Raw genomic sequence first — 284855 nt, 5'->3', positions numbered from 1 at the left:
TCCCTGGAACATCCCTTCTGGTTAGGCAAGACACGCCGCCTCATAACAGACACTTGGACAGTGTAAGGGCAGAGTGCTAGGCCAGCATTAACATAAGGTGATGGGACTGACTTACCCAGCTGATCCAGTGGTCAGGGAAGACCTCTGTGAAAAGTTAGGTAAGGTGACATTTGAGTTTGGGGACGAAGAGAGCCCGTCCGTGGCTCAGCAATTTTTCTCTAAATCTAGCTCTGGGGGCACCTGGGTGGCTCAGTGGGTTAAAGCCTCTGCCTTCAGCTCAGGTCATGATCCCGGGGTCCTGGGATTGAACCCCGCATCGGGCTCTCTGCTCTGCAGGGAGCCTGCTTCCTCCTCTCTCTCTGCCTGCCTCTCTGCCTGCTTGTGATCTCTGTCTGTCAAATAAATAAATAAAATCTTTTAAAAAAAATAATAAATCTAGCTCTGTTGGGGCTGGGGCTGGGTGGGAGGAGAGTGTGTTTCAGAGGCGTGGCTCTTCCAGCCAAGTCCCCCCCTTGTGAGGCCATGCGCTCAGCCTGGGGCCTGGTTGTGTCTGTGGCTGGCAGGCAGGCTGCGTACATGGCTCTGCTTCCTGGAATGTCTGTCTTACCGGGAGGAGAGTTCAGTAATTGAATACATTATTTTTATTAGAAACTAGCATGGATTGCTTATAGGGAAATTCATAAGATTCTTTAAAGATGAAAGAGGAGATGTCAAAGAAACATTGGGTGGGACGACTGGCCTGGGCCCAGCGATCTGGTTTCACTGTTCCCGAGCCCTGGGGCTGATTTGTGGTAAGTTATGAGCCGTGGTGCCAGTCCTTTCCTTGCCTTTCCTTTTCTTGTCCTTTCCTGGAGTCCCTCTCCCTGTTAGGAGCCGTCAGTGGCTCCCCAAGGCCCAGCACCAAGAACAACAGTTGTCAGTTCTTAGGCTGGGCAGAGTGCCTGTTTGAATTCTCAGAACAATGCTATTAAGTGAATACCTTTATTATTTCCATTTTGTAGATATGGAAACTGAGCCTCAGGGAAGGGAAGAGACTTTTCCAAGATCCCCAAATGGTCAGGGGCAGTCAGGATTCAAACTCACAGCCTGAACCATTAAGCTCCACTGCTTCCCCTGTGGCTGCATCCCTCTCTTACCTGCTCTTGACCCACTTTCCCGTGATCCTCTGCTCCACCAACAAACACACGGCCCCTTGGCTGCTCCCCAAACATGCTGCCCAGGTTCCCAGCTTGGAGCCTTTGCATGTGCTGTTCCCTCCGCTTGGAGTCCCTTCCCTCTCCATCTCTTTGTTGTAACCCTAACCATTGTCCATGGTTTAGGTCAGATTCTTCCTCCCCCGTGAAGTCATAAACACGGAGACTGCCCCTTATCTCTTACATCCCAGAGTCCTACTGGGGCTATTCTCTGGGCCCTCATTTATTTATTTTTTTAAAAAGATTTTATTTATTTATTCAACATAGAGAGAGACCACAAGTAGGTAGAGAGGCAGGCAGAGAGAGGCGGGAAGAAGGCTCCCTGCTGAGCAGAGAGCCCGATGTGGGGCTCCATCCCAGGACCCTGAGATCATGACTTGAGCTGAAGGCAGAGGCTTAACCCACTAAGCCACTCAGGCGCCCCATCTCTGGGCCCTTATCACACATGGCTGTGTGCCCAGGGAATGGAGTATGACAGTCCAGGATTTAGATTCTAGTCTCATTTCTGTCACATATTGACTCTGCAGTCTTGGGAGGACAACAACCTTTGTAAGCCTCAGTTTCTTCATCTGTAAAGTGGGGGCAATAGGGAAAATACAGTAATTCAATGCTCTCTTGTAGGGTGGTCATAAAAGGGCATCCAGAGTGTCTGCCCTCCAGCCATTTGGTGCTCAAGTAAGGTCATGAGTAGTGTCTGATTACATTGCTTTCCCTCCCAGGTGCAGCCCAGGGTTCTGTGGCTTGGAGAATATTTTTTCAGTAGAAGTTGAGGTAGACTTACATTTCTAAGGCGTATGGCATCCCTCAGTCCAGGCAGCCCTTACCCCCAACCTGGTGGGAGAGGGGGAAATGACTTGGTGCCCACAACATCTCTATCATCATCATTAATTTTTTGATATGGGCAACTGGTATTTTCTTCATTTGATGTAAGTTCGCCGTAACCAATCTGTAACCTAGTATTTAAGTACAGTTAGTGGCTGCACGTGCGGCTTCAGGCCAAGCTTTCAGGTCCATTCCAAACAGACAGCTGCCTGAAGTCCTTCCTAAGTTGCAATTTGGGGGTACCCTCTGTCAAGCACCCTACTATCCCCAGCCTCCCTTGGTTATGAAGCAAATTCCCTGGAAACTTGGTGTTTTTAGTGGTTGGGGATGGGAGTGAGGGAAGACCCCAGCTCCTCACAGAAGGAGGCCTTGTCTTCAGCCACCTTCACAGAGGCCAGGTATGAATAGCATCAGTGGAAAGGTGGGCTGAGCCAGGGGCAGGCTGGGAAATCTACTTTGAGGTGGGGGAAGGGTCTCTCCTTAGAAGGCCAGTGGGGCCCTCTTCCCTAAGGACCTATGGCCTTTCCTACCCATTCTTCCGAGCACCTGTCAGTTCCGTTTCCAAGCTGGGAAGACTAAGGGCGAGTAGTTGCCATCTTGGGGTTATTTTTCTAGGGAATGGTATCAACCCTACTTCAGAAGTACAGAGACAGCCAATGATTGTGTCTCCTTTTTGGGCCACAACCAATGGAAATGGAGCATTTCCATTCCAGAGCAAGAGGCTCTGCCCAGAGGGCAACCCTTGAGTGTGGAGGTCCATGCAGGCTGGCTGGTCCACTGGGTGCCCATGTGTCCCTCTCTACTGGTCGGGGTCTGAGCATCGGTTTGTAAACATTGGCTAGGAGCCAGGGAAACTACCCAATAGTTTGGAAAATCAGATTCAGACAAGAGAACGGGGACAGCAGACTCTGTGAAGACGACCTTTTTGGTTCTTGGTGCCTAAGAATTTTAATAGATCCTTTGCCTGAAGGGACATGGAGACCTGGGAGTAGCTGGGCCTGGAGGTGGCCCTGCAGGCCTGGTAGCCTCCTCCTCCCCTCGCCAGTGTTCTGTAGGCCCATGCACCCGATGAGGACAGAGGCTTTGGGGTGAGCGACAAAGCAGATGGTGTGGGATGTCAGGAAGGGAGAGAACTCCTTGAGCCTTTTTGGGCAGCCTCTACCTTCTCTGCCCTTGGGCACTGGGAGTCCCAGAGACACTCCTTGCTGGAGTTTCTTGCAGTGTCTTCAGTTCTTTAGTCAACAGTGTTTCTCGAGATCCCCCATAGCCCACATATTGTGCTAGGGAGTGGACCCCTTGACCTGCCCCCAGCCCCGTCCCCCAAAGTATGTTCTTATGAAAGCCCTCGAGGGACTCACCAAGAGGGATGGGTCTGAGATCAGAGACACAGCAAAGGCCCCTGCTCTGGGTAAGAAGTCATGGTCGGCTGCCTAGAAGTGACTTGCTGGGTTCCTGTTATTCATACCACCGCTTACTAGCAGTGTAACCTTGATAGAGTTCCTTTTTTTCTTTCTTTAAAGATCTTATGTATTTATTTGACAGAGAGAGCAAGAGAACACAAGCAGGGTGAGCAGTAGAGGGAGAGGGAGAAGCAGGCTTCCCGCCAAGCAGAGAACCTGGTGCAAGACTTGTTTTCAGGACCCTGGGATCATGACCTGAGCCGAAGACAGATGCTTAACCACCTGAGCCACCCAGGTGCCCCCTGATAGAGTTCCTTAACCTTGCTGTGCTTTACTGTCCTCATCTTTAAAATGGGAATAAGGGCGCCTGGGTGGCTCAGAGGGTTAAAGCCTCTGCCTTCGGCTCCGGTCATGATCCCAGGGTCCTGGGATCGAGCCCCGCATCAGGCTCTCTGCTCGGCGGGGAGCCTGCTTCCTCCTCTCTTTCTGCCTGCCTCTCTGCCTACTTGTGATCTCTGTCTGTCAAATAAATAAATAAAATGTTTAAAAAAAATAAATAAAATGGGAATAATAAGAGGAGCCTGGCAAGCTCAGTCGGTAGAGCTGCGACTCTTGATCTCAGGGATGGGGCCCCACATTGGGTGTAGAGATACTTTAAAAGTAAAATCTTAAAAAAAAATTGGGGCACCTGGGTAGCTCAGTCATTAAGCATTGGCCTTTGGCTCAGTTCATGATCTCAGGGTCCTGGAATCGAGCCCCGCATCGGGCTCCCTTCTCAACGGGAGGCCTGTTTCTCTCTCTCCCCTGCCTCTGCTTGTGTTCCCTCTCTCGATGTCTCTCTCTGTCAAATAAAGAAATACAATCTTAAAAAAAAAATTGGAAATAATAATAGTACCTACCTCAAAGGGTTGTTGTGCAGATTTAATGAGTTAATTCCTGTAAATATCCCTTAGAATAGTGCCTGCCACACGGTAAGTGTTCTATGCGTATTAAATAAAAAATAAAAACTGCTGCCGCTTGATGAGTAAGACTTGGCCAACAGATCGATGGGAAAGAGTGTCTTCGGCAAAGAGAACAAAGGTCCGGATGTGAGGAGGTAGTCTCCTCCAAGGAGCTCTGCTCTGTGTCACCTGGTGGCGGGGACTGATGGCTGACTGAAAATTGGGACTGGTAACTCCCCGCCCATCCCGTCCACTGCCATGGTGTGATCTCAGGCTGGTCAGGCTTGGCCCGGCCACACCCTCTCATCCGTTCCTCTGCCAGTCCTGGGGTGGTGGCCTGTGAGACCCACTCTGCCTGGCCCCTCCTGGGCATTCCCTTGTGGACATCTGGAGCTCCCTGTTTGGTAGGGAAGCTCTGGGGGCAGGAGGGCTTGGGAGATGCTCTCTGAACAATGCCCTAAGGAAGATGAAAACTTGCCCAGACAAGGGGAGGAGGGAGGCAGTTCCAGGCTGAGGGAATAACCTGAGCAAATGTTGGGAGGGAGAGATCCCTGCCCCCAGAGGAAAAACAAAGACTTTGGGTCGAGTGTAAGCTCAGGGCTTGGGGGTCCCTCCTTGGGACCGTCTTATCAGGAGGTTCCCTTGTCCTCACCTTGCCCTCTGGCCCCAGCATGGGTGGTGGCCTCTAGGGTTAAAGTCCAGTCTTGTTCCAGGGCCAGCCCAGAAGCTGGGGTTAGGGGTGCCAGTTGCCTGGGTTCCTCCCTCCCTCTCCAGAGCCAGGAGGGTTTGGCAAAGCAACAAGGCAGCCTTTGTGTCCCTCCGTGGGTCTAGGCAGGTCTGGCCCAGCCTAGGCTGCTGGTTTCAGTGCCCTGTGATCCTGTCCAGGCAGTGCAGGGCGGGGTGGGCTGGGCGTCCTCAGGGTTCCCAGTGGGGCTGCCTTTTGTCCCCTGCACCCTGACCAGGGTTCCCCCGGGGAGGATACCTGCACTGTGCAGCACATGGGTGTTGGGGGGGGTGCGGCGCTGGCAGTAAGGACCCAGGGCAGGTAGTGGGTGGGAGCTGTGTGTACAGGAAGGCTGCTGTGGGCCCCGGCATGTGCCTGAGGGGGTACCCTGGGTGAGTCTGTGAGTGCACGCTGGGGTGAGGATGTGCTTCTGAGTGAGGGTCTGGGCCGCCGCACAGGAGAAGCCCCCGGCCTGCTTAGAACAGAGCGCCGCTGTCCCTCGGCAGCAGCAACAACGAGGCCTCTCTCTTGGCACATAATGTCCCCTCTGTATTGTCTGCTGTGAAGCGGTGACGATAATTTTAAGGCCTAAATCCTTTTCGTGGGGGTGGGGGTGGAGGAGGCTGGAGGCGTCTGGGGAGGGCTGGAGCTTCTAGGCGGGTCTCAGCCTGTGTGCAGGGAGGTCTGTTGGGTGTTTGCGGCCTCCCCCTATGTACCCACAACCCCTACGGGGGCAGCAGAGGGAAGGAAGTAGGGACTCCCAGAAACCTCTGCCAGAACCCCCCACCCTGAAGTCCCCGCCTTCCGCCCCTGTGCCTGGACTTCAAGGCCCCGGGCTGGGACCTCTCCAAAGGAACCATCTCTGATAGCTCCTTTTGCTTGCTGCCTGTGTCTGCTGATCCAGATGTTTCTTCACATCTACCCCTAGTCTTTCCTGCTGTGGAAGCCCTGGGCCAGCAGTTGTCAACCTTTTTGTTATCAGAACCCCTCTACAGGCTTAATAATTACTGAGGGCCCCAAAGAGCTTTTGTTTAAGTGGGTTCTAGGCATAAAGATTTGCCATATTAGGGGCACCTGGGTGGCTCAGTGGGTTAAAGCCTCTGCCTTCGGCTCGGGTCATGATCTCAGGGTCCTGGGATCGAGCCCCAACGTTGGGCTCTCCGCTCAGCGGGGAGCCTGCTTCCCTTCCTCTCTCTCTGCCTGCCTCTCTGCTTGTGATCTCTGTCAAATAGATAAATAAAAATCTTTAAAAAAAAAAGATTTGCCATATTAGAAATGAAAACTGAGAAAATCGAAGAACGTGTATTTATTCATTTATTTTAAAATGATGGTCGCTGTTCATTATGTGTTAACATAGATAACATACTTTCATGAAAAATAACTTTATTTTCTGGAACAAAACAAAATTAGCAGGAGGAGTGGCGATGTTTTTACATTTTTGCGATCTCATTAATATCTGGCTTAATAGAACAAACAGGCCCCTTGGGGCTGAAGCCTAGTAGCTGCTCTTGCTTTCAATTTATTGTGGTATGTTTGTTTTTCTGTTGTTGAATGCATGAGGAAAATCTGGCCTCACGCACATCTCTGGCTGGAAAAGTGAGGAGTATTTTCTTAGCCTTTTCAGATAATTTGATACTACACCAAAACTTGACAGGTGGGAGTTTCTTAAAGGTTAGTTGCCATGTAGAATCTGAAACCTTATCAATGAACTTTTCATATTCTGTTACATGAAGGTCCATTTGTCTATCCTGCACTTCAAGTGGAGCTCTTGCCCACGCATGATTTTATAACATCATGCAGTGGTCATTTAGAGAACATGGGTTTGCTGGGTTATGCAAATCTCTCAAAGGTTAACACATTTCATTATATGATATTTAATAGTCACATCCCACAATAGTCACACCAAATATTTCATCAGAAATGCATCAGAAAGTGGTCAAGCTTATGCTGACCTATGCAAGTATTCCCAAATTCAAATTTTTGCTTACAAAAAAATAGAATTTTGTCATTGGTAATAAATACTGTAGTTATTTTCCTTGAAGTGACAGGCTCACCTGATTACTTTTGAGAGAGTATTGGCCAAATATCCTAGTCTAAAGTTTGTCTGTCTTTCTTTATGGGGTTCCATAAAAAAAGCAGCTAGTTCAGCTTGTAACCGAAACAACTGAACAATTGCTTTTCCTGGAGGCAAAAATCTTGCTCTGGTATGTTACTGTCCTCTGTGTGAATTTCCCCCACACAACATTAAATAGATGTGTACACAAGAGTTGAGTTTTTTTTTTTAAAGACTTTATTTATTTATTTGACAGAGAAGATACAGCGAGAGAAGGAACACAAGCAGGAGGAGTGGGAGAGGGAGAAGCAGGCTTCTTGCTGAGCAGGGAGCCCAATGCAGGGCTTGATCCCAAGCCCCTGGGATCATGACCTGAGCTGAAGGCAGACATTTAACAACTGAGCCACCTGGGTGTCGAAGGGTTGAGATTTAATACAATCCCTAATTTTACTGCTTCACTTCAACAAGGATATTCTTTCTCTTTCTTTCTTCCTTCCCATGCTCTATAAACTGAGCTAGCCAGTCACCCCAACAAGGACATTCCTAAGTGAAATCTAGCTATTTTTTTTTTTTTTGATGGAAGTTTCTAACACTGACAAATATAATGACTCCCAGTATCATTTGGTGTTACCCTCTTGATTTGGGCTAAAGCAGTAACAGTTTTGCCCACCGTGGTTTTGCACATCAGTGCCAATCTCAACACGGGAAAAAGGTCAACTAATGTCTTCGTATTATTGGTAAAATCATTCTGACTTCACCTATCCTGAGAAGATCTTGGAGACTCCCAGGGGTCCGCAGACCCTGCTTTGAGAACTGCTGCAGTAGACTAATCAGCCTCACTTCGTTCCTCAGTGGTGATGAGTGTGTCTTATGTGTATTTCACTGATTAGGACACTGAGGCCCAGTGGAAGCCCACATGGGTCCTCATCTCTCATTCCAGCACTGGAGTGAGAATTTTTTTTTTTTCCCTGGCAGGCACTGGGGAGGCTTCTCAAGGGAGGTGACATAGATCTGATGAGTGGGCAGAATGCCAGAATGTGGGGGGTGGGTGCCTGGGAGTACATTCTTGGTGAAGGGAACAGCATTGACAAAAGCCTAGGGAAAAGAACCCCGGGTGAGGCCCGATAACAAGGGCCTCGAATGCCAGCCCCAGGCAATGGCACAACAGAACATGCGGATGGGTGGACAGGCAAAGCAGCAGACGAGATGTGCCCAGAGATAAGGGGGCCCCTGGGCCTCACCAGCTGGCCTTCATAAGCCAGCTGGCCTCAGGGTTGTGTCCTTAGGGTAGGGTTAACATAGGGCTACTCAGACAGAGTTACCTTTCGTGACCATGACTGGCAGAGTGTGGTCTCCTGACCAGAATTCCCTGCTGAAGAGTGTCTCCATGGGTTTCTGCACTGACAGTCAGCTTCTCTTTTCCTTTGGTTTGGCTTTTGTGGTGAGAGTGACTAGCCTCACCCAGTTTCTTGAGCCAGGCATGAATGTGTCCGTGACTTGGGCAGAGGTGGCTGCGGAGGGGAGGGATTGGTGTTGGGGGTGTGTCCATGCGGTATGAGGGCCTTGGCCCCAGTGCCGCGAAAGTGGGTTCTTCAGAGCTGACGCTGGACGCAGGACTGCCTCCTCTCCCCCTCTAAGCCTGGCCTGCACTTCTCCTCCAGCAGGCCCATGTCCCTGCCCTCACTTGGCCCCCTGAGCTGCAGAAACTCAGGTTCTGGCCAGGTCTGACCTAAGGAGCTGGACTTCAGTTTCTTGCAAGACAGGCCTCCATGTCTTGCCGCTTGCCGTGCACCTCTGTTCTCCTGGGTGGGGGCCTGGGCCTTGATGGCTGTGCCACACACGTGTTCACGGCTGTGCTGTGGGAGCGTGTAGGTGTGTCTTGTGCTGTGTTGTTTGTGACTGCAGCACGCGTGTTTGTGAGCTTGTATAACCTGCCACGTACATTGAGTCATGCGTGTGTTTGCTTTTATGTCTTCATTGGCATGTATGTATGTATAGTTTTGTAGATCTCTTGGGAGTGTGAGGGTCACTGTGGTAGGCATGTGTTTTTGTGCGATCGTTTGTCTGTAGATATTGGCCCAGCCCCAGAAGAAGGCCTGCTGAGGCGCTGGGGGTGGAGACCGTGCCTGGACAGGGATCCCACAGCCCGGAGGTCTGACTGGGAAAGGACATGTCCTCACTGGCCCAGAGAGCATCACAAGCCCTCAAAGAGCCCCTGTCCAGCTTTCCTGCCCCTGGCCAGGCAGGATGGGTGGCTGGCAATGGGGGAAGAGGGAACCCAAACAGCTTCAGCCTGCCTTCCACACCTTGCTGGCACTCGAGCCAAGTGGTGGTGGCCTGGTGCCCTGGGCCTGTCCTCCTGCCAGAGACACACTCAGGTTGGCCCTTGTGCCAACTTCAGCTCCTAATGGACCACAGAGGCAAAGCTGGCCCCAGGCACTGCTGGGCCCAAGGCTGGGTGCAGGGAGGACCAGCCCCACCGAGCCAGGCCTGGTGCTAAGTTCATTCCATGTGTCATTCATTCAGCAGATGTTTATTGGACGTGTGCTCTGTTCTGGGCCTGGCTTTAGGTGCTGGGAATATAGCAGTCGCCTCACTGAATTAGCCGGGAGAGAAGAGGCCGCTGCTGTGTGTCTCACAAATGGTGGAGCAGATCCTGGGAAGTTAAGTGATACTCCCAGAGTCACAGCAAGGCTGAGATTGGAAACCAGGCCTATCCCATGCCAAAGCCCCTCCCCCTGCCCTTGATTCTCACCATTACAGTCTGTGTGTCTGGTGAGCTAGGACCAGCAGGGTGAGGTGCTCGGCCGATGATGCTTGGCTAGCTTTGAGCTCCAGGCTGTAGTGGCTGATGTGGGAGAGTGGGTGTGGCAACTAAATCGGCTCCTAGTTGTTCCGCAGGGAAGGTGGTTTGTCTGGGGTGGTCCCTCAAGGTTGTGCAGAAAGGTGGTCAGGTAGAGATTCAGGTGTACGAGCGGAGTGGAGGGTACGCCTTGTGTCTCTAGGATGCATGGGACCCAAGAGGACATCTCATTGCTGGCTCTGTGACCTTCACTCTGAGCCTCAGCTTCCTTATCTGTGAAGTGGGCACAGTGGTACAGTGCTCATGGGCCGATGCCTGGCGCACAGTAGGGCAGCTGGGGGGACTGGGCAGAGCTGGAAGTTGGCAGGGCCTCCCTAGGGCTCTCTACTCAGTCCCAGGAAAATGAGTAGGGGGTAGGGAGGAGGAGGAGCAGATGTGCCCACGGCTCACAAGAGCAGCCGCATTTAGCCACCGAGTCGGGATTGAAATATTCCTGAGGGAGAAGAACCCTCAGGCTTCAGGGCTGCAACAGCTCGTCAGTGGGGAGCGGGGAAGGGATGTTGTCACCATCTGCCTCGTGTCTGTCTGCGACTAAAATAATACTGGGGTGAGACTCGCCGCAGGCACGGGCCCAGCCGCAAGGTTCCCCGGAAGAGGGAGGGGCCAGGGGGTGCTGGCAGGCTCCTGGGGGAGATCAGTCTCATGCGCACAGGGCTAGGGGACCCCCCGGACCCAGTTGGGCTCTGCTCCAGAGGGGAGATAGAGCATGTGCTGAGATCCCAGTAAAGCAGGGGCAACAACAGAAACAAAACAGGAGGGACAGACAAATCGCCTGATTCAGCTTCCATGAACTGATCCAGAATATTGAAACCAGAAAACGTAGCAAGAATCTATTTTAATTTCAGCCGACGTATAAGTTTTGGGTCTATGGTTTACTGTGGTTTTTATTTTGAGTCAAATATGGAGAATGCTCCCTACTCTCCTTAGAGCTCAGGGTTGTGGGGATGGAGTGTCTGCCTTTCCAATGGGGCACGGGAGTCACGGGCCCACTGCCTCTGGGTGTTGGTACCCCAGGGCCTGGGCAGGTGCCTCTTTGCGTCGGGACCTGGCCGAAAGCCTGATACTTGGCCTCCGGCTGGTGAAGCAGTCACGTCTGGTCTTTTGCTGCGGGTCTCACCAGACACGAGCCGTTGGATATTTTTGTTTTTACAGAGAGAACAGACCCATGACCTCAGAGGTTTATTTTAACTGCGGAAGCACCCTAACTGCCGGTTCTGTGTGCTGACACAGTGCGGGGCTGTCTGTCCGGCAGGAGGCCCTCAAGGCCTACTGTGTGCAGGCCATGAGCTCCAACAGCCTGGGGCCACTCTAAGCACCCAAGGCCAGCAGCCTGAGTGCCTTGGAGGGGGAGGAGGATGGGGAGGGAGAACGTCACCGAGGGGGGCAGGGTATGGCAGGAAAACGTGCTTTTGTCCGGGAGAGATGACAGTTGTACTCAGCCTTGAAGGGGAGAAATGCGGTGACAGCAGAGGGGAGAGGGGAAGGTGCCCCAGGCAGAGGGGACTTTGAACACACGGACCACCACCATTGTATGGCTGTCTCTTTGTGGCAAGGGTTCGCATGTCTTCTCTGTAACATGGAGCCCTTCCTGCAGGCCTGATCCCATGCTGACTGCTTGACTTGTGTTTTCCTAGTCAGTCCTTGCCAACATCTCATGAGGTCGATAATGCTTCATGCCCGTCTTGCAGATGAGGACATTGAGGCTCAGAGATGTCTCTTCTCTAGTGGTAGAGGCATGGCCTTGAGTTATAGTGTGCCATCCTACATAGTGTCTCCGTTCACGAGGCAGCAGCTGAGCACCTGCTGTGCTCTGAACCTGGGTACTTCCTGGACGCATGCTCCAGAATGTCCTTGGATGGCTGGGGTCTGTCTCTCATCTGCATCTGGGCAGAATGACCAGAAGAAACTCTCCAGGCTGTGGGGATGTGTGTGTACATGGGGAGAAGGTTGCAAGCGGGCACCTGGGTACCCCTGCTTTACAACCTTTTGTAAATCTCTTTATCCTCCAAGCCTCAGTTTCCTCATCTGTGAAATGGGGCTATAGTGCTGTGCAGGCTCCTGGAGAGGATTCAAAGTGAAAGCAGATATGAGAAGTCCTCTGTGAGTTCAGTGAGACTCCAGTCAGGACTGACTCTCCTCAAAACACCAGGAGCCATCTTCCCAGAATAATCCAGCCACCAAGATTTCCCTGCAGCTGACAGGCTCCCGCCACCACAGCAGCCACCACCCTGAATTATTCAGGACCCTCCAGGCCGCTGTGGCAGCCCCTCCCCTCCCCCTGCACACCAGGCTGTCAGCACCAGCCTCTGAGCCTCTGCCAGGGCTCTGCTGACTCAGGGCCCCAGAACTTCAGCTTTGTTCAGGTGTGGCCGTGAGTGTGACAGCGTTCAAGAGTATGAGTGTGGCTGAGAATGAGAGAGTGTGTGGTTGCACATGAGTGTGCAAGCATGTGGGTGTGAGCATGTGATGGAGTGTGTGATTTGGCCTGGAACTGGGCCCCTCTCAGGCACAGGGAAGCCAGGCTCAGGGCTGGGGTCCCTCTGGCTAAGATCACACAGGGATCTGGGAGTCAAATTCCAACCTAGAGAAGGAGGAGGCCACTCACCTCTGCTTCCAGAGTTCCTTAAGCGTTGGGTACAAGGGGGAGAGGTTTGGGAGAGGTTGGGTCATGGACGGGGGCTGGAGTCCACTACCTTGTGGGGCTCAGACCAGTGTCAGACCATTCCCAGTGTGTCTCATTTCCTGACGACTTGAGACCCTCAGAGGACAGGCAGTTCCGTCTCACTGTCCCTTTCCTCCCCCTGAGCCAGGGGAAGCTGGGAGGCCCTGGAGGTGAGAGGTGGGAGACTGTTCTCTTAGATCTGTGGCCAGATGGCAGCCCTCCAAGTCTTAGGGGGCCTGGGGAGGGGGCAGGTGTCCACTGACACTCTTGCTGGAGGGCCCCCACCCAGAGTCAGGAGAGACAGAGCAGACTTCTGTCTGCTTGACCCCCACACCTCCCTCTGCACTGGCCTTCCTGGAAGGTTACTGTCTGGTGTGTGGCAAAGTGGGGCACCTGGGAGACGGGAGTGGAATGGACGAACTAGGAGCCTGCAGTGTGGAGGCTGGCGGTGGTCTGTGTGTGAGCTTTGCTGTGCATGGTGAGGTCTGTGTGCCAGTGTGAGGATGTGGGTGGTTGCCTGAGTTTCTGTTTGTATCTGAGAGTTTGTATGTATATAAGCACTGTATGTGTGACTGTGTTTACCTACTCATGTGTGCCTGAGTACCTGTTTGTGTGGCTGGCCGAGTGTGTGCCCTCTCAGTTGGGGCATGGTGTGTGTAGAGGGGGGTGAGAGCTGATTGACAGGAGAGGGCTGGGTGGGGGCCACACTCAACCCCACAGCTTCATCCTCCCTTGGGCTCTGGTTGGCATGGCCTGACAGCTCGTCTGACTGGCAGGGACCATGCCCCTTGGAAGGTGATCACTTGGCTAGGGCTGGAAGAATCTCAGAGTTGCATGGGGGCAGAGCTACATGTAGGGGAGTTGAGGCAAGTGAGAGACTTGATAGCTGCAGGGGCCAGATAGAACTGGGTACTGAGGGAGGGTTGCTGGAGCCTGATGTCTGGGTCCAAGTCCAAGCTCTTTCCCACACTGGAATGAGTTGGGCAAGTCACTTCCTTCTCTGAGCCTCAATTTCCTCATGAAAACAATGGAGATTATGGTGGTCATGAGAACTTAGGGTGCAGGGCCCACACACTAAGCATTACCCACCAAATATCCTATAAGACTCTCTTGTGGCCCTGGGAAATGGGTCACTCGGAGGCCTGGCCACTGGCCTGCCAAAGACTGGGGAGAGGGCTCCTCCTCCCTCTTCCCGGGCCCAGAAGGCCTGACTTGTTCCTACTGTCCCCTTTCCATCAGAGGGACATGCATGCATGCGTTTTTAGAGGGCTCATAGGAGATGAGCCAGCAGGTCACCCCCTGCATTTTGGGAGGGTCAGTCCCCAGCCCCAGGCCAGGGAGAATTTTCTATTCCTCTGCTCCTCTCGTGGTCTGAAGCCGGAATGGAGGAAGTCCTGTCTGTCCTTTCTCTGGCCTCACTTTCCCCCCTCTGTACAGGCTGGCAGGTAAAGTAGAGTGAGTGGAGTGAGTGGAGTGGGAGGACTGAGTGTGTCTGCTGCCAGGACCTGAGAGCTAGCTAGCTCCCCTGATGCCCCACACCCGCTCCTCTGCGGAGCTGTGGCCCGGGCAGCTGTCCACAGGGCTGAGCGGGTTAGCAACACAAGACAGATGGCTAGGGATTATCTCCGCTTCTCAGAGGGCAATGGCGGCAGCGGTTGGGGGGGTGGGAGGGAGGCTCTCACACTCTCCCCATGTGTGTATACATGCACACTCACGAAAACACGCAAGCACATACAGCTCCTCACTCCTACCCAGATCCAGCCTGGCCTCCTGATATGTATGAGGTAGGCAGGGAGATAGAAGGAGAGATGAGATTCCAAGAATTGGGGAGAACTGTGGGAGTTGGCAATTTTGTCCCTATCCCATTTGACTCTTAGACTGGCAGGGCCTCTGAGCAGGCCCTCCCAGGCCCTTCCTGGACTCTGCCCTCCTGCCGGGGTTTCTCTGCAACTGCCCTCCACTGAGAACAGTATGTTTAGGAAATCATAGCCTTCCAGAAAAGCCTGAGGCTCAGAGATGGATGAGCTGTGCCCAAGGTCACACAGTAAGTTTGGCACGTCAGCAGGCTGAGCGCTGGGGCTTGGCAGGTGTCTGTGCATTGGCTGTTCCGTCCCTGGGTCTTCTGAAAACCAGCTCTTGCTACTGCCCAAGGGCCTACAGGGGTGTGTGCGTAACCTGTTGTAGGAGTAGTGACTACACTGGGGACTTGGGCACAGCCTGTCCTTCATGTATACTTCAGACTCTGGTGAAGGCTGTTTGGAGATGAGTGACAGAGCTGGGTCTCCAGGATATGTCACTGGGAAAGAATTAGGGTGGAGTTAGGGCCCTACCAGAGTGAATTTTCCCACCTGTTCCCCAATTTGCCATAGGCAGACAGTGGTGGGGCTTTCTCTCCAGCTGCAGCCACAGATTCTGTTCCCCCATCCCATCCTATCTTAGACACCCTCCCCTCCCCCCAGGTCTGAGTCATCTATGCTGGGCCCCAGGGAGGGGTGTGGGCTGGGCTGGATTTGCACATGGTAACCCCAGGGGACCCTTTTCCCAGCATGGGCAGGAGGGGGAGGGCAGAGTGGAGGCCTCAGGACAGAAACTGGTTCTCCACTCATGCTGCCAAAGTCCAGACCTCCTCTGCCTCCCCCAGAGTGACTCAGGTCACGCTGGGCCCAGGAGCATGGATCCCCGGCAGTGCAACGCTGCGAGGGTGGCCTGGTCCCACTCTCTGCGGAGTGAACCCACTCCTTTAGGCCTCCCAGGCTTCAGCCGGTCACCACACATGGGTTCATGTGTCCCTCTCTAGGATTCAATGTCAGGCTGGCCTGGGGGTCAGCCAGGGAACCAACTCGGCCTACCTTTGAAGCTCCATTATTTGAGAACCTTCAGAACTTGGTGACACCACCCACACTGTACCTGTCACAGACAAGACTTTCTGCACCCCAGACTTCACTCTCCCAAGCCAAGCCAGGCCTTTCTCCTTTCCACCTCGAGTCTGAAATGACCTCTGACCACCCATCTGGGTATCTGGAGGTGGGCACATGCAAGGGTGCAGTGGGGGGGGGGTGTGGAGCCCACGAGCTGGGTTCAGGCCAAGCTCCACCTCCCTGACCATACAGCCTCAAGTTGGTTATATGTATTCTGAGGCTTGGGTGACGCCATGTCTAAGCTCCCTGCCTCTCCTTAGAGCTTGGCCTGGGGGGGCCTACTTGAACCAGGGGGGGGGTCTGAGCTTCCCCCTGTCTCTCATCAGTGGGATTTTTCTCTTCGTTTTCTTTAGGTTTCAAAGTAACATTCTAAAGAGGCACCGTGAGAGCCAATCAGAGAGCCTATGTAAATGAAGGCTCGCTGATTGGCTGTCTCCTTCACGCCCTTTACGAAACTTCAACTTCATCAACTCAGCAAAGATTTTTTTCCTCTGGCCTCCGGTGCCCCGCAGGAGGTGGGGCTGGGGGTGGTCACCCGGGCCATCCCCCTGCTGCAGGCAGCCTGGCCGGCCAAGCCGGGCCGTTTAGGGACAGTGGGAGGCGAGTGCGTCGTTCGGGCGGGGCTCTCGGGGATTTATTCTGGCACAGAATTTCCGCGGGGGCGGCACGGGGAGTGAGCCCCCTCCTCTCTGTAGGACCGCTGCAGAGCGGGCTGCAGGCCGCGGGTATCGAGCTTGGCTGGACCGGATCGATATCTGCCCGCTGAACTGATGCGCCGGGGAGTCGGCTCGACAGGGTGGGCTCTGCGGCAGAGTGATGGCCGTGCAGGCCTCCCCCCTTCCGCCATCCTCTTCGCCCGCACTCCTGGGGAAACCGAGGCGAGGAAGCGGTGTTGGGACGGAGGGCGCGGCCTGGGGCAGCGACTGTCATTGTGGCTCGCAGCCCTCATAGTGGGGGCGGAGTTAGCCTGGGGCCGCGCCCTGCTCCCCAACTCAGCTCTTCTACCCCCACGATCGCCCACGGCTAGAGGCGGTCCCCGCCTGTATCTGGTCCCCTCGTCCTTCGCCTTCCTCCCACTCTCTTTGTGTGTCTCCTCTCTGGCTCCGAGGTCTCTCCCTCCCTTCTCTCTCTGTGGGTGTCTCTGTCTCTATCTCTACATCTCAGTCTCCATTTCTTTCTCTGCCTGTCTGTCTCTGTCCCTTGGTCTCTCTCGCATCTTGCTCGTTTTCGCTTTCTCTCTTTGTCTGTCTTTTCTCCCTCCCTTCGGCAACCCCCCCCCCCCCCCGCAACACACACCTCACATCCCTGTTTACGACATCCCCAGGGTTGGCAGGTGGGCGGGGCTGCAGCAGAGAGGGGGTGAGGGAAGGAGACGCAGCCTCCCCCCCAGCTGTTAACCTTCACGCTTCAGGCCTCTGCGGATGGCAGAGGAGGGGGAAAGCCCAGCTGCCAGCTTGGCGGAGGTGACCAGGCGGGGGCTGGGGGCTGCCCCTCCCTCTGCGCTCGTCTCTGGGGAGATCTAGGGCCGGAAGGAGTGTGACGGAGGGCGCCTCCGGCAGAGAGAGGCTATTGGCGGATGAGTGGCCTCCCGAAGGCTTTTGCTCGCTTTTGCTGGCCCGGCGGGTGCCCAAAGGGGGCTCTGAGTGGCGCTGGCCCTGCCCGCGGCCGGGCCGGACGTGGGGGCCGGCGTGAGAATCCCGCCCATCTGTGAGCCGGCCTCACGCCGTCAGACCCAATTTATCTCGCCGCCAAAGTTTCACAGCCATCTGCTCGAGTGGAACGGCTTCCAGCGCTGGCCCCACCGGGCCCCCCAGCCAGCGCGGGGATGTTTTCCAATACGGCAGTATCGCAGCCCCCCCACCCCAAAGCAAGGAGGGGGTGTAGGGGGAGGCGGTAGAGCGCGGTGCGTGGGGCTGGCAGGCAGCCCTCTCCGGCGAGCAAGCCGACCCTGAATTTTAAGCGATTGATCAGGAAGCGCAGGCCGTTCCCATCACTTAGAGCAGCCAAATGCGACGGCGCAGGGATTTCAAGGGGCCTTTGCGGAGGCAGTAATGAGGTCACCGTCACCGCGCCAGCCTGCGGGAGGCGGGGGCGGGGCCGGGGGGCCCTGCGGGTGTACAGGCCTGTGAACACAGCCACACCTGTATCCCCATAACCCCTGAAGCCCCAGCACTGACCCAGGAGAACTCAGCATTTGGATATGAGCTGATCACCAGCCCCCCTACTCTCACTAGCACAGTCAGAGACACCAAGCTAGGACTCACTCCCTGTCCCATCCGTGATCACCTCAGACAGCTTCAGCATAGGAATCCCAGACCCCCTCAATTCCCCTCTATGTGACTAAAATATAAACGTTTGGGTACCTGCCCATTGCACTTCTGAGCAAGCCTGCAGAGACAGGTGATCCCAGGCCCCAGGTAATCACACAGGTGCATACATTCTGATTACACACCTGACCTCAATGCTCAGGCAGTGGTACAGTCCTACCCCCCCTCCCCCCGAAACACACATACAACACTCACACCGGATCTCCACCATTGTCAGCCAGTACCAAGGGACACATGAGCCCACACCACACCACTCCCCAGGACATGCACAGGTGCACACTGGCTCCCATGACCCCCCAAGCTTGCTGCTGTGTCCACAGGGTGGGCGCCTTCACTGCCTGCTAGGCAGCTTGGGTGCAGACCTCAAAGAGAACAAAGGCCGGGTGGGTGGGAGGGAGGGGGGCTAAGCCCCCCGGCCTCATCCTCCTTGGTGATGCTCGTCGGTCTCAGCTCCGCGGCCACTGCATCGAGCGGCTCTGATTGCCGAGTAAATCACCACGATGATCTGAATAATTATCGTCTCCTAAAAAGGAAAAAAGAAAAAAACAAAACAAAACGGGAATAAATAAACATAGGAGAGAGCAGCCACCTGATTTCTCAAAGCCCTGAGTTGGGGGAAATATATTGAGATGGGTGTCACTGGTTACCCGCAGATCCTAAAGGCTTCCTTGGGATGCAAAGCAGGTGTGGATGGGGTGGACCTCAGGGAAGAGTCCTTCCCCACAGGTGGCATGGGGTACTATCCCCTCTCTTCATTCTTCTCCTCAGGCCAGCTCCCATGCCCACCACACCCTGTCTGACCTATCTCTGCTTCTCACAAAATCAGGCCCCCTTGCCCTGGAGAGCTCCCTCTTGTCTCCAGGGGTTGGCTGAAGCCCATCTGTCCCCTGGAACACCCTTCTCACTTCCACTTCAGTTTGCCTGGCTCTCCCGTTTCTGTAGGATGAGCCCTATACCACTTCCTCTGGGAGGTTCTTCCTGACTGCCCAGCCCTCCAGCGTCCTGCCCTCCTGACATTCCAGTGTCTGATTCCATATAGCCTGACTGTTTCGGGGTGTTCACCCTGTCTCTTTAGCTGGGTGGAGAGCTTTGGTAGGGAGCAGCTAGCTTGCTTTTATTTATTTATTTATTTATTTATTTATTTATTTATCTGACACACAGAGAGAGATCACAAGTAGGCAGAGCAGCAGCCAGAGGGCGGTGTGGTGGTGGGGGGGGAGCAGGCTTCCTGCTGAGCAGAGAGCCCAAAGCAGGGCTCAATCCCAGGATCCTCAGACCGTGACCCGAGCCAAAGGCAGAGGCCTAAGTCTCTGGGCCACCCAGGTTCCCCTTATTTTATTTTTTTTAAAGATTTTATTTATTTTTTAAAAGATTTTATTTATTTGACAGACAGAGATCACAAGTAGGCAGAGAGGCAGGCAAAGAGAGAGAGAGGTGGAAACAGGGTCTCTGCTGAGTAGAGAACCCGATGTGGGGCTCAATCCCAGGACCCTGGGTTCATGACCCAAGCTGAATGCAGAGGCTTTAACCCACTGAGCCACCCAGGTGCCTCAAAGATTTTATTTATTTGACAGAGCAAGAGAGAGCACAAGCAGGGGGAGCAACAGGCAGAGAGAGAGAGAGAGAGAGAGAAGCAGACTCCCTGGTGAGTAAGGAGCCCAACGTGGGTCTCAATCCCAACACCTTGAGATCATGACCTGAGTGGAAGGCAGATGTTTTACCGACTGAGCCCCCCAGGTGCCCAGCAGCTAGGTTTTAAACAAAATAATGATAACAGAAGCAGCTACTGCCCTGCCCTGAGCATTGTTTATGGGCTGGCCCATGCTAAAACATCCTTTTACCATGGATCCTTCCCAGAATCCTGCATGTAATATTCCCGTTGGGCAAACTGAGGCTTAGCTGGGGTAAAACTTGGCCCTGCCCTTTTCTCCAGGATTAAAATGCTCTTCATGGGGCCCCTGGCTGGCTCAGTCGGTAGAGCACAGTTGGTGATTCTTGATCTCAAGGTTGTGAGTTCAAGCCCCACATTGGGAATAAAGCTTCCTTTAAAAATAAATAAATTAATTAATTAAAATGCTCCTCATTTTCTGGATCCTTTCTGGGGTCCCCTTGATCCTACATGTTAGAGGGGCACCATGGCATAAATAACTCAACCCCATCCTGCCCATTCCCCCATTCCTATTCCCCCACCTTGCCCCCATTTTCCTATCCTCAGGAGGTGTGCCATCCATGCATTGTGACCCTCGACCTCAAAAAGGGCATGACCCTTCCCCACAGCCCCAGCATCAAAGGCGGGGCAGCTCAGTCCTATGCTTCTCCTGCCTGAAATGGTTCCAGATGTGGGGCCTGCAGGGTTCTGTGGAAGATGCAGGGTGATGTTTGGCACATGGCTGGGTTTCTTCCTGGAGGCTGCCCTGAGGGAGGGCCATCTACCTCCCTTTCCTGGCACCTGGTCAGTAAATGGGAGCAGAACACGGTTTAGGGAGGAGGTCTCCCAGGAGGCTGGGGCAGGAGAGAAGCTGAATCCATTATGAGTTTGCATTTACCCTCCATGGGGGGCTGACTGTTGGGGGGTGGCCGAATCCATGGCTGGTTCTCCAAGCTGTAGAGGGAGGCCCAGGACTTAATGGTTTAGCTCCCCTGCACTCCTCAGAGCAATGCTGTTGTAGATGGGTGAAACCTTTTTGAGTCAGGGGTCCCAAAATGGGTACTGAGTAAGGGTGCCTGTGCAGACCTCTCCTGTAGGGGTCCTGATTCAGGGACCCAAGTGTTGCTAGGGGAATGGGGGTGTGTGTGAAAATCTTTGTCCCTGGTTGGGTTGGGTAGAGGAGAGACAAGTGAGACATAGTGTTGATCTGGAAAGACATGCAAGTAGTCCCACTTCTGTGTGTGGCTGGAGATGAGGCAGGGCCCAGCCTGGTTCTGGGAAGCCCTCAGGCCTCTACTCTGCAGCTTCTCAGGAGCCAAGGGCAGTCCTTCCTTCCTGGGAGGGAGGCAGAGGTGGCCAGTGTCCATCCTGTGGTTTGTAGGTAACCCATCCCAACACCTTTCAGCTACTCTTAGCCTCAGAACAGAACAGAACAGAACTCTTGGCTCTCAGCTTCCTCCAACAGATAGATATTTCTTTGGATCTGCTACATGCTGGGCACTGGGGGCACGTTAACTTGGGGTTCAGAGAGTACTCAGGTAGATGGGGAGGCATACTCACCCCACTCACACATACATACCCCCCTCCCCTTTTCTACCAGAATATGACCATGGGGAACTCTGGGAGAGGCAATAATGAATGTGGTAAGACCTTTGGAATTAAACCCACCCTGGTTCAGAGTCTGGCTCTATTACTTGTTAGCCATGAACAAGTCAATGGGCCTCAGTTTCCATACCCGCAAAGAGGGAATTCTAGTAGCCTGTGTTTCCTAGTGTGTCTGTGAGGGTTCAAGGAAATACTCTGGCTGGAGGTTGTAGCATAGGACTCAGCTATTGGTGACTGCTCATTGTCCTTAGTTACTAGAGACGGAGGGAGGCGGGAACTTTGGGTCATTCCTTGGCCACACTAGGGCACACCCTCCATGGCATGGCTGGCCTCCAGCCTCTCTGTTTGGGGTTGGAGGTTGTTGGTCTTGGCAGGTCATCTGAACTGCACAGACCCCCATTCTCCTGAAAGCTTAGTTGTCCTATCCATCTGTTTCTCCTTCTCAGCTTTCAGGCCAAGCCCATGACAGTCACAAACATAGGCCCTCACATCTGGGTGTACACAGACAAGGGGACATGCACGGCTGCAAAGTGGTGGGGATACAAAACCATGTACATCCTTGCGCTCAAGTGCATGCGGGCATGAGGGTGTCTGCCCCAACACATACACACAGCTGTGCACACAACACAGATCAGTACAAACAGGTCCATATAGACACACGCAGCGACAAACACACAAAGATAGGTGAGCATAGGGCACACACAAGAACTCACAGGCATATGTGCTCACCACCCCCCACACGCATATGTGGAACACACAGGCACAAACAGGTACATAGAGATACACACACAAGGACACACAAGCATGTCTGCACAGTATGTCACACACACATGTGTACACACAAATAGGCACACACCAGCTCTCTCGCCCCCGCCCCCCGCAGGGAGCTGGCTGTCCGCCAAGCTCGGCGCTTTCTGCTGGGTGTGCACAACCTTTCACAGGCTCTAATTGAGTCGAGGGTGATTTATAACACGGCAGCACCCCTGCCCAAGTGGGCTGCCCCCTCCTGCTGCAGCCCTGGCCAGAGCCTTTGGCCACCCCCACCCCAATCCTCATCATACTGGATCACACACACAGGCCCCTTAGAGGGAGAAGGGGACCTTCCCTTCTAGCCATCAGCTCCTTTCTTTATTCTTACCTTGCTCCTAGGCCAGGCACTGGGCTCAGAGAGGCTCCCTCCTGCCAAACCCGATACAGGGCCTAACTAGCAGGAGACTGACCCCAGCCTTTCTAACTTGCCTGTTTAGGGATAGCCAGGACCTTGATGGCAGATCCCACGTGCTTCCTGAGCTACAGCAAGAGAAACTGGATTTAGATATGAGGAGGGACTTCCCCACCCAGTAAGCTAGGTGTGGGGTGAGCTTTGGTCAGCAGGGGCTGGGGGAGCCTGGATTCAGGGTGATGGGGGAGGGCGAAGCCACTGAGAGTCTTGTTTCCTGCTTCCCCATCCTTTTGGGTAACTGAAGTGACAGTCACTGCCCCCCCCCCCCCTGCTGTCCCCATGGCCTCTGCGGCTGGGCTTGTGATTAATCACATTAATTAGGCCTTGAGGTTTGGCTCATAAAGTCCCCATGTCCACCTAAGAAGAAGCTGCAGGGAAAGCCTTTGTCCTGGTGCGTGGAGGAGAGTATGAATCCTGACCCCCTCACCTCTGATTCCAACATAGACTAGCAGGTTTACCTTGGCCTATTAGCTCACCCTGAGAGCTATTTCCTCCTCCCACAGTCTCCTATTGGATGCTGATACTGTTAACCCATTTGACAGCAAAGGCACCGAAGACTCAGGCCAAGTCCTTGCCCAAGTTATACACCCGGTTCGTGGCGGAACAACAGAGCAAAGCATGTCTGACTCAGAGCCTGACTTTATGATGAAGCCCTATTTGGCCCCTGCTCCAGAACTCCTGGTGCTCAGAGTGCTGGGTTTTGGAGCAGGAGAGACTTCTTGGAGGGGCTCTCCATCTCCATTCTCAGAATTGGAGTTAGCTTACAGCATAAGGGACTCAGATTAGATTTAAGAGGGACCTCCCTGGCAGTAAAGTGCTTGGGAGCTGTGTGTGTGTGTGTGTGTGTGTGCGTGTGCGCGCTAGCGGGCGCTGGGGAGATGTGCAGTGGAGTCTGGGCTGCCCCTAAGGGAATCCACATGGTTTTGGTATTCAACATTTAGTACCTTTCCTATTGTCTACTGACTCACACAATCCCTTGGAGAGGAGCTGAACCCCATTTTAGAGATGAATAACACTGCTAATCTGACAGTTTAAACAATCTGCCCCAGCCTCCGGGATTCAAGGCAGCTGCACCCCCACCCCTTCCCCCACTGCCATGTTTCTGGCTTCTGTGGGCCAATGACCCCACTTCATCTCTGTCTCTGCAATGGGTCAACACAGCCCCTGGCCCTCCTGAACCCACTTGAACACATTTGAACAGTTGTTAGTGAAGGTGTGAGATGGGTGGCCTTGAGGGCATAGGGTATGTGTCAGGGACTCTGTGCTTGGGTACATGTATCACCGTGTGCTCTTAATGTGGCCCAGATCTATTTGTGTGTTTTGGGGTGCTGTGTGGCTGTGTATCTATGCATGTTTGTATTTGTAGATCTCAGGGTGTATCAGTGTGTCTCTCTTTGCATGGCTTGCATTTGTATATTTCTGTGGGTTTCCTCCTGCTCCTTCAGTGTGTGTGTGTGTGTTTGTGTGTGTGTATCTTTCTGTGTCTGTCTCTGTTGAGCTTTGGGTGTGTCTCTAGGTGAGTATCTCTGTAGGCCCTGTTGGGTGTTTGTCGGTTTTGTTCTGTGTTGGTTTCTGCCATTGACTTCAGGTGTAACTCTGTGTCTGTGTGTCCATATCTCTGTGTGCGGCTGTCTTTACTGTATCTGTGTGTATGGGGCGCCGTGTGTGCGTGTCACTGAACAGTACTCTCTGTAACTGTGTTTCAGAGCTGGGACTAGGGTGGGCACAAAATTTCTCAGTAATCAGGAAAATTATTTTAGTGCCATATTTAAAAAAAAACTCAATTAATGCAGAAAATGCACAATGAACAAATTCACAAATATTAAAGACAGGATCGGTATGTGTGCACGTCTGCGTGACTGTGTGTGTGGCTGTGACTGTGTGTCCTCCCTCCCACTCCCCGCCAGGTGATCCCACCGCCCCCCACCCCTTCCAGTCACGCTGCGCTGGGCTGAGCCGCGGTAATTTCCGAGTCGGCGGCGGCTTTGTGTGCACTGGCCGCTGTCTTGGGGGCGGGGATGGAAGGGAGGGTTATTTCTCCCCCCTCTTCCTTTTTATTGGGTCATTAACAACGGCCCGGACTGCCGCTGCGCCCCCCCCCCCCTTTCATGTCTGCCGCGCCTCCCGCCATTATCTCCCTCCGCCGCGCGGCGTAATTCGATGCCAATCAGGTTTGGGGCGCGGAGGCAGCCGGATCAAAGACGGGGCCGCGGCACTGGCAGGAGTGGGGTGGGGGACAGGCTGAGCTCCCCCGAGGTCGCGGCACCCACCGTGGGTCCCGCCCCAGCGCCCAGGGTCAGACGGAGGAGGCCCCGCCCAACCTGTGTGTGTGGGGTGTCAGAAAACCGCGTGGGGATGACGAGGTGCTGGGTGGCGGGACCGGAGCCCCCTGGACCGATCGCGGGGCCCAGTGGGGCACCGGGGCGGCTCCTGGGCTGCGGGTTGACGGTGGCTCCCTGGAGGGCGTGGCCTTTAGGCGGAGCCTTGGAAGAGTTCGGTAACAATTGAGGAGCTAGTGGGGTAATGGCATTCTAGGCGGAGGAACCTGCTTGGGCAAAGGCTGGAGGGCAGGCACCAGCAGTGCTTTAGGAATTGAGAAGAATTCTTCCGGCTGGGCATTTGTGCTGTGTTCCGTGGACACGGAGCAACGGAGGGTTCTTGAGAGGGGAGGCAGGGAATCTCAGGTGGCCTTCAGGATAATTTATCTGTTGATGTCTTCTGCTCGCTGGAAGCTCTGCCCACTCCGTTTCTTCCTCTGGGAAATGGGGGAAGCGCTCAGCTCCCTCCACCTTCAGAGATCAGTGAGAAGGTGAATATGATCAAACAAATGCAACTCACATTTATTGAGCACTTACTGTTTCCCAGCCTGGGTTCATCTGCATAACCAGCCCTACACAAGGCTGTAATTCACTTTACAGAACCGCAGATTGTGGCACAGAGAGCTAAAGTGACCTGCTCAAGGTTCTGTAGCTGGTGAAGGTCATGGTTGAGATCTGAACCAGGCTTATAGATCCAGAGCTCACAGGAAGAGGGTTATCCCCTGGGAGGGGCCCTGCCCCAGCTCTCTGCTCTATTCCCATCCCACCTGGGCCTTGGGGAAGGATGGGGGCAGAGGTTTTAGAGCCGTCAGCACCCCCGTGTGGGGAGACAATGGTTCCACAGTGGGCTGGGTGAGGAGTGGGACCAGAATCATCCTTTGCAGACTCACAGCCACTCCCATGGTTTATAGCCTTGGGCAAGTCACTTGCCCCCTCCCCCAAGTCTGCTTCATCGGTAAAATGGGGTTAACAGAGTCCTTTTGTCCCTGAGGAGTCAGTGAATGAAGTCAGCAAAGGGTGCTTTGAAAGTAAGATGAAGAATAAATCAGTTTTCATTATCACCATCAGCCAAAGACTGGGAGGGTGGGTGTCTGCCAGACAGTCCCCGTGGAGGATGGAAAGTCCCCTTCTCCCCCAAAGCAAATGCCAGTGTTTAGTTCTTGGTTCTGGAGAGAACCACACCTGAGATACAGAGAAATAGATTTTTCTCTCCCAAATAGTACTGGGTCTTCACAACTCTAAGTATGTATCAGACCTGAGAATGTTCTGAGCAAACCGCAGTACACATAATACAGGCTTCTGCCCCAACTGAACACAGGCCTCTGGATAGAGAAGGTACCAGCCAGCAAGGTTCTCCCCTCTGCACTCCACTCCTCAACCCTCAGATCTGGGGTCGGGTAAGTGGGCACTGGGAGCTGAGGGGGTGGGAAGTCAGGGCCCTGAGTCTTTGGCGCCTTCTAAATACCCCCCCCCCCCCCAGTAGCTGCTTGGGCTGGATGAGCACTGGCACTGGGGAGAAGGATGTAGAAGGAGGCCTGTGAGTGCACACCCGTGTGCTTGCACACGGGAGTACCCTCTTTTCCTGGAGGGACAAACAATTGGATTAAGAGGAATGAATAGAAGTTTACCAGATAAGGGCTGGGGACAGGAAGCATGTTTTGGGAACTTGCAAAACCTAGAGGCCTGAAAGAATAGGGCGCTGTGAGTTTTTCTGGAGGTAGGGAGGAGGAGCAGGGGGAATGGGCTGGGAAGGGCAGAGCCTGAAGGAACTTGGCAATAATCCTGAGGGTGCCAGGGACCCAGGGCAGCTTCAGCACAGAAAGCCACCCTATCTCAGCCTCTTTATCTGTGCTGTGGGTATAAGACACTTGTCCCCCCCACCCCCCACCCCAAGGCCTGGATGGAAGGTAAATGAAAGAGCACAAGGGGAGGTACGTGTGCTCTCATATTCCCTTCCCATTCAGGGAAGTAAGGGAGGGGCAGGGGGTGGGCTGAGGAGGCAGGGATGGGGGGCTCTGTCCCCACTGTTCTCCATGCACAAGGAGATCCAGAGCCCCCTCCCGGACCTGATGTAGACTGCCAGACGGAGGTGGCCATGATTAGCAGCCCCAGGTGACATGGGCATGTGACTTTGGCAGTGTCTACTGCTGAGGAAATGGGATCTTGGTTCTAGCTCTCGGGTCAGGAAAACTGCTCTCCCCGGGAGGGCAGGGCCGGCCTCAGACCTGACCACGTTCTTTCTGCCTTCTCTTGGTTCTACATCTCCTACCTTGCTGAAGGAGGTCCACGGCCCCCCGCGCCCCCACCTTTCTTGGGAAGTCCCTGCCTGGCTGGAGCCTGTGTGTGTTGGGAAGGGGATAGTGGCTGTGCCGTACACCGCAGATCCCAGCTGCCTCTGGACGCTGAAAAATCCAATTTTCTTCCTAATTGCCACCGCCCGCGCTCTCTCTCCCCTCACAGCCTACTTCGGCTTGGCGGCGCCTGGCCCCCCACGCTCCCCCTACTCCTGCCTCCCGCCGCCCACCCCACGGTGGACGCTGCCCCCCCTCGCGGTCACCCGTGTCGGGACGCACCATATATCATGTCCGCGGCCGGGAGGGGCGGGGGGGAGCGGACAGGCACCCGCCCTGGGCTCCCTGACGAAATCGTCCTTTTCCGCGGCGGCGGATGACAGGTTGTGGGAACAACAGCTTGAATTACGGAAAGAAGTTTCCCCACTGAGTTAATCTGCAGTGGCTGGAGGTGACCTTCTGGAGACGGCGATTAATCACGGGCCGTGGCGGGCGCCGCGCCACGCCGGGCCCTTTGGGGGAATACTAATTCCACTACAAGATAAATCATAATTTGACAATAATCATCTGCCCTAATCACTCCAATTCTTCTGTTTAATTATTTGTATACACCGTGTTTCTTCAGCGAGGACCCCTTGTGCATGTGGGTGGGGAGAGGACAGCCGCCTGGGCGCAGACCCCACTTTGGCCCCTCGGCCTCTTGGCCCTGCTGGTATGTCTGGGGAGGCCTAACTCGGAGCTGTTCGGGAGAACATGGGAGCTTGGAATTATGGCAGCACCACCAGGGAAACTGAGACTCAGAGAGAGGCCAGGCCTCGTCTGAGGTCCCATGGCAAGCTTTGGGGGAGCCAGGCTGAAGACTAGGGCTTCAATGTTTAGTCCTAGGCTGTACCCCCTGCTCCCCCTTGCTGAAGAATGGCTCGGAGCACCTCCCTATCACTGCCCTACTCGCTGACCTCTGTGCCCAGTCTTCTGTGAAAGCTGGTCCCACCCTCCATCTGCCAGCACGGACAGATTGCTGCCTGCTTCCAGTCCCCTTCCCCTTCCCCGGGCCCGCCTGTCCATTCAGGACACGAGCATGCGGGGTTGTGGGCATCTGAGCAGGCCCCCATCCTCCAGGGGTGACCACTGACAGTTGATGGGACCTCTCTGTAGCCTTTATCTGTGAGTTGGGTGGGGCCCTCTCTCTCCCAGGATCATGGAGACCTGGCCCTATGCCAGATCCATAGGGGTTCCCGCGGAGGCTTCCTGCTGCCCCTTCCTATTCTGCTAGGGCCCAGCCACGAGTGTCCTGTATGTTCTACCCCTGCCCAGCCTCCCAAATCTGGCTCCCAGTGCCACCACGTTTACCCCTTGGGTTGGGCTGCCAGGAGAGTTCCAGGGGCCTGATTCTGCCCCTGACGGTCCAGTCCCCCTTGGAGGGGCTGGCTGGGCTGCTGCCAGCTCTGGCTCCCTGAAGCAGGAATCAGAATGACTCAGAGTCTTTCTTTTTCCAGGCCAGCTCCTGGCACCCCTCGATGGGGGGTATCGGTGAAAAGGATACAATGGGGACCATTGGACACAGCATGGCCCCCCGAGCTGGGGCTCATAAAGGAAATTTGGTGTGGCTCTGTGGCAATGTGGGGGTGGGGGGCAGGAATGACTTCCTTAAACAAAAGCCAAGAGCCTAGCTGGATGTGTGATGCTGGGGCTACAGCCTAGAGAGTGATATACTGATGATAATGAAAGTACTGATAAGGACAGTGAATGTTCCTTCCCGACAGCAGCCTGCTTGGGTACCTTCTGGTCCCAAGGACAGCTGATGAAAGGCTGATGGTAGAAACAAAGCCCTTATCCTCAGGATGCCCCAGTCTCAGGGAAGAGGTGTGGTCCCTTTGCTCAGATCAGAGAGAGAAGAAATACGCAGGGAAAAATACAAACCTGGCTAGGTTTATGGAGCTCCTGCCATATGTCAGGCCCCGGGCTCAGTCTTCCACCTGTTTTACAGCTTGAAGTTCTCGTGACCACCTGTGATGTTAGCCCAATTTATGGATGGGGAAACTGAGTCCGAGGGAGGCAGAGTCACTTGCCTTGTGTCACGAAATTTATGAGTACAGACTGGGATTTGAACTACGTCTCCCGTTCCATCCCCTCCTGTCTCCTAGAAATCCTGTCAAAGCCACTTCACCAGTATTGTAGAATTTCTGGTCAGAAGATCTGGGAGAAACTGAGCCAGTCTCTTCACTTGCTGTGGAAAGGAGGCCGAGGGAGTTGAGAGATGGGGATATAGAAGGGCAGCTCATCCCTGCCTCAGCTCTCCGTAACTCCCTCATGGAGTCTGACTTCCCTCCCCTCTGCTGCCATTTCCCTTCATTCATCCTCTGTGGTCACAGGGTTCCCTTCTCTGTCTTTGGCTACCTCTGTGCCCTCCCCCTCCAGTTCCTCAGGGACCCCCGCCTGGAGGAGGGGCTGTGTGTGGCACGGGCAGCATCTTGGACCTAGTGGCCTCCATCTGATGCTCTCCCTGGACACCCCCTGGGTGGATGAGGCATGGGTTGTGATGGTCAGGGACACAGCTGGCTTTCTGAGAGGTGTTTCCATCAGGAACCCCCTAGCTATCTTGTGGGCCTTCCTCTACACAAACTGCCTTTTGGGGTATTCCCACACACCAGGTGGGGCTCTGGAGGGTGTCTCTGCAGGAGTACCCCAGCTCAGCTGTGAAGATCTGAGAGGGTCACTCAGCCTTTCTGAGCCTCAGTTTCCTTATCTGCAAACCGGAAGTAATAATACCTGGCCCACATTAAATACTCAATAACTGTTACCTATTGTTAGTGTAAATGTATGTGGTGAGATCACCAAGGCAGTCCCCCTTGGCCTGGCCTCTAAGTTGCCTTTTGGGGGTGTTCAAGAGCAGGGGGTATCCCCCTGCAGACAGCACTCTACTCAGAAAGCCGCTGGGTCAGCCCCCTTCCACTTGGGCTGCCTCTCTTCCAGGCGGCTGCTGCCCAGGGGGGACTGGCAAGTGAGGGGAGGGCTGGCCGGGAGGTGGTGGAGCCACAGCAGAGGAGAGGGGAGCCAAAGGTTGGCTGAGTGGGGGAGAGGTGGCCTGGGGGGAGAGCGGCTCAGTCGCTGGGGAGGGTGGGAGGCTGTCTTGCTATAAATACCTCCCAGGTAACAGGACCCGTAAATGAAGGGAGGGAATTAGTCACATTCCGCGGCGCCTGGGAGAGAGGACAGGGAGCAATGACCTGAATCCATGGAAGGGAAAAAATTAGGCTAACCTTGGCGGGGGTGGGGGTGGTGGTGGTGGTGGTTGGGGCTGGATACTGGGCCTCCTCAGAGGGGTGCCCTGGACTCCGTATGCTGGAGAGGGTCCAGGAAGGAATAATCTTGGCAGGAGGTGTCTGGAAGGGACAGTTTGTCTACCCCATGCCCGGATGTGTGAGGGGCTCTTTTCTTCTCAAGGATTCCCTGACCTCTCTCAGGAACTCCATCCTATTCCTCTTGGAAATTCTTCCTGGGGTCTAGCCTTGATCTTTCCTTATGTCCTGAAGTGTGTTCCCATTTGCTGCCCTCCTGAAGGCCTTGCTCTCCCTGAAGCCCCTACCTTACCATGCATCTGCCTACCTCTGTCATTCCCTGGGTTCCCTGTCATTCCCAGGCAGAAGGTTCCTTGTTTGGGAGGGCAAGAAGGATGTGTCCTTCTTCCTCTCTGTACCCCACTGCTGGGGTTGGGTTCTCCATTCGTCCCTCACTGGGCTGATGACCATGGTGGCCTGCTCTCCAGCCCCCCAGTTCCCTTCCCATGGTTGCCAGAGCAACAGTCCATACGTGTCCTCGCTTGCTCACACCTTCCCTGCTCCTCTAGGAATGGGGTCCAGGCCCCTTGGCTCGCACATGGAACCGGCTGGCTCTTCCTCCAGGCAGCTTGCTAACCGCAACTGCACCTGCTCTTGCTCACACCGAGCCTGCTGCTCTCCATCCTACAGGTCTTTGCACGGACTGGCCTTTCAGTTGAGGGAGGCCCCCTGGCTCTGCCTGGCCACCTTGCATTTGCTCCCAGGCCCCAGGTTCTGAAATTCTCCCGGCTGCCTCCCCAGCTGAGTTGGGTCCTCCCTCATCTATGCTCTGGAACCACTTTTGGCAGGGGGAGTGTGGGAAAGTGGTTAAGATCCAAATTGGAAGGCCAGCTCTGCCTCATACTATGTGGCCTCTGGTGAATAAATGAGCTCTCCTATGCCTCAGTTTCCTCATCTGTAAAGAGAGGTTCCCACAGTGACTTCCGAAGAGTGGTAAACTTCGAGTGAGCCCCTGCACGAGGAGGGCTTAGCACAGAGTCAGCGGGTGGCCGCTGTTGGGGTCACGGTATTGATCACACTGTTTCTGTGTCTGTCTCCTCTGTGGGCTGTGAGATGGGGGGGGCACTGTGTGGTGGCGCTGCGTCCCCGTGTGACTCGTCGCCGCAGCCGCAGTGGCCAGCTCGCGCCTGGCACTGAGACGGTCGGCAAATGTTTGCTGAATTAATGAGTGGGGGCTGCAGGGAGGGCTTGGGCTGCAGTTCCGCCTGGGCTGCTGCAGCTGGGGCGCCTGTGTTCATGTGTGTGCGGTGGGAGTGTGAGTGAGGGGTATCTGTGGGTGGGGGAGCCGTATCCGTGCCCGTCCCGGGGGTCTGGCGGCGCCGTGGGCTGCCTGGCGCGCCCGCTCCCTGGGGTCCCCGCCCAGCGCCTGCCTGGCTGCGGGACCCCGTTGCCAGGAGCAGTCAGGATGCGGCAGCGTCTCCATGGCAACGCGGCATCTCGAGCCGCGCGCCGCCCTCCCCCGGCGCCCTGCTGTGGGCAGGAGGCCGAGCCTGGCAGCCCCTCCCGGCCCAGCAGCCAGCAAGCTGGGCCAGGAGGCCGAAGCCTGGTGGGAGGGACTGAGGAGGGGGCTCCTTATTTTTCTAGAGATGAAGGGCTGACCTGTCTTTACTTCCCTCTCCGTCTGGGGGAGGTAGACAGCATGAGGGCTCTGTCCTCTGTCCATGTGCAGCACCCCTCCTCTCCCCCCCCCCCCGCCTTCTGACCAGGAAATCAGGAACAGGTCCTAGTTAGGGCAGGAGATCCTCACTGGGCAAGGGACATCTCTGATCTGAGTTCTGGCAGTGAATGTGACACAATGATCCAGGTTTGAGGGGCTGTTGTGAGGGGGCACTGAGGTCCTGCTTGGGAAGTGCCACCCTGCTCCATGGTATGAGTGCAAACCTGGTGACTTACAGTACCCACCCTATGTCCACCAGTATCCCACTTCTTACCCATAATGCCCAAGTTCCCAGTACCTGCCAAGAATTGTCCTAATGGCCCTTTACCCTCTTGGTCATGCCATATTCTCGAAACCCACTCAAAGCTTCCCACTGTGGTCTCAGTGACACCGCCAGTTCCCATCCAGTGCCTCTTGTAATCCCCCAACATCTTTGCAGTTCCTCCCAGTACTTCCGAGTACCCACTTGCTGTCTAATCGTTGTCCACTCTCCCCTTATGCTTACTTAGTATTTTCAAATATCCATTTAGCACCCTCCCTAATTACTATCCAGTAACCATATGGTATTTTCCTTCCAGTTTAGGCTTGATGCCCCTTAATATTCCCCAGAGATGACCCACTGCCCCTAGGACCTTCCTAATGGTCCCTAGCCCCCTTGTTATTCACCCAGTACCTTCCATATCCAATGTCGATCCCAGCACCTTCGCAGTACTCCTGTTCACCCAGTGCCACTACAACCTCAGTCTGCCCAGTACCTACCCTACTCTCTGCTTCCTAGTAAATCCCCCTTATCTTCCTGCTCCCCTGCTTAGCCAGCCCCAGCTCCGTCAGACCGCCGTGCTCACTGAGGCCAGGAGGGGGCGCATGAACGGTCAGCCAAAGATGGAAGCTCGGGGCGCGGCCGGGGTGGAGGTCAAGGAGCTGCATCCGAGGCTGTTGTCTTACGGAGCCTAAGTCCAAGACCAGGATGGGGCTGCATTTCGGGGGAGTCCTGCCAGGAGTGACGTACGTCGGGCCACCCCCTCCCCGTCCTCTGTTAGCCCCGCTGGGTCCATCGCCACAGCCGTCGTGGCTTCGGCTCTGAGGGGGGCGCGCGCCCTCTGGTGGCCACGAAGCCGCTCAGCTCTCCGGGCTGCTGCGCGGGGACAGGGAGATGTGCGTTCCTTCCCTCCCTCTTCCATGTCCTAGTTTATCGGGCCTGTCCTTGAGCTGATACGCAGAGGGGTTGGGGCAAAGGGGGAGCGGAGTGTTGGGGTTGTTTTTAGTCCAGCCCCTCTCTGGGGGCAGGACAGAGGGATTGGAATTTGGGATGAAGGGAGAATATTAGCTAGGGAGTTTGGGACTGAGGGTCCCTGAAAAGGGACTGTGGGGGCAGGATGGTGGGGGGAGGTGGGGGGCACTGAATCTGCCAAGAAATGGATCTCTACCCATGGATCAAGCTGCTTGGGCTTTTATCCTCACTTGCTGCCTGCATAAGTGTGGGGGGATCACATGGTGGTGGTAGTACGGTGAGGTGTCTCCATTCCAAGCCTGGCAGCTCCTGCCTGCCGCTACACCCGTAGCATCTGCATCTGCTTTGGCCTACTCCCAAATGACCCCATTATGGCCCACCTGCCAGCCCTCAGTCCTCTGCCCACCTGTCTGGGCTGGTTCCCTAATCTTCCGTAGTTCAGGAAGGGGGGCACCCTCTCCCCCCTCCACACAATGTGGGGTTCCCTCTCTCCTCTGTGTATTGTGGAAATAGATGGAGCTACAGCAGGAGGGACCCAGGTTAGACTCCTGCAATCTATTGGGGTTGACCTTGGTCTGTAGGACCATCCATGATCATGTCTATCATCTTGTGCCCATATATGGTCTGGCATTAGGACAGCACTCATTGAGCCGTTGCTCAATGGATTCGTGAGTGAAGTCCTTAGAGATGTCTCTTCCCTCCTCCTCCTCCTCCTCCTCATTGCATGGATGAAGAAACCGAGGCACCGGGGAAGTGAAGAATTATTCCAGGATTACCAACAACAGAGGGTTTGGTGATGAAGTGATGGAGAGTGCTGGCTGGTCTGGGTTTGGTGTCAGTTCTGATACTTGCTGAAGGAGCTTGACCTACCCCTTCTTTCTAAGCTCAGTTTCCTCGGGGCGCCTAGGTGGCTCAGTGGGTTAAGCCTCTGCCTTCGGCTCAGGTCATGATCTCAGAGTCCTGGGATGGAGCCCTGCATCCATCACTCTGCTCAGCAGGGAGTCTGCTTTCCCCCAACCCCACTTTCTCTGTCTGCCTCTCTGCCTGCTTGTGATCTCTGTCTGTCAAATAAATAAATAAAATCTTAAAAACAACAACAAAACCCACCTCAGTTTCTTCATTGATACATGGAGAATAACCACTCTATTGTCTTCCCAGTATCGTTGATGCTGGGGAGAATTATAATGGTCATAGGCACTGGAGGCCCAGGGCTTTGTGCTGGGTGCCATGTAAACTGACTCAGCACATGGGATCCAAGACATTATTATCCTAGGTTGACAAAGTCTCAGGTCTTCCTGAAGAGGCTCTTGGGAATGACCAACTCACAGTTAGAGTGACAAAGCCCCTACCAGGCCTGGTGCCAGACTCCAGGCCTCCAGGATGAGGTCCAGAGCTCCTCGGCTAGTGCTTGGGCTAAGAGGCAGGGAAAGGGACAAGATGACCTTGGGCTGTCTTCTGCACAGTCCTCCCATTTCCCTAGGCCTGGATCAGATTTCTGGCCCACCAGGGAGGGCAGAGGGGACTAGGTGATGGAAGAAGCATGTGTCCTGTCCTGGGCAGCTGGACCTAGGGGCCTTGCCCCGGAACCTGGGGCCTTTCCTGCAGAGATAATATCCAAGAGCAGGAAGGAAGGAAGAGGGGAGGGGGAGGAAGGAGAGGAGGGAGAAAGGATGGGACAGGCCCCAGCTGGGAGTGAGTTCTCTCTGAGACCGGCCAAGGAAAGGGGCCATCTGCACTGGCTGGGCTGAGGCTGCAGGGTTGGTCACCCTGGCTGGGGCTTGGATGTGTGGGTGGTGGGGGGCAGAAAAGAGGATGAGACTCCTCATCCGTGTAACAGGTAAAAGAACACTGCCTTCCTGGGCTGGCGGTCAGAATGTGAAGGAAGTAGGGCCTGGAACAGAGCAGGGGCCTCAGGTCTGTCCGCTCCCCTAACTGCCTGACCTGGGAGACAATAGCTCAAGTGGACTCCAGGATTTCCACTGGCTGTGAACTCACACAGCCACTAGACAACAGCTACCGGACGCCTACTATGTGTTGCATCTGGGGCTCTTAACCTGAATAAAAGTCAATCCTTGCCTTAGGAGAGCCCACTGGTAGTGAGGGAAGGGATGTGATGGGGGGATGCAGGACAGGCAGTAATGGGGAAGCACGGAGCCTGTGACAGGCCAGGAGAGGTGGTTGTCCTAGACTGGAAGGTGAAAGAAGCCTTCTTAGAGGAGATGATATTCATGTCTGGACCCGAAGGATGAGTATGCATTAGCCAGAAGAAGGGGTGTGGTGGAGAAGAGGGGGGTTCTAGACAGAATGAAGCGCTGGTCTCGAGCCCGTGATTCAGGGAGAACTGGGCTGCCGCAGAATGTGTGGCAATGAGCAGGGGTGGGAGGGAGGCAGGACTTGGGTGCTCAGGGATAGGCCTGGGGATTTCATCCTGAAGGCACTGGAGAGCCACAGAAGGTTTTAGGCAGGTTTGGCATGGTGAGATTTGGAAGAAGGCCCAATGGAGGGCACTCAGGGCCTCCGTGTGACCTGCCACCTCTGTGCCCTCATCTCTCATGGTTCTTTTATGGGGAGCAGGCCTGCTGGAGTAACAGAGCCCCCAGTAACCCCTCGGGTTTTCCTACCTGCTTTTTGCCAAAGCTCCTCCCTTACCCGGAAAGCCAACACCTTACTCTAACCACGAAGCCAAAGCACAGGGAAAGATCAAGCAACCCACAGTTCCTTTTCCTTTCAGTCCATCTTACTTAACAGTCAGCCAAAGTTAGTGTTGGTAGAATGTGCACGAATCGAGTGAAATAAAAATAATGGAGTTAGTCTGTGCCGTGTTCCCACTGCTCAGGTAAGAATGAAATACACGTGCATGCATAAACTTCAAAACATAAATTTCATCATTTTGATGATTCTGCATACAAGTGAAATGCCCTTATAGTTGCATTTTATTTATTTGTTTATTTTTTTAAAGACTTTATTTATTTATTTGACAGAAAGAGAGATCACAAGTAGGCAGAGAGGCAGGCAGAAAGAAGGAGGGAAGCAGGCTCCCCGTTCATGACATGAGCTGAAGGCAGAGGCTTAACCCACGGAGCCACTCAGTCATCCCTATATTTGCATTTTAAAACTGACATTGCAAAATATAAAGACGAACAGTAAAACTCATGCTTGTTGTGTAAATTTTTAATCATATAACAAATAAAAAAATGTCATGGCAAGTTGAGAGACCACAGAGGCAAGGAAAAAAATCTTTTTATATATTTTGTTTTATAAAAAAGATTTCATTTATTTGAGATAGAGAGCAAGAGAGAGCATGAGCAGCAGGAGGGGCAGAGGAAGAGGGAGAAGCAAGCTCTCCACTCAAGTAAGGAGCCTGACACGGGCCTTGATCCCAGGACCCTGGGATCATGACCTGAGCCAAAGGCAGATACTTAACCAACTGAGCCACCCAGGTGCTCCCATATTTAGTTTTATATTTGAGTGCCTTGAGTGCATTCCCTTGCTCTTTGGACAAGGGGCTCTGTATTTGCATTTGTGCTGGGTCCTGCAACCGTCCTGGGTGGAAGACACCTCATGTCCACCTTAGGGTGTGGACCTGTGAAGGTGGGACTTGTGAAGGTGGGACCCGGAGCCGCGTACCTGGGCATTCCTTCTCTGGTGCAGCCAGTATGGTGGGTCAGGCCCTCCATTCCCGGAGTCCAGGACTGCTGGTTGGAATGGATGTGCTTCCGTTTGTACAAATGTCTCCCAGCTGGTGAAGACCTAAGCCTTCCCTGGGGTCCTGCTCTCTCCTGGTGTGTCACAGTTCAGGATTTGGGACAGTGGAGGCATTTGGGGGAAGCCAGCCCCCTCAAGCCTGAAGGTGATGCCATCTCTAGCCTTGGAGGGCATCTTCACTGACACGAAGCTGCCCTCCAACCTGGCAAGCCCCATGGGTTCCTGGGTCCCTCCCCTTAAGATGGGGCTCTCCAAGGTCTAGGCCTACAGATGGGCCTCAGAAACAGGCTGTGAAGAAGCTGGAGATGGGTTTCTGTCCCCAGCTGGTCAGGGAGAGGAGGTGGGTTCTATCTATTTGTCTTGCCCTTTTTTTTCCCCTAAGATTTTATTTATTTATTTGAGAGAGAGAGAGAGAGAGAAAGAGAGAGAGGGAGAAAACAAGTGGGGAAGGGACAGAGGGAGAAGCAGGCTCCCTACTGAGCACGGAACCATGATCTCAGGACCCTGAGATCATGACCTAAGCTGAAGGCAGATGCTTAAAAGACTGAGCCACCCAGGTGCCCCTCTACTTGCCTTGCTTTTGAGGGACAGAAAAGGGAGGAACAAAAACCCCTTGGCAGGGATCCACCAGCAGCTTGCTGCCTGTTGCTTGCCCTCACACCTGAGGCAGAAAGAGGAGGAGGAGTTGGGTGGGAAGAAAGAGATTCCCTGACTCAGTCCTTGAGGAAGGCAGGGGAGGAGCGGGCAACTCAGGGCAGTTAAGACTCTTCTGGTGTGAACATTCTCTGAGTTGATCTGCAGAAAGCATTTTTTAAAAGATTTTATTTATTTATTTGAGAGACAGAGAGAACAAGTGGGGGAGGAGAAGCAGGTTCCTTGCAGAGCAGGGAGCCCAATGTGGGGCTCCATCCCAGGCCTCTGGGATCATGATCTGAGCTGAAGGCAGACACTTAACCGGCTGAGCCACCCAGGCACTCCTGCAAAAAGCATTTTGTGCACTTTGAGGTTGCCATTCACAGAAGCTCACTGGTTGAGGAGGAGGAGGTTGTTGAATTGGTGGGGTTCCCTCCTCTGCCCCCAGGAATGCCCTCCATTGCCTCTTCCTCTCCCAGATCTTCCTTCTTTTTTCTCTACTCTGTTTCCCCCCTCTTTCACTGCTGTTGCTCTAGCACACCAGGCTCATGCTCACCTCAGGGCCTTTGCACTTGCTTTTCATTTTGTCTGTAACTGGGGTCTCCCAGATACTTGATGACTGACTTGATTGTTTCTTGGATCTTTGCATAAAGGTCACTTCCTCCAGGATGGCGTACCCCCCAGGCCAGCTGACCTGTCTCCAGTGAAGCCACTCTGACATTTCACTCTTGTATTTTTCCTCACAGTCCTTGAGAGGTGGTGATTTTGTTTACTTGTTTGTTTGGTGTCTTTCTCCCCTCCCTGAAGGCTGTGAGCCTTAGGCCTTCACTTTGTCAGTCTGGTTCCTTGTGTCGTCAGTGAGCGGCAGCATGTAGTAGGTGTACCCTACAGACAGAGCCCTGCTTTGATGGAGTTCCCAGTTGAATGAGTGAGGTGTGGTTGAAGAAGCAAACCCTTATTTGCTACCTATTCTTTGTTATTTTTGATTGTGGCAAAATACAACATAACATAAAAATTACCATCTTGGGTCACCTGGGTGGCTCAGTTGGTTCTGCCTTGGGCTCAGGTTATGATCGCAGGGTCCTGGGATAGAGCCCGCTCTGCATCTCGCTTCCTGCTCAGTGGGGAGCCCGCCTCTTCCTCTCCCTCTGCTGCTCCCCCTGCTCTCTCTCAAGTAAATAAATAAAATCTAAAAAAAAAAAAAATTACTGTCTTAATAATTTTTTTTTTATCTTAACGGGTTTTCGGTATACACTTCAGCTGCATTAAGCACATTCACGTAGACAGGCAACCATCACCACCATCCATCCCCAGAACTTCTCATTTTGCAAAGCTGAAAGTCTGTCCCCCTGAAACAATAACTCTCCATTCCTTCCACTTCCCTAGCCCCTGGCAGTCACCATTCTACATTTGGTCTCTATGAGTTTGACTGTTCAAACTATTTGTGACTGGCTTATTTCACTCAGCATCATGTCCTCATGTCATCATGTAGCCCATATCAGAATTCCCTTCCTTTTTAAGACTGAATAATATATCCATTTTCTGTATATGCCCCATTTCGTTTATCCATTCCTCCATCGATGGACACTTGGGTTGCTTCCCCCTTTTCGCTATGGTGAATACTGCTGCTATGAACACGGCTGTGCAAAGTCTCTTCGAGACGTTCCTTTCAATTCTTTTGTGTCTATACCCAGAAGTGGAACCGCTGGATTGTTTGGTCATTTCATTTTTAGCTTTTTTTTTTTTAATTTTTTTTTTTTAGATTTTTATTTATTTATTTATTTGACAGAGAGAGAGAGATCACAAGTAGGCAGAGAGGCAGGCAGAGAGAGAGGAGGAAGCAGGCTCCCTGCGGAGCAGAGAGCCCGATGCGGGGCTCGATCCCAGGACCCTGAGATCATGACCTGAGCCGAAGGCAGCGGCTTAATCCACTGAGCCACCCAGGCGCCCCTCATTTTTAGCTTTTTGAGGAAACATCATACTGTATTCCACAACAGCTGTGCACCCTTACCTTCCTACCAATGGGGCACAAGTGTTCCATTTTTTCCCACATCCTTGCCAACCCTTGTTCTTTCCTTTCTTTTTCTTTTTTTTTTTTTAAATAGTGGTCCCACCCTAACGGGTGTGAGGTGGTATCTGTGGTTTGATTTGCATTTCTGTAGTGATTGGGATACCCACGTTGAAGTAAACAGGTTTTGAGAGGATGAAGGGTAGGGAGCCTCTTAACTCTGGTGGTCTGGAAGAAGGCGGTGTTTAAATTAAGAAGGGAAGGAGGCAGCCAGTGGAGGATCTGGAGGAAGAACATTTCAGGGAGAGGGAACAGTCAGGGCAGGGGACCTGAAGTGTGAGTGAGTGCCGCATATTTTTGCTGGAGAAATAGTGAATAGATAATGGGCAAGGGGATGGTGGTGGGAAATGTGGTCTGAGGGGTGGGGAGGGCTTTAGGCCATAGAAAGGAGTTTATATTTGCAGTTTTGAGTGTGGCCAGTTTCCTTAAGTCATGGGAGGAGGGGAGACGCGGGACAGAGGGATGGATGGACGGAAAGACAGGGGCTGATTGGGCTGTGATGTTGCTGTGTGTGTATGGGGACAATGCACGTGCACAGTGTGTGGGCTCGGGTGCATGGGGCTTGTGGCTGTGCGCTCACATATGCACATGGAGGCTTGACCTACGTGGGTGTGTGTATGTGTGTGCATGTGTGTGTGTGTGCAACCCCCGAAGCTTCGGATCATTATGTGATCTGTCTCAAGAATGTGCTGTGTCCTCTTCCTTCCTAGCCCCAATGGCCGTCACAGCCAGCAGGGCGCTATGTGGTTTCCCAGGCTCCTACCACCGGCCTGCAGCCAGCAGGAAGGATGCGGAGCCATACCTAGGGGTTGAGGCTCGTTTCCCACTTTGACGTTTTTGAGGGCGAGGGCTTGTCTGCCGGAGCAAGGGGCGCACGGGCCAAGGCCTGGGCCAGCCAGTCAGGCTGATGCAGTACCGAGAAGGGCCGCACGGGGGCAGCCGAGGACTCCGAACCGAGGAGAGGACGCGGGTGGGCCAAGGGCTGTGCGAGGAAGGGTAGGGTGGGCAGAGAGGCGGGGCGTTGCCGTTTGTTTCCAGGTGGCCAGGTGTGAGATAATAATATGAAGCCAGGAGTTCATCGCCGTCCCAGAGGCGTTGCGTTTTATCCTCCCGGGCCCAGAGAAGTGCAATAACTTGCCCAGGGTCTCTCAGCATAGGGATTCAGACCCAGCCTGCCTGACCCTCTGCTCTAACCACTGCCCCACCCTTAATGAGTTCATCCGCACGTGCGGTGTCGGTTTGTTCATCTGGTCTCCTGGCTTCGCCTGGCCTTCAACATTCCCTACCTCATCGGAGCACCCTCCCGCTTTGGGCAGGGCCTTACAGGCTGGGGAGGGGGGCTGGGGCTTGAGACCCCACCCTGAGGCCCCTGGGGAGGAGGGGTTCAGGGGCTCTAAGGTGAGCTCAGGTGTATACACCCATCACCAAGGTAACAATGGCATAGTAACAGCGGATCTCTTCCTGACCTTCCCCCTATGCTTTGAGCTGGGGAGGAAGTTCTAGAAAACCCAGCTGCACCCCTGGCCTGCCTCTGGGGCCCTTGCTGCGTCTGCTGAATTTCCTCTGAGCATTAATCCCAAGAAGTCCCAAGGACTGTAAGCTGGGATACAACCAGAGTCCACTCAAAAAAATCATCAGCCAGGGGCGTCTGGGTGGCTCTGTCAGTTAAGTGTCCAGATCTTGATCTCTGCTCAGGTCATGATCTCTGGGTTGTGAGATCGAGCCCTGCCCTGGGCTCTGGCTCTCCTTGGGGCTCTCTTTCTCCCTCTCCCTCTGATACCCACCCCACTCGCATGCGCACGCTCTCAGTTTCTCTCTCTCTAAAAAAATACACAACTCCCAAGCCTCCCCCCTTTTAAAAAAGATTTTATTTATTTATTTGACAGACAGAGATCACAAGTAGGCAGAGAGGCAGGCAGAGAGAGAGGAGGAAGCAGGCTCCCCACTGAGCAGAGATCCCGATGTGGGGCTCGATCCCAAGACTCTGGGATGACGACCTGAGCCGAAGGCAGAGGCTTTAACCCACCGAGCCACCCAGGCGCCCCTCCAAGCCCCTTTTTTCATGTAAGTGTGTAACTAGCAGTTTGACCGTCCTGGAGAAAAAAAACATGGGTGGTTTCAACTGAGACCATTGAATAGAAGGACAGACTGCGGCCCAGAGAGGGGCAGGGAGTCATCCAGGATCTTGCAACAAGTTGGAGACTGAGGCCCTATTCATTTTTATCCAGAAAGGACTAAAGGACTCCAGACAAGGGAGTCAGTAAAATACGTAGCCACAGGCTGGAGATTGAGGAGCCCAGAAAGACAGTGACCTCCCTTTCTCCTCCAGGAAATCCTCCCTGACCACCTCCTGTGCCACCAATATGAGCAATGACCTCAGAGTTCCCTTGACTCTTTGTCGGGGTGACTGGCAAGCTTGTCTGAATTGGTTTAAGGGACCTCAGAGACGTTCAGGCCGTTCTCTTGGTCAGCCTAGAAATCCCCTCTCTAGCCTTCCTAGCAGACAGCTTCCCATCTTGCTTGCGTGCCTCAGATTACAGGGAGCTCACTGCTTTAAAAGGCAGCCTGTTCCATTGTAGGGCAGCTCCTTTCAGTGAGAACTGGCCTTCTTGTGCTGCCCAGGTGTTGGAACTAGCGCCCCCTGTGGAGCACAGAGCATGTGCATCTGCTGCCTGCTGCTCCAGGGGGCCTCCTAGAGAGGTCTCTACCCTCCCAGCCCCGGGCTAGCCTTCACTCTAGCTTAAATAGGCCCAACCGCCTATAAACACCTTTTCCAGGCCTGCATCCCCTGAGCAGTTCTCCCCTGGGTATACTCTGGGTGGGTATTCTGTGGTGACTGTTTTTTCCCTCAATACAGAAGAAAACATATGTTTGTTATAGGGGAATTAGAAAATACACCCAAGGAAAAATTGCTCACAATCCCACCACCCAAAGCCTGCTCCTTTTAGCTCCTCAGAGACGGTCCTTCCAGACCGCTGCCAGTGTGTGCTAATAAAGTGGGAGGCAAAAGCTGGTGGGACGGGAGGCCCCCTAGGGGAGGAAGGTAGTTTCTGTTTAACTTAATACCTTCCAGGGTCATTTGGTTATGAAGACAGGTTTTCTCTGGAAGAGTAAGGGAAGAGACAAAGAGAATCACATAATTCTTCTTTTTTAAAAATTTTATTTATTTATTTATTTGTCAGAGCGAGAGAGAGAGAGAGAGAACGAGAGAGAGAGCGAGCATGCACAAGCAGGCAGAGAGGCAGGCAGAGGCAGAGAGAGAAGCAGGTTCCCTGTGGAGCAAGGAGCCCAATGCAGGACTCCATCCCAGGACCCTGGGATCATGGCCTGAGCCGAAGGCAGCAGCTTAACTGACTGAGCCACCCAGGCGTTCCGAGAATGACAATTCTGATAGTAAAGAAGAGTTTTGAGTTTCTGAAAGCCATGCTAGAGGGGTGGGGAAATTTTCCTGGAGCACTGCCCTCCCACAAGCTCCCAACAGTCATTTGCTTTCCCCTTCAATCACCTTCCTTCTCTCAGATGCTTGGGGCCGGTGTCATGGGAGCAAGGCAAACCCAGGTTCTTGTTGGCAACTGCCCCTTTCAGAATGGAGGAGTGAAGTCTGCCATCCTGGGCCTCCAGAGAAGGCCCCCGCAAGATCCAGCTCCACCATGAGCTCCCCCTTCCTCTTGCCTCGACGGGTGGCATTGGAGGTGTGAAGGAATAAGGGGGTGTACTCCCAGGGAACCACAAGGGGGAAATGGGACTGTGTGTGGGGAGGTGAGGGGCAGATGGGAAATGGAGATCTCCATGGAAAGAGGACAGCAAGAACCAGCTGTGATAAGGAGAGACTAAAGCCCCCGAGAACTCCAGGGATTAGGATGAGGTCTCTAGTGAGGGGCAGGGTAACCCCAGAGACCTGCTTTTCCTTCTCAACTATATATGTAGTGAGAATGTGTTCCCATTTCAGCAGATATTTGTGATGTACCATTTTAATTGCTGTGTCCAGAGCATAAGGACACCATGATTTCTTCAACCAATGCCCTACTTTAGGACACAGAAGTTGTTTACAACTTTTTGCCGTTATAATGACTTTGTAGTGAATATCCTCATAGCTACCTCTTTGCCCACATCTTTTTTTTCTTAAAGATTTTATTTGTTTGAAAGAGAGAGAGAGAGATTGCTTGAGCTGGCAGGGGGGTGGAGAACAGAGGGAGAGGGAGAGGGAGAAGCAGGCCCCCCAGCTGAACAAGGAGCCATAAGCGGGGCTCGATCCCAGGACCCTGGGATCATGGTCTGAGCCAAAGGCAGACGGTTAACTGAGGCGCCCCAGTAGTTTGTTCCTTTTTATTGTCAAGTAGAATTCTATTGTATGGATGTGTAACAGTTTGTTAGTCCTCTTGCATCTCGATGGACACCCGGGCTGGTGTCAGTTTGGGGCCATTGTAAATAAAGCTGCTATGAACATTCCAGTACAAGTCCTTGTGTGAACATATGTTTTCATTTCTCTTGAAATAGAAGTGGAATTGCTGGATCATAGGGTAGTTGTGTGTTTAGTTTTGTAAGAAACTGTACAACTTTTCTACGAAATGCTTGCATACCGCCCCCACCCTCCCCTGACAAAGGGTGATCACCACTGAGTTCAAAGCTCATAACCCGACGAGGTTGTCACCTCTTTGGTCTTGGATGCTGTATCTCAGTGAATACCACTGAAGGTCATAATAACAGGGTTGGCTGCAATTGCCCTGGAAATCACTGGACACCTTGGGCTGTTTCTCATGGACAGATGAATGGATGGATGCCCAGCCAAGTCTTCTTGACCCTGAATCTGTACAATTGCTTTGTTGGAATCTGAATGTCAGCTTTTCCATTTGTTCTCATTAAATTCCATCTTGTTAGTTTTTTTTTTTTTTTTAAAGATTTTATTTATTTATTTGACAGAGAGATCACAAGTAGGCAGAGAGGCAGGCAGAGAGAAAGGGGGAAGCAGGCTCCCTGCTGAGCAGAGAGCCCGACGCGGGGCTGGATCCCAGGACCCTGAGACCATGACCTGAACCAAAGGCAGAGGCTTCACCCACTGAGACACCCAGGCGCCCCCCATCTTGTTAGTTTTGACTCAACCCTCCAGCCAGGCCTGAAAAGGGAGAGAGTAGCACACCTCCATACACTTACCCCATGCCAGACACGGAGCCGCCCCACCCAGACTTCAGAACAACCCTACCAGGGAGCTGCTGTTAGCCGCATTTGAGAGGTAAGGAAATGGAAACACAGAGAAGGTAAGTGACTTTCCCAAGCTCACTGAGTCATAAATGAGCTGGGACTAGAACCCGGGTAGTCTGGATCCAGACATTATAATCTTAACTACTTGCTCTTCTGCCTCTTTCTGCTCTCTGATGTCATCTCCCTCCATCTTCCAGTTTCTGCAAACACGTTGAGTATGCTTCTAGGTCTTCATTCAAGTTATTGGTTAAAAAAAAAAAAAAGAAAGAAAAGAAACAGCAACAGAAACAAAAACAAAAACAAATGACCTATGGACCAGATAAGTCCAGGCCCAAGGGCAGAGCTTGGTGGCATGCTTCTGAAGATCTCCTTTTGTCTTTGTCCTATTTGATTGGCCCATAATCTTTGATGGTGAGGACTCCACCAGGTGCAAAGCCATGGAACTTGGATCCAGCTGTGGCTTTCCACCATGGTCTCAAGACAGCATTCATCAAACAGCCTCTGGAATCCCCACACAGCCAACATTTCAAGTCAGTCCTCCAGATACTTACTTGCCCAGGGGCCCAAAGAACAAAGAGAACAGGTGGAGCTGGGATATCTCTTGTTGGAGCCCATGTGGGCACCCAATGTGCTTACAGCCCCCAGGCCTTGGCTCAGTGTCTATAGCGCACAGCAGATGCTTAACGAATTCTTTATGATTACTTTTTTGAAGGCCACCTTGTTTTTTATTGTGATAAAATATATATAACATGAAAGTTAATATCTTAATCATTTGTAAGTGTGGGATTCAGTGGCATTAGGTGTGTTAAAAATGTGCAGTCATCACCACTATTTCTAGAACGTTTTCATCATCCCAACAAAAACTCTGCACCCACTAGATAATGACTCTCCATTCCCTCTCCCCCAGTTCCTGGTAACCTCTATATTACTTTCTGTTTCTATGAATTTACCTATTCTGGATATTTCTCGTAGGCAGAAACATACAACATTTGTCCTTTGGTGTCTGGTTTCTTTCACTTCACATCATGTTTTCAAGGTTCATCTCTGTCTTAGCATATGTCAGAATTTCCCTGCTTTTTTAAAAAAGATTTTATTTATTCATTTGACAGAGAGAGAGGGCACAAGCAGGAGGAGTTGCAGAGAGAGAGGGAGAAGGAGGCTCCCTGCTGAGCAGGAAGCCCAACACTAGGCTCCTTCCCAGGACCCTGGGATCATGACCTGAGCCAAAGGCAGACGCTTAATGGACTGAGCCACCCAAGTGCCCCAGAATTTCCTTCCCTATTTATTTATTTATTTATTTATTTGGCAGACAGAGACCACAAGTAGGTAGAAAGGCAGGAAGAGAGAGGGGTGGGGGAGAAGCAGGCTCCCTGCTGAGCAGAGAGCCTAATGCAGGGTTTGATCCCAGGTCCCTGGGATCATGACCTGAACCAAAGGCAGAGGCTTTAACCCACTGAGCCACCCAGGTGCCCCAGAATTTCCTTCCTTTTTAAGGCTGTATAATATTCCATTGCATTAGACACCATGCTTTGTTTATCCATTCATCTGTCAATGGACACTGAAGTTATTTCCACCTTTTGGCTGCTGTGAATAACGCCGCTGTGAAGCTTGTTAATTGCTATTTCATGGTCTCTTTCTAATCAGGTTACCCCAACCCTTCCCATGCAGATGGCTCTTGTAGAGACCCCTGTGACTTCCATGTTGCTAAATCCAGGGGTCCTCTTTCTATGGTCATCTCACTCGATCCATCAGGACCATTTGACTTGGTCATTCTTATAGGCTTATAGGATCCCACATTCTCCTGCTTTCTGTCTCCCCCCAGATGCTCCTTCTCAGTCTCTGTTCTTGTTTCTCCCCTTTCTCCTCCCCAACCTCTGAATGTGGGAGGCTCTCAGGGCTCCATCCTTGGCCCTCTGACACACACACCCCCACCTCTGGGTGGCCTCATTACTCCTCCTGAATGTACGCCTAGCCCAGCCCTTTCTCACGGCTCTATCCACCTACCTGACATCCCCGCTTGGGTGACCGAAAGCTCAAACTCCACGTGTCCAAAACAGAGCACTTGCTTTCCTCCCTCAGACATGGTCTTCCCCACTTTTGTACCGTAGTTCCTGGCAGTTCTGTCCTTCCCATTGTTCAGGCCCTCAGATTTTCCTTCACTCTTGACTTCTCTTTTTCTTATATCCCCCAATCCCTCAACTCATCTTATTGGATTTACTTTCAAAATACGTCTAGAATCTGCTTAATTCTCCCCAGCTCCACGACTACCTCCCCAGTCCTGGAGTTTGGCAGTAACCTTCTAACTGGTCTCTAGGCTCAACCCTGACCCCTCCAGTCTATCCCCAACACAGCAACTAAAGGGATCCCTTAAAATAGAAGACAGGGGGGTGCCTAGGTGGCTCAGGGAGTTAAGCCTCTGCCTTCGGCTCAGGTCATGGTCTCAGGGTCCTGGGATCGAGCCCCACATCGGACTCTCTGCTCAGCAGGGAGCCTGCTTCTGCCTCTCTCTCCGCCTGCTTCTCTCTCTCTCTCTTTTTTAAGAAGATTTTATTTATTTATTTGATAGACAGAGATTACAAGTAGTCAGAGAGGCAGGTGGAGAGAGAGGAGGAACCAGGCTCCCCGCTGAGCAGAGAGCCCGATATGGGGCTCAATCCCAGGACCCTGAGACCATGACCTGAGCCGAAGGCAGAGGCTTTAACCCATTGAGTCACCCAGGCGCCCCTCCGCCTGCTTCTCTGCCTATTTGTGATCTCTCTCTCTGTCAATAAATAAATAACTAAATAAATCTTTTAAAAGAAAAATACAACTCAGATTGGGTTAGTTCTTTGTCCCAGATTTTGGGTGGTTCCTCATGTCACTAAGAGTCAAAGCCGTAACCCTCACACAGGTGGCACAGCTCTATGTCACTGGGTACCTGCCATCTCTGTGCCTCACCCCCTACTGGCTCTGCTTGTTCCCTTTGCTCCTTGCTGTTCCAAGAACAAGCCAAGCACACTGCCATCTCAGAGCATTCGTGCTGGCTATTCCTGGTCCTTGGAAACCTCCCTCCCCCCCATATCTACAAGACAAATTCTTTTACCTCTTTCTTGTCTTTTCTCAGATTCACTTTTTCAGAGTCTTCTGGTAGTGTCTGTTTGAAGCTACGATACCTGTTTCCCTGCCCACCCTCCTTATCCTCTCTATGCTGCAGTATTTCCTCCTGTAGTACTTGTCACTGTCTCTATTATAAATTTTATTTATTTCTTGTATTTATTGTTTCTTTTCTAGTCTCACCTCGCTAGGCGTGTGAGGCCATGGATTTCCCTCTCTGATTCACCTAGTATAGTGGTTGGTACATGTAGGGGCTCAATAAAAATTTGTTGAAAGAAGGAATGAAGAAAGAAAGTGTGATAATTTGGGAAGGGGTCTGCAATCTAAAAAGGCATTGGAACCAAGGAAGGGTGGGCTTCTGGTGTGGCTGGGGGTCATGGACATGAATGCTGTTTGCTGTGCAGCAGCTGTCTGCCTGCTCCTGGTAACTCTCCCCTTGTCTGCCTTTGGGACATTTCTGCTCCTCCGACCAGGGCATATGGATCTCCTGGGCTGACCCCACTCCTCACTCCCAGGGGAGCAGGGACCCTACAGGCCACCGTGATTGATTTAGGCCTGGGTCTATTTCACTGGCTGGGTCAATGAGATTGAATTTTGAGACTTTGGCTTATATCCTTGGGATAGAGAAGGCTTCTTCCCTCAAAGGTAGACATAAGCTCAGAGGTGCCTTACTTACCCATTTTGTTACTTTGTGGGAAGAGCCTGCCTGGAAATGGAGCCAACATAGAGGAATACTGGGCTACAGGTTTGGAGAAAGACATTTGGGAGCATAGAGACAGTACTACCTGCCGCTGGCTCTGGTCCTGGGACTTTTCATTCACTTAAGCCTCTTTTTTTTTGGAAGCTGGTTTCTGTCCCTTGCTACCACCTACACCGTACCTGCTGCAGCTCATGAACTGGGAAGTGAGGAAGGGGCTGAGTAGGGTCTGTAATGTGTGTGGAGTGGGTGGCCCCAGAGGCAATCTCAAGGTGGGCGGGGGGGTGAGCAATCAATTATCAGTGCTGCATGGAGGGGAAAAGGGAGCACATTTGCGTTGGCTCCGCACTACACAAGCTCTCACTCTGTCAGGGGAGAGGGGCATGGACCCTACTGGCCTACTGGTGCAGGACAGACAGATCCAGCTCTGCCAGGAGCAAGCTAGGCTGAGATGGATTGTGCCCAAGTTTGGGTGGGAAGTAGGAAGGAGGAGCTCTTCCCCAAAGAGCTAACTCCTGGTCTGTCATTTCCCTCCTGCCCCAGTGCACGTGAACGAGGTCCGCTTGGGCTCTGCCACTTGCTATAGGTGTGTTCTGGGGTAGGACACTTAACTTTCCCAGCCGCAAGGCCCTCATAGGTAAGATGGAGTGAATGCTATCTACCTCCTCGGGTTTCTGTGTGGATGAAATGAGATAATGTGTGAAGTGAGATAATGCCAAGAACTCAGTATGAACCTGGCTCACGGAACACTCTTAATAAAAATCAGCTGCTCGGATTATTATCGGAGGTCTTTTCTGGCCAGTGGTTATGCCTAGCGGGGCAGGTGCAGTTCTCGTAGCCACCAGCAGGTGACGCCCTGACCCCAAAAGAGCTCATTCTTGGCTGGACTGCTTAAATAAGGGCTCCGGAAGGGGTTGGCCAAGGCGGCCTGTTGGATCTCCGCGGGGTAGACTCCAGCCCTCCCGGCTGCGGTGGTGGGAGTTATCTGCATTCCCCTCAGTTCCAAAGAAGACGAGGCCTGGGTCACCATGGCATAGTCAGCGGAACCTCAGTTTTCCATCCGTATTTTGGAATAGCGTGGCCTTCGGAGACAGCCTAGGTCAAGTTGAGAAAATACTCAGGTTGGACCAGGTAAAGGACTGCCAGAAGGAGCGAACATCTGAGCACGGAGGCCGGTTAGAGAGGGCCTGCGGCTGGACCTCGGGGCACGGCTGGGCTTGGTGCTGAGGAAGGGGGATGACCCATATGACCTCTAGTCTCTCTCTTGATGAAAGATTGAGAGGTGGACTGCCCGCCACGGAGCACCCAGGTACCCAGCTTGGCCTGGTGACGCGGGGCGCTCTGGTAATTCTGGATGCGGCCAGCAGAGGGAAGCAGAGAGCCTCCTGGGCTTCGCACTAGTCCAGAGGACGCCCTCCCGGGATCTTGCGGCTGGAGGGGCCTCCCAGGCCAGGAGTCCGCGTGTTCCCTCTTTGCTGCTGCTGGGCTTCCTGAGAGCGGGGAAGGGGAGGTTGGTGACGAAAGCTGGGGGGGGGGGGGGTGTCAGCTTCAACCCGAACTTTCTGCATCCTCTAGCGGAGCTGCCTCTTCCCTGGGTCTCAGTTACCAGGATGAGATCAGCGGGTCACTCTAATCCTAGGAGCCAGGACTTCCTGGGTTAAGGTGGTGTTTTCTCTCCAAGGATAAGGATTTAGGTGGCAGACAGGGATCCTCTTGCTAATCCCCATAACCCAGGCTTGGGAGGGTCAGCTGGACCTCCGGAAGCAGGACAGTGCTCACCCCATAGCACCCTAGCCAGTTCCCGGCATCCTCCTGGACAGGCTCCCAGAGGCCCACAAAGACCTTCAGACAAACTTCTGGGCCAGGCTTTGCCCGTGCCCTGGGCCCACAGCCGGCTGGCTCTAGGTACTCCAAGTCCCTGGCACTCCTTATGGGGTTTTGTCCACTAGCCCTGGACCAGTGCTGGCAGGGCCTTTTTTGCTGGGGGGTGGGGGTAGGACAGGCAACTCTTGGAGGTTGAGCAGTCTCCCCTCCCTTTCCCTCCTGCTCCTGGCGTTGCTCTTCTCCCGGAGACCTTCCAGCATCTCAGGCCTGCTCAGCTGTTGTGGCCTCTTCCCCACGTGTCCTTCACTTGGCTGCAAGCCCAAATCTCTGCTGTCCGCAGGTCCTGCTTATATCCTCCCACTCATTCCTTCATTCATCCGTGCATCCAGCAAGTATGTATTGAGCTCCAACAATGCTCCAGGCCCGTGCTTGATGTTAGGGATCCAGCAGTAACAAGACCCAGTTCCTGTCCTCTTTGGAGTTCACAGTCCGGGGAGGTAGTAGGCAGGAGACTCCTAAAACTCGTATTTAAAAATTGATCTCATTTTGTGATGATTAGGGTGAAGCAGAGAAGTCGCCTGCTCCTGAAAGCTCAACCTACAGGGGTGTTTCCTCTGGGAAATCATCTGATAGGCTGTGAGCTGCGGAGGGAGGGACTTTGTCTGGGCCCGCCCCCCTCCTCCCCGGGGCCTGGCACAGGACAGGCGGGAGTTGCTCAGTAAACGTTTGTTGAACATATGGGTGAATCATCATCGTCCTGGCCATGGGATGGCCAGTGAGAATGGCTTTTCCTCCCCACACTCCCTCTTAGCTAACATAGAAGTCATAGGTAATGCGGGAGAGTATACGGAGAAGACCCTGAGGTTCCGAGGATTCCACCCAAGGCCTCTGTGGCTTCTTCCTGCTTTTTCCTCACGGCACAGCTTCCCTATCGTGGGCATAGCAAGTGCAAAGGTCCTGAGGTGGGAATGTGCCTGATGTGTTAGAGGATCAGCGAGGAGGCCCCTGTGGCCAGAATGGAGTGAGGTCAGACAGGTAGCGGGGCCCAGATCATGTAGGAACCTATAGTCATTGTAAGGCTTTGCTTTAACTCTTAGTGACATGTTGGGAATGTCGGTAGTGGGATGGGGTGCAAGAAGGGGGACCACCGAGGAGACAACAATAACAATCCTGGTGAGAGGCAATGTGGCTGCTGCCAGCTGATGGGCAATGGGAAATTGGAGATGTGTTTTGAAAGTAGATCTCATAGGGAATCAGCTGAAAAGTTCACAAGGTACAGGCAGGGATACTGGAGGGCAGGCATTCTGGAAGCCAGCAGGAAGAACTGTTTCAAGGAGGGAGGGTGATCTAGTGTGGCAGATTCTGCCAATAAGTTAAGATGAGGTGTGAGAGGGGCGCCTGGGTGGCTCAGTGGATTGGGCCGCTGCCTTCGGCTCGGGTCATGATCTCAGGGTCCTGGGATCGAGCCCCGCGTCGGGCTCTCTGCTCCACGGGGAGCCTGCTTCCTCCTCTCTCTCTGCCTACCTGTGATCTCTCTCTCTCTCTGTCAAATAAATAAAATAAAATCTTTAAAAAAAAAAAAAAAGAAGATGAGGTGTGAGAATTGACTTTTGGATTTGACATCACAGCGGTCACTAGGGACGAGGCCCCAGTCAGTATATCTAGTCCCTTTGTACAAACAGGAGAAAGAGGCAGCTCCTCTAGGTGGACCCAGTGTGCAGGCACACAGAAGGGAGATACCTCAGTGTAAAAGAAAAGGTGTCTCTTCCCAGCATGATGTAGCCTTGTACCAGGCACAGCTGGATTTCTGCTCCTCCTCCACCCCTTATGTACCCCAGGTGCCTTGGTGCAGTGTCCAACCTGTACATCTGTACTCATTAGCTGTGTTGGTGACCTTGAGGAGCAGTGTCAGTGGAATAAGTGTGGGTGAGAGGATGAGAGTCAGATGGGAGTGAGTTCAAGAGAGAATGGGAAAGAAATTGGAGAGCATGGACAACTTCTTCAAAGAGCTTTGCTATAATGGGGGAAAACAAATGGCCCAATAGCTCGAGGGGGCTGGAGAGTTGGGAGGAATTAGCAAGAGAGAGTGAATGAAGAGAAGGCATCTTAGGGGGGCGCCTGGGTGGCTCAGTGGATTAAGCCGCTGCCTTCGGCTCAGGTCATGATCTCAGGGTCCTGAGATCGAGCCCCGCATCGGGCTCTCTGCTCCGCAGGGAGCCTGCTTCCTCCTCTCTCTCTGCCTACCTCTCTGCCTACTTGTGATCTCTCTCTCTGTCAAATAAATAAAATAAAATCTTAAAAAAAAAAAAAAAAAAAGAAGGCATCTTAGGCAGGGGACCAGCATAAGCAAAGTGAGGTTATTAGAAATGGTTGTGGTGTCTAAGGTGGGGTACCTTGTGGGGTCATAGAGCATCACATTTGAAGTGTGAGGTGTCAAGAGAGAACACTGGACAGGTGGGATGGAGGCTTTATCTTGGGGACGAAGGGGCAAGGGCAGGGTTGGAGTGTGGCTGGGTGCACAGCAGGTGCTCATTGAGTCCTCCAGGATTGGCCTGCGGAATCCCTACCCAGCCTCTCATTCCCTGGCCTCAGTCTACCAGCTGGAAGATGGGAGCCCTGGGTGTTGCAGGAGCTCTCTGGGCCAAACCCCCTCTGGACCCATATGCCTTTCTCCTGGTGCTGGGTCTCAGGTCCTGGCCTCTTCTCTTCCCTGGATGCACCACTCCGTTCGGGGTGAGGAAGAGGACTAGGCCCTGCCTGGGTCTGGGGAGGCAGGAGGTCAGGTAGAGGCCTTGCCCTGGCAGGCTTTGCTGGGCTGCATGGGCTGGGAACTGGGTCCCTTGCCCCTGTCCAGCCTCTAGCACCTGCCTTCCTGAGACTCACCTTCAGGTGGGCAGGGAAAGGTGGGGGAGAAGGAAAGGGCATCACTTGGAGGAAGTGGGAGAAGCTGCTGATTCTTTTTTGCGCTGGAGGGAGGCTGAGGAATGTAGTGCTTTTAGCCAAAACTGTACTCTTCCAGGAAGTGAAAGTAGCTACACAGGAAAGTAGCTACACAGTAAATCTCTCTCTTGTGTCCAGTGCTCCTATCACACAGAGGCCATCCGTGGGCTCATGACAGCCCTTTAAGCCCTTTGGGCTAGTTGCACATTACACGGTTAAGTGAGATTCAGGGAGGAGATCTAGCTGCCTGTGGTTGCACAGCTAGGAAGCCGCAGGGTTAGATCAGAACCCAAGCCTCTGGCCCTGGCCAGCTCGTGCCCAGTGCAACAGGCTCCCAGAGCTGCCAATCATGGGGAGCAGACCCAGGCGAGGGATGGGGTTCTGTGTGGCAAATTAAGCAGGGAGAAAGCTCTATCTCCCTCCCTGCCTCCTTTCTTTCCTTCCGCATAGAGTTATCACATTAGGTACTGAGCATACCTTGTGGACAAGAAAGACCTTGCTTTCAGGGGGCTCACAGTCCATCTAGGTGGACAGAGAGTAAACGATTCATTCCATGAGCAAGTCCCTCGTTACAGCTGTGGAATAACCACAGCGCTTTGAGTGCCTCGGGTGCCAGGTCTTGGGTGGGTGGGTGGGCACTGAGCATAACAGCTCCTTTCATCCCACCCCAGCCCACAAGGGAGGGATATTACCATCCTTACTGGGTAGTTGAGGAAGTGGAGGCTCAGAAATGTTATCCAGCTGTGACTTGAGGTATGGGTCCTGAGCATGGGGAATGTGGAAATAAAGCCCTGTGACTCCTTCTTGGCCCGTGGTTCCTGCTGGTTGCCCCCCATCCCTACCTACAGGTAGCAGAGGGCAGAAGGTTAGAGGGCAGGACAACATGGAAACCATGTTCCCTCTGTGCCCTCCAAGAAGATCCTGGGCACTTGAAATAGAGTGGCCCCCTTGTTTCTGGGCTCTGTGGCAATCTCCTTGGGTTTGATGGGCAGCAAAGAGTCGTGGGCTGAGTGCTCTCTCAACTGCCCAGCTGAGTCCACAGGATCAGACCTCCTGGAACATTAAGCAAGCAGCCAGTACTTTTGGGCCTCAGTTTTCTCATCTGTAAAATGGTTAATAGGATTGTTCTGAGGGTTAAATATAACACATGGAAGGCATGTGCTGTGGACTCTGGCACATGGTGGATGTACAGTTAATAATGGAGGTGTCACCATGTCACCACGGTTGGTGAAACCCCAGCTTCAGCTGCAGCCCAGCTTGAAGAGAGAGGAGACTAATCACAGCTCGTACCCTGCATCTCCAATTACTCCATCCTGCACAGCTTAGACACCCCTAATAGATCAGCAAATCCTCTCCCCTCTCTCACCCTCTGCTCCCTAAGAAGAGGGCCCCTAATTCCGTGTGTGTATGGGTAAAAAGAAGGCCAGAGAAAACTTCTTTGGGGGAAGGGGCATTTAAGCAGGGATTTGAGGCCTGGGTAGGAGTTCAATAGGCACAGCAGGATCAAGGCCTGAGCAGGCAGAGGATGGAACACCTGCAAAGATCTAGAGATGGCAGGGAGCCCAGTGCAGTGAACAGCTCCTGGTCCTGGAGTGGAAGGAAAGTTGTAGAAAGTGGCTTTCTGTGGTAGGGCTGACTCTATCCTGATCTCCCTCTTTAGTGGAACTGGACTTACTCACCCTCCCCTGTTCCCACAGCTTCTGGTCCCTGTAGATGCCTATAGGTGGGGCCCATTATTATCTATGTGAGAGGTGGCCTCTTGCCCTGCAGGAGATTCAAGTCTAGGAAGTCCTTCTGGGTGTCTAGTCCATGTGCATTCCTCTCACCCTTCTTCAGAGCTAGGATTCTGGGTGGGGTGGGGGGGGGGGGTGTCTTTAAGGTGGTGACCAGCATGGGGGGAACTATGGGGCAGGTCCCTCCAGAGATGGTTTTCACAGCCCACAGCATCTGTATCTCTCTGCCTAGGCAGCCTATCCCCCTGACCTGGTGCTGGGAGTTTGCATTCTTGATTGGATCCACCCTTCCCCTCTTCCTCCCTCAGGTTCTCTCTGCTTTGTCTGATCTTCTGTCCTGACCCCCCTTCTCACCCCATGGCTCAGGTTTGTCTGTCCTTCTGTCTGTCTCAGTAGGTAGGTAGGTAGGGCAGGCTCAGTTTACCGATTTCTGAGATGGTCCACCTCGTCCCCAGGTAGGATGTCTCCCTGCTTGTGTGGGGAGAGGAGGGCAAAGAGTTAGTGGAGGAACAGACCTCTGGAGCAGGACAAGGACCTGTTCCCTCCTTCAGTTGGAGGAGGGCTGAGCCGAGCCTGAGGGTCCGAGGCTAAGGGTCCTGTAGCACAGGGTTGGGGGAGCGGTGGCTGGGTCTGACCCAGGGTTAGAGGACAGCTGGGGCCCGGCCGGGCGAGGGGGGGCTGGTGCGGAACCTCGCAGCACTCCCCTCCCCCACTTTCTTAAAGGGCCGGGGCGCGGGGCTGTACGGGAAGGGGCTGGCCGCACCCTCCCTGGCCGGGTCAGGGCACACAGAGGGGACCTGGGAGCGGAGGCGTGGCCGGCGGGCTAGCCAGAGTGGCCGCTGTCGCTGTCGCCTCCGGCTCTGCTCCCGCTGCCCGCCCGCCTGCAGTTCCCCCGCCCTTCCCCGCCCTTCCCGCTCCTCCCTCCCTCCTTCTCTCCTTCCTTCCCTCCCTCCTACCGTCCGTCCCCCCATCTCTGCTCAGCTTCTCCAACAGCCTCGGCTCTGACACCTGAAGGGACTGAAGCGGGCGCGGGGAGTCCCGACAGGCGGCGGCGGAGCGGGACGGTCAGTCCAGCGGAGGCCTCCGCATGGCCCCGCCGTGAGAGGCTGGACCCAGCGACTGGGACCAGGAGCGGTGAGTGGGGCTGCGGGGCCACCTGGTCCCAAGGGCCCTCGTTCCCCGGGAACCCGCCTCTCCCGAAGTGGGGTTGGGGGCCAGGCGGGATGCTGGGGGGAAACGCATGCTGGAGGGCGCCGCCCTCCGCCCTCCATGCCCGCCGGGGTCTGCTAACAAAGCTACATTTTGAGATCAATTCCGTGGCGGCTGGAGCATCCGAAGGATACGGTTGTCATGGAGATGGGGCTGGGAGAGGAAGCCCGGGGATGGCCGGGTCTGGGCCGGGGAGAGGGGGAGCCACCAGAGAACCCCAGGCCAGCCTGCAGGGCCAGTCAGGGCCAGGTGGGGTGATTGCCTTCTGGGCTCTGCCTCCCGATCACCCCCCTTTTGTATAATCTGAGCTACATGTGTGTGTTGACGGGGTGCCAATGGCAGCTTGGTGGCAGGGGACCCAGGGGGTTGGGTGGTTGCCGGGGCCTGCTGGCAGCTACCTTTACCACGGAGAAGCTTTGAGGATTTATTTCTGTTTCCAGTTTCCTAACTTTGACAGCCTGGCTTGTCGGCCAGACCTTCCTAGCTCTGGACTCTGCTGCTAGAACAGGGGCTTGCGTGGGGGCGTGGCAGGCAGCAGGCAAGGCTGAGAAGGCCCATAATGGCCGTGGCAGCTGCAGGGAGGGAGGGGTCCTTAGAGCCTGCTGCTGGGGCAGGGGTGGGGCAGGGAATCCAGATGTGGGGATCACCCTGCCCAGCTGGCCCCCTCCTAAGAGGAGGTATTCTGACTGTTGCTGTCCCTGGAGAAATCTGGGGACTCCCTGAATCAGAGCTAGGGACATTGTCTCCACTCAGGCCTGAGGGGGGGGGGGTGGGCACTGTCCCAGCCTACCCCTTTGTCTTGGGGCCATCTTGGTGGGGGGCACCCTGGAAGGAAACTAGGAACAGAAGCAGTAGCCACAATGGAAGTGGGTCTGAAATTCTTGGCAGGCTCAGGATAAGCCAGGCTGAGCTTGGTGGGTGGGTGAATGGAGAGCAGGGAGAGGACTCAGGGTTTGTCCAGGACAGATGGGCAGCCTAGGTCTAAGGAGAGGCATTTGAACTTTCTTAGGTTCCCCTAGCTCCTTCCAGACCCTGCATGCAAAAGCAACTTATTGGGGGGTACACAGGCAGCTTGAGGGAGAGAGGGTAAGGGGGCATTGTGACTACCTCCAAGCCCAACCCCTATCCCTGAGCAAATACAGTCATTCTCCACCCCCCACCTGGAAGGTTAGAAGCCCTGCCTCCCAGGGAAGATACAAGTTCTGTGACCTGGGATCTCTGAATCAGTAAAATGGGCCAGCTGCCCTCCCCTGCTTACCTCCTATCTCTGGAGAAGGGACCTGCCCACCCCAGAGCTCCCTCTCCCCAATGTATAGAGAAATATACTGAGAGCAGTGAGAGGGTCTCCGAGCGGGGGACATAACCCCGCCGAGCTTCCGTACATGGAGCACTACCACTGGCTAAGTACTCTCATACAGCCAGCTTTAGAGGGAGATACTGCTAGTATTCCCGTTTTGTGGAGGTGGAGGCTGAAACTCAGGGAGAAGTTGCCTGTTCAGCATCAGTTAGGAAGTGGCAGAATGAGGATTCGTACCTGAGCAGAACTGTTTGCTGCTCAAACCTCTGTCCCCAGTCTCATTTTCTTCTTCCCTGAGATGTAAGTTAGGAGTGAGGTGACTGTGTGCCTTTCGGTCTAGAGCAAGGGAGTGACCTTGGGGGAAACTGAGGCACTAAGCTAGGGTCTTCTAGAGAGGTGGGATCAAGGCATTCCCATTCAGGACATTTGCCTGCAGGAAAATGACACTGGCTCCCATGACGGAAGATGTTCTAGACATCCTTTGCCAGATGGTCTTTTCCAGGAAAATCTGTTTTGAGCGGCATCTTATGTCTGGGGCTCCATATTTAGACTGGCTCCTCACACAGGAGGATACACTCAGACTGTCACCCCTTGAGGGGTGTTCGGGGGGAGTGGTGAGCCTGGGCTGCACCTGGCTTCTTGCCACAGCTCAGGCAGAGGTAGGGCAGGGCTGCCTTGCTGGTCTCCCTGGGACCTGGTTGTTTCCTGCAGGGCCCTCATCCTTCTAAGTGTGTCTGCTCTGCTGGTAAGTCTTCCTTGGCAGCTGACCCTTTTTAGGTGGTGAGCCACTCCAGGGCTGTGCCTGCCTGGCCCCAGCTGACCCTAGCATCCAGCCATGCCTGCTGGAATGCAGGACTGCCTCTCTGCCTTGTGTCCAGGCAAGTGGGGCCTTGAGCTCCCCTCTTTGGAATGTGTCCCTCCACACCTTTCCTTCCCCCCTAACTTTTTGTCTCATCACACCTGGTAGTGCAATGAACATCCACTTATATACCCTTCCCCTAGAGACCTAGATCTACCCACTGTTGACATTTTACCGACGTTTGTGTTTCTCTCTCCGAACCTTTTGAAAGTAAGTTGCAGATGCCCTAACACTTCACCTCTGAATAATTCAGCATGAATTTCTTGAGACGAGGATGTTTTTCTACATAATGACTATCTATTGTCATACTCAAGAAGTTTAACCATGATACAGTTTAACCTAGTATGTAATCCATACTCAAATTCCTCTCGTTGTACCTGTAATATCCTTTATAGCTGTTTAAAAACAAGTTTTGTTCAAGGATCACACATCACAGTTAGTTATGTCTCCTTTGATCTGGAACAATTGCCCTGCCTTCCCTCCCCCGCCCCGGGTCTTTTGTCACATTGTCATTTTTAATTGACACTCTTCCTATAGAATGTCCCACATTCTGAATTTGTCTTGTTGCCTGCTCACGAGTAGATCCACCTTAAACATTTGTTGGCAAGAGTATCCCATAGGTGATGTTTGCCTCCTTCTCAGTGCTTCTCTCATCAGGAGTCCTGTAATAGGTAGTCAGCTAAGTGAGGTCACTTGGCTAAAGAATCCCTTTGTTTCACTCCATTCCTCTCTCTTTCCACTTCCAGAAGCTTCATCCACCTGGTCATCCACACACCAGGTCAGCAAAACAGACTGAGCTCGTACTTCAGACCACATACTGGAGAAGGGTGATTCAGCAGACACTGATGAGCTCTTCAAGGATCTCCCAACCTCAGGGGTGGTGTGGGGGTGAACCACAACTGGGGGCAGGAAGTAGTGAGGGGAGAGGGGATGGAGGGGTCCAAGAAAGGAAGAAAGGAAGTGGGGCCTGGAGTGTGGGCTGATGAGCTGGCCCTTTCTCCAAAGAACTGGGAGCCACCAAAGTCTTTAGAGAGGAGAGTAATGGGACAGGTGTGTGTAAAGAGGATGGAGGGGAATTGGCAGGGCCAGTGTGGTGGATAAGGACCAGTCTGGCTGCCACGACGTGGCCCAGGATGAGAGGGCGGGCACTGAATTTGGGGCTGCTCTGTATGGCACATAGAGGGAATGCATGGTGAGAATGGAGTTGGTGGTGCCGTGGCCCTGCTGGGACCCGGATGTGGCAGGAGGGAGGTGGAGAGGAGGATAAGGAAAGATGGAGGAGGTGGAAAAAACAGGCACTGGCGTCTGACTCATCGTAGGGAGCTGTGTTGTGATGGCCTGGGAAGGGTGACAGAGGATGAAGTTGTGGGATCCACCTTACTCTCCAGGTCAGAGGACGATGTGTGGGAAGCTTATTCCTCAGGTGTTGGTGGCCGCCTGTGGCCACCCTCTCAGAAGCTCATTTTGGGATGAGGGCAGAGGGAAGGCCACTCATGACTCATAGCAGGGAATGGGTGGGGGGCTTTCAGGTACCAGCAGGGGAGGGAGATTGAGCACGGACCTGGGGTCACTCTAAAACTCAGAATAATCCCTTCTGTGTGGACCCCCAACTCCCTTACCTCATTTACTTCTTCATGCCTTTTTTTTTTTTTTAAAGATTTTATTTATTTATTTATTTGACAGAGAGAGACACAGCGAGAGAGGGAACACAAGCAGGGGGAGTGGGAGACGGAAAAGCAGACTCCCCACTGAGCAGGGAGCCCAATATGGGGCTTGATCTCAGGACACTGGGACCATGACCCAAGCTGAAGGCAGACACTTAACTGTCTGAGCCACCCAGGTGCCCCTTCTTTACACTTTCTTGGTGAAACCCCAGCCCTGGTTAAATCCAACGCCCAGCCACCCAGCCTGCTCTACATCTGCCCCTGAGCAGCTGAGCAGGGCTGAGAAAAACCACAACCCAGACCTGTCTCACTTGAAATTCAAAACTGTGAGCTTCAGGTGAGTCCTTAGCATTGTCCAGCATTCCCACCACAGGTCCTGAGGCCATCTCCTTTCCCACTACCCTCTGACTATTTCACACTTGTCTGATACCCTCAATCCTTGCCCCTCATTCCCCATCCTCCCTCTCAGCTGATGATCCTGCTTCCTACTTCTTTGAGAAAACAGAAGCAATAGGGACTTTCTCAGACTTGCAGTGAGACATTCTACCGGCTCCTGCCCCCATGGTTCAGCCTGCCTCCTGTCACTGGGGGTGAGTCCTTCCCTGGTTAAGGTTGGTCCTCTCCTTGTGCACTACACACTGTCCCCCACTGTGCCTGCTCGAGGGCATCGCTGCAGCCAGGGCCCCCTCCTGCCTTGTCAGTTCCTCCCGTACTGGATCCTTCCATCAGCAGACCCTTGCTCTTGCTTCTTCTGTCTTACAAGGTGGCTCTCTTGTGTTCTCTGTCCAGCAGCTGCTGCATCTCTGCTCTCCTTCGTAGCCAGGCTCCCCAGAAGGGTTGTTAGGACTCATTATCTCCTGGTCCTCTCCTTCCACTCTCTCTCTGAACTCCACTCCAACTGGGCTTTCACCCCCTTCTGCTGACTGCTCTTCTCAAGGTCACCACAGACGTCCATGTTCTACCCTCAGTGGCCAAGTCTCAGTCCCCATCTGAAGCATCTGACACATTCGGTTTCTCCCAATTCCTGAAATATTCTCTATGACTTCCAACATATCCTTTCTTGTTTGCCTCTGGCCTCGTGGTTGATCCTACTCAGTTCCCGTCTGCTCTGCCCCACCCCCACCTCTGCACATGGTGGTGTCCCAGGACTCAGTCCCTGCATGGCTTGTTGTCTCCCTCTACTTCCACTCCTGTGCCGACCTCGTCCGGTCCTGTGGCTACACCTTCCCATGTGCTGCCAGTTCCCACATTTGTACCCCCAATTTTGAGCTCTCTTCTGAGCTCCAGTGGCTTTTTTGCCATCTCAACTGTCGTGTCTAGTAGACCCTTCAAACTCAACTTGTCCAAAGGGGAGATCCGATCTTCCTCCCTAGACGTGCTCTGCCCAGTCTTCCCCATCTCAGGAATGGCTCTGAGCTTCCCAGAGCTCAGGGTCCAGATGCTGTTGTCATTCCTGACTCCTCTCTTTCTGTCCTACCCCTTTGTGCTTGCCATCACCCCATGTGCTTGCCATCAAGGGGTAAGGCTGTTCACCAGGTCCCACATCTTCTGGCAGTGGGCTATGGCTGAAGAGGAGGGACTCTCTCAATGATGGGTTTGGGCTGTCACAGTGGAATGGCCTCCTACAGCCCATTTCACACCTGCTGGGTTCATGCACATGCTGCTTGCCTTTATCCCGCCTCAAGGAGACCACAACCTTGGTCAGACCCTGTGCTGAAGTCCTAAAGCAGAGACAGGAACAGGCGAGGAGAGGGGGAGAGGAGGATGACGGGGAACCCCGTAGGGGTGTGGTCAAGTGGGGCAACAGCATTATGAGGTTGGGGAGGTGGTGGGGGAAAGGTCAGAGGGGAAGATGCAGAGAGATAGAGGGGTTTTGGGGGTTGGGGGGCAGACAGAATGTGAAGATCTAGGGAGTAGGAGTTAAGTAAAACTTGGGCAGAGAGAAAGGAAGATGAAGTTTCTGGTTCATCTCTCCTGGCTGTTGAGCCAGACTGGGGGCTGGGGTGGGCAGTGGCTGCTCAGAGATGGAGGCCCCAGATCCACCCTCAGTCAGGCGTGTTAGCTGACGCAGGGATGACTGGAAGGACTTTGCTTGCTTAGTCCATTATAGTTCTTGGTGTTCTGCTCTCGGTCTGCGGGTTCATGGGTCAAATGGGGCTCAAGAAGCTGAGTGAGTCCCAGGTACCCTATGAAGCTTCAGGAAGATGGAGCAATGGCTGGTCTCTTAGCCAGAGCAGCCGAGTCCCTTGTCCCAGATAGCAGAGGGCTCACCCCTCTGGAAGTCAGCTTGGGGTTGAGCTCCAGCTATAAACTTGACTTGGGATTTGACAGCAGACAGGAATTTCATCAGGGTTGAGGGGCCTCCAAATTGGTATGCAGATGTATGCAAATGCTAAGCAAAGGAGGGTGCCAAGTGGCTGGTGGGTGGGGAGAGAAGCACGTTGTTGTTGGAAGATGTCAAGGAAGGACCTTTGCAGAGCTGGGCCCAGAGGCCCCTGAGAATCCCAGCAGGCTGCGGGGTACATGCAGATAAGATGCAAATGTGCACCTGGCCCTGGGGACCTCTGCCTACCCAACCATGAGAAAGAGAAGGCCATCCAGATGCTCACTACTCAAGGCAAAGCTGGTTCCCCAAGGGCCGAAACTGAGTGGAAGAAAGCAGGGTGATGCTGGGCTCCTTGATAACCATGGGCTGGCACCCCCTTGAAGGGCTCAGGCATATTTTCGGGGAAGTCCAGGGTCCTGGCCCTGGCCCTGGCCCTGCACCTGCACCTAGAGTTGCTCTTCTGCCTTGAGGTGGACATGAGGAGGGAGCCTCGCCCGGGATTGGGAGTGTTGGTGGAGTCCGGACTGGAGGGGCCTCATCTGCCTCAGGTAAGGATGGGGCACTTTATCTGGCCAGCCTCCTGGGCCCCAGATTGAACCTTTCTTCTGCCTCCACCCTCAGGCTGGGCCCCTGAAGCCCTTGCCTCGGAAGCCACTTGACAGGCTGCCCGGAGCCAGTGTCTGCAGGGCCCACCGAACATCCTGCGCTGCTCTTCTGCACATTCCAACCCCAGTGGGGGCAGTCCGCTCTTTCCTCTGCAGCCTGAGAGAGGGTTCTGGGAAGCAATGACTGCCACCTCTCCCTGAGCACTTGTGCCTGGCTCTGAGCTAAGCGCTGCACCCACACCATCTCTTCCAGTCCTCCCTGCAGCCCCACGAGGCAGATGCTCTTAGCACCCCACATTTTACAGAGGAGGGTGCTGAAGCTAAGAGAGGCGGGCAGCTTTCCCGAGGTCACAGAGCCTGTGGGCAGCAGAGCTGGGGGTTGAAGGCAGGTCTTCCTGACTGTACAGTTATGACACTGACCCACTGTCCTGGACTCCCAGTCTGAGACCCTTGTTGCTGTATGAGGTGCTCCAAGTTGGGCAGACCCAGTGGGTTTGGAGGGATTAAGGTCACCTTGAGGAATGTCCTGGGTAGACAACCCCTTCCTATTGCCTGCCCCAAGAAGTTGGGACATTAAGTGGCATGTGGCCAGGCTGGTCTGTGCCTAGAGACAGTGCTTAGTGCTCTGACCTCCAGACTCCTTGACTGGCAGAGGCTTGGGGGGTGAACATGGTGAGCATGGGGGACAGGGTCTCCACCGAGAGGTCTGCCTGTGAGCGTCCTGGTGTCAGTGGCCCAGCCCTTTCCTGGGGGAGTCCTGGAGCTTAACTGGGGCCCCACGAATAGCGCAGGACACAACTGGCCAAAGTCCATTCTGAGCACTTAGCACACGCCAGCTCTTTTCGCTGATCGTCTTATTTAACTCTTCATGTATGTGTGACAATCTCAGCTCATGTGCAAAAATCTGGGTAAGCTAGGGAGTCCATGTAGTAAGAGTTCTAGGAAGGATAGTGGGACTAATGGGGATGTCCAGAGTGGGCTCCCAGTGGGCATGGAATAGCTCTGACAATGAAAGGCTTCCAGCATTTCCTTTGCCTTGCAAGTAGCCCTTGCTTGTACTTGAACTCACTGTGAGTGTCCAGTGTGCAGAGGTGGGAGATCTTCGAAGACTGTCCCTTTTGTGGAGTTCATACCCAAGGCATATGGATGGGCTTCAGGGGTCCTTGAGCCTCTCAAAAATACTCAAAATGTTGTGCACATATGTGAGAGTCTGGGTAGGATCCACAGCGCCATCATATGATCAAAGTCCAAGACTTGGCAATGGTTTGGAATCTCTGACATATATGGGGAAATGAGGCCAGAGAGAGGTTTCATTTCCCCAAACTCTGCTAGCATGTTGGAGGCAAAACCTGAGTCTCAGATTTGCTTCAATAATGACATTCCAGAATGATTTTCTCTGATCCCACTCCCCTCTATGTGTAGTCTGCCTGGCCTCTAAGTACCCTTAGACATCCCACAGGCTCTTAGATTTTGCCTGGTCTGGGTAGTACTCAGCACAATGGGTTCCCTACCTCAGTTCTGCCTCCTGCATCCCCATTTCTACCAAGTGGGCCTGTATTCCCCCATCTGCTCCCAAACCCATGCAGTCACCTGATGCTACTAGGTCAATGTAGGTGCCTATCTTCCCCATCCCCCACCCTAACCCGAACCAATGAGTTGTCCGTTTCTGGCTCCTGGCTTCTCTCAAGGCAGAATGATTTTAATCCCAGTTGCCCAGTGATGTTGGTCTAGCTGGCCTGAACCTTATCCCTAGGCCTGTGGGCTCATCTCTACCCCATCACCTAGGGGTATGCAGGGTAGACATGAGGGGCTGCCCAGCTCCCTTCATGTGTGTTTGTATGTGTGTGCATGTTTGTGCCCAAAAATGCATGCACCATATGCTTGCTCACAGACATGCACACAGGCCTCAGTACCCATGCATTCTCCCCTCGATCTTATTGAGTGTGTCAGGCCCTGGAACCCTCTTTGCTGGGTGCCCTCCTCCAGACTTTTCCTTGGGCTTCCCATAGTCCCTGGCTTGGATCTCTACATGGAATTCACCACACAAGGTATTCCTGTGACAGTCCAGTGTCATTCCAAGCAGAATGCCAGCCTTGCCTCTTTCTAGCTTTGTGACCCTAAGCATATTCCTCAACATCTCTTAGCCTCTGCCCATAACAGTGATGATGAAAATCTCCAGGTTGCTCATTCATCAGATATTTAAAAGAGTGCCTGCTGTTTGCCAGGCTTGGTCCTAGGTTCTGGGGAGGTAATGAATGTGACCCAGCCCCCACCCTCCTGAACGTACATCCTACTGAGGGAGATGGCAGGAAATAAGGAAGAAAATAGAAAAAGGAGTTTCAGTTCTGCTAAGTGATGCTTGGCAGATTGGATGCTCAGTGGAGGAGTGTGAGAGTACAGGGTGCTGAGAGAGGGCCTCTCTGAGGAGGCAGGATTGGAGTTGAGCCCTAAGTGACAGGAGAGGCAGTCATTTAGAGATCTAGGGAAAGAGCATTCTAGGCCAAGGGTACAGCTGGTGCAAAGGCCCTGAGGTGGGAATGAGCTCAGGGAGCAGAAAGAAGGCCAGTGTGGCTGATGGGGTGGGGGATGGGGAGAGGGCAGTGAACCAGCTTAGACAAGGCTTTTTTAGGCCATGCTAAGGAGGATGAATTCTAATCGAAGAGCAGTGGGAGACATTGGAGGGTTATGAGTGAGAGAAGGATTTAATGTGATTTGTGTTTTCACAGTTCATTCAGGCTGCCATGGAGAGTGTGAGGAGGGGGACAAGGCTGTCTTAGGCACAGCTGAGACCCAGAAAGTGGCTGGTTTGACATTTAGCCCTGACCCTGCCAGTGTTCCATTATTATCTTGGGTCCACCTTAGTTGGAGCTGAAAAAGATGCCACTGATCCCAAGGTCATCTCAAGGGCAATGAGTAGTAGGAGCCCCTGCTTGGAGCAGGGCCTGGTTTATGCTGAGAGAGAATGCAGGGGATCTAGCCACTGCCAGCCTGTCATTTGTAGGCTTCTGCTTGGGATCAGTGCTTTGTGGCCCAGATGTATTTCCTCCCTTGGTCTTGCCAGCAGGGTTGGAGGGGGCAGGGTCACTGCTTTGGGTAGAGTCTCCTGCTTGAATATTTGAGCCCTTGATCTTGTGGGAGGATCTGACAGAGGGCCTGGGAAACTGGGGGCTCCTCCTGCACCTCCAGCCGATCCAGGTACAGATGGAAGCTATCCCTGAGTTGTAGCGCCAGCTCCTCAACTGTGTAATCTTGGGCTCAGCCTTTCCTGGTTCTGTGCCTCAGTCTCTCCATTTGTCAAATGTAGTGGTGGGAAGAGTGGACCATAGCTACCTTTCCCCTTGATCCCTGTAGGAGTTTGTTCTTCCTTGGATTTCTGCTTTCTTTGCATTCATGATCTCAAACTCTCCCACCAGCCCTGGGGATGGAGGAGAGCAGAGGTGATGCTCACATTCTGAAGATGGGTTCATAAAGGCCAGAGGGGACAGTGAGGCATATCAGGACACATGATGTTTCAGAGCAAAGGCTTGGGGTATTGTTTCACACCTCTGACCTGAAGCCCCCCTTTATGCACCCCTCTCTTGGGCTCAGAAAGAGAGGGGGTGTCCTGGCTCAGCTATTTCTGGGCTCAGCTGGCCCTCAGCCCAGGCAGGGACTCTGGGCCCCCCGCCCAGAGGAGCTCAATGCTGCCCCTTGTCTGCCCACCCCCTGAAACTGAGGACACGGCCCAGTGCCCGGTGTTGGCAGAACCTCTATCCCACTCCCAGCTGCAGGAGGACAAGGCAGGGCAGGTAGGGTTGGAGCCAGCCTGAGGCAGATGCTGAAGGTTGGGGGGTGAAGTAGGGGCCTCCCAAGATGTCCTTGGTTTGTTTATAACCTTGGCTTTGGGGTTGGTGTAGCATGAGCATAAAGGGAAACTGTTTATGCTTTCAAATCCCAGCCTTCACTGGGACCTCAGACAGAGCCCTGACCAAAGGGGAGGTACTTGGTCCTGCTGGGCTCAGCCTCCATGTGTGGGTGTGGGAGCTTGAGGCGCCCTGGTAGAATTGGGTTGGAGCCTTGTGCCCCACATCCAATGGGCATCCAGGCCCCTGGACCAGAAAGCAGGCCAGAGGACTAGAACTCAGGCAGCAAGCCAGAAGTCCCCACTCTCCCTCCTCTTTCCTTTAGAAATGCTCCCCTCACCCAGAAGTCTCAGCTGAGGAGATGACCTCCTGTTCTCCCCGCTCCCAGCACACAACCAGAGGGAGCAGACTGAAATAGCAGCTGCAGTAGCAGGGATTTAGGGCAGACCAGACGGAACCCTTACTTAGTGCCGAGCCCCTTGGGGTCCCTGGCGTCCTAGGATCAGGGCCCAGATAGTCTACCGCCCGGATCTTCATTTTTTTTTTTTAATCTGTAGATGTTTTTTGTTACTCTTTTGTTTGTTTATTTATTTGTTTTTAAGTAAAATCTTACACTCCTGTCATCTTCAGAACTCTAGGAGAAATGCTCAGAGTGGTGGGTGGAGGCCCCAGATCCCTTTCTACCCTGTTCTCTTTTCTCCATGTGTGAAAATTGAGGGTTCAATGAATCTTAAGTGGTCCTGTGGTGGCAGATACCCCCTCCAGGGCCTGGAAACCCCCAGAGAAGAAGACTGACCTTCCTCTCCAGGCTCATCTTCTCTACGTGGGAAGTTCCTCTTGGAGTCTAACTCATGCTTTTTTTTTAAAAGGAATAAAAGATTGCCATATTGATCCCTGTAGGTTCTGGTTTAGGAGTTTTTTTGGGGGAAGGCCTTATTATCTATTTTAACAAGTCCCTTGGGCGACACTTCAGACCAGGCAAGTAGAAGAAGAATGGGTCCACTTAAATTCTTACTGCAGTACTTGCAACTTGCTCTGCTGCAGCCCAGAAGGCTGACCAGTCTCTCTCTCCCAGACTCCCCTGAAACCTCAGGACCCTTTCTCCAGAAGAGCCTGGGGGTATTGGGGGAAACTGAGGCCTGAAGAAGGAAGGAAGGAAGTTGTTTGGAGGGAATGGTCTGTATCCCCTGTAACAAAGGTCATGGGGTGGGATGGGGTGATACAGAAATAGCCTAGGGGCTAGGTGGGGCCAGGGGCAGAGACAGGGTTGAGGGGGAGCTAGAACTTGCCCATTGCATCTGTCCTCTTGTCTGAGATTAGCTTGGGCAGCAAGTCTCTGGGAATTGTGGGCTGGTTTTGATCAGCTTTAAAAGGGGATGGAGGGTAGGGATGGAGATAACAGCTGAAATGCATCTCCTCATTTTAAGAGGAGGTATAGACCCAAAGCAGGGCAGAGGGGAATGGGGGGCAGGCCTGGCTGGGGCGGTAAGGAGGCCCAACCTGGACCCACATGGGGTCACTCAGTGAGTTGGGCAGAGCAGGGCCGAGCTCCCCTTCCTGTACTCTCCCCAGAATGTTCCATGGCATCCCTCCTCAAGGCTGGGCGAGCTCTAGGGGCCCCGGTGTGGAGGGGATCCCCAGGTCCCGCTCCTCCTTTCTCCTTGCACAGCCAGGGCTCTGGGCGCTGGGCAGAGAAGACAGGCAGATTGTGTAGGGGAGGGTCCTGGGTGGCGGTTCACCCGCCCAGCACCCTGGACAGCGCCCCATGCTGGGCCTGGGATAGCTGCCCTGGGACCTCAGGTTGGTTTCTCTGGGTTGGCGTCAGGTTCTAATGAAGCTGCACTTCTGTTGACTTCCTTGCCTCCTTTCTTAAATCTCCCTCTGAAGGCAGCCCCAGCTCAGTTCCCTCCATTCACCCACAGATTCACTCTTCTCTGGCTCCTGGAGTCAGGATGAGAACTTGGGAAGAAACAAGGGGACCGGCTGCTGTCAGCCTGGAGTTTTGCTTACCTCATACACAGGCAGGAAAGGGAGGGGGTTTGGAGAAGTCCTGGACCCTTTCCTAGTCCCTCCCAACCTGGATTTTTCTCACAGGGCTTTGGTGGATTCTGGAGGACACAACAGAGACTTGTAAGAGGTAACAGAGAAGGCAGAACTGGGCACACAGGATGAATGCAGGTCGGGGAGAGATGAGCTGGCCTGAGCGGGACTGTTGCCCTAGGGTGCCACAGCCTGAGCCCATATTCCAGCCAGGAGGTCCTGAGAAGATCGTCTCGCCATCCTCCTGTCCCCAGGCAGGCTGCCCAGTGCTGGTCCTGCTGGGTTTTAGACCCCTCGGCACCTGTCCTGTCTGACTCACCTCTTCATCTCTTTATTCCCCTCCAGGTCTAGGGGAGTTCCAGGAGCAGTCAGCACGGGGAGGAAGAGTGGTGGCCATGGATGAGGATAAGCTTCTGTCTGTACTACCTGGGGAAAGTGGTGCTGCCTGGAACCCCAGCTTGGAGCCTGAGGAAGAAGTCGGGGTCCAGAATGGAATGGCATACAGTCAGGACCAGAACAGTAGCTACAACAGCCCAGCACATGAGATGAGGGGCGCTCTGGTGGACACTGAAGAGCCCATACAGGGCCCGGACATGGCTCTCCCTGGTCTCAGCCTTGGTCTTTCCTTCACCAATGGCCTAGTTCTGGGGCCAGACTCAAATATTCTGGAAGATTCTACAGAGTCCAGGCCCTGGAGTGCTGGTGGGCTGGCAGAGGGGGACAATGTTTCCAAGAGTCTCTGTCTGGACACTGAGGACAGTCAGCTGGGGTAAGTGGGGTCTTGGGTTGGGGGCTCACTACATTTGGTTGTTCCAGTGCTGTGTGGCCTGGGTCTAACCACTTAGCCTCTCAGGTGCTTGTTTTTCTCCTCCATACGATGGGAATTTCATGTCCCTGTTTTGCCCAGCTTCTGAGTGTTTCGGAAGGTTAGAGCCCATTAGATTTCAAAAGCCAGCAGGCCTGTTGTGCCTTCCACCCCCAAAGCCTCCCAAACCATCATGGGCTGTATCCATGTGGGGTTGGAGGACCACACACCACCCTCCATCCCAGGCTGGGCAGTAGAGTTAAGTTCCAAAATGCTTTGATGTGGAAGGTCATCTGGTCCATCCCTCTGTTTCCTGGAGATGAAGATCTCCCAATTCTGTAAGTGACCTCAAAAAAGTAGACTTTGTGGGTTAATCCCTGCCATCTGCCCCTCACTTGAGTGCCCTCTGGAGGTTCTACTAGGAATCTCACTTCAGTCCTACTTACTGCAGTTACAGTCCCATTTCTATTATCCTCAGTAGGAGGTGGAGAAACCTTCATGTCTTGGAGGTGCTATTAGGATGGGGGTGGGTGGGAGGGGTGGGGATGGGACAGGGAATGTCTAGAAGACCTCAGGGTGGGCTGAGAAAAGCAAAGTCTTAGTGTGGTACAGAAGTCTTAGTGTGCACAGTTCTGGGCCCTGGCCTGGACAAGCAAGTATGCGTAGGTGGCATGCACGTGTCTGTTTGGCCTGTGCATTGTTGTGGGTATAAGAATGTGTGAACACATGGATATGCATGGGTCTGTGTGGTTTTGTGTGTGTGTTTGGGGGGGGAGGTTGTGTGTGCGTGGCCTGTGCATCTGTGGGTGCACACTTGGGTTGGTATGTCCAGGTCTAGGGCTGAGTGTGGCTAGCTCTGTGGGTAGGAATGGAAGTACGTGAGGCTGGGTGCCTGCGTGTACCAGGTAACCTGTGGCCGGGAGTGTTTCCATCCAGAAAGGTCCTAGGACAGCCACCTGGCTCGCAGTGGGGTGCATGCAAGGGTCTGGGGCTTCTTGGAGCATACTGTTTGTGTTTACGTGGTGTATTTGTTGGGGATGGCTGAAGGTAGGGGCAGATGGAAGTTTGGAGATTAGGCTAATGGTCTTCAAGCCTCTGTCAGGACCACCTCTCAGGTCTGCTCTGGTGCATGAGAGGGTGGGAGATAGTGGGATGGGGGAGACCATTCAGGCTCTGACAGTGAGATGAGAACTCCGCCAAGGGCAGAGATCTGTATTATTCAGATATCTCTGGAACCCAGCACAGGCGTAGCAGAGGTCCCTTTGCTGGGCAGGTGTCTGGCATCTGCTCTGGTAACCAGGCAGTTACCCTTATGTTCCTTCCGTTCCTCCTGGAGGTCACCAGAGACAACTCCACCCCAGCTTACTGCCAGGTGTACTGCTACTTCTTAGGTTCCTGTCCCCCTTTCCACTTGCTTCTCCGGCAAGAGAACGCCTAATGAGGCTGAGGTCTCAGTCTGCCGGAACTGGACAGGGGGCAGCAGGCTGGGACTCCAGTTCCTCTCTCAGGTCAGTATGCTTTTGCGGGGAACACAGTAGGACCACATCTCAGACCTGGGGTCCAAGGAGGTGTCTGAGGGGAGGGGGTACTTCTCAGTCCTCCAAATAGAGCTAGGACTCTCTGAGGCTGCAGGGGCTGGGAGGAGAAGCAGTGTGTGGCCGATCCTCAGGGGGAATGAGGGGTGTGCCACTTTGCAAAGGCAGACCTTGATGTATCTGAAATGGGCTGGACTCAGCCTGCTTCTTCCTTTGGGTCTCTTCTCCTCGCTGTCTCTATGTTCTGTCTCTCTCTCTGCCTCTTCCTCTCTGTTTCTCTTTTTCTCAGTCTATTTCTTGTCTCTCTTATTTTTCTTCCTCTCTCTCTCTTTTTCTTCTTGTGTCTCTTTTGTTCCATCTTTCTTGATCTTGCTGTTTTTCAGTGTTTCCTCTTCCTTACCTGACTTCCCTATGTATCTCCCCTGTGGGTAAGAATCTTCCCGAGATGCCTCAGTTTACCTCCGTGTGCTGCTCTATTCTAGGTGCTGGGGATACTTCAGGAACAGAACATACAAAAATTCCTACTATGATGGAGCTTAAGGTCTGGGGGTGATAGATAATAAATCATGAAAGTAATAATTATATAGTACGTAGGAAGGGGGATAAGTGCTTTGGAAAAAAATCAAGTAGGAAAAAAGGGCTGAGGTGTTTGGAGGTGGGTCCCAATTATAAAGAGGGTACTCAGGGCGGACCTCATGGAGAAAGGGATGAGGAAGGAGGGCTTCAACGTGAGGGAAGAGCCCTGTGGCAGAGGAATTGCCAGCCCAAAGGCCTCTTGCAGGGACAGGACAAGGCCCTGCGGTGGCTTCGGTGCACTGGGAGGCCAGCGGGCTGACAAACACCTGTAGGTTCACCCCAAACGCCGTTCAGCAGTGTTTACTGAGCACGGACTGTGTGCTGGCTGTTCCCTGGCCTTGTGAGGGGTGGGACTGGGGAACAGATGGGAAATGCTGACAGGGGCTCGCAGCCAGGGAGGAGATACCCTGAGGATGGAGGATGAGGAGAGGGGCCGGTGAGGTGGGTGATGTGCGGAAGTGACATTAAGGCCAAGCCTGAGAGTTACAGTGTGGTCGGCTAAGCAGAGAGCCTCTCAGGCTGTGGGGACCGCAAAGTTTTGACCCAGCATGACCCTAGTTGTGATGGGGGATACCCACGCAGCTCTGGGAAGCCTGGAGGCAGCAGCCCCTGGGCCACAGTGGAGGAAGAGGCCTCCCATTCATTCATTTAGACAAATAAATGATGCCTACTCTGGGCCAGGCACAGGGTGGGCACTGGGGAGGACCACGCCCATCCTTTTTCATTGCTGTACCTTAGTACGCAGCCCAGCATCTGGCGTCTCGTGCCCAGGAAGTCTGGGCTGAAAGAATAAACAGGACCCGCCTGCCCGCACCTGCCTGCGCCTGCCCCTGTGGAGCTCCCAGACATGGATGGGTGCCATCCTAGCCCGTGGAAAGGGAGGCCCCCTGGCAGCATGGTGACTGGTCCTTGCATCCCACAGGCCGGGTGGCCCGGGAGAACCGGATGTACGGGATGGCTTCAGTGCCACGTTTGAGAAGATTGTGGAGTCAGATCTGCTTCGGGGAACCCAGTACAGCAGCCTCGACTCCCTGGACGTGTTGAGCCTCACGGATGAGAGTGACAGCTGCGTTAGCTTCGAGGCCCCCCTAACACCCCTCATCCAGCAGCGGGCCCGTGATAGCCCCGAGCCGGGGGCCGGCTTGGGCACCAGGGACATGGGGCCTGAGGGGGACGTGGGAGCAGCTGGTGGTGATGGGGAGCTGGGCAGCCCCCTGCGATGCTCCATCTCCAGCAGCCGATCAGAGAACGTCCTGAGCCGCCTGTCTCGCACAGCCGTGCCCAATGGCTTCCACGAAGACGGACCCCGGGGTCCAGGTGGGGATGAGGAGGAGGAGGAGGAGGAGGAGGACACAGACAAGTTGCTGAACTCAGCCAGGTGAGGCAGAGCCTAGGCTGGGAACCGGGAGACCGTTAGGCCGATGGGGAAACTGAGACCCAGAGCAGGCACCGCAGGTGAGGGTGAGCCAGTGTCCAGAGTGAACAAGTCCTCTCTACGGTCGTGGCATCCCAGACCTCCCACCCTGGTCCTCAGGTTCCCTGCTGCCCTCTTATGCCCTTCTATCCCTGGTGGGGCCAGAGAGCCGTGCTGTGTGGATCATGTAGCTTCTAGTGATTTCACTGCGAGGCTCTTCTAAAAGTCTGACTAGATTCCCTCCTGATACAGTGGAGTTCTGCCCCTGCTTTGGTACCTGGGTGGTTTTCAGAGGCCTGGGGAGACCTCCCAGACTCTTCCTGGGGCTCTGACCCTGGTCCCCTTCTTTCTGTCCCCACCTTCCTTGTGCAGTGACCCCAGCCTAAAGGATGGATTTTCAGACTCAGACTCAGAACTGAGCAGCTCGGAGGGGCTGGAGCCGGGCAGTACAGACCCACTGGCCAACGGGTGCCAGGGCGTCAGTGAGGCTGCTCGCCGGCTGGCTCGCCGCCTCTACCACCTCGAGGGCTTTCAGCGCTGTGACGTTGCCCGGCAGCTAGGCAAGAAGTGAGTTGTTTGCATACCCCCCACCCCGGGCAAACCCAGTGTCTTCCTCATCCTGAAGTATGTGTGGGTGACTACTGTCAAGGGTGTCTGGTGCTTGGGGGGGTTCCCAATAGTCCCCAAGAGCTCCTTCTCCTGCTACTGTCCTCATTCCTGGCCTTGCCCTAAATCTGTTTCCTTTCTGGGCTGCCTGGGAGGTGGTGGTGGGGCGGTCCCTTGGGGCTGGGGAGTGGTTATGGGACTGTGGTGATGGTAGTGAGGACAGAGCAGGGGGGCGGGGCTGGGGAGAGGAGAACCTGGGCCTGGGCGGGGACTGCTGGGGACCCAGGAACTGGGAAGAGGTTCCTGGCTCTCATTAAGCCCCACTCTCAGTCTGTTGGGACTGGCTAAGGGGCCTGAAGCCTCCAAAGCACAACCCTGGCCCTGGGACTGGGGAAAGGGAACTAGCCACGTAGGAGTGCTGGGGGCGGTGTGGGGATGGGGAGACAGGCAGGGACTGAGGGAATCAGCAGACACACACCCAGAAACATAGTGTTTCTGACTATCAGCGTGGCCACCTGCCTTTGCCCTTCCTCCAGGGGGCCTCTCGTCCCCACATTTAGGCTCTGAGATGGGGAGGCAGTCACAGCTCTCAAGTCAAAGGGGCAGTCCAGCCCCTAGGCCCCAAGTCAAAACTGACTGAAAAAGCTGAGGGGAGCTCTGCTTGGGATCATTTCCCCAATCCCTACTCCCTCCTCCCCAACCCCCAGTGCCCCCCTGCTCCCCCTTTCTCTCCCTGCTTCCTCCTTTACCCTTCTTAGCCTCCCCATTGCTCCTGCCTCCCAGCCCCAGCCCAGACATTACATCATGACTTTGAAGCCTCACCTCTCCTGCTGGACTGTGACCCCCACCTTCAACTTAATGACATTCTCCTGGAGCCTAGGTTATGTTTGATCTGCAGCCTCCCGGTCCTTCAGCCCCTCCTCTATAAGAGTCTCCATCAGCACCTAACCCGCTTAAGTCCCTCCCATCTGAAAACAAAAATTCTTCTACAACCACACTTCCTCCCCAGCTTCTTGGCAGTCAGAAGTCTCAAGTTTTCTGCCCTGGGTGGCCTCAGTGCACGCCCCCTCTCCACATTCAACCCCTGGGGCAGGCTTCCCCTCCCACCATCTGCTTTCAGCCGACCTTCCAGGTCAGGGCCAAGTTAGCAGCCTTTGTCTTTGAGTTCAGGGGCTGCTACCTGGCCTCAGTTTATCCCTCTGCAACATTGCAGACATACCCCACTCCTTTCTTTTTCCTTCAGTACAATTTCTGTTTTGCAAATTTCAACCATACACAAAAACAGAGAAAATATATGAAATCTCCACATACCCATTACTCAGCTTCAAAGTTAACAACATCCCCCTTCCCCACCCCCGACCCATTTTTTGCTGGGATATTTTAAGGCATGTTTTAGACGCTCTGTCATTTGATCCATAAATACTTCCGTATGTGTCTCTAACTGATGAGGATTTTTAAATATAATCATCATTCCATTATAATTTTTAACAAAACTAACCAACATTCCATAGAATCTCTAACATTTAGCCTTAGTTTAATATTCTGTCTCAGAAATGCTTCTTCATATGAGGATGCAAACAAGGTCCACGCTTTACCTTTGGCCACCGTGTCTCTTGAGTCTCTCTTTTTTTCCTCTTAAGTCTCTTAATAGGCTGCCAGGCTGCCTCCTTTTTCTAAGCCCAGGTATCTGTAGCCGTTTGTCAGGAAGAATTTTCCATGATTTGAACTTGGTGTCCCCATGGAGTTAATGTCACGCTTTCTCTATTTCCCCAGTCCCAAGTCTCCTGTAAATGGGGGAGAGCTTGGGGCTTGGATAGGTTCAGGTGGAAATTTGTTCTCTTTTCTGACAAGAATTCATCTCTCCAATATTCTTGAAACTCTCCCTCGGCCTCCAGGACACTGCACCCCTGGCTCTCTCTGGCTGTGTTTCTCTGTTTCCTTCAGGGGCGCCCTCTCTCTCCTCAGTTGGCCTCCACCCTTAAGAGGGGCTTCCTCTGATCTCCGTCCTAGGTCTGCACCCTTCTCTCGCTTGGGGTCATCCCCTTTCTCCAACCATTAACCAGCTGCCATCTCTCACATGGGGACATCCAGCCCCACCTGATGTCCAGCTCTGGACACCTCCCCACGGCCCACCTCCTGGGGTCATGTGCTGCACCGTTCCATCGCCTGTGGATTCTGCTTCGGAAATCTTGCTCCTCCCCAAACTCGCTGTCTCTCTAGGAAGCAGCCCCTGTAGCCCCTAGTGTTTTCCACTCAGCAGACAGTGTTCCACACACAGATCTGACCCACTCACTCAACCCCTCCCTTCTTCACCCCCTTCCTGAATACTACCCACCCTTCCCTTGGTTGTTGTGCCCCACACCCTACCTCATCTCTTGCTGCCACTGCTCCTGCTCTCTGGCTTTGGCCACAGGGCCCTGCTGATAGCTACTTGGACATGTGCAGTTTCCTTTACTGGGGACACTTGGCGTCATCCGTCCCCCTACTCCCTTCACCTCACTGGCTCTTACTTTCTTAGAGGTCTGCTGTCTTCACAGAGACCTCATCTCCTTTAGGAAGCCTTCCTGACCCCCTCCAACCCAAGGATGGACTGTCATAGCCCAGCTGGTTGGCAGGGGGAGGCAGCCTAGGGAAGGGCAGGTTGGGTGGGTGGCTCTGGGTCCCCCAAGGCTCACTGCCCATGTGCCTCCTGTTGGTGGCTGTGCCCTGCTTCTAACGGATACCCCGTGCTCTCCTGACAGCAATGAGTTCAGCAGGCTGGTGGCTGGGGAGTATCTCAGCTTCTTCGACTTCTCAGGCCTGACCCTGGACCGAGCACTCAGGTCAGTGGGGCTGGGATGGGGGGGTATCCACGTGGGATACAGGCCACACATCTGGATTCTCATGCAAGCTCTGTCATAAACTTGCTGTGCAACCTTGGGTGAGTCTCTGGACCCTCCCAGGAAGGCTGTGGAGAAGGCGCCATGAGCACAACAGTCCCTGGTAGTGGTGGAGGGCTGAGCGCAGGAGGTGGGAATGCCATCTTGAGGTTTCTGGAGCTGAAGGGCAAAGGACTTGCCAGTATTTGAGCACTTCCTGTTTGCCAGATGGGATGGGTCTTTCCACACCCTTCGGACTTCATCCTGACCACACCCCGCAGCGTAGGTGTTAGGACTGCTGTTTACAAGTGAGGAACCAATCATTAGGTAAGGGTGATTCCTCCTCTGTCCATGAGGGAGGAGATGGCAAAAATGGGGTTTGATCTCAGGTCCTCTGGTGTTTGGATGCAGACAGTAGCCTTCAGAAGGGTCAGGTGCAGGCTCCAGGGGGTGGAGGGTAGGGCAGCCCAGTGTCTAGCCAGTCAACAGGCAGGGCCCACAGGGAGACAGCAGGCCACAGCCCTTGGGGCGTAGGGGGATTCGCAATCTCTGTGCTAAGTGGGGGGTGGTCCCCGGATGGTAGACCTCACTGTGTCCCACATGTCTCCCACACTTAAAAAAATGTATTTTCCATTCCTTTTTCTCTGCTTCACTTGGGATATTTTCTGTTGACCTGCTTTTAGTTCACTTACCCTTTTTTCTGTGTCTAATATGCTGTTAAATCCATTTATTGAATTTTTACTTTTTATTAGTATATTTTTCAGTTCTAGCATATTCTTCCTTTCTTTTTTTTTTTTTAAGATTTTATTTATTTATCTGACAGAGAGAGACACAGTGAGAGAGGGAACACAAGCAGGGGGAGTGGGAGAGGCAGAAGCAGGCTTCCAGCTGAGCAGGGAGCCCGATGTGGGACTCTGATCCCAGGACCCTGAGATCATGAGCTGAAGGCAGATGCTTAATGACTGAGCCACCTAGGAGCCCCTAAAATTTTCATTTTGTTAAATTATAAAAAATAGATTCTAATTCTTGGGGGGGGGATTTCTCATCTTTTCATTCATTTACTCCATCTTTCCCTCTCTTTTTGAACATACTAATCCTAGTTATTTCAAAGTCCTTATTTCAAAGCCTGCTCATCCCAATATCTGTATCATTGGAATCATCTCATCTGTTTCTTTTTAGAGAGGTTCTAGATAATTGTATTTTCCTCCAGCAAAAGTTTACCTTGTCCTTTGCTAGGCAGTTGGGGGGGGCAGGGGTGTACTCTTAATCTGACCATGGCTGAGCTGAGGAAAGGCTGCACCAAAGTTTGGTAAACTCAGGGATCTCCCATCACAGGGTGGAGGCCCCCATGGCTTTCCACTAGAAGCCTAGTGTGTTCACTGGGGCCTCTCCCTTTGGTGGGTCCTGAATCCTAATTGTGTCTCCTCAGTATGGGTAGAGTGTCAAAACAAAACAAAACAAACTCAGTCCTTCTACTTCTTAGAGGCTTTATGCTTAGCTTCTTAGCATCCTGCCCCTCACATCTTCAGAATTTGGCAGACTTCTCAAAGGGAATACTGGCCGTATATTCACAATCCTTTAGGTCTCCAGGTTTGTGTCTTCAGCTCCCTGAAACAAGGTCTTCTGCCTCTTGCCTTTGCACATAATCAGCAATGCCCCCAAGGAAAAATTATCTGTAGATGAACTCCTCACCTCCACTCTTTCCTCTCTGGAAGTTTGGCCCTGTGGCTTCCTGAGAGCTTAAGACAGATGTATTCTGTCTGGTTTATCTCAGGTTCTCAGGGGAGGTATTGTGCTGCTCAAGTTGCTCTGTCCTGAGCTGAGTCTGAAGGTTACTGGGATGAGGAAGAGTGGCGGGAGAAGATGTTTGGTGGGTCAGGTCACGATCAGAGGCCTGGGTGTTGTGCTAGAGAGCCTTGTATGCCAGCCCAGTAGATTGAGGTTCAACTGCAAAGGCACTGGGGAGCCACAGAAGTTGCTGGATATAAAGCATTATTTTGGTGGTAGTGCTGGCAGCCTTTGGTCTGGAGGCATGCAGGCTTCTGAAGAGGGTCTGGTGGGAGAGGATAAGTCTGAGGTGGGCAGTGGGGCTAAAGGAAAGATTGGTGTGAGGGTCCTCCAGAAGATTGAGTAGAGGGATGGGTGAGGCCAAAGTGCAGGGGAGAGGGTAGGCAATGGTGAGGATGAGCCTGGGCCACCTGAGAGTTTGGTGGTGTCTGTGTTGGACTGGGGCTTGGGGAGGACCCCTGGTGAAGGAGTGTTTGGCCTGGGGAGTGGGAGGGATGGATGGCTTGTAGATAGGACAGGTCAAGGCTGGGATGGGGGATGGGTTTTAAAAAGTCCTAGCGCAGTGTGGTTAGAGGAAGAGGGCAGAGCTGGGTGCCAGAAGGGAGGAAGAGAACAGGGAACAGGAGAGACTGGAGGTGGGAGGAAGGGGAGACTAGATGACAGACAGCGTGTTTTGTATGGCAGTTGACTGCCTGGGATTGAAGAAGACCATGGCCTATAGTGTTGGATGCCTTGAGAGTCCTCAGAGGGTGTGGCCAAGATGTGCTCACAGGTCTCAGGGGGCCTCAGGAGCAGCATGAGAGAGCATAAAGCAAAGCGGTCTTTCCAGAAACGAAATGAACCATAGCGAAATTAGGAATGAACTAGTCTCAGGAACACTGCACAAATAAAGGCTCGAATTTGCTCAGTTTGCAGTTTTTCTTCCTAAGAAGAGGGGTGCCTAGGTCCAAGAAGAGGAGTGCCTAGGCCCCATCTCCCAGCCCCTGTGGTTTTGGGATCAACTCCCAGGGCCCCTGAAAGCCAGTGGCTTTTGAAGTGGGCCAGGGGAGGTGGGTAGAGGTGCCCAGTAGAGGAGGGAATGTCCTTTCAGATAGCTTCAGCCTCCCCAGAGGCATGGAGCTGGAAAGGTGCCTGTCCTGGCCGGGGTGTGAATATGGTGTGGAAGGCGGATGGGGGTGAGGTTGGAGGGACAGGAGGGTGGTGGGAACATGTTCTGTGAAGGTCAGAACACTAGGATCTTGGCTATTATCCTGAGCACCCGGGGGAGACAGTGACATGTTTTAAGCAGGGATGAATCTCAATTGCATGTGTGTTTAGAAATGATGCTCCGTGTCTGCAGGGGGAACGTATCAGAGAGGCACAAGGGTGCCCCAGTCTGGAGGCCACAGTGAGTGTGCTGGGTGTATGATGAGGGCAGAGGAGGAGGAGGGTTTGAGATCTAGGATGAAGAACAAGTCACTGGCAGTTCAGACTTGGTGTGGGGGAAGGGTGAAGGAGGCCAAGGTGGGGCTTGGTGTTCAGCTGGTGGCACATCTGATGAGGAACAGGAATGACTGAGGAGGAGCTGGGGGTGGGATGGGGGGCGTGGGGGGGTGGTAGGGCGCAGGTGTGGCCCATGCAGGCCTCGCCAGAGAGGAGGGAGAGAGAAGTGGGTGTTTATCCTGAAGCAGGCCCACGGCAGCACTGAAGGGCCTTTGTTCCTCACACTCTGTACCCTGTCTGGTTCCTGGAAGGCACTGAGGGCTGAAATTCTAAAGCCCCCTAGCCTCCACACTCCGGAAGCTGTCCTGGGGAAGGTGCCTGTGCACTGGAGCCCTGGCCCCCTCCGACGGGTTTATGTGGCGCGTGCGTGCGTGTGCGCGTGCGTGCGGTGTTTGCGCGTGCGTGGTGGTGGTGGCAGCGAGTTCTTCCGCGGGTGAGGATCCATACTGACTGAGAGACTCTAGAGGTCTCCAGCATCCTTAAATTGCCCTCCAGAACCTTCCTGAAGGCCTTCCCGCTGATGGGGGAGACGCAGGAGCGTGAGCGGGTCCTGACGCACTTCTCCCGCCGTTACCGCCAGTGCAACCCGGAGGACAGAACCTCGGAAGGTACGGCCGCCTGCCCTACCTGCTGCTCCGCGGGGCCCCGGCTTCCCCCCAACCCCGCCAACAGCCGCTTCTGTCCTGCTCGCTAAACACGGAACACAGGAACTATGGCACCTGGAATGAGATCTGCTTGCTGGACAAGACACCTTCCGAATGTCTTGCCTATGGTCATTCTTCGTGCCTGGGAGTCCGCTGTCCTAGATTCGGGCTGTGGTGTTCTGTTCTCCCTGGTCCCCCATAGCAGTGCTGATTGTTGGTACGGTGGGAGTCCTGGGGTGGAGTCCTGGGGCGGGGCCCTCTTAGTCCACTAAGCGGCAGGACTTTCCCTGTGGATGGACCTGAGCCCCAGGACCTGGGGGACGAGGCCAGTTATTGGAGGAGACACAGGCCATGGTAGGGACATAGTCCAGGACCCAGCGCCGCTCCTGGGTCTGAGTGTCAAGATGAGTTCGGTCACAGGAGGCAGGAGTCTGGCCTAGAACAGGCCCAGGGTGATCTGGGGCCCTCTGAGGGGAGGGGTTGGCCCTGACCTGGGGCAGGCAGGTGACTCTGGTGCTGTGGTGGGGGTGGGGCAGGGAGCATCCCATGGGTCCTGGGCCCTGAGGTGTGTTTGGCTGGTAGCTGGCCTCTTCCTGTCTCCAAGGCCACCAGGTTGACTCTGTCAGGAGACAATTGGGTGGCTGGGTTTGGTGAAGAACTGGGTCCTCACACTGAGGGTGCGACCATCTCTGATTTAGATGGGATCCATACACTCACCTGTGCTCTGATGCTGCTCAACACGGACCTGCACGGACATGTGAGTCGGGGAGGCAGGAAAGGGGTGTGTCTTCTCACTGACCCTCCCCACCATGTCCTGGGGCTCCTCCTTTCTCCAGCCCCCTTCCTAACAGCTGCTTGCTGGCCATGGTTCTTGAAGCAGACCTGGGAGTTGGGCAACTTGGCTTCTAGACGTGGCCCTGTCTCTATCTCTCTGAGATCTGCCTGTCCCTGAGCAGGACAATGAGAAGAGCTGAGGCACAGGGGAATTAGGGTTTGCAGGATAAGATGTGCCCCCTAGCTGTGTTGATTCCACGCATTGCTAAAAGATCTCAGGCTCATCCTACCCTTGTCCTGCAAGTCTGAATTTGACCCCGCTGCATTGTCTGGCCCCAGGCAGCCCCCACCCCTCAAATGGTAGGTTGCCCTCAAAGGGCATTCTTGTCACCCCCACCCACCACCAGGCAGTGACTGACAGGTGAGTGCCCCAGGCTATGAGGCTATGCTATCTCAGCCCTGGACTTTCTCAGTGTTGCTTGTGGCTCAGTAACTCCTTCTTCTTTCCTCCATCTGCTCCCGGGACCCCCCTCTTTGGGCTCTCTTGCCCTCCTTCAGGTGGTAAGTGTAGCTGGCTATGTGCATGCCTGTGAGCCCAGACCCCCCATCTCAATGTTCTCCTCTGTGTTCCCCATCACTTCATCTGACCCTACCAGTCACTACCCCATCATTGCTCACCTAGCAGAGCTCAGAGTCCCTCTGTTGATTTGGGGATCTGTCATTAACTCCTGGGGACAAGAGGCCATCCAGTATCATTCTGGAGTTAACCAAGAAAGCCCAGGGCAGAGAGTGGAAGAACACCCAATTACAGATCCTCCTCTTGCCTCCACATGGAAGCTCTGTGACGCTGGGCAAGACTCTGGGTCTCTCTGTGCATCAGCTTATGCCCCCGCGAGGTGGGAATAATGATATTCTGACTAGTGTCCTGGGAAGAATGGAGAGAATTAATATGCACAACACCAGCTGTCAGGGTCTGGCACCTAGTGAGGATTTTATTATGAATAATGTCATTACATAAGAATGACAATGGTATTCATTACTTATATTAACATTTGAATGCCGGAGAGCCCCCAAGGCCTAGCCTGCAGATCTGTGGAGGGTCACCAATATGAAGACTGCAGCCTGATGGCAGCCTGAGCAGGCTGGCTCAGGTGAACACACTGGGGCGCCTGGCCTGGGAAGGGTGACAGCCTTGTTGACCTTGGCATAAAGAGCTGTCATGGGCTGGCAGCCTGAGTGTGGAACAGGAGAGAAGACAAGTATATTCCATGCTAATGTCACCAGAGCTAGTGCCCATCAACCAGCTAATGCTCCCCCAGATGGCTCACTCTGTTTACGGAGAGCAAGTGTGTTGCTAGCACACCTTAGGAAGAGCACTAAAGATGCCGCACCCTTGGCCGAGCCTCAGCGCAACCTCAGGACCCTGCCGTGCCAAGTTCTAAAAGGCCTGCTCCATGGTTACGAATGGCAGTAGCCACTGTCCAGTGACCCCTTAGGCTGAGGATACCCCTAAGCTGGGTGGGCCTTCGTTGCCACTGGCCCACCTCAGTGCCGGTGGCTGAAGAGAAACACCAGCCCCTTCCCCGCGCTTTCGTGGGTGGGATAGGGTGGTGGTATCTGCAGGCAGTAGACCTTGAGGATCCCGGTGTTCTCTCTTGAGGCCCTATTGCAAAAGGATCAGGGGAAAGGGTTCTGGGCCAGAGTCCCCTGTACTTCCTCACATGATAGCTGTATGGCCTGGGGCAAGTTACTTACCTCACTAAATCTCTGATTTGCCGTGTATGCTTCCTGTGGCTTTAGGAGATGGCACTTAGCCCAGGGCCTGGCTGCAGTTCCGTGAGCTCTCCACGGGAGCGGCTTCCCCTGCTTCAAGTTGTCCCCCTTGCGCTCTGTGGTGGATGTGGGCATCTCGAGAAGGTGGGGCCTGCGAGGGCCCCAGAAACAGCTCCGGTTAGAGAGGAAATAAAGCAGCTGGCAGAGGGGCTCGGTGCATGTTCTTCAGATGCACAATTTTTGTGGATGTTTCATGTGGGCTTGTAAAGGAAGTCCATTCTGCAGCTGGTACTTGTCATGTTCTGTATGTGTAGATAAGGTCAAGCCTTTTAATTGTGTCATGCAAGTCTTGTACATCCTTAGTTATTTTTTTTTATTGTGGTAAAGTACACATAACATACCATTTTAGCCATTTTGAAGTATGCAATTCAGTGGAATTAAGTACATTCACATGGTGTGCCATCATCACCACTCTGTACTTCCAGAATTTTTTCATCACCCCAAAAGCAACCCTGTGCCCATTAGCAGTCACACCCCATTCTCTCCTCCCTCCCGCCCCTGGCAACCCAGATTTGCTTTCTTTTTCTTTGGATTTGCCTATTCTGTGTATTTCATGTGAATTCAGTCATACAATATGTGGCCTTTGGTGCCTGGTTTCTTTGACTTGCACTTGTTTTCAAGGTTCGTCCACTTTCTAGCATGTGTCAATACTTCATTCTTTTTAGGACCAGATAACCTTCCACTGCATGATATACCACAGTTTATCTGTTTACCTGCCGATGGATATTTGGGTTGTTCCGCCTTCTGGGTATTGTGAATCATGCTGCTGTGAACATTTGTGTACAATTGTTGTTGTTGTTTGAACACTTGTTTTCAATTCCTAGGAATAGACTAGCTCCCTCACATGAGAATTCTGTGCTTAACTTTTTGAGGAACTGTGAAAATGTTTTCCATAGCGCCTGAGCCATTTTAAGTTCCTGCTGCCAGTATGTGAGGGTTTTAGTTTCTCCACTGCCTTTCTTGGGTGCATCTGGTGGCTCAGTCGTTGGGTGTCTGCCTTAAGTCAGGGTCATGGGTCCTGGGATCGAACCCCGCATCGGGCTCCCTGCTTCTCCCTCTCTCACTCCCCCTGCTTGTGTTCACTCTCTCGCTGTCTCTCTCTGTCAAATAAATAAAATCTTTAAAACAAACAAACAAACAGAAAACCCCATTCCTTTTCATTTTTAGGGATCAGCATCCTAGTGGGTATGAGGCGGTGTCTCATTGTGGTTTCCATCTGCATTCCCCTGATGACTAGTGACGCTGGAGCATCTTTTCATGTTTTTGTTGGACATCTTTACAACTTCTTTGGAGAAATGTCTACTTGAGTAACTTGCCCATTTTTTTTTTTTGGATTAAAAAAAATTTATTTAACAGTTATAGTAAAAAAAAATTTAATTTGTGGTGAAATACGCATAGCATAAAAGTTACCATCTTATGTAGTTAAGTTCCATAGTGTTAAGTATATCACATTGCTATGCAACTAACCTCCAGAACTTTTTTATCTCCCCAAACTGAAACTCTCTACATAATAAACAACAGCCACCCTCTACCTTGTGCTTGACAACTACCGTTCCACTTGATGCTTCTGTGAATTTGGCTACTGTAGATTCCTCAAACAAGAGGAGTCAGAGAATTTATATTTTTGTGACTGATATATGCCACTTAGCATAATGTCCTCGTGGTTCATCCATGTTGTAGCCTGTGACAGAATTTCTTTCCTTTTTTTTTTTTAAAGATTTTATTTATTTGATATATAGAGATAGATCACAAGTAGATAGAGAGGCAAGTGGAGAGAGAGGGGGAAGAAGGCTCCCTGCTGAGCAGAGAGCCCCATGTGGGGCTCGATCCCAGGACCCTGAGATCATGACCTGAGCCGAAGGCAGAGGTTAAACCCACTGAGCCACCCAGGCGCCCCAATTTCTTTCCTTTTTAAGACTGAATAAAACTCCATTGTCTGTATGTATCACATTTTGTTTATCCTTTTGTCTGCTTATGGATGCTTGGATTGCTCCTACCTTTTGGTTTCTGTGAATAATACTGCTATGGACATATGGATGTGTGGGTATTTCTTTGAGACCCTGCTTTAAATTCCTTTTGGGTATATGCCCAGGAGTGGTATTGATGGATCATATGATAATATCATTTTTCACTTTCTGAAAAACAGCCGTACTGTTTTCCAAAGTGACTGAGCCTTTTTATGTTCCCACCAGCACTGTACCAGTTTTCAATTTCTCCACATCCTTGCCAGCACTTGTTTTCTGTGTTTTGATAGTAGCCATCTTAATATCTTCTTGTGGTTTTGATTTGCCTTTCTCAAATCGTTAGTGATGTTGAGTGTCTTTTTATATGCTTATTGATCATTTGTGTATCTTCTTTGGAGAAATGTCAATTTAAATCCTTAGTGGCACCTGGGTGGCTCAGTTGGTTAAGCCTCTGACTCTTGGTTTTGGCTCAGGTCGTGATCCCAGGGTTGTGAGATCAAACCCTGTGGGGAGTTGATTGAGATTCTCTCCCTCTCCCTCTGCCCCTTCCCCTACCCCCCACCCATGTGCTTTCTCTCGAAAATAAATAAATAAAATCCTTAATCCTTTGCTCATTTTTATTTTTCAAAGATTTGATTTAAAAATATTTTTATTTAAGAGTTTTTTTAGAGCACACACGCATGTGGGAGTGCAGCTGGGTGAAGAGGCTGGAGAAGACAGAGGGGAAGAGAGAGAATCCTAAGCAGGCTCTACACTCAGTACAGAGCCTAATGGTAGGCTTAATCTCATGACCCTGAGATCATGACCTTAGCTGAAATCAAAAGTCCTACACTTAACCAACTGAACCGCCCAGGTGCCCTTTAAATATTTTATTTTATTTTTAATGATTTTATTTATTTGACAGAGAGAGACACAGCAAGAGAAGGAACACAAGCAGGGGGAATGGGAGAGGGAGAAGCAGGCTTCCCACTGAGCAGGGAGCCTGATGCGGGCCTTGATCCTAGGACCCTGGGACCATGACCCAAGCTGAAGTCAGACCTTTAATGACTGAGCCACCCAGGCACCCCTGAAGATTTTATTTTTAAGTGACCTCCACACCCATCATTGAACTCACAACCCCGAGATCCAGAGTAAAATGTTCCACCGACTGAGCTAGCCAAGTGCCCCAGAGTATTTGTTCATTATTAATTGCATTGTTTGTGTTTTTGTTGTTGAGTTTACATATTCTGGATATGGTACTCTTATCAGATATATGGTTAGCAGAAATTTTACCCATTCTTTGGGTTGTCTTTTTACTCTCTGGATATATCTTTTGATGCAGAGGTTTTTAATTTTTATGAAATCCAATTTCTCTGTTCTTTTTTTCCTTTTTGCTTGTACTTTTGGTGTCATTTAAGAAACCATTGCCAAATCCAAGGTTATGAAAATTTACTCCTATGTTTTCTTCTAAGAGTTTTATGGTGTTGACTGTGATGTTTTGATCTTTGATCCATTTTGAATTAATTTTTGTATGTGGAGTAAGGTAAGGGTCCAGTTTCATCCTTTTGCTGTGGATATCCAATTGTCCCAGCACTATTTGTTCAAGAGACCACTCTTTCTTCATTAGATGGTCTTGGTCGTATTAATTGACCACAATATTACAATATATACATATATATCAAAGTAACACACTGTATAACTTAAACGGATGTGGTGTTTTATGTCAGATTTTTCAGTAAAAACCAGTTGATTGTCCAAAGATGTATGGCTTTATTTAGGGACTCTTAATTCAGTGTCATTGATCTATATGTCTATATTTATGCCAGTGTCACACTGTCTTGATTATGTAGGTCTTTAGTAAGTGTTGGTATCTTGAACTTTGGTAAAAGAACTTTGTTCTTTTCCAAGATTCTTTTGGGTATTGGGAACCCTTACAATTATATATGCATTTGAGTATAAGGTTTTACATTTCTACAAAAAAGGCCATTGGGATTTTGATAGGGATTGTATTGAATCTATAGATCAATTTGGGGAGTATTACCATTGTAGCTAGATTAAGTCTTCCAATCCATGAATACCAGAGGTCTTTCTGTTTATTTAGGTCTTTAATTTCTTTTTGCAATCTTTTGTAGTTATCAGTATACAAGTCTTTTTATCTCCTTGGTTAAATTTATTTCTAAGTGTTTAATTCTTTCTGATGTTACTGTAAATGAAATTGTTTTCTTAATTTCAGTTTGTGATTATTCTTTACTTAACAGTGATTTTTATGTGCTGGTTTTGTATCCTGCAACTTTGCTGAATGTGTTCATTTTTTGGTTGTGTCCTTTAGGATTGCCTAAATGACAAGGTCATGTCATCTATGAATAGAGATCGTTTTACCTCTTTCTAATTTGGATGCCTTTTACTCCTTTTGCTTGCCTAATTGCTCTGACCAGAACTTCTAGTACAATGTAGAGAACTGGGGAAAGTGGGCATTCTTGCTTTTTCCTAATCTAAGGGGAAAGCTTTCAGTCTTTCATCCATTGAGTTTGATGTTAGCTGTGAATTTTCATAAATGCCTTTTATCATACTGAGGAAGTTTTCTTCTATTCCTAGTTTGTTCAGTGTTTTATTTTTATTTTTATCATGAAAGGAGTGTTGAATTTTGTGAAATGTCTTTTTCTGTATCAGTTGAGATGAACATGTGGCTTTCCTCCCCACCCTTCATTCTATTAATGTAGTGTGTTACATTGTTAGATTTCTCTTTGTTGAATCACACTTGCATTACTGGGATACATTCCATTTGATCGTGGTATATAATCCTTTCAAAATACTGCTGCTGGATTCTGTTTACTAGTATCTTGTTGAGGGTTTTTGTATTTATATTTCTGGGGGATATTGTTATGTAGTTTTCTTGTGATCTTCTTTTTCTGGTTTTGTTATCAAGGTAATGTTGGCCTTATAGAAGGAGTTAGGAAGTTTTCCTTCTTCATCAGTTTTTTGGTTGAGTTTGAGAGAGTATTGGTGTTAATTGTTCTTTAAATGTTTGGTAAAGTTTACTGCTGAAGTCAGCGGGTTTTTGGCTTTTCTTTTGTGAGGTTTTTGTGATTATTGGTTCAATCTTTTTACCTTTTTTTTTTTTTTAAGTTCTTATTTATTTATTTGAGAATGAGAGAGAGAAAGAGAGCATGAGCAGGGCAGGGTGAGAGGCAGAAGGAAAAGCAAACTCCCTGCTGAGCAGGGAACCTGATGCAGGGCACTGTCCCTGGACTCTGAAATCATGACCTGAGCGGAAGGCAGATGATTAACCTACTCTGCCACCCAGGTGTCCTTCAATCTTTTTACTTCTTATAGATCTATTCAGATTTTCTATTTCTACTTGAGCATTTTTAATAGTTTATGTGTTTCCAGAATTCGTCCATTTTATCTAATTGTTGTTAATGAATTGTTTCGTATTTTTGTTCTTCTGTTACTGAGAGAGCAGTGTTAAAATTTCCAACCAAGATTGTGAATGTATCTTTCTTTTTTTGGTTCTGACAATTTTTTAAAAAAAATTTATTTATTTATTTGACAGACAGAGATCACAAGCAGGCAGAGAGAGAGGAGAAAGCAGGCTCCCCGTGGAGCAGAGAGCCCAATGTGGGGCTCGATCCTAGGACCCTGGGATTATGACCTGAGCTGAAGGCAGAGGCTTTAACCCACTGAACCACCCAGGTGCCCCAGTTCTGACAATTTTTGTCTTTTATTTTTTGAGACTATGTTATCAGATGCATACACATTTCAGATGCTTATGTCATCGGACCTTCTTATCACTATGAAATGTCTCTTTTCATCTCTAGTAAGGCTTCCTGTCTTCAAGTCTATTTTCTCAGATATTAGTGTGGTTATACTGGAGTTCTTTTGTTAGCGTTTGCATGTATATCTCTTTCCATCCTTTGTTTTTAAGTTTTCTGTCTCCTTATATTTAAAAGGTATGTCTTTTATGATACACTTTTTAAAAAAATCAAATCTGATAATCTTTGCCTCTTAATTTGGCCATTTTTTAAAAAAGATTTTATTTCTTTATTTGAGAGAGAAAGAGAGTGAGAGCAGGAGCACAAGCCAAGGGAGTGGGAGAGGGAGAAGCAGGCTTCCCTGCAGAGCAGGACGCCTGACACAGGGCTCCATCCCAGGATCCTGGGATCATGACGTGAAGGCAAACATGTGACGACTGAGCCACAAAGGTGTCCCATTAATTTGACCATTTATTTATTTAAAAAATTTTTTTAAAAAAGATTTTATTTATTTGACAGAGAGAGAGCACAAGTAGGCAGAGAGGCAGGCAGAGAGAGACGGAGAAGCAGGCTCCCTGCTGAGCAGAGAGCCTGATGCAGGGCTCAATCCCAGAACCCTGGGATCATGACCCGAGCCCAAGGCAGAGGCTTAACCCACTGAGCCACCCAGGCGCCCATAATTTGACCATTTAATGAATTACTAATATAATTAAATTTAAACCTAACGGGATACAGCTTGTTTTCTCTGACTTACCATTCTCTGTTCCTTTTTTTCTCCTTTCTTGCCTACTTTTGGATTATTTAAGCATTTTTTAGAATTCCCTTTTATCCCTTTAGCCTGTTAGTTGTTCATTCTTTAAGATTTCTTTTTGTTGTTTTCAGTGCATCCTAACTTATTAATGTATTTTTTTCCAGTTCCTGGGTAATGAAATCACCTTAAAACAACTTAACTCCATTTCTCCCTCTTAACTTGTATATTACTGTTGCTCTCTTAACTTGTATATTACTGTTGTCATCTTTTAAATTATTAGATCTTTCTCTATACTTTATTTTTCCAGAAAACTAATTAACTAACTTCCTTTCTTCCTTTCTTCTTATTCCTATTCTTATTCTTCTGTAGAATCCATGCTCAGTATGGAGCCCAGCACAATCTTAAGACCTTGAACTCACAACTCTGAGATCAAGACCTGAGCCGAGATTCAGAGTCACTCAACCATTTGAGCTACTCAGATGCCCTTCCCCAGAACTTTCTTATCATATCATTGTTCTATATAATCAATATTCATTTGGATGTAGCCATCCTTTTTGTTACTCTTCATTCCTTTCTGCTTCTTCATGCTTCCATCTGGGATAATTTTCCTTCTGCCAGAAAAATCCCTTTAGTATTTCCTTTCTTAATTTCAACATTTGTATTAAAGTCTGACTGGGGTGTTTCCCCAGGGCCCCTTGTCCTTGGTGGGCTCTGAATTCCCATTTGCTCCTCAGTCCTGCTGACTGTTCAATTGCTCACCCTTTTGGCCACTGCTTGTGAACCAGCAAATGCTTCAGGTAGGAAAGCTTCTCCTTATGGGGCTCACATCTCCATGCTTCCCTTCTTGTAGGATCTTTACCCTTGAAGTTCCCACTGCTCTTACATTTCTTTAGTGCCTTTACCCAGAAGTTTTGATATTTTGACCAGCACTTGTTTCAGTTAGCAACATTCATTTGCAACAAGATAGCCTGTCATTTCTGGGATTGAAAATCTTGCCTGGTTATTTTTTTTGATTTTGAATTCCTGAGATGGCTGGGGAAAGTTCAGTGTGTGGAACCCAGACATTATTGCCTCATATCCCTCTATTATGAATGCACATGTAAGTGGCGGCATATGAAAATACATATATATGTGTAAAATATCCACATAAATATACGAAATATACTATATCATGGTGCAGGTAGGATGTCTCCTTAACCTTTTGGAAAGGTGTAGAAAATTCTTGCTTGTCAGCTACTTATAAAGACTTATATCCTTGTTTCCTGGATTATTTTCTGTGGTATGTGAATGTCCCACATGATGTTAATAGATTCTCCTTGTTAAAATGCTGACAAGGTCAATGAATTTGAGAGACTGTACATGGAATCCTTCCTTTGGAGAATCTCAATGCACACAATCATATTAAAGACTCTGAAACATATAAATAAACTTATTTTATTATGAAGACTTTTTGTGGAGCCAATACCTATTCCCATCTGTAGTTAGGTCTTGGAAAATAGTGTCTTACAGCCAACCTAAATCCACAAACTCCTACACCAATAAGTATCTGGTCTTCGTCTTCACAAAGGTGAAGTGCCACTCAGTGTGTCCTCAGACATGGATATTGCAAGAAGAATCTGAAAGTATGTACATCAGGTGTTGGGTTTGGAGGGCTGGAGCCCCTCTGCTATTCAGTGGTTTAAAAAATGCAGAACTTGGGGTACAGTCATTTACAGCTCTTTGTCTTTTTGTGCCTTCTGGAGTGAGGCCATCTGCTCGGGTTCCCTTGGTCCCAGCCCAGCTCAGCATGGGGTACCCATGTGTATTGGTGGAAATTGATTTTTGATTCTCTTAAGACCAACCTCTCCCTCACTTCACCTACCTCTTGGAGGTCTTGCCGCCCCTCTGTACAGGTGAGAGGGTGAGACAATTGTGACGGAATACACAGAGCTTCTGCTCAGCAGCCAAGAGGCCTGGGTTCAAGTCCTGGTGCTGTGTGACCTTGGGAGAGTTAACCATGGAGTAGCGGGTGAGAGCATGGGCTTTGGTGTCAGACACACTCAGCCCTTCCACTTCCTTGCTGTGTGATCATGGGCACATCACTTCACCTTCCTACATCTCAGTTTCCTTTCCTGTCAAATGGGGATAATAGTAACACCCACCTCACTTTCTCCTTGTTATGAAAAGGAAATAAAATAATGCATGTCAAGTACAATACCTGAAACATTCTAGGCACCTGGCAGATGTCATCTGTTATGTTATTTAATTCAACCTGATTCCATCTGGGTTTGAGGAAAACTCCCAAATTCTCATTGAGGATCACATAGAATCTTGAAAGTGAAAAAGAGTTTTGTGAATTCTTGGACGCAAAGGGAATTCTAGGCAGTATTTTTCATTACTACCCTTGATGCTCCTTCATCACTTTTGGCTGGGCAGGGCAGGGTGTGGGGATCATACCTGCCTCCAACCCTGTTCTCAGACAGAACCATTTCTCCGTTACAGAACATTGGCAAAAAGATGTCCTGCCAGCAATTCATTGCCAACTTGGACCAACTGAATGATGGCCAAGATTTTGCCAAAGACCTGCTGAAGGTAAAACCTGTTAAGGGTTCCTATCCCCTGAAATGTACTTGGAACAGGTGGGGAAGAGAGAGGTCCCTGCTCTACTACATCCTGACAGTCTAGATTAAAAAAAAAAACAAACCAAAACCCAAAAACCCTCTACATCGGGGGCACATAGGTCATTCAGTTGGTTAGGTGTCTGATTCTTGATTTCAGCTTAGGTCATGATCTCAGGGCTGTGAGATCGAGTCCCGCTTTGGGTTCCACACTCAGCAAGGAGACTGCCCAAGATTTTCTCTCTCCCTTTCCTTCTGCCCCTTCCCTCCTCAAATAAATACATAAATCTTAAAAAAAAAAAAAAGTAATCTCTACACTGAACATGGGACTCAAACTCATGATCCCAAGATCAAGGGTCGTATGTCCTATTGACTGAGCCAGCCAGGCCCTTCCAAAAGTCTACGTTTTTAATACTGGGGTCAGGGCCACCATGACTTTGGGATAGAGTTAGTGACCATCCAGTTCAACATTTGACTGTTACCTGTTTCCTGAGTTAGACAGAGGGGTATACTTTATGAGATTTAACACTCCACTATCTTCATTGCTGTCACAGTAACCCTCAGAGCTACCAACAGTTGTCATAGCTGCCACTGCCGTCACCACTACCTTTATCTCCACCACCACCATCACCACAAATGTCATTGTCATCACCACAGGGAAAAACTCACCCATTTCTCCAACATCACCAGGAATTAAGGGATTCTAGTTTTCTCCTAAAGTTGAATCCCAGGGTGGAAATCTGGCCTTTTAGGCCTGGTCAGTTCTCTGCCTTGGAGGAAGAGGAGCAGGTTTTTTGGGGGGTAAATGAGGAGTTCAGTTTTATTTTTTATTTTTATTTTTTAAAGATTTATTTAAGAGAGAGAGTGCAAGAGTGAACAGGAAGAGGGGCGGAAGGAGAGGGAGAGAGAGAATCTTTTTTTTTTTAATTTTTAAAAAATTTATTTATTTGACAGAGATCATAAGTAGGCAGAGAGGCAGGCAGAGAGAGAGGAAGGGAAACAGGCTCCCTGCTGAGCAGAGAGCCCCATGTGGGGCTCTATCCCAGGACCCTGGGATCATGACCTGAGCCGAAGGCAGAGGCTTTAACCCACTGAGCCACCCAGGTGTCCCGGAGAGAGAGAATCTTAAGCAGTCTCCACGTCCAGCACAGAGCCTGATACAGAGTTTGATCTTACCACCCTGAGATCATGACCTGAGCTGAAATCAAGAGTCAGATACTCAACTGACTGAGCCACCCAGGTGTCCTGATGAGTTCAGTTTCAGATAGTGGGTTTAAAGGATATGATGATACCAGGTAGGAAGTTGGATAGTAGGTCTGGAGGCCAAAAAATAGGACATTGTCGCCATCACTCTTCTTATCATAATTATCTTCTTCACCATCAAGAAGGGCTTGTTAAGAATGTATTGAGACTAGTGAGACTAAATAATCCCAGTCCCAACACCCACCTATCCACTTCTCCTCATCTACCCATTTACCCAACCTCACATGCCCCATCCTTTTATCCATTCACCTACCCAGAAAATCATTCACCTGCCCCTCCCCCTCCACATTCACGCATCATCCACATATACATCTCCTACTCCCTTGAACACTCTCCCACCCACTCATTTCCCCACCCATCCACCTACCCACCAACCTATCTACCCAATTCTTCCTCAAATCTATATACCCATTCATCTAAACAATAATCTACCCACCCGTCCCTCATTCATTCACCCATCCAACAGTTGTGAATCAAACATTTATTTTGCCCCACTGACTAGAAAGTTGCTTCTCACTGCAGCCATGTTACTAAAGGTAGATGGAGATTTCTCTGACTCTTCATCTGAACTCCTCTCTCTTTTCCTCTATCCCAGAGCCTTTACAACTCTATCAAGAATGAAAAACTGGAATGGGCCATGTGAGTAGTACCCATGGGCACAGGTATAGGGAAAGTGAATTGCTGGGAAGGAGAAGGGGGAGTGGCTGACGGTGCCTGGAGGACACTCCTGTCACTCTCCATGGTGCTGATTTCTTCCAAACCACAGCTCTGGTGACCCCTGTCCAGCTGGCCAGCACCGGGTGTTAAGTTCCCCTTAGGGTACATTTTCTGTCTTGATAAAAAGTGTACAGTGTTAAACTTGTATGGAATTAATTAAACTGTGACTTTAGTTTCATGATGTCCACAACTTATTTTTTGTACTGGGGATATTGGCACTATTCCAATGATGATAGCTCTTCCCGTTTTGGGAGGTAGGCAAACAGGAGGCATGAATCCCCCTATAACACTAAGAATATGACTATATTTATGTAGTGACTGCTCTTGGCAGTAGAGAGAGTTGGTTGCCTGCTAACTTCCTCCCTTGCAAAGGCAGTGAGACCTGGAGGTGCCCAGCCATCTGGAAAGAGGTGGAGTGACCTTGCTGGGTCAGGAGACTGAGAGGCTCCTGGGGAAAGTGGCTGCCCCAGCCTCCTGTGCTCCCCAGGGCAACCTTGGTCTTTGGGTTCATGTAGAGGTCACAAATGTAAGGATTGTTAGGAAGCCCAACAACCCTGGGAAGAGCTGACATTTTTCTCCCAGGGCTCTAATGGGAAACCTAAACTTTAGGGCCCTCATCTGCTGGCCCAGGGCCAGCTCAGACAGTGTCTGTGGGGCTTGGACAGCCACTTCAGTCACTGCTCCCTGGGACTGGGCTTTCAGGGTTGGAAAGAGGAGAAGAAAGACCAGGAATAAAACTAGTAAGGTCTCCAACTTTGTGGTCAGTGGTAAGGATTAGAGAGAGCTTGGAGGCCAAGAATCACAGCTCAGAGGACATGGGTCAGAATTGAAGAGTGAGGAGACGGATCAAAGATCTAGATCTGTGATCTGGAATTGGAACCTTCTTATCTCTGCTCATTACCTCTGGCTCTTTCCTAGAGATGGGTTGGTGGGGAGAGAACATGTCCATGTGGGGCTAAGGCTTCCATGGAGATGGTGCTCAGGCCTAGCATTTTCCTAGTGATGAGGACGAGCTGAGGAAATCACTGTCTGAGCTGGTGGATGACAAGTTTGGGACAGGCACCAAGAAAGTGACTCGGATCTTGGATGGTGGCAACCCCTTCCTGGATGTCCCGCAGGCTCTCAGTGCTACCACCTACAAGCATGGTGTGCTGACTCGGAAGACTCACGCCGACATGGATGGCAAGAGGAGTGGGTGTCAGGCGGGGGAAGGGGCATGGGGAAGGATACTAGTTCAGGGGAGAGGTTCTGGCCCCCATAGTCACTGCTCTGGGGTTGCACACCCTGGTAGACATGTAGGGGCATGCAGGGGAGGAGGTATCAGGCTGCATAGTTGTGGCTGCACTACCCATACCCCCATCCCTAGCACCCCGTGGGAGGCGTGGCTGGAAGAAATTCTACGCGGTGCTCAAAGGGACCATCCTGTATCTACAGAAGGTGAGAGACTGCCCCAGAGCCCTTACCCAGGAAGGGTCAGTGCTGTCCTTCAACCGGCCCCTGTCTAGTGGTGCCCGGAGTGTCCCTGGCAGGACCTGGGGCTTAGGCAGATGTTGAGTCCTTCCCTCATTAAAGCCTGACTCGGGCTCACAGAGCTTCGGGTTTTCAGGGAGGAATCTTTCAATACCCAGGGGCTCAGAAGATACACAGTGGAAGCTCGGAGCCTTGGGACAAACCAGGCTGTGGAGAGGAGTGGCTGGTGGGCTTTGCTGGGGTGGGCATGGTACCACACTAGCAAGAGCTAAAGAGTGGAGGGAGTGGAGGGACAGGAGTGACAGCATGAGGGAGGGATGGTGAGGGTGAAGGAAGTGTGGGTTAGTGAACCCAAGCCTGGTGATGACAGAGGCTTGCCTGCCCCCGGCCCACCTGTCCAGGATGAGTACAGGCCTGACAAAGCTTTGTCCGAGGGCGACCTGAAGAATGCCATTCGCGTGCACCATGCTCTGGCCACCAGGGCCTCCGACTACAGTAAGAAGTCCAATGTGCTCAAGCTGAAGACAGCTGACTGGAGGGTCTTCCTCTTCCAGGCACCGTAAGTAGGAGTGGGAGCCCCTCCCTCCCACCCTGGGCTCAGGGCCTACATCCTTGACTGACTGCACCCTGCTCCTCACCCACCTTAGGTGAGGTGCTGTCGGCTTGCCCTCATGTCAGCCATAAGAGTGAGTGTGTCTGCGTGGCACAGACTGACAGCTGGGGTCCCCTGAAGTACAGGTTCTCAAGTGTGGGCCTGTCAGCATCTCCTGGAAATGGGTTAGAAATGCAGTTTTTCTGGCCCCACATAGACCTACTGAATCAGAAGCTGTGGGGCTGGGCCAGCAGTTGTGTTCTAACAGGCCAAACACTCTGGTGCACACTGAAGTCCCTACATCAGGGCAAATGGGATCGTAATGAATCCTCCCTCACTGTAAATTGGGGTGGGGAAATGAATTGGAAAGACTCATCTTACAGTGTCCCTGGAAGGCCTTCTGTCCACTCCTCTACACCCTACTCTACGACTTGAGATTGGAGTTTCATATGTCAGAGGAGCTTAAAAGCAGAGAGGCTGGTAGATGACCTCTCAGGATGGGAGTGGGCATTGTGGGCGAGGTAGCGGGGCAGGGACCAGAGGCCTGAGTGGGGATACCCCTTGCCTGTTGCCTCTAGGATCCAGAGATCCAGGGATCAGTCTGGGCCCACTGACCCATGACTGTTAACTCTGGACCTAGAGAACTTTCTTTTCCATGTGAAAATCCAGGTCTTAACCGAGAAGCTGGGACAGAGGCGAGCTCCCTACACAGACTTGACTGGACCCATCCAGCCCCCATTCTGCCATCCCCCCTCACTCCTTTGTCCCCCTTTGTGAAAGGAGTGACTCCCACCCTGTGCCAGGATAGCAGTGGGTCCTGGGTGCTGGGTGGGGGACAGGGAGTCCTATTGTGAGGAGCTGGTGCCCTCTCCCCTCTCCTCCTATCCCCAGGAGCAAGGAAGAAATGCTGTCCTGGATCCTTAGGATCAACCTGGTAGCTGCCATCTTCTCAGCCCCCTCCTTCCCTGCTGCTGTCAGCTCCATGAAGAAGTTCTGTCGGCCCCTGCTGCCCTCCTGCACCACTCGCCTCTGCCAGGTATGATCTCCTGGGACCCCAGCACCACCTCCTCAGGCTGAGTGCAGCACCTCTCCCCTCTGCTGCCATTCAGCAGTCTCTACCTCATCTCCTATATGGTGCCTGGTCTTGGGCTAAGAGACAGGGTGAAGAGAGAGATCTCCATCCCCATTGCACCCCATGTCCATTTGCAGATGGGAAGACTGAGGCCACCCTCAGTGGGGTGGATAATATAGGCACCACACAGAGGCCCGCATTCTTCTCTGCCAATGGTGTGACAGCCTGTCAATGTCATTGTGGGTCTTGGGCATGGTGCATGTCTGAGCTTGGATGTGAGAGACTGTGTGTGTCACAGGGAGCCAGGGACGGGCTGTGTCACAGGGAGACAGGCTGGGTCCTCATCTAGGGTTCTTTTGCTCTTCTTACTTCTAGTATTTTATTTCTAATCCTAAAAAAACCCTTGCTCATCAGTACTTGAGTTTTTCAGGGGTTTTCTGGAGAGGAGAGGATACATGGTGGAGCACCCCTTGGGAGCAGAGGGCAGGAGGAGCTCCATACTTCCTGTCTTTGTCAGGGCCCCTTTCATAGTGGGCCCTTGTCCTGGGTCTCTCCGCTGAGCCCCTCAGCGACAGCTTCTGCCTAGAGCCCCTGTGCGTGTGCAGACGGTGCCCACATACACACAGCCCACGCACGCATTTACCATATGGGGACTTGTGTTCACATGTGCATGCACACCTGCTGGGCACACCCCCCCACTGCACACATGCATCACACACGCGCACACACACGCAGCTCGTTGCCCACCCACACAGAACCAAGCGGTCTGCCTGTACTTTGGTGGGTGAGACGTATGCGCGCACTTGTCCGTGAGTGACAGTGTCTCTGACTGTCTGCGTGTGACGCTGGGACTTTGACCATCATGTGTGCCTGGGCAAGAATCCAAGAGAATGTGTGCCTCGTATGGAGTAGGCGTAGCCATGGCCAGACTGTCCTTTGGTCCACTGTGTTTGTGTGTGCATGTGTGAGTCCATATGAACCAGTGCGGGGGGCTGGTTTTGGTGGGATGGTGTGTCTGTGTCAGGTGTCTGTGTGGGCCTTCTAGCGTGAGGGTCTCTCATCTCCCGAGCCTGCCATGGATTTATTTAGGAGGGCTGATGCCAGTGAAAGCAAGGCGGGAAGGAGGAGGGTAGAGGACCACTCCCTTAGGTCCCCCACATACTTGATGACACTGGCCAGGCCTCAGTTTCCTTTTGCGGAAGCAGATCCAGCATGACAGGTGCAGACTCACGCCTATGACATTTTGAGAGTGGGACCTTATAGTCCGGGAATTGTCTTTGCAGGAGGAGCAGCTGCGTTCTCATGAGAATAAGTTGAGGCAGGTGACTGCAGAGCTGGCTGAGCACAGGTGTCACCCCATTGAGAAGGGCATCAAGTCCAAGGAGGCTGAGGAGAACCGGCTGAAGGAGCACTATCTCACTTTTGAGGTGGGTTCTACTTGGGGGCTATTGCGAAGGACAGGGCTGGGGCAGAAGGAGGAAGCCAGCTCTCCTCCCTCTCCTGTCACCAATATCATTCTGCAGCTGGGGGCTCCTGGTTTGAGGGTTCTCCACTTTGGGAGCTCCCCTGAGGCAGTCATGAGCCATGCAGGGCCTCCTGCGGGCCAGGCTGTGCAGTCTGGCTGCCGGTTGTTCATCAAAGAGTTGTGCCTCACTTGTGTCTTTCAAAGAGGACCAGTTGGCCCCCACTCTTCTCCAAGGCCCTCCTCACTTCCACACCCCCCATGACCCAGCCTCTCAGAGAGCTGTTATAACAAAACCATAAACAGCTCAAGCCCACCTGCACGACCTATCCCACTTTTGTCTCCCTTTCCTCTTCCACAGATGTTTATCAGACACAGCAACTAAGTTCTCCCTCCCCTCCATCTTGCCTATCCCTGGCCCCCACCCTGATTCTGCCTCCTGATGTTCTGTAAATGGGGCTGACGGAGCATCACCTTCATCAGCTGAACAAGAGGGAGCCAGCCTCGGGGAGGGAGGCAGGAACCACTTGTCCCTTTTGGACTGGGCTTTGTATTGACCTGCTGGGGAGGGTGGACCATATAGAGGCTAAGACTGAACCTTTGGGGCAGGAAAGGCAGGAAGTCACTGATCTCAGTCTCTGCATTTCTACATTTATTTATTTATTTATTTTTTCTTTTTAGAGAGAGATCACAAGTAGGCAGAGAGGCAGGCAGAGAGGGAGAGAGGGAAGCAGGCTCCCTGCCGAGCAGAGAGCCCGATGCGGGACTCGATCCCAGGACCCTGAGATCATGACCTGAGCCGAAGGCAGCGGCTTAAACCACTGAGCCACCCAGGCGCCCCCTACATTTATTTTCTATTGAAGTGTGAGGAAGAGAGGAGAGTTACCAGGGAAGATCCTGACCTTTCAAAAAACAAAGCAGTACAGCTTTCAAAATCTTCTCAGACCCACTCTCTCTGCGACGTTAAAAAAAAAAAAAGGGATGGCAAAAGCTACAATGGACTGATCTCTTGCCAGTTGTCAGCACAGTTCCCTTGTACTGATTGATTTAATCCTCATGTCAACTCTGTTGAAATGGGTTATTATCTGCATTTTACAGATGGGAAAATTGAGGCTTGGAGAGGGCAGACCACTTCCTTGAGGTGATGGCTAAGAAGTGTAGGAGCCAGGATCCTAGTCCAAACAACTGAGTGTGACTCTGGCATTCTGGTCTTTCTCACTTACCCTGGCTGAACTGGGGGAGTGTGGAGGGAGGGGAGGTGAAGCCCAGCAGTGAAGGGTCTTTCTACTCATGTGGCAGAGTTGTGTGAGAACAGTGTCTTCTCACTGTTCATCTTTGCTTCTTCTAGGACCTCAGCCTCTCCTGACTGTGGTGAGGGCTGGAAGCTCAGAGTCAGGCCCTCAGTTACAGTCCGCCGAATTTCCCTCTTAAATGTTTATCGATTATAACTTTTTTTTTTTTTTTTTTGAGAGAGAGAGGGGTGGGGGAAGGGGCAGAGGGAGAGAGAGAATCTTTTTTTTTTAATTTAAATTCAATTAGCCAACATATTGTACATTATTAGTTTCAGATGTAGAGTTCACTAATTCATCAGTTTCTTATAACACCCACTGTATATCTCGTCATGTGCCATCCTAATACCTGTCACACAGTACCCCATACCCCCACCCACCTCCCTGGGAGAGAGAGAATCTTAAGCAGGCTCTACACCTAGCATGGAGCCCAGCACAGGGATGGATCTCACAACCCTGAGGTCATGACCTGAGCTGAAATCAAGAGTCCAATGGTTCATGACTGAGCCACCCAGCACCTCCCCACCCCAGGTTTATAATACTTTAAATAGCTCATGAATATACTTCTCTGTTCATGTTACTCACCAGCAGTAGACACTCCTGAATGGTTTTTTCTTTAAATTTTTTTAAATTTTCTTTTTTAAAAGATTTTTGTTTATTTATTTGACAGACAGAGATCACAAGTAGGCAGAGAGACAGGCAGAGAGAGAGGAGGAAGCAGGCTCCCTGCTGAGCAGAGAGCCTGATGTGGGGTTTGATCCCAGGACCCTGGGATCATGACCTGAGCTGAAGGCAGAGGCTTTAACCCACTGAGCCACCCAGGAGCCCCTCCTGAATGTTTTAATCACCAATCTGATAGGTTTAGTAAGGGGTATCTCATTGCTGTTTTAATTTGAATTAAAAATTCTTTAATTGTGCAGGGCACCTGGCTGGCTCAGTTGGTTGAGCATCTGCCTTGGGCTCAGGTCATGATCCCGGGGCCCTGGGTCAGCGGAGAGACTGCTTCTCCTTCTCATACCTGCTCATGTTCTCTATCTCTGTCTCTCTCTCTCAAATAAATAAATAAAATCTTAAAAATTTTTTAAAAATTGTAAATACACATAGCATAAAATTTATCATGTTAACCATTTTTAAATGTGTAGTTCAGTAGTATTAAGCCTAATCACACTGTTGTGCAACCGATCTCCAGAACTTTTTCGATCTCCAGAACTTTTTCGTCTTCCCAAACTGAAACTCTATAACCATCAAAGAGCAACTCTTCTCCACCTCCCCCTGCCCCATCCTTGGCAAACACTGTTCTAGTTTCTGTCTCTGCAGACTCCTCTAGTTACTGCATAATAGTGGAATAATACAGAATTTGTGTTTTTGTGGCTGGCTTATGCTCAAGTTTATCCATGTTGCAGCAGGTGTTAGAATTTCCTTCCTTTTTAAGGCTGAATACTATTCCATTGTATGTAGATACCACATCTTCTTTATCTTTTCATCTGCTGCTGGACATTTGGGTTGCTTTCATCTTTTGGCTTTTGTAAATAGTGTTGTTATGAACTTGAGTATGCACATATTTCTGAGACCTGCCTTAAATTTTTTTGGGTATATACTCAGAAGTGGTACTGCTGGAGTACAAGGCAATATTATTTTTAATTTGCTGAAGAACAACCATACTGTTTCCTTTTTTGGAAAAAAATATTTATTTATTTGAGTATGGCAGAGAGATAGAGGGAGAGAGAGAGGATTTCAAGCAGACTTCCCGGTGAGCACGGAGCCCTGTGGGGGGCTGCATCTCATTGATCCTGGGATCATGGAATCATGATCCTGGGATCATGACCTGAACCAAAACCAAGAGCCACCAGGCACCCCCAGACTGTTTCCTACGGCGGTGGGCCATGGTTCCCACTAGCAGCACATGAGAGTTCTAATCTTCCGACACCTTCACCAACACTCACTCTCTGACTTTTCTCTGATAGCAGATGTTCCAATAGGTGTGAGAGGGTACCTCTTTGTGGTTTTGAGGTGCATTTCCCTGATGACGAGTGATGTTGAATGTCATTTTATGAGCTTATTGACTATTTGTATGTCTTCTTTGGAGAAATGTCTAAGATGTTTGCCCTTTTTAAGTTGGGTTGTATTTCTGTTGTTGAATTATAGGAGTTTTTCATATATTCTGGATAGTAGAATCCTTATCAGAGGGTCAGATATTTGCAAATCCTTATCAGAGGATTTGCAAATTTTTTTTTTCATTCTGTGGATTGCCTTTTCACTCTATTGATTGTCCTTTGATACACATGAGATTTTTTTTTAAAGATTTTATTTAGGGGCACTTTTACCTTTATTTTAAAGATTATTTTTTATTTATGAGAGAGAGAACGAGAACACAAGCAGGGGGCGGGGCAAAGGGAGATGGAGAAGCAGACTCCCCACTGAAGCAGGGAGCCCGATGGGGGTGGGTCAATCCAAGACCCTGGGATCATGACCTGAGCTGAAAACAGACCCTTAACTGACTGAGCCATCCAGGCACCCTGACACACAAGAGTTTTAAATTTTGTAATCCCATCTGTCAACTTTTATTTCTGTTGTCTGTACTTTTGCTGTCATACTCATCATTGCCCCTTAACTTGAATTTTTAAAATTAGGAGTTAAAGTTCTGTGTGTGCCCCTTGCCTATTTTTTAATTGGATTGTTTATCTCCTTTTTATTGATTTGTGAGAACACTGAATATTAAGGAAATTAGTCTTTTGTCACATAAGGTCCAAATACTTTTTTTTTTTTTTTTGTATTTTCTTGTTTGTCCTTTGACTTTGTTTTTGGCCTTTCTCTGCCTTTTTTCTAGAAAAGCCGTTATGAAACCTATATCCACCTCCTGGCTGTGAAAATCAAAGTGGGCTCAGACGACCTGGAGCGGATTGAGGCCCGACTGGCCACTCTGGAAGGGGATGACCCTTCTCTGCGCAAGACACACTCAAGCCCCGCCCTCAGTCAGGGCCACGGGACTGTGACTGGCAGCAGAGCTACAAAGGATCCCACGGGGCCTGACACTTAGCTGGTGTGGATGGGCAGGCCCCAGAGGCAGGCAAATGTCCCTAGAGGGGTCAGTGAGCACAATTCCAGCCAGGCGCCACTCGAGCCAGCTCCAGGCAGTTGACAGGCAGCCAGAGGGGTGTGGAGAGCCCTGTGGCCCAGGGAGTGGAGATGTTCTTTGTGGCGCTGATCTTCTTGCTTCCTGGGCTTGATCTGGGCTTCAGACCTTCTCTCCAGACCTCACATTCCTCTCTACCACCAAGCCTCATTTTCTAGGCCAGTTGTGTGCATGCTCTAGCCATGATCTCACTGGAGGAAAAGGAAGGGCAGCGGGCTTTGCAGGCCCTCCTCCCCTTCTCACAAGTTCCTTCCCTCATCTCTCTTGTTCCCAAGGGCAGGTCTGGATTCCAGCTGTCAGTTTGGGTCCCACCTGTTCTCATCCACCTTCCTCAGACTTGAACAGCAGCAGGTCTGTGGACCACCAGCACCATTCTACCCGTGGCCCCCCCACCCCACCGTAGCTTCTGGAACCACACCCTGTTCTTCTGCCTCCCTTTGCAATAATCCAGGACCCTGGCCTGCTCTCTTGATGTCAAGCTGTCTACTCATGTGTGTGTCCACCTCACCTTCTGTTCATGGAGGTCACTCCTACTTTCTTTTATATGGACAAAAATGTATATATATAAGAATTATATATATATATATATAAGGAACCCCTTTAAAGATGATTTTGGAATTGATATCAAGATGAAATAAGATGAAAATAGGAAATGCCTATTTCAGAACTCTACCTGTTAGTGAGGAAGTCTGCTACCTGGCCCTTTGGTGGCCCAGACACTCTGGGAGAGAAGGTGTTGACCTCCTCTCACTCCCTTTCCCCCTCTTCCGGCTGACCTGTGACTTACACTGCTCTTACAGTTGATGTTTGGAATAAATAGACAGTGTGTGTGTGTGTGTGTGTGTGTGTGTGTGTGTGTATGCTACCCCATCTGTCCCATGGGCATTCTGGGGTGTTAGTGGGATGGGACCATGGTCTTGTTTATATTTTGGTCTTTATGTTGGTGCTGCCAGGTCTCTGAGCTCCAGAGGTGGCCTCTTGTACAGAGCTACTGCTCCTGGAATAAAAGACACTGCCTAGCAAACAGCCACTGGTCAACAAGCCCAGAGATGTTTGGTGGAGGAAGGTTATGGAAGCCATTAATTCCTGGTCTTGGGAAAAGGTGGAGTAAGAAGTTGCTGATTGGTTTTTAAGCTGGTATTTCTTTCACTCTTCCAGTGACTCAGAAATGCTAGCTAAGGACATGCCTGAGAAGGATGGAAAAATCTGTCACGAGATGATCAGACTAGTATCTTGTAAACCCTGAATTCCTCAGACGGACCAGCGGTGGAGGTGATGGACCTTCAGTGAGCTATGATGAGCAGGTCCTTTATACTTTTAAAATAGATTAGTTTGGGCAGCAATTTGACCTCAGTGGTAACATACTTAGTTAGTGGCAAGGTTGGGTTATCTTAGTAAGTACCTAACATGTACAAGCACGCTCACATTTGATGCAAGGTATGTATGAGTCTGTGGAAATATATAGTGATTTAAATCCAGATTATTTAATTTGGATTAGCTGATGTGTATTTTATACCCAAACCATCCGGGCCCTTCGTTTTGCTGAGGGGAAGTAAGTGTTCATTTAAATGAACTTGAAAGAGCAATGTAACATAACAGAGCTCTCTGTACTTTCTTCATGCTGGCTCAAAGTTCTTTGATTTTTGGGGTCAGCTTCCCACCCTCCACCTCATGAGGGTGGGTGAGTGAAAGCAGAGGAGCAAGTTTCTGTCTGCTGCAGACAGGCTTCCCTGAGCACTAGTGATGTCTCCCATCAGTAAAAAAAATCTTTAGTTCATTTTCTTAATTGTATAATTATTTATTGTAAATTATATACATGTACTACTGTACTAAAATATTATGTACATTATAAAACATACACAAAAATAGAAATTTAAAAAGATGAGATGAAAATAAACCTAAATGAAAGTTCTGATATATTTTTTTTCCTGCATTCTAATGGACCATCATATTTCCCCCAACTTCTGCCCGTAATATGCCCATTTTCCAGGACTGTCCAAATCCAGGGGCTGGAGGACTGCGGGTGAGATGCAATAAGTGGTTTGTGCCACCTGGTGGTCCTGGGAAGTGGCTGTGGGCTCAGGGACTTCTGGGGGCTGACCCTTGACCACAGTGTTTCTTCAACCTTCATTTTCTCATTCAGTGAAGGTCACCAGTGCTGCACACTGCGCTAGGTGCTGAGGATAGTGTGGTGAGAAAAGGACCGAGCAGCTCTCTGTCCACATGGGGCTCACAGTCTCGTGGAGAGGGGACAGGCAGTCACCATTACCATTTGGAACCCTGGGAGCACTGGGGAGAAAGCCAAAACTGACCTGGCGGAGAGAGAAGAAAGAACTGGAGTGGAGAAGAAGACTCTGATTCAGGAAGCCACCTGAATGTCCTGAGTGCTCCTGGAGGACCGGGTGGTAGTAGGAAAGTCCCTTAACAGGGTTACACCTCTTCCTGATGGGCCACACCAAAGACATCCCAAGGCAGAAATTTGAGAGACAGAGTGGGAAATGAGCCTCTCTGGCTACACCTCTCCCAGGTCCCATTCATACCTGTGAAATGAATGGGTGCTGAATTCCATTAGGTTCTGGCCTTAGACTCCTGGTGGGTGTTTTAGGATCCAGAACAGAAAACCAAGCTACCAAACTATTCAATACAACTACCTGGGGTCATGAAAAGTCCAGGGGAGGGTTCACCAAGACGTCAGTCACAATTAGTGGGGTTCACATAGAGGTCAGGTGGGTTCACTGGAGTCAGAGGCGGTTTCTGACTGAAAATTTAGAAGGTAACAGCAACTCAGAGCCCTCAGAAGGGTCCAATTTGACATTGAGGGTTTGTGAAAAGGTCAATGGGTTCACCAAGAAGTCGTTCACGATTATTGGGGTTCACATGGAGGTCAGAAGTCATATAGAGGAATTATTGGCTGTCAGAAAATTTTAAAGCCAACAGTAAACTAACTCAGAGCCAGCAAAGGGATCTGGATGAGATCACCAGATGGGGCCGGGGAGCCATCAGTGATTTGCAGGTTTATATACCATCTAGTTCACTCTTTCCTTTGTTTCTTTGTAACAGGTGCTTTTTTCCCCAGCACCCCACAGTGAACACAATGACTTTAGTTCTTTACTTTTCCTCATCACCTCCATTTCATCCAGCTTTTGCCATTCTGTGATTCAAGAATGCAAGGCACAGGATACTATCATCATCAAGTTAACCATTAATAGGCATCATGTGCCAGAAGCATTCCTGGGTGCTTTATATATAATCTTCACAACAACCCTTTGAGGTAGGTGTCAGCATCACCACTTTACAGCTGAGGAAACAGCAGCCTAGAGAAGTCACACCGCCCAGGAGAGCAGAACTGGAACTGGAGCTCAGCTCCTCTCAACCTTAAGCCTCTCCAGCCCTCTCATTTGTAGGTCTCTAAACTGACCACACACATTCTAGGGGGCATCTGTGCATGCGTGTGCTCAAGTCAACCATCTGAGACCTCTGGATAGAAGACTCCCTTGTGTCTGGCTGGAACATAAGGGTTCCTGGCACTGGGCACTGGTTTAATAAATGAGTCAACGAGGGAAAAGTCTTCTTAACCCTGGACCTCCATCTGCCTTCTTTACGCCTTCACCAGGGACTGCAGGTTTAGACAGGCCCTGGCTCTGAGGGGCTATAAAGTTGGGAGAAGCACAACACCCTGTGGGCTTACAAGCTGCAGCAGCTGTGGTCTTCCTGGCAGCCAAGGGTACCCATTATGCCATCTTGCATGTCCAGGCTTTGTCTGTAACATGCCTGAGGCCGCAAGGGTCATCTTGCCTCAGCTGCCCCAGTGCCAACCCCACAAGCCTTCCCTTCTCACCCACGTAGGCCGGAAATTGCTGCCTCAGTGCAGTCCCAGTAGCTCCAGGGCAGGAACTGGGCCAGGGTTCTGAGACTGAGCTCAAAGCAGAGTAATATGCATCAGCCCCTTGGACAGGTTCCCTGGCAGGTAGGGGGAATACCTTGTGAATATTCTTGGAAAAGGGAGGAGGGTTGCAGCCTGTCCTAGGGGCTGAAGCCAGGTAGATTAGAGGGACTGTCTCTTCCTTCCTGGGACTACCCTGGCCCTCTCCAGTCTCCACACCGGCATCCATCCATCTCCACCCAGGTCCTCATTGTCTTCTCTCCCCACCAGGGGGCTAGGCACACACAGTCAAACATGAGTTATTTCTGATTTTATTTATAATATAAAAATGTTCAAGTGTCAACAGTCAGGTGTTTGGACATTTTAGGGCAGGGTTCCCATTTGTTTGGTGTATTTTTTAGTTTTGTTTTTTTTTTAAACAATTACCTTTTTGACAAATTAGCAGTGGACCCAGTTTTGCGGGGGTGGGGAGGACAGGGCTGGAGAGGGAGTGGAAGTCGTAGGTGGCTTGGGGTCTGGAAGAAATGGTGTTACTTTATTGCTAAAAGGGGAATCAAATACACTGTGGAGTGGCTCTTCTCGGTCCCAGCGTGACCATGCATCCAATCTAAAGAATCTGAAATGCAAAGGACATGCAGGCATAAAATAGAAAAGACAACCTGTAAACGAAGGTGCTGCAGAGGACGGAAGGGCATCCTGGAGGCCACGGGGAGGAGGAGCCGGAAAGTTGGGGCCCTGGCAGAGCTGCCCCCTCCCTGGAGCCAGGACTGTCGGGAAGACCTGTCTCAGTGCCCCGCTCCCTTAGCAGCTGTAAGGAACAGGGAGGCCCTCTCCCCATTCTGGTTGCTGTCGCTGCGCCTTAAGTCTCCCCCTGAATGTTACCTGACCCCAGCTCTAGCTCCAAGCCTAGATCCCTGCCTTCTCTTCAGGGGGTCGGGGACTCAAGATCTGCCTGGGGGCAAAGCTGCTACTGTCCTCATTTTCTTCCTCAGGGCCAGTCCCTTCCCCGCCCCCACCAGCACCCAGCAGCCTCTTCTTTGCCAGCTTCCTCTCACCCCTGCCAGCTTGGGATCCTACATTCCCCTAACCCCCACCCCACAACCCGACTTCTCTCCAGGAGCTCCAGATTAGCGTACAGCAAAAGGCACCACAATATAGGTTTCTATTAAAGAGTCAAAAAATTGGCCCATCTCTCTTTTTTTTTTGTTGTTTCTTTTTTTTTTCCGAAGCTGTAAATCAGGATGTTACATATAAATAGTTTCCCTATAAAAACGTCTTTGCCGTTAGCTAGTATTATAAGAGAATTTTTGCTAAAATGAAAATAAAACATTTTGTTATACCTTTTTCCTTTTATAGAAAATAAAAATATTTTTATTTCTTTTTTTCCTCCTTTTTCTCTCCAGGCGGTGGTCTCTGTCCTCCTTAAAGACAGTGGGGCAGGCGAGGCGGAGGGGGCGGCGGGCGGCGGGGGCCCCTAGAGGGGCGCCGAGTCCTGCTTGCCCCGCGGGGGCGGCCCGCGGCTGTGTCTGCTGCTGGCCCGCGTGCTGTGGCTGTCCAGGGAGTAGTAAGTCCTGCTGTCAGCCGCCGGGCACAGCGGCGGCGAGTCCGAGCGCAGCGCGTCGTGAGCCCCGCGCAGGCCGAGGAAAGGCGTGCTCTCGGCCGCCAGCGCCCCGTCCGCGTCGTCGTCCGAGGCAGAAGCCGAGCCGCCACCCGAGCCGCTGCTCAGCGACAGCGAGTCCCGCGCCGCGCGTGCGCGCTGCGCCGCCAGCCCGTTGAGGCGCGAGCGGCGCCAGCGCCGGGGCCCCGCCGACGTCCTGCGGGACGCGCCGCGAGCGCGCGGCCTTGGCGGTGGCGGGGGCGCGCACTCCTGCGTGGTCTCGTACTCGTCGTCCTCCGGGATGCGGAAGGGGCTGGCGGGCAGGCTGCCCAGGCTGCCGCCCAGCGCGCAAGCCCCGCGCCGCGGCCCCGGCCCCGCCGCGGGGTAGTAGTAGCTGTCGTAGCTGCGCTGCATGTCCGCACCCGGCCCGGGCCCCGGGCCGGGGGGCGCCGGCTGCCGCAGTAGCGGCTGCTGCTCCGCCAGGCGGTAGCTGATGGGCGCGGCCGGCGGCAGCGACACTGCGTGCGCCGAGTTGGGGGACGTAATCTCAAAAGTCGGCACCTGTGTGGCCAGCGAGTAGTGGAAGTCCACGGGAGAGAGGCGCGCGGGCGTGGTCAGTGCTGACACGTACCTGCGGGAGAGGCAGAGACATGTGCAGGGGGCTACGGGGTGGGGTGAAAGGGGTGGATCCCGACGGAAAGAAGCAGTCCTGCCTGGGACTCCGCGGCTAGGAATCATGGTGGCACTCCTTACTGTCCTTAAGCAATTTTCTTAACCTCTACCAGGCTCAGTTGCCTTATCTGTTAAGCGGGGATAACCACAATGCTCATTCCATGGCGTCGCTGGGATGCTTCCATAAATACATCAAATGGAATGCCAGTGCCTGCTTGGTGATCCTCCCCGAATGATCCTTCCGTGTGGGGGATGCCCACAGTCATCAGGATTTCTGAATGGTTACATTGGGTCACATTGGGTCAGACTCAGATTGGGGCATTTTACATGTACTATCTCATCTAACACAGCAATACTCTAAGACCCTCAGGTTAGTTCCATACTGCACATGAGGAAAACTAAGACTCAAAACATTTAAGTGACCTGCTCAGGGTTCACGAAACCAGGAAGTGGTAGAGCTGGGATTTGAACCGAGGCAGGCGGGAACCAGGACTTACACTCCAGCGCTCTCAGAGTCCCCATTACTCTTTTTTTGAATCGCCTCACTTACTTCTCTGCCCTCCCTCACACGTACATCCAATTAGCTACCATTCCCCAACTCCTGGAACACACCCTGTGCCCTGCTCTACCCCATTCCAGGCCTAGTTGTTCGCTCTGGTCATTACCGGACTCCAGGGCCCCTCCTTCATGGTGTGCAGTTTTCCAGAGCAATCTTTTACCGTCACTGTTTTGCTTAAGGAGGCCGTTCCTGCTTACCCATTCAAGGCCCCCATTATAAGTAGAGCCCAGGGCCATTGCCATGTACCTGGCCCGGCCTACCTGTTCAGAGCCAGCTCCACTCTCCCTACAGGTCACCCTGGCTCCCGGGCACCTCACTCACTAGCCATGTTCTGAAACTGGATGCCGGAACAGCTCAGAGTGCTTCCTTGCCTGGAGTGCTCTTCTTGTCTCTACCTCCCAACCATTCAGAAGTCCTACTGCGATTGAAAACAGCAGCTGCACCTAGTGTAGCTGGGTAGGAGGCAGAGGGCTCCATGCATATGATCTCTGATGGCCTTCTTGGGAACCATGCATGGTAGTTACTGTTTCTCATGATTTCCAGCTGAGGAAACAAGGTACAGGGGTGACCAACCTCTCCAAATCACACAGGTGGTGGAGTTGGGCTTTGAAAGGTTGGTCTGAGAAACCTGGCTGCTTCCTAGAGCCTGGAGTCAGACTGGGTCTCTGCCCTGGTAGGATGGCCTGTACTAAGCATGTTCCTTAGGTGGCTGTGAGCTTCAGTAGTTTGCTTCCGTGGCTCGGAGTTCCTCCGGAGCAAGAACCAGATGGGCCATCTTTGGGTCCCCAGGCAGGTCTGCTCAGCGAGGGCTGGCATGGAGTAGGGCAAGTTAGAGCAGGAGAACATTTCCTCTCCCTCTACTCCAGCCTAGAGTTCCCAGTACTCTTCACCTTCCTCTGCTCTCTTCCCACAGATCCCACTTGCTAAAGGCCACTGGAGGGCTGAACAAGGTGGAGGGCTGGCCTCCTGTGACTCCTGGCATGGAGTCAGGGAAGAAGGGGAGTTTCCTGGTTCATACTCTATCTGGTGCTTGGAAACTCAGTGGTGTCTTGATCCCTGGGCCTTGTTGCTGATATTGCCAGGGCCTGCAGTCTTTCTTGGCTTGTTCCCAGCCTGCACTGCTCAGTCTCCTTGCAGACAGCCTCCCCTCCCACCCTCCAATCTGCTCCATTTTGGTGTCTTTCTGTTCCCGCTGGGCCATGGGGCCTCTGGGTGACACCAGGGTAGGGTCACCGTATGTTCTGGTTTGTTCTGGAACAGCCTCTGTTTGTTCCTGATTTTCTAGTGCAATTAATTATTAACATCCACTTCTACTTTGAAAAGTGTCCTAGTAGGACAATTAAACTAGACAATCACTCCACACCAGGGTCCATTGGCTCAGCTGCTGTCCCAGTCTGTTATGAACATGTTGAGGACCCTGAGCAGATCACTGAGCCTCTTAGGGACCTTGCTGGCCAAGCTGAAATATGGACCTGAGAATCTTTGGAGTGTGTCTGAGTTGCCATAAGGGTCACCCCTGGGCCAGTGGTGCCAGTTCTCTGGCCAGGGTGGGGCAGAGGGCATGAGGCAGGAACTGACCTCTCGCTGTGTGGGGAGTCACGCAGGGAGTCTACGGAGTCATGGTAAGGTGGCACGGCTGCCCCACGCCGCTCTTCCAGGCTATAGGCTGCTGCCCGCCGTGCCCGGGCCTCCACACATGCAGGGCTGTTGCACTTGCTGGTGCCCACTGAAGACAGCATGATGCCTGACTGCGAGTCGGAGGTCAGGCTTTCAGAACGTTCTAGGCTCCACGTGTGGCTCTCATGCCTGGAGAAGGTGGGTGGAGGAGAGGTGAGGGATCAGGAAGGGGCAGGACAGCCCAGCAGGTGTAGTCCAAGGGCCCGCCCCCTCCCTGGTTCTTCATTGCATTTCAGGCACCCTCAGCTCACTGCTCTTCTCCACTCTGAGCCGAGTGATCTAGGGGGGAGGGACGGCCAAGTGTCCTGTGGATGGGTGGGCTGCCATGTGCACGAGCCTCTTCCTCTGTGCCACCATCCTTCCCCTAGCCTCGGCCCAGGGCTCCCTGTGGGGGACGCTTCCACTCCCATGGTCCTTGGCCACCTATGTCAGGAGCGCAGCCCTTGTGGCCAATACCTGGGGGCCCTGCCTAGTCCATGCTGCTCCCCAGGAAAGAAGGTCAACTATGGTATTTCTTGAGCTCTATGGACCTTTGTGCTTGGGCGGGCAGACCTCCCCACTCTAAAGGAAAGGAAGCTATGGGGAACTAGGTTCATATGAGCAAACCCAAGAGAGGGCATCAAATAGGTGTGGGTGTTTGAATGAGGAGGCACTTAACGCTGGATAACATGATGCTAACACTCAGTGTCAGGTGGGAGCCCAGGGATGCTGTTGTTCCTCTGGGGTCAGTTTAGACTGGAAAAGGGAATCTGGGCCACCAAGGATCTGGATGAATGTTTGCTGGTGGGTTCTGGTCTGCTCCACCTCCTGCCTCTGACTCTGAGGGACCTTCAACACAGAGCCAAAACTGGCTGGGGGGTTTCTCTGTATGTCCCCAGGCAGACGTGCACCTCGCCGGTGCCCACCTGTGGCTGGAGGTGGGGGTGGCCGTGGAACAGTGGTGAGAAGGAGAACAGGAGTGGCTCCCAGAAAAGGTGGTCTCGGTTTCCCTCCGGATGACGTGGTCCGTGGCTGGCACGTTCTTGGAGATGTACTGCAACAGATACAGATGGGTGGGAGTTAGTGATGGGTTACTGGGTTGGCGCTCCTTCCTGCTGGGCATGGGGAAGCTACACACTCAGTTTCAGGCTGGGGAGCGGTCCACTGGGTGAGGGATTTGGTGTTAGGGCAGCGAAGGACCCAGCAAATCAATGCCTTGAGGAAGTGGGCAAAGCAAGGCCAGTCGTCCTGGTGAGGCTAGGCAAGCAGGCAAGGCTGAGCGTGGTGTGCGCCTGCTGTTGCCCTGCCCTGGCCTGGCAGGGCACAGGACAAGGCTGGCTCTCCAGTGAGGGGTCCAAGGGGGTTCTGGGAACACCACTCACATCTGCCATCTGGATCTCCTCGGGGTCCAGCCGGGGGTGGCTGGGCCCATTGGCCAAGCTCCGGTTCTGGTGGGCAGGGCACATGTTCTGCCGGAGGTGATTGTGCATCTGCTTCCGCTGTTTTCTGCACAGAAGAAGGGGGTGTTAGCCTGACGTGCCCCCCACAGTGAGGATGACATTCCCGAGCTGGCCCTCCAGGGGAACTCTTCTAACCGCTGGCCCCATGATGCCGGGGCAGCCTCCTGCTACTGCTTTCAGCCAGGACACCACCGCCCTGCCGCCCCCACTGTCAGCACCAGCTTCAGTTCGGCAATACCTGAGTGCAGCGGTTCTGAGCTTTGGCTCTGCTGAGAGACTAGAACCCCACCGCTTCCTAGCTGTGTAATCCTCGGTCAGTTACTTACTCTTACTTACTCTCGCCACTTTGCACTTTCCTCATCTTAAACTGGGTGACCCCTAACCCAGTGCAAAGTCCACTGAGAATTAAGAGCTGATGAAATACTCAAGCACTGGTCCATCCATTCATTCCCTCGCTCTCTCTTGGGTTCTTACTATGTGCCAGATGCTGTTTTGGAACAGAGAACTCAACGGACACAATCCCTACCCTTATGGAACTCGAAGACCAGTAGGGGAGGCAATAGACACATAAACAAATTAATGAGCAAGGTACTTTCAGTCAAGTGCACTGAGGACAATCAGACACGGAGCTGTGGTCAGGAGCTCGTGGGACTACTTTACTGCGGCCATATTAGGTGCCCAGTACCTCTGTCCTGTAAAGATCAAGCCCAGTCATGTCACTCCCCCACTGAACACCCTCCATGGGCCCTCGCTCACGGCCCTCTCTGCCTATACCTGGCCTATAACCTAGTATGCTGTGTTCTTGGAGGGCTTGCTCCTGCCCCTCCCCAGTGCCGGCCTCCTCTGGCCTCTGTGGCTCTGCACGTGTACTCCGACTCCCCACTGGAATGCACTCAGCCTCCTCACCTGCCAGCTCCTGCTCTTCTCCCCGGCTCAGCCTAAAAGCTCCTTCCTCAGGGAAACCCTTCTTGGCCTCCAGCTGAGGTTAGGCACCCCTGAACCGTAACCCGTTACACTGGACACCTTGCTTAGAGCACTGGCCATGCGCCTGGTGGAGGGCCTGGTAGCCAGCAGGCATCGAATGAAAGTTTGTCCAAGAAATGCATAAATGCACTGGTAGTTAGAATAGGGGTTTGCGCCCCCCCACCCCCCCAGTTCTTGATCACAGTTTTCCTTTTTGGGCCCAGTCTCCTCTGGGCACTTTGACCCTTAACTCCCAAGGCTGGCAGGCCTTAGATCCCACAGATAGGCACAGCAGGAGTCAAGATGGAAGAACTCAGTACCCTGAATGGTGGTTATGCCCAGACCCTTGCTTTCCAGATAAGAATGAACAGGACAGACCTATCATTTTTTCTGCACTACATCACTCTACAGATGTCATGAGCTTATCATTTACAGGATAAACCCAGGCCCCCTAGCTTGGGGTTCAGTGCCCTATGGTACCATCTGGTTTCCAGCCATCTCCTTAGACTCATGCCTCTCTTTTTGCTGACCCCAGGCCTTTGTTCCAACTAGTCTGGGCTGCTCATGCTCTAGGAAACCGATCCTTTTCCAGCATTTGCCTGTCAGCTCCCACTATTCTCTGGGAACAGCCCTAGTCCCCTTTCTGCACCCTTCTTCCCTTGCCCTGAGGTTCTGCCCTCATGTTTCCTCTGCCCAGAGGTGACCTGGCCCCATCTTCTCTGTGTTCTGGCCTAGACCTCTCCCATGTGGGACTAGACAGTGCCTCCTGAGGTCTCTTTGGCCCCTGGGAATATAGCCTTCCTTTCTGTGCTTGCCTACCCCCAATACTGCCCCTGTGGTGCCTTCTTTTTTTTTTTTTTAATATTTTATTTATTAATTTGACAGACAGAGATCACAAGCAGGCAGAGAGGCAGGCAGAGAGAGAGGAGGAAGCAGGCTCCCCGCTGAGCAGAGAGCCCGATGCGGGGCTGGATCCCAGGACCCTGAGACCATGACCTGAGCCGAAGGCAGAGGCTTTAACCCACTGAGCCACCCAGGTGCCCCCTTGTGGTGCCTTCTTGACAGGCCAGATTCTCCTTCATATCTGTCCTCCACATGTGTCCTCCCAGGTACCTACTAGGATCGTTCCTACTTTATAGATGAGGACTCAGAGAGGTCCATCAGTTTGCTCAGGGTCGTGGGACATGGGAAAGCTGAATTCGAACCCAGATCTGTGCTTTTGGCGATTCTGTTCACTCCCCTGGGGCCAGTCTCTTCCACCCTCTCTGCTCCTGCTTCTTGGCCTAGCCCTTTGGCCCTGTATCAGCTACAGAGGCCCCTGAAGAGGCTGTTGGGGGCATAGGAGGGTTAGGGGGAGGAAGAGAGACTGTCCTCACAAAGGCCATCCTGGAGGCACTGGCCTGAGTGTCTGACACTCACTTGGTCTTGCAGTAGGCGACAACGCAGACAATGCCCACCACCAGCAGAGCCACGCAGATGCCGGTGATAGTCAGGACCCTCTTCTGGTACAGCTCCTCAGCTTCTGCAGAGGCAGAGAAAGAGGAGGTGAGGGGGCAGGGCACGAGGCAGATCTGTGGGGACAGTGATGCAAAGATGCCCCCCTCCCTGCCCCCAAAGCTTCAGGCTCCCTCCAGTTCAGGGCCTCCCAGCTCCTTTGCATCTCCTCCTTTCCCACTAGCCCCTCCCTCCTGAATTGCCTTCTGTTGTCCCGAGGTCTACCCATGCATGGATCTGGTCCCAAGGGACTACCCCTGAATTCACCTTCCCAAACCATACACCCTGCCCAGAGCGCGTGAATGACAAATGCAGGCAGATAGGGGTGGATGGGATGGAGGTGAAATTCCAAATGCCACAGGGGAGGGCAACCCAGCTTGACCAGCAGCCTTGCCCTACTCTACAATGGCCTGGTGGCTTCAAAGAGCCTGGATGGGTGGGGGAGAGCTGTTCTTCACAGCAGCATACCGTGGACCCCAGGCAAAGGCCTGGCTTGCCATTTCAGCTTTGCCAAGAAGCCGGAGAGGACTTGTTCTGGGCTGGTGACAGGACATCCGACCCAGAGGGTAGACCCAGGAGGGATGCCAGGAGCAGGGACAGAGCAGACCAGACCCAGGGAGTGGGGCATGGAGAGAAAGGCCTTGGTTTGTCCCTGGGTCTGGATAGCACATGGCCCTGGCCCACTCGAGCCTTTCCCTTTGCTTCCCAGAAGCCCACGAGAGGCAGCAGAACCCTTGGTGTATTGTTTTCGAGGCGAAGCTCCCACCCTCTCTGAGGATCTGAGCTAGGCTGGGCTTCAGAACCCTCCAAAAAGAACCAACTATCTCCTTCACCTACCACTTCTTGGTAGGGCAACCCCTGCCCTTCTAGAGCAGAGAAAACCAGGAGGAAGAAAAGGAAAAAGGCGACAGCAGCAGCCTAGACACACCCTGCCCCTCCCCATACCTGCCAGCTGGCCCCTCTGTGTGGCTCCCTCTCCCCAGCACAGGGACATGTGGAGGCTAGACCCCAAGACCTAGGTAGAGCCCTGGGAAATGTTCCTAAGTCCCTGGGCTTGCAGCACCCCTTGCATATACTCACCAGCAAACACTGGGAGTATAAACCCTCCAGACACACACCTTTCTTGGACTCTGCCTCTCTGTATGCAGACAGACACCTTCACAAAGGTACACTTGCATGTGTCCGGAGAAGCGCGCGCGTGCGCACACACACACACACACACACACACACACACACACGATCATGCAGTCTTCAACAGCCCTCCACCCTGGACCCCCCATCTTGGGGCTCTGTGGTCCACGTCCTGCCTCCAGTTCTCATCCCTGCCCACCCCCCAGTCCTCTCCAACGGGGCATCTGTCTCTGTCACTGCCCCGAGACCACTCTGGTCCTAGTCACCGACAGCCTCCTACTGCCAGGTCCCCTGGTCATTTGCCTCCCTCCCAGGTGACCCCCCCTGTTGGATCCACTCCCCCTGGGTGCCTCTTCTCCCCTGGGTGTCCTCCTCCCTCACCGGCTGACGTGTTAAATTGCTGTTGCCTTCTCTTCTCTGTGGACCACAAGGTAGAAGGGGTTCTCAGGCTTCCTTCTTTCCTCCGCCTGCCCTTACTTCTCTCATGATCATACACAGCTCAGATTTTAAATGCCATCTGTATGCAGGTGACTCTCAACTTTGTATCTCCTGACCGGACTTCTCCCTGAGCTCCAGATCCTCTGCCCAAGGGCAACGGCCAAGCAGAAGTGCTGATTCCCCAGCCTCTTTCCAAACCTGTTCCCTGCTCTTCCCATTTCATCAGTGGCAGCATCCCCTCTCCTGCTGCTCAGGCCCCAGACCTTGGAATCACTGCCAATGGCTTTCTTCTCCACACCGGCTCTGACACCTGGTCTTCTCAGGTGTCTTCTCAGCTCTGCCTCCCAGTAGATTCTGGATTTGACTACTTCACCACTTCTAGCTCAGTCCAGGGTGATGTCACCTCTCACCTGGACAGCTGGGCACCTTCTGGCTGGCTTCTCTGCTTCCACTTCTTCCCAGCCTGTCTCCCAACCCAGTCTGTTCTCCGCCCCAAAGCCAGCAGATCATCAACTCCTCTGCTGAAAACCCTCAACAGCCTCCCCCTGCAATTCGAATCCAGCCCACACACGCACCATAACCTCGCAGGCCTGGGTTATGGTCCCAGCCTGGCCTTTATATCTCATCATTGGTCTGGTCCCTCTGTCTGCTGTGCCCGGAGGTGCTGCCATTCCTTCCGTGCACTGAATCAGGTGAGCCCACGCCACCCACTGTCACTAACTTGCCGTGTCCCCTCCTCAAACACTTTCCCCCAGTTTTTGGCAAGACTGCCTACTTTCCATCAGGTTTTAACCCAGATGATAGCCCGTCACATGAGCCTTTCCTGGCCACTCTGCTAAGGTGACTGCTTCCCCAGCGAGGTGCCCTCCCATTACCTTCTTTTATTTTTGGTATGGCACTTACCACCACCTGTTATCTATCCTGTCTGTTGTCTGTCTCATCCTGTGTGAGCGCCAGGAGGGCAGGGGCGCTCTGATCACCAGAGTCTGGCAGTTCTGGGGTTCGGTAGATGTTGGTTGAGTTGGCGCATGAAAGGACATCCTGGCTGCCATTACAGATGCAGACACACGCCTGGGCACCCTGCTGCTCACCTCCAAACCCTCGCAGTTGCACCTGCATGACGCTCACCCTTAAAGACGTCCCGCTGCACTCCTTCACGCACCGGGGCCCCTAACGAGAGGTGGGCCATCCACCGCCACCGTGCACACACCCCCCCGCAGGTTCACCTCACGCACCCTGCCATGACCACACACGCCATGCAGACTCAGCCCCTGTCCTCCCAGCCTGTCACCGTCCGCAGGCAGACACACTCTTCACAGACTTTAGCTCCATCTCCTGAGAAGAGCGGACAGGGGCGAGGCCGTGAGGGAGCCGGGGCCTCTCCAGTCCTGCCTCGGGAACGGCCTTCTCATACTGCAGGCTCTGCACTGCGTCTGGGGTCTGACCCCTCCGAGCCCTGCTTCTCTCCTGCTGTAACCTGTCTGGACTCTGAGGCCAGGCGGAGCCTCCCAGCATGGAGAGGGGACAGACCGACCCCTCCCAGTCCCTTCCCACTCAAGGTGTCTCCCAGGGGCTGGGGTGGGGGGCTGGTAGCTGGAGGGAGGTAAGGTTCTGAGTCGGGGAGCAGGAGGGCAAGCACCAGAGGCCAGCACACCCTAGACCCTCACTTGTCTTGCCCACAGGCGAAGAATACGTGTGCCATTGTGGAGACTGATCATGGAGGGAGTGACAGCCTCAAGCAGATGGCAAAGCCTGGCAGACATACACAGGGCAGGGGGCAGAGACAAATGGGTGCGATTGGCTGCCAGGGCAGTGCGGAATGAAAAGCAATGGAAATGGAGGTGGGAACAGGAAGGAGGATTAGAGTGGAACTGAAGAAGAGGCCTCTCTGTACAACTCTCCAATCCGGGATGCTGTGGTTTCCTAATACCCACTCTCTGGGCGACTGGCTCTCGTCCGGCCAACCCAGCGGGCGGCACAGCCCAGGAGGCTGCTCCCCTGGGAGGCCCCCCAGGAATGGGCCTCGAGCCAGGGGGCATTGCTGAACCTTGGGGTGTTCTGCTATTCTGAGCTTCTTGTCTCCCCCAAATCCATGTCGTTTAGGATCGGACGTCTTGGTGGGGCCAGGGGAGATTTTTGGACTCATCCCTTTTCCGTGTTTTGGAAAGGAGACTCAACGGACAGCACACGGGGTGGCAGAGGCTGTGGAGGGGGCGGTGCGGATGGCACTGGCGGATACATAGAGCTCCGTACCCTTTAGTTCAAATCCGAGGTGCTCTGGCAGTGCGGAAGAGAGGAGGGCCAGAGAGGAGGCGGGACAGAGGGACGGATACAGAAAGAGATGGGAGAGCGGGGAGGGCGGGGGAGGGCGGGAGAGAGAGAGAGAAAAAGAGAGAGAGAGAGAGAGAGAGAGAAACGTTGGTCAGGACTCTTCAGACACCAGCAGCCAGCCTGTGAGGTGAAAGCAGGTTAGTGGCGTCCCCTCCCGGCCTCCTGAGCCCCTGCCCTGGCACCCAGTCCCCAGGAGCCCCGAGGGAGGTGGAGAGAGGAAATGTTAGGGTCGGCAGGCAGGGCAGGTTCTTTAGAGATGAGTTGTGGGGTTAGTACCTGGTTGGGGGGCAGAGGCGCAAGAGTCAGTTGGCAGATGTCCCCAGGGAGGAAAGGTGAGTGGGGGTGGTGGTCTGAGGAGTCCCTGTCTTCCCCCGTCCCCGTAGCTCCAGCGCCAGGCCTTCCACATTCTCACACCCCTGGAGACCACCTGCTTAGCCCTGAGCTCATTCACGGGCCCTTTTCTCTTTTCAGAACAAGGCCGTGGGGGGCCCAGATTGGCCCTTGTCTGTGTCCTGCTCCCAAAGGTGTGGTTGGCCTACCCACCTACTGGGAGCCTGGGCACGGAGACTCCCGAGTTTATGGGGAGAGGAGGCTCTGGGCAGCCGGTCACTTCTCCACAGGACACCTCCAACACCCTAGAAACCTCCAGGGCCTAGGCCTTGGGCTTTGAGCTTGAGTTCACTACTTAGGAAAGCCAAATGCAACTTGTAGGAAGAACCAGGTGGGTTCCACTGCAGAACATGTGTGTGGGATGGTGGGCAGTTGCCCTTTCTGAAGTGGGATCCTATTGTAAATGTGGACTTTCCGAGCTCCATGAGGTGGGCACCCACACTCTGGAGGGGTTAGATCAAAAGGCCCTGCCCAAGGGTCAGCCCTGCACCAGACCCACTGCGTCTTCAAGGATACCTGGCCTATCCACCTCTCAGTCTTGGTTACATTGGATCTCTGGGAACTCTGCCACCGGCTGTGCATCACAGTCATCCCAGACAATGGGATCAGGGGCTCGGCTGGAAACCCAGGAATCTCAACAGTGTTTCTGGAAAGCTCACCTACCATTCTCACGTGGCCTGCACCACTGTGCAGGCTCCGAGTCTCAGTTTTGTCCCTCATGCGCTGTGTGCATGTGGGCGAGTCTAGCCTCAGTTTCCTCATCTGTCAAAAGTGGCTGTCCACAGTGAGAGGAAGATGTGAGCAGCCTGGACAGCAGGAGGCTCAGTGCGTGTACGGTAGCCCGGCCTACGGCCTCCCCGCGTGCAGTCAGCTCTCAAGATCCAGGGAGGCGATTGTGTTCTGACATTTCTCTCTCTAGAGGAAGGAGGATGTGGGGGCTATGAGCAGGAAGTCCTGTGCCATTCCTGCTGACTGAGTCTCTCGGCCCAACTGGCTAGTCGTGAGGAAAATGACCACCTGGAGAAGCGAGTGGGGTCCCAAAGCCATTGAAGAGTTTTCTTCGGCTTCGCTGCTCTGGGAACCAATGAGCAGCAGCAGGGACAGTGTCCGGGCCTCCTAAGGGGCCTTGCCTGTCAGTCAAAGCCAGTCCCGTGTGGGGTGGACCAGTGGTGGCTGACAGGACTGGTGAAGTCCCTGAGAGCTTGCCATCTCCAGGAAGGCAGCCCTGCTTCCCTCTCACCGGGGATGGAGTCTGAGGGCCTGTGGCTGAGTCTGCTCCCGCCAAAGGTGTCTCCCGCTCATCGTCTTCACAGGCTGCCCCTCAGCCAGGATGGGCTGGCGCCACTGAATCACAGGCAGGTCCCACTGAGCGGATGTGTGCAGGTTGACCTGTAACCATGGCAACCTGCTGCCAGATTTCCATGAGGGCCAGGTTTACCAGACAACGCACAGTCTTCATCCTGGCTGTGTCCAATGACACGCAGTTCCTGGGGCCTGGCCGAGGCAGCCATGATGGGGACCCCTGAGGAGAACACGTGCTCTTGCGTTTGCACAGGTGTGTGCAGGGGGGTGGGGTGGGGGCGGTGAGCAGATGTGCATGCTTTCCATGAGTCCAGGCATGTGCTTGCGTGCTTGAGCATGTGTGAGCACATGCATGTGTGAACACATGTGAGTATATGCTTACATGTGTGTATGCCCGTAGGTGTGTGTGTTCTTTCACTTGGGGTGGGTACATGGATGCACAAGGTATGACTTTTGGGAAATGGAGGGGCTGTCAGGGGAAGAAGGAGAAGCTTCAAAGTGCTACTGTGGCCGTAGGCTCCCTTTCCGTGGCTACTGCAAAAGGTCATCTGATCTAGAGGCTGTCTGGGCGGAAGGGGAGGGTCAGATCCTTTGCTCAGGACTTGCTGGGAGTTGGGCTGCAGGGCGCTGGTGCTGGCCCTCCTGCCCCCGCCACCCAGCCGCTGTAGCCGGGAGCGGTGCTAAGCTGCCCTCCCATCACGCAGGGCAGCAGACTCTCTGCTAAGCCCTCCCTACCCATCACTGCACTCCATCCTCATGGCAACCCTCGAGACATAAATGCTACCATTCCCATTTTGCAGATTAGAAAACAAACAGAGAGGTTAAATGAGGCCCCAGAACTGGTAAGCTCGGCAGCCGGCATTGTCATTCAGATCTGTCTGAATCAAAGCCTGAACACTTACACTAGCTAGCATTTTCTACTGCCTGTTCAGTAAGTATCTGCTAGAACAATGCACGAAGTGCTCTGGGCCAACGGTGTGACGAATATCAATCCTCCACGGGAAGGTAACAGCAACGATCCTGGTAACACTAGGCAGAAACACCTATGGCAACATTTCTAGGCTTTTTCTGGGCTCCCAGGGCCCTGCTGACCCTCTGAGCTGCTCTGAACTGAAAGTTGAAGCAGCCCAGCTGGCAGAGAGGCTTGGCCAGTGGCCGAATTCTGGAGGCTCTGCTCCTCTGATTCACAATGGGCTGGGACTCCCTGTCCTGAACAGTCCTGTAAGCCAGGGAGGCTCTGGGACTGAGGGTGCAAAGGAATAGGCCCTCCACTGCCTCTCTCCCCCGGTCCTTAGCCTCAGCCTTGCTGCTCTCTTCCCTCCCAAGGCCCCTCCTGACCTCTGGTCCTCCAGTGGGGCTGGATTGGACTCTGTGATTCTTCCGGGAGCCTGGACTCCGAAGCATTCTGTTAGCCCCGAAGCATCCTTAGCCCCACAGCCTTCCTCCCTGGCCTCCAACCGGAGGGCCCTGGGGACAGTGCTGCCTCGTCAGGACAGCTGACCATCTGGGCAGCCCAGCCCCCCTCCCTGGGGCCTCTACTTTCCTCTTCAAGTCTTGGCTCCCAGGCTCTAGCAGGGAGAGGGAGGAGACGATTTCTCGGCTTTTGTGCTGTGGCCTAAGGAAGACTGGGAAGACTCATTCACTCCAGCCCAAACCAGCACACCCCTTTTCTCTCAAGGGCCACCTAAATGCTCCTCTGCCCCTTCCCCCATCCTGCTCTCAGCCTCTTCTGGAGCTCCACCTCTCAGTGCCCACGCATTCTTCATGCGACCCAGCTGTCCTCCTTGAAGCAGAGGAGGTGGGGGTGGGCCGAGCAGGGGCCTGGAGTGTTCTGGAGGACCAGTGGGCCCCACACAGAGTCCCGGAGTCCACGCCCCCCCCCACCCCCGGGGTGGGGGCTTTCTGTTCTGCTCCACCTCCACCTGGTGGCACTTGAAGAAATTGCTCCCAAACTCAAAACACCCCCCAGTTGTAGTCTCCTCTTTCTGCTGCAGGGCTCATATTTTTTTCAGTTAACCATCAAAGTGAAAGCGTCAACCTCACAAGCAGAAGAAAGGAAGGGAATGGAGTTCTGGATGGGGACTGAGACCAGAGAGGGCCTGGAGAGAATCACCCATTATCCCTTGAATCCTCCTTCCCTCTGTCTTGCAGCAGGCAGCAAACCCCCATCCCACCCTATCCCTGGAACCTCGGAAATGCCTTTGGTCTCTGGCCTCCATGGAAACCACTGCCCTGGGGCTTGCTTGTTCTCCCTCAACTCCCCCCTCCCCACTGTCTCCCATCACCCTCAAATCAAAGCCAGATAAACTCTGGCCAGACCCAGAGGCTCTCTGAGAACTTGTTTCTCTCAAATGCACCAGCCCACACGTGCACACACTTGCGGCCTGGCCCTGCAGCACGTGACCTCCTCAAACAGGACTTAAAAGGCAGGTGAGGGCTCCACTCAGGCTTCTCCCTTACTGCTGCCCAGGCCTGGGCCAGAAGGCAGCATTATTGTGCCCAGTGCCCCAAGAAGAGGGAGATGCGGGTGGGGTGGGGGTGGCGGGATGTCGGGGGGGAAGCATATTCATCTCCGAGAAGGCTGTGTTACTGTGCCACCGTGCCCAGTGCCTCAAAAAGAGGGAGAAGGCAGGTGGGGGGTGGGTGGGAAGCTTATCTGTCTCTGAGAAAGCATTATTGCACCCAGCACCCTGAAAAGAGGAAGAAGAGGGTGGGGTTTGGGTGGGGGGGGAGCATGTTGTTTATCACTGAGAAGGTAGCGTTATCACGCCCAGTGCCCCCAAAAGAGGAAGAGGTGGGTGGGCTGGGGTTGGGGCAGGGAAGCATATCCCTCTCCTCCAGGCAGGCTCCGGGTGAATGAGCTCTGAGGGCCAGAAGGAGCCTAGGCCAACCATCACTCTCCCCAACCCCCATCCCTCGGTCCCCCGCTAAGCCTCACTAAGCAAGACCCCAGCCCTCCCGCTACCAGAGGTGGGGGGAGATTGTCAGTCACCAGGATAGGAAAGAAATAGAAAAAAGAGACATACTGGAGAAGTTGACCATTGCGAACTGCTGACACCTGTCCCCGGTGTATCCCACAGGACACCTACCAAAAGAAAGAAAACCAGAAAGAGAGAGCCAGGATAGCGAGCCACAGACACGGCAACACCCCGGCACGGGCTCCTGCCGGTGCCAGCTGGGTTCCTTGCCACCGTTAGCGCTTGCACTGGCCTCGCCACTCTGCCCCTTACCTGCAGCCCTGAACTTGCAACCCAAGGATTAGGCCAAAAATGAAAAACAAAGCAAAACAAAACAAAACAAAAGAACTAACGAACCAAAATACAAAAAAAAAAGAAAAAAAAACAAAACAGCCAAAGATCAAAACAACCAACACCCCTGGCCCTATGCCCTACATTGGGGGGACTGCACCCGAAAGCTTTCTAAGGAGCAGGGACTTGTGTTTGTATCTTCAAACATACTTTGCTTAGGATCTGGCATGTACAATCGCAAAGGCAGTTTCTCCAAACATCTCTGTCCGAAGAATCCGTTTGGACATCTGGAGAAGGAAAAGGGGAAAAATCACAGAACAAACTGGCATCATCCGCGAGGCTCAGGTTAGAAATCAAAGTGCACAGTGATGAATGAGAAAACCAAGTCGGGCGCTGGGGCACACTCGTCGCTGCAGGGGCTGGAGTCAGGGCTGGGGAAGGGCTCAGAAATCTTCCAAATCTCTCTAATAGATGTGGCTCTGTGGGTGGGTGGTGGGGGCAGGGGTGGGGCGGAGAGGAGGATGATTTAGGGAGAAGTGGGTGGGAAGATTGGGAACCTCATGCCTAATTGTCCTGTGGTTGGTGACACTTCCCTTCTGACCTGCCTGGGACCCCGTGAAGCCAGAACGGTAGCCCCTCAGTGCCAGGCAGGCAGGCAGGGTGCTGGGAACTTTCCAGAACACCAAGTTCTGGGAAACTACTCCTTCCAGGCCCTACCAACGGCTTCTCTCCAGGGCCCTGGGCAGGTTTTCTCATCCATGAAACAACCCCCAGAAAGCTCAAAGGAGAACTCCGGAATGCTGTTTCTAGACTGTGTGCCTGTGACAAAAGTGACCTTGGAGAGGTTTCTTTGATCTGTTCTCTCAAAGAGGGTTCTGTGGCCAAATAAATTTAGGAAATCCGTCCCCAGGTTTCCTTGTAGAGTTGTAGTGTGCGCTGGCATCTGAAAGGCTAGGAAGAGTTTCGTAGGAGGAAAAGAGCTGAATGTTCCAGTAGGTCCCAAGTTTATTTGACCATGGAAGATGTTTTTTTGAGGAACACTTGTGAACATGGTTTGGGGAAGGCTGCCCTGGAGCAATACACATGGGCGGGGAACAGGTGAGGCTGGAGAGGAGCCGGAATTACCAGCATCTCACAGCTGGCCTCTGTGGCAAGAACCAGCATCTCACATCAGCCCTCAATGGCAAGAACCACAGCGGTGGGGGAGGGCCGAAGCAGGCTCCCGGAGGAGGAAACCTCTTCCAGCCGGGGCTCTCCTGGCTGCCTGGGCCGCCTGTCCTTTCCCCGTGCCCTGCTCCTCCATCACTGCCTGGCTCGGGTGGGAGCGTGTTCTCCCGTGTTGGGTCCTCTGTAGCCGCGAGGCAGCACCCACGCTCCTTGACCTTGTCTTTACCCCGCCACACTGTCTTTTGCTCTTTGGCTGCCACTCTGCCCTCAAGTGAGTCCCTGTCCTGCAGATTTCTGGGAGACCTGCCTAGCGCTGTACTCTCCTCTGAACCCTGGCAAGGCCAGATACCTGAGGGAAGCTTTAGAGACCGGGCCAGACGGACCATCCCACCCCCATCCCCCTACTCAAAGATGGGTTTGGGCTGCCTCTGCCTCTGCCTCATTCTCCTTGTTGGGGAATTGGGTAACTCCATCGCCAATATGCCCTCGGTAATAGGTCACTGTTTCACATGAATCAGTAAACTTTCTCAAGAGGTTGAGTGTACTCTACCTCTTAGCATTCTGGTGTGTCCCAACCATCAGCAACCCCTTGAGCTAACAGGATGGCTGCCGTTGGCTGTGATGGACACTCACAGAGCCCCTGTTGCCCCAGTCTAGCCTGGGGGACTGGGAGTGGTTGGTGGACAGGCAGCAGAGTTTCCCTGGGCCTTGAGGCGTCTCCCGCAGGGGAGGCAGGAGGCTAGTCCCTGCGGCGGTGGGAGTGTGTGCAGGTATGCCTGGCCAGGGGGTAGCGGTGTGGGGCTGGGAAGTGTGTCTGGAGAAGACGGTGGGGGTAGCAGTGGGACCTGAGGGACACTCATCCTGTTGAACAGGGTGGCTCGGAGGAGGAGGTGGCGGCTCGCACCTTGTCAGTACACCCTGCTCTGGTCTAAGCATCCCATCCCAGGAACATGGAGGTAGTTGCTAAGGCTTCCCAACCAGCTCCAGTCAGGCTCAGCTCTCCTTCCTCAGCTCTCAGACTGCTGTCCACTTGGGATGAGGGCTGGAGGGGAGAAGTGACTATTAAAGTAGTAGCACCTTTGGGGATGGGGGATAAGGACCCAGGAAGTTGCCAAAATGACTCTCGGAATCCACAGAGGAATAGCAAAGAGATAGGTTTGATTGTGTCCAGTGTCTGAGATTAGCCCGGCTCAAGTGTGTGTGTGTTTAAGAGAGAGAGGGGGTAATGCAGGGCAGGAGGGGGCGAAGGGGAAATCGATTCCCACTGCTGACCATCAGGGATGCTGTCCCATGGCTCTTGGAGACCATTCCTGCATCCCTGATCCCACACCCAGCCTGGACTAACTCAACTATCATCTCCTATCCTTCATGGCCACTGAGTTGTACAGAACTCCAGGTGGCACCATGCGCACAGTGTCTAACACAAATGCGCCCCCTGAAGTTATGTAATATGGTCCTAATCTTGTTCCCTGAGAAAGCATCTTCCCCACTGGCTGAACAAAAGAAAAAGCAGTGGGGGATGGGCATAGTGCAGGGGTTTGGGGGACTGACACCCATAATGTTGTTTGGGTACTAGATCTTTCCACTGGGCTCCTGGACTCTCCTTACTCCTGCCTGCTGAGAATGAGCCACGTTCAGGAGCCTGGGGCCTCCCTGGGGAAGGTTCTGGGGGTGAGCCTCCAGCCTTGCCACCCTGTGCTCAGGACCAGGTAACGGGGTGGGGGCTACAGAAACCTATCAACCATGAGGCGGGGGGGGGGGGTGTCTGATACCATGTGAGGAGCTGGCTGGTAGTGGGTATGTTCCCATGGACACAGGGATGGGCCCTCTGAGTTTCAGGGGCCCAGGAGACGGATAAGAAGGAGCGGCAGGTCATTTTTCTCAGCCCTCCCCCGAGTCATCTGCTGTGACTATGGGAAGGTCTGTGCCCAGGGCTGGAGAAGAGCAGAGGTGAGACAGGGGCAGAGAGGAGAGCCCATGGGCTGTATCTGGGGTGACAGAGAGGTTGGGACTCTGCCTCCCCGTTTTCCACCCACCTCCCGGGCCTCAGTTTCTCCTTTTGGTAGCCTGGGGATAATGCCATGTGTGCTGCCCTCACCCGGGGGAGGGGGAGGATGAAGGATGAGGGTGTGCCCCGGGCACTGAGGCGGGTGGAGGGTCTCTGGCCTCATGAGGGGGTGAGGTGGAGATGTGGAGAGGATGAGCAGGCAGATGGGTATGGCATGGGAGAACCGCCTGAACATGGGGTGGGGCGGGTGGGGGGGATGAGCCGGATGGGAGAGGGAGGCATGCCGCTGGTATGTGCACAGGGCTGGAAAGAGTCTTGTTCTGTCATCATCCCCTGAACCAGTCCCCAAGAGTCACGCACCAACCGTGCTCCACAAAAACACGGAGAGAAGAGGAGAAAGCAGCGAGAAGAAGTATACAGAGGCCCCTGTCTCGTCCAGACAGGGGACAGTCGCCTGGATTTGGACCCCCATTTTCCAATCCCCCTACGTTTTCTTTTCTTTCTTTTTTTTTTTTTAAAAACAAAATTCAGTATCCATGACACTGTTTAGTTTGGCTCTGAATTCCAGAAAAACAGGAGGGACGGAGTGTGCCTGCTTTCCAACACTCCCTGCAGGGCTCTGAACCAATACACAACAACAAGTGTCCGAAAACCAGGAAGGAAAACTGAGTTTTATAGAAATTGGAATGAAACTGACCAGTCTAGTTTCATTATCCAAGCTAAGCGGAAATGCAAAAAAATCAAAATAAAAAGTAAACAAACAGCACAAATGGTAAGACGTGAGTTTCAGTTCCTAGATTCTTTCCTTTTTATTCCGTTCAGGTGTCATCAGGAATCCCAAGAGGCCTGCCCCCCTTTCCCTCCCGGCTTGCCCGCCCCCAGAATGGCCTCTGGGTTCTGCCCTGCCCCCCTCCCCCCTGTCCTTCTCCAGCACAGCTCTGAGGACCTGCCCTCCTGAGAGTGATCCTCACAGGGGATGCCCCTCTCCCCTGAGGGCTCAGGGAGTCAGGGAAGTCGGGTTCCAGGAGCCCTGGCTGGGGCAGACCTAGGGCAGGTTGAAATGGGGAGGCAGTGGATTGGGGTATCAAGTTCAAGGTCTAAGCAGTGAACCCCAGTTGCCCACGGGACACCATCTTCGCAATGATTGAGGCTCCTGCCCTCTGCTTCTCTGATTTAGCTGGGTGTGACTCCAAGGTTCCTAGGGGTACAGCCTTGCTGGCAGGACCTTGTGGAAACCCATATAGCTCATCTCCTACCCCTTTCCACACTCAACACTAGCACTCGAGCCCTGGGCCCCCATGGCCTTCCTTGGCCCCGGCACCCATTATGGGTGGCTGAAACCTTCCCTGCCTGGAGCCAGGGCTGATCTCAGTGATGCTGCTGGATTCCTTCAAGGTTCCAGTGTCCGAGGGGCTAGGGATAGAGGAAAGGCCTGGTGTGTGCCTGTGTGTGTGTGTGTGTGTGTGTGTGTGTGTGTGTGTGTGTGTGCGTGTGTGTGCGCGCACCAGGGGGTAAAAGCCAGAGGGGAGAGGCGTACAGGGCTGGGTGATGTCTGTGAGGTATACCAGAACCCTTATGAGTTTCTATGGATCTACTGCAGAGAGCTCAGAGCATTTTCATGGCTAGAATATTCCCCAGGGTCGGTTTCGTGAATGTGGCAGCCTCCTAGAGGCAGAAGAAGGCAGTGGAGGGGCTGAGTCCAGGCTGAGAACTTCCCTGAGGGACCTTCTTTTGCTTCCGGGACAGTCCCCCGAAATTCAGCACAGGGGAGGCCAGTAAGGGGAAGGCAGCCGGTGGAGGTTGTGGCTGGGGGGAAGCCAGCAAAGGAGGCTGGCTGGGGCAAGAGGCAGGGCCTGGCAGTCCAGGCTCACCCAGCTTGGCACTGAGCGGAAAGTGTCTAGGAGGCCGGGCCCCTCATTATCACCTTGGGGGGTGGAGGAGTCTTGGGCTAAGGCCATAGTCAGTGTGGGGGGGATGCAGCTCTGGAGCTAGAGCAGGAGAGCTGAGAAGCGCTGAATCTGACTTTGTCCGTGGGGAGGGCAAACGCCTCTCTCTGAATTTCCCCCAGTACTCTGGTGGCCTCTGCCCAGATGCCATGGGAATGGGGCAACTGTGGCACCTTGCCGGGGGCCTAGGCTTGGGGTCCTCTGAAAACCCAAAGTTGTTAACTAGTGACCCCCCAACCCCTCCTCGATCTGACTGGAACCTGTGCTGCTCTCACCAAGCTCACCCTGCGGCTCCTCATTCACCCACGAGAGAGGGTGTGTGGTGGGGCGTGCTGTGGGCCCAGCTGTGGAATAGGACCCAGCTGGACCTGAATAAGCCCTCGAGGATTGCTGGGCTCTCAGCTGCCCTGTTTGCCGAGGGGAAAGGGATGGAGATGCTGTTGGGGGAGCCCTGCCTTGCTGGAGGTAGAGGAGCCCCAGTCTGAGCTTCTCCTCAACCCTGCCCCCCCACTCGGCCACACCCAGAGTGGTATCCTCACTGGGGTCCTTTCCCCCCACAGAGAGGGGCCAGGGTTGGAAATGGAACAAGCAGCACCCAGGGCATATCTGGGCATCAGGCAGGGAGAGCAGCCAGGTTTTGGGGTGAGCACTGGATGCAGAGTCCTCGTCTCCCCTCAAGGCAAGGAGAGCAGACCCTCCACTACCCAGGACTCTGGGAAATGTGCTTTGCTTGACCCTGCCAAGCTCTTCACTGCTGGGGAAGACACTCCCTGAGAAATGTTCATCAACACAGTTTGGAGAGTTGCTGAGAGATGGTGGGGGTGGGGGAGAAAGTAAGAGACGAGGGGAGACAGAGCGGGAGAGGTGGGGAGAGAGCGAGAACCCAGTGCCTAGGGCACAGACTGGCATCTCCATCTCCCTAGAAGGTGCTGGTGAAAGGGCGGCCACTGGCAGATGGGGTGGGGTGGGGTGGGGTGGGCTGGGCCGGGGCCTGCGAAACTGGCACTGCAGAAGCCCCGAGCTCCTCAGGGATTCCGGAAAGGGCTGGGGGAGGGGCACACCTCCCTGTCTACACCCCTTGGGGACCTCCTGTCAGTGACTCGAAGCCCACTTTTCCTAGAGCCCTCCGCTTCTGGCCCAGCCTCTCTCGCCCTACTCTCGGCCCTCTGCCCGCCCCCGCTGGTCACTTACTTGCAGGAGAGCTGGTTGATGCCCTCGATGTAGTAGCAGACGCCTCCATTGACGCAGTAGGACTTGGCTGTCTCGTTGCACTTCCGGGCGTGCCCCGACCAGGATGACAGAGTGGTACTCACTGGAGGTACGAGAGACACGTGCCAGTGACCCACTGAGACTGCCTCTGGGCCCCAAGAACCACCTCTCTGCTGGCCCATCTCCTAGCTAGAAGGTCAGGAACTACAGCAAAAGCTGGAGAGGGAAGGTCTGGTGGCTCCTCCCCATCACCTGCAAGGCTAGGGGGAGGCCCCCAGGAGCTCTGACCCTTTGCCCAGCACCACCCTGCCCCCTGCACTCTGGACCAAAGTACCCAAACCCCCAAAGGTCAGGACGATTTTCCATATTTGGGAGGAGATAAGAAGCTAGCAGCAAGTGCTCATTCTACTGGAATTAAGAGCCCAGTTCTTGCCTGCCTTTCTGGGGGCTCTCCCCGCCATAGGTGGATGAGACACCATGTCTTTTGTGGGGAACAAAGTCACAGGGGCACAGGGAGGAGACCTCTACACTGCTGGGGATCTCGAGGTGGCTGGAAGGGAGCTGGGCTTGGAGGGGAATGGCCCCCTCTGGATGCTTGTTCTTTAAGATCTTGTGAGGCATGAGGAGAATCCTAGCTTTCAAGTGTTCCTCCTTTGTCCCAGAGGGGACAAGCCTCTCAAGACTGCTGCAAAGGCCACTATCCCCCTCTCCCTAAGCACCCAGGGTTTTCTTTGCCACTGCCCTCATTGGGCAACCCCATTCTCCCTGACCCAGTCAGGTGTTGAAGGGAGCCCCTAGGCTTTGACAGCCCAGGCTCTAAATCCTGGAGGTCAGGTTTCTTGACAGGAGGTGGGCAGGGAAGAGAGCCCTGTGGGGCAGCTGGGATGTGGACACTGGGTGAGCGGGGGGGACGGGGCTTTCAGGCCGCTGACCCAGACTGCCCATCCAACAGATCAGATTCATTTGATAACTCCAGTTCTACTCCCCCGGGGGATGGAATTCAGAAACTCGTTTCCAAGGAAAAGTCTTACCCCCAGGGTTGGTTTTCATCCCCGAGCTAACGCCAGAGGCCTTGTCTCCAGACTGGGTAGCACCTCAGCCTCTGGAGCTCTCACGTTCTCCCCTCCCCTAGCAGCGGCCTCCTGCCTGAGGTGGGCCACCCTACCTGGGCTGCTCCTGTCTCAAGGGGACTGAGTCCCTCCCCGCCCCCTCCCTGTGGGGATGAGGTTGAGAGGAGGAGGAGGAGGAGGGCAGGCACTTGGCGCCCTCAGTGTTTAGACATGTGGGAGACAGATGGAGCGCGGGGACTGGGAGTGTATACACAGCTCGGCCTCTGTATATGTCTGAGGAGCTCGCTGATAAAACCCGGCCGGCAGGGCCAGCTCCCACCTTCCCCTCCACACCCTGCCTGCGGCTGCTGCTCTGGCTCCCCAAACCCCACCCCTGTGGAGGGCTCCTCCTAACACACAGCGCACGTTCAGTGGGGGTAGGAGGCCTCTGCTGGTCTCTGCCCACTCTCTGGGTCAGGGAGACCCAGAGAACCAAGAAAGGGCCAGAGAAGAGAAACAGCTGAGGTAACCCTGCCTGGGAGTTACAAAATCCGCTACTCTGGAGGACACCAGAGGATGCCCTGCCCTTCAGTTACATTGCCAAGGAGGAGTGCAGGAAAAAAGCAGGGGACGTCCTGTCCAGAGTCCCCGTGTGTGGGAGGACAAGGCCTCAGGGAACATATCAGCACCATGGAAGAACATATTGGCACCAAGACTTGACATGAGCAGATGAAGGCAAACACGATGTGGACCACAGGTTTGGATCCTCTTGTGGGCACTGGCTAAGGCCGAGAAGTCTCAGCCCAGCGGGATGACCACCGTGGCTGTGGGTGGCAGAGATTGCCCCCGGCCATGCTGAGTGAGCAGTGGACAGCAGAGAGGACGGCAGCCGGCACCACAGCTATACACGTGACCCTGTCCACGCACATGTCTGTGCTCATGGAGGCCTTGGGACCAGGGGACGACTCTTGAAGGAAGATGGGCCTTTGGGTGGGATGTCCAGCCTGTGCTGCCCAGAGCCGTGTCCTCGTGGGGACTTGGCCAGGGCCCAGAAAGGCAAAAAGTGTGGGTACTGGAATTGAGCCCTGGGATGGGCTCCCTGCTCAGTGGGGTGCCTGCTTCTCCCTCTGTCCCCTCTCCCCACTTGTGCTCTCTCTCACTATCCGTCTCTCTCAAAGAAATCTTCAAAAGTGTCTGGAAGAATGGCTAAAATAAAAAACATAAGGAACAACGTGTGTTGGTGAGGTTGAGAAGAAATGCACTGTTGGTGGGACTATAAACTGGGGCAGCTGCTGTGGAAAATAGTATGAAAATATTAAAAATAGAATTTTCTTATGATGCAGTAATTCCACTACTGGATATTTAGCCCCAAATATGAAAACACTAGTTCAAAAAGATGTGTGTACCCTTGTGTTTATTGCAGCATTATTTATAATAGCCAAGCTATGGAAGCAACCCAAGTCTCCATCCATAGATGAATGGATAAAGAAGATGGGATATGGAATGGAATATTACTCAGCCATAAAAAATAACAAAATCTTGTCCTTTGCAACTTAGATGGACCTAGAGGGAATACCAAGTGAAATAAGACAACCAGAGAAAGACAAATACCATATGGTTTCACTCCTCTGAGGGATTTAAGGAACAAAGAAAAAGAAAACCCAGAAATCTCTTAACTCTAGAGAACAGATGGTGACCAGAGGGGAGGTAGATGGGTGGATTGGTGAAATAAATGAAGGGGATGAGAAGCAGCACATTTGTGAGCACAGGGTAAGGGAAAGAATTGTTGACTCCCTCTACTGTACACCTGAAACTGATAGAATGCATGTTAATTGCGTTGGAATTAAAATTAAAAACACCTGGCAGGGTACAGGTGGCCTCTACCAGCCATTAGCATCCTGGTGGTCGAGAACTTTTCGAGGTTCTGGGGGGGGAAGGGCCAGGAGGGGAGCTGATGGCCAGGGGACACTCTCCCTGCTGCTGGCAGCTACAACAGCTACCCACAGCTCAGGGAGGAACCTCCGCTTCTGTTTCGAGGCCCCGATCAAGGGATCTCCCTTCATCAAGGCTCCCAGCCACCTGCCCAGTATGCCCGCTTTCCTGTGGGTAAAGCTGCCTTTCCTCTTTCATGGGTCAGAACAGGCAGATGCTTTGGGTTTGGGCGTCCTGCCAGGAACTTTGAGAGACTTTGCTGGGAGCTTAGGCTATATGACTCCCCAGAGCTCTGAACCGGGTCTTTCTGGGTAAGGCCTTGCTGAATAGGTGAGCGAGAGAGCAGGTGTGTATGTGTGACGAAACAGTGAGTGTCTCTAAGCCCCCAGGTGAGGGACAGGCCCAGAAGCCTCTGCAGGGCTTCTGGGGTCCTGTGACACCCCAGGTCAAATCTGCCTCCTCTCTGGGGTGAAGGGAAGTCCAACTGGACATCTGGGGCCTGGGACGGCCACCTCGGGACGCTCCCAAGTTCTCTTTCAGCTGGGGATGAGGCAGCTGATTTCGCTAAGTCCGAGGTGCGCTGGACCAAACTGATTGTTTTATTCAAAGCACTGCAAACTCTGCTGACTCCTCCTCCCGGGCAATCAGGGGGGCAGTGTCTCATGAGCTGCCAGAGCTGTGACTGCAAGGAGGGTCTGCTCTGATTCAGGGAAGGAGCCTCAGGCTCCTCAGGAACAGAACCAAAGCAGGCCGCCAAGGGTCACAGTGAGGCGCTGTCGTCCCCCCCCCCCCCGCCCCCACCACTCCCCAGCGCGGCCACTGCTCCCTCGAGGTGTCCTCCCATGCCCTCTGCTGGCCGCCCCAGTGTTGTAGCCCCAGCTTCCCCGGGGCCTGGGCGGGCCAAGCCAAGCGACCTCGGGATGAGTCATGGGGGGCAGGCACAGCTGCCCGCTACCACCCTCCACCTCCTCCCCAGGGTGTGGTCGCTGCGAGTCTTCTGGGCTCCATGGGTAAACAAGGAGGCTGGGCATCTCTGCCGGTGGAAACGCTCCCTCCCCACCCCCGCCAACGGGGGTGTCCTGATCTCCCACGGTGGCCCTGTTCCTTGACCCATGTCAAGGATAGGGGCCTGCCACCGACTCAACAGGGCAACAGAAGAGGTGGGGTGTGTGTCGGTGGGGGGGGGGGGCTAGGTGCACAGTATGTCCACCTCAACATCACACTCAGAATCCCAGAATTTTCTTGGGGGAAGAGTCTAGTCTAGAGATCATTTAGCTCAGCCTCAGCTGGGGAAAGGGAGAACAAGCCAGGTAAAGGAGGTCTCCCAGGTTTGCAGAGCTCGGAAGAGACCAGAGCTCTGGAGTCTGTGGCTTGGCCCTGCTGCTCTCATGCAGAGCTGGAGGGAGGAGAGGCAAGGAACCCTGGGGGCAGCCCTCGGGGGCCCAATGCAAACCTCCACTGGCCACCTGCCTAACTGGCCAGAACATGGGCTGCTGAGGGCAGACAGGAGCTCCCGCATGGTGCCAAGCTGCGGCCTATCTGAGGGGTCTTCCAATGCTCTCCAGCCTCTTTCCCCAAGCCCAGCATGGGAGTGAGGCTGCTACTCTGCCTCATCAGTCACGGGCTCTGCCTCTCTATCCCCCACGCCCCTGCACACATACAAGCCTGGCAGGATGCTCCCCTAGTCCCCTGAGGCCAGTGACTGGGTTGAGTGGGGCCCATGAACCCCGCAGGATCCATGGATCAAGTCAGTGAAGCAGAAAAAAGCTGTCTCCTTTTCCCTGGGTGGGAGACAGGGATGATGTAAAACATGGAGCCATCTGAGGCCATGGCCTCTTCTTCCCTATCTGCTCCCCAAACATGGGAGAAGTCCATTTTACAGAAGGAGAGAATGAGGACAACAGACCATGTGGATTCTGTTGTGTCTGGGCCCGGTTCTACCTCTGGATTTCTCCATTCTATAAACCAATACATACATTCCTTAAGGTAGTTTTAAGTTGGGGGTCTTGTCAGGTTTTTTTTTTTAATTATTAAGTGATCTCTACCCCCAACAAACTCACGACCCTGAGAATCAAGAGTTACATGTTCTACCGACTGAGTGGGTGCTCCCCCACTCTGTTCTAACCAAGAAAAATCTTGAATTAAACAAACTCAAGCCCAAAGTGGATCTAAGAATGTCTGCCCACTATGGCCGGAGGTGATAGGTGCTGGCCCCCTAGCATGGTCCATTTTCCTGGGCTTGGAACAGGTGGGGAGGAATGGGGAGGGGGTGCCCAGGTAGTCCCCTGGGGCCTGCGGGAGTCAGTAAAGGCCTTGGAGTGGGTTTTGAGTCCTTTTCTGTATTATTTACCAAGTGCCTACTATGAGCCAGGCACTGTGTTAGGCCCTGAGCTACAGTGGCAATCAGGTGAGACACAGCCCCCCAGAGCTTGTGGTCTCAGTGTTTGCTAACTACTTTTACATTGTATAGATCTCTGCTTAATCATCACTTAGACGTGTGGCAGAATGAAGCTCTTTGAGCTTCAGTCTCCTAAACTATGAGCTACACCCTGGGTCTGTCAGGGCTCGAGAGATGCATAGAATGTGGCATGGAGCCTGCTCTGAGTCAACAGCAGCTCTCACGAAGTCCTGCGGAGAAGACATCATCGCCGCTCTCCCTGGTCCTGGCTCATAATTCCACTGCGGAATTTCCACAGTGCGGAAATTTCCACAATTTCCACTGTGCAAATCACACTTGCACAGAAAGTGCAGCAACAGGATGAGATGTGAAGACCAATCGAATAGAATTCAGGAAGTATGCAAGACTGCAGTTGGCCAAGCAGTGGCCTGGGAGCCAGACCTGAGCTGGGAATGACACTGTGGTGGGATGGAGGGGTCAGGGAGGATGGCAGCCTGGGAGAGATGGCATGAGAGGAAGGGTGAGAACAGACTCTACGGGACTGACACAGGGCTGGAAAGATCGTTAGGGCCACACTGGTGGGCTCTGGGCAGTGGGATGAAGTCCTTGTTTTGTGGTGTCCCTGGGTAAGGGCATGACAAGACGAAAGCACCTTAAAAGAGGCCATTGCTCTGGGTTAGGTAAATAGAGCTGAAACCTGGGCTGGGTTGTCTCTGAGGTAGGGTTGGAGTGGGAGGTATAGATGTGAGAAAGATCCAGAAAGAAGGCAGACCAGGATTTGGAGGCTTGGACCTTTAAGACAGGGTGGCAAGGCAGACGAGGAGCCTAAGGGGCTGGGAGAACACAGAGACCCCTCCCAGTACAGAACAGACAGGGTCTGCCCCAGGTTTTGCACTAAGGGTCCCGGGGCAGGGAACTCCCACATTCTCCTTAGATAATGCAGGATTGCGGGAGTCCTGGAGGGCTGTCTGGTAGAAGTTCAGGCAGGCGAAGGCAGCTGCAGCATCAGAGTGACGGGGCAGGACTGGAAGTGAACCCAAAGAACCAGGTAGCCAAAACGGTATGCTCAATGTGTGGGTGTTGGGAAGAGGAAAGCAATCTGTGGGCTTTGGAGTTCCCGGGCTGGAGTGGAGGCGTGCAGCCTGAGGACAGGCAGCTCTGGGCACATTCCAGCCAAGGGAAAGCAGCCTGCTTGCCTCCGACACTGGGGCTGCCATGGTTGGGGTGGGGAGCTAGGGGTGCTGTGGGTGCCGTGGGCTTCAGACTTTGCATGTTCTTAAGGGAGAAGCCAGTCTGGGAGAAGGGTCTGCTGTCCCTGAACGAGGCTGCCCGCAGGGGCCGACACAGCCCCGCCTCCTGGCCATGGCTCCAGGGAGACAGCTGCCTGCACCCCGGTGCCCAGGGAAGCAACAGGCAGTCAGCTCCCACACGCCCAGGGCCTGCCTTTCCCTGGAGCCTCGCTCTTGGCAGCCCAGCCTCCCATAATTGCCTTCTAAAAATATCCGTCCCCCACCCCCACCTCTTGATTTCAAAATATTTAGTTTTCAGGATATTTAAAATGAGAGCTGGCGGCTCTTCCAGGCCCAGATAACAAAGCTAAACATTTATGCTTCGACTGCATTTCTCTGAATCGGCCCAGATCTCGGGGCTTGATATGGCAGCAGAAGGAGGGAGAGGAGTCAAGTGCAAGACAGATCATGTGCGGGCCTCCCAAGGGCTGGGGGGCAACAGGCCTGCCGAACCAAAGCCCTGCAGAACCCCTCCCTTTGTTGGGGGGCCACCTACCGCTGTTGACGTGGAGCCGGCCACGGACCGTGTCCTTCCCCAGGATGTTCTCAGCCTCGCAGACATACTCCCCAGCGTCCTCCACCTTCACCTTGTTGAACTGTAGTCGTGAGTTCTTTCTGGTTAGGGAGGGGATGAGAGAGGGGGAAGAGTACGTGAGCCAAGGCCCAGGCTGGCTGGGGCTCTCCAGCGGTCACCTCTCCCCATAGAGCCACAGCGGCTGTGCAGAGGGGGATCGGAAGTAGATTTTGGGCTCCAGGTGGAATGCTGAGTCCCCTGAGCTGGAGGGAGACCTGGAGGGCTCAGGAGAGCATGGGGTAGAGCTAGAAGCTGCACGTATGTTCTTCATCTGTGAATCCTCCTGTCCACTTTTCCAGGGCTGGACCTTCTTTGGAGCCTTTTTCGGGGGGGGATGAAAGTGGGGGCCTCTTAAGGAAGTCATGTGGCTACGTCTCTCCTTTCAGCGTCCCTCCCCAGGCCCAGTGTCCCCCTCAAAACAGGGCAGCCACTGCCTCACCAGTTACCTCAGCCTTCCCTTCGGAGGGGCAGTCTGCCGCTGTAGATCGGAAGGCCTGTTCCCAGGGACCTGGGCAGGGCCCCTGAGCTAACGGGCTCCCACGTCACCTATGCCCAGCCTCCTAGTTCCAACCTGTCGCTCCCCGTCCTTTACCTTAGCCCTGCCACTCGGGGTACTCTGTGGCTTCTCCCAGGGGCTTTAGCTTCTGCTTTCTGTGTGCTGGAAGCTTGGATCCCTCAGGGAAACAAATAGCTCCTGCTCCAGATGGCCTGACTTGACCCTCCTGGCTAACCTGGAGATGGACAGGCAGTACAGATGGGAAAACAGTCCTAAAGCGGCTTCTGGACTTGTGCAAGGGGACCTGGCAAGGCAGAAGCAGAGGTGGATGAGGAGCTGGAGTTGGTGAGGACATGGGCCCCTCAGGGGCCCATCTCCAGGGCCAGAGGCTGGGGGCCTAGCCCCCTCCACAAAGGGCTTTGCACCCTGTCCCTGCATGCTGAGAGTTGCAGGGCCAGACCTGGGTAGGGACTCTGGACTGTAAGTGACTCTAGGGCACCAGGCCCTAGTTCCTCTCTTCTTTGCAAAGACCCTGCCAGTCCTCTCCTTCCCTCCCAGGGATTCTCTGTACCTGCCCCGGGATGCCTGGCCTGTGAGGGGTCTATTCACACCTCCCATCCTTCCCTCTGCCCCAGTGCTATTCAGGGGCCCCTCTGAGCTCTGGATAAATCTTAGTACCCAAGCCTGGGCCCCAGGGGGAACAAGAAGTAGCATGAAAATTTCTTTACATGATGTAACCTCCTCTTTCTAGTCCCAAATGAAGACACCAGATTCCCAGAATATGTGTAGTGTGTTGGGGGGGTGGTGGAACAGGAGGTAGGGTAGTCCAGCTGCTGCTGCCCTAAGCCCAGGGACGAAAAATAGAGCCGTGACACTGACAGGAGGGAAGGACAGGGGAGGCAAGGCGGTGCTGTGGGTGTGGGAGCCAGAGGACTGCCCCCCATCCCCACTGGGGCTGTGCTTTGGGAACCTGTTTCCTGGGCTCACTGCTGCCTCGGGGCAGGGTGGGGGGCTCTTCCCAGACCTCCTCACTCCAAAATCCTCCAAAGGACTGTCCATGGGGTGCTCTTATCAATAGGCCCTGTTGCTCTGGCGATGTCTTCACTGATGTTTTAGCCACAGCTGTCTGACTGCTGCGTCCCTTCAGCCCTCCCCAGCACAAGCCAGTCTCTGTCTCCTTGACCTGCTGGTGTTTGTCCCCAACCCTCTTCTATCAATTCAAGTTTATTCTCCTCATTAAACAGATTCCCGGAGGTTCCTCTGGCTAAAACAGCATCTCCTTCCTGGCTTCAGCCTAATCTGATGCCACGAAGCCAGGCGGCCCCAGGACTAGGCTTCTCTCACTTCTTGGCCAGCAGTTCTCATCACTAGATGAGCTAAGAGCAGGGGACCACCTGAGGGTCGCAGGGTCAAGGGAGGGGTCACAGAGCCACCCTTGTCACCCACAGCTGAATTCACAGGTGCTCCCCTTATAGCACATCCCAGGTAGCAGGAAAGGTGGAGTTAGGCTTGCAGATATCTGGAGGGATAAAGGCTGGAAATGGAAGGAAGGTGTTCCCACCTATGGTGTGTGAGACCCGTGGAAAGTCGGTCCAGGGCTTGGGGAGAGGCCCTCTCCTCTGAGGAGCTGGCAAGGGGTGAGAGTGGACAGAAACCATGGGGCCCCGGTCTGCCGGCTGTAGGCACCTTTGTTTCTCAGCCAGGTGGTGATCTGGCCAGTGCCAGGGAGGGGGGCCCAGACCTGCAGAAGAGGTCCTGGGGTCAGAGCTGTAGGGAAGGGGCTCTCTGGGACTCTCAGGCCTGAAGGAGTGGGGGCTGCTACCTTCTCTTTTCACTCCTAGCTTTGGTTGGAAAGCCTGAGGGTCCGGGACTCTCTCCCACCCTCCTGGTGGGCCTGATGCCCGCTTGCCACACTGACCCAGGCCTGGCCCCGCGATGGCTGCCCCTCCCCAGCTTCCTCAGCCAGGTTCCCGCTGGCAGGGGTGGCATCTGGGCAGCTGCATCCTCTGCCAGTCCGTGCATTTTCCTTGGGGCCTACCTCCCGCTGCCTGCCTGAGGGGCCTGTTCCAGCTTGCCCCTCATAAACAAGGGAACATGTGGTTCTGCAGGGGAGGGCCCCGCACCTGGGGCTTGGGGCTGCTGGTTCTCTTCTGGCACGGGGTGGCTTGGGCGAGATACCTCAGTGTGGCGGCCCCAGGAAACAGCAGCCCCTATTGGGGGAGGCGGCCTCGGCAGACCGAGGGTCAGGTCAAGACGGAGTGTGGCCAGGCAGATGGAGTGCTAGGCTGGCCGGAGAGCAAGCTGTAGCGTGGGTGGAAGGAAAGAAGATTTCGCCAGCACCTGCCGAGCCAGGCAAAGTGTGTGTGTGGAGGTGGCAGCCCTCTGGGCCGCAGCAAGGGAATCCGAATTTCTCCATCATGGCTCACTTGTCCACCCCGTCAACTCACTGCTGGGAAACCAAGGGCGGGATAGGTGGATCGAGGAAGTTTCAGGGTTGCAGCAAATGGGACCAGGCCCTAATAGGCAGAGGGCAGGAGGACACTCCAGGCTCTTAGGGATCCCCAATACCCAGGACAGAAAGACCTGACCAGGCCCTGTTTCTGGACTGGGTAACCCATTTGTCAGGTGAGACTGAGGCTTGACCAGGACAGCAACTGGTCTAGGTCAACCTACACAGGTGCCTACACAGGGCATCCTCAAAGTCTAGGTCAACCCAAGGAGGGTGCCCTGTGTAGTCCCAGTGTTACCCTATACCCAGGAGAAGAGAATCATTAATTCAACACTGAATGCAGATGTCTGCCAGGCCGCACAGGGCGGGAGGGTGTACAGGGGCGGCATCCAGCCTCTGAAATGCTCTCGTGCTCCAGGGACAGACAACCTCCCCCAAAATGCAACGAAACCATGTCCAAGGCACCATGAGAAGGGACCATAAGAGCTGTCTAGAGGGTTCAGGAAGGTGTTCCAGAGAATACATTTAATCTGGGCCTGGAGAGCTTTGCTAGCGACAAGGAGCAGGGAACTGCCAGCATGGGGAACAGCTTGGGCCCAAGTCTGGGATGGTGACAGGAACAGACCAGGGATCAGGAGCACTGAGGGATTGGGGAACAACATGGCAGTGACTCAGGAGAGGAAGAGGGGATATGCGTCTACGTAAGAAAGATCTCCCCTGCCAGGATCACAGGGGCCGGCAGGCCTCTAGAACTGTCAGCAAAACTGGGTGGATAAGGCACTTTTTTTTTTTTTTTTTTTAAAGGGCGGAGGCCTCTACTACCTTCTGTATTGTATCTATAAGCTAGACTAGAAGCTCTGTGAGGGAAGGGAAGGGACCAAGTGTGGTTTCAGGGGTAAGCCCAGCCCCTGGCAGACGGCCTGGCCTGCAGCTGATGTCCCATGTGCACATGTGACATACCGCGGACTCACAAAGGGACCCGAGGCCCAGGAAGAGTGGGGATGGCCAAGAGTGGGACAGCGGAGGAAAAGCAGCTGGAGGCAGGAGGGCAGATGAGAACATGCGGGGCAGAGGGTGTCTCCTGCCGGCAGGGATGTCTCGGGTGCAGGCGGTCTGGTTCTGCCACTGCCAAGAGGGGAGACAGGAAGGCGTGGCAGGGCTAGAAAGCATGCTGGGGAGAGGCTAGACTGGGGCATATGGGTCAGAGCTGTCTGGGGGCATATCCCCACCGGGAGCTAGCGCTTAGCTGGCAGCACTAAAGACAATCTTATCAGCTAGAAGAGGGTGAAATCACCCACAAAGTGGAGAGGGAGGGAGGAGAGGAGGGAAGCCCCCGAGACAGGAAAGTTCTAGCACTGATGGAGTGGTTACAGGCATAAAAGGTCCAGAAGAGGGGAGGGGACACAGAGACGGTGGCCCCAGGCCAGTGGCTGCAGAGAGGCCTGCAGGCCCAGGGCTATGAAGCTCTGAGGTTGCCAGGGTCTCTCAAGAGCCACAGCCACGGGCAGCGGAGGGGTGTCATTAAGGGCAGAGGCCAGCAGGGCAGAGAGCCGTGGATGACGACAGGGAGGAGTCAGCAGACCCTGTGTGATGGTGGAGGGGAGAAGCGGGACAGGCAGCAGCTGGGGGAGGGACAGGCACCGGGATGGGAGGGAACGCTTTTATAAGGGAAGTGATGAGAGAGAGTTGGTGGTAGAGGAAGGCTGAAGTCCTCGCTCCTGACTTCCCAGATGCATCCTGGAGTCATCTCCCACCAAACATTGCCAAATGGTGGGCTTTTAGGCCCTGAGGCAGATCCTTTGAGAAGTTTTAGGGCCAAGAGGGGACTTCCACAGGGAAGGCTGTATTTGATCAAATTGCCTTCAACCATCCAGAGACCTTCCCATTAAGCATCTATATTCTGCAGGACACTGGGCCGCCATAACCAAAGGGACCCAGGGCTGCAGGGAGGAATGGATGTGGTGAGGAAGGGGGACGGGAACTAGCCCCCCCTTTTCAGGGAGGAGGGAGGGAGGTGCGTTCCTCACCTGCCATTGCCGTACTTGATGCGAATGTCGCGGCTGCGGTTGAGCTCCTTGCCATCCTTGAACCAGCGGTAGGAGGGCTGAGGGTTACCTGCTGCGGCCTCGCACTTCAGTGACTGCTTCTCACCCACCTGCCCTGTCTGGCTTTTCATCTTCTTCAGCTTGGGCCGGGTGGCTGTGGGGAACAAGGCAGGAAGGTCAGTATGGTCATAGGGCGCATTGCCAGGCGTGTGCAATGGGAGGGCATGGGGTTATTTCCGGCTTCAGTCAGCAGTCACAGAGGGTCTGCAATGATGTCAGTGTGGCTATGACCTATGGGGCTTCCTTCATGCCTGGAATGACACTAGGAGCTTTATATACATTAGCTTATGAAAAAAACCCATGGCCTCACTGCAGGAATGAAACCCCTTTACAGATGGGGAAAACTGAGCCTCGGAATGGTGCAGCCACTTTCTCAGGGTGCGCTGGGATTCAAACCCAGGTGCTCTTGACTTTGGGGCTCATGCTCTAACTCCTATCCCAGACGCCCAGGCCTATGTTGGGCCTGAAGGACACAGGAGGACCAAGAGGACAGAGTTCCTGTCCCCAGAAAGTTCAGAGTGGCTGGAGAGCTACAATCTGGTACTAACATCATAGCATGGTACACGGAGGCCTGGAGGTGCTGAAACCTAGAGGAGCAACCCCAATGCAGGCTGGGGGAAGAGTGGCCTGAGCTAAGAGCGGAAGGATGCTAAGGTGCTAGAAGGGATAGGAAGGCAGGTGAGCAGGTGTCTGGGGGACAAGTCCTGGGGCTCCCCCGGGGGGACACCAGCCCAACTAGGGCTGCAGGCCTGCAAATGCCAAGCTGAGAGGCTTCTCCTACTTTTCTTACACAGGATTCTATTTCTTCTTGTCCAGATCTCCCATGCCTCATCTCCTCACTCCCCTCCCCACAATAACCTAAAAAAGGGGGGTGGGGGAAGTTCTCTGTTCTCAGAAAGGTAAGGGCCAGCCTGTGTTCCCTGCTGAGGTATGTAATAATTTCCACCAGGACAGTCCTTTGTAGATTACACAATGCCTTCTGCATGCTCTCATTCAGTCCCTAAGCTCTGTGAGGCAAGGGTCATTGCAGACATCGATGGGGAAGATGAGACTCAGAGAGGTTAAGAAACTTGCCCCAGGTCACATAGCCAGGCAGCCAGGCAGCCACAGAGCTGGGACTGAAGCCCAGGTATCTGCGTTTGCAACGCGTCAGGCTCAGAGTGGGCTGTGTCTGCTTTTGCAGCCTGTGTCTCTTTTTGGGGAACAGAGGACATAACTGAAATTCCTCCAATAGCAGAAACCAGGGTCTGTTGGGCCAGGGAGCTGTCTGGGGGCCGAATGGTCCCGTCTCGGCCAACTCTGGATGAAGGCAGCCAAGAGGGCCTGGCTTTGGCTAGAGCTCCCACCCTGAACCTACCCCTGAACGGCTGCTCATAAGCAGGCAGGAGATGGGAGTGGGGTGCTCGGGTGGCGAGAGCAGATGAGAAAGGGCTCCAGAAGCTTCAAACATGACATTACACAGTGCTTGTGAAAGGATTTTGTTCATTTTAGAAAAAATTTTAAAAATACAGACGGATAAAAGAAAACAAAATCATCCACCATCCTGGTACTCAGAAGTAAGGTACACACACGTACGCATGCAGTGTAAATAAAGGGGTCAGCGTCGGTAACACGTTTCTTTTGTTTAATGAAAGAAATGTAAGCCTTTGAGCTTGGCATTAACAAGTAATGGCAGCATTTCCCAAACCAAATTCTATAGGACGTGAATATCCAGAGAGATGATAATAGACGTTACTTGAGAAAAGGGTTCCATGAGCAAACCAGTTTGGGGAATGGGTGGGGAACAGAGTTAAAGACGTATCATCGCTGATGATTCCCCAAGCAAGGGTCTTAGAACTTTTTTCCTCAGATTTCCACAGATTTCCTCAGAAGCTGTGGTAGCATTTCAAGGAAATAGTCACGTGGATTAGCTCTGTAACATAACTTATGGGTGTCAGTACACATAAATACACCTTCCGATAATATCTTCACAGAATTCAAAATTCAAGAAGTAGGTCTAAGAAGGGTATAAGGCTTGAGAAACAAGTCTCCCTCTAACTTCTGACCACAGTCGCACGGGGGCCTTTGCAGGAGGCAACTGATATTATCAGTTGCATTTCTATCATTTCAGAGACCTTCTATGTATATTCATAAGCCTCAAGTGTTCACACACACACAATTTTCTTATTTTTCATGGTTGCATCCTACTCCTTTATCAACCCCAGAAACAGAACCAATTGACAGAACCAATTCCAATCCTGCGTATTCAGCGTGTTTTCTTCCCACTGCCACCTCATTGCAAACGGGCCCAGCCCTGCCCAGCATATATATGCAGTGTGCCTGTCGTGTGCACGCAGGGCTCACCCTTCGCACATATCCGGCGTGTGCTGCCGGATGGGCAGTGTGGCTCTTGACTCAGACCACCCAGATTCAAATCCAGGCTTTGCTACTCATTAGCTTAGTGTCCTCAGGTCACTGACCTAATCCTTCTGTGCCTCTGTTTCCTCACCTGGGAAATACTGGTGATAATAATAGCTCCTCTCTCACGGGAGTACGGCTGTGAGCAGTGCACGAGACAACGCACGTAAAGTCTGGCTTGCACAGAGCATTTAACAAAGGTTAGCTATTACTGTTTATTACCATCCACAATAATTTCCTAGGGCACTCTTCCTAAAAGGGGAATGGCTGCATCAAAAGGGCATGCGATCTTCCTTAGCTTTAAGCGGTGCCAAATTGCCTTCTGGAAAAGGTTGCACCAGTCTGCACTCCCACCAGTGAATGGCAGTGCCTGTTTTTTCCACACCCTCACTAACATGAGGTGTTATCACATATTTAATCTTCACCAATTAGCTAGGCAAAAGATAACGTCTCTTTGTTGTTGTAGTTTGCGTTTATTTGATTCCTGGGGAGGCTGACCACTTTTCATAAATGTATTGGCTCATTGTATTTCTTCTATTTGAACTGTCTGTTCATGTCTGTGCTGTTTATCTACTGGGTGCTCATCTTAGTGATCCGTAAGGGTTTTTTTTTTTTTTGGTAAATATTAAGGCTACTAACCTTCTGCTCTCTATATTTTCCCCAATTACCTGCTGCTTACAGTTTTTAATGCTGATTCGGGGGTATGTTTTTGGACACCCAGAGGTTTTATGTGTATTAACCTAAGTGTGACTGACGTCCTGCGTCAGTATCCTTGCCCCTTACCTACACCACCCTCTCCTTCATTTGCTTGCTCTGAGGTCCCTAGTCACTCCTTACAATAGTTCTTTTTGTTTGTTTTTTTAAGATTTCATTTATCAGAACAAGAGCAAGCACAAGCAGGCAGAGGGAGAAGCAGGCTCCCTGCGGAGCAAGGAGCCAGATGTGGGGCTCGATCCCAGGACCTTGGGATCATGACCTGAGCCAAAGGCAGCCGCTTAACCAGCTGAGCCACCCAGGCGCCCCTCCTTATCAATAGTTCTTAACCTTAGATGCTACTGAGCACCACAAAGGAAGCTTTAAAAATTTCTGTAGGTGCCTGGAACATCCAGATGTTCTGAAGCAGAACCTGTAAAAGCGGGTCTGGGTGTGTGGGCTTTAGAAACATATATAACATAAAGGAACGCGCACTTCTTGTCAATATACAGCTCAATGACTGGTGCCAAGCCAAAAACCTCTTCATAGGTGGCTTTCCTCTAAAGTTGGGTCGACACCCAGTGATTTAACAACCTCTTGGTTAATTGGTGACCTCCAACTAGTCTCCTCCTCCTCATGAACTGGGGACAGAGCTCTTTTCAAGTTCTAGGGTGCCTACCCCACTGCATGGGGAGTGTTGACCTTTCTTGCAGGTCAAGGGCCTCCTGCCCTCCACCCACCAGGGGGGAAGAAATGGTGGTCACTCTACTACCTTGTTTCTTGACATGAGTCCTGGTATGATACTCTACACCGAGCCAGGGGCCACTGCTCATGGTGGCAGTGATGGGGAGGGAGTGCAGACATACAGGCATGAGCCCATGTTAGGTGGCCTGAGGAGAGGGGGCTCCAGAGGCATTTCCTGTGACCAAAGGGAAATCCGGGACTGCATTTCAGATCACACTCTGTCTAGGGAGAATTCTGTGTGACCTGATAGCCATTTCTTTCTTTTTTTTTTTTTTTAATATTTTATTGATTTGACAGACAGAAATCACAAGTAGGCAGAGAGGCAGGCAGAGAGAAAGGAGGAAGCAGGCTCCCTGCGGAGCAGAGAGCCCAATGCGGGGCTCGATCCCAGGACCCTGAGATCATGACCTGAGCCGAAGGCAGAGGCTTTAACCCACTGAGCCACCCAGGCGCCCCTGATAGCCATTTCTTGATCGTCTCCTCACTCACTTGAGAACAACCCTACCTGGTTCACTTGTTCCTCATTTGTTCATTCATTCAACCTACGGCATGCCAGGCATTGTTGTGGGCCCAGATTATACAGTAGTGAAGAAGACAGATAAGATTCCTGCTCTTAGGGAACCTGAATTTTAGTGAGGAGAGACAAGAGCAAATGATCAATAGGGACTATGAGGCAGTAATAAGCAGCTGGATAAAGGCCTCGAGGTGAGAATGAGCTTGGTGAGCTCAAGAGCTAAAAGAGGCTCATGTGGCTGGAAGATTCTGGAAGGCAGGGGTAGTGTGAGGGGAGCCTGGAGGGGTAGGCCCAGTAATAGATGTGGAGCTGTGTGAGTCAGGGCAAGAAATCTGGATGTTTTACCCCTTTTTTCTTCTTCTTTTTTTTTTTTTACTTACGTGCCTACTAGAAAAGTTTAAATTACATATTTGGGTTGCATTATATTCCTATTCAACAGGACTGGCCTGAAGGATGAAAAAATAAAAATAACCATACATTTGAATCATGCCATGTTCTTTACAAAGTCTTCTTTTGCATCTATTAACAGTTCCTCGCGAGACTCATCTAAGATACTCAAAACCATGCCTCCCGCTCTAGCAGTGTCTAGCCGTGGTCCCTGTTCACAGAAATCTTAGTTCACAGCTCTCTGAAAGCCAAACACAGGCTGTTTGAAAGGGAATAGGACTGAGAATAGGCTGCGTGTTTTTGTTATTGTTTTGGTGGGTTTTTTTGGTTTTTTTTTTTTTAAAGATTTTATTTATTTATTTGACATAGAGAGATCACAAGTAGGCAGAGAGGCAGGTAGAGAGAGAGAGAGAAGCAGGCTCCCCGCCAAGCAGAGAGCCCGATGCGGGACTCGATCCCAGGACCCTGAGATCATGACCTGAGCCGAAGGCAGTGGCCTAACCCACTGAGCCACCCAGGCGCCCCTTTTTTTTTGTTTTTGTTTTGCATCAGGCAAGTCCCTTGATGGGGAGGGGAAGTGGCCCAGGGGCCAAGAAAGAGAAGACCCTTGAGGTTGCAGTCACAACAACACCCAGAAGACCTCTGCACCCTCACTTCTGGGCCCAGAGCCTCTTTAGGCTTTCTATGTGAGGGGTACGGACAAGCTCCCTAGGATGGCCCGGATTGGTCTGGTAGGTGGGGTGGGAAGACCTCAGAGGCTTAAAAGTCGGGGAGCGATCTGACCTTACTCTGTGCATTTTAAGGTCATTCTTACATGCTGAGCCACCATGGCTTCTCCCGCAGTGGCTCCCAGCCCCTGGATCCAGTACCAGCCCCTGGGGACACCCCAGACAGCAGAACTTCGAGGATGTGGAGGTGGTGCTTACAGAGCCTAAGACGTGAGCAGGCCAGCTCTTTGACTTCTGCGGGGGCACTCTCTCTGAGCTGGGTCTGGGATTGTCTGGGTTTCTTTGATGGCCCAGGACCCAGAATGCAATGCTAGTGTGAGGGATGAAGATCACTGTACCATGCCGCACGAGTGTCTTGGGACAGAGGTAAAACAAGCAGAGGAACAGGCTTCCCGGGATGGAGGGATTTGTCAGAACAAGAGCTAGATCAACCCTAGTGGGCAGAAGTTCACTGCAAGTCAGTTGACATGCATTTACTGAGTGCCTACTGTATGCTGGGTTCAGTGCTTTGTCCCAGACAGAAATGATCTGGCCATGTATGATGCAGCCTCTCCCACTCCTCAAGGAGTTTACTTTGTCCCTCTCTGTTACTGTGTTTGTTTGTTTTTTTTTTTTAAGATTTTATTTAATTATTTGACAGACAGATCACAAGTAGGGAGAGAGGCAGGCAGAGAGAGAGAGAGGAGGAAGCAGGCTCCCTGCCAAGCAGAGAGCCCGACGCGGGACTCGATCCCAGGACCCTGGGATCATGACCTGAGCGAAAGGCAGAGGCTTTAACCCACTGAGCCACCCAGGCGCCCCTCTGTTACTGTTTTGTTACATAAGAAATACATTTTTGTTGAAAAATTATACAAGTCCAGAAAAAGCACATTTAAATCCAGTTACCATGGGGGGCAGGGGGTAGGGAAACACTGTCAATATTTTCAAATGTCTCCTGCAATACTTTTCTGAAATGTTTTATATCCTATCCTTTAGTAAATATATTGTATAAACATTCTTCTGAATCTAGAAATACAAATCTAAATCATTTTAATGTCCATATCCTGTCTCATCGTTCCAATGAATTGGTCTAACATCATCTAATATTAACAAGACTGCAATAAACTTCTCTACAAATTCAGTTTTGTAGCCAAAGTGAAGAGCTCCAGTCTGGAGGGTCTGTATTTCCCCACACAGAGGAGGGACTCACAAAAGCCCCTCAGCACACAGGAGATTACCCAGGTGCCAGATGTCAAGCAGAAGGAAGAGGAAGATCTGTGCACACGAGAAGGGGGTCCCATGACTGTCACTGATACCCTGCTTGTCTGTGGCTGCTCCTACCCCACAGGTGGAAGGGCATGCAGCAAGCTGATGGCCTGGGTGGCTGTTGGGCAACCCTCCCTTTACCTCCCCTCAGGTCTCCTCCTCAGACCCAGCCCTCTCTGCTGAGCTCCCCTGCTCCCCAAGAGCTCCTCAGCCATCCAGCTCCCTTTATCCTGGCACAGTGCCTGCCTGAGGAGCAGGACTAGGGCTCTCTGGAGGGGGGTCGTGGGGATTTCTCCTTTGGCAGCTCTATAACACTATGAGGAAGATCTCTAAAGGATGACCCAGACTACCACAGAAACTCTCCCTTGGGGACAGGTCCTGTAAACCTTCAGACAGACTTTCACAGTTGTCGCAAGCTGGACTCCCCATGGGGTGTCTGGTGGCTCCTGCTTCCTTATCCCCTGATGCCAAGCCAGGGCATCTAGGCTGTATCTGTCTGAGAGGGAATCCCCACCATGCATCCCGCTGAAGATAACAACAGCAAGAACAACCAGGGCTGCTCCTTTCCCACATCCCGGCCCCGAGGTCAGGAGGTACCGCTGCTGCCAGCAGCTTGACCTCATTCCTCTCGGCAGTGGGCGGTGGGCGCGGAGCCTGTTGAGATCTGAGAGCAAGACAGACGCCCAGGACAGAGCCAGGCAGCCCAGCCGGGGAGGACCTGGCCCGGCCTCCCTCCCAGCAACCAGGGGCCAGGGGCAGTGGACTCTTGAAAGGGTTAATGATCCTCCCCTCATGACTAAGGCTGAGCAGTCCCCTTTGCAGGGCAACACCTGGAGACAAGGCGGCCAGCCTGCCTGGCATCAAAGTCTCCCACCGGCATGCTGCTGGCGGGCTCCGGGCTCGCCCCCTCCCCACCCCTCTCTTACCCATAAAGTGACTGCAGCCTATCGGAGGTTAATTACAGACTCCAAGTTCAAATGGGAAAGAAAAGAACAACTGAAAACACAGCTGGTTTAAGTGGACACAGAGGCCTTCTCTGTGAAACGGGCAGCCAGGTATCCTCCCCGTGGCCTGCAGAAGAGCTATTCAGACTCACAGGGCCAGGCCTCCTAAAGACCGTTTGCACCTTGCCAGGTCTCCTGGCTTTCCCCCCACCCTCCCCAGCCGCATTTCCTCAGCCAACCAGGCCCAGCCTGATGCCTGGGCTTGCCCTGCCCTATTCTCACAACCATCCAACAAACATCCACCTCCAACAAACCTTCTGAGGTATCAGGCCCCCACCCGACATCAGGGATACGGTGCTGAGCAAGGCAACATGGCTCCCACCCTTGGCTCGGGCTCTGCCTACCATTCAGGGTTCTGCTGACACTGGCAGGGGACGGAGCCTCACACGGGACCATTTCCCTGCATCGGTGAGAAGAAGCCCAGACCTGTTGGGCTTTAGCTCTACACCTGGCATCGCAGCTACAAGGTAGAGGATAGAGGCCAGGGCCAGCTGGGGACAGGAGCTAAGAGGGGAGACAGACCCTGCTCCAGGAAGGTGGGTGCAGAGGAAGGGGAAAGGAAGGGGGAGGAGGAGAAAGAACTTGGGAGCTCCAATACCCACAGAAACCATTCCTGCCTTAGAGGTTCTCCTGCCCACCCAGAAGCACCCATCCACTGACACCCAACCCCTATAACAAGCCTGGTCTGACCCTATGGGCCAATGTTATGGCCACCCCTGCTCCCTGCTGCCAGCGACACTGGCTTCCTTGGGGTCCTGCCAAGGCAGAAATGGTCAGCTCCTGGAGTCAGGCAGGTACGTGCCACAGTTCCTCGCGTGGGCTGCAATGCGGGCATGTGAGCAGCAGAGATGGGGGACTGAAGGGATGTCACCGACGTCTGGGGGACACTGCACAGCGTCACAGGGCAGAGGCGTCCATTGCCGGGCAGCGTCTGCTACTCTGCACAGACATGAGGTCTCTCTGGGTTCTTCCCAGGCCTTGGGGCGTGGGCCCCAGACATCCAGAGCTGGCACATCAACAGAGGAAAGGGTGGCAGCTGGGGACACTGCACTTCAGCTCTTTGTCCCCGTCTCCCGATTTTCTAGCTTCTGCCCTTAGGTGAGTGGTTTAGCCTCTCTGGGCCTCAGCTGACTCATCTGTAAACCGCTTCCTGCCCGCTTTAGAGGAAGGGAGGAAGAGAAAGCTCTCTGTGGAGGGGATGGAAGCTTCTTACCATTGTCACCCCTTCCACTGCTGGGGGCGGAAGGACGGACAGAGCAGAGACGATATCCCTGGAAGGCCTTTACATGTGCCCAAACTGTTTAATCTCCCCACTGGGGAAGGCTCAGCTCTGGGCCCAAGTGCTGGGCCCAGCCCAGAAGCCGTGGTGGGGGGCGGGCTGCAGCTGTTTCACGGAGCCACCCCTTGCTCGGGGAACCCAGGGTGAGAGCCAAGGAGGAGATCCCAGGGCCTCGATCCCCTTCAGGAAGGTCCTGCCCTTCCCACCTCCTCAGCCTGGCTGGAGAAAGTTGTTTCTGAAGCTCTAGGTCACGAGGAAGTGGAGTGGGGGTAGAGAGAGGGGAGGCAGCTCACAGACCAGACAAGACCAGCTTCTCAGACTGGGACACCTGCAAAGCCACAGGCTGATCTCAGGGCCGCTTTCTGAGGGCTCCGCCAGGCTCATTAGTAAGAAAAAGCAACATCTTTGTATTAAAGCAAACAGACATATGATGGGGATTTTGAAGATGAAATAAAAGAATTCTCAGAAACACTGGCTTTCAGGGGGAAGGTCCTGGTGGGCACGATACAAGAAAGGCACAGACAGGCCCATGTGCTCGGCAAAGGCAGATAGCACAGTGGGTGCGGGCCGGGGGGTTACCAAGGCCCAGCCGCCTCCCCTGCAAGTCCATCCACACGCCTGGAGAGCCTAGGATAGGCACTCTGGGGTCTTGGAGGGCTGAGATACAGGCCCTGTGGTCCAGGCTAGTGAGAGAGGGGGGTCTGGAAGGGACTCACCCCGAAATGAGTGACTCCCTGGATAGTCACTGGCTCAAACAGAGCATGTGGGAAACCAGTTTCCCATCTCTCTCAGGACCACCCTTTCTCCTGGGTCTCCTCTTCCAGTCATCTGTGACAACTGTGTTTCTCCTGACTTTCCCCACAGGCTAAGACCATTCGCCATCCACCAAGCCTTGTATCCTCCTCCTCTTCCCTTGTCCGCCTGGTCCTGCTTCAGCTCCCACCAGCCCCAGTACCAATCTACTAACAGTGGACATGGGGCAGAGTCACCTCTATGGGCCTCTTTACCATTCCGAAACCTGCCTTGGCTCCATGATGTCTGTAGAAGAAAGGCCACCTGCCTGCCCTCCCTTGGGGGAAGCTTGCTGGGTCAGCGAATGGGCCCCCTTCCCATACACACCTGTCTGCTTTTCCTTCATCACTTCTCTTCAGGAATGGTATATTCCAGGCAAACCAAATCACTGGCCGCTCCCTAAAATGCCTATTCTCTGCTCCGCCTGCCTCCGCGCCCTCTGCTGCTCCCCCACCATCCCATCCCCCCACCACAAGCACAGCTGAGAGTGTCAGACACACAGCCGTGGGGTCACACCGGTCTCGGTTACGTCCTGGCTCTGCCCAGTGTCTTGTGTAGCTAGTAAAGTGACTCAACCTCTCCGAGCCTTTATTTCCTTGTCTATGAAAAAGGGACCCTCCCGCCTACCTCTTAGGACTGTGGCTGGAAGGAAATGGGGTTAAGGTCTGTCAAGAAGTGCACAGCACAGTACTGGGAATAGAGAGCTCCCTAACTGGCCGCTCTTCTTAATCTAGAAGCTTCAGGCTCTCCCCAGAAGCCACTGCCCTCCTCTAAACCACCCAGCCAGAAGCAATCTCCGCCTCACGCAGGCCCCGCGGCATCTCCTACCCCGTTGGAGACTTGCTCTCTCCCTGGCATCTGGCACCGAGCAGGTGCTCGCGGGCCGAATGAGTGAATGAATGACATAGGGCTGTACTGTGACTGCTCTGAACGAGGCTGCTGCAAGCACTCAGGGGAGCATGGGGTCCCTCTGTAGCCCATCTCGGAGCCGCTTCCCACCCGACACTGCTCCCTGACTCTGCCCTCTCCTTCCCCCTCAGCCCAGACAAGTGTCTGCCCCAGGATAGCAGAGCCGGCAATACGGTGGGGACTACACCAGGGACTACTCTTGCTCGGCCCACCAGGCTGCCCAACCACTGTGGGGTCCCTGGCTGCAGGTGGGAGGCTGCGCTCAAATAAGAGAGGAGCCAGAGGGGTCTCCGTGTACAGGAGTGAAAGGGCTCGGGAACGTTCTCCTTTATTCCTGCACTTGAGTATGAACTGGACACTTGGCACATGTTCGGTGCTGAGGGTCAAGCTGACATGGTCTTGGCCCTGGGGGAGAGTCTGCTGACTTGGCCCACGCAGTGGGATGGGCACTGTGATGGGGAGGTGCTGGGGGCAGACAGAGAGGTTATCCGTCCCCCTCCCTCCTTATCTTGGGGCAGGATGCATTCTGTGGAGAAAGCAAAGCTGAAGGATGACAGGAGTTAGGCCAAAGAAGGGAAACGGTGCACCAGGCAAAGGGAATGAAAGGTTCAAGGGACTGGGGCAGGACACCACAGCACACTCCAGGAACTATGAGAAATTCTCTCTGACTGGATCACCATAGGTAAGTGTGGAGACATGAGGCCACAGCGGGCCAGGGAGACGGCAGCACCTCACAAAGCTGTTGCTCTCCCTCTTGGCCTGAAGCCACCAAACTCTTTGCCTCATTGGGGTGTGGACTTCTCTCTCAGGGCCTCATTTTTCCCCATCTGTACAGTGAAGGGACTGCACCATGAGCTCAGATCCAGCCTCACCTGACTGCCCCAGAAACTGCAGATAAGTCTATTTCAGATAAGTCTAAACTCCCCAGCCTGACCTTCAGCGAACCCACTGCTGGGCCCGCCTGGTCTCTCCCTCCCACACACCATGTAGGGTGGCATACTTCAGGACTCCACGTTATTTCCCAGTATCCTCTGTTCTGCCCATTTGTTCAAGTGGCTTCCTTAGCCCAAAGGCCCAGCTCTTCAGAGCCCTCCTCCTTTTCATCCTTCAAAGTCTACTGAAACCCTACCTCCTCCAGGAAGCTTCCCAGATTGCTCTCATGGGAATGAGTCTCTCATCTCTATTCTGTGTCAGGTCTGGCCGGGAGCATTCTTGCAACAGTAGTTAGGTCTGTCCACACCTACCTTGGCCCACAAGGTGGTGGGTGACCCATTCCCCAAGGATGGCCTGTAGCCCCCAAGCATGAAGCCTGGCATTGATACATTGGTTCAATACCCGTGGGCCTGACAGTCTCTCTCCAGGGTGGTTCTGCTCCAGGAGGCTAGCCGCCCACTCCATCCGCGGTTCCCATACTTTAGCACCATCGCAGTCAACCAGAGGATTTGCTAAAACACACATACTGGCCCCCAGCCCTGCAGTTTCTGTTTCGGTAGGCCAGAGGTGGGACCCCAGAATCTACATTTCTAGCAAGTTCCCAGTTTATGCCTTAAATCAGGCTCCTGCTAATCTAAACATTGACCTTTGGCACAAGGGACTCAATAGAACCAGAAAACTACCCAGACTTGTGCCAGATCTAGCTGGACTCTCTCTGGTGGCCTGGGGGTGTGACCTCAGGGCTGTCCCCCTATGTTGGTGCCCCACGGTTTCTGTTCATAGCTTACCATCACAGTCCCACCGTGAGCTCACGTTGAGAGCAGGGCCTCAACCCGCTCATCTTTGATTCTCCTAAACCCTGCCCAAGAGCCCAAGAAGTTCATACCCAACCAGCTGATGTGACGGGAAGGACCTGCTCCTATAAGCGGACTAACTAGGCATTCTATGCCCCTAACTGGTGTTTCTGGAGGGACACACACTGTTAGAGCCCAGGGACAAGTGACATGTGCATGGTGAGGCAGGACAGGGGGCAGACCTGGACCTGGTGACCCTGCCACTAATTCATGGCCATATCCCAGGCAAGTCATGAACTCTCCTGCCTCAGTTTTCTCATTGGTAAAGTGGGGACGATAAAATAATACCTAGACTTCATAGAAGCAGTCCTGGCACATGGTATGTTTCAGTGCATGAGGGCTGCTCCTCCTTTCCCCCCAGTGCAGTTGGCCAAGGACATGATCCCACCCCTTGGAAAGCCCTGCCTCGCCCTGCTGAATTCCTGCTCACCATCCACACTCTGCTCAAATGGCACCTCTTTTGGGAAGCCCTCTCTATACCCTTCCAGGAGGTCCAGTTATTCTCCCCATCACACACTGTGCATTTTTCTGGCTTAACATGTGGTTCTGATTGCAGGCTCCCTGCTGAGCAAAGAGCCCAATGCAGGGCTCGATCCCAGGACCCTGAGATCATGACCTGAGCTGAAGGCAGAGGCTTAACCCACTGAGCCACCCAGGCGCCCCAAGAAACTGCATTTTTTAAAAGATTATTTATTTGTCAGGGAGATCAAGAGCATGAGGGGAGGGAGGCAGCAGAGGGAGACAGAAGCAGGCTTCTGCTGAGCAGGGAGTCCAATGGGGGGCTCCATCCTGGGACTCTGGGATCACGACCTGAGTCAAAAACAGACGCTTAACCAACTGAGCCACCCAGGCACCCCCGACTCTGATAAATGACTCTTACAAATGGTGGGCTACAGGCTCAGAAATGGTGGGAAAACACAATGGGAATATGATTCTGATGGGCTCCAGGTCTCAAGTTTTGGCAATGTCTTGCCGGCTTCTTAAAAAAAACAAACCAAACCAACCCTCTCTTCTCTGTGCCAGCGGTCCTTTCAGGCAAGCCTTGTGGGCTGGAGAGCAGAGGAAGGCAGACAGGTGGGTGGGGTGCATCAGGCATGGGTATCCACACTGGGAAGCTCACCTCCAGCCTGGGCTGGGGCTCGCCCATGTGCGGCCAGGCCCTTCTCCCGCACACATTTCATTCTGGCACCACTCCAGGTCAGGGCTGTCCTGACTTGGCCCTGCAGCTCTTGCCCCGAGGGCAGAGGGCAGTAGCTGCGGTCTCTTTGGGATTCCTGCCACTATCTGTGTCCAAGGACCTCTGCTGCCCACGAAGCTGTGGCTGCTTCCTCCAGCAGCCAGCTCATGGAGTCCGCACAGGTCAGAAGGGACAAGCTCCTCCTTCTCAAAGGGAGAACATCCCCTCTGCGTGCAGCCTGAAGCCCTCTGTTTGATTTTACTTCTCTCCCAGACCTAGTGGCCACCCAGCTCCCCCACCCCAGGTGATTCACTGTCCTCCTCCAACCGTGGCCCTGCCAGTCTCTCTGTCCCCTCATCCCCCCTGCTGAGTTCCTGAGACCTGGGCTGAGGGCTGATGAGTCCTGGTCTGTAAACTGCTTTGAGCTGTCAGGATGAAAGAGCGCTGGCAAGTACAAAGTCACTCTCTGCTTGTTGTTGTTGATCCTAATGAAATCCCGGTGCCAGGAAGCCACAGCAGAGTGTGAGGCAAACGCTGAGCCCCAGAGTGGCAGGAGGACCGCGCTATGTGCCTGGCTAGCAGGGTCAGCCCGGGGCTGAGGCCAGAGGTGGAGACGGCCAGAGCGACCACGAGATGCAGCACACCACCACATCACCACCTGTGGGCAGGTCACCTCTGACCTGCCCCTTAACAGCCTAAAGAATAGTCTGCTCTACAACTCTGGGTGCTGTTTTTTTGCCACAGGCAGGAGATGAGAAAGATGGGAAAGACCTTGCAAGGATTTCTCGGTGCCCACTCAAATGAGATGTCCGGAGTTCTCAGCTGGTGATGCTAATTCACCTTCATATTCCAGGACACCCAGACCAAAGTGTGGCCCCTGGCCTCTTGTGGGCAGACATGACTTCCCAATTCATGGGGAGCTCAATGGAGGGGACATTTCCATCCATCCCCGACTGGCCTTTTAGGGGGCACCCAGAAAAAGCTGGTGACTTTGAGTCTAATGCTCAAGCCCTTCTTCAAAACCAGATAGCACCTTCAGGGCTGATCAGTTTCTTTGGGGGCTGGCTCCTCTCCTACCTCAATCTCGCAGCTCTCCTCCCTTGGGCTTCTCAGAGGCACAAGGCTTGAGGCCTGAGGCTCTGGCCTCGCCATGGAGAGAAAGCACAAGTTGAGAGTAGAACCCATTTCCAGGGGCCCAGATGGAGGGCAGGCAGTGCCTGGGGTCACACAGAGGCAGAGCAGGGGGTAGACCCCAGGTACAAGAGTTTATTACCCATCCCCCATACTGCTGCCAGGGCCGGCATGGGTCATGCCATTAGCCCCCTCCTCAATCCCCAAGGGCAAAGGGAAATGGGGGGAACTGGCCCCAGGTGAGAGATACCAGGTTCAGCCCTACTATCTCTCACTGAGTCACACCTGCAGCTCAGCAGGCACTCCTGCATTGAGGGAGAAGAAAAGTCTACCTCTCCATGCTGGCGTGTGTGTGTGTGTGTGTGTGTGTCTGGGGGACTCCTCCTGCTATTTGCCAAGGAGGAGATAGATGGAGGCTGCTGGTTGGGGGGAGTGGGGAGGGTGGGGAGCCAATTAATTAACATCATCTTCTCTTTCTTCCTTTCTCCCTTGCACTTTCCAGATCCCACCCCAACCCCGCCCTGCCATCTAAGCTGAAGATTTTAGTGGATAACTTGCTCACACTCTCCATGTCTGCACCTCCTAGACTTTTAACCAACTGCGGCCCCACCCTGGCTAAGTCCCCCCTTCTGGGTGCCCAGTGCCCATGTCCTCCACTACTGGCATGCTCTGACCATGCACTAAGAGAGCCCTGCAGCCTCAGGTGGGCCTGGAGGGGAACTGTGAGGGAGGCTTCCAGCTCTATAGGCCACTGTTGACTTAAGCACTGATTCTACTGGGTTTGAAATCAGACCCCTTAGACACATCATGGATTTAAGACTGTTGTTTCTCACCGGCATGGTACTTTCTCTTGATACCTTGTTTTGGAGCATGACCCTACCCCATGGCTTCCCCCTTCCAGAGTGTCCCAGGTCTCCAAATTCCCTCTAGCCCAGGTCTTGGTTCTGTTTGGTATCTGCTCACCAGCCAGCTCCCTGAAGGAAAGCATTCTGAAGAGCAGGCTTCCCAGTGGGAAGTGGGGAATAACATGAAGCAGAGAAGAAAAAAGCAGGAAAGATTACAGTAAGACATCAAGAAGGACTTTCTCACAGGGGCAGAAGGTTCTGGAAGAGATCACTGAGAGGTCTGTGGAACCTCCTACTCATAGTCCACTCCCACCTGTGCCCTAATGTGTACTCTGCCCTTGGCAGTGGGAGTTCTTGTTTCCCTGGCACTACTATCCTCACCCACTGAAGCCCATCAAGTGGCTTCCTTGACATTGGGAAGGTACCCTTAACCAGTCAGCCTTCCAAGCTGCCCATGATAGGATGTGCTCGGGGTTGGTGGGGTGTGGGTGGGTGGGTGGGTGGGTGGGAGAAAAATGGGTGGCTCACTGAGTCACATCCATAAATTTTGACCCTGAAAATAGGCACCCTGACTTTCTTCAGGTCTCAGATTGGAAGCTAATCCCACATTACACGTTCCCAGCTTAAGCTGACCTACATACTACTTAGGGCACACCAGCAGTGTCCGTTTCCTTAGGGTGGACTCCTAGACACAGTTGCCTAGCAGAGATGGGCAGAAAGCCATTCTTTCTTTCTTCCTTTCTTTTTAAAGATTTATTCATTTGAGGGAGAGAGAAAGTGTGAGCGTGGGGAGTGGTTGGGCAGAGGGAGAGGGGGAGAGAGAATCCTCAGCAGACCCCTCACTGAACATGGACCCTGATGCGGAGCCCTGATTCCACAACCCCAAGACCATGACCTGAGCCAAAATCAAGAGTAGGAGCCCTAACTGAGACACCCAGGTGCCCTAAGGGGTGTTCTTTATAAAGAAAACACAGCCCTCGCCTTTAAATTTCGCTAGCTCCTAATTAACTACCAGGCTGAAGGCAAAGTTTGACTCTTGGGCTCTCCCCAACAAAGAGACCTCAGAGGCTTTCTTGCCACAGCTCCTGACGCATTATACAGAAGTTCAGAAAAGGAAAGAGATTTGGCCATATCCTCAACCACCACTGAAGCCTCCTAATTCCCAGACCAGTGCCCTCTGTGGGATCTTTCCTCCTTTACCCTGTAGCTGCTGTGGGAGGGCATCAATGTGAGTGTCAGCACAGGGCTCTTTGCTCACCCAGGACACCTTCTCCACTCCCACCCTGGGGACGGAATTCCTGGGCACAAGACAGTACTCCTGAAGACCAGAGAGAGACAAATGCCTGGTCCCTGGTCCAGTTCTGGGAGCAATGTCGGCCACAAAGCCCTGGCTCCCTACTCCCTAGAGCTCACCAGCCCTGTTCGGGCATCCCCTCTGAGTCTCCAGAGCTGGCAGGCGCTGCTGCCCTTGCTCCAATGGCTGAGGAGAACTCATGGAGGTGTGGCACATGGGTGGGAGTGCTCCCGGAGCACACTTGGAGGTCAGAGAGGCAGTGACAGCTCCCTCAGCACTCGGAGCCAGGCCAGGTCAGGCCCCCTGTCTACTGGTCCGTTTTCCTATCTGTGCCCCCGGCTCCATCCTGCCGCTCACTCAGGGCTCCGCATCTGCAGGCGGTCCCCGGAGTGGGCGCAGCCCCTCTCCACAGCCCCTTGGTCGGGATGCAGCAGCCAGGGGACAGGCACGCACAGACACCCGCAGACCCCGCGCGCGCAGTCCCATGCCCACCCGGCCACGGAGCCCTGCTCGCCCGCAAGCTGTCACGCTCCTTCGGTGCCTGTCACCTGGGCGGCGCTCGCACAGCTCCAGACTCACCAGCGAGGAGCTGAGGGCGGGTGAGCGGGTGGCAGGTTTCTCCCAGTGAAACGGGCTTTCTGGGTGCATCGAGGTGCCCTACCTTTCTCCCCGGGATCAGGCTCTTGCTCCCGATCCCGATCCCGCTTCTTCCCCTCTCGGTGCTTCTCGCCTCGGCCTCGGCCCCTCCTCCTGGACTCCGACATTCTGCCTGGGGTCCCAAGCGGTGGGACGCACGCGAGGCTGGGATGGCCTCGGCTCTCCGCTGGCGCGCTGCGCCCCCGCTGCCTGCAGCCCCAGTGCCCGAGCGCGGAGCCTTTCTTATAGGGCGGTCACACCCTCCGGGGGAGGGGAGCAGCCAGCCTTAACTCTTCCCCTCCCGCGCTCGCCGCCCGCGGCCCCCTGCCAACTGTGCGGGCTACAGGGGGTGGCGGACAGCTGGGTCCAGGCCCTGGACCTCTCCTCGGGCCGCCGAGCGAGGTAGGATCGGTGCCCAAACAGAGCGCCACAGATCTCGCCACCGAGGACCGGAATCAGCTGGGCTGGGGGGGGGGGGGGGCTGAGCCAAGATTGGTGAGGGGGGAGTAGAGATCCCCTAGTAAGGGCCAGGCTAAGGACAGCATGGGGCTGGGAAGACCGCCAGATTAGGGACCAGGGTGGGGCCAAAATGAAGCCCACTGGCCACCCCGGTAAGGTAGGACCCTCTCTTGATTCTTGCAGTCTTTCTCCCCGGCCTTGAGCTCCCCCCCACCCCCAGCCCCCCACCAAGAGTCTTGTAGGCAGTTTGCCTATGCCTCCTCATCCCTGAAGTTCTGGCCTCAACCTCATGGGATACCACCATCTGGGGGAGTAATTTTTATGCGTGGCTGCGGGAGTCTGCGTCCCTGAGCCCCTTCCAGCCAAGGCGGGCTGCAGCCTGAAGCAACCTGGGTGCCCCAGGTGGTGGGTAGCCCCCTTCCCACACACATACTCTGACAGCCCAGGCAGCCAGCACCAGCTGGCTCCTCTCTTCCAGGCCTGTAGAGGTGATTTCAGACCCCAACAGCCCTCCAGCCCGCACCCTCCACCTCCCACAAGGCACTGGGCAAGAGCTGCCAGAAAGGACAGCGACCTGGCTCCAGCCTGGGTGTGGTGCTGAAAGGGTTACACAGCAAAGGCTCTCCCTCTTCTGGCTCCCAGAAAGCCTGAGCCTGCGGTTTGCCTGCCTCTCTCTGCCTGAGGTGTCCCCTTACAGCCATCCCAACTGGAATCCGAGTCAAAGATCATCTCAGCCACTCCTCTGCCTCATCAGGACAGGGTCCCAAGGCTTCTCTGGAGCGTCCTCCTTAGGAGAGCCTGGAGCAAGCTAGGGCTCTGGGTCAAGGCCAAGGACTGGGGGGTGGGGGTGGGGGTTCCAAGGCTGGGAGGGGGTGCTGGCCAGACCTTTAGGCCAAGCTGAGGATAAGCTAGTGGACAGAGAAAGGGAGAAGATAGAGGCAATGGAGGCAATGGCCCTGCAGAGGGCTGATCTCTGGTGCTCTTGGCCTCGAGCCTGTCCCACTGGGGCCAGTTCCGGAGAGACCAAGTAGAAGAGCTATCCCCCTCCCATATCCCAAGGTAGCACTCATCTTGATTCCTTTAGTATGTCTCCCTATAAGGTGGGCAGTGAGGGGTCCTGGGCAGAGTCCAAACCCAGGTTTTATTCCTGCTCCAAACCTCTGTTTATTCAGCTTCTAAAATGGCACTCCTATCCACCCCTCCCCAGCCAAGCACCACGGCCTCAGTTTGCTCCCTCCTCTTGTCCTACACAATTTGATCTCCTTGCTTGAAGTCTTGCCTCCTCCAGGCCGTCAGACAGAGCTTTCCAAAACCCAAGCCAGATCACTCACTACCACCTGCAGGTTCAACCCAAGCTCCTTACGGTGCTGGGAGTCCGACTGCACTGGGCCCCAGCTCATAGCCTTCCAGCCCCGAATCCTATGCCCCAGCCACATTTACCTACAAGGCCTACACACTACCCTGTCTCCTCTCTTACCTTTGCATGTACTAATCTCTCTGCCCAGGATGGCCTTCCCCCTTCTTGGTCTGGCCAACCTCTCTCTTCATTTATTTAGCAGATATGCAGTAAGGCTTACTATGTTTCAGGCACAGTGCTGGGGACTGGCAGTGAGCAAGACAGACCTGGGCCGGCTGACACACAGGTTCCGGTCTTGGTGGGGGAAAGACCAACAACTAATGACACAAAGAGCAAATTAATTAAACTTTGTGTTAAATATTATGGGGACATGCTCAACAAACATATCTCGATATTGACATACAGGTCCTACAGAGGAAACGGGGCAGTGAGAGAAGGCTTTCCTTAGGAAGCATTTAAATTGGGAATCAAAGAATGGTGAAGAGTTGGCTGGACTCAGGGGAAGAGCCTTCCTGGTCAAAGCAACACCACATCCAGGGCTGTGGGGGTGGGAAGGAGCATTCTTGCTGTTGTAAAACAAAAAGATAGTTAGTGTGCTGAGGGGTGTGTGTGTTGGGGAGGGGGGGCGTGTGGCACACACAGAGCGAAAGGAACCTAGAGAGGAGACAAGCTGTGGTTAGATCAAACGACATTGTAGGCTCATTAAAAACAACAACAACAACAACAACAACAACAAAAACCCAAACCCTGGGCATGCAATCGGCTTTATCCTAAGAGGAATGTTCTGCTACTACAAGCTTTTAGCAGGGTGGGAGAGGTCAATGATCAGCTCCTCTGTTTCCTTAGTAATGTTCGAGTATCTTTGCAAGAACACATCACTTTGCATTGGTTTTCATGACCTCTGTCTCTCCCACCGGAGTCAAGCCCCTTTAGAGCTGGGAGCCCAGCGCCTGGCACCTGGTAGGTGGGCAGTACGTCCTTGGGGGACAGAGGAGTGACCCATCCTGCTAGTGAAGAATGGCCAAGGGCGACAGCAAGACAAAATGGCCCAAGTGAAAGGCACAGGCCGGATGGAGATAACGTCTCCTGGTAGGGCTCTCCTGGCAGTCCAAGACAGCTCATGGCTTTGTATCAGTGCATGCTAAGAGTCAGAAAAGCTGTGGTAATTTGGGATGCCTGGAAGGCACAGTCAGTTAAGTGTCCATCTCTGGGTTTCAGCTTGGGTCGTGATCTCAGGGTTGTGAGACCCAGACTTGAGATGCCTCTGCACACAGTACACAGTCTGCTTGAGATTCTCTGTCTCCCTCTCCCTCTGCCCCTCCTACTCTTGTTCTCTCTCTCTCACGGAAATAAATAAATCTTTAAAAGAGGAAAAAGTAAAGAAAAGACCATGGGACTTCAAAGGGAGCACAAGCACAGTCCATGGGCTAGGGTGCCCAGATTCTGTGCTGCGGGAGGGTGTGTGGCTTGAGGAAGGTCTTTCAGCAGGGGGAGGATTTCCGTAGACGACACTGGCAAAGCCTCCGAGGGTGCGTTCCCTGGGCGCAGGCTCAGGAGACCATGTGCAGAGCATGTTTATGTTGGGAAACGATGGGAGCTGCTGCTGCTGAACACAGCAAACACTTTCTGGACACTTGGTGTCCACCAGAGCTCAGGGCAGAGTGCTAAGCACGTTATACACACCTTCTCCCTTGTATTCCCAACACCCACGTGAGGTAGGTTCACTCCTCTCCCAGTTTTCTGAAGAGGAAACCAAGACCAGGGCTGATGAGATTATTCATTCAGAGTCTCGTGTGATGGGGAAGCTGCTGAGCAAGGACTGGCCCCACAGTAGCCACCTCCCTGGGACCCATGCCTTGGTCATTACCCTGTCCGGCTTGTGCAGAGGCAGAGATCTGCTCGCTCTGCCTGCCAGGCTGATGCTTTTGGACTATTAGGACATCCTGGTACTTCATTGATGATTTTGTTGAGCCAAGAAGGGGCGTGTGCATTAGACAAACTGGTGTGTGAAGGATGGATGGAAAGGGGGAGACTGGAGGCAAGGGAGCCAGTTAAGCAGCTCAACCGTTCAAACCTTCTGGAGAGCCTACTATGTACCAGGCCATGACCCTCATGAGGGGCAGTCAAGTGAGGAGCGCCCGAAGCACGGGGTAAGGGAGTGAGAACAGCAGTAATAAGGGCAGCTAACGTTACATGCTTAGCATATACTTCTGCATGATAGCACTATGATGGGAGTCTATGGGTATCCCCATTTTGCAGATAAGGAAACAGGTACAGATCACTGAAGTAATTTTTATTTGTCCAGGTCGAACAACGAGTAAGCGGCAGGGCACAATTAGGAACCTATGCATTTATGTCCCCAGAGCCCATTCCCCCAAGCACAGGTCCGTGGTTTCACTCGACAGAATGAGGAGAGGGGCAGAGAGAAGAGAAAGGGCTCCTCAGGGTCAGCCACTGGCCTCAGGACCCGCACAGTCCCGAGAGCCCTGTGGCCGAGGCTCAGTGCCAAGGTCACAGGCAGGTGGAGGGCGCCACATGGTACCATGATGCATGTGTGCCCCTGCAGCCAAGGCGGCTAGGGGGCAGGATGACAGCAGGCATCCGGAGGGCCCCAAGCCTGGACCGGGGCTCCTGCCAGGAGCCTGAAAATGACCCAGGGAGAACCCCTTCCTCCTCCCACAGGTTGTGCAGTGCTCTGCACAGTGTCCTATGGGAGGGATCTGAAGCCTGGATGGGCCTGGAGACCACAGCGCCCAGAGAAGAACCCTCTCCCTGACCCTGGTTTCACAATGAGACACTAATAGTAACATAACAAGTTAATTCAATTCCTGTAAGGAGCAAAAACACAATGTTTAACTGGCTTACAAACTTTTTTCCTTTCTAACGTTTTCCCCTCTACTTTGAGGCTGTGCCATGGGCAAACTTTGAAGTTTAGGAAAGTTTAGACTTGTTTGAGTCATGTGCAAAAATGCCTTTGAGTGAAAAGAGGGAAAAAAAACCACCCTATATTACCCTTGCCCCCACCTGAGACTCTGGGGCTCCAAGAGGATTACCTGTAAGTTTTCCTGAAAAGGGGTCTTGGAACCAAGCTGGGCTTTGCCCCCTCCCTTTGGACCCATTGCTCAGTGGGAATCCTCCAGAAGCAAGCAGTGACCCCAGGTTGGAGAGACCTCAAAGCAGTCCTTTAAAGACCAGCCCCTGCCCCAGAGAAAGTCAACCCTGAGCTATCCCAGAGCCACAGCATGTTGTCTCGGGGGGTTAAAAACCCTTGGAGATGAGGCCACCCTCACCCCAGCCAACCCCCCCCATCCCGCCCCGACCCCGACCCCGTGTCTCCAAGTCAGGAGGCTCCTCTCCGTCACTCCCCACCCAGCGAGGCTGCCAGAGGAGGAAATAGATCAATATGCCACTCCCTGTAGGACCAGAGAAATCCCCGCTCCCTGGGGGATTATGCAAGGCCTGGGAAGCCCATTACTGCCAGTGAGGAGGATGCCACAGTCCCCTGGCTGGAGCCCCGCATGCCCCAGGGAACAAGCGAGGGCCAGTCCCTACTCACCAGGCCTGGAGTGCCTCTTGCAGAAGCTGCACCCTGGCCCTAGCTTCAGCATCCCTGTAACTTCAACCCCTGATGGATTTCTTCTCCTTCCCACAAGTTCACTCGTGCCTCCCTCTCCCTCACACAGCCTGCAGAGAACAGGGCAACCAAAAAGAAGGGGGCTGCAATGTCTGGACAAGAAGGGCTGGGTTAGATGCTAGGACATCGGTTTTGCCCTTGAAATTAGGTTAACCTGAACAGATCACTTTCTATACCAGGGACTCAAGCTACACAATGAGAAGTGTCCCTAGATCCCTCTGTCCAGCAGCCAGGAAGGCCATAAGAATCAAGGTGACTGAAGGAGTAATGGGCTCGAGATCCTTGGAGAAGAGCCCTTGATTGCTGGGCATGAATGCCTCTGGGGCTGAAACACAGACCTGTACACCCTGGACAGTCCCCTCAGAATTGTGCCTACCTGCTCAGCACACACACTTATTCTCACACCTTAGTGTGTGAACTTCACTGAGCTTTGGTCTAGTAGGGAGCTTGAAATCATCAGCTCACTCAGGCTCCAAACCAGTCCTTCCTCGACTGTGACATTCTGAATAAGACTTGATTTCTCCTTCAAAAAAGGAGGGGGGAAGGGGTGCCCCACAGGACTTTCCCATAGGGATCTCACTAAGTGGATGAAGTAGGCATATCTGGTCTTCTAGAAATGCCAAGGCTGGGTCTTGGGCAGCTTCCCATGCTCAGAGGCCATGCCAGCAGTGCTAAGGTGATGAGCCACACCTTCCCGCCATGCTCTTTTGACCCCTACCCCTTTCCTTTTGCTCCCAGGGACACAGATCAGCTGGAGCTGGGCCCAGACTGCGGGGAGGAGGGGGGCGTGCATTCCCACTGTTTAGGAGGCTTCCCATGCCTCACCCACCCAACCCCGAGCCCGCAAAGGAATCCACACTCCCCACTTGAGAGTTCAGTGTCTTTCCTTCATTTTGGACCCTCTTAGGAGAGCAAAGGAGGTGGAAGGGAAGTGGCTAGCCCAACCCAGATGAGCCCTGGGAGGGACCGGGAAAGAGAAGAAAGCATTGGCCAAAGAGAGGGTGGGGAGCCTCCCTTGGCTCCAGGGGCCGGGAGAAGAAAGCCCAGGCAGCAATGGGAGAGCAAAGGAGGGGAGAGGTGAGGCGACAGGCAGGCCTGGGCAGGGCTGGAAGCAGGAGAGGGAGAGGAAGTGAGAAAGTAGAGCAGCCCAGTGATGAGGGAGGGGTAGGAGGTGGGAGTGCGATTGATGGAGAAGACAGAGGAGGGAAGCCGAAGAGAGGCAGGAGGCAGGCAGGCTGGGCACTGCTGCCAGTGTCCCCAGGGACCTGCTGGGTGCTCTTGGGCAAGTCCCTTTCCCTCTCTGGCCTGACTTCTTCTCTGGAAAATTTGAGGTTGGACTAGATGGACTAGTCAATCTAGATCTAGTTGGACTAGATTATCTCCAGAGCTGCCTGGAGGCCGCGCTCCGAACTGAGGCACCTGAGGGTTCCAAGCTCACCAGCAAGAGGAGAGACGGCTGGGAGTAGGTGAGGGAGTGGTCCCCAGTCCCACAGATGAGGAAGAGAGATTCTGGGTTCCTAGACCCTTCTCCCAGCCCCATGCTCTCTCTCAGCCTTACCTGTATGGCCCCTGGGCCTGGCAGAGCCCTGAGTGGTCTGTGAGCTCCTCTGTTAGGCTGCAGGGACAGACTGGGCTGACAGAAAGCCTGAGGCTGGGTATTGGGCCCGACTGCAGGTGAGTAAGTCATCCTGGGTTCCCGCTGCCAGCTTCTTCCAGGATAAGGCCTGGGGGTACATTGCCCCATCTGCACTGAAACACCTGGGAGACGACAGCACTTCATCTTCTGTGACCCAGAGCCATGTTCCCCCTGGGGTGAGAGGTGGGAGCCTTTGGAGCTTTCCCAGGGTCGGGGGTGATTCAGTCCTCCTGCCAGCCTCCCTCTTCAAGTTAACTGCATAATTACACAGCAATAATAATAACTGGCACTTACACACCAAGTCCTAAGTACGTAATTTATTTATGTAACGACATAATGACTGTTAGCTGGCCTGGGGGCTGTGGGGACCATGTGCGAGGGCTTAGCTGCTGGTCTGTCCCCCCGAGGCGGGGCACAGTGACTACGTAGATCAGCAGCCTCTGGGAATCACGTTTCCCAGAAGCAGTTGTCCTCAGCCCTAGGGGTCCTGTCCTCGTGTAGCAGGGGTCACCGAGAGCAGCCCTCTCACTCCGAGTTCACTTCCGTGTCTCTATCCGGTCTAGGAGGTAAGGCTGCGGGTACCAACGCTCACACCCATCACCTTGAGGACTGAGGGGGCTCCTCCAGAAGGCTGCAGACCCCTTCTGGGCAGAGGGAGAAGATTCATGCCAGGCCGGCAAATTTGGAGAGACTCCTGGTCACCGCCCAAGGAAACAAGAGGCCTTGCCCAATATAGGCATTTATGAGCCCGGAGGCAAAAAATTCTCTTCTCTCTCAGCCCTGCCCAGCCTAGCCCTACCCAGCTCAGCCTTGCCACCCTAGGCTTGGCTGGTCCTGGGACCACAGCCCAGCTTGCCTGGCCTGGCCTGGGATACTGGGTCCCATGTAAATCTCTTGGGAATTTCCAATGGACAACTTCACAGATGCTAACTTTCAGGTGGCTGTGGCAGGCTCAGGGAGCCTGAAGACCCAGCTCTGGCTCTGTCCTTTTTCTTCTTACTACCCCAAATCAGCCCTCTCCTTTTCCTTAGAGCCCCTGCTCACAGCTTATGAAAGTTTCAGCACATACTATAAGGCAAGAATCACCAGAATGTCTAGGTTGTTGGCTCTTGGAGCATCCCAGAGCTGTGAGTCGTGTAATCTACCCAGGGGCAGGACACACAGATTCCAAGTAGGTGTGCTGTCAAGATAGGGCCAGGAAACTTTAGTTCTCTTTTCAGCTCAGCCAGATTTTGCTGGTGGTTCCTGGGAAGTAACAGTCTAGCCCTGGCCTCAGTGTTGCTTCCCTGTGATCCAAGGGAAACCGAAGTACTCTTCAAGGGGCTATTCTAGCAAGACAGAGTCAGAGAAGAGCTCTGAGTCTGCAAATCTGTTCTCAACTCTGGGAAACTCCTCCCTTGCCATGAGCTGCTGCCCTTGTAGCCGGCCATCTAGAAGCCTTCCTCTTACTTTTGGAAGGTCAACCATTGGTTGCCAGAAACTCCCACTCTTTTAAGCCCAGCCTGTGGATGGAGGCACGTGGGGATGCGCATGGGAACCGCACACCCACACATGGCCTCAGGAGTTCTGAGTCCCGCACTCGACCATTAGACACTGCAGAATTCCTATAGTCTTTCTAGGGTCCAGGCTACAATGGTGATGAGGAGAAGGGGAAAGACGATGGTGACCTTCACGGCTCCCTTGGACCCATATTCAGCCCTAAGTCTGTTTCCTACACCCTCCCCTAGTTCCAACCAGCCCCTAGTGATTCTGACTCCTTCTCCCAGCCACTCCAGAGCAATGGGTTCTGGAAACTGCGGTCAGTGAAGTGTCTTCCACAGCCTTTGTCTAATTAGACATATTGTTCTGGGGTTCTGACTGATGTCCAGCCAAGTGCTTACTTTATGTGATTTTACACCCAGTCCTCCCCTTTAAATCAGTGGGCAGCTCCAATACCACCAACCCACCCCCTAGTCTCTGGGGCTCACCTAGTAGCCACAGGCTCCAACAGCTCAGCTGCCTGAGGGGATCCCCACTGGAGCCTCTGTGCCCTCTCCTCTGCCTTGCACTTGCTCAGACACACTTTGGTCAGACACTGCTTGCTCGGCACCTGCTATGTGATGGGCACGGTGCTGGGTACTGTGGGTTACAAAGGTCCTTGGGAGCTCACAGTCTAGAGGGAGGACAACACTGTCAAGGATGGACAAAGATCACAGCCTAAGACCGCAGCAGCAATTTATAGATAATTTTCTGGAAAAGGATGAGACCAGATACCCTGGAATTTCTTTGGGAAGAGAGCTAAGAATGACCTGGGGTGGCCAAAGTGGGCTTTTTAGAAAAAGAAGGGGAATATTCCATTTAGCAGGAAGGGCTGGTGGTGGGATGTGAGCTGGGGGTGGGAGCAGAGAGGTGGGAGGTGCACTGACTTGTGAGGGAGACTGGTGCCTCAGATGCCCACCTGTGCCCTTGGGCTGTGTCCCTCTCCTTCCTGACTCAGGAACAGGGAGCCCACATGTTTGGAGTCACCTTTAGGCCACCCCAGGCATGGAATTCAGCATCCCTTAGAGCTCCCTTCCTCCGGCTGTGTGCAGGGTTCCACAAAGAAAAGTGACACCCGCTCCCTGATCTGCACACATACACACACGCACACCCACCCCAAAGACAGCAGCTTCAGGAGCTCCTCTGCCAAATCCCCTAGGATCCTCCCACTCCATCCTCTCCTCTCCCCTCTCTCCCGCACCATCTCATTCACTCAAACTGGTGTACACCTCACCCCTCCTCTCCTATCCCTCCCATCCATTACATAACTCCGGGATTATTTTTGCCCAGAGGTATGAGCTGCATTTCTGCATATTTAAGCTGTCCTTGATTCATTCCTGCTCGTTGCTTAGCTCTGTTTGCCCAGGTGCCCGCCCGCCCCACCCACGGGCTCCGAGGCCCCGGGAACATGCCCACATTGGGTTCAGATGGTTCCACAGCTACTGGCTGTTCGACTCCAGGACCAAAGGAGTGGACACAGAGCCCTACTGGGGCCCCACGACGTGGGTCCTAGGCCATGAGAGGCCCCAGGGTGGGTCACAGTGGAGTCCCAAAAATGCTGGTACCTTCCATCGCTCTTCATCCCTCACTCCCAGGGAGCTTTGGGTCTTGTATCTCCTAGTCTTCACTAGCCCCCATGGTGGCACCCTGGCTCTGATTCAAGGGGGGGGGGACGGGGCAGTGGGAGGAAAGACAAAATGCTAATTAATGGTTTGTTTCCTATTAGCTTCTTACAAATAGAACGGCTTAATGTAATTACTGAAATGGTTGCAAGGGGGCTCTTTTTGCACTGTAAAATAATTATCTGACAATCATTACTTTATTTTTAAGAGCTCGTTAACAAATAGGCTGTAATTCACTCTAGCCCTCCCTCCTGCCGCAGAGACGGGGTGATTTGGTGGACAATGGGGTGGGGAGCCTTTGTGCTCGGGTCACTGGTTGAAACAAGGATTCTGCTTCGCCATTTCCAGCTACTGTGAGGAGTCGGCGCCAGCTGAGCCACGAAGGCTGGATGGGCGTGCTGGTGGCCAGGGCCTCCCAGGTCCTGCCCATGTGACGGTGGTGTCTGAGACTGGCCCCCAATCTCTGGGGTCCCCAGGGAGGACTCTGAGCTCAGCAGGAGACCCTGCCCTGCCCAGTGCCCCTTCCAGCCTGCCAGTGCTCCCACCTCTGTGGACTGCAGCGGCTGCACAGAAAGCCCGGTTCACGTGCCACCTGTCGGCCCGCACTCCTACCACGCGCCGGGCCGGCCTGATCAACGTGTGCTCTGTTGCAACAGCTCCGCAAAGTGCTGTCCGACTTACCAGGAGAATCACATAGCTTTAATGTTTACGAAAGGCTGGGTGGTAAATTCCAGATGATCATCTGGCTAAAGGGAAAGGACCATGGTAACATTTGTTTTGCAAAAGACCAGAAGGGAGCACGGGAAAGGCATTCCTGGAATATGGCACAGCCGAGGAAGGGCCCACGAGTGGGAGCCCACAAAGTGGGGTCACAGGATGATAAACGTTCCAGCCTGCCTGACATAAAAGACTCGTGTAGGGAGTCATGGGAGATAAGCCTGGGCCGAGAGGATGGGGACCAGATGGCTTGGAGTTCTCAGAGCTCATGCCAAGAAAAGGAGACGACATGGACGGTTTTTAAGCAAAGGGGTCCCAAATGGAGTTTTCTTGGAGGCTCATCTGGCAGCAACGTGCAGGGCTGAATGCAGCAGGGGGAGGCTGGAGGCAGCAAGCTCGATGGGCGCACCAGTGTTCACAATGGTAGCCGCCAATCATGGCTTCACTAGGGCGCTTGTGGCAAACCATGAACATGGATCCCACACAATACCTTCCGAATCACAGCCTCTGGGGTGAGGCCAGACTTGGTCTCTGTAACTATCCTGATGCAGATGGTATGTGGAGATCATCCAGTCCCCACTGCTCAGTTTGGCATTTAAAGCTTTCTGTAACCTCTCCCCAGCAACTTTTCCTCCCCCTTGTAACTGCACTTTTAAAGTTAGTAGAGATACTACGGACATACCATATAAGTGACCAACGTACAGCACACAACTCACTGTTTTGGGAATATATACTGAGTTGTACAGCCATTGCCACCTTCAATTTTAGGACCTTTCTCACCACTCCCCAAAGAAAGGCTCTATTCTTTAGTACCTCTCTTCTCTCATTACCTGCAGCCCTAGGCAACCACAGATCAACTATCTGTCTCTAGCTTTGCCTTTTCTGGACATTTCACAGAAATGCGGTCACATCCCCCGTCATCATTTGAGACTGGCTCCCTTCACGTAGCATTACTGTTCTCAAGGTTCATCTGCACCGCAGCACGTCATCCTTTTTCAGGGCCAAACAATATTCCAGCACGTGCAGAGACCTTACATTGTTTCCTTTGGTCGCTTGTGTTTTGGGCGTCACGTCTCAGAGACCATTCATTACTGAATCCAGGGTCCTCAAGATTTATGCCTGTTTTTCCTTCTAAGAGTCTTGTCCTTTGAGTTCTTATACTTTTAGCTTTGATCCATGTTAGTTTTTTTTTTTAAGATTTTATTTATTTATTTGACAGAAAGAGAGAGATCACAAGTAGGGAGAGAGGCAGGCAAAGAGAGAGAGGAGGAAGCAGGCTCCCCGCTGAGCAGAGAGCCTGATGCAGGGCTCAATCCCAGGACCCTGGGACCATGACCTGAGCCGAAGGCAGAGGCTTTAGCCCACTGAGCCACCCAGGTGCCCTATCCGGGTTAGTTTTTGTATATAGCGTGAGGTATCCTTTGCACGCGGATATCTAGTGTCCCCATCATTGTTAAAGATGCTACAATTGCCTTTTTCATCAGTTCCTCTCAGTGCTTCTTAGGTGGCTGGCAGTCCGAGGACCTCTGCTTTAGAGGGCCGGGCCAAGCAGTGCGTGAAAGGGCTTAACCTAGGCAGTGCTATCAAGAAGTGAGAGAAAAGGATGGATGATAGAAGGACACGGTGACAGAGGTTGTAGTAACTCATAAAAACCCCAAGATGAGAAAACCTCAATCAGACTTCTTCATGGTGTGCCCAAGACATGTTTCCACATCCCTTGTCTCACTCAGTCCTCATACTGAGGTAGAGAGGGAAAGTGAGCGTCCGAGACGGGCTAGGTCAGCAGCCCAGGCCTGTGCCGTGACTAGAGGCTGGTGATCAGAGCAGTGACGGAAGCTGGGGAAACGGGGACCAGAGCTGCCTGAGCAGTTTAGGAGGTCGGATTTGGGCTGCCCCCAGGACATGTGTAGCAGAGCTCTGAGAAGGCGCTGGAGTGGGCTCCCGAGGGGTTTGAGAAGTGACTACCTACTGATGACCATCATTAAAGGGGAAGCAAGCCTGCCGGGAAGAAAGTGCAGACAGAGAAAGGGAAGACGGAAGCAGGCCCGTATTTAGAGGCCAGGAAGAATCAGAACAGAGGGTGGGGAAAGCGCTAGAAGAATTCTCCGAGAATACTGCATCGACTAGTAGCAAATGCTGAATAAATAGCCAGAAAGGTGAAAACTTCCAAAAGGGGATGGGTGGGCAGAGGGGCTGGAAAGGAAGACCACAAATGGTTGCTCTCAAGAGTTGGCCCCGGGTCACCCTTCAGCGCCCCATGGGGCTGCATTACTTTGAAGGAAACTCTTCTTGAATTGTTTCGTAAAGCAAAAAATTGCTCACTAACATCTCTTTTCCTTTATCTCAAAACAAGTTTTCACAGAAAACTTTTGCTTAAAGCTAGTTCCGCCTGCCCATGGAAAGACAACAATGTGTTTCCAAAATGCTTCCCGGGGGCAGAAGGTCTCAGAGCGGGCTTCCTCAGTCTGAGCTCAGACGCAGAAGACGCAGGCAGTTCTGACTTTGGAGTTTACGCTCAAAGTCAGGGAAATGGCAGGTATGGGCTCACTGACTCTCCCCTCCCCAAGATCCCCACTCTCCCCCTGCCCCCGGGGCCCCATACGGCTCTGTGTTACTAAGAGCAGAAGCACTTGCCAGGGACCTGGTCCTCATGTTTGGTTTGCATGCATTAGCTGCTTGAGAAAATGATCTTCAAGGTTCCTGAATCCTTGTAGCTAAATGATACTCTGGGGGTGGGGGGGGCATGGGGGGTGACAAGATGAGAGAGGCAATGTTAGAGTGATCAAGCTTCTGGCAAAGGGTACTGGGTATTCTCCTGTTCCCCCTCTCAGCCCTTGTGGGTTTAGTGTGTATCAGGGTAGAGGTGGAAGGTAAGTTACATGGCTAAACGCCTGGCTTTATGAGCGTTTACTTCCACCGAGCAGGGCTCTCAGAGCACCCAGCATACGCCAGCTCAGCACAGCGGGTGGGGGGATACGGTGATGCTGAAGACGAGCCTGGTCTTGAGGCTCTCGCAACTGCCATATTCACAGACAAGAGTCGTGGTCTCTTGCACATACTTGACATGCACATATTTGTGAAAACAAAATCGAATTAGAATACACAATGCAGGGCTCTCCAAGAGAAGCAATGAATGTACACCACGGACTACGAGGTGACCACTTCAATGGCAAATATGTTGGCTATGTCGATGTATAAAGACTGTACATAAAATGTGGCAATGGAACGAGGCAGTGACCACACCAGAGACAGCCACTCAAGGCTCTCAGCCAGAATCAGAGGGGCTGGGGAGGGCAGTAAGGATTTACGTGTTTGGAGTTCTGTAAGTTTCTGTTTCCTCCTGCAAACTGGCTTAGGTTCAGAATAAAAACCAGCGGCCTGGGGAATGAGTGCTGTAGAACGAGGGAGAATGGAGTGGTCGTGGAAGAATGAGACTACAGCTGGGTCCTTGTGGATGGCTGTGCTTCACCCAAACCGAGGACAGTAGACCGTATTCCAAGCAGGGCGAATAGCATATACAAGGGTTCAGAGAGAAGAACGTGCAGACTATAACAAGACATAGCGAGAAATTCAGTTTGCTTAGCTTGGAAAAGGAGATGGGGATCCTGACATCAAGTTTTCTGTGCCAACCTAAGGTGTCTGAATTCTATTTTATAGGGCGAGGAAGATTCTGATTCTCATCAATCCTCACTTTGGTAAGGGTTAAATGAGTTAATTCAGGCAGTCTTTATTATTTATTTACTTACTTACTTTAAATGTTTTATTTATTTATTTGACCAAGCATAAGGGGAGCAGGAGAGGGAGAACCAGGCTCCCCACTGAGCAGGAAGCCCAACCTGGGGCTCGATCCCAGGACTCTGTGATCATGACCTGAGCTGAAGGCAGATACTTAACCGACTGAGCCACCCAGGCATCTCGAGGCAAAGTCTTTAGATCAGCGCTAAATGTTTGTTTATTATTATCATTTTCATCTCTGTGGCTTGTTTCCCAAGTAAACCGTAAGTCTGTTGAAGGCAGGGATTCCATCTTTCAGAGAAGGAAGGAAGTGGGGGGTGATTAGTTAACACAGACTCACCAGGGTAAGGGAAGCCTTCTCAATGTAAAGCAGGGCTTCTCTGAGACTTGAAGACATATCAAGTATGAAGAAGGGAGTATCTAGAGCAGAGATTGAAGGGGGGTGGAAAGGAGATTGTTCCGGGCAGAGGAGACAGCATGTAGGAAAGCTCAAAGAGAAGAGAAAGCACATTAAAAAAAAAAAAAATTTAGCTACCATCCTCTGAGAAGGTTTCTGTTTTAAAGCAAATGACAGAGCACCTGGGTAGTTCAGTCTGTTAAGCATCTGCCTTCAGTTCAGTTCATGATCCTGGCATCCTGCGATTAAGTCCCGCATTGGGCTCCCTGCTCAGCGGAGGGTCTGCTTCTCTCTCTGCCCCTTGCCCGTGTTCTCTCTCACAGTCACTCTCTCTCTCTCACTCTCTCAAATAAATAAAATCTTAAAAAAAAAAAAGAACAACAAAATGGTTATAGTAAGGTTGCAGGAAAACAGGGTTCCTTAATACACAAGGGTCAGTCACTTTCTTCTATACCGTCAATGAGCAAATAGAGTTTGAAATTAAAGACATGTCATCATTTACATTCACACGCGTCCAAAATGAAAAACTTAGATCTTGCCCATATTTTTTTTTTAGGTTATTTATTTATTTATTTATTTGACAGAGAGAGAGATCACAATAGGCATAGAGGCAGGCAGAGAGAGTGAGAGGGAAGCAGGCTCCCCACCAAGCAGAGGGCCGGATGCGGGACTCGATCCCGAGATCATGACCTGAGTGGAAGGCAGCGGCTTAAACCACTGAGCCACCCAGGCGCCCCAATCTTGCCCATATTTTTGTTAGGTTTATACTTATGTGAGGAAACTTACAAAGCTCTGAGAAGTAACAAAGGAGAACCAATAAATGGAGGGACGTTCCATGTTCATGGGAAGGAAGATTCTGTTTTGTCAGGATGTCAGTTCTTCCCAACTCCATCCATACATTCAATGCAGTCCCAGTTTAAAAAATCCCATCTAAGGCCACCAGGGTGGCTCAGTGGGTTAAGCCTCTGCCTTCAGCTCAGGTCATGATCTCAGGGTCCTAGGATGGAGCCCTGCATCTGGCTCTCTGCTCAGCAGGGAGCCTGCTTCCCCCTCTCTCTCTGCCTTCCTCTCTGCCTACTTGTGATCTGTCTGTCAAATAAATAAATTAAATATTTTTTAAAAATCCCATCAAGTTATTTAGTGGATACTAACAAACTGAGTCTAAAGTTTATACAGAGAGGCAGAAGTTCCGGGATGGCCAACTCAACATTGAAAGAGAACGAAGCCAGAGGACTGACATTATTCAAATTGAGACTTTCTATAAAGCTATAGGAATCAAGACAGTGTGATACTGTGAAAGATAGACAAATAGATCAATGGAATAGAACCCATGTAAATATAGTCTTTGACAAATTTTAAAAAAAGGCAATACAACAGAAAAATAATAGTTTTTTTTGATAAATGGTGTTGGAATACCCACATGCAAAAAAATCAGCCTAAGCATAAATCTTATACCCTTCACAATAATCTCAAAATGGATGATATATCTAAATGTAGAATGCAAAACTATAAACTCCGAGAAAATAATATAGGAGAAAATCTAGATGACCTTGGGTTTGGCAATGACTTTCTACATATACCACTGAAGGCATGATCCATGACAGAAATAATTGATAAGCTGGACTTCATTAATGTTAAAAATTTCCGAGTGTTCTCATCGTAAGAAAATAATTCTGTGGAGTGATAAGTGTTAGCGAATGCTACAGCAGTAAGCATATTGCAATAGATAAATGTAACAAATCACCATGTTGAATACCTTAAGCTTACACAATATTGTGTGAATTATATCTTAATTAAAACAAAACTGTGAAAATGGCAAGAAAATGAGAAGACAAGCCACAAACTGGGAGAAGATATTTGCAAAAGACACATGTGATAAAGCACGGTTACACAAAATATACAAAGAACTCTTGAAGATTTTTAAAATGGGCAGAACACCCGAACAGCTATCTCCCCACAGTAGACATGCAGGTGGCAAGGAAGCAGATGAAAAGGCGTTCACCATCATGTGTCATTAGGCAACTACAAATTCACACACTGTAGTACTACTATACCCCTGTGAGAATGGCCAAAACCCAGAACACTGACACCATCAAGTGCTGGCAAGGGTGGAGAGCAACAAGAACTCTGACTCACTGCTGGTGGCAATGCGAAACCGTACAGCCACTTTGGAAGACAGTTTGGCTGTTTCTTACAAACCTAAATATACTCTTACTACATAATCCAGCAATCATGGTCTTTGGTATTTACCCAAATGAATTAAAAACTTATGTCCACACAAAAACCAGGATAGGGACGTTTACAGCAGCTTTATTCATAACTGCCCAAACTTGGAGGCGACCAAGATGCCCTTTAGGAGCTGAACACAGAAGAAAACTGGCCTATCCGGACAACGGAACGTTATTCAGTGCTGAAAAGGAACGAACTTTCAGGCCATGGAAAGACCCGGAGCAAGCTTAAGTGCATATTGCTGAATCAAAGTAGCCACTCTGAAAAGGCTACACCCTGTCTGGTTCCAACTATATGACATCTGGGAAAAAATAAAACTATGGATGTGGTAAAAAGACCAGAGTTGCCAGGGGGTAGGGAGGAGGAAGGGAGGAAGAGGCCGAGTACAGAGGATTTCGGGGGGCAGTGAAACCATTCCATATGATACTACAATGCTGGATACATGTCATTATGCCTTTGTTAAAATCCCAAACACGACCAACACCAAGAGTGACATCTGATATGAACTATGGACTTTGAGTGACAACGTTGTGTCCGTGTGGGTTTATCACTTGCAACAAAGGTACCAGAGTAGCAGGGCGTGTGAGTAGTGAGGGGGCCTCTGCACATGTGGGTAGGGGACATAAGAGAAATCTCTGTACTTCCTGCTCAGTTTTGCTGTTCCTTAAAACGACTTTGAAAAGTAAAGTCTGTTAACCTAAAGCAAATGACAATTAGGAAACAGTGTTGGTACCACCTTATCTTTCATTCAAATGTATCTTCTATCTCCCAGTGGTCTTTTGGGCACGTGTGTGGTAGACATTCCTGAAGGACAGAGCAGGGGCAGAGCACAGGGCAGAGTGAGCGACCAGGACTTGGGAAGAGACCTCGGTGCCTGTCCCGCTCAGCCACTGACTAGATTACTGTGGCCTCAGATAGGTCTCAGACTCTCCCATTCTCTCTCTCTCTCTCTCTCTGGAACCCAGCTGCCTCCTCCTCAACAAAGAGTTTGGATGGATAATCCCCTTGGCAAGGCCCCTTCCAGCTCTCGAGTCCCATGCCTGTGCCAAAGATCTTGGGAGTTCTGGCTCTCTAGGACGTAATTGGAGAAAAAGACCTTGGAGATCCACCTCCACAGGCTCGGTCAAACGCAGAGCCCCACTCGTCATTCACAAGGCCAATAAGAGACCAGCAAAACCCAAAGGGCTGATAGGATCCTTTGGGCCTGCTAGGGACCATCACACCTGGGACCTCTGAGCTCCTTGAAGGGGGCAGCTGCTCACATGCCCCAACGAGCAGATCCCAGGCCCATCTGAGCAGAGAGCTCCATGCTGCCCAGCAGTCCCGCTGGTCATTTCCCCTTGGAGCTGGCTGCCAACAGGGTTGGCTGGAAAGACTGGCTCTGACAGCTCCAGGGAACATGGGCCGTGCCAAGGCCTCCCAGCTGCAGCATGGCAAGAGGAAGTGGAGAAAAGACGGCAAGCAGATCAGGCTTGGACCAGCCTTGCCTGGGATCCCTGGAATGGGTGAGGGAGGCCTCACTGCACCGTCTGCTGCCACCTACCAAAACCTTACAACCCTGGCACAGGAAGGCTCTTGGAGGGGCCCGGGACCCTGGAGAGGGGAGGAGCCATAGCCGTCTGGGCCCACGGGCCTCTGATGGAGTTCCATCTCTTTTGATCAGAACTGAACTCTCTTTAATAAAATATCTTGGTGCTAAATCAATTAAGTTTTGACAAGAATAAATCTTCTTGGTTTGCGAGACAATATCAAGAGTGCAGAATTTCTGGTAAACGAGAAAAAGAAAAAAAAAAAACCCTGAATATTTTTCTTAAGGGCAATGAATTATGCCTTCCTTGTTGTGTCCTACAGACGGAATTACTCAACCGGCTTGTTCTGTTTTAATTAACCCAGCTAATAACTTCCCTGCTGGATTCCCTTGTTCATAACTTCTTGGTTTCACATAATAACGTGTTTGTTTCTTCCTTTGTGTTCTAATGAAATGATAATAACCTTCTCTGGCATTCATTTCATCCTTAATATCCGGAGATTTCATTAATATAAACCCTCTTTCCATCTGCTCTTACTCCCTTTTAAAGGAAATATTTCTCCGTTTTCTTTACTTGTCTTCTTTGGGGAGGCTCAGCTAATCTCCTCTTTCCTCCAGAAAGAATCTTTCTGTAAGGCTTCCCTGGGCCGCCGGGGCTTGGCACGGTTTCCATCGGCTACCTCCCTTCCCGGGGCCTCATTGATGTCTCCTTGCTGCTGCTGCTGGGACAAAGACCGTGGCTCACTTGGAGTCCATCCCTCGGAAGAAGGCAAGGGCACTGAGTTGCTCATACCTTTTTGGTGTGGGCTCAGGTAGAAGAGCGAACATGACCCTGTTGTGGGGATCTTGAGAAGACACAGAGACCATGGGCTACATGAAGACTGGGAGGCACACGTAGGAAGGCCCTGGGAGGCAGGAACAAGGGGATGGCTCAGAGGCCAAGGAAGGGTGAGGCTAACCCAGGTGTCCAGAGCAAGTAGGGCTGGTGTAGTCCAAGTCGGTTCGTCAAAAATCTCTGGCCTCTGGGGTCTTCTTTCTCGTCTTCTTGGTCAGAAGCTAAATCCTGACTATAAACCAGTGTCAAGATAGAAAAGTTCCTGCAGAGCGAAAGCCCTGTGTTTGAAACGATGCTGCACTGAAGGTCTACAGGTCACCCATCTGCTCCACACAAACTCGGCACAGCTCTTCCCACTGTGTGTGTGGGGGGAGTGGGAAGGATGCTACTTCTGCCTTCAGGGAGTTCCTACATGGATGGGAAACTGAGGCAGTGCTCCCTAAACACTAAGAACCCCAGATCCTGAGGTTTGGGGCCCACTGAATGTGCCGACCCTGGCGGTTGTGGGGAGGGAGCCCCCTAGCCAAGGGGCCAGGAATAGCTTCCTCTCTCCTGATGAATATTTCCTTTAGTTTCTGCTACCATCCAGACTAGAAGCCTCTCCAGATGTCCTTCTTTCTATTCTGTGGTGTAGACCCCTGGAATATGTCAGGGGCGGTTGAGAATAGAGCAGTTCCAGCCCTTGAGCCAAGTGGTTGAGGGACCATAACAAGGGCCCTGCCCCCAGACCCAGCCAAGGAAGGAAGTGAGTGGGCAGAGGTTTTAGGCGGAAGCCTATAGCCGGGCTCCTGAGGGCCACTCTAGGGAGACGAGACGGCAGGGCACAGTTCTGCCAGCCCAGCCAGCCCCACCACTCCACCCCCTCCACCGGCTCTTCCAAAGCCCCATCCATGGATGCAGGAGGGCTAATCACCACCCCCAACCCCTGCTGGCAAGGCCCACTCTCGCTGCCCCGACACACTTTTGCCCTGTTCCCCTCCGCCTCAGTCACCCCTCACCCCTGCCCCCCACCACATGCCCAGCAGGTACAGCAAATGTGGCCACTGCAGCCTCTGAGTTATCCCATCACCCCTACTGTGGCCGCGGGGTGTGGGGAGGGCCCAGGACTTCCTCTGACACAGTAAGAGAGTACAACAGCCTTCACCACCCACACGGGATTGACTTCTTCCGGTCCCCAAAAGATAAGAAGGCGGGTCCCACGTGCTCTGGCTTCCCTGCCAGGATCCACCTGCAGGGGTTTGGGCATCTGCCGTCTGAGGCTGGCATGGGTGTCACCCAGGAATGAGGACTCTACAGAGGCAGCGGGGGAGGAAGCCTAGGCCCCTGGAGCCCGCTGCAGGGAACCATGCACACAGGGCAGGCGTGGTTCTGCCCAGTCACGTGTGATCATAGAAGCCTGCCTCTCACTGGCCCCCCCAGGGTAGTCACCCCTGCCCAGTTCTCCCTGCTTCTCGGAGTCCAGGTTGGCTGTGGTGAGCCACGGCACTTTGCTGATGACCTCAGGAGTGTGGCCCCTGTCTGCTCTCTACAGAGGACACAGGCACGGCCTTCCCTGGCTGCACTGCCAGCAGCAATGAGTGGGGCTCCTGTGCAGGGACACCTCTGGGTGGGAAAGCCATCTAACCGTGCTGTTCTACTCTCTCACGTCATTCTGCTAGAAGTGGTCAGCCTCCGGACTCTGCACTCAGGCGAGGTGGCCTCTAGCCCAGAGATGACCTATGAATGCTCAGGAAACCCCTCCAAGGATGAAACCTCCACTCCCTCTCCCGTGGGAGGGCTGAAGTCACTAGTCAGATGTCACTAGTCCCTTCCATGCCAAAGGGAATGCAATGGGCCCCCTCCATCAGGTACACGACCTGAGCTCACATTCCAAGCACATTCCATCCAGGCTTTCCACCAGACAGTTGGGCACAGCACCTTCTGTGACCATGGAAGAAAGAAAAGCTGCTCAGCTCCCGAGGGGAGGGAGCCGAGGGCCTCATGCCAGCCACCCTCTAGCAGGACTCCACTGCTGGGACGGCCCTCCTGCTGTCTGACCTTCATTTCTTCAGCAGAGTCAAATTTTCATACAAGGCTCTTCCAAGAGGCCAAGAAGAACCCAATAAATGATGTGGTACCTGGCTGGGGTCACAGCTGCCTCTTTGGGACCATACTGGGAGACTGGTGTGTGGGAGTAGCAGTCTCTCTTCCCCACCCCCCTCCCGACTGTGGTTTTTCTTGGCTCACTCTGGGCCCAGATGCCTCACCCCTGCCCTATTGCCCCATCCTATTTGGAGGCTTTGCTGCAGTGAGTTCCAGGCAACGACTCACCCCACCACGTTCCCCTCACTCCACTTTCAATGTCCCTCCTGTACCTGAAGTCCTCCGCTCCCTGCTCAGAGGCTGTGGGATTGCTCTTCAAAGAACACAGCAGACAGGAAAATGCAAATTATGAAAAAGAAATCTGGCAAAGGCAGTAGAACGAGTTTTTGATACTCTCTGGCCCCATTTTCCCCTTATCCCATGTCCAGAGAAAATCATCCCCAGAATGACTTTACTGGCCTTGGATGGGATGGCGACCAGCTCACAGCTTTGTCTACCCTCTGGGATGCCAGGATGGGGGACTTTGAGAGATAGGGGGCTATGTTTTTACTCTGTCCCTTGTCCTAGGAAAAGCCTCATTGTGTTAAAAAATGGAACATCCTTGTCCTCCTGGCACTATCACCCTCTGCTTGCCCTACAGTCCTCCACTACTGGCAGAGGCAAGGAGCCTAGAAGAGCTCATGCCTGGGGCAGCCATCTTGACAAAACGGAAGATAACAAGAGGAGTATGAATGTCCAGGCACTGAGTCCCATCACTGAGGCAAGCGCTGAGACTTGCCCACTTCATAGAAATGAAGCCAGCCACCCTGCCAGGCTTCCCAGGACCTCCACTCTTCTGCAACAATGAACACTCTGGGTCCCCTCCTTCTGGAAATGTCCCCTCCCGTGTCCTCTTCTCCCAGGCTACTCCTCTGGTTCTACTAGCTTTCTGAAGGCTTATTCTCTCTCTTCTTCACTAACACACGATTCCTTTTCCTCTTACTCTGTCCATGCAAGTGCTTCTCGGAATTCTGGCCTTGGCCCCTTCGCCCATTCACTTTCTTCCTCCCTTACATAGGTGTTTCAGCCTTGCTCTGGGCCAGGTGTTGGGCTGGGTACTGGCCATTCATTTCACACCCCTACCTCTCCAGGACTTCTTCAAAGCCCACAGCAATAACCACCACTTCTTCTAGGACAACCCAAGTGTCTCCTACTCTGGCCTTTCCTGATGGTCAACCCTGTGTTCCCAAATCCAGCTGAGTACTTGACCTGGAGATGAAGTCAGATACTACAAATAGAACTTAGCACCTTCTCCTGGAGACTGTTCCTTCCGATTCTTGACTCTCCTCTGCTCAATAGCATTTTTGACTGCTCCATCAGCCCTCTTGTGTCCATATCCTGGCTTGCCATTCAAGGCACCCATGCTGTGTCTTCTCTCATTGTTCTGGCCACGTGGTTCCCAAACACACCCTATGCCTTCCCAACATTGCTTATTCCTGGTCCCTAGACTCTTTATGCCCTCTTGGCTCTTTCTAAGCCTACCCATCCCTGGAGAACAGGATCAGCAGTTCTTCCCTCCAATGAAGCATGTCTTGCCTTCAACTGCAGTGATTTCTGTGGCCTCACTGCTCTAAGTAGACTATAATCTTGAACTTAAAGGAGCTTTTCCTCATTCTTCCCTGTACTATTAGCACCTTACATGGGGGGTGGTGGCTAGTGGTGTTCACAGTGCCTGTCAAATTGATGAATTTATAATTTCTGTTTCCAGGGGAATGCGAGGGAATACATGAGATTGGGTGTGGGCTATGAGCTCTTCAGAAGGAACGTGTGAGGAGTCGTCCCAGTTGTACAGAAATGTCTGCCAAGCAGAGAAGCCACACTTCCATCTGAGTACAGAGGAAATGGTACCCACAGGAGGCTACTTATAAGTTTTTCGCTAAATGTTTTTAACCACAGAATTACTTCTCCTCCTTGTCAAAAACTGGGCACCATATCTTCTCAAGGAACCCTCCAACACTCAGCCTCCTTCCTCTGGATGGGACTGGGTGCCTCAAAAGCCCCTCATAGGTCAAGTCTCCCATCAGCTGCTAGGTTACTCTGTCAGTGAGAAGAGTCGTCTCAGAACATACTCATTTCAAGTGCATACAGACGATTTACTAATATTCTAGCCAATTCTTACTCTACCCTGGGGACAAAGGAAGAGCATCATCAACCGGGACATTCATCGCTCATTTGTTATATACATCACGGCACTTAAGTCGAGCCACTTCACCATAATTCTTAACCCTAGATATGCCATTAGCTTCAGAGAGGGCTTCTGTGCTGACAATTTAATAAGGTTGTTTGTGGGACAAACCAGGATTAGAGTGTTTTCCCATAGCACCTTCCCCCTTTCCTAAATCTTTCCCATTCCTAGTCAGTCAGGACTGGCTTTATTCCCCCTCAAACCAAAGCCCAAACAAAGCATGACTGGCCTGTTTCTACAAATTTGCTGTTTCATGCGTTCCCTGGAGGAGGCGAGACGAGTGAGTTAAAGAAAAAGGTTTTCTCTTCATTTGCTGGCTTAAACCAGAGGACTTGCCTAAGCAGTGAAGAGGTGATCACATGTACCCAGCACTGAAAGCAAGGTGTTTCCTACTCTTAAGGAAGCTCTCGGCGAAGAGATCGTTTATGTTTTATCTGTTGCAGCCACGTGTAGGGTATTTTTGGAAAAGGATTGAACAAGAGAACAAAAGTCCTCCAGGTTGCAAAGACAGAAAAGTAGCAGAGTTCAGTTCAAACTTTCAGACAGGTTCCTTCGGTTTGTGTTTCTTCTCCTGGCAGGAAGTCTGCTTTCCGTCTCTGTAGATCACACTTGTGCTTCTGATGACAAAATGCATGCCTCACTTACTTCCAGATCCTCACTGTCCGCTGCTGGCCCTGCTTGAGGCCCCACTTGCCAAAAATGGCTCGGGAAACCCACCAGGGGACAACAAAGGCCATCTGGGCTACCCAGTAGAGGTTCAGGGAGGGGCAGACCATGGGCGGATCCTGATGGAAAGGGTACTCTGGGCGAAAGCAGATACGTAAGCCACAGGCTTCTATCTGCAGTGACAAGAGGTTTGCAGAGAATGTTGGGGTCACCAGACACCCTCCCAAAGAACCAATTTATCTGAGTCTGTTCCACATGGTGACAGATAGATTGGTGGGCAGCGAGAGCAGGTTACAAATCCAACAGGAATAAAAAGCCAAGGGCACCCGGGCTTTGAGTCAGACGGAGCTGAGTTGGAATGCCAGCCTTGTCATTCATTCTCACCAGCTGATAACTAAAGATCCCCCCTCTAACCTCGCTGTGCCTCAGGTTCCTCATACATAAAACTAGGAAAAGGATACTTCACAAGGCTGTTGTGAAGATGAAATAAAATGATAGTATGAAGTGCCTGGCACAAGATCAGTCACACAGAAGGAGCTCAATCTGCCGATATTCTAAAGGGAAAATATATATAATCACAAGTCCTCAAGGAGTTTATTCTAATCTTGCTGGAAATACAAATTACATGAGCATTAGCAAGCAAACAGCATATAATCAAGCACAAGATTGCGGGGTAGAACTTCAAATGTAGCAGTTCAGAGATAAGATCTCTGGGGGTCACAGTCATCAAGAAAGTTAATCTGGCCAAGGTGGGATGAGAGTAAGTAGGTTCCTGAATGCAGAGTATGAAGGCAAAAAGTCGACAGAGGCCCTTCCCCTCTTCCCAGGCCATCGGGGAAATGCTGGGGCCAAGTTTAAAGAGGGAAGCCTGAAAGGCCAAGAGCAATGAAGTGATTTTGAAGAACAAAGTAGGGAGAAACCAGGTTTGTAGGCCTTGTGCTAGGTGTTGGGGGTACAGCGATGAACCATGAGTGTAGTGTGTAAAGCAAGTCACAGAATGGGTACTGTGCTAGCTGTCATACCTTGCTGGTGGAATGTAGATGGGTATAACCAATATGAAGGGAAATCCGGTAATAGCTACAAAAACTTTAAAGGCACATACCCTTTGACCAATCTCTTTTCACGTACAAGAACTAATGATGTTCAGTGATAATTTTAGTAGCAAAAGATTAGAAAGAGCGATCAACTAGAACAAAATCCCAATAATCCTAATGAAAATTCATGGAACACTCCACTGAACATTAATAGAACATACTCATTTCAAGTGCATACAGACTATTTACCAAGCTAGGTCATATTCTGGGTCATAATACAAATTTCAAAAAATTTTAAAGAGATGCATCATACAAAGATTCAAATCATACAATTAAAAAAAGAATTAAGTTAGAAACCAGTAACAGAAAGTTATATGGACAATCCTCAAATACTTATAAATTAAACAATACACTTCTAAATAATCCATGAGTCAAAGAAGAAATCACACAGAAAATAAGAAAAGATTTGGAATCAAGTGAAAATGAAAATATGACCTATCAATATTTGTGGGATGTGGTTTAAGCAGTACCTAGAGAAAAGATTATGGAATTAAGCCCTTATGTGAGAGAAGAAGAAAGATCTCAATCAATAACCTATGCTCCCACCTTAAGAAAGTAGAAAAAAAAACCAGGTTAAACCCAAAGTAAACAGAAAAAAAAATAGTAAAGATTGTGTTCATGAAACTGGTCAGCCTCATGCACAAGAATGAAACTGGACCACTTTCTTACATCATACACAAAAATAAACTCAGAGTAGATTGAAGACCTAAATATGAGACCTGAAACCATAAAGATACTAGAAGAGACCACAGGCAGTAATGTCTCTGACATCAGCTACAGCAACATTTTTCTAGATGTGTCTCCTGAGGAGAGAAAAATAAAAGCAAAAATAAACTATTGGGACTACCTCAAAATAACAAAGCTTCTGCACAGCAAAGGAAACAATTAACAAAACTAAAAGACAGCATACAGAATTAGAGAAGATATTTGCAAATAACATATCCGAGAAAGGGTTAGTACCCAAAATATATAAAGAACTTATACAATTCAACACCCCAAAAAACAACCCAATTAAAAAATGGGCAGAAGACATGAACAGACATTTCTCCAAAGAAGATATCCAGACAGCTGACAGACACCTGAAAAGATGATCAATCTATCACTCATCGTCAGGAAAATGCAAATCAAAACCACAGTGAGATATCACCTCACACCTGTCAGAATGGCTAAAATCAAAAACACAAGAAACAACACGTGTAGGTGAGGGTGTAGAGAAAAAGGAAACCTCCTGCACTGTTGGTGGGAATGCAAACTGGTGCAGTCACTGTGGAAAACAACACGAAGGGTGATCAAAAGTTTAAAAATAGAGCTGCTCTATAATCCAGTGATTACATTACTATTTACCCCTAAAATACAGAAACACTAATTCAAAGGGATACCTGCCCCCCTGTGGTTATAGCAGCATTATTTACAATAGGTAAAGTATGGAAGCAACTCCCAAGTGTCCATTGACTGATGAGTGGTTAAAGAAGAAGTGGTGTATACAGATAAGCAATGGAATATTATTCAGCCATAAAAAGAATGAAATCTTGCCATTTGCAATGATACGGATGGAGTTAGAGAATAAAATCTTCACCAAAATAAGCCAGAGAAAGACAAATACTGTATGATTTCAATCACATGTGGAATTTAAGGAATAAAACCAACAAAGAGGAAAAAATGAGAGACAGGGAGAGGTGCCTGGCTGACCCAGTTGGTGGTGCATCTAACCCTTGATCTTGGGGTTGTAAGTTCGAGCCCCACACTGGGTGTAGAGATTACTTAAAAAATAAAAAGAAAAAAAAATGGTCCCCTGGGTGGCTCAGTGGGTTAAAGCCTCTGCCTTCGGCTCAGGTCATGATCCCAGGGTCCTGGGATCGAGCCCCACATCGGGCTCTCTTTTCAGCAGGGAGCCTGCTTCCTCCTCTCTCTCTGCCTGCTTCTCTGCCTACTTGTGATCTCTGTCTGTCAAATAAATAAATAAAATATTTTTTAAAAAAGAAAAAGAAAAATATAAGAAAGAGAAAAAGAGGCAAACCTAGAAATAGACTCTTAACTATAGAGAACAAACTGATTATTACCAGTGGAGGTGAAGGGGGATGGGGGAAGTAGGTGATGGGGATTAAGGAGGACACTTGTGCTGAGCACTGAGTGCTCAGTGTAGAGTTGTTGAATTACTATATTGCACACCTGAAACTAATATAACCCTGTATGTTAACTACACTGGAATTAAAAAGATTGTGCTCATGGATCAGAGGACTTACTATTGCTAAAATGTAATTCCTCTCTAAATTGACCTATTAGGGGGCGCCTGGGTGGCTCAGTGGGTTAAGCCTCTGCCTTCGGCTCAGGTCATGGTCTCAGGGTCCTGGGATCGAGCCCCACATGGGGCTCTCCGCTCAGCGGGGAGCCTGCTTCCTCCTCTCTCTCTGCCTGCCTCTCTGCCTCCTTGTGATCTCTCTCTCTCTCTGTCAAATAAATAAAAAAAATTTAAATTGACCTATTAGTTCCATGGAAATCCTAATCAAACTCTCAGGAGACTTTTTGGTAAAAATTAACAAGCTGACTCTAAGATGTATGTAGAAATGCAATGGACCCAGGATAACTAAAGCCAAAGTCTGAAAAGGAAAAGCAAAACAAAAAAAAAAAAAAAAAAAAAAAAGGAAAGAAAGAAAAAGAAAAAAACATTAGAAAACTTATACTACTTGATTTCTTATAGACTTTTTATGAAGCTAGAATAATCAAGACAGTGTGATACTGGCATAAAAATAGATCTATAGATCAGTGAGATGCAATAAAGCATCCAGAAATAGACCCACACATGTATTATCAATAGATTTTTGACAACGGTCCCAAGGCAATTCGAGGGAATTCTTGGGGGGAAATAACATTTTCAACAAATGATGCTGGAACAATTGGATAGTCATACACAAAAAAACAAACCTTGACTCTCACCTCACACCATGTATATAGAAATTAACTCAAAATGGATCATGGACCTAAGTATAAGAGCTAAAACTATAAAACTTAAACACAGGGGAGATTCTTAGACCTTGGCTTTGGCAAAGATTTCTTAAACAGGACTCAAAAGTATAAAATGCAAAAGAAAAAATAAACTGGACTTTAAAATTAACAACTTCCACTCTTCAAATGACAGTGTTATGAAAATCAACAGACAAACCACAGATTGGGGAAAAATCTACAAAACCTACCTGACAAAGGGATTATATTAAGAATAGAAAAAATTCTTATAACTAATGTAAAGACAAGTCCATTTAAAAAGTGGGCAAAAGATTTGAACAGACACTTTACCAAAAACGATATACCAATGGCAAAGAAGCACAAGGAAAGATGCTTAACATCATTATCCATCAGGGAACTGCAAACGAAAAACCATAGTGAGATAACACTGCACATCCACCAGAAGGGCCACAGTTACAAAGAATGATCACGGAAAAGGTTGGGGAGGATGTGGAACAATTGGAACTCTCATGAACTTCCAGGAAAGGAAAATAGTACAGTTTGGTAGTTTCTTAAAAGATCAAACCATTTCCATGACACCCTGGCATGCCATTCCTCCATATTTACCCCAGAAAAAGAAAACTTGTACACATGCATTCACAGTAGTTTTAATTGCCCGACACTGGAAACAATTAAAATATCCATCAACAGGTGAATGGATACACATTGTGGCATATCCAAACAATGAAATATTACTTAGCAATAAAGTGGAAGGAACGTAATGCACGTAATAACATGGGTGAGTCTCAGAAACATGCTTATCAAAAGATACCAGGCAGAAAATAATCTGTAGGTGGTGATTCCACTGAAATGAAGTTCTAGAGATAAAAATTTAAGCTATGGTGACAGAAAGCAAATCAGGGATTGCCTGGGTCATGAGGGACCTTGCTGGGGTAAGGGAAATGTTCTATTACATGATGTGGTAGTGTTTCACATGGCCATATACACTTGCCAAAACTAATAGAATCATATACTTACAATTGGTGTTTATTGTATATAAATTCTATCTCAAAAAATTTTTTCTATCTTACATTTTTATTTAAAGGATGATGCAGTTCCTTATACGGAGTAAACTTCTAAGTTAATAGCAGGTGGGTGAAAAAAGACCCAGATTCAGAATGATGTGTATAGTACGCTACCACTGGCAAAACAAACAAACAAAAAAACATAAATGCATGCCCTACATAGGCTGACCATCTCTAGAAGTTTTCCCCCAAGAAAATGTAATAGTGGAAGCCTCTAAAAAGAGGAATTCAGTGTCTGGAGTCTGAAACAGGCAGAAAACTTTCTTTTCCATCATGTGTTCTTGTATTTTCTGCCATGTACAATTTGAAAAAGATTATTGAGACTGGGGACATGCAGGGTGCTATGGAAGTTCCTGAGATACTGATCTCACACTGGTGGGAGATGTCAGTAAATACTTTTTGAAAAAGTCAAATCTAGGGTAAGACCTGAAGGACAATAGTCAACCAACAGAAGTGGGGGGAGAAGTGGAAGAGTATTCCAGGCAGAAGGAGCAGCTTGTGCAAAGATCTCAAGAGAGGAAATGTAACAGGACACCTGGGTGGCTCAGTCGCTTAAGTCTGCGATTCTTGATTTCAGCTCAGATCTTGATCCCAGGGTTGTGAGTTCAAGTCCTACAGTGGGCTCCACACTGGGCATGGAGCCTACTTAAAAAAGAAAAAAAAAAGTGACATCAGGCAACTACAGGGTAGAAGGCTAGAAGGTTTAAAGACAAGGATGAGGGGGTAACTGGCTGGCTCAGTGGGTTAAAGCCTCTGCCTTTGGCTCAGGTAATGATCCCAGAGTCCTGGGGTTGAGCCCCGCATCGGGCTCTCTGCTCAGCAGGAAGCCTGCTTCCTCCTCCTCTCTCTCTGCCTGCCTCTCTGCCTATTTGTGATCTCTGTCTGTCAAATAAATAAATAAAATCTTTAAAAGAAAAAAAAAGGACAAGGATGAGGTTGGGAAATAGAAGGGGACTAGGTTTTCATTTTGTAAGCTAAAGCTAAAGGTTGGGAAACTTTTTCTATGAAGCACCAAGGAGTAGGTATTTTAGACTTCATGGGCCAAGAGGCAAAACCAATGATATATTATAGGTATTTACAGAAGAAGAGAAAAAAATTGATTTCCATACTTTTAAAAAAAAGGTTTATTTATTTGAGAGAGAGTGTGCACATGAATGGAGAGAGGGGCAGAGGTTGAGGGAGAGAGAGAATCTCAAGTACGACCCCAGCCTAGCACAGAGCCCAGCGCAGGGCTCTCGGTCCCATGACTCTGAGGTCAGGACCTGAACCGAAATCAAGAGTCAGTCCCTTAACTGACTGAGCCACCCAGGCGCCCCACCATACTTTTTACTGATGAAATTCAAAATATAATAATTTAGTACAATATTTGGTAACACAGGTCTATTAATGAGAATGATTGAACTCTTTTCTGGGGTGGGATAGGGGAATAACACTTCCCTTAATTGGGATGCGAAGTTAGTGCTCTTACCATCAAAACTGATTGCAAATGTTCACCTGGTGATGCTGATCTGTAATGAGATTTGATGTATTTCATCTTCAAAAATGTCTTTTCACACAGATCAGTACTGCCAAATATTGATACCAGTTCATGAGCATATGATTTTACTTGAGCATATTCATCACTTGGAAGGTATTTATAGACTTCTCTGAGACTCTCCTCTTGCTATCTGCTTCTTAGCCTGTCATTACATTGCAGGTTAGTCACGTCCAATTGAAGGTTAGGTGGAAGTTCCTCAATTGCACAGCTAAATGAATTTTGAGATATGGAAATTTCCTTTGCGTTTGCATCAATGTTCGGTGAAACACAGATGGGACTATAGTTTGAGCTCAGAAAATACTTTCCTGCACATTTGCGTGGGAATGGAGATATCTTGCTTCGACTTTCTGATAGCACGAGAAGTATATAAGGCAGCTTGACATTACTTGTGATTCAAACAACAGTCGTTGTGGTCGAGATCACTTTATCAGAATAAAAATCTCACAGATAACTATTGTTTTGCCTTGTAATGTTAGGCTCCATTCACCAATGACTATTATCAAGTCTGCAGCAAAAGCTAAATTCCAAAGCCATTCAGTGTTTGATAACAGTGGGGGGGGGGGTGTTTTTCTCATTCAGAAACATTTCTATCTCAGCTCTGAACTCAAAAATATCACAATAAAGCCTGACTACTGTGAAGTCATCTAACTGCTGTATGATAGGAGAGGTTACATATTTGGCTCTTATTTCTGATGAAAATTTACAGAACTGGCAATGGTTAAACTTGCAAGAGTGCCAATATTCTATCTATGAATATCTATATTTATATCTATATAGATAAATATGTATATGACACAACTAGTTGATTAATACATGATAGATTAAATCTTTCTTCAAAGTACCTGCCAGTGAATAATATAATGAGTAACTATAGACTTTAAACACCTTTTCCATTTTCACAAGGTTTGTGAATTAGTTCAACTAAGCCTATTTAGACTCTGCACATATATTTTAAAAAAAGTATTTTTTTAAGTGCGCTTAGTGCTCAGCGTGGAGCCCAGCATGGGGCTTGAATTCACCACCCTGAGATCAAGAGTTGGACACTTAGCTGACTAAGCCACCCAGGTGCCCCTTCTCTAGACATATTTTTGTCACCATTAGTTATAACACATCTTAGCAGATTCCACTTCAGGTTGCACTGAATTAGTGTTTTTTCAACTATTCTCACCTGTGTTTGCTCTACTCAGACTTCTTTGGGGCCAATTCTCCAGTCACTTCAAACTTGGCATTGATTCCTTAAACAAACAATAATAACTGGACAGTATCACTAACATTTGTCAACTCATCTAGAGCCAAGGAAAACCACTTGAAATCATTTGCCTTGTCTCTAAGTTTACTGGTTACGTTGTTCCCAATGTCTTCAGCTCTTTGAACAACTATTCTTGCCTAAAGGCTAATAGTCTTTAAGTGTGTTTATTTTCTCTGGATATATTCTTTGGTTGCTACAATCAAATACGATTTAATTAACTTGCCATTTGTAAACAGCTTTCTTTGCTAACAAATGAGCCTCTTGGAAAATTTGGTTGCAGCTTGATTTTCATCTTTTATTTTTTGAAGAATTCTGCTGTGATGAGATATTCCATTTTAAATTTTCTAATTTTTCTAACCATTGTTTTCTTGTGACTTGGGGATCTTGTGAGGAATATTTAGTCTGATAGCATGATGTATATTGTGGTCTTTTAGCATAGCTATAATGTCATTGCATAATAAATATCCTTCATCATTTAATTCGATAATAAAATAATCCACAGTCCACTGTGGCCTCAAAAGTATGACGTTCAAAATTCACTTTTCTTTTCTTTTCTTGTTTTGACATGACAAGTGTACACTGTTAATAGTAAATAAAATGGGGGTGCCTGGGTGGCTTAATCAGTTAAGCCTCTGCCTTCTGCTCAGGTCATGATCTTAGGGTCCTGGGATGGAGTCCTGTATCAGGCTCTCTGCTCAGTAGGGAGTCTGCTTCTCCCTCTGCCCATCCTCCTGCTCGTGCTCTCTCCTTTCAAATAAATAAATAAAATCTTTAAAAAAAAAGAAAATAAAATGCCATACAATAGTGATACACGTGTCACTTGAAACACTGTCAAATTATAAGTGCATCACTGGTTTGTAACAGAGTGATGACAGCCTCATATATGGTCTGTATTGCAGGGGCTCAACTCCGCTATTGTAAGGCAAAAATGGTCATGGAAAGTATGTGAGCCAGCAGGCAGCATGGCTAGGCATTCCAAAATGACTTTACTCATAGGTACTAAAATTTGAAGTTCGTAACATTTTCACACGTCACAAATAGTAGACTTAGATTTTTTTCTGACCACAAAAGAAATGTATAAGCAAGAAAATTTGATGAAAGTCACCGAGATTGGAAAGGAAGACATAAATCTATCTGAACTGATGTATTTACAATATGTATTTACAACATGACATGACCTTGGAGAGAAAATCCTAAGGAATCTATTAAGGAATCCATTAAGAAAAAACTATTAGGGCTAATGAATGGGTTTGGTAATTTTACCTACAAGATATAGATTCCTTGTATTTGTAATAATATGTGTATATACATATATAAATTGTATTTCTATATACTAGCGATGAATCATCCAAAAATGAAATTAGGAAAACACTGTCGTTTATAATAGCATCAAAAAGAATAAAATATCTAGGGACAGATGTAACCAATCAAATGTAGAACTTAAACTCTCAAAATTACAAAATACATCGCAGAAAGAAATGAAAGATCTAAATACTAAAAGGAAACACACCCTCTGCTCTTAAACCAAAGGCCTTAATACTGTGAAGATGACAACATTCCCCAAATGGAGACATAATGTTTGCAACTCAGTAATAAAAAGGTAAACAGCTCATATTTGAATTGGCCAAAATTTAAAAAATTTTTACACGGGCAAAGGGCAACTCAGCAATAAAAACAAACAACTGGTTTAAGAAATGAGCCAAAGATTTGAGTAAACATTTCACCTAGAAGATAAACAAATGGCCAATAGGCATATGAAAAGATGCTTAACGTCATTAGTCATTAGGGAAATGGAAATCAAGACCGGTGAGACACCACCTCGCCCCCACTACGATGGCTAGAAGAAAAAAGACAGGTAATAACAAATACTAGTACAGATGTGGAGAAACTTCTGGAACACTCACACACCACTGCAGGGAGTAGTTTCTTTGGGAAAATTGTCCGGCAGTTCCTCAAAAGGTTAAACAGAGTTCCCATATGACTGAGCCATCCCACTATCTTATGGGTATACACTAAAGAGAAAAGGAAGTATATATTCCTACAAAAACTGATACACAAATGTTCAAAGCAGGATTACTTATAAGAGTAAAAAAAAAGTCCATCTACTGATGAATGGATAAACAAAATGTGTATATATACACACAAAGACATATAATGAAATATTATTTGGCAATAAAGAGGAACAAAGTACTGATACAAGTTGCAACACAGATGAACTTTAAAAACATGACGCTAAGAAAGAAACCAGTCGCGAAAGACCACATATTGCATAATTCCACTTACAAGGAATGTCCAGAATAGACAAATCTATAGCAACAAAAAGCTAATTAGTGGTTGCCTAGGGCGGGGGGGGTGGTGGTGGGTAGGAAGCTAAAAAGTATGGGTTTCTCTGTGGAGTGATGAAAATGCTCTAAGGCTGATTTTCGTGATGGTTGCACAACTCTGTGAATATATTAAAAACCACTGAATCTTACCCTTTAAATGGGCGAGCTGCGTGGTATGTGAATTACATCTCAATAAAGCTGTTTCCCATTCTACCCAGTGTGAAACCGTAGCTTGGTGGGCTGTACCACAATAGGCGGCAGACCCCTCTCCTAGGGCCAACGCTCTCCACAGCCAGATCAGAGCCAGGAGCCATACAGTCCCACTGCACTTGACATCTGATCATACCATGCTTCAGGACTCTCACGTATCAGTGCTTCTGGTAGTGGGGCGGAGGATCACCTAGAGCATGACTTGGGAGCCCTCACCTGAGTGGACCCCTCTGGACCCTAAACCGGGGGTTCACTTCACAGATCACCGTTACCATCCCTTTTATGATCACTTCCACCTTTCCACCCTCCAAGGTGGAAGTGATCATTAAAGTGCCTCATCTCAGCCCGAACCCCAGCCTATGTCCTGACCACTAGCCCAGCCAATATCCAGGCTGCCCCTGCCAACAGCCGCTCCCATTTATTGTGCACCTGCTATGTTGTCTCTGATGTTCATTGTAGACCTGCACACCAGGATCCTGGACTTTATCCTGAATGCTGTGAGAAGCTGATGAACAGTTCGAAGCAGTATCATGATAAGGTCATAGCTGCATATTAAGATTTACTCTGACAGTAGCCTGCAGAATAGATGTTAAGACTGGAGTTAGACCAGTGAGCAGGCTACTGCCATAATTCCAGGTGAGATAAGGGTGATGACAGTGAAGACGAAGAGAACTGGTAGAACACAGGGATGTTCAGAAAGTGGAATATATAGAATTTGATTGCAGATTCTCCCAACACAGGCAAGTTAGTTGGTCAAGGGCATCCATGTCCCACTGACTCTCAAAGTGTGTGAGTCCTCATGGGACTAAGGTTCCCAAGACCAGACCACTCAAGTCTATCGATAGGGTTCCCCAAAGATCCATAATGCAGGCATTTAGGGAGGAATGGAAATGATAGGACTTGTTTGACCACCAGAGAAATGGTCTCCTGTCTCCCGTTACCCTTTAAGAGAGCCCCTGGTCTCTACTCTGCATATCAGAGGCCCTCCAGGCTCAGTTTTTCCTCTATCAAATTTCTATCTTTCCTACCTCTTTATCAGTCCTTAAAAATCATTGATCAGTTAATTCCACAGACATCTGATGGTCCTGTTATCTACATGTATGGTATACCATATTAGGTTTAAGGCTTCAGAAGTGATCTTCATCCCTCTAGCTTATCCTGCCCTTAGGAAAAGGCCCAGAGCTAACTTTTACTGAAGCACAAATGAATGATGTCATAATGTGATCTTCCTTTAGGAAAATCTGAAATAAATTCTTTTCGTATTTCAAAAGTAATTCACAGGGGGCCCTGGGTGGCTCAGTAGGTTAAGCACCTGCCGTCCGCTCAGGTCACATCCCGCATGGGGCTCCCTGCTTGGCGGGAGACAGCTTCTCTCTCTCCCGCTGCCCTCTCCCCACCTGTGCTCATCTCTCTCAGATAAAAATAAATCTTAAGTAGTTCACAGATAAATACAAATAAGACATAAAAATCACTAGAACTCCTACTATCTGAAGATAATAAGCATTATAAACATGTCGCTCAGTGTCTTGCCAGACTTCAAGGTTATTTTTCTTCTAGGCTTCTATTTTACTTTAACTAGGGAACTTACATTTTACTTCTGAGCATCTTGGGCTAAAGAATGACCCAGAATGGCTAATAGATGGTGCAGAGAGCTTTCCTCAAGCTCTCAAAAGTCCCACCTCTCAGGCTTCCAGCACACATGATTGTTTCTACATGAGGTGTTGCTGGTTATCTGGCCATGGCTGTGTGTTCCTCTTTACCAGCTTCCTCTATGCGATCCCTGCCCACCTCAGTTTTAGAGCATAAGAAAAGGAGCTAGAAGACACCTTCAATGCACCCGCGGGGGCTAGTCAGTGGGGAAGGTCTCCCAAAGGGTAGCTAGAATTGCTACATTTTTTGCACAGCTCCTGCTCTGTCTAAATAGCAAATTGTTGCTAGGCCTGCCCCATGTGTGACAAAGAGACAAGTGAACATTTGTTAAGAAAGGGGTGTTCTAGACTCTTCCTAGGGGAAACCTGATTAAAAGGATTATTTCAAAGGATCATTAGTAGAAAAAGAATTTCAGGCTCCCCAGGGTAGAGCTGCCTTAGAGCCAGACTGTTTCAACACTTCTAATATGTCCCCCAAAAGGTCAGCTGGTGTGAGCTGCACACCAGAGACCAGACTCCCAATTCCGGGGACACAGATGGTCAAGGCTGGCCTTGTCCCTGGCTGGCTGAACCTTCTTGACCTGCCCCGGGGGAGAGCTGGAGAGTTTGCCCATCCCCTGGGAGATGGAATACAGCCCTAGAGGTATCAATACTTCCCTCACACCCAGGGGTATAATATGCCTACTGTAGTACACGTAGCTTCTCTCCAAGTAGAAAACTCCTGAAGTGGAGCGAGCTGAAGTCTCTCCTTTCACTAAAACCTAAGAGCACCTCCCCATTCCTAGCTCTTTAGAAAGGTGCTGGTCCCAGAGCTGTGCTGTGGTGTCCCTAAAGCTGGGGAACAGGGGACGAGGGGTAGTTGTGACAACCCCCGGCTGACCATTCCTCCCGCAGATGCCTGCAAGCACAGCTGCCTCCTTTCCTGGGGCAAATTACTCTCCACAGTCAGAAATGAATGAGGGTCCAAACATCTCATTGCACCTGACATCTGGTTGCATCCAACCTCGGGGCTACCCTACACCAACACATATAGAGGTGGGGAAGAACTCAGCTCTGGACTTCCTAAGAGACCTCAACTGAATGGACCCCTCTTGTCCCCAAAACAGAAGTCCACAAAGCACTATAACCAGCCCTTTGAATATCACTGCCCCCGATCCAGCCCAGCATCTTAGCGGCATTCCAACTACGGACCCAGCCAATATCCCGGCCACTGCTGTGAATGGCAGCTCCTCTTTATTAAGCACCTGTTACGTTGTCTCTCATCCTGCCCACAAATGCGCAAGTTCACTGAGGAGGAAACTGTGGCTCGGAAATGTTCAGTCACAGTGCAGAGAAGAGGTTGGACTGGGTTTTTAATCTCGTCTGTATGATGACTCCCTAGGCTGTGCTGTTCCCACTGCCCTGTGATGTCTCCCTAGGGTGGGCTGGGCTCTGGATGCAGACTGAGATGGTAACATGTGAATTTGCTGGCTGTGTGACGTTGGACAAGTCACTTGCCTTCTCTGTGCTTTGATTTCGTCTCTACAGTGACAGTTCTGTTCGAGGCAGGCAGAGATACAGAACAGTGGTTTTACTTGGGGGTGGGGGTCGGAGGGAATTTGTGTGTGTGTGTGTGTGTATGTCTGTGGCTGTGTACTGGGCTCAGGTGAGAAAGGGGTGAGGCCACTGTTCCTGCTCTCCAAGCCCAACGCAGCCAAGTACTAGAGCTGCCATGGGACCCAGTCAGTCATGGTCAAGCTGGAGGCTGCCTGTCTACCCCCTCCCCCGCAACTGCTGTCCCTCTAGGGTCCCACATTCTGCGGTCAGGAAGAAGGGCCCCCAGGAGGTGCTGCTGGAATGTTCCATCTGCTGGGAGCCCTTTGGAGGCTGATGGAATGATAAGGCAACAATAGCAGCCTGGGCTCTGTGGCCCCCTCTTTCCCTCTAATGAGGCGCCTTCTGCCCCACAGCCATGGAACGCTCCCAAGTTCCCCACAGATGCCTCCTCAGTCCATCTGCCTGCCTTTCATCCTACACCACCCAGTTTTCTCAACTCCTAATTGTGTTTGTGAGACCTCAGTCCCCAGGCCGTTGACCAACCAGGCAGAAAACTCACTGGTTACAAACAACACTATAACCTCAGCCCAGGACCCCTTGCTACACTCCCCTGTCCCCCCATTCCCCCAGCTCCCCCAGCTCCCCGGCAGACCTGCCTGGCCTGGCAGGAAGGCCAAAGCTCACAGCCTCAGCGTCTGGCTACTGAAGATCCAGAGACTACAGCAGCCAAGAAGGAGGACCTGCGGATGGCTAGGGGCACTCACCGGTGAGGTTGCCAGGGAGACGGCATGGCACAAGGGCACATAATTTGCAGTCACACAGACTAGGTTTAGAATCCTGGTTCTGCTTCTTCCTAGCCATGTCACCTTGGGCGAGAGATCTAACCTTTCTGAGCCATGCCTTCCAATCATGTGTAAAACAGAGACACTCATAGCTGCCTTGCAAAGTGGTTGCAAGAATTAAGTCAGATAATATACTGAAAGCACCTAGATCAGTGTCTGATACACAGCTGGCACCCAGTCACTGCCTGTCTCCTTTCCCTCCCCGGATCTGCCTGGCCAGCCTCTGCCAATACCAATGGGCAAACAGACCTGGCAGATGACCTCCTAGTGACTTGAGGACCTAGGGTGCTTAGTCTCTCTCCATGCCTTTGGGCTTTCAAACTGCCCAAGCTGTGGACTCCGAAAGGTGGCATAGAGGAAAATGAGACAAGGGTGGGAAGAAGCTGGATGAGCACCAGAAGGCACAGGGGGGGCTCCTCAGCATGAGACAGGAGAGCCTGTGTGGCTCAGGGCCTGGAGGGCCTCCAAATCAGTGCCCCAGGTCTGGCTGAGAGCAGCTGGCCTTGGAGGGGGTGGTCAGTGGAGGAAGGCTCCAGACTCCAAGCCCGGTTTCAAGCAGGTCCTCCCCACTAGCCTGCCTGGGCTGGAAGCGGGGAACCCGATATGTGCATACCTCCACAGATATGTTCCAACAGCCCACCTGCCCCACCAGGCATGGGAGCAATCACCGCACCAAGGTCAAGCTCCCCTTGGAGACCAGATGACCTCAGTCCTTCATGCTCCAAATAGAAGGGTGTGTGTGTGTGTGTGTGTGTGTGTGCGTGTGTGTGTGCGCACGTGCATGCAGCTCCGGCCACTAGCAGAGCAGGCTGCAGGTCTGGGTTCAGAGGGATGCAACATCTGGCCAGCTGTGAGTCTGAGCCAGATGTGCGCCGACCAGATGTAGGGCAAGCTCCCCTGGGTGGGGGCTGTACAGGAGGGAGTCATAACCTCATTGTGCGGCCTAATCCCGAACATATTACTCTGGAAGACGTGCGCCGTCCACAGCATCGCCATAAAAAAAGGCCTCAGGGAGGAGAAAAGAAGAAAGAGCAGGGTCCTGAGGGGTGTCAGCAGGCCTCTGACACACTTTGTGGGGTAGGGGCAAGCTGGGGAGAGAGTCTGGGCTGGCTAGCACTTAACCCTGGGCCCTGGCAGTGCACAGGCCTCTGCGGCCTGGCAGGCTGAATGGGGAGGGGTGGCTCCCAGCGGGGCAGTGGAACTAAGGAAAGCCCAGAGCAAGGGTCAGGGCCCAAAGGAGGCTTTGTGACTGAGCTTTAAGGGTTAATGGATCTGAGGGAAGGGGGCGCCTGCATCCAGGAAGAGCTAGAAGTGAGCCAGAGAACAACTCTGGGCCTCTTTCCTCAGCCTTCCTAAAACTAGGTATTCTGGATGCTTCCAGCAGGGAAAGTGCTGGAATGTTTGTGTCCTCATCCCCTCTCCACTATCCCCACTCCCATCTGACTCCACCCCTTCCCCCACCCTCCCCAACCTGAGAGAACAGTCCAGAGGAGCCACAAAGTTGCAAAACTGAATATCGAGGCTGGACTGCCTTCCCACCCAGGGGCATTGGGTCTGGGCTTTTTCTGGAGCACTGACAAGACAGGGTGGTCATGGCAGGCTTCCTGGAGGAGGAGTCTCAAATGATAGGGGATGAGAAGAGGACAAGACATGTCCTCTTCAGTTAAGGAGGTCCCAGACCCCTGAGAAGCTGTAGTAGAGAGGGGAAAATGGAGAAAGCAAGGATGCAAGAGAAAAATCACATGGGAACAAGAAGGACCTCAGAGCCCATGTGGACTAAGCCCTTTCATCCTACAACAGGAAGAAAGAAAAGAAAGAGACAGACATCAAGAGGAAGTTGTGACAGGGATCCCCGATGATGGGTTTATAGCCACTCAGGAACCCCACCCCAGGCAGCATCTTTGTCCTGGAACCCCAAAGAGAGCCTTGAAAGAACAGACCAGCATTGAGGGCAGGCAGGCAGGCTGCTGACCTGGGGGGAAAGAGGAGGTACTAGTTAGAAGTTGCTGAAGAATGAGACCCAGAGGGTGGTGGGGGAGACCCACAGGAGTGAGCAAGGGGCTGGGCCGTCCTCTCTCCCTCTACCTCCTACATGCTCGAGGCAAGCACAACTGCTTCTCATTAGCAGGAGTGACTGTGGAGGAGAAATCCAGCCCAGCCCAGGTCACGGTCACAGCCCTGAGCAGCCAGCCTCAGCCAAGCCAGAGAGGAGGCAGTCTGGAGCCGCGGGAGGCCTGCCGCTGGGGTCCCCAGGCCACCTATGTCAGCACCTAGAGTGGGCAGTGATGAAAGGGAAGAATCCAAATGGTCAGAGGAACAGAAAGGGAGGGGAGTATGTCAATGCCCTCCTTCTGGCTGGCTTGCCTGTTTTTTCCCTTCTCGTTCATTCATCAACATCATGGCCAAATCCAACCCCACCAGTCTCCTGCGGAGAGAGTGGCAGTGGCTTTCCAAGGCCTAAATCAAGACAAACTTCTGAGCTCAAAATGTAAAGAATTCTGTGATTTAGCTCCCCTGGACCTCATCAATTTTCACTCCCATGGTTTCCTCAACCAAGTCCTCGGCTCCAGCTGCTCCACGAAGGTCCCTGCATGTGTCCTACCAAGTGCTTTTGTATCTCTCCTTACGCTGTTTTCCTAACATAAAATGTCTTTTTGCCTCTACCAACTCATGATTATTCCCCTTTCCCACTCCATTCATCCCTAAATCCAGACCGTAATAGTGCCCACCCCATAGGGTTTTTGTAAAGATAAACTTAGAAAGTGCTTGGAACAGAGCCTCACACAGAGTAAACGTTAGCTATCAGTAGAGTGATCCTTGTTCTCTCCATTCTCCTTTCGGTCTGAGCCCAGGATCTACCCTCTTGATACCGCACCACCTCCCTTGCCCTCCCACCGATGACTATCATCCCCCTCCTTCGTGTGTTCACCAGCTCCACTTACTTGTATTCCGACAGTATGTGTCAGGTGCCCTACACGATGCTAGGCACCACGCTAGGCAGCAGGGGGCAAATGGGGAATAGGATGGTTACTGTCCTGCCCTCAAAGAGCCTACAGTCCAGAGAGAATCAGAAAAGCAAAAGGCAGTTACAAGGCGGTGTGCAGGAGCTGGGCTCAGGGTACCTACACACACAGCACTATGGGAGCAGAAGTACGACCAGCGCTGAGGATCAGGGAGGGCCTCTTGGAGGAGGTGATAAATAAGCAGGCATCTAGAAGCTGAATAGGAGTTTGCAGGTGCACAGAAGGAGAGGTACTGCAGAAGGTAGCTACAGCATAAGGGGAGGGAGGAAGAGCGACTTGGAAAGAGCAGTGAGTTCCTTGGGGTTATAACAGGGAGAAATACCGAGAATGCTGAGGCCAGAGAGATTTGGCAGGAGCGGGATCCGGAGAGGCCGAGTAAACTGGACTGGGACGCTGGGGCCGAGGCCTGTGCGCAACAGGGAGTCGTGGCAGGAGCCGCACTGCTCACTCTGGCCGTCACCATATGTGCCTGGAACTACTTTAACTGTTTCACATCTGTGAGACTTGAGTCTCGGATCCATAATCTGTTGCCTCCTCATATGGCTTTTTTCAATCTACAGAGAAGTAGGTATCTATGAGAGGCTCCTAGAACAGACCGTAGACTGTGCCACATGGGGTTGGGAGGTTGTGTGGGGGGGAGGTGTAACAGGAGCTTGTTGCACCTGAAAGAGGGGGATGGGACCAGGCGGCCTGGGGACAAGTACTCAGATGCCCTGACACTCAGTTTCTTCCTCTCTCAACTGAGAATCAGGCCACACCTGGGAATGCGAACGAAAGTCCAGCAAAGGTATCACAAAGGAGGAGCAGAGGCTGAGACAGAGATAGGAGGGCGCTGCACCCCACCTCAGGGCTGACTCGGGAGGCTGAGGAATGGAGCCTAAACCAAGAAGAACCAGAAACAAACGTGTGTATTTGGCAACTCCCCTGCCCATCCACAGCGCCCTCTGTGTCCACTTGGCTCTCCCCAGCTCGTGGGAACCACTGTCAGTCTGGGAGACCGCCCAGTCACTCTTGGCCCTAACACAGTAACTGGAGACCACTAGAAGCCAGGTTAGGAGGCTCCAGGCTGTCCTGTCCTGATCGGTTAACACCTCCTCCAGGAAGCCTCCCCTGACCCCCAACTCACAGTGCCCGCTCCCATCTCTTTCTGGACCTTCAGGCATACCATTCATGAAGTACATGACTATGACTTCCCGCTAAGGACTTTCAGTCCTCTGATGCCCCTTTTCTTCCTCAAGACTCTAAGCTCCTTGAGGGCAGGATTTCCCTGTTTCCTCTCCTCCATGGTCCAAAGGTCAGGCCTCTCAAAAGTATGGGGTTGCTTCCTGTTGCTTCCTCTGTGAAGCTGAGGAAGAGGATTGGAGGGTCCAAATGGGCCAGAGCTGGGTCCTAGGGACGGAGAAGAGGGGAAGAATGACCTCTCCGGACATGGATCTCCTCTGCTTTCCACAGTCAGAGGTCAACAGCTAGAAGCTGTGGTCACATGGCCATCAGATGGAAAGGCTAAGGCAGCTGGGCCCCAAGGGCCAGAATGGCAGGAGGCAGAATGTGCGAGTTCCAGGAGGCAAGGTGGCAGGCAACAGCTGCCTAGCAGGAAGTGGAAATGTACCATAGGTTCTAGTGCCTGACAAGGGGCTAAGGCAAAGCCCCTGCTCCAGCAGCTGCCACGAACAACTCCCAGCTGCAGGGTCCCGAGGGTGTGCCTGGAGGATCCCAGCTGAAATATGGGCTACCATCTGGAGATGACGAGGTCTGGAGACAGTGTCACCAAATGACCTTCTCCCTGAGGCAAACGGGGCAGGCCTCATCAGCACTTTGAAAGGATCATCTGGCTGGTTCCAGATGTGGGACCAGATGTGAGAAAATGACATCCTGGCATTGGCTGGTAGACAAGTTCAGGGTCCATCCTCTACTCTCCCAGCTGGCAGAACCTTCTGCGGTTCTTTCTATCCATGGCCCCTGCCCACTTAACTCCCTTGGTCTCTGATGCCTGGCTGCAGGACTCTGGGGGTTGGCTAAGGGGCTCCTCATGTCTGGATGTGGCCCACCCCAGAATCAGTTTATTCTCTTGCTCCTTGGGGTTAGGAACTCGGAGGTCCCCATTCCCCAAATGTCCAAAATCAGTAAAAAAGTCTGGTGTGTGTGTGTGTACATATAAATATATGTGGATGCCCATTCACATCGAGAGCCCTGAGAGCAGGAGGCCAAGTCAGATCCTTGGGCCTGAAGGGGGCTCTGGAGAGGATGCAGCCCCACCCGGGCACTAGTCCTGTGAGGAAGCCAAGGACAGGAGAGGTCTGTCAGGGGCAGGTGGGAGGCAGGTGGTGGATCTGGCGGACTTAGGTCTCAGGCATCAGGCTTCCAAGTTTCTTTCCACACGGCCACCTCCTGTCACTCCACTCCAGGCCCTAGAACACCCAGCTCCAGTCACTGTCTTGGTTTGCAAGGTGAAAAGAGCCCGTTTCCAGGAATGGAGGCTCTGGGGCAGGTGTGGATGTACAGATAACAGCAGCGTGAGCAGGAGCAGTCAGAAGACTGCATGCCAGAAGACTGGCATGTCCTCTCCAGAGCTGGAGTAGGCGGGGCTAGAGAGAGTTTGAAAGAAGCCAAGAGGGATTGGGGGAGGAGTAGCTGAAAGGAGAGAGGCCCCCAACACTAGTTTCTGGATGGAGCCCAGGGGAGGTGGCCTGATGGGGGAGGGCTACCCTGCTCACACAATAGAGAGCCCCCCATTTCCTCCAGGCCCGTGAGCCGTCATCACTTCCCTTCTTAGAGGCCGGCCCTTCTGGATTCTTCCCCCGGCTGGTCCCATGACTCTGGAACTAGTGACTGTTAGACTATAAGGTGCCTCCTGGAAACTTCCTGGGATAAGGACCTCAAACATAAGCTTTCCAAAGACCAGCTCCCTTCACCTTGCAAAGCAGGGCAAGGCCTGACTCCCACTTTGCTCAGCCTCAGTCCATCAGTCTGTGCAACAGGCAAAGAGAACCCTGCGCAGGAAACAAAATGGTCGGCATCTTCAGGCAGAAGGTTGGTCACCTCCTTCCAGAATCACTCCCACAGGGGCTATGGTTCTAGATTTGGGGTCCACTCTAGCTTGATGAAGAGGTGAGGGCCAGCAAGCAAGAAAAGAATGCTGAGTTTTTTCAAGCATCAGTAATTTTTCGAACTTGAAACCACTCTTTCCCCAACTTTGCAAAGCACACACTGTACCGTCCCCTTCATTAAGGATTAATTACTAGCCAAGTCTGAAGTCTTTGGAGTTGTTTGTGAGTTATTTGAGCTGAAAAAGAAAACAGAACTATGTTGTTGTTTCTTCTAAATGGAAAAAGGATATTTTTTTGTGGGTGTTTGCAATGCTCACAAACAGCTGAAGGGGTTTTTTACTCTATCTTTCCAAAAATCATCGCTCCAGGCCATGACCAAATATGGAAAAAATGACCAAAAAAAATACAAATCCCCAAACCATGAACTTTTCAGAAAGTTGCAAATAGTTGAAATGGAAGCATGCACTAGAAATGGCCAGCGGCCTTGCCTAGCATGATTTCCCAGTATTTCCTGCCCCCACCCCCGCCCACCGCCCGTGCCTGCAGGGTGCCCAGGCATCTCCCAAGAGACTTTCTCTTCTGGACATCCAAGAATCAGGCTGCTAGGCACAGTACTGGATTCACATGCTCGTTTCACAGGTAAGGAAACAGAAGCGCTTCGGAGAGCATAAATGACTTGCCTTAGCCCCCACAGCAAGCTCTGGCAGAACCCGATCCCCAGGCTGGCTTTTATCCCGCTGTCACCCCCAGCCCCAGAAAGGCTGCAGAGAAGATTGGAGGGTCTCTGGGCCTCTGGGCAGCCAGGACCGGAAGCCACCTGGTGCTGTGCGTGGCCGTACATTCCTGAGAAGAAGGTGGGGCATCATAGGCGGGAGGGTTGGAGATGGGGACAAAGACTCCTTCTCTGTCTTACAGGGGGAAGGCAGCTGGCTCTCTTCCAAGAACACACTCATTGTACCCACCAGCACCCCAAGTAGCTCCGACCCCCTCACCACCCCCGCAAGCTCCTGGACAGCTGGCACTGAGGGAGCAGGCAGAGGGGTTGGTGAGGTTACGCCCCATCCCCTGGGTCCCAGGTTCCGATTCACCAGCAACAAGGTCATATCAGGAACCTCTGCTACAACGTCCCTATAACTGTGGTTCAGGCTGAGTTTCCCGGGACGTCACTCCCCAGACCAACTTCCCCAGGGGCTCTCCTCTCCTCAGAGCTGAGGCTGGAGTTCCGCCTTGGTACAACTGGCCTGGCCTAGGTACGATCCAGAATGGCGATATATTTCTGAGGCTAAAACTCTGACACCAGACTTCTGGGGTTTGGATCCTGACGCTATCACTTACTAGCTGTCTGACCCGCAAGTTACCTAACCTCTCTGTGACTCAGTTTCCTCATCTGTAAAATGGAAACAATACCAGCACCTCCCTCCTCTGGGTCATAGTAAGTGCTATGCACGTTGTAGCTCTCATTACTGCTGGTAGCTGTTCGATATTGGCAACTTAGGGAAGAAAGAATAAACAAGTGGATAACCCAGTGAGAACCCAGAACCTCCTTCCTGAGCTGGACAGAACGTGCCCGTTTGTAGCCTCCTGCCACCTCCTCCAGTTAAGCCTCAGAAAGTTGCCAGGCTCGTCTGGGCCTTGGTTTCCCCATTAGTAATATGGGGATCATAGAACCCTTTGCTGTTGTGTCAGGTTCTTTGAGAGGCCTGGATGAAAGGCACCAGCAGCTGGTTGAGATGCTGCTATTACGGCTAATGACAGAAGCAGCACGCTCGTAAGCTGTGGTCCAGCTCTGACTCAGGCTGTTTACGGTTCTAGGCCTCGCCAGGGGTGGAAGGGGGTGTTGCTGAGTGGGTCCGTGGTTTGGGGAGAAGAGGGAGCCCTGGCTAGAGCCCTCACCTGCCCTATTATATTAGTGCATCCACTGTGAGCAAGCTTCCCGCAGGGCCTCCTCTCTCTGAGTTGAACCCCTACTGCCAGGTCACCCAGAGACTCCCAGCCCCCCTCACGCTCATGGCGCTGCCCCCCCCCCCCTCCGGCCCCTGTCCCCTTCTGCAAGGACTCTGATATGTGTGTGACCCATCGCTCCGGGAGGACAATCAAGCCTGCTTAGAAACATGTGGAAGCCATGGTCTTGGGCTGCAGCTGCCAGAAGGAGAAAACATTCCCCTAAGGCCAGGTCCTCCCTCTCTCACCAGCCCAGGACAGAGACCCAGAAGGGGACAGTCAGCACGGGCTGGACTCCCTCTGTGACCTCCACATCTGGTCAGATGCTGCAGGTTCCTCCCTCCCCCTGGGGAGCTTCTAACGGGAGGCTGAGCGGGGATGGGAAGCTTTCATAAATAAGCCCTCCTCCAGAGCTCCTGCTGGGCCACTCCTGGTTTGTATCAGCACTTTAGTTTCGAGACTGGGGTTGGCCTCTTGGTCCCTCTGGGACCTGGGGGTAGAAGGGGGGCTGGTGAGGCCGAACAGCAGCTGATGTCCCCAGCCCCCTGTAAGGAGCGCTCTCTCCCTGGCAGCTCCCTCCACTTCCAGGAAGCCTCTGCAGTAGCCTCAGTCCCCACCTTAGCCCTGGCCTACGGGACCTGCAAATTCATTCTCCGAGCTCCCAGGATGACCTGGGGCCAAGGCAGCCCTAGGCAGATGCCAGCTGTCCTCCCAAAGTATCTCCCCCTTACCAGAGCTCTGGCTTTCCTAACTAACCCCAAGAGCAACAGGTCACCGGAGGGCCACACGGCCAGATGGCAGGAGGCACGGACAGCAAGGGTCGCCAGCAGGCCTCTTCCAATATACCTACCTCTCTGGTCCCAAGAACTAGTCCTTCACCTCCTGGGGACCCAACCCATCCCTCCAGCTGCTTCAGGTTCCTGCTGTGCACAAGCCCAGTTCCCGATCGTCCTTCCATCAGTGCTGCTAAGCCCCAAGAGCAGACCCAGTGGTACGCATGATGGCCAGGGATAGCTAAAGCAAGCATGGAAAGAGGAATGTTATTTTGGAGACAAGTTATGGAGGATGCAGGGGGGGGAAAAACTGAACCTCCAATGGAAAAAATGGCTGGCCAAAACCCAGCAGGTTTAAAACGTACTGGGGAGAGCATTTTAGGCAGGGGTCAGAGCAACAGTGAGAAACAGAGGGACGTTGCTTGGCATGTCCAGAAGGATCTGTTCCTATAAGGCACACAGGCTTGGGGGAGATGGGAGAACACTTTGGGAATCCTGGGCAGTGAAGGGAGCACAAGGATTCAGGGTGCAGTGTGAGGATAGCCAGTGAAGTCAGCTCACAGAAACTCTCTGCAGTTAGAAATAGGGGCCTCTTCTTCAGAAATGTGAGCAACCCTACAGAGGTGGGCTCCTTGACCTTCCCAAGCCCCGGAAGGCAGGGAGGAACTGAAAGGAAACACTCCCATCATGATTTAACAGGGAAGGAAACTGAGGCTCAATAGGGCTTAGTCATCTCCCCAAGGTCTTACACTAAGTCAGCAACCAATTGGTGGAATATTCTAGACGCCGGGTGTGGAGGGGTCCTCAAGAGGTCACTACTCCACCGCTTGCCTCAGGCAGGCCAGATCCCAACATATGGGGCATCTGACTATGCCTGACCATGTCGGGAAGCTATTCTTTACCTCTCGTGCCAAGTATTTCTTAAATTCAAATCTAGCCTGAATCCTTCCTGCTGTGGCTTCAATCCGTGACTTCTCCTGCTCGTAGGCAAGGTGGAGTCCTCTAAAAGCCCTCTATGGACTAGAAGTTTATCTTTGGGCTCCCCACCCCCAGATATCTTCTCCAATTCCAATCTCAAGTTTCCTTCTCTGTCAGCCCACACGGCAGGGGGGTATGACACGGCATACCCCCAAGGGCTCTACAGCCATCAAATCGATAAAAGGAGAGCGAGTGAATGAGCAAACAAACCACTGGTTTCCAGAAGAGCACAACACTTGGACCTCCACAACAAAGATCCCGAACGGCCCTCTCCTGACACACCTGAACCCCCTTAACCAGCTGACACGATGGACAGACACCGGCTGCTTAGATCATCTCTTGAGAGCCTCTCAGGCCATAGTCTTACTTTTGAAACACAGGTATCCAAAAAAATAAATAACACAAACAAACACCATGGGTATCTTCCCTCCTTATCCCTCCCAGTGCCTCAGCATCTTCAGAACCTCGCACATGAGTGTGTACCCGTGTTTACACATCAAGTACAGGCACCAGCCCCTGTGAGTAAACCCATCCCCATCCCAGCCTGGCTGGCATCTCTACTGGCATCTTTTGGTATAGACGGTTGCTTCTACGTCTAGTCCTAGTTATGATCTGTCGCCGACAATCGTCCCCAGCTTCATGCCTATGCTGCCAATATATGAGAAGAGCCGAGTCCCACCTGTATGTGTACCACTGATGTTTACAACGTGCTAGGCGCTGTCCAGTGTGTGTGTTCTCGTCGGGTCCTCACAGTCACGGTTTAGGGCACAGGAGAGAAAGCCAAGACTCGCGGAGGTGAAGTCTGGCTGCTAAACTGTAGGTCTGCCTGACTCCAAAGCCCACCCCCTGATCTCGCCTGTCGTCCTGCCTCTCCCTGGCCCGGTGGGGAAAGGGCAGTCGAATGTTCCCCCGCGCGGCTCCCTGCTCCCCCACCGCCCACGCAGAACTGCATCTGGGGAGGAACACTCAGCAACAGTGGGGGTGCGGTCCGCATCCAGCAGCTCATCTTGGTTCAAACTGGTTCCTTTTCTGGTTGTTTCTTTTTCTCCTAATCTCAGATTGAAGACCTATTTCCAAGCCAGGAAAAAAGAAAAAGGAAAAAAAAAATGGAGCTTTGTTCCAGGAACTGTAATCTCTCTCTCTCTCTCTGCTGCCCGGTTTCTCACTTCTCTGACTCTCAGACGAGCCCAGCCATGCCTGGCCCCCGAATTTGGCAGGACCATTGTTCACAAAACCTTTTTAGGGTCTTCTCTTCCCCTCCCCTACCTCAGGCCAAGACTAGGGTGAGAGAGCCAGAAAGGACGGGATGGAAAGCAGATCGAGGGAAGGCATAGTTCCCACACTGGCCCTGCCCTGTGTACCTCCTCTCTGGGGACTCTGCCGTGTGTCCCCTTCCTGGCCTAGAGAAGCAGTTCCAGAGAGAACGTGCGGTTAGCTCCACAGAAACAAAGACATGCACACATGTGGGTGCCCACACCAGATGGTCATAAACACAAATTCCAGCCTGGTCTTATTCACAGAGGCACTCAGAGCCTCAAGGGACAGAAAACCCCTTGAGGCTGAGACACACACAGTCATGGGTACAAGCATTCACGATCTCATGTTTCCAGATGCTACCATCAACATGCCCTTTCTCTCAGGCACAAACATCATCACGTGTATGATCCCGGAGTGCCTACCAGCTCTCTGGCACAGGCGTCTGTGGACAGGACCAAAGGACGAAGGAGGCTGGACCCAGACCCTTGCATTTGGGAGGTCCCCAAAGTTTATGGAACCTCTAGTTCTCAACCTCCATTCCATGCAGTCTCTGAAGTTAGCGACTGGCTAGGTTCCCATTCAGACCAGGAAGTGGGGAGGGCCCTTCCCAACTTGCCCTGTGGCCCCTGCCCCAAAGCAAGACCCATCCACCCTGAGCCAGCAGAAGCCAAGCTGATGCCAGCAGGGATGGTTTATGTCTGAGTGTCAAGAGACGCCACTGTGTCTCCCGGGGAGAGAGCAGTGCTTCTGGCCTCAGGCCCACGGAACCTCTACCCCGCAGCTGGCCTCCACTCTCCCGGCTGAAGGGGAAACAAAGGTGCCTCGATGCAGGGGCCCCGTGGATGGATGGTGGTGGCCTCGTCAGCCCTGCCCCGGGGCTGGAGCTCCGCCGCCTCCTTGTTAACCCCACTGCCCAGATGGACGCTCCAGCCTCCCTGCCTGCTCCGTGAAGTTCCCTTTGCCCTGGACACAGGCTAGCACATGCTCCGCGCTAAGACCCCAGGACCTCAGTAATCGGCACTAATTTCCAAGCCAGGGGAGAGCACCCCAGAGGGACACCCCAACTCTTTCACATGAATTCGCCCAAGCACAGGCCACCAGTTTTCCAACAAGGCAAACGACTGTTTGGAGGAGAAAGTAGCCCAAGCCCACAGAGCTGCCAGCGGGCCTAGAGGGACAGTGTTGCCTGGCCTGGCCTCTGCCCACTCAGTGACACGAGGCTTCCCCGTGGCACTGGCAGCAGTGGCTCTGTGTGCCACCAGGAGGCCACAGCTCTCGTGCTAGCTCCACACCAATCCCACCATTGCTCCAGTGTGTCAGTAGGGCCCAAACATGGCACTTAACCAGACCCCAGATGGAAGGACCCTGCTCCTTCTGCTGATGAGTCCAGGCCCTCCCACAGCAAAGCAAGAGGTTATCCTTTCTGCCCAGACCCATCTGCCTTCCCACCCTGGAGAGTCCTTCACCCCACAGGCAGGCAGTGCTAAAAGGAAGAGCTCCTGGGAGTGCACAGCAGCACAGTTCTGGATGAGGACAGAATGACACTGATGCAATCCCAGCAGAGGGGGGGATTCTGGGGGCTCAAGGCCTCTGCAGAGGAAGAGGTATGCTAGCCCCCCGGGGGAGAGAGGTTTGGGGGCACAGTCCCTCCTATGATTGTCCTAGCACCCAAACCAGTCTCTGTAGTCCTTTCTAGGACTGATCACTATATGTAATTGTGTTTTCATATTTGCTTGTTTGTTATCTGTTTTCTTCACTAAGATATAAGCTTTGTGAGTTTAGGAACTTATAAGACTGTCTTATTTTACCGTTACGTCCCCGTGTTAGCATGGCGCTTGGCACATACGAGGGGCTCTGTAATATTTACTGAATGGATGAATGAATGAATGGTCTCCATTCATTCATTTCTATGAAACTCCATTGTCCAGAAATAAGGAACAAAGTACCTAAAGACCTAGATAATCCAGGTAGGGAATGGAAGGTAGTTTTCCAAGGAAGGCCTACCTGTTCCTCACCCACCCATGAGCTCCTACCAGATTCCACAAATCAATCCTGAGCATCCATTATGTGACCCTGGAAGCTGAGGGTGCCTCCACCACATTTGAAAATAAAAACCAAAACCTTGGCCCCTTCCGCTAAGGACATAGCATTTGGTAAGAAAACCTATCAGGAAACAGTTACAACTCAGTCTGACAGACGCCATCAGAGAGGCAAGAAGAGAAGGCTGAGGCCCGTCGTAGCGAGTTGGGAGGGTCTCCCGGAGGAGGGATTTCTAAGATGAGCTCTAACCAGTGGTGTGAATTAGCCAGCAAAGGTAGAGGGAGGAAAAGGGAAGGAGGGGATTTTATAAAGAGGGACGAATACATGGAAGAGTCTAGAAGGGAAAGGCCAGGGGGCTTCCACTAGGAGAGAAGGGAGGTTCAGTGTGGCCATTGATGGTGAGGGGATGCGGGCAGGGCTGGAAAGGCAAGCAGGAGGCCCTGGAGGCTGGTGCGGAGAGCCACCGAGGGGCTGTAAGCAGAAAAGTAAGAGAATGTAAGCTGGGATTTAGAAAATTCCCTAAGTACTCAGGAATGGAAGCTCAGCACAGCTGTTCAGCGAGGGTAGCCTTTCCTCTGTGTCTAAGGAAGGGCAGGAGAGCAGGAGCTGCTCAGAAAGATGGGGTCGCCCAGGCCGCGCCAGTGGCTCCAGGTGAATAGATTACTCCGGTGTCCTTTGCTTTGAGAGGTCACCCCACACCCCCAACGGTTGGCAGGAGACCCAACAAGTCTTGGGCAACCTGAGAGGGGCCTCCACCCTGCCAGCCCATGGGAACAGGGGCACAGTGAATGGCAGTGCCTGGAGTGGGGAGGAGGCACAGAGTGGTGCTGGGCCCAGGACCACGGGAGCTGCCCAGGTGATTCTGAGTCAGCCTCCTCCTTCAATTCCAACCACCTCCAGGAAACACTGCGGCTGAGCACATGTCCTGCTCAGCCCTGGGCACACGGTAGAGGCCCGAGAAGCATTCCTCCTGGGCAGAGGAAGAGAAGCCCATTCAGGTAGGCTCGGGCTATAGATCACTCCCCTTGGGTCAGGAGAGTCTCTGTACTGAAGATGAAAAGCAAGGCCCTACCCTCCTTCCATATCCTGCAGTCCACAAAGGCCAACATGGCCAAAGGCATCCTCCTAACAGGCCAGAGAACCAAAGTGCTGAAAACGTCCTGCTGTGTATGACGTGGGCCTGGGAGACCGTTGGTGACCTGGTGCAAGGAAAAGCAGAGACACTTCCAAGGAGAATGGTAACTTAAGTTCCTTCGGAGACGAGGAAAGCCTGAGCTCCAGTCAGAGATCAGCCCCAGACTATCCTGTAGCTTTGGGACACGTTTCAACCCTGCCCTTGATTGTCCTGATTGAGGGGGGCAGCTGGGACTTGGAGCCCCAAGAGTTTAGAAGCAGCCCAGGATTTGAACACCCTCCCCAGCGAAGAGCCCAGGAGAGCTTGTCTTATGTCCCATCCAGCAAGCCTGCCGCAAGACTGGCCTTTATCCGAGTTGCGTGAAGTCAGGAATCCAGTAGATCAGCACCGTGGAGGGGGGGCCAGAGAAGACAGCAGCAGCTTGCCCTCCAAGACCTGCAGGGATTTGGAAAGGGGGAGGAAGGCTGGAAAGGGAGGAGGGGGACTTCTGAGCTGGAGCAGCAGTCGCCTATCCACAGCAGGAGATCTCGTCCAGCCAACCTGCAGTGAGGGCCTGCTCCCATCCAGCGGTATTCTAGATGCCACCCTGATGAGCAAGGCCACCACAAGCTGGCTCCATCGCCTCCACTGGGCACCAGAGGCATCAGCTGGGCCTAGGTGTAGAGGGAAGCAGGAGACCTCCAGGAGCACCCTCAGCCCTGTTAGGCTTTCCCTGTTGCCTTTGCCCAGGAGGAGGGAGCCCCCTTCCAGAAGGCAGTGCAAGACGGGATGCAAAGCCTGCCTCGCCACCTGGTGGAGAGAGGAGGAAGGTGCTGGAGAAAAGGCTCCGACAGGTGCCCTGCCACCTGGTGGAAAGCAGGGGCGAGCATCTGGAGCTCAGGCACGCTCGCGCGCAACACACTATCAGCCCTAACTGCTGACTACCCAGACTCACTCAGCCCCTCCGCTGCCTGCTGTCAGAGGCCAGAATATGAAGGATGTAGCCATTGAGGGCATGACCCTGGTTCTTGAGGATTCAGTCCTCTGGGGGTGAAACAGAGTTCATTTACATGAAAGCTTAAAGAATACAATGGAACAGGCTCAAACATTCAATTCAGTACCTTCACCCATCCAAGCACCCGTTCCTTTGTGCAACCAGCCCAGTACTCAGAATGGCTTACTCTCTATAAGACGTTGTGAAGATTGCCAAGGGAGTAAATGACAAGACTCCATCCCAGCCCCCAGGGAGCTAAGCTCTAGTAACCTAAACTGAGTAAGGCTTTTTCCCCTTAGGACTTTCCTCTTTAACAAAGACTTTCACATCTGTCATCTCCCTTAACCTTTCCAAAACCCAGAGAGGTGTGTAGTGTTTCCACATTGTACACGGAAACATTCAAGCCCCAAAGAGTTAAAGGACTTGTCCAAAGTCTCGCAGCTGATAAGAATGGGTGTCTAAACACAAACCCAGGGCTTTTTATTTGTCAGACATTCCTCCAGTACTTGATATATGCCAGGCACTGTGTCAACAGAAATGAATGAGAAATGTCCTTTCCCCAAGGGGTACTCCCAGTCTGGTGAGTGACAAAGACACCGGTAAGCACAGAGGATACTGGTAGAAGTTTACCCAAGATTCTCTCTACAGCAGGAGGGCTCCAGTTGTAAAAATAATAGTACTGGCCAATATCTCCTGAGTGCTTACCAGATGCAAGGCACTGTGCTCAGTGCTTTGCACGAACTAAGTCCCTGACATCGCAGTGAGGTAGGGAGCATTAACCCCACATTGCAAATGAGGGTGCTCAAACCAGAAAGAGGTTAACTAACTGGCAGGGCCAAGATAGCACCCATCCAGGTAATCTGGCTTCAAAGCCTGCATCCTTGACCTTGAAGCTGTATGGCCCTAAGGCTATGGTGAATGATACACATGCTGCTGGACTGACCTGGGGTAGAAGGAGGGGAAGGTGCTGAAGCTCAGAGGCCAGGTCATGGTCTTCTGACCCAGGGAGTAGAACCCCACCCCAAGGCAGTGGTCAGAAAGGACCATTCTCATTGAATCTCCTAGATTAGGGCCAACTTGCTAGGCTTTCTTTCATAACCCATTATGACGGACACAGAGTTTCCTACGCTTTCCTGAAGGAATTTCTAGATTTGGCAGGAAGTAAGGAATGAGAGCCATCTTCAAATATCTGTAGGGCTGCTCCCTGGAAGAAAGACTAAAGGTATGCCCATAGTTCAACAGACAGACATGAGAAGAACGGGTAGAGGTTAAGGGGAAGCAGATTCTATCTCAATAGAAGGAACAGTCCTACTAATTAGAGGTGGTTCCCCCCACCTCCCCCAGCGGTCTTCAAAAAGAGTGAGCTCTCAGGCAGTAGTTGCAGTCAAGCAAGGCAGAATCACTAGTTGGCAGAGAAGCTAGGCCATTTTCTGTACAGAGATCATATTGTCCCTTCCAAGGCTGAAATGTCACAACAGCTAATCCCTCTCCCTCCCTACCTTTCTTTATAAATTTACCGAATCAGCCCTCTGCGAGGTAACAGGGTTTGCAAATGTCAGATGTAACACTTGCCCTCAAAGATTTTAGACGTTAGGGGGCCAGTGAGCCTTGAGGCCCACCCTGACTAATGGGTGACAGCCTTTGGCTTAGGCTACCTTTGCCTTTCAAACAGGAAGGGAGAGGGGAATACGCTTCCTTTCTGTCCTTATTGGAACATTCTCTACCTCCAGTTGACAGGCAAACTTAAGTAATATTGAAAACTGGGTGTGCTATTGTGATCTAAGACTATTAGTATAAATAATGGCAATAAATAAAAATAACCGACGTGATTCTACTTGGCGCCAGGCAGTGCTCCCGTCACTTCACAAATATGATTTTTACTTAATTGTGCTGGCAAAAGTTCAAAGGCAAACTTAGTCTTTCAAGTCCCTAAAGGGTTCTACACACACACACACACACACACACACACACACACACACACACACACAAAAGGTGTCTGTTCTCCACATTGTCTAAGTCATGCCACAGGATGAGGGTTTTATTTTGTAAGAAGACTACGCTGGCTCTAATATAGCACATTCTGGGAACAAGATGGCTCAAAACAGTGGAGTAAAATACCAACCAAGGCTGCGGTGTTTCCTTCTTTGGAAGACTGGGAGAACGACATGGATTTCCAGTGGGGTTTGGTGGTAAAAGGAAAGGGAATAGAGAAAAGGACCTGTTTTGGGCCCCGGATAGGTCTGGGCACATGACTGGACCTTGAAGGCCAGGCTGTTAAAACTCCATATCATAGGGGCGCCCGGGTGGCTCAGTGGGTTAAAGCCTCTGCCTTTGGCTCGGGTCATGATCCCAGGGTCCTGGGATAGAGCCCCACATGGGGCTCTCTGCTCAGCAGGGAGCCTGCTTCCCTTCCTCTCTCTCTGCCTGCCTCTCTGCCTACTTGTGATTTCTGTCTGTCGAGTAAATAAATAAAATCTTAAAAAAACAAAACAAAACTTCAGTTTAAAAAGCAACAACAACAACAAAAAACTCCATATCATAAGTAGATGGCCTTTATAGGGCCACAAGGACCAGAGTAATGTCCCCAACTCCTGCTAGAGGGACACTCAGAGCCAGGCACCAGAAAATGCAGGCAAGCCTTATTGGGCCCCTGCCCCAGATCAGGGTTCTAAGTTTCACTCCCCACTCCAGCCATCCATGTCCATGTCCACGTCCGTGCTCCCCTCCCCAAATCCCTCCCCATCTTTTGCTAACCATTCTAGCCCCTGTGTCCTGCAGCTGGCTGACCTTCTCTAGGGTAGCTCTGGGGTCTTCTCTGGCATCAGCCTATGCAGAAAAGTCCAGAGAGGAAGGAAGAGAGGGTGTGGCTGTGGGGAGGGGGGAGGAATGTGGGTGCAAAGGTAAAAGGGTTGAAAGGAGGTTCATCACTGGGAAATAACCCCAAGCGGTATAAACAGAAATGGCATTGTCCGTCTTTACGCTTAACCAAAGTAGAATGTGTAAAACCTGAAGGGATTCCTTAACACTCTCCACAAAATCTTTCAGCTCTGTTTGCTTCAGACATAAAAATGAGGACAACCAGCTTTCCTTTTTTGCCTTGCATCTTTTTTTTTTTTAAGATTTTATTTATTTATTTGACAGACAGAGATCACAAGTAGGCAGAGAGGCAGGCAGAGAGAGAGGAGGAAGCAGGCTCCCTGCGGAGCAGAGAGCCCGATTCGGGGCTTGATCCCAGGATCCCAAGATCATGACCTGAGCCGAAGGCAGCGGCTTAATCCACTGAGCCACCCGGGCGCCCCTGCCTTGCATCTTGAACGTCGCCGAGTCTCCCTCCTCCTCAGAGGGAGCACACAGCTGCACCAGCACCATCCTGGAGTCCATTCAGTCGGCCTGACCCCAGCTTCTCCAACATGATGAGAAAAGAAGCTGATCCGCCCCTGCCTTTGAGTCACAGTCAAAACCACCTCAGATGCCTTCAGCTACCCCAGATGCCAAGCGTATGGCATTTACAGGCCCTGGAGCGTTTCCTGAGAGCTCCCAGGGTTGGCACCAAATGTAATCTAAATACTACCTCCTCCAGGGTCTCTCTGCCTACCGCAGCTTGGACGCGCGCGCCGATTTTCACTAGATGGTTAAGTCCCTTCTTCCCTGGCGTCCACATGGCCGGGACCGGAGTCAGGAGAAAATGTGGTGGGCATCTGGTTCCCAACACGCCTGTCCTCAGGAGGCAGCTGACAAGGAGCCAACTGTGCCGGCCGTTCCTTTCCCAAACTCTGTGCTGCAACTGTGGGGAATGACAGGGAGGAGCTAGGGCCCAGATCCAGAAGGAAATTAAATAGCCTTAAATTAGGTCAAACACGCCTTTGGCACAAACCCACTGAAGGAAAAACCGGAAGACAGCATGTTTCCCTTCCAGTTACAAAATCATCATATCAAAAATCAAGAATCCCCGTGTACATAAGCAATGTGCACTTGGAAGATAGGATGAAAAAAAAACCCATTCCACGAACAGTGTCAGTAAAACTATAAAATGAAAGGAATAAAGTCATTATGAAATGTACAGGATCTACCAACAGGAAACCAGGCTCTAACTCTGCTAACGGAAACAAACAGAAAGACATAAATTGATAGAAAACTGTAGTGCTCTACTATGTAAAGCTTCCCAAGTTAATCTCTGAATTTAACACCATTCCAATCAAAATCCCAAGGGCATAATTGATTCTCAAACTCATCTGGAAGAATAAATATTTGAGAAAAGCCAAGAAAAATTTAAAAAGGGCACGTGCACTGTCACATATTAAAATGTACTCTAAAGGGCACCTGGGTGGCTCAGTGAGTTAAGCCTCTGCCTTCGGCTCAGGTCATGATCTCAGGGTCCTGGGATCGAGTCCCACATTGGGCTCTCTGCTCAGCAGGGAGCCTGCTTCTCCCTCTCCCTCTGCCTGCAGCTCCCCCTGCTTGTGCTCGCTTGTCTCTCTCTCTTTCTCTCTCTGAAATAAATAAAATCTTTTAAATAACTAAATAATTAAATGTACTATAAAGCTACAATAATGTAAAAAGTGTGGATGAGGTAGGGAAATGTCAATCAAAACTACCACCCCAAGACACCACCTTGCCCCAGTCAGAATGGCTAAAATCAACAATATGGAAACAACAGGTGTTGGCGAGGATGTGGAGAAAGGGGAAGCCAGTCAGTGGGAATGCAGGCTGGTATGGCCACTCTGGAAAACAGTATGGAGGCTCCTCAAAAAGTTAAAATCAAATTACCTTATGATCCAATAACTGCATTACTAGGTATTTACCCAAAGGATACAAACAGACTAGTTTGAAGGTACATATGCACCCTGATGTTTATAGCAGCAGCATCTATAATGGCCACATTATGGAAACAGCCACATGTCAATGGATTGATGAATGATAAAGAAGATGTAGTATATATATGCAGTGGAACATTACTCTGCCATAAAAAGAAGGAAGTCTTGCCATTTGCCACGACAACGGTGGAGCTAGAGAGTATAACCCTAAGCAAAATAAATCAGTCAGAGAAAGACAAATACCATATGATGCCACGCATATATGGAATTTAGAAGCAAAACAAATGAGCAAAGGGAAACAGAGAGAGAGAGAGACAAACCAAGAAACAGACTCTTAACTATAGAGAACAAACTGATGTTTACCAGAAGGAATGTGGGTGGGGGGCTGTGAAATAGGGGATGGGGATGAAGGACAGCCCTTGCTGTGATGTGTGGAAGTGCTGAGTCACTGCATTATACATCTATAACTAATACTATACTGTATGTTAACTAACTGGAATTTTTTTTTTTAAAGTGTGGATGAGGGGCGCCTGGGTGGTTCAGTGGTTAAAGCCTCTGCCTTCGGCTCAGGTCATGACCCCAGGGTCCTGAATAGATTGATCAGTAGAATATATTATAAAGGCAAGGAACAATCATGTCTTCATTAAGGGTGCCACTGCTTGTAAAAAATGTAATATTATAGGGACGTGTGGGTGGCTCCGTTGGTTAAACATCTGACTCTTGGTTTCATCTCAGGTCATGATGTCAGGGTTGTGAGATCAGACCCCACGTCGGGCTCCGAGCTCATTGCAAAGCATGCTCAAGATTCTCTCCCTCCTTCTCCCTGCCCCTCACCCTGTGCATGCTCTCTCTCTCTCTCAAATAATAAAATCTTTAAAATGTCGTATTATAAATATGGAATGTAAGTGAAATTTCATATTAAGAGAGAAAAGATGGATTGCCCAAAAAGGTGCTGGCATAAAAAAATTAAGATTTTTAAAATACCATTCTTAGGGGGCGCCTGGGTGGCTCAGTGGGTTAAAGCCTCTGCCTTCAGCTCAGGTCATGATCCTGGAGTCCTGGGATCGAGCCCCACATCGGGCTCTCTGCTCTGCGGGGAGCCTGCTTCCTCCTCTCTCTGCCTGCCTCTCTGCTTACTTGTGATCTCTGTCTGTCAAATAAATAAATAAAAATCTTAAAAAAAAATACCATTCTTAGAACACACAAAAATCAATTGCAGATAGTTAAAATATTTAAATGTTAAATAAAACACTAGAACACTTAGGTGAATGTTTATGTAACACAGAAACAGAAAAGTCTTTTTAACCATGGACCAAAAGGCAGCCCTAAAATAAATATTAAGATGTTTACCGCTTTAAAAAAAAAGGTAAATCTTCATGGCAAAAAAAATGTCACAAAGCCAAACACAAATGACGACCTGGAAAAACTACTGTATGTAACATTTGCTAAACGAAATAGGTTAACACACTTGCTAGAGGAAGAAACTTGTAAAACAGTAAGAAGAGACAAATACTTCAAGAGAAAAATGCACAGACATAAACACAGAATGTTAATACACGAAATGTTCAGTCTAAATGGTAATCAAAGCAAATTAAAATGAAATAACATTTTGCATATCAGATATTAAAGGGAAAAAAGGAAACCTAGTAAGGTGTGCACAAATAGACGAATACGGGTGATGAATCATAAACTGGTATGATTTTTCCGATTTGTAATTTAACCACAAGCATCACAAGCCTTAAAAGGTGTACGTCTTTAGTCCCTACAGTTCCATCTGGGAATTCATCCTGAGGAAGAAAGAATATACAAAAAAAAAAAAAAGCATCTGGAAGCACAACTGGAATAACAAAAAATTAAAAACTAAATTTCTAATAAATAATTGACAAGACAAATTATAGTTGTGTGATATAATGACATACGATGAGACTTTTTTAAATGACGGCATAAAAATGACGGTTGTTGGCAAGGAAAGCTGTTCCTACATACTTTTATATGAAAAAAGGGACAGGCTATGAGACAGTAGGTATAGTATTGCCCCATTTTAAAAACAGTCTTTAAAACACAGCAAAAGATCTGGAGGAATTTACTCCAAAACGTTTCCAGTTGCACTGCTGGGTGGTCAGATGATGAATATTCTGTTTTGTTTTGTTTTGTTTTGTTTTTTTGTTTCATCATTCATACTTCTTAACTTATCTCAATTAAGCACTTGTGTAATTTTTATTTTATTTTATTTAAAAAAAATTTTTTTTAAAGGAGCTTCCATGCCGGGCCAATGCGGGGCTCAAACTCTCAACCATGAGATCAAGACCTGAGCCGAGATCAAGAGTCAGACACTTAACCGACTGAGCCACCCAGGTGCCCCTCTTGTGTAATTCTTAAATTAAAACTTTAAATTGAAAAAAAAGGAAAAGAAAAATTAGAAGCTGGCATTTCCCAGATGTACAGTCCTCCCTGGCCCAGTGTGGTCTGGGGGATAAAAAGGTTTCACGAAGGAGAAGTGATCCCGTGGCTTTAGAAATACATGCCCTCACCCCAAAAGCTTTCATCCCAATTCCTCACTCGGGTTCCCCTCCTCCCTGAGAAAACTGCCACAAGAGGTTATAATGTGAAAACGATTCAAGCTTCCCTCTTTACTCTTTTCCTCCCCCCACCCCCAAGGGGGGGTCTCTCTTTGTCCCTGGCAAACTGGGGACAAAATCCGCTGTGGAAGGCAATGGGGTACTCCAAAACGCTTCAACCAAACGGGTGAAGGGGAGAAGGCCTGGGCCAGCCAAGAGGGGGATCTGGGTTAAGTTGGTAGCACACGGATCTGAGGGTTGTGAGTGGCCATCTAGACCATAAAAGAGCAAGGGCAGGGTTCCTGAGGGCTTGGGGACAGAAGCAGGACAAACATACTTCCAATGAGGGTCAAAATTACCTATTTCTTAATAGAATAATTTACAAGGAGTTTTTTTTCTGCCAGTCAAGGTCTAAATTATTAAACATTTAAAACCCCGAACTTCTCCTCTACTTCAGCTGTTGCCATCTCCCACCCCTTCTCCACATGGGCCAGAGGCCTCAGAAATGACCTACTCCTCCACCCCCACCTCAGGACCCACTGTTCTCAGCACTCAGCCTGGGGACAGCAGCTCTCCAGAGGGGACCCGGCCAGGGCTCCTGCCCTTAGAGGGTCTCTGCGGCCACCTCACAGGTCCCAGTCACTTCCGCCCTAAACCCAGAGGGGGACAGACCCAGATAATGACTCCTTCGGTGCCATAAATGTTCCCTGGATGTGGAAAACCCATTTCCTGGTCTGTATGTGGGCTGTGGGCCTCCTATGGGGGCTGGCAGCCAACCCATCTCTGGAAAAGACGTTTCTGGAAAATGCGGCTACACACATCCAAGTGCCTCGTGTGTGTGTCACGGATGTCTATTTACCATACGCACTACATGTGTGTGAATGCGTAGGCCACCCTCAGTAACTTAGGAACGTCCCTGTACCTCTTCCTTCTTAAACCTCTTGCAATCACTCAGCAGTGCTAACCCAAGCAATCTTGAACTTGGAACGAAAATCAGGTCCAGCCTCTCTGATGCTCTACCTTCTGGTGAAAAGGAAGAAGAAGGAAAACAAAAAAGAGCTGGTCTAAACACCTTTCCCAGCTCTGCAAGAACTTGCAATGAGGTCCCTCTGAGGTCTCCACTAGCTCCCAGGACTGGAGAGACACAGATGGGAGCCTCCCGCTCGAGAAGCAGACCCTGCTGTGTGGCCCAGCTGGGCCCAGGCTTCCACCCTGGCTCTGGTCCTGCTCTCATGGTGTCTGCTGCCTGTTACCCCTCCTGAGCATGAGGTCGAGGACCCTAGGCCAGTATATAGCACTCGAGCAAGGTCAGAGAGGCTGACACAGAGCCAGGTGCCATGTCTGGGAGGTACACTGCAGGAGAAACCCTGTGAATAGTCCTGTCCACCTCGTTACAGAGGGGAGGGTGGCCCTCCAAAGCCCAAGGGCCATCTGGGGAATTTCAGACAGCACCAAGGCAGGTTGGCTGGGGCAGTCACAACGGGGCCGGGACTGTCCTGCCAAGGCTTCAGGCTTTCTTTGCGGCTGGTAGAGAAGGAAACAGTCAGTGGGGCTCAGTAGGTCGTCACCCCCCACCCCACTTCAGCATGTTCCAGTAAAGCCCTCCACATCCCAGAGCTGGAGGGCATCTCAGCAATTGGTTCTTTCTAACTCCTTGGAACTCCCAAGGGGCACCAGACCCCAGAGTCAAAAAAGAATAATTTTTGGAGCTGCAAGTAAAATAGATCTATTCAAACAAATCCTAAAAATAGCTGCCATTTATTAAATATTTATCATGGGCTTAAGTAATAAGAATTTTACATAAATTTAATCTGAAAAACTCCTCCCTGAGGTAGCTCTCCTTATATTTTCCTTACATTACACATGTGGAAACGGACACATAGGTTGAGAGACGTGTTCAAGGTTACCAGCTTGTGAGGGGAAGGCTGGGTCTATAGGACTTTCAAATCCGTGTTCTTTACCACTCTGGCTTCCTCTGGGATCCTGACAAGTCACCCTTTTTATGAATACCTGAATTCTTTTTTTAAAAAAACATTGTATTTATTTGATGGGGTTGTGGGGGAGAACAAGCAGGGGGAGTAGCAGAGGGAGAGGGAGAAGCAGACTCCCCACTGTGCACAGAGCCCGATGGGGGGCTCGATCCCAGAACCCCGGGATCATGACCTGGGCCGAAGGCAGATGCTTAATTGACTGAGCGACCCAGGTGCCCCTGAATACGTGAATTCTTTGTGTAGAGTTTATGCTCCTCAAAGAGTGGGTCTCTTTGATGTTTCAGGAAAAAATACTGCCCAGAGTGGCTTCTCTAAAAGCCTTAGCCTGGAAGGCTCTCAGAGCAGGGAGGGGCAGTAAGCTCGAATGTAAGCATTGGGATCTTCCCGTGTAGGCCAGCCAAGTGATCAGTTCTATGCCAAGGCGAATCTATCCTGCTAACCTCCAGGCTCATTCCCCAGATGCCAGAGACACTCGGTGCCCAGGGAAGCAGCTGGGGCCTATTTCCTCCCCAGTTTTCCCACTGGAAGCCCCCAGATCCCCTGGACAAAGGCTTTTGGACAGACTGACAAGGTTGCAGAAGTCAGAGGCAGAGGAGACTCCGGATCATTAATCTAATCCTATCATTCCACAGAGGAGAAGGCTGAGGCTGTAGGAGGTCATTACACGACTGTCAGTCTCCTGGCATCTTCTTATCGCTCCCATAAGCTTAGGCCCTAAGGGTAGAGCCAGATGTTAGTGCTTACATGTACAATTCCTTTTGTAGGAGCAGGAATCTGAGAATGAGAGGGAGGAAGAGAAGTATAAATGGTTAAGAGCACTACTCGGGAGTGAGAGAGAACACAGTTCAAATGCTCCTTTGCCTCTGCGCACAGCTCTGATCTTGCCGAGTGACTTAATCTCTTTGTGCCTCGCTCCCCTCTTCTGCAACATAGAGATAATAGCAATGCCAACGTTACAGGACTGGTCTAAGAATTCATCACAGTAATGTCTAGCCCAGCGCCTGGCTCAACTATGAAAGAGTAATAAGAAAATATGAATACAAGGATGGACTTTGGTTAATAATGTGTCAATATTCATTCACTAATTGTAACAAATGTAAGATGTTAAAACTAACATCTCAAACTGGTGGGCGATATACGGGACCCAGTGGACGATCTTTACAATTTTTCTGTAAAGCTAATACTTCTAAAATAAAGCATTTACTTAAGAAAAAATAAAAAAAGAGTATAGGAGAAATTGTGCCCGCTACTGAAGGAAATGATTATGAGCCATGTTCCTGATACTCTGGAAACAGCCAGAAAGCATCGAAGGGTCAGCCGCACAGTGTCAAAGACCTGAACGCTCAGTCAACTCAAGACTGCCCCGATTCCCAAGCAGGAATACCAATAGGCAATGGGATGGACAGGCAGCTAGGCATCCGGGTAAGACTACTAAATTGGAAATCAGATGGAAACAAAGGTTAAGGTCCAATTCTAATCTATCATGTAGTATCTCTGTGGTCCTGAGCAGAGACCCTCCCCTCCCCTCCCAAGCTCCTTTCCTCCTCACCGGTGGACCACTTCTCCCTACCTAGCGTAGAGGTGTTGTGGGGCTAACCCGAGGGGTGTGGCAGGTAGCCTCTAAAATGCCCCCAGAAGGTGCCTGGGTGGCTCAGTTGCTTAAGCGTTTGCCTTGGGCTCAGGTCATGATTCCGGAGTCCCACAACTGAGCCCCTGCATAGGTCTCGCTGCTCAGCAGGGAGTCTGCCTCTCCCTCTCCTTCCAGTCCTCCCCCTGCTTGTGCACGCTCTCTCTCTCTTTCTCTCTCTCCTTCTCTCTTGCTCACTCTCTCTCTCTAATAAATAAATAAAATCTTTTTTTTAAATGAAAAAATAAAATATCCCCAATAATCCCACCTCTTGGCATTCACTACAATCTTCTCCCCATAGGTATTTGTTGGAGTTAGTGACTTGCTGCTAACAAACAGAAAATGGCAAGTGATGGGATGTCAGGTCTGCGATTAGGGTATAAATAGGCCAGCCTTCCTTCTTGTCCTAGGGAAAGCTAGCTGCCGTGGTGTAAGGGTGCTCTGTAGACAGTCTCACTAGATGAGCCTGGAAGTAGATCTCCCAAAGCCTCCCAATGACAAATGAACGAGCTGCGAAGCAGACCGTTCAGCCCCACTTGGACATGGAGATGCCCGTGGTGCTGGATGCCCACAGCACTGCCCCCATCTGAAAGACCTTGAGCCACGAGCCACCCAGCCTAGTTGTATCTGGATTCTCACAGAAACTGCCAGATAATAAGTGGTTTTTCTATCTGGGACCATTAAGTTTTGAGGTAGTTTATTTTATTTTATTTTTTTTATTTATTTGAGAGAGAGAGTGAGCAAGAGAGAAAGAGAGCACAAGCAGGCTTCCTGCTGAGCAGGGAGCCGGATGCGGTCTCAATCCCAGCACCCTGAGATTATGAACTGAGCTGAAGGCAAATGCTTAACCGACTGAGCCAGCCAGGCACCACTCGAGGTAATTTTGTAATGCAATATTATATAACTAATGTAAGAGATTATATGTGAGAATACCTTATGGAAAACTACAAAGCTTAGGAAAGTCAGAACAAAACAAAATCCTAAGGCTCACATACCAGGGCAGCCCTTCCACATAGCCACCTCCCCGGACATTTCTGCTCATCACTCTATCTTCCTTCCTCTCGCTCCCTGAACATCTGGTGGTGGGTGGGTTTGGTAACAGTAGCCCCTGAACTCTCCCCACATGGGGAAGAACCCAGCCATTGAGGGGGGTCCAGGGACACTCAGGTGAGGCAGCCTAACTCTCCCCTGACTCGAGGTGGGGCCCTGGCTTCAGATCGAGCCAAACAGTTGTCCCACAGACATTCAGCTGCAGAAATTGAAATTTGGGGGGATTTCTCTAATTCACAGCATGTTCACTGGATCTCCCCAAATATTCACTCTTTTAAAAAATTATTTTTTTTTAAATACACAGCATGGAGCCCAACATGGGGCTCAAACTCACATTCCTGAGATTGAGACCTGAGCTGAAATCAAGAGTTGGACGGCTAACTGCCTGAGCCACCCAGGTGCCCCCATTCTATCTTCCTTCTACCTTGTGCTCCTTCTAAGGCTGTCTCCAAGATAAAGTGAACCTCTTGAAAGTAGACCCTCAGACCCTCAGACACACAGGAAAGAAGAGGCAAAGAAGCTCCACTCCCAGAACAAGGCATGTGGCAGTCTAGTCCCTCCAGGCCAGCCACTGTACTCCCATGGTCACTACTCCTAGGCAGAGATCCTTGAAGGGGGAAGGAACAGGAAGACCGTCCATCTTCCAAAAGAAGTCCAAGTTCTCTGGCTGCCATTTGGCACCCCCAACTCCAAAGAGCTCTGTGGGGAAAGAATGGTTTTGAAAGGTGGGGTCACTGTGGGGAGAAAACCATCTCTTCAGACTATAAGGACTCTACGTAATGCCAACACCAACCTCCACAGTCTCCTGGCTTCGATACAGAGTTTGCCTCCCAGTTTCTTTCCCTATCTCCTCCTCCTAGCACTCCTCTCCCCAGACTTTCTGGGCTCGCCAGGTGGCTCCTTTTCCCTGGGGAATCTCCCTCCTACTTGCCTTTCCCAAATGGCTGAAATCTCTGCAGCTCTCAACTTGATTACCCCCCACCAGCAGCCGGTTGTGCAGAAAAGAGGTTTCTGTAGATGCTGTTTGGAGGGGGCTGGAGAGGGATGGAGATGCTAAGCTAAGCCGTAGCTCCTGGGGTGCGGCCGTGGCTGGGAGGAGTTGGCAGAAGCATCCACAGTGGTGGCAGCAGCTCCCCAGAAGGGCTTCCTGTGGTGTGACTGATCCAGAAATGAGGGCCCAGAGGGGAGCCAGCAGGATTCAGGCTGGGCTCGCTGCATGCACTCTCAGCCCTGGCAGAGAGCTGTGGCCACGGCTCACACCCAGCCCCAGCCTGACAGGCTTGCTTTCTTGGCCTGGGCTATGCCCCCTTGGCCATCCCTGCTCCCAGAGGTGGCTTGACCCCTTCTTCCCAAACCCAGGGCTACAGAGTCTGTAGGCCAGACGATGTAGCTCACCCACCCGACACGGCCATGGGGGAGAGCACCGGTCTTCCCAGCAGGCATTTCCCTCCCTGCTCTGGATCGCCTTTGAGTGGGACTCTTCTAGAATCTTCACCTACCTCGCCAGATGGTGTCAGTCATGCCACTGCCCCCTCCCCGCTTCCCTTGACACAGGGGTGCTAACCCAGAGAGCCCAGGAAGCTGTGTAGAGTCAGGCTGAAGTTCTGATTCTAGTCCAGGTGCCTCAGAAGTAAGGAATTCAAGGGACAGGTCTAGAACTCCCAGGACTTCATCGAGGGCTCCATGGTTCCAGCGCGCTGTGAGGAAGACTCTGTTTAGCGTTGGAGGCAGGCAGCTGCCTATCATGCTCTCCGTGTGGTACTTCATCTGGTGCTACCAAACGGTGAGTTCTGACGACAGAGGCTGGGTCCTGCTCAGGTCCGTGCCCCAGCACAGAGCCTGGACCAGGGCAAGTACCCAGTATGTCTGTCCTCTCCTCTGCCCCCAGTGCTGACAAGCCCCAGGCCACCAGCATGGAGGAGACACTAGTGTGGAGAAAAATGAGGACCAGAGCAGTGTCCAGAGGCACAGCTGGAGAAGGAAGGGTCTGCAGCTTCCCCCAAGGCCGAGGCAGCCACAGAGCATAACGGAGCCAGAATCGTACAGCTCAGCTCTCAGAAGAGGCCTTTGAGGGGGTTAGCAGGCCTCACTGAGGGCAAAAAGGAATTAATTCAGTGGGAGTAATCAGCAAGGCATGGCTTCCCACATTTCCTCACACTAGGGGTTCTTTCTACTCTCTATTTGCTATAGAATCAAGTTGAAACTCCTCTGCCTGGAATTCTAAACAGTCTACAATCTGGCTGTCTCCCCGCCCTCCCACTGCTCCTCTATCCCTAGCCTCCCTGCTCCATCCTGGGTACCCAGGACCCCTCACTGCTATCCTGTTTGTTCCCCATCCCCACTAAGGGCCCTCCTTGCCTCCTCCCTCCCTCTTCACGGTGGATCCATGTCCTGGCCCAATTCTCTGTGAAACCTGTTTTAATCACTTCAGCCCACGCTGATCTCTGCCTTTTCCGAACTCCTACGGGGCTCCTAGCCTGCACCACATGACCCCGCCCATTTACAGCAGCTCACAGTGCTCCTCAGCGGCTTGTCTTCTAGTCACAGTCAATGAGAGCAAGAAAGCTGCAAGGGGACCAGCAGAGCACCCCTCAGGACCACCCAGCCAGGTTCAAGTTCTCAGGGTGTTGGGATGTATCAGGATTGATCTACCTGTCCCCTGGTTCAGGTTGGGCTCAGTAAATGCCAGTATCATTTCTTTTTGGGTTTCAGATACTATCCTACTCCCAGCCCCGGCAAGGTGCCTTGCTTTCCCCGCGGTGTAGCGAGCTGGGGCACGGGCTCTGAAGAGCGGCCCCTTGGCGCGGTACTCTAAATAGGCCGAAAAGGGGTCTTGTCCCTGGGTGGGCTTTTATCATCTGCCTCCATCAGAAACTGCCCTCACAGGGGTACACACTAGCCTGAGCGCCACGCCTCTGCTCTCACGCTCCCCTTCATGAGGTCTTATCAGCCCCGCTCCCATCTCTGCCAGGCCAAGCTCTGACGTCTGGGGGATTAACTTGGCCGGGCTGCTCCGTACCACAGCCTCTGTTTATGACACGAGGTCTCTGGCTGCTGCAGGCTGGGGAGGGGTGCACATTCCTGCGGACAGGGAGGATCCATTTCAGGCAAGATGTTCTGTCACGACTCTCGCAGTCTCTGTGCTGAAGGTAAGCAGATGGGTCAGAGTGGCCTCCTCCTTTCCTCTCCCCCATTCCCACAGGGCAGCAGCCAGCCTATCTTAAGATCTAAAAGGGAAGGCGGCTCTGAGTGTGCCCAGACAAAGCACTAAAGCTGCCTCCCAGAGAGTTGAATCCCAAGGTAGCGCGTGTCCAAAGACAAGGTCTCCGCTTCGTGGGAGGCATCAGTGTCTCAGTCTGGGAATGGTCCCCAGCACAGAGCGGATCCCATGCCAGGCCCAGCTGAAAGGCCTGGCCCACCCGGGGGCTGCTCCTCTAGAAGGATTTTCCATGCGGAGCTCTAGGACACTCCTCCTGAGGCTCCCTAGACTCACGTCCCTCTTGGTCCCTCAGATAACTTGCTTTCATCACCTCTGTCTGTCTTGTCAGCCTGTCAGCCCTCCATCTCATGATGGGAAAGGCAAAAGAACAACCTTTACCACGTTGTGGTTCAATGAGTTCGCACACACCCACTTTCAGTACATGTCCCCAGCATTCCCTCACGTCCCAGAGGTTAAGGATTCGTCTCCCCAAGCCTGGGAAGTAATGTGACCTGCTCATGTTATTAACAAGTTATGAGGGTTACTGACTGGACCCCAGAGTTTCAAACATTTAGGTGTGTTTGTTGGGTCTTTTTTTTAAGGCCATGCGGCTTAAAAATCCCTGCCCTCTCGTACCGAAAACTTTCTTAACCATCAGTGATTTGGTTTCCTGGCATTAGACAATTCTACAAGAGAGGAGGACGCACTAATTCTATTGTAAAATTCTATCCCCACCTCTAGATCCCCACCAGGGTCTGGAGACATCTACCTCACACACCCAGAAATTCCGCAGTTGCAATAGATACATGAGGATATTAAGTCCACCATTCCCATCAACGCCTTCTCTCTCTCTCTCTCTCTCTCTCTGTGTGTGTGTGTGTGTGTGTTTAACTGTATCAGCTTTAAACTTTGGCCCTAAAACCTCAATTCTAAGAATTCATTATAAGGAAAGAAATGAATACTGAGATTTCTATACAAAGTAGCTCCACAAAGCATTTATTTGTAATAAGGAAATATTTGGAATGGACTACACTTGGGTATTTGTTAAATAAAGTTTGCTTCTTTCAAATGATAGAACATCACCCATTAAAATCCAGGTGGGTTTTTTTTTTATGATTTAATTAATTAATTAATTTAAGAGAGAGAGAGAAAATGCAAGAAGCGGGGAGAGGCAGAGGGGAAGGGAGCAGCAGATTCCCTGCTGAGCAGGGATCCCAATGTGGGGCTAGATCCCAGGACCTGGAGATCATGACCTGACCCAGAGGCAGACACTTAACCATCTGAGCCACTCAAGTGTCCCTAAAATTCAGGTTCCTGAAGAACAATTAATGGCATGGGTAAATAATCACCACAGAATAATAATAGGTGAGAAAAAGTAATATGTAAAATTATAACATTAAGATCTAGTAAGGAGAAAAAAAATACATGCATGGAAAAATAATTTGGAAGGAAAATTACCATGAGGATGTATTTTGGCATGGTAAAATTGTGAATCATTTTTCTTTTTTTCACAATGTGTTTCTGGGTTTTCAACATTTCTGACAATGGGCATTTATACTTTCAAAAAAGGAAAACATAACAAATGCTACTTTTTGTTCAATTCTTTTTTATTTTCCATAACAGCCACTGTCGGTATTTAGGACAGGGGAAGTGAACCCATTTTACAGATAGCGCAAAGAGAAGCAAAGCAACAACCAGTGTCACAGAGCAGTTGAAGATCCAGACCCAGGTGTCCTCAGACCTAGCTTATGACCCTTCTGCTGCACGCCCTAGAGGACCATATTCCTATAACTTATTCAGACTTTGACTTCCAGCCTGGACACTTGCTCAGCTTACCTTCCTTGGGCACAGAGGCACTCCACCTTTGTCTTCTGGGATGTACCCACACAGAAACCAACCTCACTTGGGAAGTTTTATAGCCCTTCTGAAGCTAACCATGGATCCTGGTCTGCGCAGGCAGAGTGCCCAGGCAGCGAGGGAGCCAGGCCCCTCCTCAGAGCCCCACTCGAGTCCCACTCCTTCCATTGCTCTTTCAACTTGCCACTTTTTTGCCTCAATGAGCCCTAATTAGCTCCTCTCTGGGAGGTGACTCAGGGCCATTATCCCTCCTCCACCCCTGATGACCCATTGGGAGGAGAGGGGAAGTGACTTACATAGACTCATACCATGAGTCAGTGCACAAGCCAAGACTAGAATATGGCGTTTGGGGCTCCCAGGGCTATATTTAGGTCACGGGAAAGAGTGCTTCTCACAGCAGGGTCTGGACATACGCAGGGAAGGGACAGAGGCAGATGCTAACAAAACACGGCCCCAGGATGGTAGAAAGAAGACAGAATCTGGAGCTCCATCACCCTTAAGCACCCCTTTCTTGCAACTCGAGAATGTTTAGGAGTGGTGTCATCCTCATTCTGGGCAAGAAGAAACCAAGGTGACAGGAAGGAATGAAGAACTCGGAGTCCCTGGCTCCACCGTAATGTTCTTTCCTCCAGTCACTGCAGACCCAGGCAGAACCACAGCCTGCCCGCACGTCAGGCACTGCCCCTGGGATTTCCCTTCTAGGCTCTTGCGCTGGAGGAAAATGGCTTTGGCCTAGGTCAGTCAATGTCATGAACTAGCAATCAGATTTCTCTTATAAAATATACATACACACAGTTCTTAAGACATAACTGGCACAGAACTAGAGTTCCCAGGTCAAGGACAAAGAGTTTCGAAAAGGTAAAAAGAATCTAGATATAATAAGAACTGATTTCCAGATCAGCAAGGATTTTTCTATCCAGCAAGTCATGCTGATACCAATTACTTCCACCTACCCTCACTGAGCATTCCAATGCCACATTTAAAAGGACCCCGAGGGGAGCACCAGGGTGGCTCAGTCAGTTAAGTGTCTGCCTTCAGCTCAGGACATGGTCCCCGGGTCCTGGAATTGAGCCCAGAGTGGGGCTCCCTGCTCAGCGGGGAGCCTGCTTCTCCCTCTCCCTCTGTGCCCCCCTCCACTCTTATGCATGCTCTCGTTCATTCTCTCTCTCTCTCCCCCCACCAAATAAATAAAATAAAATAAAATAAATAAAAGGACCCCTGAGAAACATATCCTGAGTAACCCAGCTTCTGGAATTCTGTTCAAGAGAACTTTCTATGATGATGGAAATGGTTCAGATCCGTGTTGTTCAATATGATAACCATTAGCCACATGTGCTACTGAGCATTTGAAATGTCTAGTGTAACCAAGGAACTGAAATTAAAATTATTTATTTTTAATTAATTTAAATTGCCTCCTGTGGCTAGTGGCTACTATATTTGGATAGTGCAGCTCCAGATGCGCCGAGGGGACATGAACTTGAGTAATTAATTGATTAATTATTTTATATGCCTGCTTAACCTTTACCCAAATGACTCAGAAAAACTGCCAGGTTTGTTAGAAATCCCCAGGGCTCTTTGAGGGTTGGGGGTAGGCAGAGTCTGAGTGGAAGACTCTAGGCATCAAAGAAGGGAAGAGTTCTCTCTGATCCACGTGTTAAAGAGCCTTTCCCAAGGAAGAGCTTATGCCATTTTATATCCTAGACTATATGCTCCGTAGAAGGACCCAATGCAGGAATCCAAAGCTCTAAGGATGGCCACTGAAGGAAGCAGAGGAACGTTCTCTGGGTGGTAAGGATCCGGGCCAGAGGAAGACTGAACAACCACAGAAATCATTCCAGGAGTAATTGCTAGGACAGTACAAGTTCCCTCAACTGCCAGTGAGACCACTCTGAGTACAGAGCTCTGGATGGAGGGAAAAAAAGGAAGGATGGGTATGGCCTCACACTGCTAGTGATAGTCAAAGCACTCCAACCCTTCAGGAAGGCAACTTGGGCATACATATCATAAGCCGTGTTAAATGCACATATGCTTTGGTATAACAATTTCACTTCTGGAAGGTGCACTTAAGAAATTAATTTAGGAAAAAAAAAAAGAAATTAATTTAGGGGGCGCCTGGGTGGCTCAGTGGGTTAAAGCCTCTGCCTTCGACTCAGGTCATGATCCCAGGGTCCTGGGATCGAGCCCCACATCCGGCTCTCTGCTCAGCTGGGAGCCTGCTTCCCTCTCTCTCTCTCTGCCTGCCTCTCTGCCTACTTGTGATCTCTGTCTGTCAAATAAATAAATAAAATCTTAAAAAAAAAGAAATTAATTTCGATATATGAACACTAAGCTGCAGGGACATTCATTTTAGACCTTTTCATGGAGCCAAAAATGTTGTGAACAATCGAAATGACAAGAGCTGATTGTTAAATAAATTTTGGTAGCTTCATGTAATAGAATATTCCTTACCTCGCCGCTCGAAGCCATCAGAGCAGGTCCTCTATCACCTCCCAAATATACCCTGACCCTGTCTGTTACTCTCCATTGCAACAGCTACCATCCAGGTACAAAGCACCACCCTTCCCCTGGGCTATCAATCAGCCTCCTAGTTGGTCATCCTGCCTCTACTTTTACCCACTTCAACCCATACTCCACATGGCAGCCAGAGCTGGCTACCTTGCTGACTGGTTACATAGATAACTGTTTTAACACAGGCATTCATAAATCTACTACCTAAAGTGAAAGCTGGGAACTTGACGATCATCTACATCTATCCAGGCATCTGGCTCCCTGGAAAACCCTATCTCCTTACCTCCTCCCATGCTAGGCAGCCCTCGTCCTGAATCCTCATTCCTTTGCTTTCCTTTATATGCAGGGCTGTTGCGTCTATAAGAATGCATAACTATGTATGTTTTTATTAAAGCTATTATAAAAAAGGACATCATGAGGCATGCAATATAAGATAAACTCTTCTAAAATTTATGCTTATTGTTGTGTATTACTATAGTTCATTTACATTGCTGTCTAATATTCCATTGTTTGTATAGACCTAGTTTATTCAATCTCTCATCAATAGGCATGTAAGACTTTTTAGGTTTTTATTACCATAAACGATATCGTCTGGTCCGTGTCCTTTATTGTACATGTGCAAGAGTTCCTCTTAGATATAGTCCTAGAGGTGGAATGTCTGCATTGCAGGGTATGTGAATGTTGAATTTTAACTGTTCAACAATTTACACTTGATCAGGAATTTTGAAGACCCCGTGGCTGCAGTTCCTTTCTGACACCTGGTACTATAAAACTTTTCAACTTCTGCCAATCAAATGGGTGCTAAAAATATTCTACTTGTTGTCTTAGTTTGTACCTCCCCGATCACTAACAGCATTGAACATCTCTTCCTGTTGATCTCAAGTGTTTCCTGTCCTATGAAATGCTTATTATGTCATTTGCCCATTTTTAAAAACTGGATCATTTGGGCTTTTTTTTTTTTTTTTTAAAGTAGGCTCCACACCCAGCGTGTAGCCCAACACAGGCTTGAACTCACAACCCTGAGATCAAGACCTGAGCTGAGATCAAGAGTCAGACACTTAACCGACTGAGCCACCCAGGCGCCCCAATTTGAGGCTTTTCTTATTAATATGTTAAAATAGTTTCTGTGCATCTCTGACATTAATCCTTTGCTGACGGTGTGTGCAACAAAGACCTTTTCCCAGTCTATAAATTGCCTTTTCACTTTCTTTAAGGTGTCTTTTGATATATAAAAATTCTTAATATTACTAGAGCCAAACCTGTCTACTTTTATTTTGTAGTCAATAGTTCCTGTGTCTTATTTAAGAATCCTTCCTTACTCAAATTCTAAAAGAGAATCACCTACGTTACCTACTAAAAGGTTTAAAGTTGTGGGGGTTTTTTATATTTCAATCCTTAAACCATCTGGAGTTGATGTTTTGCATATGGTGTAAGGCAGGCATCCAATTTCACCTTTTTGCATATGAATTTTTTTCAAATTCCATTTATTATAGTTTTTTACTTCCCTACTGATCTGACATTCTACTTCTGTCGTACACGGAAGCTCCCTGTGTGAGTCTGGTTCTGAGCCCTGTGATCTATTTTATTGGTGGTTTTGTTTCTTCTCCTGCCAAGACCACACTGTCTTGACCACCTTAGCTTCATACTGAGTTCTGGTGGCTGGCGAGCAAGTCTTTTCTTTCCACTTTGTCTTTAAAATTTCAGAATCCCTATCAAACAGTAGGAAAAACCCTGTTGGGGTTTTCACTGGAATCTGGAGGTCAAACAGAGAAGTGAAGAATTGCCATCTTTATGGTATCACATTTTCCAGCCCTGGAGGGTAGTATCTCCCTCCATTTATTTCGTTCTCTTTTTAATACCTCTTAATGAAATTACACACTTTTCCCCCCGTGGATAATTGTATACTTTTTGTTAGGTTTATTCTTAAGTATTCAATGTTCTCTGACAGTATTTTGGGTACATCTTCTCTTGATGTTTTCTAGCTTGTTGGTATATAGAATGCAAGTGACTTTCACATATTAATCTTATATCAAGGTAACTGGCCAAATTCTGTTTCTAATAATCTGTATATTGTTCAGTGTTTTCTTTGCAAATAATGACACATAATGCAAATAATGACTTTTGTTTCCTCTCTTCTAATTCTTATGCCTCTCATTTCTTTTTCTTGAATTTTTGCACTAGCGATAGCAAGCATATTTGCTTCAATCCTGGTATTAAAGTGAAGACTTGCAACATTTCCCCATTTAGGAAAATGTTTACTCTAGTATTTTTATAGTCACTCTTATCTGGTGGAAAAAAGTTCCCTTTCATCCCGTTTTATCATGGGCGGCTGTTGAGTTTTTTAAAACTTTTTTTAATAGCTAAAATGACACAAATATAGAAAACAGCACAAAACAAATATACAGCTTACTTATTATAAGACTAACACCGTTGTAATCACCATTCATGAAAGGAGACAAAACCGACCACCCCAAAAGCCTACCACGTGTCTCTCTTCAATTTATAGACCCTTCTCTCTTCCTACCTAAGAGTAAACTGTTCTCTTGACTTTTTCGTAATCACCTCCTTACTTTCTGAGGGGTAGTTTTATTACCAAAACATGACTCTGTAAACACAGTGGTTCAGTTTTGCCTCATCTTTTTTTCAGATTTATTTATTTATTTGAGAAAGAGAGCGCGCAGGGGGAAGGGGCAGAGGGGGAGGGAGAGGGAGAGAATCCACAGGCAAACTACCCGCTGAGCATGAAGCCCATTAGTGGGCTTGATCCCAGGACCCCAAGATCGTGACCTGAACCAAAACCAAAAGCAGGCAGTTCAACCAATTGGGCCCCCCAGGCGCCCCAAGTTTTGTCAAATTTATTCTTTTCAATCTTTTCAGCTTTTATTTTTTTATGAACTTTCCTTTTCTTGAGCAGTTTTTAGAATCCTAGCAAAATGGAGGGGAAGGTACAGAGGGTCCCCATCTGCCCTCTGCCCCCTCACATGCCCAGCCTTCCCCACTATCACCATCCTCCGCCAGAGTGGAACATTTGTTAAAGTGATAAACCCACACTGACCTATCTTTATCACTTACAGTCTGTAGTTTACATGATGGCTCACTCTGTGTTGTATATCCTATAAGTTTGGACAAATGTTTAAGAATAGGCTTTCATCATTATGGTATCGTTCACAGTATTTGATTGCCCTAAATATCCTCTGTGCTCTGCATATTCATTCCTTTCCCCACCCAACCCCTGGCAACCACTGATTTTTTTATTGCCTCCTTGGTTTTGCCTTTTCCAGAACATCACATGGTTGGATCATGCAGTATGTGCCCTTTCCAGATTGGGTTCTCTCACTTAGTAACATGCATTCACCTAATTTTGAAATAGGTCTTTGGAATCCTTGCCCCCTGCCCCCCTCACAACCCGCTCGGTGAAGACACGAGATCACTTGTCGTGTGTTGTTCTTCTCTGCTGGGTGTTGGTTTTTATCAAAAGTTTTCTTTGAATCTAATGAAATGATTATGTGGGGTTTTTGTCTCTTTTAATCTGGCAATGAGATAAATTACATTTATGGAGCACAACATTCCTAAAACAGGCCCCTTTCCTCCAACAGCTTCTCACTGACCTTAGAATAAAATCCAAACCCCACCATAGCCTACAAGGGCCCTATCAAAAGTTCCGTCTACACTACCTCTCTGACTCAATACACAGATTTCCCTCTTCCTCACTGTTTCAGCCGCCCTAGCTTTCTTTTGGTTCTTCAAACAAGCCAAGTTAATTCCCAAGCTTTGGTCCTTATATTAGCTGTTCTCTTTCTGGAATGTTCTTCCCCTAATCTCCACATAGGAAGCTCCCCTGTCACTCTCACGTGTTTTAAATAACCCTTATCAGCATCTGGAACTATTCTGTTCATTTGTCCATTTACTGTCACTCCCCCTGGTCCCACTCCTCATCTCAACCCACAATGTAAGCTTGAAGCAAATTTTTTTCATTGCTTATTCCTCATGTCTAAACTGGTGCCTGGCATATTAAAGGAATTTATTGACAGGTAAAGATATTCAATCCATGAATATGAAGCTGATCAAAGAAGTACGTATCTGTGATGCTATTTTATTTTGGCTAAAAAGTACATCTGTATGTATGTCTGAAAAAGTCAAAATTTGGAAGGACAGAAGTACAGAATTAGCAGCAGTTATCTCTGCGACAGTGAGACTATTTGTTACTGGTATTGATGTTCTTTGCCTGTCTGTATTTTCCGGTTTTTAAAAATTTCTTTGACAAGCGCATATTGTGTTTATTATAAGACAAAATAATAAAAGTAACCTTGTTATGAGGAAAGAACACACAAAATTCTTTCCTTGAAAAAAATTCACTGTCTAGTTAAAAAAGCACATAAAGACTGCTCGAATCCTCAAGAATCAGCACTAGCATGTGCAATTAGCAAATAACACGGAGTAAGGGTACACCCAGCCCGATCGTGGGTATCACAGGAACCCGAGGACTAGGTCTGCGTGTATTTAGTCACAATATTCTGCCTTGTTACAAAAAAAAGGCTCTGTTGTGGCTCACAGGAAGGTCCTTCTCTTACCACCTGCTGAGGGAGGGTGGAGACACACACAAATGATAAAGTGAACTCTTCACGTTTGCTGGCTGTATCTCCTCCAGTTTCATATTTCCCTAGAACATTCTAAGGATTTGCCGGGAACACTGGTGCCCACTGAATGCTAGTTGAAAGAAACAGTTCAGCATCTCTGATATCGCAACACGGTCCTTGGAAACGAGGAGTTGGTGTGCAATGGGGATAGAGTTAAATTTTGCAAGATGAAAAAGTCCTAGAGATGGGTTGCACGACGGCGCGAGCCAACTTCACACTACTGAACTACACATAGAAATGGTTGTGAAGGTAAATCTCGTCATTTGGTTTTTACCACAGTTTCATAAAAATATGCCAGACAAAGCAGTACAAACCCTTGGCTGAAAGTGTTTGGCCCAGGAGGGATCACTGCGCTCCCCAGGGGTCTGGGAAGACTTGGGGAGGGAGGACAGGGGGCTGGCCTGGGAACGAAGAGGAGACCTGGCTTTAACAAAAGGAAGAACAGTTTGGAGATGAGGCAGAGAGGAGCCAGCATGCAAATGTACTGGGGGCTGTGGTGTATAAATGGTTTGGCTCTGAGGAACTACAGAGGCTTTAAGAAGGTCAGTGGTTAGAATAAGGTGTATGAAGTAGGGGTGGCTGGGAATGTGAAAGGCCTTTGGATGCAGGGCGGAGGAGTCTGGACTTGAGCCTAGAGGCAATGAGAAGAGAGGGAAGGTTTTAGTTTGGGGAAATGAAGTGATAAAAAGGGGATTTTAGAAACACTAATGAGCATTCAAATTAGAATATAGTACACATTAATCTCAAACCTGCTGAAAGGGAAGGAAAAGGAAGCACCCAGTCTCCTAATGTGACATTCAGATGATAGCTATTGCTGATACAGACAGAGTCTAGACCAAATAGGTCATCTGAAGGAGCTTTTCAGGGAACAGAGACCCTGTCCCCCACCGCTGCTGCGAAGAGATGGACTCTGTCACTCTCTTCTCGTAACCTTTTTCCACAGAGACTCAGACTCCCAAAAGCACCTTTTTCTTCCCAGCACCATAATTAGCTAGACAGTGGGCAGCAGTGATTCCCTGACTACAATACAAAGCACAAAGAAGGCTGGATTTAAAAAAATATGGCTCCCCCACAGGCCAACAGGGCAACCCAGCCTCAGTGGCCGCGTGCCTAGGAACCACACAGGCTTCCATAACTAGAGCGAACACTGCACTTCCTCCCAGGCATGGCTCTCTGAACCAGTGCCCCCCATCCCCAGCTGGCGAACTTGCCTTTTCAGGAACTGAGGACCAGTGTGAGCCAAGGGCCTGTCCACAGAATAAGGGACATGTGACCCCCGTGGACCTGTCCCCCTAAAGGCTATAGGACATTCCAACTCTGTTACCTCAAAAAGGGGGAAACAGCAGAAGTTATTTACTAGTTAATGCTCATGTAGCAAAAATCAGAAAATAGATAAGCAAAAAAAAAGATGAATGAAACGGTCATGTTTTAGCACGTTATTACATTAACAAATATAAAATGGACTCATACTGGACATACCACTTTAGAACCCAATTTTTTTTCATTGAGCAATCCACTGTGAAAATTTTTGATGTAAATAAGTAAAATTCTGCGTAAATGATGCATGATGGTTGCCTGGTTTTCCACAACATGGGAAATATTAGATACCACCGTCTATCAATGTCCACCGTTAACCACCATTAATCAATGTCCCCTTGTTCAAGGCTGGTCCCAATCTTTGGCTATTATAAACAATACTACGGTGACTACCTAGGAACTCAATAAGCTCATCCCTAGCAACCTAACATTGTTGTTGGTGGTGAATGTGTTAAAAATGTGTGATAAAGTCCTACTCCAAAGGAATATACCTATAACACTTAATTTAAGAAAAGTGTGTGACTTCAGGGACCAGAGATCTCTTTTCTGATGGGAAGCTTCTCTGGTCCCTGTCAATCCAAAGTGCTTCCTCTCCCTTCCAAGTACTCTGATCTGCTCAGCAGTCGTGCCCTTTGTTTGGCACTCCAAACCCGCCGGGCCTGGTCTTCACCATGTGTCCTTGTCTCTCCAATTATACCAGAAGCTGCTCCAAGGCAGAGAACACACTGAACACCTCTTTGTAGTCCCCAAATGATGGGACCTGCAACTGGACCTCAATAATCTTTGTTAAATTATTTCATTTAAAAGTCTGATGGGAAATGGTGGGGGGGGCATGAGGGGAGATGGCGGCAGGATCTCTTTTAATTTTAATCAGGGGTTATGGATAGTCCCTGGGCACGAGAAACAGGAGAAAGAGCCCACCCTTCCTTTGCCCATTGAAAGGCTCTACTGGAGCTCAGCACCCCGCCTCACCCCCTTGGCCCTAACCACTCACAGTTCTGACAACTCAAAGACCAGCAGGAATAAATGGAGTGATCTCACAAAGCCCATCCAACACTTGGTTTGCCAGCACTGCTCTAAGGGTGTCTGTCTAAGCGGCGAGTTGCCTCCGTCCCCAATCAGCACTTCCCGTGCGCTTTTGGGAAGGAGGGAGGAGAACAGAGGTTAACAAAGCAGACCTGCCCCAAAGATTAAGGGACCACAGCACTGCTGAATCCTGGGCAAAGGACAGATGCGGCAGAGCCGTTCTTCTGTGTGGGCCGTCACATGCCGAATAGCAGAGACAGGTGGAAGTCAGCCCCCCGGAGTAAGAGCTCGGGCGTCCGTGAGGGTGCCCTCCCTCTACCCGTGACAGAACCCGAATTGAAGCGAACTCCCCAAAAAAGGTAGCAGCTGAATCCTATTTAGCAAGAAGACAGAACTACCAGGCAAGGGTTCCCTCTACACAGGCCTACATTGTGCGGTGGGCCAGATCCTACATGGTGAGGGACCTAAGTTAGTCCTCCTTTTTGGTGCTCATTGACTCAGAGCATTCTACGTGCAGGGACATGAGGGAGTTTTTGTTAAACACCTGTGCTGCACTGGACCTGGGCTAAGAGCAGTGAGTTATGTGAGGAATAAAGCATAGGCCCTGTCCCCACAGAGCTACAATCTGGCTAGAGGTCTGGAGTTAGAGCCGGGAATAAAACGCTGTGTTTCTGTGTTGGTGGGCAGGGGTTGGGGTGGGGGGGTAGGGAGTGGAGAGTCAAGAACTCAGGAGGAAGCCAGGAGGCCCAGGTTCTAGAGCACTCCACCACCAGGGAAAAATAACACAGCTTCCGGTAAATCACTTAATCTCTCTGGGCCTCTAGTTTTTATGCTCAAAGAATGGCACACTAATCCCCATACTGCCCACAAAAAAACTAACAGGTCAGAATATGGTTCTAAAAAAGCCTCAGAGGGCTGCAGAAATGTCTTCACTGTGGTCAGTACTTAAACATTTAAACCAAACCAGAAGCCAAGAAAGCCCTGGAAGGCCAGCCATCCCTCCATCTCACATCAGTGAAACCAAGAAGGATGCTAGAGTTCTAGGTTGTAGCAGAAGCCATTCAAACTCCACACCACACCCCCTCAGTCCACCTCTGATTTCTGCCCTCCTGTTCTGTGTGAGCTCAGGCCTACCTCCTGCTGACAGGGTCCCACCTGAAGCACAGAGCCCCTTGTGGCCTTTGTTGACACATGAGGACAATGCTCAGTCAGGGAAAATGGGAACTAGTGGGCAAATGCCCCAGTCATGCATCCTGCCAGCAGATAGTTCCACGAGGCACTCTATGGCGTCCAGAAAGTCCTACAACTGAGTCCCCATTGGCCATAGTAGGATCCCCAAGAACTATAGCCTTGTGTTGGCTTTCCCTGCTCTCCTGCCTTGTCTCCTACTCAGGCTTGTCCCCTCATTCCTGCTTCACGACATTTCCTCTCAAATAAACTATCCATGTCCAAGTCCTCCTCTCAGGTTCAGGTGAACCCACACCAAAAACATCAGCAGAGAATCTAATCTGGTGCTTACAAGCTGGTTAGAGAGTCCTGCGGTGACTTGGCATCTTTTATTCAAGGGATGACACGTTACTCCAAAAAGCTTTCTCGTAATTCTTGGCTCTCTGCTCACCACCAGGTCCGGTTACTCAACTGGATGGCGAATGTAGCTCGCTGCCGTCCTCCCAAGCAAGGCTCAAACATGGAGGGAAGGGACCCAAAGATTGCTGGTGCTCTGTGCCTCCTTGGAATCGTTATTCAGGAGGCGAGATTATGATACAACTTCAATTTCATCTTCCCCACTGCACACCATCCCATGCGAGCTCTGCCAAAATCACTCCTTCCTGGAAGAACCAACAGTCTTTTACAAGGAGCACGATTTCATTTTGGAAAAAGGAGGAGAGTCGTAGGAGGGAAATCTCCCAGACGACATCGGAAGTACATTCTGGGTGATAGTACTTTGTAGCTGAGAGAGTGTGTCCCATTCTGTACCCATTCGAGGAAGCCTGGGGAAAGGCGACATGCACGTATGCCACACACACACACACACACACACACACACAGGAAAATATACACATAGGTGTGCAGGAAAAGATGGTGATCAAATCATTAGCCATCGTTCTCTCAGAGAAATGGGATTTCAGGCCACTCTGACTCTTTTCTTTATACTACTCTCACATATTCCTACAGTGTATATGTGTAACACCTTTAAGTTTTTAATTACAAAAAAATGATGCTTGTCCCTTGCACACCCTATCTGCAAAGCCCTAAACACGACCTATAAATGTCCACGGATTTGATAAGGGGATAATCTGGGACAGCGGCAGACTCCAGATCTTGTGCCAGGAGGTTCTTAAACAAGAGATGTGGAAACACAGAATATTCTTGGTTAGCAAGCATATCCTCTCTCCATAACTTGGTCTCTCAGAGGAAGCAAAACACAGAAATTCAAGTCAATTGCCTGCCCACCTCGGTGCCTGAACTCTAACGTTCGCCCTCCCCACCCGTCTTTGCTTCCGGCTTTGGCGCCTCTCTCTCAGTTCCCCTGCTGAAGAGCCTGGGGTGACCAAGTTTGGTATTCTGGTCACCCAGGGCCTCGTGCATCCTGCTGAACAGTGAGAGGCCTAAAGAGCAGCAGCCAGTGAGCCCGGGAGCCCCTGAACCAAGCCGGTTGTTAAGTAGGCGCGAGAACCCATCAGCTGGAAACACCGAAGGCGGGCAGGCAGGCGGAATGATTCTGGGTGAAGGAACATTGTAAATGTTGTCACCCAAAATAGAGCTGAGCTGAACTTGGCTCCCAGGCACTGCAAGCCTCCTTCCCGCTCCCTGTCGGGAGGCCCTGGAGATGCTCCCCAGGCACCACACCTCCTCCTGCCTGCTTCCAGGATTAGCTCTGAACCTGGAGGCAGTAGGGAGAACAGCAGCTCTGACCTGGGCTGGTGGCGTCAGCAGGCGGACAGACTCACATCTCCCTGGTTCAGCAGGCAGACAGACTCACATCTCACTGGTTCAGCAGCCATACAAATTCTGAAGCCACACATCAGGAGACTCAGTGAGGTCAGGGCAGACCACCCAGGATGACAATTTGGGCCTCCTCCTCTCTCCCATCGCCTCCACCCTCCCCACCCCTGCACTCCCAACCTCCCGTATTCTGAGAACCATCCAGTCACCCAAGTTAGAAGCCTCACCATTACCTTCAACAAATCCTCCCATAACCCCCCCACGAAAATCTTCACTTAGATGTACCAACTCTCCCTTCAAAAGGCTCTCCAATCCATTCCCTTCTTCCTTTTTTACACCTTCTGTTGTCCTTTGGGCTTCGTCCTCTTTCCCGGATTACTGCAGGAGCTCCTGGACTGCCCTCCCTACCTTCTGTCCTCTCTAACTGTCATGGGATGTGCTCCCACGTCACAGGGAACCACGCCAATCCCCTCTTCCGGCCCTTTACTGGGGGAGGGCTGTCTCCTCACCACCTATAGAATGAAGTTCAAACTTGAACACAGCACTCAGCGTCCCTCGTCACTTTCCGTGACCTACTTTGCTAGCCTCGTCTCTGCCTTTTCCCCACCCTCGCACCCCGTGAACTGGCTATAGGAGACCGCTCCGATTTCCTGGATTTTCTAGAGCCAAGGTGTTATGGTGAGACCTTCCATGAAGCCTGCGGCTGCTGGTCTTACAGACAAAAGCCCCCGTCCCCACTGCCGCTGCTGCTCAGGTGGCATCCACACTGCACAGCGGGCAGTTGGCTCGCACAGCTGGTAGAGCTTGTTTTCCTTTGGGTCATCACCACTAGGCTGGAAGAGCTTGCAAGGAGAAGCTGTATTACACATTTGTTTGCCCTTGTCCCCGCCACTGAGCCCTACATCGTACTTAATATACATTGATATCTCATGAGGATGGTACCATTAGTCATCTTTTCACACATGGGTATCTTATTAGCCCAAACAAATTCTAAGCAATGTGACGACCGAGAGCAGCTCTTAAAATTCTTTCTATCTGCTTAACTATACAGCGTAGCAAAAATCCTTGTCCTCCTGGAGTCCATAAATTTAACGGAAGGCGACAGACAACATTTAGAGGGTGAATCAGTAGAAATCTCTGGGAATGTTAGGTAATAGTAGGAGCCAAGGAGAAAAATAAAACAGAAAGAGGGACAGGGAGTGACACGGGGGACGCTACGCCAGAGAGGATGGTCCGAGAAGTGCTGGTTGAGGAGGTAACATCTGAAGCGTGAAGGAAGTAAGGGAAGAGCCCTGCAGATGTCTAGGGGAGGCAGACAGCGAATACAATCCCAGAGCAGGGCCGCCACCGAATACCGAGGTGCAGAGGCTGGAAAAAGCCTGGCAGGCTCAAAAAGCAACAAGGAGGATCCCGAGTAGTGCAAAAGGAGAAATGAGGGGAGAAGGCAGAGCTAGGGTCAGAGACAGCAGACCAGCACATGCACGCAGGCCTTTAGTCACCTTGCTCTGAGTGACAAAGAGAGCCAGATGTGGCTCCGAGCACTAGAATCCTCTGAGCTGGCTCATTTTTCATCTTTTGGTCCATCTTGTGGCTGTGCGCCGAAGCAGCTGAAGAGGGGGTAAGGGTGGAAGCAGAGAGACCAGTTTGGAGGCTATTAAAACAACGAGGCGAGAAATAATGACAGCTTGGATCAAGTGGATAATTGGGGAGGTGATGGGAAAAGGGGAGTTTGTCAGCTGATGGGCGGAACCGCCTGGCAGGCTCTTGTAATCTTCCCCAATTCAAAAAATGGCAGGACCAGTTGTTCAGGTCAAACATTTCGGCGCCAAAGTGCAATCCTCTCTTCTCTCGCTCTGCGTCCAGTCCTTTCATGAAGCCGGTATGTCCTACCTTGAAATATATTCTGACTCTAGCCGCTTCTCCGCTCCTCCCCCATGACTCACTTGGGCCAAGCCACCAGTCTCTCCTGCTTAGTGGTTGTAACAGCCTTCCTATAAAGTAGCTAAGTTCCCACTTTTGCTAATTCTACTGTGATTACGTAATGTCTTCCCATACCGGGGAGTGGGTGAGGGGTGTACAGAAACCCTCTGTACTATTTTTGCAAATTTTCTGTGAGTGCCAACAGGAAACTAATGTACAGGGGTATAAAGATAAACACATCACGGTTTGGAAAGAGATACTGCCCTTGAATGAAGACTTAATCAAGGAATAATTTATGCCATCCAGACTATGTCTTTAGCTCTGCTTCAGAGTAGATAGTATTCTACAGTTCATAAATGCAAAAATAGAAAAGCACCATCAGGCAAACACCACAAACAACCATTGCCAACAGGATCCACCAATGGATGCCAAAATTAGCAGTCAAAAGTGGGAAGAGCAAAAGAACACGCATCGTTTTGAAGTATATCTCTGAGATATTTATTGACTATGAAGGGAAAGATAGTAACTTTACAGTGGAGAAATTCAGCACACACCACCTAACTGAGTGATCCAGGTTACCACCCCCCTGTAAGATGCACTTGAGGACACAACCTCATTTCTGTTCCAAATAACTGATCAACACTCTTCCAAAATGTCAAGATCATAAAAAACCAGCAGAGATTGAAACACTGTTTAAAAAAAAAATAGGGTGCCTGGGTGGCTCAGTTGGTTAAGCGACTGCCTTCCGCCCAGGTCACGATCCTGGAGTCCCAGGATGGAGTCCCACATCAGGCTCCCTGCTCGACAGGGAGTCTGCTTCTCCAGCTGACCTCTCCCCTCTCATGCTCTCCTTCAAATAAATAAATAAAATCTTTAAAAAAAAATAGAGGAGACAGAGTGATAAGAACTAAAGGCAACATGGAGGGATCCTGGGGAGGCTCATGGAGCAGGTAAAGGACCTGAATGGAAAATGGAGGAAATTTAAATAAGGCCTATGTTGCAGTGTACAGTATCGTACTCGATATCAGTTTCCTAGTTTTGGGAATTTTACTATGGTTACGTAAGATGTGAATAGCAGGGGGAGTTGAGTGAGGGGTGTACAGGGATCTCTCTGTACTATTTTGGTAACTTTTCCACGAGTCTAAAACCAGTTCAAAATACAAAATTTTAAAAGACAGATTATGTCTCTAGATTTACCACTGATTAAACACCACCCCATAACTTCAGGCACCTTGCCCTCGGTTTTACTGCAGAGCAAAGTGAATCTGACACCGTCAGAGGAAATGTGGCCTTGGGTGGGTCTCCCCAAAAAAGGCCTATTAGACCTTGAGCTCCCTAGGGGCGGAAGTAGGAATTTGAAAGGAAAGATCCCCAAGCTTTAAATATCCCTCTTCCCACGTAAGAGGGCTCCTCCTGTGAAGACCAAAGGCCCTGACGAGGGATGTGAAATCACCATCAATGAGCACCAGCTCACAGTCACCAGCCACCTTCACCTTCTCTCCCACTGGCCAGAGAAAGATGGCCAGGGACTTGAAGCTGGTGCTCGCCCAGAAGCGTTCACCCAGGGGTGGGGCAGAGCCAACGCCAACCTTCCTCCAGGCGTCTGCCCCTATAACAAAGGAGCACGCGCTTGGTCTCAAAACCTGTCTGTCTGTCTCTCTCTGACTGCATCACTGCCTGCCTCTGTTTACCTTCCAGTCCCACAGTGACTACATTCGTAGACAGAGGCAGCCATGGCAGGAGTGCTTTGGGTTGCCAGGACCGGAAGGGCCATTAAGGTCACGCCTACAACTGCACACACGCAATATCTCAGGCGCCACATGCCCACCCCACTGCCCCGTCTACCCCGGCTTCTCAAGCATCTCAGGCGCACATCAAGATGAGAAATTACAACTTCTGCATGTTCTTTTACTAAGAGTGCCCAAAATGCCTCTAAGAGGCTAGGGGTGGGGCGGGGAGGAGGAATGGGGGAGGCAGGGAGGGAACACTGACACTAGTAAAATTCCTTCTCGCCAGCTCCACCTCAGATGTGACCCTCTAAGCCTTCCACATAGGCCGCTGGACTCCTACTGTAGAAAACCATGTACTAACGGTGTCTAGATCAGAGGCTCTAAAATCAGCGGCCCCTTCAGAACACTGGTTAGGACAAGGCCATTGGTGCACAACACCCCATTCCTGGGGCCAGGCCAAAATGACAGGATTCTCATACGGCTGTGGGCCCTCTTGTCTTTGGTCTTAGTTCCATCCATAATTCTAAGATACGCATCTGCCACCCATCCTGGTCAGTGCACGTTCTGCCCAGCTGTACCCTGAGAGCAGACCACCACTGGCTTCTAGGGCTCTCGTGCGAAATCACAAACAAAATGGGGATTGCTCAGCTTCAGCAGAAGCCTGAGGTGTTGAAGAATGCTTTTTTTAAGTACAGATTGCCCCAATTTGGCTCTCTCTTACACTGCTGGTAAGATATGGCACAACCATTCTGGAAGGCAACTGGATAATACACACCCAAAGCCTTAAAAATGTTCCTGACCTTTGGCCCAGCAATTCCACTTCTAGGAATTATCCAAGGGAAATCAGGGTTGCACACAAAGATTCATGCATGAGGTTACTATCCTAGTATTAGCTCTTGCCATAAGAAATTGACATGATACATTAAATAAAATGCATGGCATTCATAAGATGGCCTTCTATGTGTCTGTTAGGGATCATGTTTCCCAAGAATGGTTTGCCATATATTCTGACATGATCCTGATTTGGTCTCTCTGTGGCGTGGGAGGGGAGAGGTATGCAAATTAAAAATGTAGGAAGGAAACAATTTCATAGTAGTTATCTCTAGGTAGTTGAGATGCTTGACAAATTTTTTTTAGATTGTCCTCTTTATACTTTAACGCTGCTTTTAAATTTTTTTCAACAAACATCTATTACTATCCTGATAAGGAAAATGGGTGGCCCTATTTTATAGGTGAATAAACAGGGTTACAGAGCCTCATCGCCCCGGAACCTTCGCTGAGTCAGAAGTAAAACCAAAAACAAAGACCAGGATTCTCAAAAGCCTCGCTTGGGTCACAAGGTACCAGCATGTGTGCGGTAGTAGCTTGAGGACAGTGGTTCTTAACTGGGGCGATTTTGCCCCCCGGGGACAGCTGGCAGGTCTAGAGACATTCTGGTTTTCCTAACTGGAGGGCGGAGGGGCAGGACACTACTGCTGCTTAGCATCTTATAAGGCAATTCCTTCAGCAATGCACTTTGGAAAAGCTCAGGTAGCTCAAAAATACATCAGGAACCCCAACCTGTGGAAGTGGTAGGGCTTCCGGCTTCAAACAGGATGGGACTTAGCAGTTAACGCACCTGAGAGGGCAGAGCACCAAGGATGTTATTACCAATATTAAGCAACCTTGCACTTCCAGCTGGAGAAAAATAAATCGTATTTTACTCCGGAGCCATAATGAACACCAATGGGACATAGAGCTCAGGATCAAGAAATCAAACAGATGAGATGAGCCCAGGGAAGGCAGGGGGCAGAAGTGGTGCACGGAGAGCGCGAGCAGGGGAGGCCTGTCGGCCATGTCCTTCCTCTGTGTCCTCATTTCCCGCACCTTGAGAGTCCCAGCTGACCATGGCAGACTTAGCTGTCAAGTGTCTTTAGAGTACTCAAAAAGGAGAGAGTCTCACCCAAACCCTGAGAAAGATTCTTACCCCTCTTGGAAACTGTCCTCCATCAAAGGCGTCACCTACTTCGCCTTATGGATGGGTTTCCAGGGGAGACAAACGTGATCCCAGCATCTCCTTCCCTGTGATCTTGGGCCCCAACCTAGCAACTCACAGGACTCAAGAGCAGAGAGGAACCTCAATCAGACTTTGCCCTTTGCAAGCAGGAAACCAAGTCCCAGAGAAGCGACGTATCAGGCCCAAGTCACACAGCTCTGACAGAGCCGACACCTGAACCCAGATCCTCCATCCCTCTAGTCCTTCCTTTCTTCTAGTCACCAGGAAGTCTAGTGCTGGGGGACCACAGTCATGTCAGAGGACGCTGTTACTCTCTGGTGACATTTCACATGAGAACAGGTGTGGAGAGACCCATGCAGGAATGCGGACACAGTGGGTGGAAGGTCATCTATGTCTCCCACTTGGCTCCAGCCACTGAGGTCAAGCTCTGAGTCTAGGCAGAAGGTGTGTGCGGAAATCAGAGCTGGGTCCCACAACAAGTGTGAACCTCTAGTGTCGCTATGCCATATCCTTCAAGGAACCTAGAGAACCTGATTCCAGCCGAAACCAAAAGGCTGTGACCCACTGGGGTTGCGACAGGCCCCTCTCACTGGACAGTGGGCCACTCAACTTTCGCTACACCTATTCAATAAATATTTAGTGAGCACCTAGTTTATGCCAGAAACTGAGCTGGGCACATGCTGTTTGGGTCTGATCTAGTCTTTGCAAGGTCCAGCCCTGTGATAGATCAACCTTACTCATGGATTGCTTTGAGATCCCTTACTCCTCAACACTTCACAGTTCCCTTTAATAAGCTCTTCTTTTTTTTTTTTTTTAAGATTTTATTCATTTATTTGACTGAGAGAGTGAGAGAGAAAGAGAAAGAGTGCACAAGCAGGGGGAGCTGCAGGCAGAGGGAGAGGGAGAAGCAGGATCCCCATTGAGCAGAGAGCCAGGTACAGGACTCGATCCCAGGACCCCAGGACCATGACCTAAGCTGAAGGCAGACGCTTAACCAACTGAGCCCTCCAGGCGCCCCAGGGAACTCATCTTTACCTGACCTAGCTTAGGAGAATCTAACTTGTGACCAAGGGAGCACAACCAAATGAAATTTATATATACTACAATCAATTCCAGACGGGTCAGCTCTCGATGCCAAAGTAAAACCTACAAAGAAGAAGAATAGCCTATTTACCCCAGCAGCAGAGGGACAATAATCTTCTGACAAATGGTAAGATCAGAGATAAGACTGAAGACTGATGGGCTCAAAAATAAACAAATAAATAAAAGCATGAAGACAGGAGTAAAGTAATAGGGTCAGAATATGGGTTCTGCAGTCAGATAGGCCTACCTGTACTTCTAACTCGCTGTGTGGCTTTAAGCAAACCACCTAACATCTCTGAGTCTCACTTCTCCGTGTAAGGGAAATAGAGGATCTAGATACAGGATAATAGCAATAATACCAACTTCCTAGGACTGTTATGAGGACGGAGTGAGATAATGTGTGCTGAACAATTACACAGCCCTGGGACATATTCTATAGCAATTCTCTCTGGCACTCACGCACCACTTAGAGCTTACCCTCTAGTCTGATCCTACTCTTTTCCCAGGAGATCCTAGCAAAAGGGCACACAAACTTCCCTCCCCGGCAGAGTTCACTGCGGTGTGCACTAACGCCACTGTGTCGCTCAGGCACCAGGAACCCTGCTGGGGCCAAACGCTAACTTGGAGCCCAGGGCTCTCTTGGGCTGACGCTGCCTGACCCAACAGTCCTGGGAGGTTGTTCTGGAAGAGGGGAAGGTGGGGATGAAAGCCCTTACCACACCAACGGGAGTGGATACTCAGCAGTCCTCCGCTACTGTGAGGCTTCCCCTGTCGTGGAAGACCCCTGGAGAAACCAGCAGCATCTCAGCGTGCTGCTGCCGCAGAGCGGGCCACCAGGAGGCTCCCCCCCAACCCCACCCAGGCTTTCTCAAGGCCCCCTGTCATTGCCTGGATGCAGACCCTCCTCGCCCACTGGAGGGCGCTCTCGGTCACCTGTCCCTCCCCTTCCCAAAGGTCCCCCACACAGCTGGAGACCAAAAGTTAATTAGGTCACTCTCCTACATAAAAGCCTTCAAGGGACTTTCTCCCTGTAGGAAGACTACAGAACAAACTCCTCAGCATAGCACACAAGACCCTTTCCTATGGTCTTAACAGAGGTATCTTCCACCACTCCAACACCCAGTGTGTTGTGTGCCTACGTGTCACTGCCTGTGTTACTCCCTCTTCCTTAAAACTCTTCTGTGCCATCCTCTCAGAGTTGTTCCTCATCTCTCTCTGGCCACGGCTTAGCCCTCCTTCAGGCCTGTGGCTGCAGCCCCTGGGATGGCCCCCTAATGCTCTTGCCTCCTCATATTAGGATCTCTTGAGTGTGGGCTGTGACACACTCCTACCCACCACATGGAATACGGCAGAAGGAGCAATACGTGAATGTCTGTAGTTAGGTCACAAAAAGACAGCAACTTGAAACCTGCCTGCTCTCTCCCGCCCTCTCCCTTGCTTGCTCTGAAGGAAGTCAGGGGCCATGTCGTGAACTAGCCTGTGATGACACCCATGTGGCAAGGAACTGATGTCTGTGGCGAACGGCCAGTGGGGGACCTGAATCCTACTGACAGCTGTGAGAGTGAGCGTGGAAGGCTCCCATCATGTCTCAGAATGAATGCCTCCCCAGCCGCGCCTCTAACTGCAGTCTTATGAAACTGCTGGGTCTGAGGACTCAGCCGAGCTACATCTGGACTCCTGACTCACAGAAACTTCGAGAAAATAGATGTTTGTTGGGGACACCTGTGTGGCTCAGTCAGTTAAGCATCCGCCTTCAGCTCTGGTCATGATCCCAGGGTCGTGCCCTGTGTTGGGCTCCCTGCTTGGCGGGGAGCCTGCTTCCTCCTCTCCCTCTGCCCCTTTCCCTGCTTATGCATGCACATGCTCTCTCTCTCTCTCCTTCTCTAGTAAATACATAAAATCTTAAAAAAAGAAAAAGAAAGAATGAGGAGGAAAGAAGGCAAGAAGGAAGGAAGGAAGGAAGGAAGGAAGGAAGGAAGGAAGAAATGTTTGTTGTTTTAAGCCACTAAGTTTCAGGGTAATTTGTTATGCAGCCGCAGACAGCTCATATGAGGGTCCAGCTCAAAGGTCTCTCATCTATTAAGCATTCCTCAACACCAGCTTCTATCCCCTAGTCCATCTGCATCTTTCCCACTGTGCATGGGATAGAGCCCAACTCCCTACTGCAGCCCCCAAGGCCCAGCATGATGACTCCATTCCCTTACCTTCTTAATCTCATCCAGCCCCACTGCACCTGGACCCGCAGTCACAGATCTTCTCTCACTTACCCCAGCACACTCCAGTCTCATATTTATCCCTTTGCCCATGCTGTTCCCCCTTTCTGGAGTACTTCTTCCTCTCCCTTTCCCTTGTTAACTTCCGTTTATTCTTCCAAGTCCCCCAAAGACCTCTTTCCTCCAGGAAAACTTTCTAGCCCCCAAGGCTGGGCTTGGGTGTCCTCCATTTGTGCTGCCCTTCCTGGCATGTTTCCAGTCATGATATTTACCACATTATGTTGTGGATGCCTTCGACTTGCTTAGCTCCTGGGCTCTGACTGTAAGCTCTTCAAGGCAGGACACGTGCCTATTATTCATATGTGTATGTATACTAGTCCTACCTTAACTTTCAGAAATGTCATTACACTGAGCAAGTGGTCCTGCCAATATTTGGCTTTTGGGTTCCTTGCATTCTTCCCCTCCAGCGACCTTGACCTCTTCTCTAGCAACTCACTCATTCACCCACTGTAATCCTTGTCATCACCAGAAATTACAACCCCTCCATGATCTTGAATACACATCCCACTCTCCAACCACTTTCCAGCTCAGTGCCTCTAGGATTGGCAGCCCAACAAGTCTTTTATCCTAACAGAATCTCCAGCCCATTGATACTACCATCTTTTCACTGGTCCCCAGAGTGAATATGGTGCTCCCTCTTCCCTTCTTTCCCTGCTTACATTCATGATCAATCTTTATAATAATTCCCTTTCTTCACTTTGTTAAACCACGGTCCTAGATAAATCCAACCCAGTATTGGCTTCCACACAACTGAACGCAGCTGGAGAAGAGCCCACAACCACGTAGGGTAGTCTCCCTTTAAATTCATGACCATGACCCAAAGATGGGCCCTTATTGTAGTGGATTCTACAGTTATACTGTAACTCCCTAGTTTATCCTCTCACCTCTCACTTTTTTCCGCCTTCTTTCTCCTCAAACCTCAAATACTTCTTCCCCATCCTCTCAGCCAATGACTCTGCTTCCTCCTTCACTGAGAAAATGGGAACAACCAGAGGAGAATGTTCACAGGCTCACCATAGCATTTCAGCACCTGTCGGCACCCACACACACAATTCTGCCTTCCCTCCTATTACTGAGATGAACTATCTGTGGTCCCGGAGCCAACCCCTCTGCTTGTACTCCAGATCTCAGCCCCTCCCCACTCTAGGAAATCATTCCAGCAATCTCCCCTCCCTCACCTTCCTACATCATTAACTTCCCCCTCTCAACTGAATCATTCCCACCTAGCCCAGAAACATGACACAAATTCTCTCCTCCTGGGGAAAAAAAAAAAAAAAAGATTTTCATTGTGGGAAGATGCAGAATTTCTGGCAATGAATGGCAGTGATAGTTGCCCCAAAATGTGAAGGTATTTAGGGCCACTGAACTATATGCTTGTTAATGGTTAAAAGAGTAAATTTTATGTATATTTCACCTTAATTTAAAAAATAGTAAAATTAAACCCCTTCTGATTCCACTTCCTCTATCAGCTTCCGACCTCTTCACATCCCTTCTTTGCTTCCACAATACACAGAGCCACGACCATCTCTTTCCTAGATGTTTGCCGTCACCTCCTAACTGATTACTGTTTTCACCCTTGCTCCCAGAAGTCTCTCTTAATATGGGCTGTGATCCCGTTCAAATATCCATCAGATCAAACAGCTCCTCTACTCAAAACCCTCTGGTGGGTCTGGTTTTCAGTAAAAGAAAAACCCAAATCTTCACAATGGCCTACAAGACCTTATGTGATCTGGCACCCATTGCCTCTCTAACCTCAGTTCATTCCGCTGCAGACAGACATACGGAACTTTTTGCTGTTCCCTGAACATGGCAAGCATGTTTCCACCTTTGGTGGAAGTTCCACCGCCTGAAATTCCTTTCACCAAGATAGCCATATGTCTCACTCCCTCGCCTCCTTCAAGTCTCTGCTCTAATGTCACTTTTGGAAGTTAGGTCTATCATACCCATCCTGCTTAAAACCGCAGCCCATGCCATGCACTCCCTTTACCTCTTTCCACTCATTTTTCTCCTTTTTGTCATATTTACCCCTTCTAAACACTATTCAATTTACTGGTTTATTACAGAGATGCTTGTTGTTCAGTATTCCAAACACCTGGAAGGAGTCCTGAGCTACAGGAAGAACTCAAATATTGCCAAATGAGTGAATACGCACAGCATAACGTGTAGCACATGACAAACGCCTACCAAATATTTTATGAATGAGTGAATGACTACATGAAAGGCTAATCACTAAGCTATGAGCTTCCCATGGGCAGAGATGTGACTTATCTCTGCATCCTCATACCTAGAACAGTCAGGGAGATTTAATGGTTAAAAAAAAAAGGAAGAGAAAAAACAAAACCTGAAAATGAGTGAGGGGAACCTGGAAATGTGAGGTGCCAGCATTCTACAGTTTATATTGTGAGTATCCTGTTTCCTGCACTCCCAGCCTGGAGCTTTCCATCTCTAGATCTTCCAGGACAGACCTCTCAGTGATTAGCAGGACGGGGTCAGCTAAGCACAATGGAGGAAGGGACATCTCGCTGTAGAGGCGCTTCCACGCTTGCCTTAACAAAGGCTTCAGCCTCAGACCACACAGCTGGGGTTCCCAGGCAGGTGCACAGTGAACCCACAAGTCACAGCCACAAACCAGGCTCCCAGAAGCTTTAGCTCCAATGTCAGGCTTCCAGTCCCCAAATTCTGATAACCTATAAACTGGAAAATCAAGTTACTTCAACAAACACATCCCTTGTGTTTCTCCTTCCAGGGCTTCGCATCTCAACAGGTAGGGCTGACTGGCCTCCGCTCAGATGCCTTTGCCGCCCATCACTCACTGTTAACCCTGGGGGGAGGGGAGTGACAGGCAAGGGTCGGGGTAGGGGGGTGCTGCTCCCACCTGCCACCCTCACTCACAGCAGGGAGGAAACAATCTGCCTTCCTGGTTCCAGAGCCCTGCTCAGCAACTGGGGAATGTACAGGCTGTCACCTGTATGAGAGGCAGGAAGGGGGTGGTGAAAGAGAGAGCGAGGGCCAACCTGGAATTTGGGCGGGAGGAGTCTGAACTCTCGCTCTCTCATTCTCTGACCTTGAGCAAGTGACTTCACTCTCTGGGCCTTCATCTCCTCATATTTAAAACCCATATTCAGAACCAGGTAAGCTAACTACGTGATTTTTATCACACTGAACTATTGGGGACTTCTCTAACTTGAGAGTCTGGGAGGACAGCATTGTCTGCATACAGCTCCCCGCAAATTCATCTTAATCCCCTCCTCCCCAGCTCAGCTGTCATTCATCCATAAGAAGAACCAATCCTGGGGCTACCTCTGCCAGGCACTGTGCAAGGACTGTCTGAACGTGACACACACAGTCTGTGCTCTCAGACGCTGATGGTCTAGCAGGGAGACAGATATCCCACGTCAAATGGTGTCTTGGTTATTACCATGAGGAAGTACTAGAAGGATCCGGAAATGATAGTGGCATCTGTGAGCAGATGTGGCCTACCTGTTGCCTAGTCTGGGTTTCAGAAAGCCTTCCTGAAGGAAGTAACATCTCAGCAGAGTGCAGAAGGATGGAAGGAAGGGCATTTCCAAGACAGGAAAGAACACATATAAACGCCTTGAGGCAGCAGTCACATCTGGTCAAGGCCAGTGTGACCCAAGCGCAGAGTGAAGAGAAGTGGGTGGAGATGATGTTGGTGATGTTGACATAGGCAAGACCACACAGGCCTGTAGGACATGAGAGGGATGTGGCTGTCATATATGTGATGGTTAAAGAAAGGGACTCAAGGAGAGGAAGGGTAGCAGAGTGAAATCTGACTAGACATCCGTTCTTAAAAGCCCGCTATGTGAGGGAAAAAATTTTTTTAATTTTTAAAAAAATTGAAAAGAAATAAAAGCCCACTGTGTGAAGAATGACTCTAAGGGGCAAAAAGCGCTAATAAAAAGGCCTGTAATGGGGGCGCCTGGGTGGCTCAGTCGGTTAAGCGCCTGTCTTCGGAGGTCATGATCCCAGGGTCCTGGGATCGAGTTCTGCTCAGAGTCCTTGCTCAGAAGGGATCCTGCTTCCTCCTCTCCCTCTGCTGCTCTCCCTGCTTGTGCTTTCTCTCTCTGACAAATAAATAAGTAAAAAAAATTTTTAAGGGCCTGTAATGAAGCAACTCTCGTAAAATAGGTGAAAGACAAACAGTATTTGATATGAGTGATGTCAGTGAAGAGACAGATTCAAGAAAGACCGAGGAGGGAAAAGTAACAAGAGGGGGGGGGGGGGGTGCTGTGTTCCAGTGACAAAGAAGAAAGTCCAAGTGGTTAAACAAGGGGACACTGTTAGAGGTTCGGGAAGGAGGTGACATTATGAGTGCGGTCTGGGACAGGCGGAGTTTGAGATCACTGTGACATGTCAAATAGAGAAGATGAGTAAGAAGATGAATAGAATCTCATGCTCAAAGTGCTCCAGCTAAACACATGACCTTGAGGGGCCTGGCAGCCACTCACCAGAGGCAGGAAAGCTGCGTACAGAGAGACAGTAGGGGAAACAGAGAGAACCTAGGACAGAGACTTGAAGAACTCCCACGTTCAAATACGTGGTGGAAAGGAAAGAGCTGAAAACCAGAGAAACCCGGTCAACCGGGAAGGGATGACCAGAGCTGGAGGAGGAAAACTAAGTAAGGGTGACGGCAGTAGAAGCCAGGGTCAGTTCTTGGGGTCAAAGTGCTGAGACAGGAGATAAGACGGGGAAGGACCGTGGACATGAGTTTCAGGGACCTGGAGTTCACTTAGAGCGGTTCTGGTGGGGTGGGGATTGGGAAGGATGCCGAACAGGGGGACAGGGGAGCTCGTGCAACAGAGACAAGGTGTAGTTCTTCCAAGAAGTCTGGCAGAAGAGAGAACAGAAAGAAAGCTGGATGGGAGCTGTAGATGGGAGAGACGTCAGTATGTTGAAAAGTGGATAGAAAGGATTCAGCAGAGATGAAGCCAGAGAAGGGACAGTGAAAAGAAAGAAAAGGGGACAGTATGTGGATCCCAAGAACATGGGAGGGAGGGACTCGGGGGCAGCACAGGCCTTGGACACCAAGGGCGGCTCCTCTGTGGTTCAGGAGGGAAGGGGTGACAATGGGGAAGTACGCAAGACTATTATTGCTCAGGCCTCCAAACACGCAGCCATCAAGTCAGTCCTGCTAATGCTTTCTAGAGAAAAGCCCCAGAAGCTAGAGGCCCATGTGCGGCTGGCTAGTGAGCAACGGAGACCCCAAGAAGCAAACAACCTCTGCGGGCCCCATCTTGACACCTAGTCCAAAAGACACAACCTCCTCTACCCTCAGCTTGAGTCAGAACAAGGCCAAATGGGCACTGCTTCCAACCGAGGGGTCTGCTGGAGATGCCAAGGGATCTCTGGGAGATGGCCTACGTGTAACCAGGTCCAATCCAGGGAAATGACTGAAAACGGTGATGGGATAAAAGAGAAGTCCTGAAGCACAGACATACAGACAGAGACATACATACAGGGTCAGAGGGGTGGGTTCAGAGGGAAAAACAGCCCCACTTCTTCCCGAGGTAACTTTGGACGGGGACAGAGGCTGCCCTCGGCGGCCTAACAGCGGACCCCTTGTTTCACACACTGTAGTCCAGAGCGCCATGCCTCCTCAGTCTCTGCCCAGGCACCTGACCTCCCAGCTTCTCCCCACCCCAGGCCTGGATTCTGGGGCAGTTTCTCCAGTTAGCTGTCTTGTAACTATGGCTATGACTCTGGGACCAGAATTCAGTAAGCATTGCTTAGTGCAAAGTGCAGAAACACCACAAGGACACAAAGATTTAAAAGGACGAGTGCTTGCCAAGGTCACAGGAAGCAGAAGACCAAAACACAGAAGCTGCCAGATCCGGGGTCAGCACTTGACCACCACCACCCCCCTTTTCCAACCCCACCCCTCCCCCGCCTGGCCCTCCCCCCTGTAGTTTGCTCTCTTTTCAATCCTTTGAGGCTGCTGCTTCTCAGGACCATAGAGAGGATCCTCACTGACAACCAGGCTTCTAACAAAAGCTCGCCCCTGAGGGAAAATCAACAGAAAAGCTTAATTCCTAATGAAGAACCCTACAAGGAACCTATTTAGAATGCTGCCTCCTGGGTCCCTGTCGCCCACAGTCCCCAAAGCACTGGGGAAGATGGGGAGAAGAAAAATGCAGGGGAGCCATGGGGAAACGAGAGCTGACACTTAGCAGACTGCCTATAATAAGCAAATGACATAATAGAAATAAACACAGCTGGGGGGGTGGCATGGGGGACAGGTGCTGCAAGCGCTGGCCTAGCTGGCCGGGGGGCTCCAGGGAGGCACGCTGGGCTAGAAACCCCGTTATTTCTAGGGCACCACGCAGCATCTGACCTGAATCGCAAGGCTCTGGAAGCAGAGGCCGGAGGGCCAATCAGAGGCTGAGCCACCCAGGACAGCTCCAACCAGGGGCCACGGTCACCAGCCGCTCCCAGAATGGGGCAGGAGGGGAAAAAACCCAGAACTCTTCAAAGAACCCTATCCAGTCATCTCTTGCATCTCCTTGTTAGCTGGGGTTGGGGGGGGGGGGGCAGTGGATATCTAGGTAATCAGTAAGTGCCAGTAATCCCCTTATCGCTGCTCTTTGTTTCCAGACTGGCTCAGGCTGGAGAGCCTGGGTTCAGATTAGCTCCATCCCTCCTAACTAGCCAGGCCGAGGGTCCTGAGCCTCTGGCTCCAGGATGTAATATCTGGAAGAGAAGGCCACCTTCCCAGGTTGTCAGGAGAATCCACGAAGTCGTGTCTGTGAAAGGTCAGAGCCTCTTTCTCAGCCACCTTTAGCTGAGCCTTTGCATTCATCACTGCAAGTTGGAGGTGCCTGTTCCCGGAGCCTGCAGCAGCTCCTTGTCCCCCCCCAACACACCCCCACCCCGACCCGGACAGGTGGGAAGACTGGCCTCACATCATCAATAAAAGACTGGAACCGCAAGAGCCGGCACTAAGAAAGCAGCGCTGACTTTGCAGTTGAATCTGAAGATTTTCTCAAAGGGTGAAAGCAAACAGGAACAGAATTCATTGGGAAGAGAAGCTCCACGGAGGGTGTCCTGGTTGTCCTGGCGTGGGAAGGGTTTAGGCTAGGGATCTGTGGGACAGAGATCGGGGACCCAGCTCCTCAGATGCTAACTCACCAGAACCCAACACAGTGCAGCCCAAGGTAATGTAAACCGTCCCATGAGCCAAAAAGCATCTCGCCTTCCACTTTTGGAGGAAGCAGGAAATGATGACAAAACTGTCGTCAGAGATCAAGAAGCAGGAGACGCGGCAAAATCAGGAGAGACGTGTCCCAGCCAAACTTGTGCCTGCAGAGCTCTGGGCCATGAGAAAGGATCCACCATGACCCCAGCGGAGATGCCAAGGGCAGTGGGGGGTTGGGAACGCTGAGGTAGCACAATGCCCCCATGCATTTCAGGGAGATCTTCTCAAGCAAAGGTTGAGATAAAAGAGCTTTTTGTGTCGGGGTGGGGGGAGAAGAGAAGATTTTGTGTGTGTGGCTCATGCTGGTTCTAAGAAAAGACTTAGATGGTTTCCTCCCATCCACCATGCCATCCGCTGTCCGGCCCAGTTTCCCGGATGTTGGGTGTTCAGGGTAGGGGCAGTGCCTCACAGGGCGGATGGAGTCGGACAAATCTGCCGGAGGAAACACTCCATGCCATGCCTCAGACCCCCGCTCTGTGGCCCTGCCCTTGCAGTCGTTGGCAGAGGGACTATGAAGAGGTTATGCAAAAGGCCCTCTCAGGACATTAGTCTTAAAGACTGAGCAAAGGGCTCATAGTTGTAATAATAACAGCACATTCTCATATAGCACTCTGTAAGCTCAAAGCACTTTAACAGACGGGCTTTATACCCTTGTTGGGAAAGAAAAGCCAATACCATTAACCCTATTTTCCAGTTAGGGAGACAGGCTCATAGGTCAGTCGTCCCAAGGTCACAGAGCTAGTGAGTGGCAAATCAGGTACTTCAAAGTGACATGTCGCTCCTAGGACTGTGCTGTCTGTTTCAAGAGACAAAGCGTGAGGTTAGATCCTCCCAGCCTGTCCACAAGTGGTGCCTGACCTCTGTGTTTTTAAGTTCTGTCCCTACTCAACACTGTCTTCCTTAGAATAATCCTTGAAGGTCTCAGGGGCTACGGAATACTGGAAGTCACGGCCCATGACACGAGAAAGAGCAATCTCAACCACATCAAGTTTCACAACACACAGGGAAGCCACATGTCCCTGAAATGTCACCTCTGCACCCATGACGTGCCTATGGTGTCATATCTTCATTCCTTCCTCAGTCCAGACAGGAGGGGCCTAGGATCCCGGTCTACATCTACTCAGGGAACCGTGACAATGAGAAATGCACTTAATTTAAAAAAAAAAAAAAAAGAAATGCACTTAATCCAGGTGGCTCGGAGACCCCAGGAGAGCAGAGGCCAAGAGCCAGAAATGGTGTCCCAATCTAGGACACAAACAACCACAGCCCACAAGCCAACAAGGCCTCTTTTTAGAAACTCTTCGGGCTCATCCCAAAGGAAGACCAGCTTACATATTCGCATGCATTAAACAAAAAGGCTCCATCCTCAGCTCTCTGCTTCCCTCCAAGAGTCTTCTGTCCTCATGGCATCAGCTACCCCGCTCCTCATTTGTAAGCTGTGGACTTGGAATTCGGATGTCTCACGGGCTCTCTCTCATGGGCTCCAGGCCTCTCTCCAGGGAGCCAGTTCTCTCTGTCCAACTCTGTGTTGCAGTCCCACTAAACCTCCTCCCATCCCAGGGCAAACATTTAATGAGCTAAGTACTGTGGCCCATGCTGGTCCCAAAACACATTCTGAACTTTCTTTCTTCCATGATGTTATTCAAGCTTTGCTCTCTATCTGAGATGGTCTTCCCCTACAACCAACTATTGAAGTCCAACCTGACCCATCTCTCAAGGTATATTTACAATCTACAATCCCATCTCCTTCTTGTTCAAGTCTTTCCTGGTATCTCTTAACCACATATGCATTTGTCCCCCACTTCTTTTTTTTATGATTTTTTGTTTATTTATTTGACAGATCACTAGTAGGCAGAGAGGCAGGCAGAAGGAGAGGAAGGAAGCAGGCTCCCCGCTGAGCAGAGAGCCTGATGCGGGGCTTGATCCCAGGACCCTGAGATCATGACCTGAGCCGAAGGCAGAGGCTTTAACCCACTGAGCCACCCAGGCGCCCCTGTCCCCCACTTCTTAATGTGCTCCCTTCTCATAGCACTAAACATAGTGCCCCTTAACAATGACTGGGCAAGTGCCCTTCCCTCCCTAGTACCAGCTCCCGGATGATATATCCATGTCATGCCCCCATTTTTACATTTCCTACAAAGAATTCTTCACAAAAACAGCATTTAACAAGCACTTGATGTCCTACTGCCTATTATAGTTTCTACTTGGGTCTTCCATTAACAAGGGGGAGCCTAGAGTGATGGCCTGGGTTCAGAATGCTTGCTCTGCCATTTATTGATAGCTTTGTGATGCTGGGCAAATTATTTAACCTTTCCATGCTTGAGTTTTCCCCTTTGTGATAAAGAGGATAATAGCAAAGTATTGCATTTATGTGGTTTTGATGAGAGCCAAATGAGTTAACACTTACGAGGTGGTTAGTATAGTGCCAAGTTCATAGTGTCACAGAACTGTTTGTTAAGTAAATAAAATCATTGCCAACTCATCATCTTCCTCCTTAAAATGACTTTTTCTCACAACTTCTCCATTTCTGCCAATGGCCCTATTATTTTTCCAGCTTTCCAAGATTCAACCTTGACCCCTCTCCCAGGGGCTAACCAGCTCCAGATCAAATCTTACAGATTCTGGAAAGAAACAACATAGTTTACCTGCCTCTTCCCCCCTAGTTGCCATGGCTTCAAGGACTTTATAACTCCCTCCTTGATCTTTGGAACATATATCTCTCCACAACTCCAGTCTACTCTGACTTGTGTATACAATGTACTTGCAAACATTCCTCCCTTCATATCATATCTGCACCGGTACCTACAATGGGGCCATATCACCTCCAGAACCAAGTCCATGCTCCTTAGCCTGTCTCTGGAGACCATCTTTAATCTGGTCTGGCCCTGCTTTCCTAATCTTATCTCCCCTGTATCTCTACCCCAACCACACTAATCTCCTCATGGTCCTGTAAAGAAGTCTTGCTTGTCTCTATCTCTGTTCATATTGTTCTTTGGGCCTTGAAGCCTTTCCCTTATCCTCCTAAATCCCCAAAACCTATTCATTCTTCAAGACTAACCTCCAAGCCTAACCCTGTTCTGGAAAATTTCAGCCCCAACAGATCCTCCGCATTTCTGAATTCTATAGTCTATCTTCCCTATTTGAAATTATTATGTATCTTTTGCTTTATGTCACATCTAGATTCATGTTAATCTGATATCCTCAACTAGACTATAAACCTCTCAAGAGTAAGATACATGACTACCAGATCTCTCTAGCTTCCTTCAAATAAAATAACAATAAAGCAGCTAAAGAATGTATCTATTAGCCAATATTTGATGGCAAACTTACCTCTCCCTTTGTTTAGGAGGCAGGGAGTGAGTGAATGAGCATGGGACTGTATACCCATCGGGCTGATCCTATATGCTGTGCTCACAGATGGTGTGGGAACCCTACCTGCGGGATCTGCTAGAGCCAAAAAGCCTACTCTCTCTGTTGACAAACGCCAACAATCCCTGTAATCTGGGCTGCCATATGGTTCACCCAGTCCTGTAGCGAAATCAGCTTCTCGGGGATAGGGAGAGACCAAGCAGGCCAACTCTCCTATCTAAGGAACAGAGCTAGGTCACCTTGAGCCAGTCCTCCCGAAAACAGGCCAGCAGAGTCTCCAAGGACAAGCCAAAGGTCAAGCAGAAAAACCCACATGCCCTGAGGCCCCTGTCAACTGGAACTCCCCCTCCCCTGGAATCCAGTAACCTGGACCCAATGAGTCCCCTCTCCCCAGACCCTTGAGACTTCCTCAGAGGAACCCACGGCCCGGCAAGGGCAGAGAAGAGGTTACACTGCCCTCCCTGTATGGAGAGAGCTGCCCAAAGCCAGAGTCGAACTTCTGTTTTCACAGCATCTGGTCCTGAGGGCCATTGGCAGCAAAACATTTGTATCACTCAGCCAGCTGTCCTAATTTAGGAGGGGCACTCCCCATTTTCTGATCAACTATTTATCATTTTCCCCATTTCCCTTCCCTTTGTGGATTTCAAAGGCAGGAAGAGGTCAGGCCCCCATCATCTTCCTAAATTGCCCCAACCCCTCCCATCCAATTACCGCAATCACAGACTTAGCGAGGCTGCTCAGATTTGATACTCGGAATAGCAGACAGGGAAGTCCAGCTTCCAGGGAGAAATTCTGCACTGCAGACGTCCAGATTGTCCCTCAGTCTGGGATTTTGCTAAAATTTCCAAAGTAAAGCTAGAAACCCATGCAGGCTCTATTTTGATGCCATGCCACTAGTTGGCTTGTAAGACTCTCTCCACCCCAGTTCTCACAGCCCAAGGAGAACCCAGCATTTGTCAGCTCAAGACAAAGCCCAGGGTTTAAGCACAGGCTGCACAAGGTCATGGGGAAAGCAGTGGGCTGAGACTGGGCCCAGGAACACTGATTTCCACGAAGGGCTTTCATCATTTAAAAGCAAAACAACCACTAAACAGCTGACAATGCCTAAACAGTCTCTTCTTCCTGGACTAAGGACACAGCCCAGACTCCCCTCTTGGCCACCTAAAAGAAGCTCCTGTCCCTTCTGACCGCCTGATTTCGATCGCAGTTCTGCCATTCACTTGCCACCAATCGCTTAGTTTCCATCCGAATACCCCAGTGTCCCCCGACTCGTCTGTGGCAGTGCAGAAAGTTCTGAGGATCACAAGGACCCTGAATAAATCACTTGGGAGGACTGAGCCTTCTCTTAACTTTGGCCGATTTTGAACTGGCTCTCCAAGCGGGGATCCTTGGGAATGGCACAGGCAGGTACCCTGGAGTCGCTGAGGAGAAGTCACTTCTCCACTCACTCTTCGCCTCAAGTAATATTTATTGAGATTCTATAACATCCCAAGTACCATGGCGTATGCTGGCATACAAAACAGCCAAATTCTCCTATCCCTGAACAATCTTAGGTGCTTAGTAATTAGCACCCCCAACAATCAAGGCGTTTCCCACAGAGGCTAATAAAACACAGACTCTAGGCCACACATCAGAGATTTTGTTTTAATTGTTATCAACAGCAGCAACAAGAACAGTCAAGAGTCCGGCATAGCACTCTAACTAAACCAACCCCTATTTGCATCTGAAGCGGCTGCCTCAATTTACCCCCTTGTATATCTCTGCCAATGTATAATACACCCAGGCCAATCTCCTTCCAGGAACCAGATGCTTATTCTACTGGCCAGTTCTTTTTTTTTTTTTTTTTTTTCTGGTGATCCAAGATTCATTGTTTATGCACCACACCCAGTGCTCCATGCAATCCATGCCCTGCTTAATATCCATCACCAGGCCCTACCAACCCCTCAACCCCTCCCCTCCAAAACCCTCAGTTTGTTTCTCAGAGTCCACAGTCTCTCATGCTTCATCTCCCCCTTCTGATTTCCCCCAATTCACTTTTCCTTTCCTTCTCATAATGTCCTCCATGTTATTCCTTATGTTCCACAAGTAAGTGAAACCATATGATAATTGATTTTCTTTGCTTTCTTTGCTTCCTTGCTTATTTCACTTGACATTATCTCCTCCAGACCTGTCCATGTTTATGCAAATGGTAGGTATTCATCCTTTCTGATGGCTGAGTAATATTCCTTTGTGTATATGGGCCAATCTTCTTTATCCATTCGTCTCTTGGAAGGCATTTTGGCTCTTTCCAGAATGTGGCAATCGTGGACATTGCTGCTATGAACACTGGTGTACAGATGGCCCTTCTTTTCCCTAATAGCCAGTTCTAATCCTAAAGTGAAATTCATTCTCTCTTCAAGTCATCCAGCAGTTGGTAGCCATCTAACTTAACTAAGGCACACACACACAAAAAATAGTAAGTCAGAGACAGACTTTGCTGCAGTTCCAACTCACACTCAAGAAGCTCATAGTCTAGGGATCACACACACATGCGCTGCTTCCCGATCTGACTACACTAAATGAGAACAGACTGGTATGATTACGGCAGAGCTATGAACGGCTATGGAAACATAAAGGATGCCATGATTCATTCAGACTGAGGGGATCAGAAAAAACCTTGAGGAGAAGTGGGATCTGAGCTGTACTGTGAAGGATGAGGAGGCCACCACCTGACTGAGAAAGAAAGGAAAAGCATACCAAGCCAAGGAAACAGAATGTATAGAAGCACTAAGGAAGAAAAATGTAAAATGTTTCCCAAATTTTCAGAACAGTCCATCCTGGCTGCAGCAAAGAGTAAGGGTAGCAGAGTGGGCTGCAGGCTTAAAGACAGGTGGGGTCAAACTGTGGAAGGCCCCACATGTCATGTGAAGGCATTTGCACTTTATTCTCTAAGCAGTAAGGAGCTAATGAAGACTTCTGTTTTGGGCAAACGTAATTACTTTGTTTTAGAAAGTGAATTCCAGGAGAGATGATAGAGGAGAGCAGAGACTCTGAAAATGGGGAATTCCATTTAGCAGCGACTGTGATAGTCTAGGTGACGTACAAGTACCCAACTAGAGCAACATGAATGGAAAGAATTGGATTGAGGAAACTTTGCAGTAGCAAAAACTGTCACAAGCTTGACGACTTACTGAACACAGGGGATGAAGATAAGAAAGGAACAAAAGATGATGGATTTTGAGGTTCCCAGTGGTTTGGAAGTCTAGATCAATGTCACTACCTAAGATGGGGGTGTCCTATACAACACAGAACAAAAGGCAAGGTCTCAAAGAACTTTTGAGCTAGACAAAAGGCCCTCTAAGGATCTTAAGGACACACCTCCCAGGTCCTCTCCATTCAAGAACAGGAATTCTACTAATCTGAGGGTGTCATCTCACAGCAGCCACAGGGAGCTCAAGGCAGAGAAGAGCTTAGCTTGGTAAAATCTGAGAGTGTGACTTTCAACGAAAGTAGTGAACTCCAGTAAGATTCATAGGCAAACTGCACATTTTTAAAAAGCAGTGTACCAGCCGGGACCAAGCACTACAAAATGAAAAGCCTTTTGGGTCCCCAAACATCTATAGGTAGGAAGCTGGCTGAGTGTACTCTATAGAGTTTTCCTTTTCTATGTAATAGGATGTCTGGACATCTGAAAAACCCTTTCTGTCTGGAGAGACTGCACCATCAGGGCTAGCCACTTCTTAGAGATAGCAAAGCACTCAATCAGAAGCAAGCCTTTGATATGCAATAACCAATGCAGAGCCATCCCTCTTCTGTCTGCCCCTTAATCATCCCAGGACCAGGGGCCAGGCCGGCAGGCACCAACCACCCCTATAGCTTAGAGTCCACCAGAATTCTTCACACTAGCCACTCCTCAACAATTCACCCTGCCCTGGCTCTCTCTTCCCAAGGAAATCCCAATAAGGTCTCAGGCCAAATGCTGTCTGTGCTCTTCTGTCTTGTGCCATCTGACTGAAATGTGGCAAGTTCTCTTGACCCTGTGCAGCATGTGGTGACCCCTTCTCTAGGACCAGTGACTCTAGTAACCTTTGTTTTTTTGTGCCTTTCCTGGGTTTCCTCTTGGGGCTGCACCTGACTGACCATCATCTGAAAGAACACAGAACACTGAGACGAGTCCTTAGCTTGAGACACAGGCCGTATTTCAGGGAGAAGGAAGGCGAATTTAGAGGGCAAAACGTGGAGCCCATAGGATCAAACCAAGAATAGTGGAGAATGGTTCCCAGACGTGAGCCTATTCACATGCCGGGCTGGATCTCAGAACTGTGATATGTACCAGTGGACACCATTTTCCCCCTTTCTAAATGGGAATATCTACCTCAGCCAGAATATCTACATGACAGCTGAAGGTGATAGGAGATTCTAGATTGGACCCTGGACTGGGAAAAGGCCATTAGTAAGACAACTGGCCAAACGTGAATAAGGTCTATAGATTAGTTAATAGTATTACATCGATACTATTGTTCATTTTCTGGTTTTGATAAGTTCACATGGTTGCGTAATTTGGGGAAGCTGGGCAAAGGAATATCTTCGTACCATTTTTGCAACTTTCCTGTAAGCTTAAAATTATCTCAAAATTCAAGGCCTCCACAATGTTTACGTATTACCAATTTTTTTATTTTATTTATTTATTTGACAGACAGAGATCACAAGTAGGCAGAGAGGCAGGCAGAGAGAGAGGGAGGGAGCAGGCTCCCTGCCAAGCAGAGAGCCTAATGCGGGGCTTGATCCCAGGACTCTGGGATCATGACCTGAGCTGAAGGCAGAGGCTTAACCCACTGCGTCACCCAGGTGCCCCCATATTACCAATTTTTAAAAAGGGGCATTTTTAGCAGTTCCCCTACATCTAGTCTGGCATTGTGTGACAGTGGACGGTTGTGGGGAGGGTAGTCAGAGAACTTGTTTCTATAGTTCATTTCTTCAAGTCAAGAGGAACAAGGCTCAAGTTGCTATACCCAAGGAGCTGACTTAGAGAAGCCCCATCGGCACCTACACCTGATTTAGAGGGTGAGACCCTGGCCCTCGAGCCTGAGCCTGGTGCCAGCATAGATGAGCCTTTTTTGAAGGAGTAAGACTTGGGGTGAGGATAAGCATATTTTTCATATCAATAGTTTGTGACCAGAAAACACACTGTAGGGGTGCCTGGGTGGCACAGTCAGTTAAGCCTCCAACTCTTGGTTTCGGCTCAGGTCGTGGTCTCAGGGTCACAAGATCACACTCAGGGCAGAATCTGCTCGGGATATTGTCTTCCCTCCCCCTCTTCCTTTGTCCCTCTGTCTCTGTCTCTCTCTCAAATAAATTATAAAATGTAAAGAAAAAAGAAAGCAGACTGTACTGGTTTCAAAACATATCCACAAAGTCTCCGACAATCCCTCCACCAAGATGTAGTCTAAGTCTGCTCCCCTTGAACCTGGTCAGGGCTTAGTAACTAACTCTCTTCTCACAAACAGAATGTGGTAGAAGTAACTTCTGAGGCTAGATCATAAAAGACGACTCAGCATTTTCCTGGCCCCCTCTGGGGATCCTCCCAGGCAAAGTCCTTGGCCCTTAACCCCAGCTAAGCTCCCAGATGAGAAGAGCCAGCAACAACTTCGAGACAGGTCAAGAGGAAACTTTGAAGTGACCCAGTCCCAGCTACCGTCTGACTGCTTAGCTACCCTGTGACCAAAAAGGACAGGAAAGATACTAACCTCCTAGCTGAGCCCAGTCAATCCCCGGGACTGTGAGAGATAATGACAAAGAATTGTTGCTGTCTGAAGCCACCGCATTTTGGGGTGCTTCATCAGGCAGTGACAGAGGCCTGAAACAATGTGCCCAGGCAGCTGGAAATGGGGGGTCTCAGAAAAATCAAGTGACCTTCCTCAGTTCCCAGAGCTTGTGAGGAACAGAGCCAGGATTTTAACAAATATCAGGATGTATCCAAAGCCATTTTCTTTCCACAACACCAGACATGTCACTAACGGGAATTCCAGCTAGCCTGCCATTTCCTTTTCCAAGTGGGCACTTTTCGGAGCACTTTACGTGAGGAGTTCCTTGAAACCTTACCCCATGAGGTCAAGTATTCTTATTAGCCCCATTTTATGGCTGGGGAACCTGAAGCAAAAGGAGGCTAATAAATTTGCCCAAAGTCATAGAGCTGGGAAGTCACAGTGCTGACTTTCACCCTTCAGAGTCTGCTCCAGAGCATGGCCTCTTAACCACGAGGCTGTACATGGTTGAACCTTCAGCACCGACTCCCTGCGTCAAGAGAAAAGAACCAAGGACAGCCCCTAGGCACTGTACCCTTTCCAAGGGGTCAAAAGAAGAGCCAGTGACTGAACGACAGAAGGAAGTGGGAGGGGAAAGAACCAAACAGAACACCACAGCACGGGAGCCACAGTGCAGCCTCAGTCTTTTAAGGGTGAATGGGTCCACGGCAATCCAGCCATGACCCCTTCCCCAAACTCACAGTCGTCAGTCACAAAGCCTTCCAAAGAAAGGAATCTTTTACCCACAGAATAAAGAGTAGCGCTCATAGAGGATCACCCTCTGAGACACAGGGCCAGAGAAGGACTATTGTGCCTCTCTACTTTCCTCATCTGATGACAACATGCACCAGAGGGCCTGGGTGGCTCAGCTGGTGACACATCTTGGCTTTGATCTTGGCTCGGGTCTTGATCTCAGGTACTGGGATGAAGCCCCAAGCTTGGGACGGGAGTGGGAGCGGTGGGGGGGGGGGGTCTCTGCTCAGCGGGGAGTCTGCTTCTCCCTCTTCCTCTGCCCCTCCCCCCCACTTGTGCACGCGCGCGTGCTCTCTCTCTCTCTCTCTCAAATAAAATCCAACAACAACAATAATAATAATAATAATGACAACATGCACTCTTCTTCTAGAATGACTAGGCTATTATCTAACTTCAGAGATGAGAAAAGTAAAATTGTGTACTTACTTTAAAAAAATATAGTTTGTGAGCTTGTCCTAGTGAAGACCATCAAACCTCTGGGACCTTCTATCCACTTGACATGATCCCTCATAGACGAATCTAAAACCAATGCCTTTAATCCTTACTCTGTACAACAAGCTCCAGGCCTAAGGCTCATTCACCAGAGGCCCTGAGGCTGTGACACCACACAGAAGAAGCAAGGAGCCCACAACCAGTGTGGGCAAAGTAAAAGCTGGGGGGGGGGGGACACTGGCAGAGGTGAAAACAATATTCCCAAGGGAACTAGTCTCAGCTCCAGCTCCCACTTGCCCTGTTAGATGAGCGCACACCACGCACAGCAGAAACCTACTCAGATAATTTGCATAATGAGAAACAAAGACAGGAAGCTCCCTCCCAATCTGGGGGCCATCCATGTGCCTCCCTTCATCTTACAAGTTAAATTCTTTCCCAGTAGCAAGAAACTTCTCTCAGAAGTGGTAATGTTTTGCTTGGCCCAGAGTATGATTCTACCTGCTTCCACATCCTAGGATCTTCCCAGTAACGACCTGAATCACTTGGGCCGAGCTCTGGGAAGTGCCATCCAAAAAACAGTACTTGGCCAAGACAATTTAACTTGCACGTCACTAGGGGGCCTCGTGAATGTTACTAGCCTTTTTGGAGAAAGCTTTCCCTTTTGCAAACAAAACCCAGAATATGGGAGAGGCTTTCTTGGGGAGGGGGGTGGTGGCTAAATGTTTTACCTAAAAGAACTGGACCTGAGAGGCACTCAGACAGATTTGTCATAAGAGGTTCTAGCCTCCAAGGTCCCTGTCCCAGGCCTTGTTCATTATCTTTCCACTAGGTCCATCAGACCTAAAGTCTGAGGAAGGGTTAGAAAGGTTGCACTAGAAATTTCTGGAAACTTCTCTGGTTTTGGGGAATAGGGACTGAGGACCAGCTATTATGGTGATGACAAAAAAGCAAGTATGACAGCAGACCTAAGTAGGGAGCACAGAAGGGCAAGGTAGGAGAGTTGGAAACCCCAGGTAAGAGGTTCTCAGAAGGAAATCCACATGAATGAACGATGAAAAGGAAACCAACTAAGAGTAAGCAGTCCGAGAGGCTGCCTTTGGAAGCCCCAGTGCCCTTTGAAAGAAACTCTTCGCGTGTGGGCCTTAGCTTCACTCTGGACAGTTGGATCGCATTGTGGTCCGAGATTCATTTCTTCCTTTAAAAAAAAAAAATTCTTCTTTTTATTATTTCGTTCCCTGACATCCAACCAACCAATGACCATCCTGGGAAAGCTACACCGGAGGCAGGCCTGCTGTTCTTTCTCTCATTCAGAGACAGGAAGTCAGACATGTCAGATCTCCTTAATCTAATGGGGCAGTGTTTGTCAAGTTCACCACTGGCCTAAGGAAATGTAGTGAGGCCCTGTACTGAGATTATACTTCTGGCCGCAGGCACGGGTGGAAGGGACTGACTCCAGGGAGTTGCGTGCCATGGTCTTGTGCAAAGCGGTGATGGGCAGTCCTTAGGCACTCTGAGCTAGAGGAGCACTTCCCCTTGAAAGCCACCCCAACCCTTACCCAATATATTAGCCAAGCAGATGGAAGACAATGTCTCATTTCAGTGATACGGTAGAGGATGAACATGCCAAAGAGAGACATGAAGAAACACTAGGATCCCCCTCCCCACCCTCTGAGGGAATAACACCACAACGTAAGAACCAGTCCTGGCCTCCAGAAGCGCCCAAGCTGCCTACGAGGCAAAGAGATACAACAACGCCTAACTTGCGGTCTCCGCTTACTACAGATGACACCCGGCCATACGTCTTCCATTTCAAGGTACTCAGCCTGCAGCATGAGCAGCTCCAAGCAACCACGTCCAACTGGACACTCCAGGGAGAAACCCAAAGAGGGAACATCCCAAAAGCTCCCACGGCAAAGTGAAACTGGAGAATCCTTTGCAGAATGCCAACTAACCAAAAGACAGAAAGGAAACGCAAGCCAAAATATTAACATGTGTGAGGGAAACCTCCCAGTCATAATTCTAAAATTTGCGAAAAGAGAAGAATTACCCGCAAAACGCTATGAACTATCAAGGGGGTAAGAAAAACTGAACAGAAACATGACAGAGAAGCCAAATTCTGCCTATTACCAAAATGTCTGAGGATACTTTCTATGGTTGCTCTAGTCCCATAGTCTAAGCTGTCATCTAAGGAAACTTGAAATTTATCTAGGGCCAAAGTGGGCAGCAGAGAAAGCAAAAAGACCCACTCTCCCTTCTTTTTTGGCAATAGCCATTACTCAAATATTTACTTTATCATATGTTAAGTTACTGCCCTCCAAAGATCTTCCAGTCAGGGGAAGGAGATAAGATACTGACCTGACCCATCAAAAGGTAATTAATATTAAATGATAAGTGTCATATACGTGGTACAGGCCATAAATACTAAGACTCTAAGAATGAGAAAATAACAGGAGAACTTGAGCTTGGGGATATGTGACAAGCCCAGAATCTGAGGGTTAATAATACCCAACAAATATTTAGAGGAAGAAGCCAAAAAGCAAGGAGTCTCTGTCCTACAAACATTTAAGGAGCAAAGATTCATACTTTCATCAGGTTCCACACATCAATCAATTATGTAAAATTAAAATTCAGTCCCACAAACTCCAAAAATGCCACCTGTTATATGCCCACACCTGTACCCCTCTGTCCCTGGTCAGCCATGAGATCCACACCAACCTAATATAGAAACAAAGAAAGAATATGAATAATGCCATGTGAACCTATCCCCAGAGTTGGAAACCCCCAAATCAAAGCAGGATGAACCAGGGATCTGCTTTCTTTGGGAAAAAAAAGAGAGAGCGAAAGATGAAGGAAGGAAGGAAGGAGGGAAGAAGAGAGAGAGAGGAAAGAAAGAGAGAAAGAAAAGGAAGGAAGGAAGGAAAAGAGGAATGGACATTTCCAGCTATTTTCCAGGGACTTTGAGCAGCTCTTCCTAAGTAACCTTGGAGTATGTATGGATCTTAGTCATCCCATTTGTGGAAGAGAGCAGCAGTATCTATCTGTGGGCTTCTCAGAATATTGACCAACAGAGACCCATGGATACATGAAGATTGATAGCCTACCTGGGACTTCCATAGGACCAGCATTCAGACCCTGAACTCACATGAACTTCCCTACACTGAAACCACACACATAACCCACGCCCTTCTCATCACCACCCCCACCAGCCGAGCCCAGGAGCTCTCAAGTGGAGATAAATAGGAACATATGGGTTAAAAATAGAGTGGTTGGTGAAAATCTTCCCCTTGCCTGCCTTTAGTCCACTTCTAGAACTTAAAATTTTCACTTACTAGGCTTCCTGCTCCCATTGGTCTAGTCAGATTTTGTTAATAATTAACTATTTTAAACATTTATTATTGGGGCCCTATGTTAATCATTCTACCTATATTATCTCATTTAATAGGAACAGCTATCCTGTTAAGTGTTCTATCATTATCCCCATTTTATAAGAAACTAAGACTCGGAAAGTAATTTGCCCAACATCACTCAGCTAGAAAATGCAGAAGATGGTTTCCAAATCCAGGCGCATTTGGCTGTAGAGCCCAAATTCTTGGTCATTACACGCACTCAGTAGACTTTTTTTATTTTTTTAAGGAAGGGCATCTATGAAAAACCTTCAGCTAACGTTGTACTTCATAGTGAAAGTCTGACTCCTTTCCACCATGACTAGAATAAGGATGTTTGTCCTCACCACTCTAATCAACACTGTCCTTGGCAGTCCTAGCCAGTGCAATAAGGAAAGAAAAAGAAAAAAAGGCAAAAAAGTAGAAAGGAAAAGGAAAACTGTCTTTTTTTTCACTGACAACTTAGTCATAGAAAAAAGTCCTAAGAGACTTACCAAAAACAGTTACTAGAACTAACAAGCAAATATCTTAAGGTCACAGGATACAAAATCAGTATTTTATAAATTACATTTCTATATGCTAACAATTAATAACTGGCAAGCAAAACTAAACAAAAATACCCTTTACGGTAGCATCAGAAAAACATGAAATACTTTGGGATAAATTTAACAAAATTTAACACAAAAATATGTGCAAGACCCATCCACCAGTAACTACAAAACATTACTGAATTGCTTTTAACATAAGCCTTCGAATACTACTTACAGAATTACAAATAAAGTCATCAGCCTAGCATTTGAGACAGTCGAAAATATTACCCTCATCTTCCTCTCCAGACTGTTTATTCAGTTCCCCCTCTCATTCTGGTTATTTTGTATACTTTAAGTATGCCCCTCTGCGGAAGAGAAAGCGGCTCTCTCCCCCATGCAATCAATTTAATCAATCATTTCATCCCTCTCTATCTCTAAACCACCCCTACCTCAACTATCTCTGAGTATTAGAATCGCATCTCTAACTACTTCTCCTTTAATCCTCTAAATATGATCTTCTTTTCCTCTGAGAGGCTTCCCTTGCTCCCCACAGTCCCCTGCTGGTGTGTCTCATGGCAGTTATCACATTCTGGATTGAAGTGCCACTCTTCCTTTGTACCTCCAGATTGTAAACTGTTTGATGAGAGGGACTGTGTCTGATACAACTACCCGAAACAGCTCGTTCTTGAAGCAGAGCACCTACATTGAATTATTTGTGGAAGCAAACATTTGAAAGATGGAATTGAAGCAAAGCTCTTTTAGTAATACGACTTCAGGGACACCAAAAGGCATCATCATCGTGATCAAATTAATGACGTCCTGACTCTCCCAGGGGCTGGACCAGGTATTCAGCCATGCAGTGACTTTTCCTCTCACTCAGTCCAGAGGGATGTTAGCTCAGTTTGGCTTTTGTTGGACCAATATCAAGATCAAGACCAAGTAAAACATCCTAGCCTAAAGGACAAAGACAGATCCTCAGTCTGAATAAACAGATCACGGAGGGAAAGAAAAGGGGGGAAGCCAATGCCGTCAGCACAAGGCAGGAAATCTGTGAGAGCAAAAGAGGCGCATTAAAGATTCTGTTCTGAAGGCAGGATAAAAAGCAACCCGAACACCACATCTTGGGGGTCTGTGTTGCTAGTGGAAGATGGAAACCTCCAGGATGCTCTGCCACTCTGGAAACATCTGCAAGGGTAAATGGAGTATTAACCACATCCAGCTCAGCCTTGGAGGCAAGCAGCACAAGCAGGTCCTGAGCAGAGGCACAGGGAGGAGCTAACCGGCTCTGTCCCAGAGAAGGTCCCTGGAGAGGCTACCTGGAGCTCACTCCGAGCACAGAGTGGGAAGGGAACGTTGCTGCAGAATGGAGCTCATATGCCACACTTAGCCAGATGCAGCTAGCCAGAGAAAGAAGGCTCCTTAACTTAACCTCATTTCATAATTATCGAAAAATATCACAGCTGATTAACAACAAATGCTCTCTGTCAATGTGAATCTCTGTCTTTTGACCCCAGATTGGCAGAAGCTTCCCAGCTCTTTGCCTGAGTACAAGATGTCCTCTCGCAGGTCATCCTAACGCCTTTTAATCAGCCTCCAGGTTTGCTACGGTTCCGGTTCCGGTTCCTACAGCCTTCCACCAAGCTCTAGTTCACCAAGATTCACCTGGGTGCACTGTTGTTTTTAAAGGCGTCTAGGGGCGCGCCTGGGTGGCTCAGTTGGTTAAGCATCTGCCTCTGGCTCAGGTCATGATCCTAATAGCCCACAGGGAGCCCCACACCAGGCTCCCTGCTCAGCAGGGAACCTCCTTCTCCCTCTCCCTCCGCCCCTCCCCCTGCTTGTTTTTTCTCTCTCTTTCTCTTTCCCCCCCCCGCCCGTCCAATAAATAAATAAAATCTTTTAAAAAAGAAAAATCTACGTTCACAAACCTATCACAATTCAACACTTCCACCAGCCAATTCACCTACCTTCTTCAGTTTACTAAAGCGTTCCCTATATCATCTCTTGAAATTCATAAACTCACTTTATTTCTATATACTAATTCCAGTAAGTGAGTGGGAAAGGAGGGTTAATTACTAGAAACGAGTAAGACAAAAATCCCCATTTCATACGCATGCATCCAAACTCAAAATCTGGAAGGAAATTTCTCTTACCTTTGGCTCAAATTATACCACCACCACATCAGGCCTTCAAAAGAAAGAACCCAGAACCAGTTGTTGAAGATGACACAGGGAAAAACTTCACTGATTTTGTCATTCCTTTTCCAAATCAGTGGGCAAAATTGCCAGATGCCACTAAGCCACCAGGATTTAGAGGGTTAAAACTTTCCACTGTTGCCTTTTTTCCCCTCAGTATTCAAGTGGCAATTCCCTGACACTCTGATTTTAACACTGCATTCAAATCCTTAAACGTACTTCAAAGCAAGATTCAAGTGGATAATTCCCCCTAGAATTGTACCAGTCTATAGGAATACAGTCAAAATCAAACTCTTCATCAGCAACTGAAGTCTTTGGGTTTGCCTTCTAAATGAAAATCAAAGCAATCACGCACTGTGGGGTTTTCTCTTTGCACATATGGAAGCATGTGATTTTCCACGTGGATTCTGCTGTGAGGTTATTGAGAGAGTGAAATGGTAGGGGCAGAGGGGCTGCCCTAACCTCAGGGACAAATCATTGCATCTCTCTCTTGGGCATCCCAGTGAAGACTCCTCCCAAAATTTCCTGTCACACAAAACTTCTTAATGGCAAAGTATCTGAAAATACCTTGGTATTTTCATTCTTGAGCCTAGGGTTATATTTGTGAGGTAGGGTAGTGATTAAGATCTTAGGTTAAGTCAAATATATACTTATGTATAGATACATATATATGTTCGTACCTATACAAATATATATATATATACATATATATATTGCTTGAGAAGAATTTACCATAAAATTGACTTAATGGCAAAATGAACACTCTCCATCTGTTAAGAGAAAAACCCAGACTACTTTGACAAACACTTTGCTGTTAGAGAAATACACATTTCAAGAATATGTTATTTTTCAATTGCCTTACGGATTAGGTAGCTGAGGACAGGAGTGAGAGGGAGACTTTTGACCGTATATTCATATGCACTTTCTGGATTGAGGCATATAAATAAATATATTACACATTCAGAAAAGTAAATACAATTTTAGAAAGGGGAAAAAAAAAAACCTAACGGTGCATTTGCTATTAGGAAATAGAATGAAAATGTCCTAGATGATGAAAAAGGGAAGAGGATTGGGACCAAGAAGTTAGTCGCCTGGTTGTTAATATACCACCCTCGCTAGTTCCTAAAATATTTGTTAATTCAAATAGAGAGTTGTTTTATTTTTATTTTTATTTTTTGAGGGTGAGGGAGTGGTAATCTACTCTCCAAAAAAAAAAAAAAAAAAAAAAAAGAGGGTCCTCTCCAGCAAGACCTTTAGTCTCCGTGGCTCAAATCCTATTAACACTAATCAGCACAATGATTAAGCACATTGTGGTTAAGTACTCTAGTTGATAACGACTCCTTTGGAAAAAAAGGTTCCCATAGCGACAGGTAAAGGCTATCATCAAACTTAGCTTTTCAGAACTAAGACTTGGTGTCACAGATCCGAGAGTTAAGATTGTTTTAGTATTAATAGGGAGGCTTGCTTTTTTAACTTCACTTGACTTCATCCTTTCAAAAGACACTTGAGAGTTCCTGTACACTTCAGACACAGTACCAACGTGGTGGGGGGGAGGCTGGAGAGGTAGGGAAAAGACCTCAAAGATAAGATATGGTTCCCGCCCCCACGGACTGCAATCCGCTGAAGAAAGAAGGCACTAAGAGAACTAATGATATTATCATGGTAATTCTACCCCTAAATCTATGGCCAAGCATAGTCCTCACAGCTAGGAATGGTCAGTTTCTAGACTAGTTTCACTTTCCCATCTTTAAGCTGCAGCACAGCTGGGTTTCCAGCTGGCTGGGGAAGAAAAGATTCTTTAAATAAACAGCATTTTAAAAATATGCAGTCGCTTTTGCTATGCTGAATTTTGTGAACCCCTTCCTCTAATATGTGATTCTGGTTGTCAAATTAAATAAAACTATTCTAAAGGATGTAAAGCCACCCCCACCCCGGCGGGGGGGGGGGGGGATACACCTTTTCCATCTTTAACAACAAAGAACACTATACATTGGAAGAAAACTGTAAATCAGAAAGTCCCAAAGGAAGAATGATCTTTTTTTTTCTTAAGCTATTTGCTGTGTCTATGCAACAAGGAAACAGCTTAAAACCATATATATAGGAAAGCAACAAGATAGGGTGTGATTATACCAAAATATGTGCAACCATCGTTAAAAATGCAGGACTGGTTGCAGAACAGGACGCTTTTATAGCATTGTCCAGAGTTGCTCATCCTGAAGACTGCTTTCTCTTTTTCCTCTCCACAAAAGGCACAGAAAACACCTTCCTGTATGCAAGCTTTTTAGAAATGCAAAGATTTTACTCAACGCTTTACCACCAGAGGTAGTAATTTTGGATGAATGATACACATGAGATCTATAAAAATACCCCTCTGACTGATATTGTTATCCCAGCCAGAGTTCACAGGCTTCAAATCAATATTACATAGTAGCAGTGAAATTACCATTCGTGAGGACCTTCTACAAAAGGTCCAGCATGACCCCTCATTGATGCTACTGAGGCATGTGCTAACTTTTTTTTTTAAAGATTTTATTTATTATTTATTTGACAGACAGAGATCACAAGTAGGCAGAGAAGCAGGCAGAGAGAGAGGAAGGAAAGCAGGCTCCCTGCTGAGCAGAGAACCCCATGTGGGGCTCGATCCCAGGACCTGGGGATCATGACCTGAGCCGAAGGCAGAGGCTTTAACTGAGCCACCCAGGTGCCCCTATGTGCTAACTTTCAAACTCAATATCCCTCCATAGGATACATTGTCCCAAAGTCCTAACCCACGCTAACACACCTTTCTAGATGATCTCTCCAGGAACCACAGCTCTCTGAATCCAGACACATTCAGAGCTGAAACTGGCTAAACAAAGTAACAATTCAACCACAGTTGCTCAACATAACGGGCATGATGACAGTTTCTGAGTGCCAGTTTCCCTATTTTGCAATGGGCAAATCTGCTCCAAGGAGAAAATGTTCCCAATGACCCTGTGGCCCAGAGGGCTTTCTTTAGAGATAGAAAACAGAAAATGAATTTGTTAGTTATTTCCTGCTGAGCACAAGGAAGGTGTTGTGGTTAGTTAGGATGATTTTGTTTCCTTATTTAATATACCATCACCAGAGCATGTTTTCCTTAACCCCATGGTAGAAAATAAGAAAAAGCAGTTTACGCTTCAGGATTAGCAACTGGCATATAATTCCCAGTTCCACAAATTTCCTCTCACAAATATGTTCTTTAATTTCGAATCCCCTTATATAAAGCTCCCCTCTCCACAAACTGATACCGACTTAGGTGCTATCGACTCAAAGCCAAATTGTTTGCATTCTGAAGTGTTTACTTCCATGCTTGTTCCTGTCTCTTGGCAATTTACAGCGTGGGATGGCCTTCTTCAGAAGGGATCTCTTTGGGCACTTTCTGAGAACTAGACCCACACATGCCACTTCCATCAAATGAGGTGATCATAACCTGAAAGTAGAAAATATCTCTGACCCTCACCCCACATCTCTCATGATCTCCACATTCAACTCTTCAACTCCTCAACTCTCACCAAGACAAACAAGGTATAATTGCAAAGGAGGGAAGGGTAAAGTAGGTGGAGGAAGACAGGGGATTATCTGACAAAGACCATCGGGTCTCAGTGGACCAGACCAGGGATTATGTGGTGATGTGCACTGTGCATACGCGGGAGCAACTCACCGAGAACCAAAACAGAAGCTGTCCTTGGACAAGGTTCAATAAATGTTTTTACTATCTATTTCCCGCTGCACAATACAGTTCCACAGCTCCCTATGGGATCTCACATAAAATACTTAACAGAATAAAAAAATCAGAAATTCTTAACTGCTCTCGACTTGTCATCATAAAACAGGGAAGAGCATAAAACCAACATGAAGGAGCAGTCGACAGTATTCCTCAGAACAATGTCAGAGAGAAATCACTCTTACCACCCAAGTTTCTCCCTCCTCATTAAGATACTTCAAGATTCTTCTTTTTTTTTTTTAAAGATTTTATTTATTTATTTCACAGAGAGAGATCACAAGTAGGCAGAGAGGCAAGCAGAGAGAGTGAGAGGGAAGCAGGCTCCCTGCCGAGCAGAGAGCCCGATGCGGGACTCGATCCCAGGACCCTGAGATCATGACCCGAGCCGAAGGCAGTGGCCTAAACCACTGAGCCACCCAGGCGCCCCACTTCAAGATTCTTCTGATTAAAGTGGCTACAGTTTAACATAATGCCTGGATACGCAACCACTACTGCTAAATTAAAATTTTGTCTCTTGAAGGACAGGGGTGGGGGAGGGGGAAAGAGGAGGAAGGCTTCCAAAACGCAAAAAGGCATTGATCTAAAAAGGTGAGGGCAGAAAAACATCCCATGAGCTGTTCCACAATCTTTGCTTCCCAAAGCCTGTCTAAAACCAATTGGTAACCTGGTAAACATGCCAACTTCGATGACCTCCGGGACATCTGTCATAATTCAGTGAGTACACAGCCCAGAGTCACACAGCAAGCACCCAATTTAGCCTGAGACCAGACAAAAGGAAGCCCCAACAGGAAGAAGCCCAAGACCAGCCAGCACCAAATACTCCAGTATGGGGGCGATTTGGTTTGAAATATCTCACTGAGAAGTAAGTGCATTCAGGGAAGAGAAACAAAAGCTCTTAAACAGATACTTCTTTGACTTTGGACATGGGAGACCTCCACTCTCGGCTTCAGAGATCTACACACTTCAGTGTTGTTTCTGAGCGCCTGCATTCCTGTGCAGCCCCAACATCATGAAGACGGCAGATGCAGTCCACACATGCTGCCAGTAAGATGTCAGAGCTTGAGCTTACGGCATTCAGCAGAAGTAAGTTACTCTATTTCATTGTCATCCCTACCAACAGACCTAGTCAAATCTCCCAGAAACGGCCAAAAGAGGTGTCCGCTCCCCCGGCCTGGAGGGTAAGAGAAGGCTGGGCTAACCGCTTAGCAAAGACAAGGCAATCACGAAGGAAAAAACACCCCGAGCCACATGGAGGACGGAAAACAGTAGCAGAAAAAGTCCAACTCTGCCTGCGCCAGCGGTGGGGATGAGCAGAACCGGAGCCCGGGAGAGGAAGGAGGGGGCGGGGGCCGTCATTCCCTAGGAGAACTTGTAAGCGGAGGCCTTCACGACCTGGGAGTCTGCCCAGCTGCTCCTGCAGACCCTGGCCAGTCGGAGCAAGGCAGGCCCATGGGAGCAGAAGGGGCAAGGCCTCCGAGGGTCACTCCTGACTCACCGAGCCTCGGGCCGGCACCACCGGGACTTCGCCGTTTTTCCTGCCGCTACTGGGCTATGATGGCAGCTTTCCAGCTCTACATGCCATACATCAGCCGCAGATCGCTGCTGGCACAGGCCAGCGCCTTCCCCCGCCCCCCGCCCCTGGCACACTTTGAGCCTGATCCTCCTTCTCCCCAGCCCCCACCCCCTCACCCATCCGCGCCAGGTGCCCTGCCCAGGGGCGGCCCCCACCCCCACCCCCAAGCAGCCGGGCGCTGCCAGGCCTGGGCACCTGCAGCACCTCCCCGCCCCACCCCCATTCTCCACCACCTCGCCCCTCCCCCCTTTCTCCAGCAGAGGGAGGGGGCGACTCACCGCAGTCAGTGCACAGGATCTTGCCCACCTCTTTCTTGAGGTTTTTGCCGTTGGTGTCGATAGGGGCAAAGGCCGTCTTAAAGACTAAGGGCTGCTCAGTGGGCTCCAGGAAAAAGATGTAGCGCTGGTTCCTTTCGAGCGGCGCACAGGAGCCCACGCTGATCACCTGCTCGCGCTGCAGACCCCCGCTCCGGAGCGGCCACTTGTCCAGCACCTTCACCAGCGCCACCCGATTCGAGCTGGGTGGCTCGCGGGTGCTGTTGGAGCTGGAGCCGCTGGCCGGGGCCAGCCCCTGTACCTTGCCCTCCACCACCACCGGTGCCTTGTACGCCTGGTCCTGCACCGACTTGAGGCTAGGCGAGTAGCAGGCGAGCGACACACCGAAGAGCAGCATGGAGAAGCCGGGGGCCGGGTCGCGCCTCATGCCGCCGGCGGCTGCGGCTCGAGAGCGGGCGGCGGCTCTCCGGGCTGCGGGGCTGCGGGGCTGCGGCTGTTGCGGCGGCCGCGGCTCTGGGGGCGCAGCGGGACGGGAGGAGATGCTGCTGCTGCTGCTCCTGCTGCTGCTCTCGCTGCTGCTGCTGCTGCTGCTGCTGCTGCTGCTGCTGCTGCTGCTGCTGCTGCTGCTGCTGCTGCTGCTGCTCCTCTCGCTGCTGCTGCTGCTGCTGCTGCCGCTGCTGCTGCTGCTGTCGCTGTAGCTGCTGCTGCTGCTGCTGCTGTCGCTGTAGCTGCTGCACCGAGCCTTCTCCAGTGGCGGCGGCGGCAGCGCTGAGCAGCAAACCTGCCGCATCTGGCCAGGCCATTTGGGGGGCTCCACCGCTCTGCCGCCGCCGCCTTGGGAGGGGAAACAGAGCCCACTAGAAAACCGGAAACAGCGTAACGTTAGCGCCTCGTAGCCCTCCACCGGCAGCCGGGGGAGGCGGCCCAGCTAGGGCAGGGGGCAGGCGGCGAGCCGGCCGCGATGCGCAGCACGGAGTGGCGCGGCGCTCCCACCCTGCGCGCCAGGACCTGGAGGAGGATGCGGAGAATAGGACGCCCGCCCACTTGCTCTCTCGCGCCCCCTCTACCCCCGGACGGAGTGAGGAGCGCGGCTTCTGCAGGGGAAGCTCGGGACTGCACTGCTTTAGCGCCCGGTGTCGCGGCCCGCAGGAATCGTGCTACCTTTGCTCTTGCGATTTATGGGCAGGACAGTGGGACAGTGCGGGAGGGGAGGGCGGAGTAGAGAAAAGGGATCCTGGCACCTTCCTATGAACGTGGGAGTGGGACACAGGGCGTGCCCCTGCCTTTGGCCAGGGGCTGGAGCAGCCGGGGATATTACCACGCTCCGTGTGGCGGGCCAGCCTTCCGCCTCCTAGGTTATCCCCTTCCCTGGGAGGACGGTAGAGGCCGGCCCCTAATGGGGCCCACGTGTTCGGCCCTGCCACAGTCTAGTGAGCTCTAGGGATCCGAGTTGAGGTGGAGAAGGGTTCCAGACGCGTCATTTTGGAAAGAGTTAGGGCTTCGTGAAGTCTTTTCTCGGCATTGAGGACGCCCGTTGAGGCTGGGCGAAGGTCCAGTGCCCAAGACTCTGGGCTTTCAGCAGCGGCCAGGCTGGACAGGCTACCCGCCGTACAACCTCACCTTCTTTAGAAAAGCTGTTCCCTAAAGCATGTGGGGGCTTCTTGGGAGCCAACTCGAGAGCCAGAGTCTGTCAGGGCCAGAGGCTGCTCCAGAAGAAATGGTTTCTTTTGTTTTAAAGTCTGGTCCTTGCAAGGGACAGGAGAGTTCCATCCACTGGAGCCAACGTTCAACTTTAAAAAAAAAGCAAAAAGCAAATCCACAATCTGTTCTCCTCCTATCAATAAGGATCTAGGGAGTTTTCAATTTCCAGCTTATATCCTTGAAGGATGTGGAGCTCAGGAATTCTACTCAGGTCTTGGAGAATTTTATCCCTGCCTGGGCCCAGCAGGAAATGGGCCCAGGGATGTCTGGCTCGGACTTGGACTGCTATTCTGTAAAGGAAGGACACAGCTATACCTTTCCTGCTGGCTGTCTAAGAGCCATCTCAAACTTAATATATCCAAAGCCAACAGCATTATTTCTCCCACACCACTCCAAATTCCCTGTAATTGTTCATGGCAGTGTTTTGTATTTGGCCACCTGATCCATTCCAATAAGTCCCTTAGTCTCCTCTTATTCTCCCTCATCCAATC

At 51.0% G+C, this 284855-nt stretch overlaps 2 protein-coding genes across 5 annotated transcripts; one reads left to right on the top strand and one right to left on the bottom strand.

Annotated features, from left to right (window-relative positions):
- Window positions 1-56060: 56060 nt before the first annotated feature.
- Window positions 56061-106232, top strand: PSD2 (pleckstrin and Sec7 domain containing 2). Of its 2 annotated transcripts, none has more exons than XM_046000154.1 (15): window positions 56061-56239; window positions 69293-69716; window positions 72786-73241; window positions 73650-73844; window positions 76625-76705; window positions 80507-80619; window positions 81354-81412; window positions 92190-92279; window positions 94164-94207; window positions 95286-95476; window positions 95652-95722; window positions 96157-96314; window positions 97239-97383; window positions 98703-98846; window positions 102998-106232. In XM_046000154.1, the coding sequence occupies exons 2-15, from the start codon at window positions 69343-69345 to the stop codon at window positions 103205-103207; spliced, it is 2331 nt and encodes a 776-aa protein (XP_045856110.1). In that variant the 5' UTR covers window positions 56061-56239; window positions 69293-69342; the 3' UTR covers window positions 103208-106232. The 2 variants fall into 2 exon arrangements, with proteins under 2 accessions (XP_045856110.1, XP_045856111.1); XM_046000155.1 differs by having other exon boundaries at window positions 81354-81414; window positions 92189-92279; window positions 95286-95467.
- A 90-nt stretch (window positions 106233-106322) lies between these two features.
- Window positions 106323-283670, bottom strand: NRG2 (neuregulin 2). 3 transcript variants are annotated; one of them, XM_046000150.1, is made up of 11 exons: window positions 282667-283670; window positions 142972-143143; window positions 137922-138040; window positions 130740-130860; window positions 124206-124264; window positions 119410-119433; window positions 115513-115615; window positions 113053-113176; window positions 112597-112724; window positions 111593-111820; window positions 106323-109414 (listed from the first exon to the last, which is right to left on the bottom strand). In XM_046000150.1, exons 1-11 carry the CDS (start codon window positions 283451-283453, stop codon window positions 108661-108663), a joined length of 2619 nt encoding a protein of 872 aa, XP_045856106.1. In that variant the 5' UTR covers window positions 283454-283670; the 3' UTR covers window positions 106323-108660. The 3 variants fall into 3 exon arrangements, with proteins under 3 accessions (XP_045856106.1, XP_045856107.1, XP_045856108.1); XM_046000151.1 differs by lacking the exons at window positions 119410-119433; window positions 124206-124264 and adding an exon at window positions 124638-124714; XM_046000152.1 differs by lacking the exon at window positions 119410-119433.
- Between the last annotated feature and the right edge of the window lie 1185 nt (window positions 283671-284855).

The sequence above is a fragment of the Meles meles genome, chromosome 3 (genome assembly GCF_922984935.1).
Source record: "Meles meles chromosome 3, mMelMel3.1 paternal haplotype, whole genome shotgun sequence".
NCBI classification, from domain to species: Eukaryota; Metazoa; Chordata; class Mammalia; order Carnivora; family Mustelidae; genus Meles; species Meles meles.
The sequence above is the reverse complement of the archived record's forward strand: the minus strand, read 5'-3'. Positions and strand labels throughout refer to the sequence as shown.

Coding starts and splice junctions, on each gene's coding strand:
- PSD2 (XM_046000154.1), top strand. CDS start 69,343: ATGGATGAGGATAAGCTTCTGTCTGTACTACCTGGGGAAAGTGGTGCT. Junction 80,620..81,353: donor GGAGGACAGAACCTCGGAAG/GTACGGCCGCCT, acceptor TCTCTGATTTAG/ATGGGATCCATACACTCACC. Junction 98,847..102,997: donor AGCACTATCTCACTTTTGAG/GTGGGTTCTACT, acceptor CCTTTTTTCTAG/AAAAGCCGTTATGAAACCTA.
- NRG2 (XM_046000150.1), bottom strand. CDS start 283,453: ATGCGGCAGGTTTGCTGCTCAGCGCTGCCGCCGCCGCCACTGGAGAAG. Junction 124,265..130,739: donor ATCAACCAGCTCTCCTGCAA/GTAAGTGACCAG, acceptor TTCTTTTGGTAG/GTGTCCTGTGGGATACACCG. Junction 112,725..113,052: donor AGGAGATCCAGATGGCAGAT/GTGAGTGGTGTT, acceptor TATCTGTTGCAG/TACATCTCCAAGAACGTGCC.